General features: G+C 37.2%; 1 protein-coding gene, 2 long non-coding RNA genes, 1 other non-coding gene and 1 pseudogene across 7 annotated transcripts; 3 read left to right on the forward strand and 2 right to left on the reverse strand.

The window, feature by feature from the left end:
• Nucleotides 1-2,727: 2,727 nt before the first annotated feature.
• Nucleotides 2,728-130,323, reverse strand: SGCG (sarcoglycan gamma). 3 transcript variants are annotated; one of them, XM_025462717.3, is made up of 9 exons: nucleotides 103,792-103,947; nucleotides 102,361-102,447; nucleotides 80,814-81,008; nucleotides 42,661-42,762; nucleotides 37,757-37,844; nucleotides 28,206-28,325; nucleotides 18,298-18,370; nucleotides 6,081-6,204; nucleotides 2,728-3,523 (listed from the first exon to the last, which is right to left on the reverse strand). In XM_025462717.3, exons 3-9 carry the CDS (start codon nucleotides 81,006-81,008, stop codon nucleotides 3,350-3,352), a joined length of 876 nt encoding a protein of 291 aa, XP_025318502.1. In that variant the 5' UTR covers nucleotides 102,361-102,447; nucleotides 103,792-103,947; the 3' UTR covers nucleotides 2,728-3,349. The 3 variants fall into 3 exon arrangements, with proteins under 3 accessions (XP_025318502.1, XP_025318500.1, XP_025318501.1); XM_025462715.3 differs by lacking the exons at nucleotides 102,361-102,447; nucleotides 103,792-103,947 and adding an exon at nucleotides 130,103-130,323; XM_025462716.3 differs by lacking the exon at nucleotides 102,361-102,447 and having other exon boundaries at nucleotides 103,792-103,966.
• LOC118354702 (uncharacterized) lies at nucleotides 15,599-28,845 on the forward strand. Its single transcript, XR_004815656.2, has 2 exons — nucleotides 15,599-15,667; nucleotides 24,142-28,845. It is a non-coding gene; the product is annotated as an uncharacterized LOC118354702 (long non-coding RNA).
• Nucleotides 109,485-109,556, forward strand: TRNAA-UGC (transfer RNA alanine (anticodon UGC)). The gene has a single exon. It is a non-coding gene; the product is annotated as a tRNA-Ala (tRNA).
• Nucleotides 129,825-156,859, forward strand: LOC112669531 (uncharacterized). 2 transcript variants are annotated; one of them, XR_004815655.2, is made up of 5 exons: nucleotides 129,825-129,961; nucleotides 131,267-131,410; nucleotides 152,064-152,243; nucleotides 152,969-153,101; nucleotides 155,739-156,859. It is a non-coding gene; the product is annotated as an uncharacterized LOC112669531 (long non-coding RNA). The 2 variants fall into 2 exon arrangements; XR_007406027.1 differs by lacking the exon at nucleotides 129,825-129,961 and adding an exon at nucleotides 130,661-131,017.
• A 33,239-nt stretch (nucleotides 156,860-190,098) lies between these two features.
• On the reverse strand, nucleotides 190,099-265,985 carry LOC112670191 (host cell factor 1-like; annotated as a pseudogene).
• Between the last annotated feature and the right edge of the window lie 22,373 nt (nucleotides 265,986-288,358).

The raw sequence follows: 288,358 nt of genomic DNA on the forward strand, positions 1-288,358 counted from the left end.
GGGATTTGCTTCCCTTGGTGCCAGATGACATGTTCTGTACTTGACGAGTTCTGTAGATCTCGAGGACAGCATTTGCAGTGCTGGTAGAAAAGAGTAATTAATAGATTTTAATTAGCCGTGTATTATTTGAGGTTCTATGAGAAACAGAACCAGCAGGAGACGTACAGATGGACACATGGAGAGATCTCTTTCCAGGAAGGGACCCGTGATTGTGGGGGCTGACAGGTGCAGAATCCAGAGGGCAGGAGGCTGCCACGGCTGCACACACTTGGGCAGAGCGGAAGTGCAGCCTACCCCTGGGATATCCGCATGGTTTGGCTTCCAAAGGCTTTTTCTGTTATCTTGTTGGAATAAAAATGGCTTAAAGTAGTGTCATTCATTCATTTGTAAACAGCACCCCCCACGCCCCCCCCCCCCCCCCCCCCCCCCGGGCACTGTGTGCAGGCCTTATGTCAGGTGTTGGGGGTGTGAAGGTGCATCCTGGATTTAAAGGATCTGCACTGTTTAAAGGATTTGCACTGTTTGAATATTCAGTGCAAAATGGATTTTTACTTAGTGGTGCCCTTAGATCCTCTTTTTCCACCTGCATGTTTGCACCTGATAGAAAAATTTATTTGGCTTTGAAACAACAGCAAATCTGATGTGGAATTTAAAACACAGCACACTGCTGAATATGAGTAAATTTGATGTCTTGAATCAGGGAAAGAAGGGACAAAAAAACTATATAAGCACCACCTAAGAGCCTTCACGCGAGGGGCTCTGCCTTTCAGAACAGCTTGTGCTCTCCCTCACTGATCCCCAAAGCAGTGGAGACTGACCTGGTGGGTGGCAGGGGCAAAGGGTGGGGAAGGACCCGAACATGCCAGGCTCACTTGTGAATTTTACTGTGAATTTGGGTGCCTTCAGGAGAGGTCTGGTCTGTCTGTCTGCTCTCTTCCACGTGGTGAGTTACAGGAGTGCGGAGCCCACAGTTCTCCCTGAGCCAGGAGACAATCCTATGATTCAGGTCTTAGGGAGTCCATTTTGCTGCAAATCAGACTTCTTTACTATTAAATCTGATAATTTGGTCTTCATCTTTCTGACTTGTGTCTACTCAGCTGGTTTGGAAGTTGAAAAAGATATAAGGGCTGAGGTTGCTCAAGTATCAATACCCAATAGTCTACGACCACTTGGAATATAAGAATATTAGTGTACATGGCTAATTAGGTATGTTCATTTGGTACATTCATAGTCAGGACCTTGGACCTTTAAGAACAATTTAAATTACATTGCATAATATGTTTAAAAGGACAGGTTTATGTAATAGGTTTTAGAATACAGCCTATCTAAAAGTTTTGATTCTAACCAAGGACGAATTCCTTATCACTCTGGAGAATGCAGCTATCCACAATAACTTCTTTCATCATGATTCCAAGTAGCAAGGGAGCAAAAAAAACAAAGCAAAAAGTAATTTACATCTTTTATTTAAAGGTTTCTATCCTTCATAATTTCCCCTTGATTCTTTTTCTTGACCTTGTGTCAACTGAACTTGAAGATACTTGTTTTGCACAAACATGGAGCAAGAGAGCAAATATGACAAAACAAAGGCAGTACTACTTACTATGACAGAATGTTGTAGCAAGAAAGCAGACATTAAGAAATCAGAACTTTAAACAGAAAAGGTGAATACCAATTTATAATCTAAAAAAACCCACCCCCTGTGAAACTTTAGGCACATTATATTTAGGGTCGAGTTCAGGACACACCTAATTTTTATTCTGTAATTCCAAATGTTAATGCACATAGCAATTTGAAAACAGGCTATCCTGTTAAATGAAGATCTTATTCAAACAGCATTAGAAATAAAGTGTACATGGGACACCTGGGTGGCTCAGGTGTTGAGTGTCTGCCTTTGGCTCAGGTCAGGATCCTGGGATCCTGGGATCAAGGCCTGCATTGGGACACCACAGGGATCCTGCTGCTCCCTCTGCCTATGTCTCTGCCTCTCTCTGTGTGTCTCTCATGAATAAATAAAATCTTAAAAAAGAGTTCACTTTTCTACGTTCAGTTCTGAGACTGCAAAAAAAAAAAAAAAAAAAAATGAACCTGAACTTGCGTTTACAGTTATAAACCCTATAAATAGAAAGTTGCAATGCTGTTGGCCCTACCACATCTTGTGCTGCTCGGTGATTCTAATTATAACCAGTAAAACACAAAACCAAACCAAGCCAAACGCATCACTCTTTGACAACTGGCATTTTACGGAGTGAGTGGCTTCCACAAAGCTAGCCTGTTTTCATAGGTTCAGTGTGTCCTATTTGATTTACATAACAACATATAAACAATTGGTACTAAGCTTCATAGAAACATCCAGTCTGTTATACTGTGTTAAGAGGTAAATGCACAGGCTGGGCGGTTGAGTCCCACCACCTACTAGCTGCTTGGTCCTGGTGGATGACAAAACCCCTTTGGACTCTGGTTTCCTTACTTGTCAAACGAATATAATCCCATTTACACAATTAGCACATAGGCTGGCATTGGATAAAGTGAGACAACATACCAGAGTTTTTCAAAGTGAAAACAGCTGCTCACATGGAGGGTCATATTTCAGATTAATTTCACTAGCTACTGTATGACCTTCTGACTTGTCCTAGCTGAACCTTTTAAAATCATCCCATAACTTGGGGGAAACATAATACCTACCTCAAAGCACTGTCGTGGGGATTAAAGGAAGCAAAGACAAACAAGTTTGTGAAAAATGTTGGTTGGTTTTTTATTGCTTATTGACTACGTGTAAAGAAAACATGATTAATTTTTGTATAATTTATTCCTTGACAACACTGAAATTCAGATCAACTCAAGTCCTCTAGAAACCTGAAGATTTCTTCTGAAACTTGACACACTTTGCATTAAAAGGGAGAACTTGTGGGTCTGACTGGGAACACCTTTGGAGGGGCAATGTATTATTGATCAATGCTACTTTTTATGGGAAGTTAGTCATGGCTGAACAGCATTAATTAATTCCACACGCGATTCAGTATTTCATTGTAGATTGATTATTCACAAGAAAGAAAAAAGTCACAATGGTTCTGAGGAAAATAAACCTAGTGGAATACCTCCCCCCCCCCCTTTTTTGCTATTGCTAGGCTTTTGTGTCTAATAATGTGCACACCATTCTGAGATCATGTATTTTCATCAGAACACCTTCACTGGCCTATTTTTCTGAGTTCCTTTTGAAAGTGTGACCTCCTACTTCCCATCCACTGTCCACCATTCACCAGGATGTCAAGTAGCTCAGTGTGAAGGCTTGAGGTCAGCAATGTAAAGCTCACTGAAATGAGGCAGGTGCTCCATGGCAGATGCAGGTGGTTTAGAGGCAGATGTGACTGTGTTCATGGCATGTGGTACCCACGCCAGCCACGGACAGGTATAGCTTCCCATCTGGACACACACAAATTTCATAGAGTCTCTGTGAGCTGCCGGCGGGACCCTGAGTCCCCTGAACCAACTTGGGTAAACACACAGTTTCAGCATCAAGCACAAGCTGTTTGGGAGAAAAGGAGAGATGAAGTGGTAGAAAGGAACACGGTAGTGTGAAACTCCTATCTCAAAATGCTCCAGACAGGTTGGTTTCTTTCTGCATAGAAAATGAAACAGGCACCTGACTTAGGTCATAATGATCAGATTCTTTTAAAGCTTATTTCTAGGGGCACCTGGGTGGCTCAGTGGTTGAGCGTCTGCCTTTGGCTTAGGTCGTGATCCCTGGGTCATGGGATCGAGTCCCACATTGGGCTTCCTGCATGGAGCCTTCTCTCTCTGCCTTTCTCTGTGTCTCTTATGAATAAATAAACGAAATCTTAAAAAAAATAAAGCCTATTTCTAGTTTTCTAGAATTTCTAGGCAGAGGCTTAATAATTCCTTCTCCAAACTGAAGTGTTTTTTTTTTTTTTTTTCTTTTAAACCCATTGTGCTCAGGCAGCCTGGGTGGCTCAGCGGTTTAGCGCAGCCTTCAGTCCAGGGCCTGATCCTGGAGACCTGGGATCGAGTCCCATGTCAGGCTCCCTGCATGGAGCCTGCTTCTGCCTCTGCCTGTGTCTCTGCCTCTCTCTCTCTGTCTCTCTCTCCCCTGTGTGTCTCTCATGAATAAATAAAATAAAATCTTAAAAAAAAAAACCCATTGTGCTAGTTGAGCTAGGAACATTTATGATGCTACACTCCCAGAAATACCTTTCAGAATTACCTGCAAAAAACTCTTTTGATTCACATTTATTTTGTGATTTACTTTGACTTTATGCTAAATCACCTCTACCTCATTAGGGTAAAGTACAAGTCACAGAAATACAGTCATCTTAATAATTTTTACCTGTGAATGTTGGAATTTCAGTTGGTTTTCTTTTCCTGTGAGAGGTGATTGACTTCATCATTAGCTACCATTTCCCTAACTTCTAAAATATTATTTGAAACTCAGCTGCCTTCTCTTAGATGTGGAAAAGCAGTAGACACCCGGACTACAGCCAACTACGGTTAAATGGAAGCTATTGGGATTTTTGTTCCTCCTATGGTTTAATTAAACTGAAATGTAAACAAATGGCCCTTAATTGGGGTTTGGAAATCTTTTGGGGAACTAAAGACTGTCACACCGGGTACTCTAACCTTACCCACTCCAGGGCGCACCCACTTGTTAGAAGGAATTGAAGTATGTCATGGACGCACATGTTTTTCCCCCCACAAACAAGGTTGGACTCTTCCTTTATTTTATATACTCTCACCCACGAACTCTACTCTTTTCATAAACTGATGTTTGCCATCTGTACTCCCCCTGGGGAAGTTGACCACTGCCATGTGAAGCCATGGGTGGAACAGTAATAGAAGCAGAGCTTTATTTACCTTGTGGTCTGGGACACAGTTAGAGTAAAAGAAATTAAATCTATTTTTTTTTCAACACAGAACCTACTTAGGCTATTGTCTGATGCTTTGGATTTGTGGCTACCTAGTCTTCCCTAATGTGTGTTAGCTTTTCCTTGTTGGCTTCTCTGCTCTCCCTTATTATGGTTAATCAGTGAATTTTTTTCTAGTTGTTATTTTTTTCCTGCTCTTCTAGCAAACTGTCATCACTGGCAGTCCACATACTGCATCCCTGCTCACCTTCCTTTATCTTTATGGGAATATATCTTGTGGGAGACCAGCCACCCCCACACTTTGAACTAGCTCCCAGTAATAAGGGATATCAACTTTAATTATGAGTCAGGCTGTGTGCTACTATAAAAATGATATCTTATTTGTGGAAATAAGTGGTTATTATTTCAAAATTAAAATTAGTATTTTTTCAAAATAATACATCTTAAGTATGTAATGACATTATAATTTAGTAATGAGATTCCAGAATTCTTGACTTCCATTTTGGCATTTATCTGCTCTTGGCATCATAACATTTTAAGTTACAACTTAAAGGGGCTTCACTGGATGTCTTTTATATTACACTAGCAGGCTGCCATTGGATGGGTCCTGTCCACACTTATGAGCTGCCTCTCATGGTCTCCATTTGCTGCCTCAATCACACCTTCCTTTTAATAGTAAGTGAATGTAATTTCAAACATTACCACCTATATCACCACATTGGTATCTCATAACTCTGTGACATAGTTAAGCAAATATTATTTTTCCTATTTGACAAATGAGAAGATAGGTCCAGGTGTGGAGAGGCCTGTTAACTTTCCTGAACTCAAACAGGTAATTAATGAATTGATCTAGTGCTAGAACAATCAATACTGGGTAGTGAGTGCTCTACTGCTTCATTATGACTTTGGTTTGTATCAATGATCTTTTATTTCTGGACCTGAAGTTTCAGATTTTATCCTTATTGTGGTTGACTTTTAAAGCTTTTATTTTTCATATTTAATTTTCATTTAAACATAATATGATGTGAGCAAGCATAGCGCTCAAGGCAACAACCGATTATGGCCATCATCTACAGGTAACTCCTAGTGACCACTATATTGAGAGAAGTTGGATTAATAGCAGGTAATGGCAGAACTGATATTCTCTGTCAGCTCTGAAAGTCATCAGGACATACAACAGGAGCTTCATAACACTGAACTCACCATTCCATCACTACTTTGAAAAATGATATCCATTTGAGAAAGAGCTTCGATTTTCCCAGCATGAGCTTTAATATGAACACCCTTTGGGGCATCCATGCTTAGACTCCGTGTGGGGGACTCTAATCTGAAATGAGGGAAAGAAACAACAAAAAATAGTATTAAAAAAAGTCACCCCAGGAATCCCTCATTGAATGGATTTGTATAGAAACTACAAATAATAAAGTATATAGTATCATTGTCATTTTTTGTAGTGTACATTCTTTATTGACAAATCCAGAAATAATGTGCAATGAAGAAATTAACTTCCCATTAATGAGTCTACAAAATTAATATCCTCTAAAAACATAAAAAGATTACACAGCTCCACCTGTACATAGTAGTTTCAGATGGCAGGGTTAAGCACTCTGCATATCACACTAGAAGAAAATGCTATTTGTGAATAACTTTGTAAAGCTATTTCTTTAATGAAAACACAAACTTGTTTGGGGAAAAAGGACAAACTTAACGGTAACATGTTCATTTGCTACCTGCTCATAAAATAGAATGTAAACTTATTAGGTTTTGTTTGCATGTTGTTTGTTTTTAATTTAGGAGGATTACAGGGCAGATGTGAAGATTTCTTTTGTGAAAATTCTGAACTGGTAGGGTTGATAGACAGAATAGAGACTGGCTTTAGCTAGCTTTGTTTATTTTATAATTTATCAGAATCTCCTGTGTTAAAGTCAAACAGAACCAGGAATGAACATATGGACCAGAGAAATTCTATTTGCCTCTGCCTGAAAAAATACTAAATTTCCACCAGGTGGCATAACATGATCATTTGAAACCCAACCTAAATCAACCCAAAAGTCCAAAAGGCTGAATGGATTGAAATGTTTCAAGATAAGTGAGAAGTAGAACAGGATCCAAACCAGTCTGTAATCCTCCCACAGCAGGGTAATATCCGTGTAGGCATGGGTATCAAAGAGAAAGGGGAGTGGCTCCAGAGGAGAGAAGTACTTGGGTCATTAATTGCATTTGAACTGAGTATTTATTCGGTGGATGTTTTTTTTTTTTTTTTATTCTTTTTTATTCTTTTTTATTCGGTGGATGTTTAACTCAGATGAATTGCTGCCTTTAATTGGCAAGTTTTTTTGTCTACCATTCTTTGTTATAGAAAACAAAGTTTTATTTTCTTGTGTACATTCAATATGTAATATTTGATCTGTTACACATTTTGAAATTTATATTTACCTTGAGTACAAGGAAACAGAGACATTCATAGAATTTATTAGTCAAATTATGTTAAGCTTAGGTTATAGGGAAACACTTGGATACATCCAGATGATTTGGTCGGCTGACTGCCTGCCCATTTTGCTATTTTACATCTGCTAATCGTCTACATTTGTCCTGTCCGGATTGATAGAAAGGGGGAGGTGGTGGGGAAGGAATGGAAGGAAGACATGTAAGCAACTTTAGATGTCTGGTCCATTTCAGGTAATCCATTTGTGATCCTGAAGATCCTAGTGAAGGTGAGTTTGTTTCTCATCAAACAACAAAATGACCTCAACAGGACCAATTACTAGTTTTTAACCATGTTACAATATACTGCTTCTGGAATAGGAAATTTCTTCCCCTTTGCATTGTTTCTAGTCCTCGAGATGAAATATGTCCGTTCAGCACAAGTAAAAACACATTTTACCAAAAAAGTCTGTGATTACAATGTCCTGAAGCATACATTTCCATGAACACAATTAACAGTAGTCAGATATAAAATAACTCCATTATTTTCTCTTTTGTTATATTTTAGTTTGCTAGTTAAATATCTACCCCTTTCTTCAAATATGTGAATATATATTTACTCATGACTTATATGAGGAACAAAAAGTTTTGAGCACTGATTCAGAAATTTACCAAATAAGTAAGCTGTGTGTGTACATATATGCATATGTATATGGTATACACAGTATAAAAACAGTAGCAAACAAGGCAGATGAGCTGCTTGCCTTTAAAACCTAGCATTCAAGCAGCTTAAAGAATGTAAGCAGAGGAATGACAAGATTCCATTTTTGCTTTAAAAAATATCACTCTATAAATTCTGGTCAAGACAGATGAGCAGCACAGCTCTGCCCTCAGCCAGCAATTACATATAAATGCTGGTTAAAATACGATCAAAATTATTAAAACACATACTAGGCAAAAACAAAACAAACAAAACCAAAAAACAACCCAGAAAGACAAAGGCATTTTCATAGTGCCGGAAACAGAAGAAACTCCTAGCCAGAGTGATGAGTGGGTGCTGAAAGGCTGGAGCCCTTGGAGTTTATGGGCAGATAAATGCCTTGTGGGTTGGTATTTTCCATCTCTACAGGGAAGGAGTTGTGGCCAGCTGTGGGGGGCAGGGGAGGAGTGTTTGGAAATGCGCTTTGGGCATACAGAAGGGAAATGAAACACAGTATGATAACAGCCCTAAAGTAGGCTGCTCATTCTGGGATGCGAAGAGAAAGTCTTAAATCATGCATTAGTGTGGAATCCAAATCCACACCCTATTCAGGCAGTTTATAAAACCAACAAGAGAAATATCTAGGAACACAGGCTTCAGAACAGTGCCCCCTGCAGGGCCCTGCCAGAAGTGAATGTGAAATTGACATGTAAAGGCAAATGTTGAGTCTCCATGACAATTGCTCCCAGATGAAGAACAGAAGAGGATGAGCTGTCAGACAGAATTTTCAAACCACATGGGAGGATCTATCAATATGAGGAACTAGAGATAATAGAGCAGTCAGAAAGGGACTAACTAAGTTTAGAGCATCCAGGGAGATAAATTAACACTCATAGAAGAAGACCAGAATAGAAAAAGAAAGATTTAAAAACCAGGCAAGTAGAAATTCATGAAATAAAAAAATTAAAGTCTTGTAGTAGACTGAATAGTAGACATGCCACATATCAAAAGAGAATAGGACCCTATAATGTAGATTTGGTAATGGTTGGGAAAACACGAAATGTGAAATTTGAGATACACATTAAACTTTTTTAAATGCATAAAAACAAAGTACAGAATTTCAAAGGAAACTAGGTGACTTTTAAATACAAATATAAAAATATCTTTAAATGGGTGATATGGCAATTTATGATCTTATTTAGTAATTAAATAAGATCTGGCCAGAGGACTTACACCTAGCGTAATCTCAAAGCAGTGAAGAGCAGTAATGTATTTTGAGATTTTGCTATAACCTTTACATGATATTAAAGTATCTCTGGCTTCTAAAGATGAAAAAGTCAAGGAATCTGCCCATACTACTGTGGTTTGTTGCCTCTCATTCATATTTGAAGGAATGCTAAATTTCAATTAGAGGTCAGTGAAAATGAAGGATTTCTTTTTCATATTCAAAATCATTAACCCATTAAATTCTATTCTTGGACACCCAGGGGATCAACAGACCACAAGTAAAGTATGCCTATGCTCTAGAAGATGAGAAGACAGACAGGAAGAGGTAATGTTTAATTAGAATTGAAAAATATCATGAGTTCCTAGAACTGAAGAGGTACACCAATACCCAAGTATGAATTAAGACATATCCAGCCTCCAAACGCTTTGTGGCAAAATTGCAAAACATTAAAATTATGAGGAAGCCTTCAAAGTATTCACAATGAAAATCAAATTGTTTTCTGACCAAAGACCCAAAAGTAATGAATAATATCTTAAAAATGCTGATGTAAAATTATTGTCAGTCGAGAAATATATCCCAACTTAGCCATCATTCAACTGTGAAGGGACTAGACATTTCAGGCCCACAAGGGAAAGTTTGCTGTCTAAGCAGATCCTTAGTGAAAAAAATACTTATGGAAACTAAAACCAGAAGAAAGGAGTATTTTGCAAGAGCAGTTTTGGACATTAGAAAAAAAATCAACACAGTGTGGGAATAAAGCTAAATCTGTATTGCCTGAAAAATACGAGAGAGATGAGTAAAAGCTTTGCAAAATATGGAAAGTGAAGTTTGGATAGGAATAACTTTCTAAATTTTTTGGTATAAGAAGAGAATGATAATGACAAACTTAGTTAGAAAGTATTAATTTATCTCCATGCATATAAAATATAGAGGGTTATCATTAGGGATGCCTGAGTGGCTCAGTGGTTGAGCATCTGCCTTCAGCTCAGGGTGTGATCCTGGGACCCAGGATCAAGTCCCAAATCACGCTCCTTGCAAGGGAGCCTGCTTCTCCCTTGGAGAAGTGACACAGGAGTGACACAGGAGGCCTGTGTCACTGCCTCTCCGTCTCTCATGAATAAATATATAAAATCTTAATAAAAAAAAGGTTATCATTAAAAGAATGAAACCAGAACCACTAGAGGGAAATACTGCAGGGAGAATAAGCAGAAGTTTAATAATCCAACTAAAGGCCAGAAAGAAGAAAAAATGAAAAGAAAAGGTACAGTAAATAAAACAGGACATCATAGAAATATTTCAAATAAATCAGTGATCATAATAATAATAAATAGTTAAATTTACCTATTAAAAGTTAGAAGCTTTAGGGGATTAAACCTCAAATCCAGAAATTTAACCACTAGAGAAACAACTGAAATATAATGATATACCCCACACAAAAAAACCAAATCTGATTGGATTAAACACCTTAATGCGAAAAAATGAAAGTGTTTTTGAAAAAATTCACACCTCCCCCCCAACTAATGCCTAAGGAGTATTTTTAATATTCCCAAGTTCCTAAGGGCTTATTTTCACTATTCTGTAATTGGATGAAGATTTTTAAAAAATATTTTATTTTTTAAGTAATCTCTACACCCAACGTGTGGCTGGAAACTTACAACCCAGAGATCAACAGTTGCATGCTTTATTGACTGAGCCAGTCAAGGCAACCCCCCACCCCTTTATTTTCTGTTTTTGGATGAAACTTTCAACTCTTCAAACTGTTTTTATTTGCTGAATTGACTAAATCTACTATGTTTTGTTTTGATATTTTATGATTTTTTTCTTTTTTCTTAGAATTGCTAGAATTAAGGAAAACCAGCCACACCATAAACTGTCAATTACCATGAGGCACAAATTGTTTTCCTTGTTTAAGTAGACACAAGGTGGTAACCTATGATAAATGAGAAATAAATACTTAGGATAAGGAATATAATTATGCAAGCTGTGTTAGATCAATCAATGCTTCATTTGTTAATTATGTTTATCAATGAGTTGTTTTGAAAACCACTGAAACAGAAGGAATTAAATTCCTGAGGTACCACTTTCGACCATTATGCAAATGTATTTGAAAACCAAGATTAAATTAATAATTTCCTAAGGAAATACAGTTGATAAAAATTGACCCTTATTAAAGGTATAGTTTAAAAGACAAATTTTTATAAAAGAGGAATTGCACTTTTAAGGAATTATTTTTTAAAAATTAATCAGGCCGATATGGTTCCAGGGAGAATTATATGAAAGCTTTAGAGATCAGAGCATCCCAATTGTCCACAATTATTCCAGAACAATGAAAATGAGGGAAATCTTAATTCTTGAAGCATAGCATTGTTATCTAGACTTTACAAAAACAGCACACAGAAAGCTAGGTACAGACCAGTATCATTCATGTATATAAATGTGAAGGTTCTAGATAAAATATTAGCAGGTAGAATTGAACACCATTTTAAGGAAAGAATATACCATGACCAAGTAGAATTTATTCCATGAATGCAAGATTGGTTCAGTATTAGAAAACCCATTAACGTGACACACTGTACTAATATATCTAAGGAACACATAAATATGACTATCTCCATAAACACAAATGAGCCTTTGACAAAATATAACAGTCATTTTATTTATAAAATATTTTCTTTACACATTCACATCATCTTACTTAATGGAGGAATACCAGTGGCATTTCCATTTAGACTGGGTAAAGGCAAGGATGCATACTACTTCCACTTGTTTCTCACACTGCTCTAATGATATTGGGACATGGAGTGAGATAAGGGAAATCAGAGATACAGAGTTGCAAAAGAAAGTGTAAGAATATATCTATTTGCAGATGATATGAACGTATATCTGAAAAATCCTAATGGGCCAACATAAAACTCACTCAAAGAATAAAAAGTTTGGTAAAGTCATTTATATAAAATTAACACGCAGCAATCAGTAGCTCTCATATCCAAAACTTACCTTGTAGGAAGATATAATGGTAGATAGAGTAAAACCTCATTTATAATTGTGACAAAGATGAGCTAAAATGCTTAGGGATAAACTTAATGAGAAATGTGACAAACTTGCCTAAAGAAAACTTTTAGGCACTCTTGAAAGGACAAAAATAGATTTTGGTGAATGGAAAGATGCCCTATGTTTTTGGAAAAGTAATGTTATGAAGACATCAGTTTTCCCTAAGTTAATTTATGAATTTAACATAATCCTAATAAAAGAATATGCTTTTGGGACACCTGAGTGGCTCAGTGGTTGAGTATCTGCCTTTGGCTCAGGGCATGATCCCAGGATCCTGGGATTGAGTCCTGCATCACGCTCCCTGCATGGAGCCTGCTTCTCCCTCTGCCTATGTCCCTGCCTCTCTCTGTGTCTCTCATGAATGAATGAATTAATGAATTAATGAATAAATAGTTAATTAAAAAAAAAGAATACACTTTTACTTGAATTAGACAAGTTAACACTCAAGTTCACATGGAAAAATAAGCAAGAATTAATTGATAGAGAAATGTTGAGAGTCGCTACAAGGTTATGTGCATATGTGTGAGACAGACAAGTCCTATCTGACTTTAAATGATCTTCTAAATCCTGTTTATCAAGATTGGTGCTGGCACTGGCACCTGAATAGACCGATGAATAGAATAGAGTAGAAAATACACAAACAGGCCCACCTGCATAGGAAAATGTAATACATGATAAAGGTTGTATTTCAAACTGTAGCAGCAAAAGTAGAATTTCTATAAATAATCTAATTGTTGGCACTTCTGGTTGGCTGAATGGAAAAAAATAAAATTAGACCTAGACCTCATACCTTATACCTCATACAAGAATAATCTCTAAGTGCATTTGGGATCTACAATGTATCTTAATATAAAAGGGAAAGCCAGATGAGCAACATGGCAGACAACTTCCCCTTTCTATAAGGAAAGTTTGAACTTATGGTTTAAAATCCAAATTCAGTGAAAGAAATAATTAATAAATTTGAGTACACAGGGCAGCCTGGGTGGCTCAGTGGTTTAGCGCCACTTTTGGCCCAGGGTATGATCCTGGAGACCAAGGGTCGAGTCCTGCATCAGGCTCCCTGCATGGAGCCTGCTTCTCTCTCTGCCTGTGTCTCTGCCTCTCTCTCTCTGTGTCTCTCATGAGTGAATAAATAAAATCTTAAAAAAAATAAAATAAATAAATAAATTTGAGTATACAAACATTAAAAATAAAAAAAATGTTAATAGGAAAAATGTTGATATTCAGAATATATATTTAAATATATGTATTTATATATTTAAATAAAACCGTTTAAAAAAGGAAAGAAGCAAAGCAGATGAAGTCAATTCTAGAAAAAGTAGCCTTAATAACAGAATAAAAATATGAAAGATGCTTAACCACACTAGTTGCCAGAGAAATGAAAAGTAAAATAACACAAGATAACACTCATCAGTGTGAAAAGGATCATAAAGTCTGGCAGTGGGACATGGTGGTAAAAGGTGAGGAAAGACAGACTCTAACACTGCTCACAGAATTAGAAATCAGCACAAAGCATTTTGAGAGGCACACTGGTCAGGTTTGGCAAAGTCCAATATGTTTACATCTGAAACCCACACTTTGTAAAACTTGGTGGAATGGACAACTCAGAGTGCTCTTCATGGCTCTTCTATGGCTGTTCTAAAAGAAGTGCTCTTCATGGCTGTTCTAAAATAAGTCTGAAAAACTGGGTGCCCATTACCCACTTTTAAGTTAACATTGTGTTTTACATAAATTTAAGTATTTGCAAAAGATACCATTTATGCCATATTATAAACACTGTCATTTTGAAAGAAAACTCATCACGTTACAGTGTATTTGATGGAATCTAAAAATCACGGAGATTTGATAACCACCAACTTTGGGTTACAATCCAATATTTACAATATTTTTGCTTAAATTTTTTGCCTGGGAGATTTTTGATGGGCAACTCTTTCATTTGGCTTGTGTATCCTTTTGCTATACCCTTGCTGTTTTGATTTTTGAGCACACCTTATTCACTGGAGCTACAAAATGCTCCAAATTTATCTTCTACATTCACTGTCTCAGTCTTAGAATGAGCCATTTCTCCAAAGAATCCTGACTCTTTTTATTACAGAATCATGAGAAACAAAGTACTGGTTGCCACTGGTTTTATTTTAATTACTTGATCTCTCATTTCTAGAATTTACATTTTTTTCCAAATTTGCCATTTTTATACTATTTTGCCTTTGCCTTATCCTTGTATTCAATTTTTTATTCGTGTCTTTAAAAATCTCTCATTTTGCTCTACTATGTAGAGTTTGGGGCAGGGGTTAACTTGTAGTGGCTGCCAATTCTTTGTCATTTCATTATTATTATTATTATTGTAGTAAATTCATTTTCAGCAAGGATTGTTTTCCATAGGTGTTTTTATGTCATGGGTAATGAGATAATTTCTTCAATGTAGTTTGACTTCAGTGTAGTTAATGTTAATTTTCCAGCTTTGAGTTCTTATACAATGTGGATTTGGTCCTCTGATCTTGGCTGAGCACTGGCATGAAGGATTTCTTGTGGGTAACTCTTTCAACCAATGGCTCAAGATGGGTTTGCAGTATCTTTTTTTTATCTAGGCAAATTGTTTCAAGTATCTTTCATAGGGGGCCACTGTTTACAAGGCATCTCAGGCTGGGGCATTACACACACACACACACACACGCACACACGCACACACACACACACTGTGGCTTGGTATCACAGTCTCATAATAAAATTCTAGCCCCTAATCTCTATGGCATCCTGATATCTCCAGGAGTACCATGGCTTTAGCTTTTACTGTGTTCTCACGATGAATTTCTTCTGTTCCTGGGACCTAAGAATGAGCTTGTCTTGGTTTCTAGTTAAGCAATAAGTATATAATATATATTTATAAATATTTATTTGCTTATTTATTTATTTATTTATTTATTTATTTATTTATTTATTTATTTATAAGTATACTAGCATTTACAAGTGTTTGAAAAACAGGAGCAAATGTTTCCATGTCCTCTCATTTTACTTATCTAATGATGACACGCGTATACTTCTGACTATGCGCTAGGCATTGTTTCCAGCAATTTACAAATAATAACTACTTAATCACCATCACATCCCTATTGAGTTGCACAGGATTTACATTTTACCCTGTGACATTAATGTCTACTGATTTCCTTGTTTCAGTTCAAATGCTTCCTTCTCTGTGACATCATCTCAAATTACCCTGGGAAGATTTTATGTTTTTTCAACTATGCTCTCACTATATTGTGAACTTTCATCGTAGCAAGGACTTACATTGTTCTAACTTGTTTCTATGTTTCCTTTCCCAACAGACTTTAAAATCATTAAGGGAATGATCCTATGTGTTTTATCACTGTAGAACTAACAACCGTTCTGGTACGTTAACATGTTTAGTACATTTTTGCTGAACTTTAAAAAAAAATGAATTATATCATGTATGAATGAAAAGCAGCATGTTAGAATGAAGGCAGCATAGCAGAGTTCACATTTTTCTTGTGAATGATTTTGCTATAAGAAATGTAAATCTAGTTTAAATACACGTTATCTTTCTTCTTAAAATAATAATTGTCACCCTTCTATGATTACCATTTGAGCCAATGTAAAACTTTAAATTTGTGATATTTAAAGATGTATATTTCAGAGATATATTTATGAATGCATAAGGATCTCAGCCCTACAAAATCCACATTCATTGTTTTCAGGATATTCTAGAATCATTTTCACTTTATCTTAGGCCAGGAATAATAAGGGTATGGGACTCAGAAATATAAAGTGAGGGACGCCTGGGTGGCTTAGCAGTTGGGTGGCTGCCTTAAGCTTGGGTCGTGATCCCAGGATCCAGGATCGAATCCCACATCGGGCTCCCTGCATGGAGCCTGCTTCTCCCTCTGCCTATGTCTCTGCCTCTCTCTCTCATGAATAAACAAATCTTAAAAAAAAAAGAAATATAAAGTGAAAGTTTATGGTAAGAATTTACAGAAGAAAATATGAATATTATATAATCATTTAGAAGAGTCTGGTCATAAATCAAAGAATAAATCACTCAAGGGTCCACTTAGGTAGAAAAGAGAATACACCCAATGAACATGGACTTTGGAGTCAGAGCTGATAGGCTATTTTAATCTTAGCTTAGAACATGCTGCTATCTAGATCTTGGTTTTCCTCTCTTGTAAAATGGGAATCAAGTTGCTTATTTTTAAAATAGAGTTAATGATTACATGAGATAAGTTATGTACAGCACAGAGCACAGATCCTGCAAGTTGAAGACATTCAGTATTTGTTCATGCCTCCCATCCTCAGCCCATTCCTCCAGGACTTTCTTACAATTTCATCATTTTCTTAATTATTTTGGTTGTAACACTTGGGTTATGTGACGTCCCTTAGTATCATCTTTTAGAAAGCAAGAGGATACTCTTCTGTCATTTTTTTTTTTTTTTAGCAAGGGCCTGACGGATAACAAGCAGATTGACACTCTGGTGGGACGACATAAGATAAATGGTTTAATTTTGAGATCTATATGTTTTAAAACAGTGAAGTAAATTACTTCAAAAAGTAGTCTGGCATCTCTACAATTTTATTACTTTATAATTTAAAAATGGTTTAAGTGGAATTATTTTTAAAGATATTGAATCACTTTTCTATCCTAGAAAAGTAAAATGTTCTTCTTCCCTAACTATAATAATTCTGTAATATTGATCTTATGCATAATGATCCTTTACCAAAATTATCCTTTATCAAAATTAATGAAATTGTTCTAATGTAATTAGAGTCACAATTTATTTTCATGCTGCAGATGTTCTCTAAGTGGGTAAGATGAATTGAACCTCATTTGCTTTTGATTAATATTTAATTAGACATTAAAAAATAAGAGAAATGCTTAATTTCCTAACTTTTATTCCATCTAGTGTGATTATCTACTTGGTACAATAATGATAATAAAAATAATTATTTGGGGATGCCTGGGTGGCTCAGTGGTTGAGTGTTTGCCTTTGGCTCAGAGTGTGATCCTGTAACCGGCACCCCACAGGGAGCCCACTTCTCCCTCTGCCTGTGTCTCTGCCTCTCTCTCTGTCTCTCATGAATAAATAAATAAAATCTTAAAAAATAATTATTTGAACTCAACTTTCAGTTTACAAAATACTTTTAACCTAATAGCTAATTAAATCTTTCTCAGAATACACTGAGATATGTTACTATCAGTATTTTATAGATGAGAAAGTTTCAAAAGGTTAGTTTGGCCAAGGTTGCATATACTTCAAATTCAAATACTAAATGTAATTTTAAGTGATACCTTGGACTTCAGGCACTTGTTTTAAAAAATAGTATTTGACTTTGTTATAAAATACAAATATAATATTGGAATAAACAATTATAGCAATAAATGTTATTCAGTGGTGCACTGATAAAGTGAAGTACACAAAGGCACACAGAGACTCTGTATAAAGTATTTTACAATCTGGTACTAGTCAATTTTATATATTCTGACATTACGTAAAGATATAACAAAGGTTGGGGACATTATGCTAGGTGAAATGAGCCAGTTGCAAAATACAAATACTATATGATTCCATGTATATGAGGTGCCTAGAACTGTCCAATTGGAGGAGACAGAAAGTAGAATTGTGGTTTCCAGGGGTTGGTAGAGATGAGAATAGAGAGTTGTTTACTGGCCACAGAGCATTAATTTTGCAAAATGAAAAGATTTCTGGAAATGGAAGGTGGTGATGGTTGTACAGCAGTGTTAATGTACTTAATACTTTTGAACTGTACATTTAAAAGTAGTTAAGATGGTAAATTTTCTGTTTTGGGTGGATTAAACATAGGGAGTCAGTACCACTTTTTACTTCCTTTGGATTTTAGTAAGTATTGACTAGTTAATAAGTGGAACATGAGAATAAAGATAATTAATGGAATAAGACATGATCTGGTAATGACTGCTAAGATATTATTCCACATATATCCAGGTATCATCCATAAGAAAGTTTGTATCTGAACAAAATTCTTACCTCAGGTCCTGAAATGGGTCAGCTCTTACGAGGGGGGTCTCCACTGAATGTTCAAAAAGAGCACCTTCGGGGCCTAAACAAAACCAGAGGTGCATCACTTTACAAAAGTAAAACAAATGACATCAAACTATTAAATATTTAGTCTATATATTAAAGCGCAAGTAGATTTAGAACTTGTGGCTGAATTTGTACAGATGTAAGAAAACATAACTGATATATAGGAACTAATATATAGGATTTTAAACTTTTATGGTAAGCTGAAATTACTCTAAGGGTGTCAGTGGAACTCTTTTGTAAGGAACTATAACTTTATAATTAGTTTTTAAAAGTATGACAATTACTTAACCAGTTAGCGATATTATAGTGACACGTGATAATTGTAATGCACATAAGTACAAGGCAGGCATAAAGCTTATAATCTAATACGTATTATCGTTACATAAAAGCAGCAATTTCTCTATCATTGAAATTGTCAGTGTTCAAATTATACGATCTTACTTTTATTATTGCTATTTGGCCTCAAAGTAAATATTCCTCAGAATCTATTTGCATATATTAAAATAGATTCTTCATAAATGGTTTTATAAAAATAACTCTTAATAAATTATTGATTTTCAGAGTAACTATATTTCCCTTATGTATGCATTCATATTTGATATTCCCAACTATGATTATATAAAAATATATAATTGGTGTAACATCAATGAAAATAGAAACATATTATTGTGGTCATATAATCTAAATTTTAGGGAAAAAAGTTCCATTATAAAATATTATTATGTAGATAATGCACTTAAATAACTGTAAAACATGATCCTGTATAAATATTATTTGTATAATGAGAGTATAATAATAAAAAAGTCCAGTCTTGCAATGTTAACTTTGTTTTTAAAGAATGTATCGCCAAGATTAGATATAGTAAATCGTCTGGTCATTTTCTTTTTTTTTTTTTTTTTTAATTTTTTTTTTTAATTTTTATTTATTTATGATAGTCTCACAGAGAGAGAGAGAGAGAGGCAGAGACACAGGCAGAGGGAGAAGCAGTCTCCATGCAGGGAGCCCGATGTGGGATTCGATCCTGGGTCTCCAGGATCGCGCCCTGGGCCAAAGGCAGGCGCCAAACCGCTGCGCCACCCAGGGATCCCTGGTCATTTTCACTATAAGATATCAGCAGTATTTGGATGATACCATCCAATTTCTTTTCTGGGTCCTAGAATAATTTATGATGAATGGATACTCATGTGAAGATCTGTAGTAAGACTATGGCACAAATGAATTGGATGGTGTGAAGACCTGATGGACAGAACCCCATACTGAAGGGGAAACTGCTCAAAGGCTATGCCCTTCTTCTCTACATGCTGCTTCTGTAAGTCCTTTTGGTTACAGAAAGAGAGTTCAGTATGAATACTTCTGTTCAAACAGTGGATAATATCTATCGAGACATCTATTAGATTTTTATGCTGATAATTACTAAGATTGATTCCACACATACATTGAGTATTTATGGCCTGAAATGAGCTTTTCAAGTGATACAAAACCAAAAAAGATTTCCATTGCCCTGCCTCGCAGCCAAACCTTCACATGATGTCTCCAACCCATTCTTTTCTGCCACCGCTGCAAATTGCCTTTTGCCTTATTACTCCAAAGAAAATGCTCTTGTTAAGATAATCATGACCTCCATGATGGCATATTCATGACAATTTCAGTCCTTGTCTTTCCAGGACCCAAATCCTGGGATCATAGTCTCTCTTGGCATCAAGAAAATGGCTCCTGGTGACATTCCTCTTACCACATTATCTGTTTCTTCATATTCTCCTTTAGTGGCTACCCTTCCTTTTTATCTGACTGGGCTCTATCTAATGTTGGCATCTCTCAGAGCTCCATTGGTTGACGATGCCCCCATTTGTATCTTTAGTCAAAACTTCATCTCTGAGAAATAAACAGCTCACATATCCAAGAACTGACTTGACATATCCACTTGGCTATTTCACATATACCTTGCATTTATGCAGCTAAAACATTAACTGTCTATTCTCCCTGCCTTGCAAATGTGTTCTCCTCCTCAGGCTTGTCCATTCCCTAGAGAATAATGTCATCAGCCAGGAAACAAATATTATCTCTCTATCTTTGACCCCCTTCTCTCAATTTCTGGCATCCATTTGATCTATTGGCAAATCTTTTATATGTCAGTTCTTAATTTGAAATCATTATCTTCCTTCAATGACCATTGTTACCACCTCTTCAGGTCACCAGGATCTATTGCCTGGTGACATCTTCCTAACTGGTTTTACTGTTTCCTCTCTTTTCTCCAAACAATCTATTCTCCCTTGTAATGATTATATTGATCTTAAAATGTATAGCAAATCAAAGAGTACCACTTGAAATAATTCAATGCCTTTCCATTGTACTTAAAACAAATCCTAAGTCTTTATAATGGTCAGTAAGAACATGCATGAACTGCTTTCTCTGTATCTCCCCTTATACCAAGCTTCTTTCAGACTTAAATTCAAAATGATAAAAAAAAATCATGAAATAATATGACATAGATAACCTCAAATAGAACAGCAATCAAAACAGATGTAAATATTTTAAACTCCTCATTACAAAACAAAAGTCTTTTAGATGGCGTTAAAAAAATAAATTCCAGCCAAGCCCCACTTTCAAGAGAAATGTAAGTCATTTGATGTGAGAATTTAGGTTGGAAGATTTAAAGAGGCCATCAAGGTCTTACAGAAATTTAGAGGAGTCATCACACAAGGAAGTGATGGTTAGGATTGTTGGAGCCATACTGAAATAAAGAGGGGAATGTTACACACTTAAGAGAAGCACAGTTAGAGTAAATATTACTGGACCACTGACATAATCAAACTGGAGCTATCCTACCTCCAGACTTCTCATGTAAGATAATATATATTCTTATCATTTAAGCCAGATTTAATTAGGTCTTTTGATCCTTTCAGCTGGAGATTGTTAACAATGGGCCAAATCATCAACTTGTTCACAGAGCTTCACATTACAGTGTTTAGAGATCTTGCATATGTTCTTAAAGGATAGGGTGATCTCTTAGCATCTTCTAGATCATCTGTCTTCATGTCTTTTTAAAGGACCTGGACTTATCATCTTTGTTTATGTTCACTTTTTCAGCTGCTGAAATCTTACTTTCCAGATCCTCTTTTTTATCAGTGGCTTTGTGAGTGACTCCAGCATTTCTCTCCATCACTTCTGACTTCATGTAAGCCTGCTTAGCTGCACAGGTGCAAAGAAATTGAACTGGCTTCAGTAAATCTTGTTTTCCTCAAGAGGAATTGGATACCATTGCAGGTCCATGTTTTTCTTACTAAATGTTGGGGAATGAACCCAGCCTAGCATATCACTGCCAAGGAATTAAAGTGTATTTTCTGCCAGAAGTCAGTTCTGGCAATGGCATAAAAATTTTTGTTAAGATGAAATTTTGATGCTAGTCCAGTAATGTGTTCTATAATTGGGGTTAACAAAAAGGGCATGCTAACTTTGGTCACTTGGTAACTAATTCTATTTTTAGGGGGAAAATGAGACTGTGTAAAGGTCTTGGTCAGTTTCAAAGTGAGTTGGTGAAATTATTTAATCTCCTCCATAAATATGGTTTAAAAACAGTTCTTCAATTTCCTAGCTGATGAGAGTCTAAATGGAAAGTTAAGGGTTTTTATTTTATTTTTTAAATTTTAAAAAAGATTTTATTTATTTATTCATGAGAGACACAGAGAGGCAGAGACACAGGCAGAGGGAGAAGCAGGCTCCTTGCAGACTCCTTGGTTCTGGGATCCTGGGATCACACCCTGAGCCAAAGGCAGATGCTCAACCACTTAGCCACCCAGGCGTCCATGTTAAGACTTTTTAAAGAATGCTACTTTATTGAAATATATTTACCATATAACATGGCATAAAAATAAGGTGTAAAAATTGTAAGGTATAAAACATGTTAGCATTTATATATTTGTCATTGTAGTGATAACTAGCACCTCCATCATGCTACATAATGGTCCTTTCTTTTTAGTGAGTGCAATAATTAAGTTCTAGCCTCTTAGCAGTTTTGATAACTGTAATACAATATGTTTTCTATATTCATTATACTATGCATTAGACCTCTAGGGCTTATTTACTACTTGTTCCAAGTTTGTATCCTTATATCTGTCCCATCCCTCATCCCCATCCACTGGTAACTACTGTTTCATTCTTTGTTTTTATGAGTTTGGCTTTTTTATAGTCCACATATAAGTGACATCATACAGTCCTTGTTTTTCTCTGTCTGACTTACCTCACTTAGCATAATGTGTTCAAGGTCTATCCATTTTGTTGCAAATGGCCAGGATGTCTTATCTCTCATCACCGAGTAATATTCTATTGTATGTACCTACCATATTCTTCTGTTGATGGGCACTTAAGTTGTCTCCATATCTTGGCTATTGTGAATAATGCTGCAATAAACATGGGAGTGTATGTATTTCTTCAATATCCTGTTTTCATTTCCTTTGGGTATATATCCCCAGAAATGAAATTGCTGGATAATATAGTAGATCTATTTTAAATTTTTTGAGGAACCTTAATAATGTTTTCCACAGTGGAAAACATTTACATTCTCACTGAGAATGAAAGCCATTCTAACAGATGTGAGATTGCATTTTGATTTTGCTTTGCATTTCCCAGATGAGTAGTGGTATTGAACATTTTTTTATGTATCCGTTGGAAATTTGGGTGTCTTCTTGGGAAAATGTCTATACAGTTCCTTTGCCTGTTTTAAAATCTGGGTTTTTGGTTTGTTTTTGAGTTGTATGAGATTTTGTTATTCTCACCGTTATTCATTTGAATGAGCTCTTTATATACTTTAGCTACTAACCCTTTATCTGATACACGGTTTGTAAAACCTTTCCCCACTTTGTACATTGGTTTTTATTTTGTTAGTTGTTTATTTTGCTCTGCAGAAGCCTCAAGTTTTACAGAGTCCCTTTGGGTTTTGTTTTTGATGTTTGTTCTTGTGCCATGTCCAAGAAATCATTGCCAAGACCAGTATTGAGGAGCATCTTCTCTGTGTTTTCTTCAAGGAGTTTTATAGCATCAGCTCTTATGTGCAAGTCTTGGATTAATTTTGGGTTAGTTTTTGTGAGCCATGTTAGATACCAAATTCACTGTTCTACATGTATTTATTCAGTTTTCCCAATACCATTTGTTGAGAAGACTATCCTTTCCTCATTTGGTTTTCTTGTTGAATATTAGTTGATTGTGTATGTGGGGGTTTAATTCTGGGCTCTCAGTTCTGTTTCATTGGTCTATGTATTTATTTTTATGCCATACCATACTGTTTTTATTACTCTAGCTTTGCAGTACAGTTTGAAATCAGTGTGATACCTCTAGCTTTGTTTTTCCCCTCAAGATTACTTTGGCTATTAGGGGTCTTTTGTGGTTTCAAATTGTTTTTTATATTTCTGTGAAAAATGCCATTGGTATATTGGCAGGGACTGAGTTGAATCTATAGATGGCTTTGAGTAGTATAGACATTTTTACATCATTGATTCTTTTGATCCATGAATATGGGATGGCTTTCCATTTGTGCCTTCTTCTGTTTCTTTCAACAAAGTCTAGTAGATTTCATTGCATAGATCTTTTATTTACTTGGCTAAATCTATTCATTGGTATTTTATTGTTTTTGATACTATTGTGAACAGGATGGTTTTCTTTCTTTTTCAGATGTTTCATTATCACTGTATAGAGATGCAACTGACTTCTGCATGTTGTTTTATCCTGCAACTTTACTGAAATTGCTGATTAGTTCTAACAGTTTTTTTTTTTTTTTTTTGGTTGAATCTTTAGGAGACTTTATACATACAAGTTATTATCACCTGCAAATGGAATCTGCTTAAGAATTGAAGAGAAGATTCATTTTATTCTTTGAGTACTTAGACAAAGGTAATGGCAAGAAAACATTTCATGCAAGAGTCAAGATGAGGATTTAGCACAAGTCAAGAATTTGGAGTGTGCCACCTTGAAGAAAGAGCAACTTGACTCCTCCTCTTACATCTCATGCTTAGGGTAGTTATGTAAGTAACCAGGAGAGACAAAAGTAAAGCAAAGCATTTAATTTTCTTTCCCAGTCCCCAGAGTGAAACTGGCTCTGTCTCTCTTATCAGTCCTCTTGTATTGGCTTTCAACTGCTACTGCTTCTGCTCCAAGAAACTCCAAGGTCTACTTGGAATCAATCCATTTAAAACAAGACCAAATTTTTATAGTGAATAGTGGAAAAAGCTTTAATGGGAATTTATTTTTAAAAATCAAAGTTTATAAAAATATTATATTTTATATTTAGCAAAAACAGTTATAAATAACTATGAAATCATATAAAATGAACAAAGAATAAATCAAGTTTTGTTTTTTAGTGAAATTTTTCTAACACAGTTGGAATTGTATGATGGCTGTATTAAAATTTTCTGTGCCACAAATTATGACAAACTTAACTGCTTGAAACAGTAACCACTTGTTAGCTCATAGTTCTGTAGGTCAGAAGTCCTACCCAGTGGGCTTGGCTAGATTTTATGTGGATTTTAACCACAAGGCCAAAATCAAGGTGTTAGCCATTCACGGCTCTTTTCTGGAGTCTCTGGGTAAGAATCTGGTTCCAAGCCCAGTCATGTTATTGGCAGAATATAGGTCCCTGTGGTTTTAGGGGTGAGGCTCTGTTTTCTTGCTGTCAGCCTAGAGCCTAAGACTCTAGAAGTTACCACATTTCTTGTCATATGGCCCCTTCAATCTTCATATAGCAACAGAGAGCAAATCCTTTTTGCATTTCAAATTTCTCTGATTTCCCTTTGCACTACCAGCCAGAGAAAACTCTCTACTTACAAAGAGCCTATATGATTAGAATAGATCATTGAGAACTAATCCTTAGATGGACAGGCTCTTTTTTGCCACAGAAACAACATAATTATGAAAGTGATATCTCATCACATTCACAGATTCTTTCCATGCTCGGAGATGAGTGAATTTTATAACGGCAAAGATCACTGGGGGTCATTCTTAGAATCCTGCCTACCACAGTGACACAATATGACATTGTATTTTTAACATATGCAGTAAAATCATCATAACAGTCAAATCAATAGCACTGTCGGTCTTCTCAAAGGTGAATATTTCAATCTTGGGATAGTAAAATTGTTGATCTTTGAGGTACCTATCATGTCATCCTCTTTGTTTATTTTTATACTTTCCATCTGTGGCAAGTCTGATTTTCCAGGTCTTCTTTTGTTACTGGCTTTGTTGGTGATTTCAATATTTCTACATCACTTTTGACTTCTGGGAACCCTGAATCTTTTGCAAGACTTGCAATTTTATTTCACAATCAATTTTTCCTTGCTTTGCTGCACTCTGTACAATATTCTCCAGTCAATGAAAGACCAGTGGGTAAAGATGCTTAGAGCTGTAGTGGGAAGCACTGACAGGTTAAAGTTGTTCCAGGTCACATATCTACTCAGTCGAGCAGCTGGGACTGGAACTCAGTCTGGTTCTCAAAAAGTTATCCACTCTTATTTTTTAAAAATATTTTATTTATTCATTCATTAGAGACAGACAGAGAGAGAGAGAGAGAGAGAGAGAGAGAGAGAGGCAGAGACACAGGCAGAGGGAGAAGCAGGCTCCATGCAGGAGCCTGATGTGGGACTTGATCCTGGGACTCCAGGATCACACCTTGGGCCAAAAGCAGGTGCTAAACCACTGAGCCACCCAGGGATCTCCTCCACTCTTATTTTTAATAATTGTCTATTAATATCCATTTATTAATATTCATTAATGCTCTACATTGTGGTTAGAACAATTAACATCACTTTTTCTTCCTAATAAACCTAGTAAGCATTTTTCTAGGACCAGATCAATTCCTCTTTCCTTGAGAAACCTTGTCTGACTCATTCTGTATCTCTTTCTACCACACTCTGGCACAACTGATGCCTTTCTCCAGGCTATAGCTCTTGGCCCAAACATCTATTACAGTCCTTAGCAGACTGTGTCCAACCAATTAATTTATGTTAAAAGCTCTCCAGCTAAAATGAACATTATGTAAAAGGAAGTATGTCTTAATTATTTTGTACTACAGGTATTTAACTTAATTATTAGCAGATAGTACACATTAAATCATAATACATAATCATAAATACATAAATGATAGTAAAGCCCAGAGAAATAGTGTAGGCTTAAGGTAAATCAGTGGTTCTCAACTAGAGGTGATTTTGCAACTCCTTCATCCTGCTGAAAACATTTGGCAATGTTTGGAAACATTTTGGTTGTCATAACCCTTGGGGATAACCTTTGGTTATCTTTCCTTGGGGAAAGAATAATGCTACGGAGTCTGTGCAAAAAGTTAAGGGATACTTGCTAAATATCCTGCAATGCATAGGATAGCCCCACATTTACACCAAAAATATTATCCAGGCCAAAATGTCAGTAGTGTTAATGTTGAGAAATTCTGAGCTATACACTATAGAGAGGGAGTAACACCCCAGATAGAAGAAATAAGGAGAGAAGTCAGAACTGTAAAATTTCTTGCATTTCTTTAATCACAAAATTTAGGGAAGCTATGAACATATTGAAAAACTGAGAAGAGTCACGGTCTGGATCAAAACTGTACTGTTCATATACTCACCACTCAGGGTTGCCTTGGTGAAAAGAACTCCATACTGTTATAGTGGCATAATGGCAAGGAAAGTACACAGTACTTACAGGTGTAGTATATTTGTTCTAGTTATTTTCATTGGAGAGAAGGGGAGTTTGGAAGAAATTTGCACCTCAGACAAAAATAACTATGAAAGAGAAGAAGAATATAACTTATCTTTAAGAAGGTAACTGAAATATGTGCATGCCAGGGAGAGCAGCTATATGGTACCAATATGTTTTTTTCATGTTTTTTCTGGACAAGTCAGCCTAGGGAGTGGTTCTCAGCCTGTGGTCCCTAGCACTAAAGCATCAGCATCATCTGAGAACTTACAAGAAATGCAGATTCTCATGTCCCATTCCAGACCTACTGATTCAGAAACTCTGGGGATGAAGCCCAGCAACATACACTTTGATAAGCCCTCCAGGTCATTCTGATACATACACGTATGTAATAAATAATCTAGTTGCTTATCAATTTTTCTCACCTGTTCCACTAAAATTAACATCAAGACTGGAAGGAGCCCTAGGCTAAGAAAAGTTTCACTTAAGCGATGCCTTGTGTAGAATGGCTTGGTTTGAAACAATTGGTCCTGTTTCTTGGACTATTTTCTGTACAGATTTCATTGCCTGAAGAAGTGCAATAATACTTTATCAAGAATTCTGATGTCTTCTTCATATACTAATCCACTTAATTCAGCAATGCTAGTAGACATCATCAATCCTGCCATTTGCAACTATGGATGGACCATGGGGGTATTATGCTAAGTGGAATAAGTCAGAGAAAGATAAATACTGTGTGATCTCACTTATATGTGGAATATAAAAAAAAAAGTCAAACTCATAGATACAGAGAACAAATTGGTGGTTGCCAAAGGTTGGGGGTGGGCCTGGGCAAAATGGGTAAAGGGAGTCAAAAGGTACAAACTTCTAAATAAGTCCTGGGGATGTCATGTACAGCATGGTAACTATAGTTAACAATACTGCATTGTATATTTGAAAGTGGCTATGAGAATAGATCTTGAAACTAATACAACACTGTGTATTAACTACACGGCAATTAAAAAAAGTTCTCATCATAAGAAAAAATCTGCTACTGTGTGTGGTGATTGATGTTAACTAGATTTACTGTAGTGATGATTTCACAATAGATATAGATATCAAATCATTATGTTGTATACCTGAAACTAATTGAATATTATGTTAATTACATCTCAATTTTAAGAAAAGTTATCACATACCAGTTACTCGAAGTTTATCTGTACCAACCACAACTTCCTTTTCATCCACAGTAAACAGTGGCTTGCCATCCTTGGAGTTGATCTGAAACTGTTGACTCTGGACCTCTACCATTTTGGGACCTGAACAATTCATTAAAATAGTTTATTATGAAGTGTTTACTATATGTAGTGTCAGAAATCTCTATGTTTACATGTCATATCACCCAGCAATACCAAATTACTAAATATATAAAATCTGTTACCAATAGTTCTTTTTAATTCTATGATTAATTTTTTTAAGTTCTTTTTTTTAAATTTTTTTTTTTTAATTTATGATAGTCACAGAGAGAGAGAGAGAGAGAGGCAGAGACACAGGCAGAGGGAGAAGCAGGCTCCATGCACCGGGAGCCTGACGTGGGATTCGATCCCGGGTCTCCAGGATCGCGCCCTGGGCCAAAGGCAGGCGCCAAACCGCTGCGCCACCCAGGGATCCCAATTTTTTTGCGCCACCCAGGGATCCCAATTTTTTTAAGTTCTAAGCTTAAATCTATAAAGCATAATGTATAGAGATGCTGAATCACTATGCTGTACACCTGAAATGAATGTAACATGTGTGTCAACTAAACTCAAATAAAAAAATTAAAAAACAAAACTAAATAAATGTGTCGATCTAGATCAAATTTATGAATGGACACGTTATCCAAAGTTTTTTTCAACTTTACAACTTGCCTAAAATAACATATTTCTTCTGTTGAAGATTATTGAAATTTGTAATCTTTGGAATATTAACCAACTAAGGATTTTGTATTCTGAAAATGTGAGATTTGTGAAAGACCATATTATGAATGGCTCACTTCAATGACCAATGTCAACCCAGAAGATGAATCATATCAGATTTCCTCCTGTGCCCTTATTCTTGGGAGAAGTCCTCACCTGTTACACGCTGGAGGAAACAGACATCACCGTGGAAAAATGCTTTCAGGTTTCTGTCCTTTCCCTTCCCCTATGTCATTTTTGTTCATGCCTTCCTTCTTTATATTTCAGTGACAGAGGTATCACTTTCCCCTTTCCCCTCCAAGTTTCATCTCATCAGATGAGCTTTAGACTCATTGCCTGCCAACTCATTATTTACTCAGCAAAGATTTAGTGGATACTCCCATGTGATGGGCACTGGGGATACTGTGTCCCCAAGAACATATGTGACCCTTGTCTACTCTCAGGTGTTCATCGTTTCATGTTTCCTAATTCATCTTTGTGCTTCCAGTCTTTCTAACCCTGGCAGCATAATGGATTAATCTCTCCAGAATGCAGCTCTCAGCATTTGCACAAGGAACTACATGTGTTTCCTAATTCTTTTGTGTGTTAGCTTTATAGTCTTATCTGGGAGAGATACTGAGAAAATGAATGGATGTCTTAGAGTTTTTATGTGTGTGTCCCTGTATCCTTCCTAGTACTCATTAAAGTTGATGGATACCTAACCAGAAATGAAATAGAAGCTCTTCAAAGAATACATTAAACAGTTTTGGATATGGTCAACAACATATTCTTATGTTATTTCATTAACTGGTATTGCAAGAGTCTTCAGGGATTCTTCATTTAAATATGTCTGTGTGTGTGTGTGTGTGTGTGTGTGGTGTGTATGTGTGTCAGTTATAAAGTGGAACTCATTTTTCCTCTCTGAATTTTTTTTCCCTTAAGGAAGCCAGACTTTATTTTTTAGATACTTGCCTGTATTTCTGCTCTTTGTACTTTCACCCAGTCTCAGTCACTCAGGGACTCAGTGTCACCTTTCACCTCTTCTGGGCCACTGCTATATCTTATACTGTTATTGTATAAATATTGCTTTGCATTACATGATGATTATGCAGTTATGGGTATGTAAAATTGACAGGGAGAAAAAAATCTGGAATAATTTATCCAGTAAGACCTCACTGTTGAGCTTCCTGGAAATTCATATAACAGTTCTAGGAGGTTTTATTAGGTAAAAGGGGTTTAACTACATGACTGATACTTTTTCTGTAACTACTGGTTCATATACAGTGATGAACTAGACAACGAGTTTAGGAGCATAATTTTCATGAGTAGCAAAGTCAAATGAACCTTTACTCAAGTCAAAGGAAATGCAAAAATGCAAATCTTGATTTCAGGGTTGTGAGTTCAAGTCCCATGTTGGGTGTACAGATGACTAAAAAAAATAAACTTAAAAAATGAAAATGCAAAAAAGTGAGTCTGTACTATTCAGCACGAATTTATGGCATGTTTTTCATGTTCAAGGTTCTGTGCTAAGAATTGAGGATAGATAAACAAGTGGGATGTAGCTCACAACTTAGAGGAGTTCATAGCCCACTGAAGAGAAAAGCATATGAACCTAGTTTCAGGACAATTTGGGAAGTGCTGTGATACAAGCATGGGCAGGATCCAATGAGAGCCCTGACAGGGAACCTATGGTCTATTCTAGGGCTCAGAAATGGTACCCTGGGGAAATCATGTCTGAACTGACCTTGAAGAAAGAGTTTCTGTTTCCCTGATGAAAGGAGAATGAGACATGCCAGGTAGAGGGAAATACTTGAGTAAAGGCACAGAGGTGAATAAAATTCTATCTTTGTTTTATTAAATACAAGCAGACATTGAATGTTAAATTTAAATATGTAAAAAAATTAAATATGTTTTCACTTTAGAAAACACTATTAATATACCAAGTGATGACAAGCCCATAATCATAGGGATAGTCATCTCTTAAAATAACTGGGTTTCTAATTAAGCTTTTAAATTTTATTAATATTCTACTGGTTTTTATTAACCTAGCTGAACACTTATTAGAACTAAGCAATAATCCTCCATTGGAGTTCTTTAAGAAATATGATAAAAATTCTACCTTGCTGATAAAAATAAGAGCTATCTGGGTAAAGTAATATTTTTTCATTAAAGGCTTTGGTACAAAGAAGGAAATGAAAAATGAAGGAAATAAAGGAAGGTTTTATGTTCTGACCAATTAAGTTTGCAAAATTGGCTTGAGGGTTTTGCTGGTGAAAATACAACCAAGGTTTTCCTGACATACAGAATCCTTGATAGCTTCAATGGGATGTGTGACTTCCTCTTCACCCCTTCCATCTCAGGCTCACCCCCCCACCCTCTTCCCACATATACCCGGCAAAGAATCAGTCTCTACATTTCAGGTTTATCCTTTATTTCTTGTGCATAAATGAGCAAACACATATATATTTTCTTATATTCTTTTCTTACTTCCATGAAAGGTAGCATACAGTAGATTCTCTTCTGTACTTTATATTGCTTACAAATACATCCCAGAACTTACTTCATATCAACTCTTAGATATTTTCCTCATCCTTTTTTACAGATACATGGTACCTCCCACATGGATATACTGGCCATTCAGCCATTTACCCAGACATATGGATGTGTGAGTGGTTTCCAATGCTTTGCAATTAGAAATATTGCCACAGAGAAGAACTTTACACACATATTTTGTTTTGTTGGGGTTGTATCTTCAGGGTAGATTCCTAGAAGTGGGATTATTGGGTCAACAGGAGTGTATATATATATTTGTTAGATTTTGCCATGTCTCTGGTCTCTGACTATATCTTTTTGTACAGCATTGACACAGTAATGTTGCAGGCATCCTTCACCCATCTGCACATCCTCCTAAATAAACATTGTGTTTTCCTTCAAAGAAGTTCCCCTTTTATTTTTTTACTGTAAAATTTTCAAAATGTAGTAGAACTTCAAAACTTTTAAACATAAGCAAATATTTTTTGACTTGCTAGTTTTCAGAAAAATTATACAAATTTAACATTATACCCAGAATGGAAAACTTGCTTGGGAAGAAATTCATTCTATATTTCTTCTTTTTCAGACATGCATCTTGTGGTGTTACCTTTTGTCTGAGGGAACATCTATTTTTCAGACTGGGTATTCTGGTTATAATGCCTCATCATAAAGGTCTTCCCCTTTGTGTTTTTTTTTTTTTTTAACTGGAAAGTGAATTCATTTGGATTTTCTTCCTAACGTACTGTTTTTAGTCTGTCTTTCCAGCCACTGTAGTCGTTAATCTTGTGTGCTCTACAGACTTGGGCTCTTATGAAAACATTCAATATCCTGAAGTAGAAGTCATGTGTTTCTGGGCCCACTGGTGGTATTTCAGTATATTTCATTTTTGGGTTTCCTGAGGCAGCACTGTGCTTGTTCCTCAGTTGGAAGAAAATCTAGGTAGATTTTCTGGAAATCTTTCTGGATTAGAATCTGCCTAATTTTTTTTAAGTTAAAAATGCTTCCTTTATTACATAAAGCCAATACTGCTACTTCTAAGTTCAACTGTGTGCATCTCTATGTTGTTCAAAGTGTCATGCCTGTGATGTTAAAGACAATCACTTCCAAGTGTCATCAGGTAGTGGCTTCCTGTGGGTGTCATCCACGATCTCTGCTCCCTGTTCCACAGATATTCAACAACCTGTTCTAGGGAATGAGCAAGTTCTCTCAGGCTCTGGCATAGACATAGACTCAAGGTTCTTCCACACTTTCCTATGCCAGAAGCACATGACTCTGAAGGAGACACAGTCAAAGATGCTGCAGGTGACCCAGCTGGTCACTACGCCATTTTATCATCTTCATTAATGAAGTGTTGTGATCATAATGGAGCCCTAATCTGCATTATAATAACAAGGTGTTGCACATTCTCCTGAGGACATGCCATGATTTTTATGTCCAAGATGCAAGGTCACTCTCCGAACAGTCTCCCAGCTAGCAAGTGGAGAGCTCACTGCAGGTACAGGGAACTGCTTCCTGCACTCCAACTGTGTGCTCAAAATAGTGCTTTGCAAGATCAGCGCTGGTTAGAAGTGTTCTGAGGGCACCAGTTTTGGCTTTCCACCCCTCTGTGAACATACTAGTCAGACTCTTGGCAAGTTCTCACTGTTCTTCAGGAAAGAGTGACACATGTAAACCCACTCACCTTTGGCATCCTTCTTGCCCCAAGACTGGTACTTTCCCACTTATCTCTTGTCATTCTCTACCTCTTTCTCAGTTCTAGAATGTCTGCTCTGGAGGTGTAATCTAGCATCATATTCTTCATATTCTTGCACTCTTGCTTCTTTTTTTTTTTTTAGGATTTATTTATTTATTTTAGAGAGAGAATATGCAAATGGCAGAGGGAGAAGAAGGAGAGAATCTCAAACAGACTCCTTGCTGAGTATGAAGCCCAATATGGGGCTTAATCTCACAGTCCTGAGATCATGACCTGGGTGGAAATCAAGAGTCAGATGCTCAATGGACTGAGCCATTCAGGCACCCCTTTGCACTCTTGCTTCTCTCAAGACCTCTATAGACTCACCCCAGAATCTCCTGCAACATCTGAGGATATGGTGCTCAGAAAAGCCAAATCAAAGTTCTAGAAGATGTCATCACAATCTTCTCTTTGTGTGTTTTACACCGGGTAGATCTTGGAGGGATCCCAGTGAAAGGATATCGAGCTGCTATCTTGGATAGCACTGATTATCACTATCATGACTTCCCTAGACTTTTTGTCAATTACAAAATTGTTGCCCTCAGTTAGAGCAATGTTGATGTACTTGTGCAGCTAACAGAAGACTCTTGGTTTTTGCCCTTTGAAGGGGTTTCAGAAACCTTTGTACAAAAGGATCAAAGTTAAAGAGCAAAAGCCCATGAATTCCCATCAATCTGAAGACAGCGTCTCTAAACATCACCCTCATTTCAAACCTCTTCTCAGAGCATGCTTTGTGCTTTAGCAATTCATTTGCTGAACTTGGGGAATCATTAATCAAGCGAACAGCTGAAAAGTCAACCTCTCAGTTATTCTGCTTTTGTCTCCTGAGTACATTCTTAGATTCACAGCCTGTTGCAACTGTATGTTGGGGGCTTCTCTTCTCTGTGGCACACTGCACTACAAGGCCCTTCATCCTCAGATCCTGAGTCACTACCCTGTTTCTCCTATTTCCTTAGGAAGGATTTCAAAGCAGCAATATCTTGGTGACTTCAGAGAAATATGCAGCTGGGATAACGCTGGTATTTTTGGCTTCATTTCTAATATTTCTTCCATTGAGTTAAAAATCATCACATGGAAAGATATCTTTGGCTGCAGGTACACTGCTATCTCGTAATTGAGCATGCATGGAATTCTGTAATACTACATTCACTTTATTCTTCTGTTTTACCTTATATGCCTTATATTAGGCACACTATGAGTATATAAAGTCTTTTGCAGAAGCATATCATGGCAATGCAGAAGTTCTAAGAACCCTAACAAACTTGATGGATTGATGAGATTCTTATTTCTCAGCTTTGCTATTCGAAGACCTGGATCAAAGACATGTGTGATTGTAGCAGAGGGTCTCTTTCAGCACCCAGGAAAATGACTTGTATGTCTGCGTGGCAGTGACCAAACAGTGCCATAAACATCCCCAGCTTCTCCACTGGGTTTATTTGGTTGTAGTTTGAATAGGTCCACTTGGATTGGTAGCGACTACGATGCTATAGAAATCCCTCAAGGTAGAGGCCAGTGGTCTGGCTGGATCACATTCTGTATTCCAGGCCAGTTGCTGGAAAGCTGGTGCTCCACAGGATCCACTGGCTAAGTTCTCGTTAAACTCAACTGCCAAAACTGGCCAGCCCATCTGAGTTGCTGCTTGCTTACTTCTGGGCGTGTCTTATTTTTAAGCTAAACAAAATTCATTTCTATTATTTGAAATTGAAAGAAAATTAACTGTGCTAACCAGAGCTGCACTTAGAATTAGTAAGATTCCATTACTGTTGCTATGAATTGGTATCTTTCAGTTCAAGGATTTGAAATGCTAGCTATTATTGATTACTTGTCAATGTTTGATTTCTTTTAGGTTTTAAACTTTTGGTTTTGACTGTATTGGTTGCCATTTTTTTCAGTAGTTTTGTAATAAACAATTGTTCATTTAATTAAGTGGGATTAATTTGCTTAGTTCACAGAAATTACATTTTAATATCCAGGTTGGCTAAATTTAGCTTCTTTCAGAAAAGATGAGGCTGGAATGACTGTGATTATGGGAAGTCATTTACTTGAAAATAACCTTGGTGAGCTGAGTGGTATTCCCTGATTCAGGGTTCTTAATATAAAAGAGGTTTTCCAGTGAAAGTTTATTAGGAATTCACTCTTTTTAACACAATCTCAAGCATGAAACACCATGGTTAAAACTCATGATTTAAGGTTAATTTAAACTAAAGTAATTCTAATGGGAAATTTTTTTCTGTTTTTTTTTTTTTTTCTTTTAAGTACATTTCTTGGTCACAAAAATGGTAACCATACTTGCAGGAACCAGGGCAGTTACTGGTGTGCAATAATTTAGGGATATCTGGTTGGAGAGAGGGAGTGTTACACTCCTGACTGATGGAAATAAGTCCTGAGGTTTGCTTTTCCTGCTAACTACTCATTCCTGTTAACTACTAATCCCTGATAACTGTTAATTTGTACTACCTCCTGGTTTGGCTTTTTCTGCTACATAGTGATGTTTTCTTAAGCAAATGAGCTTTCCACAGCTTCAGTTTTTTTCATTCATGCAATTAGAGACAGGTTTACATTATGTCTAACTCTCTTGTATGATAAATGAAAATCCACATTCAACAAAAAATTAATGAGGAAGTATTTGTATTAAATCAATTTTATAGGAGTGTAAAAGGAATCTTTTAATTTTGGAGTTCCTAAGAGATACATGTATATTACTTATATGTTATTATGTACTTAAGAGCATATAGAAAGTAGCACATAGGCATCCGATAAATGTTGAACACATGACAAAAGATGAGCAAAAATCCCTCAAACACTTAAAAGCTACAGTCAAAGAATTTTATGAAATAAAGGTGAAAGATAAATCATGATACTACATAATTCATTAAGAAAATACGATTTGATTTAGATAAGTTTCAAGACCATGTATGCTGGATAAACTCAGATTTATCTCTACACCCACTGAGAATTTCACTGAACTTAGTGATCAAACAAACTTTTAAGCAAGAGATATATTCATTATTAGGAATAAGTTATAAAGATTAAAGAAGAACATATAATATGGAACTCTTGTATTAGTATGATAAAAAGGTACCATTAGGTTAATTATATGGCAGTAGGTTCCAATGTAACATTATTCTGTTTTGTAAAAACAGCCATTAGAAAAGAGACACTGAAAGTTACTAGTTTGTGTTGGCAGGACACAATTCACCTGTCTTCCCATAATCCAAAGGGCCACACAATTTTTTGGACTTGGCACATCTATAGACTGCTGATAGTATAGAGAATGGGTACGTATTCCATTCACTGGGTGGTTTCCTCTTTTGTCATTTTTTCCATCTATGGTCTTTCTCTCTAATCCTTGTTATCATATCACCACGTGAGATTCCATGGGATCTCACTCCTTGGTGAGATTATTCTTTGGTTTTAGCTGGTTGGATGGGTGTGAAATGCTGACCCAAGGGCAGCTGGTTAAACATATTAGGTGAACCAATAAGAGTAGTTTGTTGTGAATTTAGAATTTGTGCAATTGAAAACTAAGGTGGTTGGTGTTGAGAACTACAGCCAATCAGGTGAAGAACCAGAGAGGTCCTGTAGGGCCTACAGAGTTAGAACTGATGCAGCTAAGTGAAAACAATGGGCAAAGATACATTGGAAAGGAGGGTTATGTGGGAGAGAAGAAAGGAAGGGAGAAGGAGGAGGTTGGGAGAGAGAGAGAGAGACAGAGAGAGAGAGAGAGAATCTTTTGGCTCTTAGCCCTGGTTCTTTTTTTTTTTTTAAGATTTTATTTATTTATTTATTTATTTATTTATTTATTTATTTGAGAGAGAGAGAGAGAGAGAGAGAAATGCAAGTGTGGTAGGGAGAAGGACAAGCAGACTCCTCATTGAGCATGGATCCTGACTTGGGCTCATTCCCATGACCCTGAGATCACAACATTACCAAAATAAAGAGTCAGGTGTTTAAACGAATAAGACACCCAGGCGCCTCCCCAGGCTTCTAGGGGAAATAAAGGTTTAGGTGCCTGTGAGTCTCTTTTCACATTTTCACCAACTGATCAATACATAACTTCGTTTTTGTTTTATGTATGTTTCTGGGTAAGGATATTTTATTTAATATATATTGAGGATTTCCCTAGCTTTATTGGAGGTAATTGACAGAAACATTCTGTAAGTTTAAGGCATACAATTTGATAATTTGATATTTGTATATATTGTGAAATGATTACCATAATAACATTAGTTAACACATTAAAAAAAAAACTACTTTGGTTCCTTTGGTCTCAGATCAGATTCTTTTGCATTCTGTAATAATCATTGTTTCTTTAACTACCTTGAATGGTCCTCTATTTCTTAGAATCAAAATAATTTTAATTAGAATACTTCAGACTGTCTCCCTGTGATGCCAACTATTCTCTGTGGTCAACATAGTATGATATTTAGAAAACTCATAATTTAACTGTCCATAAATAACTCTGAATTTTTTAGAAGAGAAAAAAATGTATCCATCCAGCACAGCTCCCCATGGAACAATTACATGCCAAGCACTGTGAAATCAGACTCACCCACTTTTAATCTGCCTGTGACCTCTCCTTCAGAGTTGCGTGCATTGACCGTCACATTCTGAGTTGACTGCAGAAGCAGAGATGAGTCCTAGGAAGGCATTTATAAAATTTGACAAATACATACTATTTAAAATGACTGTATCTTTATATTCATTCATAAACTTAGGATTTATATGAGATAATTTCTCCATAGTCACAGATCCTGTGACCCTATACAGTATTTTAAAATCCTGGATTATATTACATGAAACAGTAAATGAATGTACTTTCCCCCCAAAGTTTAAAACAATACATATTTATTATGTCATAATTTTTTGTGGGTCAGGAGTCCAGGAAGAGTCAACCCTGGTTCTAAGTTCAGGGTCTCAAGGGGATGGCAGAGCTGAGGTTTCATTCCAAGCTCAAGATCTTCTAAGCTCATGTGGTTGGTGGCAAAATTCATTTCCTTGTTGCTGTAGATGTCCTAACATTTAAAAAAATAAATTATAATACTCTTTTGGGTTTCTTTTTTTTTCTTTTGGGTTTCTGCTGCTTATGTGCACTAGCCACAACATACCACATTAGTTCTCAAAGTGAAGATCTAAAATAATCAACTTTTAATCATTGTTTTTTCTATTCCAAGGAACTAAAATTTCACTTCTTATTATTTATGTCAAGGACATGATATATATTTAGGAGGTAAATCAGAGAATGGTTAGTTTTTCTATGATAAATACCATGTTACTTATTTTCCAAATGTGAAGTGTTTTCAAAATTTCAAAAGGGCTTTCTAAAATTTGTCAGATGCTTATGTTCTTTGAATTTTTTGTTGAAAGATAAAATGGCTTCATGGGCACATTGGTGCCTTTTGTGGTATCATAGCTCTGGAGGGGGGTTTTGTATTACAGATCATCTTTTGCTTTTATATAAACAATTTTCTTCAAAAAGAACGCAAGAATTGGGTGGTGAGATTCAGGTAGGTTTATGATCCATTCAGAGGGAACCAAATATCTTCCAAAGTTGTAGGGAATAACGTGAAATTTCAGAAGGAAAGAAGTTTCAGGAGGGCTCTGGAACTCTGGCAGGTCTGAAATTCTCCAAATTGCTTTGTGGAAGCAGACAGATCTATTGGCATCTCATGTTTTATCCAATGATATGACCTTAATACTGGTTTTTGCACTGTTCAAAAATAACTAGCACAATAATAAGAGTTAACAGTGCCCCGGGGTCAAGAGGGGCACACCCCATGCAATCTCTGGGCTTTCTCAGTGTGTGGTGGTCTCCTCCTCCATGGTACTCTACCCTGTGAACCTCAGGTTGGCTGCTTTTCCTTGGACTCCTAACTGAATCTTCTCAACTTGGAGAGAAGACCTGCCTCTGCTTTGGTCCTCTCCCTCACTGTGGCCTTAGAGAGTCTCTCCAGGCAGTAAACTGGGGTAGTCCTAGGGCTCACCTCATTTGTTTCCTCTCTCAGAGAGAACTATCCTGACTGCCATGGTGCAGTGTTTGAAAACTGTCCTATTCCATTTCGGTGTTATCACAAACTACCAAAGGCTGGGTGGCTTATAAACAATGAAGCTTTTCTCACAGTTCTGGAGGCTGGGAAGTCTAAGATCATGGTGCTGGCAGATTTGCTGTCCTGTGAGACTTTCTGGTTCACAGAAGGTTCCTTCCAGCTCACATGGCAGAAGGCATGAGGGAGATCTCTCATGCTCTCTGGTAAGGGCACTAATCGCATCATGAGGGTGCCGTCCTCATGAGCTAATATCCCCAAAGCCAGCCACATCTCCTAGTAATACCACCTTGGGAGTTAGGTTTCAATATGTGAACTTCTAGACCACAGAGAAAACCACTGTTCCATATACATCCTCAGTTTTGTCAGTTGTTCAATAAAAGCACATAAATCTGTTCCCCGTTATTTCCGTCTTGTATTTATCTGTTTTGAATTTGTAATTTCTTGTTCTTTTAATAAAAGCCACTCAAAAATAGCTTTAAACTCTGTGAGATTTTTTAAAATTTAAAGACAATTAGCCAACATACAGTACATCTCTGTGAGAGTCTTAAGTGTGCTCTTCTAGTCATTTTCACAACGGTTATTTTTACTTTGATGGAAGTGGATTCTCTTTTTGTGTAGAGTTCATTTGGCCTCCTTATTTTATTTATTTATTATTATTTTTTAAGGATTTTATTTATCCATTCATGAGAGACACAGAGAGGCAGAGATACAGGGAGAAGGAGAAGTGGGCTCCCTGCAGGGAGCCTGATATGGGACTTGATCCCAGGACCCTGGGATCACAATCTGAGCCAAAGGCAGATGCTCAACCACTGAGCCACTCAGGTGCCCCTTGGTGTCCTTATTTTAGATGGAGGTTTCCTCATGTGGTTTCAAGTTTCAAGTCTCAAGCTCCCTGTGTGGATCTATTTTAATTTTGGCACTCATGCAGCCTGTCTTAAGACTTTATCATCGTTTTCATTCAGACCCCCAGGCTTCTCAGTTTTCTAATGGTGGTTCAGGGCTTGTGTCCTTAGTGACACTTGGGTCTTGCTCTGGCATCTTTATGGGTTCCATTCCACACATACACAGCTATATTCAAGCCTGGGCTGTAGGTGCAACTCTTTTCTGCCTTTCATTGCTGTCTCATGCAGTGGATCTGCCTGGAGTCAAGCAGTCCCATCAGGTGCCATTTGGTCTCTGTTCGTCTGTGGGCTTTGATGGTAAGCTGTCCCTACCACTCTCCAGGACCATGAACCTCAAAGATAATCATTTCAAGTAAAGCTTTACCACTGTGTGTTTCATCTTCATTTCATTTTTGACTGTATCTATATGTTTCTAAATACAACCTTTTTGTTTTATCAAACACAACTGCTATGTGTTTAGGTCAATGGGCAGGGTGGATGGTTTTAAATCATGAGCTCCAGGGATGCTCTTGACAGGACGTTATGTGTTAATTGTGAAGAGTAATAGCACAGAGTACCATGATGAATTATATTTATAATAAAGAAATTCTCTCACCTCAGCAGATTAGATAAATGAATATGTGTTGTGTTTTGCAAATTCATCTCTGTAGTTTTATGGAAAATTATTTCCTGGACTCATCTTTGAAAAGGAAATATAATACATCAGTGCATACAGAAAATATAAAATGTAATTTTGTTCAGTTAATCCTATTATTAGAAAGCCATGTTAGTTACCAGATACTCTCTATTCTTTGTGATCACATAATATCATCCCATAATTTTATGTATCACTTCACATATTTCCTCAATGCATCATTGTAAGACTTAATACATGATTATCTAAAAGAATTTATATAATTTTGCTGTTTTATTAAGTATGCTGGAAATGAAAAAAACCTGGTAAAACTAAAAGTACTATGAAAGCCAGAATATTAAATTTGCTATGAATGAATCATCTGATTTCAGTCACCAGGCTATTCTACTAGTCTTATCTCTTCAAAAATATGATAGGGGATCAGCCAACATAACTCTGGGTGAGGCAGTGGCTAAGTCCTAATATTTAAATTCTTTTCTCACATCTGACCTCCCCTCTTATAAAAGCTTGGGTTCATTCTCCATGTTCCCATAGACAGGGATATTTAATACATTGAAATGCCATCACGATTAATATAAACATATTATCTGAAGAAGAATTGAGCTCATGCATGTATCAACCTGTCACGTTCCAGGTCATTTGCCTGCTCCTACTGTCAACAGAGACATTATCAGAAGGAATATGGTAGTGTCTAAGAGCTACTATGTGTGTTGCACTTTCTATAATCTCTCCTGGGCAGTTGATATTTATGTGTAAGCTTTACAGCACATCACATTATGGTTGGTAGTAGAGCTTGGTGATTGTCCTGATGTCCATGTAGGGGTGTGGTTTATCTCTAAGATCATGTGTGTTCTCAGTGGTTGGACTTTTATACCCTTTCCAATTGACCTAAAGTAGCTAGAAAAGCTTCTGCATGTAGGAGATACTGACATACACATTCATATCTAGAAATATGAGTGGAAAATGAAGAGTGCACTCCTCATACAATTGATAAGTTATGGTTGGATGAAGTTCAACATTTTGTTGGAATAATGCCACCTAATCAATAATTCAGCAAAATGTTTATCTTTACTACAAAGTCCATAGCATCACTTAAAGAAAAATAGAGCATATTACAAAAACTGACTATATTTTATGTGTGGCTCTCCCTGTTATAAATTCCATGGAGGTAAATGAAGGTAATATTGAAGTAGATTTATTTATTTATTTATTTATTTTAAATTTTTTTTTCATTTATTCATGATAGTCACACAGAGAGAGAGAGAGGCAGAGACACAGGCAGAGGGAGAAGCAGGCTCCATGCACCGGGAGCCTGATGTGGGATTCGATCCCGGGTCTCCAGGATCGCGCCCTGGGCCAAAGGCAGGCGCTAAACCGCTGCGCCACCCAGGGATCCCGAAGTAGATTTATTTATAAAGTCACATTTAATGGGAATGTTTAATCTATTATTAGGACCATAATCTATAATTAGCATAATTAGTACAGAACCTACTACTATGAAACTAATTTCTTTCTAAGCCTCTCAGATAATTTTAAATGCCTCGAGAAAGTGTATTTAAATTACCTGCACTAATGGAAAGAAGTTTAGATTATTTTTGATAAAGGTTTTAATTAACAAACCTTTTTTATTATGGTCTAAATTACTGAAGCCACAAAATTCAGATCTGAAGCACATGAAAAAGGAACCTTTTTAGAATGTAATATCAGAAATGTGTTTTACAACCTTCTAGCCAAGCTTTTTATAAAGAGTGTAACAGCAATGTGTGTATATGTATACATTCTAAGAACCTCTTCTGAGATACGTTGAATTTCTGTGCTTAATGATTATTTTTCAGAAAACACAAAATATTTAAATGTTTCATCATTTTCTTACCACTCTGGAGTGTATTTCCTTGGCATACAACGGGAATAAAAATTCTGATTCTCCTTCTAGGCGAAGACCATCTTTTGTAACACGCAAATGACCCATTCCTGTCTGTTAAAAAGAGGAGACAATAGAGATTTTATTATTGCTTTCTTTTCCCCTTCTTTTAGTGTCAACTGGGATTACAGATGCATTTTCACAAATTTTCTATTGGCACTTTTCTATATTTCTCTTAAATACTACTCTATTTAAAACTTTAGTTGTTTTTATTCAATTGTCAGTATTTCATTAACTCTTGTGTAATACAAAGGACTATTTAAGAAATACATATTAGATTTAAAGAGTCAATGTATAATAAACACCCAAGAGCCCACCATGACCTAAGAAAAAGGTTCTTACCATTACTATTTAAAAACATTTAAAAAAATTAAGATGCAATAAAACAGACCATTTTGAGGTGTATAGTTCTATGAGTTTTAACCATACACGGGGTACATGACATTCTTTCACCACCACCCGCTACCATACCTTAAAGCTTTCAAGTGTATCTGGTAAGTTTACAATATAGCAACTGTTTATTGGCCATTTCTTAAGTGAAAAGCAATATTGCAGGAAGTGAATCTCTATTCAATGTGTCTGTTCTCAAGGAATTTTCAGTCATTAAGAATGATCACAAAGGATAGAAGACTTAATTCTGGTGATTATTGGTGCTATCAGAGCTGTTAAATCTGGTAGACATTTTTAAACTTCATTCCCTTTGTTTTCTCAGAATTCAGCACTGGATCTCTTTCTTGTTGGAACACTATCCTCACCTGGTTTCTGGGATACCACGGTCTCCTAGCTTTTCTCCTTGGCATCCACACATATTCATCCCCTCTACCCAGCCTCTGACTGCTGGCCTTCACAAGCTCAGTCAGGCACTTTTCTATGATCCCTCCCTGGCCACGCCCTCAGCTTCAATCACCATCTCAGTGTGGAAATTCTCACGTGTTTTTATTTGCAGTTTACATTCTTTCTTTTGATCTCCAGACCCATATATACAACTGTCTATCTCTCTCTCCCTTTTGAATATCTTGGGAGCACCTAAATATAACAAACTTAAGTTCTGATCTTTGCTCTCTCCCCTCCAAGATAGAGGTAGATTTAAAAAGGGGAGAGCAGAATGTTCAGGAAAATGAAACAAAAACATTAAGGGCCATTTTATAGGGTGATAGGTGATTTCTGGGACAGAGATATGGTACTCCGAACTGAATGCCATAGATTTCTCTCTTCAAGAACTCCACTGGTTGATAAGCCCCATTAACAAGAACCAGATTCAATCTTGAATTACTCTGCTGGTTATCTGTCTGTGAACCACCATTATGGTCCTCTTCTCAAACTTAGGTGTGGGAGCAGTGGATATTGCAACTGTGCTTAATGGAAGTCTCTCAATGCTGCTGAGTTTGGGTCAATCCCCACCACAGGCAGAGCAGCTCTCCTGAGTCTCTCTTACACATGACTCAGTGTAGAGCTTAGTTTGAAGAATGGGTTCAAAATCTAAAAAGTTGACAACTACTATTCTACAATTTCTCACAAAATCTAACCATGAATTGTAAGGCACAGTTTACAAAATTAAGCCAACATTAGCATATATAATATTGCTAATGTTGGCTTTAATTATGCATAATAAACCAATTTTTAGGAAACAATTCTATCAGGAATTTTTGCCCTAGAGTTAACCAAAGTGAAGTTTCAAGATTACATATTCAAATCTGAAAATGTGCTGCTGAATTTCTGGGTTCAATGAAAAAAATGCCAGGAGTTTTTCTGGACTCTATTTTGCTATATTAGGGGGAAAAAACAATAAAAAAGTAATGGTAATTCCAGGCTCTGAAATAGCTCATTTACATAATCAGGTTGCGAAAGCTAGTTGTTCCTTGTCATGTGTCATTTCCTCCTCTTTGAAAAATGAGGAAATTGACATGAGGTGACCCAAACTCCTTTACCTATACTATTCTATGGTTTTAATACAATGAATTACAAACCTCTGCAAACAACCAATCATTCCTCAGTGCCTGAAAACAAAAGAATATATCTATTTGTCTAGGTTTTTGTGTGTGTGTGTGTGTGTGTGTGTGACATATGTGGAGGCATAACATAAAAAAATAAAATTTATTGTTTTCAGTGAAAATTTTTGCACATTTTTCACAAAGTACAAAATATCAACACAGTGAGGATATAGAACAGTTTGAGATAATAAAAATGCCCCCCAGCAGTCACTCCCCACTCCCACACTCTCACACCTTGGCGACCACTGCTTTCTGTTCCAATAGTTTTGCCTCTTGCAGAATGTCATATAAATGGAATCATACAGTATGCAGCCTTCGCAGACTGCCTTCTTTCAGTAGAATAATGCATTTGGCATTCATCCATGCTTATCATTTCTATTGAACAAATGCCTAGTAATGGGATTGATGGGTTGTATGGTAGGTTTATGGTTTTTCTTATAAGAAATAAGAAACTGCAAACTGTTTTCCAAGGTAGTTGTACCATTTTGCATTCCCATAAGCAATATATGAGTGCTCTGGTTCACTGTATTTTTGTCAGCACTTAGCATTGTCAGTATTTTTTTCCCATTCTAATAGGTATATGATGATATCATATTGTTGTTTTAATTTGTATTTTCTTAATGACTAATGATGTCAAGCATTTTTCAATGTGCTTTTTGCTATCCATATCTCTTCTTTGGTAAAATGTGTGTTTAATTTTTTTCTACTCATTGTTTCTTTTCTTATTTTTGATGGTTTAGAGTTCTTTATATGTTCTGTATACAAATCTCTGTTGATATGTAATTTGCAAATATTTCCACCCAGTCAGTGGTTTTTTCTTTAACTGTCTTTTAAAGAGCAAAAGTTTTTAATTTTCAAGAAGTTTATCAATTTTGTCTTCTATGGTTATGCTTTTGATATTTTATATGGAAGCTTTACCTAAACCAAAGAAATATTTTCTCTCCTATATTTTTTTTCTAGAATTTTTAGTTTTAGAATAAACATTTAAGTCTAATTCTAATTTTTGTTAACTTTTATGTATGGTGTGAGGTACAGATGATAATTTTGCATATGGATATCTAATTATTTCAGCTCAATATAGTGAAAATTTTATCCAATGTCCACTGAATTACTTTTGTACTTTCGTCAAAAATTAATTAACCATGTGTGGTTGTATTTCTGGATTCTCTATTCTGTTCTACTGACCCATGTGTCTATCCTTACTACACTGTATTGGTTACTCTAACTTTACAGTAAGGCTTGATATCACATAGTATGAGTTTACTAATTTTGTATTCTTCAAAACTGTTTTGGCTATTTTAATTCTTAAAAAGATTTTTGTTATGATACTGTATGCTTAACAAACCTTGCCATTGTAGCCATTTTTAATTGTGTAAGTTCAGTGATATTAAGTACATTCATATCGTTGTGCAATCACCACCATCTATCTCCATAACTTTTTCATCTTTTCCAACTGAAACTCTGTACTCACTAAAAAACAACTTCCCATCTCCCAATCCCCCAAACTCCGGTAATCACCATTCATTCTATTTCCTGATTCTATGAATCTGATTATTTTAGGTACCTCATTTGAGTGGCATCATATAAATTTCTCTCTTTTTTTAAAACTGTATTCTAGTTTCTTGCCTTTAAATATAAGTTGTAGAATCAGCTTGTCTATTCTACAAAAATTTTTGCTGGGATTTTGATTAGCAATGTACTGAAATATAAGTATCAATTTGGGAGAATGGACATTTAACAACAATGCATCTTCCAATGCTTAAGCACTATTTCCCATTTACTTAATTTTAAAGATTTCTTTCATCTGTGTTTTGTAGTCCTCAACATAAAAATCATCCATATTTTGCTAGATTTTTACATAAATACTTCATGTCTCTTGGTGCCATTGTAAACGATATTTTTATTGCATACCAGTTTCCATTTAGTCAGAATTGTTCTGGTTTATGCTTTTTCCTTCCTTTATTTTCAAACTCCCTCAATTTTTTCCTTTGTGTCTCTTGTAAGAGATTACAGATGATAATTTTAAAAGCACAACTTGAAAATATCTATTAATAGTTTAATGTTCACACTCAATGAAATTACTGAAATATTTTGATGGATTTCTACTATCTTATTTTTCCTTAAAAAAATTTGCAGTGGTTATTGACTATAATCTCCTATAACCTGGGAATCATTTTATCAGTAAAATGGCCTCTTGAGTGCTGATACCCATACCAAATCTCTATAAGAATATTGTGGTTTTAAGAATAAAAAAGATTTAAAAAAAGATGTAAGGTTCCATTAATCCCAAGTGTTCTTGTTAAATAAAATGCTTCATCTGGGTGAAGAGGGCATCTATGAAGAGGCATGATCAGTATTGGGTGTCAGGTCCCAAAAGGGTGAATAGTACCCTCAACATTGAAGCTCCCAAGCTCAGGTGGAATGGGGAGGTATCTGTGTAGGAGAGAGAGTGGTGGTGGAGGTATGAGAGTAGAAACATGAAGGGGAGTGATTAAATAAGTAGATGAAAGAGCAATGGGAGCCAAGTTCCTCATGTCATGGAAGGGAGGTATAAATTATATATAATATAATATAATAATATATATTATATTATATATAATTCTGTTGTGGATTGAATTTAAAATTTGTATGAACCCATGGTGCTCCGTGGTGTACGTGGATAGGTAGAGAAATAAATGTTCATACAAAGGTGTGTGTGTGTGTTAGTTATATGTCTTCTGACTGGGTCTGGGAGAGTAGCACCACATCAACAGCCATGAGAATGTCTGGCATTTGAATCTTCACTTCTAAGTACTGTTCCCCACTAAAAGGAACAAGAACTCCTTGGAGAGGCAGCTAATTTCTGGGCCAGGGTAAGGAAAGAGGATGATGAGGCTGGAAGATCTTGTGCCAAAAGACAAGGAAGGGCTCAAAGAATAATGAAGATAGGTCAAAAGGCAGAAAAGTCAGCTAAAAAGGCCTCCTAGAAGCCAAATCAGATTCAACATGAACGTCAAAAGAAATGACACTAATGGATTATGAAAGCCCACTAGGTAGAATTAGAAATCAGGAGTCCATACAGGCATTCAAAAATAAACAAATGAACAGAAGGGTTGATGAAAACAGGACCTTTACATAGTTTGAAACTATTTCCTTACAAATTAATTATAACTGTAAATGGGAAAATAGTAATTTTACAGGGAAGGAGACTGGCTCTTTCATCAAGTGCTCGAAGTAGTGAGCCAAATAAAAAATATGCTGTGCTGATGAAAGTCCTAAATTCCAGAGGGTGAAACAGGGTTTCTGGAGTTGGGGAAGGACGGGAGTAGGAACAGGATAGTGCATGCGCAAAGCCTTAGAGCATTTGAGTGCAGGAGATGAGCAATGGGGAGATGAGGGTTTCTTATGGTGATCAACATCAATCGGGATGGAAGGAAAATGGGCACTAAGTGCAGTGTACTTGAGGCAGATGGTGGAAGTACATCTGTGATGGTGAGAGGGCAGTGAGAGGGCAGTAAGAGGGCGAGCGCCTGATGCTCCCTATTTATTCTTGTTGATGAGGTAAGGGTCTACAGCACCAGGGCCATAGGACTGGCCCACTCTGTGTAGGTCCATTCTTGACTCTTGTGAGATGGGGCTGACTTGCTCTGGATTCCTGGGGCTCTCTCTGGACTCTTGCTGATTGCATTGTGGTTCCCACACTTTTACTACATTGTATCATATGGATTTCAGCATGCTCTTTCATGCTTCCATGCATTTGCTCATATTGTTGACTAATAATTTTAATTTACACAGCTATTCCTTATTAATCCTTCAAGACTTGTTTCAGTTATGCCTGTACATAGAACCCTGTGCATAACCCTATACTAGCACATATAGGATTACTAGTACATGAGCTTGTTGATCTCTATGCAAAATATTGGTTACTCCTTCTTCAGAGGTAGAGTGTAATCCTCTCCTCTTGAATCTGGGCTAACAGCAGAAATGACATCAAAAGAAGCCTTGAAGCTTCTTTCAGTCCTCTCGGTATACTTCAGAAGTCCTGAGTACTATGATGTAAGAAGTCCAGGGACCCTGAGATCACATGCTGCAGAGACTAAGGACAGACTCTCCAGCTCTCAATTCCAACTGAGCCCAGCTTCCAGCTATCCCTGCGGTGGCACCAGATATGTGAGTGAAGTCATCTTGAACTCTCGAAACCAACTCTAATACTGGTTAATTATACCTGAGTGACCTCAACTGACATTATGGGGAGCAGAACTGCCTGGCTGAGTCCTACCCCATATTTTGACCTGCAAAATAAAAAGTTACAATAAAATGGCTTTTGTTTTAAGCCATTCATTTTTATTTATTTTTATTTTTTAAATATTAATTAATTAATTAATTTATTTATTTGAGACACAGAGAGACAGAGACAGAGAGAGAGACAGAGAGAGAGAGGCAGAGACACAGGCAGAGGGAGAAGCAGGCTCCATGCAGGGAGCCTGATGCGGGACTTGATCCCGGGTCTCCAGGATCACGCCCTGGGCCGAAGGCAGGCGCTAAACTCCTGAGCCACCCAGGGATCCCCAAGCCATTCATTTTTAGAGTGATATGTTTTGTGGCAATAGATCCCTGAAATATTTCCTTCAAGCAGATTAACCACATCTATTCTACCCGAAACCCGATGTCCAAAAGCACTTATTATGTGTTTGAACTGTTAGATGATCTATTTTCAGAAAAAAATATCAGAAGTCTAGCCAATAAAACTCAATATCATTTAGATCCTACATTACATGACACTGTCAGCTTAATGGTTATAGCACATCTCAACTCTGGCTTTCCTTCCTTTGGTGTATCCTCTGCTATTAATTCTAATGTGACTGTACCATCACATATTCATTCTTTTGGCAAAAATCAACCAAGTGCCAGAGTTTGATTCTGTTTTGCTTCTATCACTCACTCCAAGTAGGCTCAACACTTCTAAGCAATAGCAAGGGGCAGGAAAAGCAGTCCCAGCAGGATGATGCCTTGATTAAATCCTTAGGGAGCTTACACAGAATGCCAGGAGGATGAGCTCTGCAGTTCAAAGTCCCTTCCACTTAATGGGTGTTAGGAAGAATGAGCAGGATGTCTCAGATTCTCCCCGCTGAGGAACTGAGGGAGGAAGAATTTCCAAACCCCTTCCAAATCACTCTTCATCTTCCCAAAGCTGGAGTTAACAAGACGAGTGTTGCTCTTAGCCCTTAATCATCATTTTCTTAGTTGCAGGCTTAGCATTCACAGCTAGAACAGTTGAAGTAGAGCATGATTTAATCAACTTTCCCTGGAACTTAAATTCATTTTGGTCAATTTCCTGTTGTTTTTGGCTTTCTTCATTCTGGAGGTCAAAAGATTGCAAAATATTTGATAGCTCTGCAAGTTTCTCTTGTTTCCTTTCATTTCTTAAAGTTTAATTAGCCTGTATATCCTTTTGAATTTACCACATTAATTTTGTTTCAAGTAACTAACTTTGATAATTTTCTCTTCTTGTATGGAACAAATTACCCTCTGTCTTTCTTCTCTGGTGAGCACTGCCCCCACTCACCACCTTCTAAAAGCTAGCTGAGTGTAATAAAGAAAAACTCAGTTTTTTTCCTTCCTATTTAGGGAAAAACTCAGCTCTCCCCTGTTATGTCTTTCCTTCCTATTAGGCTCCTGTACTTCACACAGAACACTTTACTTCCGACGTTTCTGGTCACCTAATGTGTGGAGTTTTTCCCCACATGTAGCAATCCTTAGACACCAGGAGAGTGTTGAAGAATTCAACTCAATTCTAACACCAACTACCCAGAGATACCACCAAATTCCATAGAATAAGGCCTCAGTCCCACAAGACTGATCCACCACCACTGCCTTTAGATGCCAGTCACAAGCCCAGGCTGTCACCTGTGCTTCTGACTAACCAGCTATTTATCAGAGTTCCAACAATCCCTTCCTTGGGTTTGATTAAATGGCTAAAAGAAGCTCACAGAACTCAGGAAAACATATATTTACCAGTGTATTAAAGAACACGGTAAAGGATACAGATGAACAGCCAGATGAAGATATACACAGGGTGAAGTCTGAGAAGTTTCTGTCTACTTGGAATTGGGGTATGTCATTCTCGCAGTGTGGGTGTGTTTGCTAAACTAGAAGCTCCTCAAACCCCCTACTACTGGCATTTATAGAGGCTTCCTCATGTAGCCATGATCAATTATTAACCCCATTTCCAGCCCCTTTCCCCTCTTTGGAGGATGGTGGGGGTAAGGCTGAAAATTTAAGCTTCTAATTTTGCCTGGGTCTTTCTGGTGACTGGCCCCTATACTGAAGTCATCCAGGAGCCCACCTAGAGTCACCTCATTAGAACAAAGGATGTTCCCTGTTATCATTTAAGGGATTACAAAGTTTTAGGAGCTCTGTGCCAGGAACTGGGGGGAGAAACCAATATATATATTTTTTTATTATCTCACACATTTCATCTTGCTTATTGTATTAGTTTCCTATTTCTCCTGTAAGAAATTACTACATATTTAGTGGCTTAAAACAATGCAAATTTATTATCCTACAGTCCTAGAGACTGGTAGGGCTATATGCTTCTGGAGGCTGCAAAGGAGAATCTTTTTTCTTGCCATTTCCAGTCTCTATAGGCCACCTGCATTTTTGGCTTATGGCCCACATCACTCAGATTCTGCTTCTGTCATCATATCCCCTTCTTGGACTCTGACCCACCTATCTTTCTCTTACATTGGTCCTACCTGGATAATCCAGGATAATTTCTCCATTTCAAGACCCTCAATTCAATCACATATGCAGTATCTCCTTAGCCATAGAAGGTAAAATATTCACATCTTTGGGGCATTATTCAGCCTACCATACCAATTAATAATAAAGTGGTAGAAGCTGCTGTGGTTCTTGTCAAGCTATAATGTGTATTTAAACCACCTGGGACCTAGTTAAAGTGCAACTACTAGTTAGTGGGTCTACCTGAGAGTCGACATTTGTAACCAGCTCCCAGGTGATGCTGTTGCTGCTGCTCCAGATACCACATAGAGTGGCAAGGGTTGACCAATGAGTCTGACTTTTGGCTGCACAATGGAATCACCTACAGGGTTGTAAGAACTACAGATGGCCAGTTCTCTCCTCCAACCCCCAAGAAGCTGTGCTTAAGTTGCTATGGTGTATGGCCTGGGCACTGGGATTTTTAGAAGTTTGAGACCCTTAGGTGTTGTGTGAGAAGTTCCTTAGGTCTAAGTCTGGCAGAGGGGAAAAAAGTGCAATTGTTAATTAGTAACATTCGGTGCTGGCTGGAATTTGGGGTTGAGAGATGACTGTCATGTTTGTTGCACATCTGCCCACCTGGTGAAGACTTGCTGGGGTCTAGAGGCAAAGATGAATGAGATTTAGTCCTTATAAATATTCCATATATTGTACTCGGGGATGGGAGCCCATTCTATGAGCTCTCAGCCCACTCATCTTTGTATTACCAGTGCCTAATGCTAACATTTGGCACATAAGAAATGTTTGTTGATTCTACTGTATCAGAGACAAAAAGTTCTATCTGGAGGTATTCACAATTCCATAGAGAAGATAAATTAAGTATAATGTAATTACAGATATATGATATGGAGAGCAATGTTGGAGAAGCTTAGACTTTCACCTTATTAGAGTGGCTCTTCAACTAAACCATGTAGGAATAAAATAAGAAAATATTGGAATTTTTCTGTTTATGAGATTTTAACAAAATCAAATACAATAGAAAAATCACCTGATTCGATCAATTGTAATTTGTGCAAACTGACTCAGAAATAGCAGGATCTATTATATTCTATGCTCTCTGCTATTGAGGTCACACAGGAAACTGAACTCACTAAAACTTTAATAAAGTTAGGGCTTAGTTGCCATCACACATGCTCCTGACTTACATATAATTTAGGTCCAAATATCATTTGAATAAAATCCTCTTCCTAGCTTTGAGTAGCAGAAAATGTGATGCAAAACAAACTTATGTCAATACTCTAAAGACTAAGAATGAAAATGTCTATGTTTTCCTGAACATCTGAAACTTGACTTTTCTCTTAATAACAAGTCAATTAATTAAAAATGCTAAAGACTACATATACATTTTTCTTATTAAACTAATCTTTAAAATTTTATTCTTTTTAAACTGCATGCATGAAACAACTTAAAGACATTGGTAGTGATAAAAAGTAATAATGTAAAATTAATTTTTCCAGTTCCAACTGCATTTATCAGCCGTCATTAGTCTTCTTTCTGAGGAGCAGAGTCTGGACCCCACACCTAGTACCCCAAATTTTAAGACTCCCATCTGACAGATGGGCCCCCTAAATACCTATCTCTGAAAGCCAGTGGGGCTTTGTCCATGAGCCTTACCAGACTAGAGCCAACAAAGAAGCAGTTCTTAATGGGTGCATGAGCATTCATCATGGCTATCTGCCAGGGATCACTGCAGGGAATAGGCAAAAATGCCATTTCCCAGTCTTCCCCTCAAAGGGATTCATCTGCATACTTTAAAGCTACTGCCTGAGGGCCAGGGTTCTAATTTAGCACACAGCTAGGGTCTAGCTGCCATCTTCCCTAGAGGTCAGCAGGGAAACCAGTGTACAAGAGTACACCTTCCTATGTTCTCCCTCAAGTCTTCTAAAATAATAAAAGACATTAGTATCACCTTGAAAGGAACCTGTATACACACCTGGCTCCCCGGCTTCTATGGCTTCTATTCCAGGATGAGCACCCAGATTGCCTGGCTTTTATAGCCAATAGGGCTTGCATTCAAGAATCTCAAAGGACCATGGCAAACAAAGCAGCAGCTTTTAAGGGGCTCAGGAATGCCTCTCCAAGGCCAGAGGGAGAAGCAGGCTCCCTGAAGGGAGCCTAATGCAGAACTAGATCCTAGGACCCCGGGATCATGTCCGCCCTGAGCCGAAGGAAGATGCTCAACCACTGAGCCACTCAGGCATTCCTGAGGGTCTAGCTTTTAATCAAACTGTATCTAGGTGCTCACGTCTTCCCCTTGAGTACATTGACAGGTTTAGATAAATCCTCAAGTACTAAGAGCTAATAAGAATAATGATGGCTATTTGGACAATAGCAAAAGTTTGAGAGATAGCTAGAAGCCCCAGGTGGGCTGACTGACAAGGACTGTCACACAAGACCATTCTGTCAAGATTGAGAGTGGTGGCTGTTTTATCTAGTATGCAGGAATCAACACAGAAAGTCAAAGAACATGAAGAAAAAGGGAATTATGTCCCAAACAAAAGAATAAGATAAATCTCCAGAAATAGGTTCTAATGAAATAAAGTAATATACTTTATGACAGAAAGTTCAAAATAAATCACAAAGATGCTCAGGTCAGGAGAGCAATGTATTTCAACACAAAAAAATATTAAAAATTACCTAATAGAAATAACAAATGGAAGAGTCTAAGAGCTTAACTAAAAAATTTCAATAGAGCAGGTTCAACAACAGACCAGGATCAAGCTGAAAAAAAGATCAGCAAGCTCAAACAGGATGGTGGGATTTATTTAACCAGAGGAGCAAAAAGAGTGAAAGAGAGTGAAGATGGCTTCAGGGAATTATGGAACATCATTGAGTGGACCAACATATACCTTACAGGTGTCCCAGAAGGAGAAGAGAGAGAAAGGGTCAGAAAGTTTATTCAAAAAACTAATGGCGGGTAGCCCCCGTGGCGCAGTAATTTAGCACTGCCTGCAGCCCAGGGCGTGATCCTGGAGACTCCTGGAGACCCAGGATCGAGTCCCACATCAGGCTCTCTGTATGATGCCTGCTTCTCCCTCTGCCTGTGTCTCTGCCTCTCTCTCTCTGTCTCTATGAATAAATAAATAAAATCTTAAAAAAAAAAAAACAAAAACTAATGGCTGAAAACATTCCTAACCTGGGGGAAGAAACAGACATTCAGATTCCAAGAAGGTCAAATATTACCAAATAGGATGAATCCAAAGAGACTCACATAGAGACACTGTAATTTAACTGTCAAAAGTTAAAGACAAGGAGGGAATCTTGAAAGTAGCAAGAGAAAATAAACCTAGTCCAGGAACACCCAGGTGGCTCAGTGGTTGAGTGTCTACCTTTGGCTCAGGTTGTGATCTCAGGGTCCTGGGATAGAGTCCTGCATGGGGCTCCCTGTGGGGAGCCTGCTTCTCCTTCTGCCTATGTCTCTGCATCTCTCATGAATAAATAAATAAAATCTTAAAAAAAAAGAAAAAAGAAACTTAGTTCACACAAAGATATTCTCATAAAACTAAATAGATCTTTTTCAGCAGAAACTTTGTAGGCCAGAAGGGAGTGGGATAATATATTTAAAGTGCTGAAAGAGAAAAACTTCCAACCAAGAATACTCTGCTGGGCAAAGTTGTTCATCAGAACTGAAGGAGAGATAAAGAATTTACTAGACAAACGAAAGCTGAGGGAGTCCATCAGCTCTAGACCACCTTACTAGTAATAATAAAGGGAGTTCTTCAAGCTGAAACAAAAAGTTGCTAGTTAATAATAGGAAAATATATGAAAGTATAAAACTCACTGCTAAGGTAAATATATGGAGGTTTAGAATACTCCAATCTAATGGTGGTGAGTCAATCACTTATAACTCTAGAATGATGGTTAAAAGATAAAAGAAGTAAAAATAACTATAACTACAATAATTTGTTAATGGACACATGGTGTAAAAAGGTATAAATCACAATAATTTGTTAATGGACACATGGTGTAAAAAGATGTAAATCATGTCACCAAAAATATAAAATATTGGGAGAGGAATGTAAAATGTAGAGCTTTTGTATGCAGTGAAGTGATTAGTTTGAAATAGACTGTTATAAATAGGGCTTCTGGGGAAGATGGCAGAGTAGAAAGACCCTAAAGTCACCCTGTCCCACAAATACAACTAGTTAACACTCAAACCAGAGCAAACTACTCAGAAAAGGACCCAAAGACTAGCCAAACAAACTCCCCAACTAAATGTAGAGGAGAGGCCACATTAAAGAAGGCAGGAAGGCTGAGGACTCAGTGAGAACTTAAACCTCCTGGGTCTGAGCACCAGAGGAAGGGAGCCGCAGGTGTTGAGAGGGACAAGAAACAGACCAGCACCCAGGCAGCCTGCAATGGGAAGAGCTATTCCCATAGCATTTGGCTTTGAAAATCAGAGGGCTCGAATTTTCTGAGAGCTCAAGCCATGGGACTTACAGCCTGGAACTTTAGAAATAAGCTGCTCAGCTCCAAGAGAGCCCAGAGGGTGATATGAAGCTGAGCCCTGGTCTTTAAAGAGACAGCACAGCAAAGAACTGGAGGCAGCAGTTTGAAAGGTGCCTGGGGCTTATGGGAGGGAGAATTAGTTACTAATTTCAGATTTTGCTGAGGTAATTTCTCCAGGAACAAAGAAGCTGGCAGGCACAATTTCCTTCCCTGCCCCTCACCATAAACACACAGCCACTTGTAGGAATCAGCATGGGTGCAGGCACAGACAACCTAACTTGCTTACACTTTACCCTAATTCCCCAACAACTAGACCTGCCTCAGTCTTGGTGCTGTGGATCCTCTCCCCCAGAAGACTTGCACAAACCTTGCCAACACTGCATCTCCTGGCCTCTGTGGAGAATGCACACACCGGCCCAAGCATGCTTTGTGGAAAAGCCCTTGCTGGCCAGTCTCCCCAGTGGAGGAAGACCAATGCCACCTCATTAAAAGTGAATGTCCCACTCACTAGTTTCAAGATTAAGTCAGCATAGCTGACTTTCCTAACACAGAAAAACAGAGTTAGGCAAATGAGATAGAAGAATATGTCCCAAATGAAAGAATACGACAAAACCAAAGTATGAGACCTAAGTGAAATGGATATAAATAATATGCCTGATAGAGAATTTAAAATAATGATCATAATGATAGTCACTGGACTTGAGAAAAGACTGGAGGACATCAGTGAGACCCTTAATACAGAGATTAAAAAGAATCAATCAGAGACGAAGAATATAATAAATGAAATTAAGAAAACACTTGATAGGGATCCCTGGGTGGCGCAGCGGTTTGGTGCCTGCCTTTGGCCCAGGGTGCGATCCTGGAGACCCGGGTTCGAATCCCACGTCGGGCTCCCGGTGCATGGAGCCTGCTTCTCCCTCTGCCTGTGTCTCTGCCTCTCTCTCTCTCACTGTGTGCCTATCACAAATAAATAAAAAAAAAAAAAAAGAAAAAAAAAAGAAAACACTTGATAGAATAAATAGCAGGCTGGAGGAAGTAGAGGAATGAATTAATGAACTAGAAGATAGAGTAATATAGACTAATGGAATACTTACCATCAAGCTGAACAAATGAGAGAAAAAAGAATTCTGCAAAAACGAGAACAGACTTAGGGAACTCAATGACTCCATCAAGAGAAATAATATTTGCATGATAGGGATCCCAGAAGGAAAAGACAGTGAAAAAGGGGGAGAACATTTATTTGAAGAAAGAATAGCTGAAAACTTCCCTAATCTGGGGAAACAAACATATATCTGAATCTAGGAGGCACAGAGATTCCCCCAACAAAATCAACCAAAGGAGGTCCATACAAAGATACAAAGTAATCAAAATGGCAAAAAGTAGTGATAAAGAAAACAAAATTAAAATCAGCAAGAGAAAAGGAGACAGTTGCATACCAGGGAAGCCCTATAAGTCTATCACTGGATTTTTTAGCAGAAGCTTTGCAAGCCAGAGGGAATAGTATGATATATTCAAAGTGCTGAAATGGAAAAATCTACAGCCAAGAATACACTATCCAGCAAGGCTATTCATTCAAAATAGAAGGAGAAATAAAGAATTTCTCAGGCAAACAAAAATTAAAGGAGTTCATGACCACTAAATCACCGCTAACAAAAATATTAGAGTGGAATCTTTGAGTGGAAAGGAAAGATCATAAGTGAGAGTATGAAAGGTAGCAAACACAGAAGCAGTAAAAATAACTATTTCTGTAAAAAATCAGTCAAGGAATTCACAAAATAAAACGATTAAAATATGACACCATATACCTAAAATGTGTTGGCAGGGTGAGAGGAATAAAGAATGGGTTCGAACTTAAGCAATCATCAACTTAATCCAGACTGCTATAGGCAGAAGAGGTTATATACAAACCTAATGGTAACCACAAATCAAAAACCACTAATAAGTATGCAAAGAATAAAGAGAAAGCAATCCAAGTATATCACTAAAGAATACCAGCAAACCAGGAAAAGAGAAAGAGAAGAAAGGGTCAGAGAAAACTACAAAACAACCACAAAACAAGTAAAAAATAGCAATAAATATCTATCAATAATTACTTTGAATGTAAGTGTACTAAACACTTCAATTAAAAGAGATAGGATGACAGACTGGATAAAAAAAAACAAGACCCATCTAAATGTTGCCTACAAGAGACTTGTTGCAGACCTAAAGACACCTGCACACTGAAAGTGAGAAGATGTAGAGACATTTATCATGCAGATGGATGTCAAAAGAAAGCCAGAGCAGTGATACATATATTGGACAAAATGGACTTTATTTATTTATTTTTAAAGATTTTATTTATCTATTTATGAGAAACACACAGAGAGAGGCAGAGACACAGGCAGACAAAGAAGCAGGTTCCCTGATGTGGGACTCGATCTCAGACCCCGGGATCACACCCTGAGCCAAAGGGACACTCAAATACCAAGCCACTCAGGCATCCCGACAAAACAGACTTTAAAACAAAGACTGTAAGAAGAGACAAAGAAGCACACCATAATAATAAAGGGGACAATCTAACAAGAAGATATACAATTGTAGATACTTATGCACCCAACATGGAAGCACCCAAATACATAAAACAATTAATAACAAACATAAAGGAACTAATCAATAGTAACACAATAATAGTAGGGGACTTAATACCTCACTTAGATTGATAGATATATAACCCAAACAGAAAACCAGCAAGCAACAGTGGCTTTATATGGCACATTGAACCAGATGGATTTAATAGGTATATTCAGAAAATTCTATCCTAAAACAGAAGATACATTTTTTTAAGTGCACAGAGAACATTCTCTAGAATAGATCACATATAAGGCACAAAAGGAGCCTTGACAAAATCAAAGAGATCAAAGTCATACCATGCATCTTTTCTGATCACAATGCTATGAAACTAAAATCAGCCACAAGTAAAAAATCTGGAAGGACCACAAATACATGGAGGTTAAATAACATGCTACTAAACAATGAGTGGGTCAACCAGGAAATCAAAGAAGAAATAAAAAATACATGGAAACAAATAAAACTGAAAACACAAGAGTCTGAAGCCTTTGGGATGCAACAAAAGCAGTTTGAAGAAAAAGAACCCAAAAACAGCAGAAGGAAGGAAATAATTAAGAATAGACAGAAATAGATGATATAAAAACTAAAAAGCCAATAGAACAGATCAATGAAAACAGGAGCTGATTCTTTGAAAAGATCAACAAAATTGATGAACCTCTAGTCAGAAACATAAAAAAAAAGAGAAAGGACTCAAATAAATACAATTATAAAAGAATGTTATGAAAAACCATATGCCAACAAATTAGATACCCAGAAGAAATGGATAAATTCCTAGAAACATAAAAACTACCAAAACTGAAGCAGGAAGAAATAGAAAACTTGAACAGGCTGAATCGATTAAAAACTCCCAACAGAAGTCCAGAACCAGACAGCTTCACAGCCAAGTTCTACCAAACATTTAAAGATGAGTTAGTATTTATTCTTCTCAAACTATTCCAAAAAAATAGAAGAGGAATGAAAACTCCCAAATTCATCCTATGAGGCCAGTATTACTCTGATACCAAAATTAGATAAAGACATTTCAATAAAGGAGAACTTCAGGCCAGTATCTCTGATAAATATAGATGCAAAAATCCTTAACAAAATACTAGGCAGCTGAATCTAGCAATATATTTTAAAAAGCTAAAAATTCACCATGATCAAGTGGGATCTATTTCTGGGATGCGCATGTGGTTCAATATTCATAAATCAATCACTGTGATATATCACACTAATAAGAGAAAGGATAAGAACCAAATGATCATTTGAATAGATGCAGATGCAGAAAAAGTATCTGACGAAGTACAATATCCATTCATAATAAAAGCTCTCAACAAAGTAGGTCTAGAGGAACATACCTCAGCATAATAAAGTCTGTTTGTTTATTTATTTATTTATTTATTTATAGATTTTACTTGTTTATTCATGAGAGACACAGAGAGGGGCAGAGCCACAGGCAGAGAAAGAAGCAGGCTCCATGCAGGGGGCCCAAAGTGGGACTCGATCCTGGGACTCCAGGACCACGCCCTGGGCCGAAGGCAGGTGCTTAACCACTGAGCCACCCAGGTGTCTCTAAAGTCTGTATATTTAAAACCCACACTGAACATCAAATGTAATGGGGGAAGACAGGGCTTTCCCTCTAAGGTCAGGAACAAGACAAGGATGTCTACTCTCACTACTTTTACTCAACATAGTTCTGGAAGTCCTTGCCACAGCAATCAGACAACAAATAGAAATAAAGGCATTCAAATTGGTAAGGAAGAAGTAAAACATTCACTATTTGCAAATGACATGATTCTATGTATAGAAAATCCAAAAGACTCCACCAAAAAAACTACTAGAACTGATAAATAAATTTAGTAAAGTCGCAAGATACAAAATCAATGTACAGAAATCTGTTGTATTTCTATATACTAATTACTAATAATGAAGCAGCAAAGAGAAATTAAGAAAAAAAAATCCCATTTACGATTTCACCAAAAATAATGAGATACTTAGTAATAAGTCTAACCAAAGAGGTGAAAAACCTGTACTCTGAAAACTATAGATCATTAATAAAAGAAACTGAAGATGACACAAAGAAATGGAAACACATTCCATGCTCATGGACGGGAAGAACAAATATTGTTAAAGTGTCCATATGACCAAGAGCAATCTATACTTTTAATGCAATCCCTATCAAAATACCAATAGCATTTTTCACAGTTGAACTAAAACAAAAAAAAATCCTAAAATTTATATGGAATCACAAGAGACCCTAAATAGTCAAATCAATCTTGGGGAAAAAAAAGCAAAGCTAGAGGCATTATAATTCCAGACTTCAAGTTATATTACAAAGCTGTAGTGATCAAAACAGTATTGTGATGGCACAAAAATAGGTACATAGATCAATAGAACAGAATAGAAAATTCTAGAAATAAACCCATAATATATGATCAATAATCTTTGACAAAGCAGGAAAGAATATCCAATGGGAAAAAGTCTCTTCAACAAATGCTGTTTGGAAAACTGGGCAATCACACATAAAAGAATGAAACTGGACCACTTTCTTACACCATATACAAAAATAAATTTAAAATGGGTTAAAGACCTAAATATGAGGCCTGAAACCACAAAAATTCTAGAAGAGAGCATGGGCAGTAGTGTCTCTGACACTGGCAATAACATCATTTTTCTATGTATAACTCCTGAGGCAGGGAAATAAAGCAAAAATAAACTATTGGGACTATATCAAAATAAAAAGCTTCTGCACAATGAAGGAAAAATCAACAAAACTAAAAAGGAGTCTAGTGAATGGGAGAAAATATTTGCAAATCACATATCCAATAGAGTTAGTATCTAAAATATATAAAGAACTGATACAACACAACACCTCAAAACCAAATAATCCAGTCAAAAATGGGAAGAAAACATGAATAGACATTTTCACAAGGAAGACATCCAATGGCCAACAGACACATGAAAAGATGCTCAGCATCACTTATAATCAGAGAAATGCAAATCAAAACTATAATGAGATATCACCTCACACCTGTCAGAATGGTTAAAATAAAAAACACAAGTAACAAGAAGGGCTGGTAAGAATGTGGAGGAAAAAGAACCCACTTATACTGTCTGTAGGAATGCAAACTAGAGCAGCCTTGTGGAAAAAGGTATGGATGTTCCTCAAAACATTAAAAATAGAACTACCCTACAATCTAGCAATTGTACTACTGGCTATTTACCCCACAAATACAAAAACACTAATTTAAAGGGATATATGCACCCCTATATGTATAGCAGCATTATTCCCAATAGCCAAATTATGGAAGCAGCTGAAGTGTCTATTGATAGATGAATGCATAATAATGTGGTATGTATATGCAATGAAATATTCAGCCATAAAAATGAATGAAATCTTGCCATTTACAATAACATGGATGGAATTAAAGAGTAGAATGCTAAGTGAAATAAGTCAGTCAGGGAAAGACAAATACCATATAGTTTCACTCATACGTCAGATTTAAGAAACAAAACAAATGAGCAAAGGAAAAAAAGAGAGAGAGAAAGAGAGAGAGAGAGAGAGAGAGAGAGAGAGAGAGAGAAACCAAGAAACTGTCTCTTAAGTATAGATGATGGTTACCAGAGAGAAGGTGGGTGCTGGGATGAGTGAAATAGGAGAGAGGATTAAGGAGTGCAGTTTCACGACTTGCGGTAGATGATGTATGGAATTGTTGAATCATCATATTGTACACCTGAAACAAATGTAATACTGTGTGTTGACTATATTGGAATTAAAATAAAAAAATAAGATAAAATGTGTAACTTCCTGGAATGTCCTTTATCATGTAGATTTGTAACTCTTTATGTAAACAACATACATAACGTACCAAATGTTCTTTCTTTAGAGCACTCTCTTCTTTGTGAAGTTGTGTATCAGAGGCAGTTGCTCTAACTTGAATGATAATAAAACTCTTAACTTTCTTTTAGAAAAGTAATAGACTTATAAATATGCTTTTTGTTTGTTTTTTAGAAAGACAGAGAGATTGAGCAAGAGCAGAGTGTGGAAGGGAGAGAATCTTAAGCAAGCTCCATGCTCATCATGGAGCCCAACATACGGCTTGATCTCACGACCCTGAGATCATGACCTGAGCTGAAATCAAGAGTCAGACACTTAGACTGAGTCACCAGGAACCCCTAAAACTATGCTTTTGTAAGCGTTAAGGTAACCAAAGCCAAAATCTACAGTAGATCCACAAAAGATAAAGGAATCTAAGCAGAACACTATGGAAAATCATCAAATCACAAAGGAAGAAAACAAGACAGGAAGAAGGGCACCAAGGGAATTACAAAACAACCAGAATATGATGAACAAAATGACAATCCTAAATTCATACCTAAAATAACTACTTTAAATGTAAATGGACAAAATTTTACAATCAAAAGACACAGAGTGACTTAATGGATAACACAACAAAACAAGAGTCAAATATATGCTGCCTACAAGAGGCTCACTTCAGCTTTAAAGATATGTATAGGCTGAAAGTGGATGGATGGAAAAAAGATATTCCATGAAAATGGAAACCAAAAGAAATCAAGGGTAGCTATTCTCACATCAGAAAAAAACAGATCGTAAGCCAAGGACTGTAACAAGAGATGAAGAAGGTCATCATATAATGTCAAAGGGCTCAATTCATCAAGAGGACATAACATTAGTAAATATGCACCCAACACTGTAGTACTTATAGATCTGAAGGGAGAAATGGGTAGCAATACATTAAGAGCAGGGAACTTCAATATTCCACTTTCAACAATGGGTACATCATTCAGACAGAAAAATCAATAAGGGAAAAGTGTTCTTAAATTGTACATTGGACCAGATAAACATTCAGTCCAACAGCATAAGATTATACATTGTTCTTGTGTGGTATATAAAGACAATGGAATATCATTTAGCCTCAAAAAAGAAGGAAATCCTGTCATTTGTAATAACATGGATGAATTTGGAGAGTATTTTGCTTGGTGAAATAGGCCATATAGAGAAAGACAAATACTGCATAGTATATATGACTTTATGTGAAATCTAAAGAGGGGGGAAATTAAGTTCATAGAAATGGATAGTAGAAAAGTGGTTACCAGGGCCAAGTAGGGGGTAAGTAGGAAGAGGCTGGTAGAAAGGTACAAGCTTTCAGTTCAAAGACCTGAAGAGGGTGGCAGGATCTACTGTTAATGTGGTGACCATGGTTGATTGACACTGTATTGTGTAATTTAAATTTGCTAATCAAGTAGAACTTATTCTCTCACACACAAAAGGGACATATGGGAGGTGATGGATATGTTAATTCACTGGGGGGAATCCTTTCACAATGTTGGGTACATCATATCATCATGTGGTACACTTTAAATATCTTGCAAGTTTGTCAATTCTGTAAATCTGAAAAAAGTATAGAAAATATGGAGTGTTAGTGAGAAGCAAGTGGATACAGAACAGCTGGAACTCTCATATCCTGTTGGTATAAGTTGGTACAACCACTTAGAAAAATTGGTGGTTTCTATGAAAGCTGAATATTCACAGAATATATGACTCACATTCTGTTAGAGTCCACACTCAATTCCCACTGCCTTAATTCCTATCTAGTCTCTGGATCACTATAATCTGGCTTCCATCATCATTATTCTACTGAAATTGCTCTCCCTAAAGTCCCTAATAACTTTGTTTTTAATAAATCCAATGCCCATTTTCAATTCTCATTCTATTGGAAAATTCTGTAGCATTTGAGACTGTGATCAACCCATGATTCTTAACACTCTATCTACCCTTGAGGCTTAGGACAGTTCTGTTTGTTTTATTATCTTATAGTTTGTTCCTTTGGCACTTATTTCTCAACAATGTCCTTCTATGCTTTTTGTTAAATGTTGGTGTTTCTTGGAGTTTACATCCTTGGCACTATGTATATACCTGATATATGTTATATATTATATATTATTAATATATACTCTTCTTCCACTTCAGTACCCTTCCTTAGTGTGGAGCCTAATTTTCTCTTTCCATTTCCCTCTGTGCCCCCCATCAAATACATACATACTTACATATATACTAACAGTTTACTTCCCTATTTAAAAACCTGAGATGGTATTCAACTGGTATACACAATAAAATACAAGTGAGTTCCTGAGATACAGGGCTCTTATACTTGATCCCTGACTACTTCTACAGCTTCATCTCCCATCATTCCTCTCTGAACCTTATCTTTTAGTGACAATAAACTTCACACTCAACAGCATTTCTTCATTCTCATATTGTATCCTCAAATCATCTAAGTCCTATTGAAGCATTTTCTGACCTCTTCAGGCCACTGTATGTCCTTCTTCTGGATTTCTACAAAAGTGTGACCATGTCTCTCATAGAAATCTTATCACATTGTTATGTGTATCTAGACCTCTACTGTGCTGAGTTTTATAAATCCAATCTTGTTATTGCAGCTGGCACTGTATCTTACACACAGTACAACTCAACAACATGTTAAATGATTAAACAGCCTCTGTAGCTTCAAGATCCATGATACGTAGCACATTGCATATGTTAGCTGCTCAGTATATGTTTAAAAAGTTAATAGGCTAATGATTGGTATTATTTCAGAATTCATAGTTAAGGATGATAAACGATGCAGAGTAAGAAATTTTGCATCTTGGTGGATGTTGCAGTGATTTTAAAAAGTGTTTAACTGAGGGGCAGCTAGGTGGTGGTGCACTTGGTTGAGTGTCCAACTCTTGGTTTTCAGCTCAGATCATGATCTCAGGGTCATGAGAACAAGCCCCAATGGGGCTCCCATGCTCAACATGGGGTCTGCTTTTGAATTTCCCTCTGCCTCTCCCTCACCCACTCATACTCTGTCTCAAATAAATCTTAGCAGGAAAAGCCTTTAAACTTGCTGTGCTTTCATAACTTCATTGCAACATTTGAGAGGTAATATAAACCAAAAGTTTCCAAATTCAAGTTTCTTTATCATTAATTATTCTTGTAATTATTATTTGCTTACCTCAGGTTTTTGTCTTTTTCAGTCACTTCTGGTGACTGACACAACTTTTCTTTCTTGCTAGGCTGCTAGTAAAAAAAATTTAGGCATCAAATGTAAGTTCTAGTTCATAAGAATTTTTTCCCTTGGAAATAGGTAAAATTATTTCATGAATTAATGTTTACAGTATTTTTATCTGCCTATATCCTAAAACACTGTGATAGATCAAGGACATAAATTTATTCAATGAGAATTTTTATAACATCTTCCCTCAAATCAGTGATACTGTTTTTTAATCCTGCAGACAGAGGAATTCTAGAATTTGATGAGAAGTTAAAGTAAGTATGTTTGGGGTGCTTGGATAGCTCAGTTGGCTAAACATCTGACTCTTGATTTTGGCTCAGGTCATGATCTCAAGGGGTCATGAGAGGAGCCCTAGGTTGGGCTCCCCACTCAGCAGGGCATCTGCTGGAGATTCTCTCTCCCTGTTCCTCCCCCCCCCACACACACTCGTGTGTGCTCTCTCTTCTTCTCTAAAATAATAAATAAATATTTAAGAAAATAAATTAAGGGACCCCTGTGTGGCTTAGTGGTTGAGCATCTGCCTTGAGCTCGGATCATGATCCTGGGGTCCTGAGATCGAGTCCCACATCTGGCTCCCCACACTGCTTCTCCCTCTGCCTATGTCTCTGCCTTTCTCTGTGTGTCTCATTAATAAATAAAATATTTTAAAAAATAAATTAAGTATATTTTGTAAAGATGGATCCTGCAAATGATCCCAGAATAATCAGTGATTGTCTTATCTGTTTTCAAATATCCACAAAGTGACTCACTTTTCAATTTTCTATTTCTTATGTGCTTTTGATATTTGTTCCTTCTAAATCACACGGAAAATTAGATAATAGATTTTTGTTTTGGTTCAGCATAAGAAAGGATAGTTTGGTCGAGTTGATCTTCTGGCTTGTCAAGAGTAAGACTTTGTGAGCCTCTAGAAATATGTACAGAAACCAGTTCTGGGTATGCTTCATTTAATGAAATTCATATTTCCTAACATCTTGCTATAGAATAAATTTAATTTCAACTGAATTGTATCTCCTATTGATTTCCAAAACAAGTTAAAAATATATTCTTTCCCAGAAGAAAATTCTTTTAATATAATTACAGTTATAAATAAGCAAAAATCCCCTGAAAATAAATTATTCTATAGAAAACTTGTTTTCTTATGGAAATGGATAATTCTATTTAGACATTAGAGCAATCCTAGGAGTGATCCAAAGTACCATCTAATAAAAACCTTTTATAAATGAAAGTATACAATATACAGATACTCTGGCAATACTGCAATGTACCTACTCTTTTGGCTCACGACTTCCCCACTGTATCATTGCAATACTTAAAAACAGAGTAATTTTTCTGAGTTTTCCATAGACTCACGAAGTATTGCCCCTCTTCCCCGTTAGCTTACATTTTTCAAATATATTGCCATATTTGTAAGAAGCAGCAACACAATATCTTCCACAAGGAAATAAATACAAATAAGTATGACATGTTCAATCTTCATTTAAGCAGCAAAATTATCTCAGTGTATGCCAAAATATTGGTTACCACCTGAGAATGACTCTGAAGGTGATGGAACATATTTGAGCTTACTACCCTTTTCCACTGACCAAGTTTAAAATTTTTAATTTACCAGTTTATTAATACATTTATAGTTAATTTGAAAAATAAGTTACATAATTTGCAATGTTTTGATTTAAGCATTGCAAATTATGTAACTTACTTGTATCTTAAAAACATTTTAATTAAGTATAATTTTTAGAAAAGTAAACAAATTAAAATTGTACAGAATTTACCAATTTACATTCCATTTCTAATGTTTCTCTTTTTAAAATATTTTATTTATTTATTCATGAGAGACACAGAGAGAGAGGCAGAGACATAGGCAGAGGGAGAAGCAGGCTCCCGGTAGGGAGCCTGATGCAGGGCTCAATCCCAGGACCTCATTTTTTTTGCAATTAATTATCAAACTTTTGCAATTAATTATCAAACTTCGATAGACTAATCTTACAGGATAAACAATAGGACAGCTAGTCAAGGTTACACTTAAAAAAAAAATCCAGCAGCACAGATCTAATAGACTTAAATACGTTCATCTCCTCCCAAACAGACATTTGATTTAAAAACAGAAACCAAAACAGAGTGCACACCACAAGGAAGGAAACATGGTACTTACATATATTGTCAAATAATTCTGCAGAGCTCTTTAAGAAAGAAAAGGAAAGAGGTTTTTTAGAAATTTAGAAAGCAGTAGAACCACCCAGCCTGGCAGGTAGACATGCCAGATGTTCTGCACTTCAGAGGGCTCCTGAACACATTCGGAGGGATCATGACCTGAGCCAAAGGCAAACGTGCTCAATCACTGAGCCTCTCAGGTGCCCTTTAACATCTCTTTATGTTCCCTGGGTCTATTTGTGTTCATGAGCTGCACAGTTTGGATTATTCTAGTTTTATAAAATATTTTGGTATTTGCTAGAGCAAACTTTCCCTTGTTATTTTTTGTTATTAATGAAGCTAAGATGAAGTCTTTTCATCCAGCTGTATACACCCTTTTATTCAGGTTTCCTTTTAGGACTTTCAGGAAAGTATATTTCAACAAGAGTCCTTGTGATTTTGCATATTTATTGCATATCAAGTGTGATTCTAATACATTTTCTAACTAGTTTGGACTAGAGTATGGGTGTGTGTTAAAAATGAAACTTTGTACCTCATTTTATTATTTAACATATTATACTTCTGTATTTGTTTCAATAGTTTTTCATTTACTTCTTCTGGATTTTATAACACAATAATTATTTGTGAGTAATTCTTTTCCCTCAAATCATCTGCTCTTTAACTGTTTCTATCCCTTATTTAACAAATGGTCTTGTTGCATTTAACAAACTTCAAACAAAAAGGTAGAAGGCAGTAGTGCTATCAGACATATTTTTCTTGTTTTTGGCCTTGTATTTTTTATCATGTTAGGGAAGAATGATGGTCAACTATTTCTTTTTACTACCATCATTTATGATACCCCATGTGGTGTGGTCAAGTGAAAAAAGGGCTGATTTCAAATCAAATGAAATGGATGCAGGGACACCTGGGTGGCTCAGCAGTTGAGCGTCTGCCTTCAGCTCAGGATGTGATCCCGGAATCCCAGGATCAAGTTCCATATCGGGCTCCTTGCCTACTTCTCCTCCCTCTACCTGTGTCTCTGCTTCTCTCTGTCTCTCATGAATAAATAAATTTAAAAAAGAGAAATGGATGCAAATCCTTTTTTTTTTTTGGATGCAAATTCTAATACTTATTTTCTCACTCGGCGATCTCAAAATTTTTAAATTTCTAATAATGCAGTTAAGGTACACCTATATTTATAGAGTAGTGCCTGTTATGTGGTAGCAGTGGACAAGACGCTAAGAAAAAAATATATAGACTAGTTTTTTTTCTACTTTATAAAGTAGAGCTAACACATGGACCCAGGGAAGGAAATAGGAGAGAAGCCACCACAAGAGAATAGTAGTTTGAGAAGCAGGAAGAGAATAAAGAAGCATAAAAGACTCAAGAATTATAAGATGGTATGTTCATTTAACAGCACAGATAATACAACTAGAAAAGTGAGAAAAGATTAGCATTAGCATGGTACTTTATATAGATGCCATGCAACTTCATGAAGAATTTTGTATTTTCAAGCTATGTTTGAAATCATCCCTAATACACCGCAAAGACAAAAAGAATAATGTGGTCAGAACACCTGGAAAGTTAAAAAGAAAGAAGAATGACTTCCTCTTTTATATATATGAAAACAATAACAAATTCAGCATAATTAAAATTGGGTTCTAAAACGCTATCAAAAGAAGTAACAAACGGAGATAAAGCATATAGCTCTGAAGTAGATTTAACTCACAAGAGCTTGTTATATGATAAAGGAAGCATAATAACTAACAGAAAACACAGGATTATGCAATTAGAAGGATATGCAGCAAAAGTGACACAGTTACATCTGGATAGCTTTTAAGGGGTAATTTCTTGTTTTTTCTCAAGTCTTTTGTCTTTCAAAAATGCATACAAATTTCACAAACATTAAAATTAATAAAAGTTTTCAAAACCAAAAAACAGATTATCCTATAAATGGTGTTCATAAAACTGGGTGTTTGGGGAGAGGGATAAAGTTAAGAAAGTCAGTGTTCTACAACCACATCTACATCTCAGAAAATTGGAGGAGACAACTTTAAGGATACACAATTTATTTAAGCACATTTGCAAAGAAATTGAGAATTTGTGAGGGAATGTCATGGTTCATTCAGTACAGATTCTATGAACAAGATAATAGATTAGCAAATTTTTGATTAGTAATCTTGGATCTATCCACCCACCTGCAAATCCTACAGTAATTTTGTGTAATCAACCTAATACTGAATTTGTACCATTCCTTCTTGGTCACTGCTAATCTCATACACATGGGTGAAAGTTCTTTTTTATTTCTTCTCATTTTTTTAGGACCATAAAATATTTACTGGGTACTTAAATTATGTTCAAGGCACTGTGATATGGCTGGGGATTAAAAAAAAATACAAAGCCCCATTAGCCCCTCAAGAAGTTTCTCTGACATGAAAAAGATACACTAATAGTACAGACAACTTTGAGAGTTCAGAATGAGGCTGGATTAAAGTGTGTTAGAGAAACTGGAGAACATTCCTCAGAGGGTGTGGGATTTGGTCTGAGCCAGGATAGAAAGGTGGGATTTAAGTTCACTTCTAAAGAGTTTTAGATTTAATGGAATGGCAATGATGAGCTTTGTCACAGCTCACTACAGAAAAAGACATTAAAGCATCCAATATTAATTCTTAACACAAGGTAAATAAATAGTCCCTTTCTGTGTGTCTCATTTTTTTTGAGTATGGTTATCTTTGAAATTCTGTTTTTTCATACTTTGTGCAGATAGAATATCTGAAATCGGTCTGACTTCCACGTTTGACAGTTGCATACAGCTCAAGCCTATGGTGACTAGTGACCAGATGGTTTTAGTCATGGCTTTAACGCCCTGATCATTATACTAACATCAACTACATCATCCACACAGAGACCCATATTTGATGAATGGAATGATATTTTTATCTGAGTTTGGCTTTCCCCATTGTTTTCACAGTGAGAAGCTTAACAGAATGACAGGTACTTTCATTTTATGCTCAGTAAAGAATAAAGAACACTTTGGCCAAAGGGTTTCATAATTTCATGCCAAGTTTAAACCGAGCACCTAAGTAACATAAACAGTTGCCAACAGTACATTGCGTGTGTATACCATCAGAACATCGCAGATCGAACATAATCTTACTTAAACCCAAGATTCTTACCCAGTCTGGCTCCATAAACTAATGTTCTTTCCACCACGGTATAGTACCTCTAAAAAAAAAAGGTGGGTTTTTTTTTTTTTTGCCTGATTTTTTAGATAGAGAACACGTAAACAAGTAAATTAGGTTGTTTTTATAAATTACAAGATAATATCTTCATTAGCATTTGTGAGAAAAAAATTATGTTGCCCAAAGACATCATCAGTTTTATTTTTTTAATTTTTAAAATTTTTTGTTTTGTATATTTTTTTTTATTGGAGTTCAATTTGCCAACATATAGTATAACACCCAGTGCTCATCCTGTCAAGTGCCCCCCCTCAGTGACTGGGTGGCAGGCATCTACAGTTTTATATTATTGTTGACAAAAGGAAGCAAGTGAATATATTTACATTGAGAACACATTCACTTTGTTATAATACTCCTCATGACAGGAATGTGAATCTCATATCTAGGTTCAGCTGATGACTATCACTATGCACGACAAGAGCCTGTGGCTTAGGACATGTGTGCTTTTGCTTTATTTCTCAATACTTAAACCACTTGCAGAAAAATTATGACAAAAAGGAAAATTGAATGAACATCCTTGAGATAAAAATTAAAACTATAGCGCTATTTGTATCTTTAGACACCAGTGATAATAGGATTTGTGTCACTGATACCAGGGATAATGAAATTCCTGTGTACTTGGAATAGCTTGAGGTTTATCTTCCTCCTCTCAACTCAGGCTTAATAATATCTTGTCTTCTTAAAAATGCCATTAAGTTAGTACATGTTCGTACCGTCTGTGACCTCTGGATCAATCCCACTCTATTATGACTAAGACATAAATCAAACATTTCAATTTGGTTTTTAGACTGGCAAGCACTGATGTAATATAATTCTTTTCAGAAAGATATAAATAATTTGAGAAAATGTCAAGGTGCTGCTTTAAATGCCACTGTGTCATGTTTTTCTTTAAATCCTAATTTGCATTAGTGTGAAAAATGGGTGGCAAAGATAAGGAGGCAGCATAAATAATAAATATCAGATCACTGACGATGTAATGACCATGTGGACTAGGCTTTGGCAAAGGCACAAATGGAGAACACAAGGCTGCTGGCCTCTTCTTGCACAACAGCATGGGTCTCTGTAAAGGCAGGCAGAAGACAAGTGGCAAAACATCACTAAGTAGAGGCATCAAGAATGGTAGACAGGTATAGTGAAGAAGTGAAAATCTCTTCTGCTATCTGTGGTTCAGATAAAATTTCATTGCCTTCACACTTATGGGCTGTTCTCCCGTGGGCAGAGACTGCATTCCTTTGGGATCAGGGCTGATTTTGTTAGAGGCCTCCCTGCAGTTGACAACACACTGCCTTTTTTGAAGAAACAGCTGGAGGGAGCCCAGAGGGAGCAGAGCAAAGAAAAGGCAAGGCTGAGCTCATGATCATCCACAGACGCTGGTGGTACTTGGGGCCACCTGCCTGCGATGGAGTCTCAGCGATTCCAGGAGGTGAAGTATGTTGCTGAACATATTTTGATATAAGAACAGCGTCATCTTAAAATATACTACCGTAATGGTTGCTAAACATATGATAGTAATTCTTTTTTCATTTGCTACTGCAGTAAGATATTTTAAAATAAAACCTCTGCCAAACTCATAAAACATTTGTTGAATATTGAAACATTCCAGCAGAGAGTTTTCTAGCACAAGTGATTTATTTTGGCTAAATTTGACCTCTTCAATAAACCATCAGGGATCAACACAGAAAAGATTTCAATTTCAGTAGCTTACATGTCATCTTTTCTTTTGGAATTAATTTCATTTTATAAATGTAATGTTATTCAATATATTTGTTAGTGAGACCAGTAATGAGATACAGGTAATGAGGGTAACTGCTCTTTAGACAAAGTTTCAATGTCTTGTTCTGTATTAGCTCATTCAGGTATATTCTTCCATTTTCATTTTATCAGTTAAGAACCAGAAGGCCTCTACATTGCAATGCATCTCAGCATCTCAGCATAAACCATTAAGAATATATAATATAGGAGCACCAGGATGGCTCAGTGGTTGAGCATCTGCCTTTAGCTTAGGGCGTGATCCTGGGGTCCTGGGATCGAGTCTCACATTGACCTCCCAACAGCGAATCTGCTTCTCCCTTTGCCTTTGTCTCTGCCTCTCTCTGTAATAAATAAATCTTAAAGAAAAAAAAAAGAATATATAAGATAGGAAACAACATGAAATCTGGATAAATGACCCCATGTGAGTAATACTGTATTCCCTGAAAGTAGTTTATACTCTGAATGACCCTAAGACAATGTGTTCCTGAACCTGGTCTGCAGACTCGGGTCCCTGGAAGAACCTGGAGCCCCACTCCAGAACCTATTAACCAGCAACTTTGGGAAGTGGCTTCAAAATATCTATTTCTAAGGACCTTCCCGGGTAACTGTCATGCATCTTAAGAGCATGAGAGCTACTCTTCTCACTCCCATGATGTACTTACCCTCCGGCCTCCTCTCTAATCTGCACTTTAGTGTCTGGATTATTCTGCGCTTCCTTAATCATCTTTGCTTTTTCTGAGTTGCCTCGACTCCTTCTCTATTCATGTGCTAAGAACATATAACAACAATTTCATTAAAGGGGGCAGGGGAAATGCTCTCATTCTGTCATTCAATCCGTCATTTATTCAAGATGGTAGATGTTGGGCCTACTGAGCTCAGCTGACATGATCCTAATGGGTGAGCAGATATTAAACAACCACAAAAATGTATATAAATTCAAATTTTGATGTGTGCTATGATGGGGAAAATAGAGTCCTAGAAAAGAGAATAATAGGAGAAGTCTGTCTTAGCCTGTGGATAGGAGTGGTTGAGGAATATACCCCTGCAAGGAAGTGCTGGTCTGAGCAGAGATTCTCAAATGATACATGTGACTGTGTGTGTGTAGCCGTTCTAGGCAGAGGGAATAATGTATGCGAAAACACTGGGTCAAAAAGATCAACAGAATTTTAAGAGCTACTGTGGTTTTTAGTGCAATAGAGAAGGGAATCCACTAATTGATTTTTCCATAAGACTGGATGAATACCTTGGAGGCATCTCTTCTTCTCAAATTGCTACAGACAGAGCTTTTAAAACAGCTGGAAGAGGCATGCTGGTATGACCAGGATAAAGGATCACTAGGTCCCCAAGGTGGCTGGATGGGCTTCCCACTCCTGCACATTTCTGGTTCCCAAACTTCTAATTTATATCCTAACTGATTGCCCCTCTTAAGCAGGTTATGTGGGAGGGACCTCCCAACACAGAAGCCCTTTGGTCCCTTGCTGTACCCCAAAGCAGGAGGAGTGTCCTGTATGGTTGGTGAGTTAGGAAAAGCAGCAGACCCTTGGCTCAGCTCCTCCTTCCCTGGGGATGTATGTGCCCCCAGATTTCCAGTCTGCTATTGGTACAGTAAAGCACATGAGGAAGAATGACATGATGATCAGGTCTGTGCCCCTGGAAACATGTCTGAAGTTTTCCTATGCTGCCTGTGACTTCTTGGGTGACCTAATTCTGAGGCACAAGATGTTCAGGCAGATCTAAACTGTGCCCTCCACTTAACTTTTATCCGTAATACAGATATTATTTGGAGCTCTATCTACCTCTTTTTATTCCCTTTCATTCGTTCCAAACTTGGATAGGGAGAATGCAGTAGGGCTTTTTTTGGACACTGTGTGGGGATACCGAATCTCTGTAGTCTTCATGGTACTACTTTCTGAAGGGTATGGGAGAGCTCTGAAGACCTGGCTTAGGTGTTCTTGATTTTTATGGATCCTGGTATTTGTTAAGATACACCTATCATTGATATCTCCAAAATAAAATATATAATTCTTTAGTTTGTAAAATACAAATTCATAGGGTAATTATAAGGATGAACTAAGTTAATGGACATAAAGGGGTTGGGCAGTGTATGTACATGTTTTAGGAGTTATTAAAATAAAGAAGACAGAGCCTCTTAAATATAAACTTTCTTCATGATAATATATCAAAACATATATTCAATGATTCTTCAATTATGAAATTATCAACCTATCATGACAATGCAGGCAAGAACATTTTTGCTATTAAAGTGAAAAAATAGGCATACATGATAAAAAGATTTTCAAAACCAAATTTACTTGCTAAATAAATAATTTCTCAGGTAGTAAGTGCTTAAAACATTATTAGATTAGCCTAAAATATTACTATTTTATTGCTGTTTTATTGCTTCTCCTTCACCTTCTACCCTTCCCCCTGCTTGTGCTCTCTTATTTGCTCTATCTCTGAAATAAATCAATAAAATCTTTAAAAAATAATTGCTAATAATAAATGGTTGTGAATATCGATCATTAGGTAAGTTCATTCAGGTACTTTTAGAGTTTTTCTCTTTGTTTTCTTTGTCAATATCTAGTAAAAGAGAAATTAAATACTCTGCATAATGGATAACACTGTATTCATACTATCCCAAAGGTAGCTGCTTAAAACAATGTATATTTCTTCTTCAAGTTTCCGTAGGCCAGGATTCTGGGAACTGCCACTAGGCTGGTTCCTTTATGGACTTGGGGTTCTCTTCCAAGCTCATGTGGTTATTGGCAGACTTCATTGCCTTGCAAGGCAGGGAGTGAGGGCTCCATTTTATTGCTGGCTCTGTGCTAGGGGCCACATTCAGTACTGAGTAGTTGCCCTTAGTTCCTTGCCACGTGGTCTCTCACAGACCCTCTCATGCCTTTGAGGCCAGCAGAAGAATCTCTTACAAAAGGGCTCAATCTTTTACCCAATTGAGGCAGGCCTACCCAAGATAATTTCTCTCTTCATTAACTCAAAATCATTGATTTGGAACATTAAATGCATCTGCAAAGTCTCTTTATCTTTGCTACAAAATGTAACTTAATCCCACCACTTTTGCCATATTCTAGCCAAATCACAGGTTCTGCCCACACTCAAGGAGAGGGGATTACACAGAGCATAACACCAGGACTGGCAGTCATTGGAGCCTTCCTAAAATTCTGCCTACCGCAAACATAACCAGGTAGTTAAAGAAAAGTAAAATAAAGATATTTAATAATATAGAGGCATTAAATGATTGTCTTCATTAACTTTTCATAACATGGTCTAGATGACCATGGAGCTAGCATGCCACATACCACATTCATGACATGTCCAAAGCAAGGAAACCAAGATCATGAATCTCGATCCTCCAAAATAAGACAACAGCACTTACTGAAAACCCATCAGTAAAGCATATTAGCATCAAATTTTACATTAGGAAGGACTAGGGTGTCATCAGTTATAAATCAAGTATTTTACAGATGAAGAAAATAAAGATCATGGGGATAACAATGTGTTAATAAATGGAGATGTTAAAAAACATCATGACAGGGGCAGCCCTGGTGGCTCAGCAGTTTAGTGCCACCTTCAGCCCAGGGCGTGATTCTGGAGACTTGGGATCGAGTCCCATGTCAGACTCTGCATTGAGCCTGCTTCTCCCTTTGCCTGTGTCTCTGCCTCTCTCTCTCTCTCTCTCTCTCTCTCTCTGTGTGTGTCTCATGAATAAATAAAATCTTTAAAAAAATATCATGACAAAGGTTATATTTTAATAACCTTACATGACCAGTGTGCATTCAAAGACAGCCTATAGTCATTTGTATATCAGCATTCTTTCCTGAGTTTTAAAAATCCTCTTCAAATGATTATATAATCACAGGGCTGAGATAAAAGTCAGTGATATGCCATCTAATACTATTTTTCTGTCTTCCTATGAATGGTCTCTGACTCCTCAATGAGGAAAACATTGATCTAAGGAAGCATGCAGAGAGGCAGTCTTCCAGGGCTTTATTTTCTCACTAAATGAAAATTTCTTAATGCGGAAGTTCTTGATAGAAGATTTCTAATGTCTGGTTTCCAAAGTGAATTAATTTTAAATCCTTGTTAAGGATAAATGTGCTCAAGGTTTTTGACCTCCTAAAAGGAACAACATTGTCTATTGCCATAGTAAAGGAACATATATATCTGAACCTAGTTAATTTCTCTATATAAACTTTTAAGATCTGGCAGGCAGATGCGGGGACCTACTCATCTTGCTGCCTCTCAAGATGAACGAGCTTCATATGAAGTTTCCTTTGCTTATTAAAACTGCTACTCACTCAGTAATCTCCTTGACATCAATCATAGAACCATTTTTCTAGATATGTCTCCTGAGGAAAGGGAAACAAAAGCAAAATTAAACTATTGGGACTACATCAAAATAAAAAGTTTTTGCTCATTGAAGGAAATCATCAACAAACCAAAAAGACAACCCACTGAATGGAAGAAGATATCTATAAATGACATATCCAATAAGGAGTTAATACCCAAGAGCTTATACAACTCAACACTGGAAAAACAATCCTATTATAAAATAGGCCATAGACATGAACAGAATTTTTTTCAAAGAAGACATATAGGTACATGAAAAGATGCTCAACATCACTCGTTATCAGAGAAATGCAAATCAAAACCAAAATGATATATCACCTCACACCTGTCAGTATGGCTCATATCAACAACACAAGAAACAACAGATGTTGGTAAGGGTGTGGAGAAAAAGGAACCCTCATGCACTGTTGGTGGGAATGTAAATCGGTATAGCTGCTGTGGAAAACAGTATGGAGGTTCCTCAAAAAATTAAAAATAGAACTACCATACAATCTAGTAATTCCACTACTGAATATTTACCCAAAGAAAATGAAAATACTAATTTGAAAAGATATATGCACCTCTATGTTTATTTTAACATTATTTACAATAGCTAAAATATTTTATATGCGAATAAGTAAATAACCATAAATCTTTTAAAAAATCTATCTGGGTCATTAAAAATTAAAAATGCCTTGTTTTAATATACTTACTGATGAGAATCATGGATACTATTTAATAACCATGAACACTTTAACCAAAACTAGTTTTGGATATTAGTTTTACAGAAGGAAAATATAAAAAGGAAAAACAGAATGAGCCACTTTATTGCACTGGTTCTTTTAATGTCCACTTTCCTGAATAATTGATTTAGCTATTATGATGACCAACACAGAATATTCTAGAAAGTTTATGTTTGGCATCAGTTGTTAAAATTTCCTAAATATTACTTTATGTTCAACAGATGTCATACATAGAAATTATGTAAAATTCTGTTACATGAAGTTGCAGTTCTAAGACTGGAACTGTGCTTGGGAGATACTCATGATACTGGTGGTTGGCTTTACTGTCTTCTATAGTAAAATATTAAAGTATATGATGAGGGGAACAGGAGGACTGAAATGATAGTATGTCTAAGTTAATAAACCTGCCATTGCTATATGTTGGGGATCTAAGCAGAGAAAGTCTTTTAAACTTTGTTAATTTGGGAAATTATAGTTTTCAGTCTATCTTGACTAATGACTATATAGGTAATAGATAGGTTGTTATACTGAATTTGGGGAGAGAATTATATACTAGCTGTTACATGTTCAAAATTCTATCACTCTGTGCAAATGTTGAGAGCCCTGACTTTATCATTTTAGCGCCAAAGCTCTTCAAAGTTTCTTTTATAGTCATGTTGCTTCCTTGGCATGTATGTAATCAAGAAGGGATACTGGTTTATATATGAATAAAATAAAAACAAAACTAAATTACTATATACAGTGAGATCTTTAAAACTAGGGAAAAAAATCAGAGCATAAATGAATGTACAATGTCCAGCGTTACAATGCATGGAATGTTCCCAAAGCAAGGGATCAACCTCACACACATACAAGAATTGCATCATTTATGTTATCTCATTTTGAGAAGAATGACCCAAAGTCCACCCACCATTTTTTAATCAACCCTTGGCACTTTCTGCAGAATAATATTTTTATGGGTCTTCCCTTTTGATCCATGAATACAGGTGTCTGTTCATCCTATTTTGTTGAAAGATGCCACTAAAGAACCCCAAATTAGCAACAGTTTCCTAGTGTTGAAGGAAATACCACACGAGCTAACCGTGTCTCAAACTAGAAAGCACAGGGTATGACGAAGGGCAGCAATGGCAGGAAAACATGTGCTGGTCTCTGTGATGTGCTATCCTAGGTTGAAGTGGACTCAGCTGCTTGGCACAATTTCATTTAATGTAATCAAAATTTATAATATCCAAAACTTGTTTCAGGGCTACGATATAAGACAAGAGCAAAAAGCAAGTACACTATCACTTTATGTTCACATATGGTTTATAAAATTAATTCACATATACTTCTAATATAATACACAACTGCATTCATTCAAGATATATTTACCGAATGCCCAATCATGTGCCAAGATGGCCAGGTGATTGATAGAACCCATCCATGGTCCCTGGTGAGAGACTATTAAAATCTGACCATCCTCCGCACTTCCAGAGCCATGGGGTGGCTTCTTTCCCCCAGGCCCTTCTAAAAGTCTTTTTCCTAGTAAATTTTCTCTCCACATTCTGCATAACCAAGGAGCACATGGTGGTGGGTGCAGGGCTCTTTAGTCAGGAAGCATTTCTGATAGATCCTATAGTTTATAATTTGAGGACTTCAATCTCAGTTCACTCTCCAAAAAATATTAAAATATTTTAAATTCAGAGATAAAATGAAGATGATATACAGCATGTGCATAGCATATGCTGTGCTACTTAAGCAAAGGTGTCCAATGAAACTAAATATTATTGTGATACTGTAAAAACGTTTTTTTTTTTTGTAAATTTTAAAGAAGAAAGCACAACTTCCACTTGGCTAATTTAAATATACTTATGTATTTATAGCATAAATACATAAATTTATAGTATTTAAATATAATTTATAATATCAATTTATAACATATGTTTATATTATATTAAGTAACACCTTTTAAGGTATATTTTGACTTGATTGGTATTTTACCTCTTTGAATATCAGAAAATATTTATGTCAACAAAATAAATAATGTACCTACTGGCTATTGAGCAAAGGCAGAAAAGAAATATTTGCATAGAAAGTGAAGGAGATGGGATGCCTGGGTGGTTCAGCGGTCGAGCATCTGCCTTTGGCTCAGGGTGTGATCCCGGATTCCTGGGATCGAGTGCCACATCAGGCTCCTTGTATGGAGCCTGCTTCTCCTCCCTCTGCCTGTGTCTCTGCCTCTCTCTCTGTGTTTCTCATGAATAAATAAATAAAATCTTAAAAAAAAAAAAAAGTGAAGGAGACTCATCAAAGGAAGGCATTTCAGACTGATTGCTACAACTATTGTTCTTGGAAAGAGCCTGTACCTATATCACATCTTCAAGATGCAAGGAAGGAACAGATTAACCTACCTGTGATGTACATGTGCTATTTTTCTCACTATGACTATCTAGCAAAATTAGGACATTTTTATATTAAATGAATATATTTTTTCAAAAAGTATACAAAATATTATCAGAGCATATAAAATTACCCAGCCATCCTGAAAACATGAGGATGTTTAAAACAGACTATGAATTCCTTTTGACTACTAGTATTTTATCTACTAAATCTTTTGTTAAATGTTGACGCGTGGACATGAATTTATTGTATATTAAAGTGAAATTCTAAAAAATGAGAAAGCATCTAGGCAGTTAGTATTAGTGGATTAATGAGATTAGGAAAACATAATTTATAGAATTTTACAAATTAATGGATTAAATAGTCATTACTCAATTTTGATGCAGTCAACCCCAAACTCAAGATGGTTACAATTTTCCCACGTGCAGAGGTAATGACTAACATAAAAAATTGCAATAGAAAAGCAAAAAAACCCCAACACCCTATAGTTCATAGTGAAATTGAGAAAAAATAAATGTATGACTATTTTGCTACTGATTGTTTTGATCTGGACAGAAAACAAACATTAATTACATTAAAAGAGGTTTCTACCAATACAATATGGATGATGTGATACAACAAGCAAAAACATGCTTACCAGGAAAGGAAGCTACTTACTGGGGAAAACCACATCACTTTAAGAATCCAAATCGTAAGAGCAAAATTCACAAGGAGGATGATGAGTAGAAGAAGAACAAATAAGTATAGGCAACGCTTTCTCCAGCCATAAATGCCAATTTTGTAGACACACTGGTTCTCTGGCCTCTGTATGTGGGTACCTTCTGTGGTTGTAGTGTACTGTTCGCGGACCATCTGCCACGGAGTAGGGGCAGGGTGGGAGAAGGGCCAGGGAGGGGTTGAGAGAGAGAGGAAGGGCCAGAGAGAGACACAGAGAAGGAGAGAGAAAGGGAGAGAAGAGGTGTGGAGAGATAGAGTGAGAGAGAGGAAAGGAAGGAGGGAGAGAGAAGAAAGAGGGAGGGGCACAGAGATAGAAACAGAGAATTTGTCAATACTGATTTACTAAAAGTCTGACAAAATAACACTTTTTACCTCAATAATAAATTTCCAAAATTAAGATGATTTTTAAAAAGAATTGAATATTACTTTGAAACACATCACCATTTCAAACACAGAGTGTGAGTAATCTATCATTCAAAATAGTTTAGATATGGCCAATCCATCTGAAATCCAGTGACCATATTTTCAGATTTTAATCAATAAGTATATAGAGACAACTTGCAAAATTCTGCAGAGTTAAACTTGGAATTGAAGCATCAACCTAAAAAAACTTACCAAGCTTTTAAAAGATTCAGTGGGAGGAAAATCAAGCTGATACCTATATATCTTTCTAAAAATGGAATCCAATTATTTAGTTTTTATGTTAAAGAATTAAATCACATCTTTCTTCAGTTGCTAAATTACTTAGAATTAAAGGCTCTCTTCAAGAAACCTACCACAGTAATTTTTGCCTATAATAAAATTTCCCAGTATTAACCTACTTCCAAGAAATATCAGAATGTATAGGTACATACAAATGTTTACAATATTCATTGTTTGTAAAGAAGAGTAAATTTTCATAACAATTTCAACTCCATGAGGAGATTTTATTTATTTAATTTTATTTCTTAAAAATTTTATTTATTCTTGAGACACACAGAGAGAGGCAGAGACACAGGCAGAGGGAGAAGCAGGCTCCTTACAGAGAGCCTGATGCGGCAATGGATCCCAGGATCACTCCTTGAGCTGAAGACAGATGCTCAACCACTGAGCCCTCCAGGCATATCCCTCCGTGGGGAGATTTTAAAGAATTATTCATTATTTCACTTTACATAGAGGAAAGAAGAAAGTGGTTTTAATTTATAAAGTGAAGATTAGAGATTATAAGATTTTCCTGATTATAAATGTAGTAAAATGATGACTCAAAACATAAAATATTCTCCTCTGGGATATTTTTTTTTATGCAAAGGTCTTACTTTTTTTTTTTTTAGGAATGGTTTGGAGGTGTCCTTATTAAAATAAGTCATAGTCTTAAATAATTCTTTAAATCTCTTTCCAACTCAATGATTGGATTTTCCTATGTTCTAATTCATTATATAAAACTGTGCTATTCATCACGTAGGATTTTCAAATACTCAGGACAATCTACATTATTCAAAACCTAAATGCTTACTGATTTCAAAACTGGCATAACCTATTTACTCACTTCTTTTGAGCTCTTCAATCTTCCTGACATTAGAGTCTACCTCATGCACACAGTTTCTCCAAAGTCCTAGGAGTCATCCTTGATTCTTCTCTTTTCCCTTCAAACCTCTCACATCTTTTTTTTTTTTTTTCAAACCTCTCACATCTTATCAGCTCTGCTTTAACATGTACCCTGAATGTGTCCACACCTCTTGCCCCCACACTAGTTCAAGCCACTATGAACTCTCTTACCTGTACTATCGCAAAACTGGTCTTCCTTCCTTCCTTCCTTCCTTCCAGAAACCATTCTCTACCGAGCAGCCAAAAGTGCAAAATGTAAGCAAGCTCCAATCATTCTGTTCTTTCAAGCCCTCTAATGGCTATTCCTCACACTGAGAATATCTGAACCCTTCTGTTACCTGCCACACCCTACATAAGGGGCCTTTGCTTACTTCTTTGACATCATCTACCACCATTTTGTCTTTTGCTTGTAATACTCCATCTATTCTTTAACAGACCAGGTTAACTCACTTCAGGACCTCTGTCCTGAGCATTATCTCCACTTGAAATACTGCTGGCTCCTTAGATTTCAACAGCAGCTCACATGTCATTTTCTCAAAGAAGTCTTCTCTGGGCATTGAGTCACTTGCGATTGCCTCACACTATTACATTTATTTCAAAGTGCATGTCATCATCTGTAATAATGGAGGCAACTCCAGAATTTCTGTGAAGCGTAGGCTGAGAGACTGCAATTGGATTGGGAAGAGAGGCCAGAGAATCTGAATTTATAGGAAATGCACTATTTTACCGTATCGCTACAGATTAGTAAAAATAGCAGCTTTCCAAGAATGTGTGTACACAGTTTCCAACTGCTACATATCTCTATTGTATATAGTTTCTGTATATAGATTCTGTATTCTGTATATAGTTTCCTATTGCTAGTGTAACATATTATCACAAATCTAGTGGCTTAAACCAGTACAATTTTATTGTCTTTCAGTTAGGGAGGTCAGATATCTAAAAATGGGTCTTTGTGGACAGGTTCGTATTCCTTCTGGAGGGTCTAGGGAAAAATCTGTTCCTTCTTTTTTCCAGTTTCCAGAGGCTGCCCACATTCCTTGGCTACAATCTGTCTTTATGTTGCCTCAGCTCCTTCTGACTCTAATCCTGCTACTTCCCCTTCATAAGGGCCTTGTGATGACATTGGGCCCACTTGGGCAACCCAAGACACTCTCCCTGTCTCAAAGGCCTTAACATAATCACAACTGCAAAATCCCTTTTACCATGTAAGGCTCCAGGAATCAGGACATGGACATATTTGGGGGCCATTATTCTACCTTTCATAGAAAGCTTTTTTTACACTTACATAAAATGGAAAAAACCTTAATATCCATTTGAGACAATTTTGTTGTGGCTTATAGGAGAGCCAAAAGCAATTCTGTTATGAGGGTGGCCCTTAAATCCCTCTAACTTGGTCCTGGGAATCTGTTTTGATTATTCATTCACCTGTTTATTGACTCCTTTTCCTTAGAATTTAAACTCTATGTGAGCCTTGTTCATTGCTATGTCCCTAAAATAGTGTAACAGACAGGTAATATGCACACAATAAAATCCATAAGTGGATGAAGAAATTGAAAGAACTATTGAATTTGACAAACATTCATTGCGCTATCTACATGCCAGGGACGATGTTACCCAATGAGGCTAGATAGATGGAGTGAGCCCTCTGAGTTACACACTAAATAAAACATTCTATGACTTATGAACATATGGAATCCGTCAAGAAAAGATCCAGTACTTGTGATCCAATGCTCTTCTTTAACAGTGATTTGAATGAGGAGTTAATGCTAAAGGGGACCTCGACTAAATAGATAAAAATAAAACATGCTGTCTCTGTTAAAGCATTTCCAGAAAAGACCTGTTGGAAAGAGGACTAGTAATATATGAGGCCTCTAGGATTTTATTATTGAAAGAATACTAACAAGGATGAACTAAATAAGACTGGAAAGTCAGTCTTCGAAGGGGTGAGCCACCAGCCTGTGGCTCCTGAGGATGGTGATTATGCTTTTACCACCATATGCCCTGGCAGACAGCAGGCACTTCACAAATATCTACAGCACCAGCTCCACTTCTCCACTACTTCTTCCAGCAAAACTCCTTGAGTGGGTTGACTATACCTACTGTCTAACTATGTGTCTTCCTTCTCTCTAGAGCTTAATTACAGGCAGGCTTGTTTTTTTTGTTTTTGTTTTTTGTTTTTTTAAGATTTTATATATTTATCCATGAGAGACACAGAGAGAGAGAGAGAGAGGCAGAGACACAGGCAGAGGGAGAGGCAGGCACTCTGACAGGATCCTGATGTGGGACTTGATCCCAGGACCCTGGAATCATGACCCCAGCCAAAGGCAGACGTTCAACCACTGAGCCACCCAGGCACCCCTGCACCCCAGACAGGCTTTCATACCTACCACCCATTGAACTGACTTTTGTAAGCTCACCAATGACCTCCATATTGCTAAGCAAAGTGTGCATTCACATGACCTATGGTCAGCACATGCCAAAGAGTCATTTGCTTCCTCTTTCACTAGGTTTCCAGAAACCCTACTTGCAATAGCTATTGCTTCTCATTCTCATTTGCTGCTTCGCCCTCATCACCCAGCCTCAGACTCAGCCCTTAGACCGCTTCTTCTCTTCATTTACGTTAACCCTCAGTTGTAGATGCATCTTTTTTTTTTTTTTTTTTTAAGATTTATTTACTTTAGAAACAGAGCAATGGAAGGAGGGACAGAGAGAGAGAATATGAGTTGAGGGAGAGGCAGAGGGAGAGAAGCTCTGTGGGAAGCCTGACGCCTGACACAGGGCTCAATCTCATCACCCATGAGATCGTGACCTGAGCTGAAACCAACATTGGATGCTTAACTGACTGAGCCACCCAGGCACCCCATGGATGCATCTTTAAGCCGAGGACTTGCCAGTTCCTAGCACAGACTCATCTTGAGTTCCAGATTCCTACTATGCCCAACTGGATCTCAAACTTTACATGTCCCGACCAAAACTGACTGCATCTTCCTAACCTACTCCTAGTAAAATTTTCCCCCATCCCACAAACTGGCAACTTCATCCTTTAAGATACTCAAGTCGAAAATCTTTAAGTTGTTCTTAATCCCTTTCTTTTTCCATGCCACATCCAAACCATCAACAAATCAGTGAATTAAAGTACTACCAATAAGGCAAAATCTGATTGAGGCTTACCATTGTCATTTGCCTGGCTGACTGCAACAGCCACCTAACTGTTCTCTGCTTGCATCCCAAATCTCCTGCAATCAATTTCCAACAAGGGGGGCTGGAGCAGTCCTTTAAAACATCAACCGGATCATCCACCACCTCTCTATAAAACCCTTCTGTGGCTTCTATTCCACCTGGAATAAAACTCAAAATGTTTAGCCTGACTGGCATGATCCATCCTGACTTCATCCCCAGCCACTCTCCCCCTTATTCCTTGCTCAGGTCACACTGGTCTTAACCACATTTAGTTGTTTTGTTTATATTTATTTATAAATAAATTTATATTATTTATTAAAATAAATTTTAAGGGATGCCTCAATCTCACAACCCTTGAGATCATGACCTGAGCTGAAACCAAGAGCTGGACACAACCTACTGAGCCAGCGAGGTACCCCTTACTCACCTATGTATATTCCAACCATGAACTTGGCATTTCCCTTATCTGGAAGCCTGGATGGTCTTCTCCCAGATAATGCATGGCTTCTCCTTTACATCACTCAGCTATCTGCTCAAAGATCATTAAGAAGTCCTCCTTGACCATCTTATTTAAATAACAACCTTCCACCAATGCTACTGCATATTTCTCTATGTTCCTTCCTGCTTTATTTTTCACTATGACACTTAACTCCACATGACAAACTATATATCTTCTTGACTTACTTTAAATACTCGCCTTAGCATATAGAAGCCCCAAGAGGTTAGAGTCTTCAATTGTTTTGTTAATTTGTATCATCCCTGGCAACTAGAGCAGTACCTGGCACATAGTAGGTGCTCAGTAAATACTGAATAAATTAATTATAACCATTGAATGCACATATCCCCCAGATACTTTTATTTAAATTTAAATAACAAAAAAATAAAATCAGTTTAGAATTAGTCCAGAGTTTCCTCAACTGTTTATAATTAGTAACTTGAAACCCAGTCACAATGGACTAGATTAGTGTGCTCAGTTGTTTACCATGAGAGAGGTAGCAGGCTCTACTGTAATCTGCCAAAGGTCTCCCAGGGAAGAGGAAGCTGGGGAAAGTGCTCTATTTAATTTATGAGTTTCACTCATTCATTCATTCATTCATTCATTCGACAGAAAGAGAGAGAGTGCATGGTGGGGATGGGCAGAGAGAGAAGGAGAGAGAATTTCAAGCAGACTCCAGCATTGAGTTTAGAGACTGATGCAGGGGTGGATCCCATGACCCAGATCGTGACCTGATCTGAAACTGAGTCAGATGCTTAACTGACTGAGCCACCCAGGCACCCCATGAGTCACTCCACTTTTGTGCACCTACTTTGCTGACTAAGAGGCTGAATCCCATTTCCTTAGCAGAACATACTGACTCCAGGCTCACTTTAAGAAGCTGGTGATCTGCTTTTTGTCCTTCCAGAGTTGAGCTCTATTTACCATTATTTCTGCTCCCACATCTGGTTCTATTTTTTCCCATTGTATTTCTTACTCTATCATGTTTTACGATTTCCCACTTTAAGTATTTTGGTTAACCTCCTATTGCTATTATTTCTCGGTGTTGATTATGTTGCATAAAACAAGGATTTTGCTCTAGACAGGCATGATTTAAATGACTAAGTGGAATATCCAATTTAAATTTTTTTCTTTTTTTAATTTTTTTTCTAAAAAAACAATTTTGTTATTTAATAAATTCTTAGCTTACAGTTTTCATAACTCAGTGGCTTTCATTTTTATTTGATACCATGTATTATACTTTTGCTAGAAGAGACTTTCAGAGGCTATCTGGTTCAGCTAGCTTCCTACAGATCTTTACTATAATCAGCATTGGGAAGGATACCAATTCTTCAGCATTTTGAAGTCAGACAACAGCAAAATAGTATTTATAATGGCAAGAAATTACACTGGATCAATGCAGAGTACTTTGTGATCTATTTATAAGGCCTTTACCAAAAAATTAATGAAGCAATGCTTTATCTTAGAACTCAAAACCTATATTCCAAGATAAAGAATTTTGAGTTTTGCCATATGTTGAATAAAAATTACCTTTATAGATCACTTTATTTAAAATAATTAATGTTATTAAAAAATTATACCTCTTTCCCTGTTAACCATCTTTCAGAATATGTTGATGGTGGTATATTTAATTTTGATGGGTTGTAAAGGCTTCTCTCAAATACAGATATCAATATTTTAACTGACAGGGATTCAGACATGAAGTGTAATACATTTTTGCATAAATATCAGTTTTTATATACTTGGAATTCATGGTTCCCTATTTATTATTTAAAATAAAACCACCTTATGGATAGGAATTTGGTCTTTAATATTCTTTGATTCTTGTCACAGGGCATAATATAGTGAACTGAGGATTGTGGCTACTAAATAAATGTTGTTAAATGACATTCTTAATTTCGAGCATCATTTATTGATATGCCTAATTTGGATAGGTTCTTGCCAGGAGTTTGAGACAAAGAGATCATAAATACATGGATGATGTTGAAAAGGAGTCAATATGATGTTTTTAAAAATGGGTTTGAAAAGAACCAAACAGACTCTTTAGAAATGAGAAATTCAGTTACATTTTAAAATTCAAAAAGTTATATAGCTTGAAATTATAAGACATATAAAGTATATGTCTTATATGTGTCTAACAAATATGTAAGAAAAGTCTTAGAAAACATGACAGCATGTTAAAGATATGAGAAATATGAAGGGAAAATGATGGATAAGATGGTTTAAATGTGCTCTACTGGATCTTCAGGGGAATAACTAGAGAAAATACAGGAAAGACAACGATTAAAGGGTAATTGTGAAAAATTTTCTCTAATTGAAGATAAATTAGACTTAAAACAGATACTGACTCCTGAGCTGTATAAATTAATTGAAATTTATTTAAAAAATTCTGAATCTGGAGAACACTAAAAGCAAAGAAACCTCATGACAAGTATAGGTCCCAGAGGTCAACCTTGTAAACGTAGTCATGCTGCAAAATTAACAAACTCACCCCAGTGAGGGTCTATATATAGGAGGGTCTGGCAGAGAGTTCAAATCCATCCTTTCCCCAGCTAGCACTTGTTGGTAGGGCACCTGCTGAGAATGATCATGAGCTCTTGGGCCTGCACAGTGATTTCAAGAAGGAAGGGAAGGAGGAAGAAACAGTGATTCCATGAATCTCCCAGTTAACCTATTCTGGGAAGAGTAATCTAGGAGATTATTGGTGATAGGACCTCCATTTACTGATTTGCTTATATCCAGCCCAACACACGTAATACCACCCATCCTTTTACCCCAAAGGAGATGAAAACTTCAGCCACTCCTTGACAATGGGGCAGGAGCAGAAGACAGGCACCATCTATTATTTATGTCATATCTGAACTCTCATAATGACAGGCACATTACAGTGGGGGATTGTTGTAACACTACAGATATAAAATATATTCACCAGCAGGCTGTATAAATGCTAGACTTGTATGAGTCTAACAAACATTCTGATATACCCACTTCTATGTATATCTATTCATCTATATATAGTAAATAAAAACTGAAGAAGTTCCACAAATAATGAAGCAAGCCATTATCCTAGTGGAAGATTTTAGCATACCTCTAGATAGATCAAGCCCTCCAAAATTACTGCTGCTATATGAAACCTGGACAATACCATTGAAATGTGTTTAAATGGACATGTAAAGAGCCCTATCCCTGAAACAGGGACATGCTTATTCTTTTTAAGCATATATGTAACATTTACAAAATCGTAACATACTGGTTCACAAGGAAGTATGATGAAATGCCACTTGATTCGTTTCTTACAAATTCTTTGTGGATAATATAGTAAAATTAGAAGTGCATTACACAATAATGGATAAAGCAAAAACCAAAGTCTTTGAAATATGTTAAGAGGACTAGGGTTGAGGCTTGACGATCATGCTCACTCAGGTACATATATATGATTCAGATTATATTTTCCTGCCATAATCCCAAGACAAGGGATGGAGGATGTCCAATGGGCAAGCTCCCCAGCCATCTCATCTCTCTAAGGGAGATTCATCTGAGTGTTAGGGATGGAACTCTGACTGCTTTGAGTTAGATCCTGCCAGGCCACAGGGCATGCTGACTGGAGGCTTACCAAGCCTCTAGTAGCACCCATCATGCCAACCAAAAAACTGCAAGGAAATTATTTTTGACAGTCTCAAAAACTGCCTTTCATACCATGTAACGTAGCTCTGACAGCCAAGCAGCATAATTTATTATGCAGCACACACTATAATGTTATGTCATCCATTAAAACGACAAGGTAACTCACATGAGTAGTCACCTGCAAGACTATATAACCATGGCCAGTAGGATTTATGTGCACATAATAGGCAATCGAGGAGTATGTATTGGACAAAGGAATATATAGAGAGTGGGACTTACTGGATGCAAAGCGTAGTTTTGCAAGGATGAAAAATGAGATCACAACAATAGAAAAAGGAGAATAGAGTCTAAAACAAGTCCCCACACAGAAGTGATAAATAAGTAAATGGAAAGTGAGAAATAAAAGATAGCCAGTATAGATGGGCCACTCTTCCAGGGAAGAAGTTAGTGTTCTTATCTAAAGCACAGGTCATGCTGGCACTGAGAACCAGAGGACAGGAAGAGTTCTCCCTCCATTTGCTTTCACACTTCCAAAAGATAGCTAATTCCTCTGTTAAATTAGCTAATTCTGTCTTTCTGGCCTCCCTGTTTGCATCATAACTCACATCACTGTGACTAGGTATAAACATTCAGGAAAACAAAGAATCATGGGGAGGAGACTGCTCCCCTCCCAATTCAAAAGCTGATAATAAATTGGGGAAAACATCAGCCTTAAAGACAAGGTTGATTCTCTTAAAAAACACAAACAATTCAATAACAGTTGAGCAAAGCCATGCATGTACATCAAAGAAATGTAAATGACCAATAATACACATAGTAAAAAAAGTTTAGCTTCACTGGGAACCCAAGGAATGCAAATAAACACAAATGCTTGAGCAGTTGCAAAGACTAAGGAGATTTAAAAAGTTATAGTAGCCAATACTGGCAAAGTGTCTAAAATGTGAGCACAGTAGTCCTCTGCTGGTGAGTGTGAAAGTGATTGTGATCCTTCTAGACAGATACTTTGTTTGAGGTTCTCAGTGAAGAATACCAAGTAATTTCAATTCTAGAAACTTAGTCCACATTTTCATTCCTATTTCTTTGAAAATTCATATTTCAGGATATTTACTGTAACATTATCTATGATGGCGAAAAACAAGACAGTAAATGAATGAAGGGTAATGAGTTCATTGGATTCTTATGGTATGACAAAATCAACTGCTTGGAAACAAAACAATATCCCAGGGAAAGGCTAATAATAGGGTGTTAAATGAAAAAGATAGATTATTGGGATGCCTGGGTGGCTCAGCAGTTGAGCATCTGCCTTTGGCTCAGGGCCTGATCCCAGATTCCCGGGATGGAGTCCCCTGTCGAGCTCCCTGTATGGAGCCTGCTTCTCCCTCTGCCTGTGTCTCTGCTTCTCTCTGTGTCTCTCGTGAACAAATAAATAAAATCTTTAAAAAAGAGAAAGATTATTGATATACATATTAAAATGTACACATAGAGAAAAGACAATGACATTTAAAAATTGTTAATAATTTTCCATACACTCTACCTTTTTTCATTGAAAATTGCATTTCCCAAATGTTTTTCTGTATTCTTTCAGATTTATAGAATTTTTATAAATCTACCTTTTGAGATCTATTACTTTGATAATGTTAAAATTCAAACACACTTTCCTCAGTGTTTTGTCCTTCTTTTTATTAAACAAACTCAGAAATTGGAGACTTTTTTACAGTGTCATATAGTATTTGACTAAGGGGTAATGTTAACAGCCAGAAATTGAAGTTGGCAGAAATCTGACACAGCGTAGTGATTGAGCGAGAACAGTACTCATGTCAATTAGAAGTGCATGCATTTAAGTATCATAACGAAGACTGCCACATTTGGAGAGCTAGCTTCATAACCAGAACCAGGTGTCATTCAGTACCAAACATGCTCCCCTTCTTGGCATGGTTCATACCTACCATAACCTCTGATTTAGTGCACCTACATCAAGTGGAGAGAGACAAATTAGTAGGTGGCTGCCGTGAGAGCTAAGTCGATGTTAACAAAAACCTACACCGAGATGCTAGAAGCCCAAAAGCAACCGTGTGTCTCCCTGTTGAAGGCCACTTAGTAGCCTCTCGGCACGCTTCGTACTGAGCTCCATTCCACTGGTGCATCCAGCCTTTCCAGTCCCGTCTCATCCCACTCTGCCCTTCTCAACACTGGCTTCCTTCCATCTCTCAAACAGAATAAGCTTTTTCTATCTTTTTAGCCTTTGTATGTTGCTCCTTCTGACTGAAAATTTGGTCCATACTGCATGGCCACCACATCCGACTGGACTTAAATGGTCTCTCATGAGCACCCCCACTTCCATGCTTTTCTGTCCTGTCATAATTTACAACTGCATCCTGTGTTCTCTCTTTCATAGTATTGCTCAGGATAGACACAGAGATAACCTTCGTTTACTTTTTATTGTCTATTCCTCTTTATACTCTTATCCCCACAAGGGCAGGAAGGATCCTTTGTTCACAGTCATATGTCGAACACCTAGACTGGTACCTGCGACAGAGCGGGCACTCGATTATATGTAATTGTTACAGGCAGGTGGCCAAATAAAATATATCCACATATATAATGTATTTGTGGAATAGATTTACACGTCTAGGAAACAGCATAATGGTTAAAAATGTGTCATTCCTTCTTTAGTCATACATATTATCTCTCTTACCCATTCTTTAACTTCCTCAACTTCAACAGAAACTTCACGAACAGCTAGGAAAAGAACTAGAACATATCATGCAAAAGAGGGAAATGACAGATTTACCCATCATTATTTTCCAGACCCTTTTATTGCCATATGTCATAACTCATAGGCTGACATTTCCCTCATTTCACATCCAGCGGGCCTGCATGTGACTCCATTTGCTAGAATGAATGTTAATCATAAGCACTCTTTGTGCCTGAACAGCACATTTTGGATCAAGATCATATAAAGTTTCACCCTGATAAGACAAATGAGTTGGATTTGGGAGGAAGATTGCTATAAAACAAACAAACAAACAAACACCGTTTCTACTTTTGCTTTTCATTATAGTATCTTAGGTATTTCCCTTTTGCTTTCATAAAAACCAGACTGAGTTCTAAAGACATACCTTACTGCGTTCTATGATGAAAACTCTGTGATGATCAGTTCTGTCAACTGATCAACTCATATGGCCCAGCAGCCTTCTCCTCAAAGTAGACTCCTGATCACCTTAGTCTTAGGACATGTCCTGACTTTTTGTGGGATATGTTTAAAAAGCTGTCTGACAGGGCTCTGTGGCTTTGGCACCTGGTCCTGTCCATGAGATGCAGTCCACAGAGCCACATTTCCTTCTAATAGGGATTAATAATAGGGTGCACCTGCTCCCTGGAGACTGGAGTTCTCATTGCTGTTTTATCTTCTCTTTCCTCTTTTTCTTTAAAGATTTTATTATTTATTTATTCATGAGCGACACACAGAGAGACAGAGACATAGGCAGAGGGAGAAGCAGGCTCCCTACAGGGAGCCTGATGCGGAACTCGATACCGGGACCCCAGGATCACACCCTGAGCCAAGGGATCAACCACTGAGCCAACCAGTCTTCTCTCTTCTCATCCTTCTTCACACTGGCATTCCTTTTTCAAATTCTACTCCAAACTGTGATCTGCTAAAGTTCTGGGGAAATTGTGGAAAAAATTTACTTGGAGACTCTCAGTTTCTATCAATTAAGACTCCTGAACAAAAGTGGAAGAGAAAGGCATGATATTACTTGATCCTGGCTTATCTGTCTTTAAAATGCATACTTCTTTGATTTTGATGGCCCAAAATAAATACAAGGATTTAGTTTTTGATGTAATATGTAGTCTTTTAGGAAACAGTATATGGTTATGTTTTCTTCCCCCAAGTTCTTGTGGATTTTTTTTGTCAAATTCCTCAGAAACTGCCCACAAATGTGTGAAATATTTCATTGCATAGCATTTTCTGAATGTTATATCAACAAAAAGGATTACCAAACATAGAGTTTAATTATGCAATTTTTCAAGAAGTTTTTTTTTTTTTAACACATGAAAGTCTCACTGGGCTGTTTATTGGTGTCATCACTTATAAATGCTTTCCTAATATCATGAGTAATGTAATAGTTTTCTTCTAAGCCCCTAATGCTTACAATTGATATTCTCAGAGTTCTTAAGGTCCACCTAACACCTGTATCTGCTGGCATCTTTCTCACAACAGGTGGAAAGTAAGACTTATTGGTGGATTATACATATTTAACATCATGAGAATTATGTTTAATAAAGGTTATTATGCCTCTGATTACTATCATTTTTCTAAACAAGCCATTTTATTATCATTAGATCCCTAACATTCACAATAAATCCAGTTAACCTTATAACATTTGCTCTGATATACCCCCTAATATATTTATAAATCTTACACATGGAGAGGCCTGTATTTCCCTGAAATTTGCCATCATAGCTCCAAAGGGAAAATGCACTTTTCCTAGAATAATGGTTAGCACATAGTGTTATACTTGCTGCTATTGTATACTAAGTAAAAAATTCATGCTCTTTCGACTTTGAAGCCAGATCATACTAGCATTTCAAAGAATGTATATTTATAGAATAGGATAGTGCCAAACCTTGACAAGGTTCTGGAAACTATTATTACAGATACAACTCATATCAAATCAGAAAAACTCTAAAATATTATTAATAGAATCAATTATAACTCAAATACCTATTTACTATTATATGAGTGACATATTTATGTATTTTCCATAAATATTTTAAATAGAGCCATTATGTTAAAAATGTTCACTATCAATTCCTCCTCATATATAAAAATGAATTATTTTTATGATTGTTCCTGTAAAATAATTTTATTACAGAATATGATTTAATCAAAGTGATCACCAAAATAATAATGGACTCTAATTTGTCTATATAGAGAGTAAGGGATAATTAGTTATTTGAAGTTAGCCCCTATTTAAGGTGAAATTATCCTAGCAGTTCTGTGGTATCTTTAACTTTTTTTTTTTTTTTTTGAAGGCTTTATATTTATTTGACAAAGAGGCAGAGAGCCCAAGCAGGGGGAGCAGCAGAGTAAAAAGGAAAAGCAGACTCTCCACTGAGCAGGGAACCTAATGTGGGGCTGGATCCCAGGGATCATGACCTGAGCCGAAGGCAGACACTTAACCTACTGAGCCACCCAGGTGCCCCTAGGGTTGCTCTAACTTCTTCCCCTACTTATGAATCTGAGTAGATTAATCTGAAATGCAAATTGGTCTCTTCTGCCTCCAGTCTCCTCCACTTATTCAACATCCAAAATATATTGTATCTATGTTCCCATATCATTTGTCCCATACCTACAAGGGCAGGATTTTTTTTCTCCTGTTGGTTCTTAGCCAGTCCCACTGCCTAGAGCATTGCCAATATCTGATGATCAAATGGTTGACTATAATGCAAAGATGAATTCTCCATAAATGATATTTTTATATTGTTCTACTGGATTATACTTTAGTCATACCTATAAAAGTAAACAAGTAAGGAAAGAAAATTATTTTCTAAAAATTCATGCCCAAATCAGATAACCATAAAGACATAAAACCTGAAGATTACTCTAAGCAGATACTGTGGTGTGCCACACAGACCTCCCCTTATCACCAAGAAACTCATTCCCCCAGCCACCAGGACTGCTTCCTGCTCACAATGCACGCCTGAGTCCCTGCCCCAAAGACTGATGAGGGCAGACTCACCCAAAGGGATGCCCCCTCAGGCAGCTAGGACTAGTCAGTCTGGTGGCATGAGGGCTTGGCTCCTGCCTTTATGTCCCTTTTGAAGGGTCATTCTGACTCCAGAGAGCATCCTCTACTCCTCATCTCTCCCCAGCCAGCCCTGTGGGATCATGGAGGCCTCTGTTTTCACTACCTCACAGTTTCTTCCTCTTCCCATTCCTGTTTCCTCCACTCCTGTAGAGCTATTCTTCCTAAAAATACTTCTTAATGGGGATCCCTGGGTGGCGCAGAGGTTTGGCGCCTGCCTTTGGCCCAGGGCGTGGTCCTGGAGACCCGGGATCGAATCCCACATCGGGCTCCCAGTGCATGGAGTCTGCTTCTCCCTCTGCCTGTGTCTCTGCCTCTCTCTCTTTCTCTCTCTGTGACTATCATAAATAAATTAAAAAAAAATACTTCTTAATGAACTTCTTCTATGCAAATTTCAATTTCCTGTTCCCCCCAGAGAAATAGAGGTAACAGAGTTGGTGGTAAGAAGAAGTCTGAGAAAGTGAATCCAAAATGGTATTTTGGAGCTGGATCATCCGTCAATTACTGACAACAAGGACCCTGTTTCTGGCAGTTCCTGGATTACAGGGCTATGCCACAGCATGCTGTGGTGGCATCACTGTGAAAACTGCCCCTGGTGGTGACCAGGGGATGGCACATCAGTGGGAGGAGACTTACTAGTGGGTGCAATGCATAAGGGGTTGGAGGGCTTCAAATGAAGCAATCATAAGGGCCACGGAATTGATGGCTCATCTTTAAGGCACTGGAGAAAGACAATGTGAGACTGAGATGGTGCCAGGCAAATTGCAAAAATCAGAGGGCCTCTCTGGAAGCTGATGAAGACACCCTCTCTTCCTGTAACTGAAGGGTAGAGCAACAGAGGATCCAGCCTTTATAAGAGTCATGGAGTACCAAAGAAGATTGAATTCTCAACCCAAACAAGTCTGTTCTGCTGGAGCCAGGGCCCCAGCAGGGTGGGAGTGGAGCCCTGATATTTGGAATGAGACATCTGGGCCAATGCACTTAAGAAACTAGAAACTCCAGATGCCCCTAGAATGTCTGAGTCCAAAGAGTAGCCCATTCCTCCTTCCCACTTGAAGAGGATGTGACAACCTGCCACTTGGCCTGTTCTCTCCTGGCCAGTTGACCAAGAGTTGGGGTTAAAGCATCATATAACCAGGTAGGGACAGGCAGGGCCTGATAAGGGAATAAAGGGACTATCCAAAGGGCCAGAAGGCCCTATCCAGCAGGTGTGTCAGCAGGTAACAATGTAGCTAGCACTGAGTCCTGAGGATCTGGACGCATCAAGGAAAATACCAAGTGGACAAAGAAGCATTTGGTATTAGAGCATCCTCTGATGATACAGAACTTAACACCATGGCAAAGGTCTTGGAAGATGGCAGTAATACACACTAGGTTGGTCCTCAAAAGCTTGGAGAAAGTGATGGCTTCTATAGTGAAAGACAAAATCCAGAATTACTAGTTGTTGAAGAGGACGAGGATAGTTGGGCAGCCACCAGGGGAGTTCTCTCCATCTATGCAACAAAGAGACATTGAGGATGGATAATCAGGAGGCTGAGTGCCACTGGTTCCTATAAAAATCACAACTTTTTGTTCAGGTTCCAGACCTGGAAACCCTTGACTAAAGAGAGACCTGGTCCCCAGAAGGAGGTGCCTGCAACACCAAAGCAAGTGGACATAGCAAGGACTCAGCCAGCCCTGCTCCAACAGAGCCCAAGGCCATACAACTGGGCTGCCACACAATGAGGAAAGGGCAAGCCGATGGAAGAATCACTAGCATTTTGGAATAAGGCCAAGCCATCTGCAGCAGAGAATTATATGCCGTTTGAAAACATTTCTCTAAACACTACTGAGCCTTTGTGTAGATAAGGCACTTGACCATGGGACACACCAAACAGCCATGTGGCATTTCCCATCATGACCTGAGTGTTGTTAGACCTACACCAAGGACAGGAGCCATCAGCAACCTCTTGAAAGTTAGAACTTTTTCCTAGAAAGTTAGGTCCAGGCAGAGGGCACAAGTAGGCTACATGCACAGGTGACTAGGAGTTCCATGTCACCCACCACCTCTCCTCATCTCAGTCCTCTGGCCTTTGAGGGGTGTCCCATATGACCAGCTTACAGAGGAGGAAAAAGGCCAAAATTGGTTTCAGGGTGGGTTGACTCAACATGTTGGTGCAAGCCACAAAAGTCATGCTGTCGACCTCAGCCCAGTCAAGGTGCTGAGAGGAAATCTTCCCAAAGCACAGAGCTTCTGGCAGTATGACTGCTTGTGTACATTTTATGGAAACCAAAATCAGCTGAGGTTGTAATATATATGGTCTTATTGATGAAGGTGAATGTCTTGGCTGGTTCATCAGGACATGGAAGGGGAAGTCTGAAAGAGAGAGGGCAATGAGATCTGGGAAAGAGCGGAGGTGGGGTGGGGGTGCACCTACAGGCTACACAGAGCAAAGGCGTTTGTTTCACACATTAACTTCATCAGAGTGTCCACTGTGCAAGAGGCACCAAATAGCCAGAATGACTCAGCCAGCTGACACCAGCCAGCTCATCATCATCCACCCCAGTGCTCCCAGAGTGGGCTCATTAACACAGTGGCCATAGTGGCTGGGATAGAGGCTATGCATGAAGGCTCCCCCTCAGCAGGACTGATCTGGCTTAGCTATTGCTGCTATGAGTGTGTAAACTGCCAATGCCAGACACCAATGCTGAGCCTGGATATAGCACCATCCCTCGACATGTTCAAGTAGCTAGCTACTCAATGGCAAGATAATTATATTATTGTGACTGGGACTGACACATAGGTTGGGTATGGGTTTTTCTTTTTTGCCTCCATGGCTGTAGCCAGCATCACCATCTGAGGACTTACAGGTGTTGGACCCACTGGTGTGGGACTCCCTGTGACATTTTGATGAATCAAATGATCACTTCACAGCAAAGGCACTGTGGCACTTGACTATGGGTCTACTGTTCTTATCTTTCTATCTTTTGATAGTAAATGGACAAGTGCTCAGACAGAGGCTGATAAAGAGCACAATGACCAATGGCTCAGACCCCTCAGAATTGAACGTCAGGTTGACTACAGGGACTGATAAAGGTGTTAGGTGGCATGAATGAGTGGCCAGTGGAGGGAGAGACAATGAGTATCAGCTGCCACCTGGAGACGAGCTGCAGCATTGGAGCTGCTTCAGTGGTTTCCTCAGGGAAAGGGACTGATTAGAAGCTTGGGGGTGGGGCGGCATTCCCAAATTAGATACATGAAGTATCTGAGTGATGCAAGGGTGAACAATAGTGGTGTGACACTCTGGTCACTCTTCAGAACCAAAGCTCTCATTCTTCCAGTTGCCAGGAGTGAGAATTGATGATAAGAATTACTTTCGATGGCACTGAAAGGCCCCACCTACAGTAACGTCCCACATCCACTGTTTGATCACAGCAGGAGTGCAAAAGTCCAGGCCCCTTCCTCAATTCCAGGACAGCTTCGAGGGCCATCCCAGCTCTGGCACAACTACATTGCCATTCAATCGTCCTCCTCAGTTCGGCAGCCTTTAGTGTCCTACAGGTGTTTTTACTAAAGACTTTTACTAAAGTAAAAGAGATTTGCTTGCCAGTTTATGAGTGTATAAACTGGCAAGCAAATCTCACGGGAAAGCCTGTCTAAATAATTGCTCTTGGAAAGATGGGGATTTTTGCAAGTGTTCAGTCAGATTTGCTGAAGGATTTCACAGTAGAACATCGCTATCGTAGGTTCCCTGAGTAAAACCTGAGGTGAGGATTCTTTTTTTTTTTTTTTTTGAGATTTTATTTATTTATTCATGAGATACACAGAGAGAGAGAAAGGCAGAGACACAGGCAGAGGGAGAAGCAGACTCCATGCAGGGAACCCGACGTGGGATTTGATCCCGGGTCTCCAGGATCATGCTCTGGGCTGAAGGCGGCGCTAAACCGCTGAGCCACCCGGGCTGCCCATGAGGTGAGGATTCTTATACAAGTGATTCATTAAGGTAATGTTCTCTATGAGGCATGTGTCAAGCAATGAGAGCAGCTGATTAGGGCCGAGAAGCAGCTAGATACAAAGATGTGGGTTGCAGTGTGGGCAATGCCCTAGAGAAGTATGCAAACCCTTATTAGCCATTTAGTAGCCAGTTTGTGTGTCAGTCTTGTGAGGGGGGCTTCAGTCCACCCTCATGCCATTCATCCTGTATAGATACAACTCTTAAGTTTGACATTATTTACAAAGGAAGACAGATTTCAGAATATTCTTAAAGTTACACATGGAAGCTACATTTAACCAAACAGAATAAAAGAGCCTGTCCTCTGTGTCATTAAGTCTTTGGAGTTCTATGACTGGACTGAAAATCTCAGGCATAACAGCTCTATGACCCCTTCCCCTCAAAAATCTCAGTTTGCCTAGTCCCTAAAAATAGCATTTACCTAATTGCTAACTCTGAGATATATCCATACAAAAGGACAAATTTTAAGAAAAGAAAATTATTTAAATGTATCAACCAAGCTGAGATTCTTTTTAGTTACAAGTCTCCATATGAAAGATTTAGGGCAAAAAGAAATTCTTGAGGTAGGCATAATTAAAGTTCTTATCAAATGTGGTGTGTATGCAATTTTCCGATTGCTTTGACAGTTCATTAAGAAGTTTCAGAGAACTTCAAGGTCACGATTCACTTCTATCTTTGTAGACACCTTTTTCTCAGGATTGAAAAGGGAGGATTTAAAGTGATATTCAAATGCATTCTGGTACAGGGACAGCATACTTCTATGTTTTTACCAAGATTAACATTTTAGAATATTGTATATAAAATTTTCATTAAGATAGATCTAACATATTTTATGAAAGGAAAATGTTCATAGGAATCCCAGCAGTCAGTTGAGTTTTTTTTCCTTCAGAACTACTAAAGGCACCCAGGATTTCCAGTAAATTAGTGAGAGTATCAGGGAGGATACTATTTGTGTGTTTTCTATTTGTGTTCTGGAAGGAGTATTTCCTCCTCAGCAGCCTTGACCAAATGTGGAGAACATTCCCCACTGGGGCAAAAAGAGTCTAAGCCTGGTATCTTCTTTTTTTTTTTTTTATTTTTTTTAATTTTTATTTATTTATGATAGTCACACACACAGAGAGAGAGAGAGAGAGAGAGGCAGAGGGAGAAGCAGGCTCCATGCACCGGGAGCCTGATGTGGGATTCGATCCCGGGTCTCCAGGATCATGCCCTGGGCCAAAGGCAGGCGCCAAACCACTGCGCCACCCAGGGATCCCAGCCTGGTATCTTCTATATAGGGCTCACATGGTGTTGGGAGTCCAGAAGAAGGTTAGAATCACTGATCACTCACTATTCTGAGGTTCCTCTCTGACTTCCCTGACAGTGGGGTTGAGAATTCGAGATTATGTGTTACCCCGTTATTGGTGGTGATGGTGAGAAGAGATGGGGGCAGGAGGAAGAAAAGGACAGTTACTGTTTACCAAGAAGTCAGACACTTTCTGTATGTTTTGTATGAACTGAATTTGATACTCATCATAACGTTAAGAGGTAGAAAGTGTGATAATCCCTATTTTTACAAATGAAGAAACGGAGGTGAGAGGGTAATTAAGCAATTCACACAAGCAAGGTCATACAGCTAGAAAGTGGCACTTGGACTCCGCTGAACTTGTAATCACTGCCTCTTCATTGATAGTATGCTTTTCAGGGATGTTTCACAAATAAAACTAATTGAGAATGTTCAAAAGAGTTGAAATAGTCGCAAAGGTGAGGCTAGGTTTTAAGATATCCATCTGAAAGGCAATGACTTCTTCCTGCTGCCTCTCCCTTCATTCCTCAGTCCTTAGCAGAAGCTGTCTTTGGACTTTTCCAGAACTCCTCCTCTCTCCCTCTCCCATGCCCCCAATCCATTCTCCATGGCAACCAGAGTGAGCATCCCAAAGAATAAATCTGTCCCTGCTGCTTTTCTGTTGTAAATGCTCAAATGGCACCCCACCGCTTATGGATGAAGCATAAATCCTTTGGGCATAAGCGAACCCTCCTGCAATCCCCAGCTCATTTTGGTGCTGCACACCAGCGTCAAGTCATACTCGCGTCAAGTAGACTTTGATATTTTGAGGGATTTTCAGAGAAGTCTTGAGACTTTTGCACATCCACAAATTACTAAATACTCTGTATCAATTTTCTCATAAATTGTGCTAAGGCATAATCACATATAAAATTGAAAATGAAGCTGCAGTCAGAAATGGCAAGTCCAATGGATGAGGCATTCTACAACACTCACGGGGGCAACATGGAAATAATCTGGGCTTGCAGTAGGTCCAGAGAAACTCAAAGATAGGAGAATGGTACTTACACTGAGAAGAAAAGGGAGAGAGAAGGACAGAGGGGTAGAAGCAGGTTCTGAGGAATGGACAAGTAGCAGAATCACACTCAGGAATGTAGTTTGTTTGCTCCCATGAGGAAACCATGCCAATTATGGACTTACAGGGTCTGGGCTCATTTGGGAAGCCGCAAGGGCCTGTGAGAAGCCAAGTAGAAGAGGGAGGAAAAGAAGAACCACAGGTCCTACAAAATATGCATAATTAAACTAAATGGGCACTCATTCATAATTTACAATTAATTACTCCTTGATTTTCATAGTCAACAGCAATGCAGTGGGTGTGTATTTTAAAGAATGACATGGTGCCATTTTATTTTCGGCACTTTAACTGTGTAGGGGAGGAAACATTTTTCCTTCTACCTTTTAAGGTCTTCCAGGTGGTTTAAGAATTAAATTGACACAAGGCAGATTAACAAAACAAAACCCAAGGTTTACTACTTACACAAGGAGGCCCAATGATGAGGTGGAGACCTAAAGAAACAACCCAGGCAGGCAGTTTTTACACTTTTTGGAGAAAGGGACCATAAATCTGTGAGGAATTTAGAAGACAAAGAAAACTTAACTTTGGGAGCTTCTGTTAGTAAGGAATTCTAAACAGAATTTGGGCTGGGGGAGTAAATTAGTAAAAAGTAACAAGGATTTATATAGACTTGAGTATATTACCCCTGGTGATAAGGAGGTCTCTGTATCTCCTGCTAGAAGGAGGACACCTTTCACACGGGAGGGAGATTGATTTCTTGCTTTTGGGAAACAAATGTGGGAAGTTGGGGGTTCAGACTGTTTCTTCACTAGCTGTTTAAGTGACTTTTACATTTCAGGGTGGCCTGCCCTTGGCACCTGCAACTGCAAGCTTAGCCAGCCTCTTTTGGAAACTTGGATTTGTCAGTCTTTGGAATTTGACATTTAAATATGCTGAAATACTACTTTTCATTTGGCTTTGAAGGAAAACTTTAGATAAATTCTAGAACCTATAAGATGAATACCAACTTGAACCGTTAGTCTCGAAACTGAGTGTGCCTCTTTGTACCTATTTCTACAAAATGTTTCCAAGGAAATAAGTAAAAACACAGTACATTTTGTACTAGTGAGTTACTCCATCGTGCTGGCAAATCTTTCAGCCAGTTGAGCTCTTTTTTCCCTTATTATCTTTTTCTGTGCCTCCCTCTAAACTTGTTTTTCCAATTGCTCCTTATTAACCTAGGGAGCACAAAGAGCAAGCTGACAACTTTAGTAGGCCTAAGTGTTGGCATATGTTTAACTTTTCCTCTGTATTTACTTTTTGATCTGGATTTTGAGTAACACTTTGTTTCCAGATTTTAGGAGAGAACTATTCTTTCCTTTTTTTCACTCTGAGAATAGTTGGGAACTGAAGTTGGTAATTTGCTCTTGTTTTGCTTACTCCCAATTTTTCAAACGACTTAGACTCTTGCTCTCATTAATTTTAATCTATTTTTTTGATGTTTGTAACAGAACTATGGACAAAATGTGAAGCAAATGTAGTTCTACCACAAAAGTTTAAGAGTAGAACTAGAACAGGTAATCTTAAAGATTATATTTTATCTAGATTAACTATAGTATACACCTTAATACCTGATAACATAGATCTGCTATCATGTCATTCTACAAATTAAAAACATTTGAAATACAAATCATGTGAAAAATACATAGCATACTAGTAGAGTAACTTAAAGGAGTGGAAATGAGAAGCCATACTAAATTTTATTGATTCTTATACATAATCATAATCATTTTGAGAGAAATGTACTCAACATCTTAAAAGAAATTTATGTCACCTACAAAGAGAAAAACACCAAGAAATCTTGTACTTATTATTGTTAATGACATAAAATCCAAGTTAAAACTGATAACTTACCTTAGATGTATAAAAAGCCCACTGGAAAAGTAGCTACAATCAACTCCAGCTCTTTCAGAGACAAAATGTCTCAAACTTTCCCCTTATTTGCAGAATGAGTGAAGGATTTGAGGTTTCAGGACTATGCCTGCAAGAGAAGGCTCTCACGTGTTTGGCCTTGTCTCATGTTTCATCCCTCCTATTAGCAACAGGCGTATCTAATTTTACTCAGTGACATAAACAGCTCATACCACACTTAAAATTGTTTGGGCACCAATTCCAGGACACAGCTCTAAGTGGGCCAAAAAAAAAAAAAAAAAAAAAAACCCATAAAATTCTTACAAAACCAACATTTAAATCCTGAATCATGATAGTCTTATGTAATTATAACTTTCTAAAATAAACTTTACCTTAAATGAAGAGCAAAAAAACAGACTCATTTCCAGTAGAATCTAATGTTGACAAAATTTCATAGAAATCATTACAAATTAACATGCAACAGTTAGAACTCAGGACTTTATTTGTATTAAATGGATATGAGAATAATATTCTCATTCAAGTGAAATGCATATTATCATGTAAAAGTCACTCCTTAAAAATCACTTTCTGTAAGCCTCTTAAGTGAAAAACTTTAATATTTGAGAAGAAAACCTTAAGAAATGAACCTCCTAATAAAGAGAATAAAGAGAAGGTAAATAAATTCTGCATGTTAAAATTACGACAGTTCTTTTCCAGTAAACTACATTTATATTATTTTTAACAAGGTATGTGAATGTAACAATGCAATCTTGATGTTTTATCTTTATTTAAAAAGAATAACACTTAGATTACTTGATTTTATAAGATGTAAAGGAAACAAATATCAGGCTTTTAAATAATCTTCTATTTTGCATTATTTTTGTGTAGCCTGGTGAGCAGCATGGATTAACACAGATTAAATTAAATATTTGAAATTTATATTTTAGCACCAAACTTTGAATAGGAGAAGGAGTGTAGTGATAATCCATATACTTGATATTTATTTTATTTTCTTCTCAGGAGACTTTTTCTCTTATTCTGTTTATTCATAACTCTAACTTCTTTTGACATTTGATGCTTCTTATACTAACAGCTGCAGGCCTTAAATTAAAAGCTGATACAGCTTCAACTAATCACACATTTATTTATAATACTTAAGAAATCTTTCATGAACTCTCTCCTCATTACTATTTTCTCTAACTCAGCAATTTAGTTCGACATAAAATTACAGCACAACTATCACACACATATATAAAAATATATAATACTTAAAATGATAATATGAGATGTATGTTTGTATCAGTATGTGTCTGAAAAGTAAAAATTTGAAACTCCTAACTCAATATTCTTATTTTTTAATGTCACATTTAAAGGTTACATATTGTGGGACCTTTTCATCAATCAGTAAATTGGTTTTTATAGTGATTAACTTTTCAATGTTTTGTGGACTGCTTTGTAAAAATGTTAGTCAAGTTATGGATTTGATCTCCATTCACTTAATACAACCAACCTTTTCAGTCTTTCAGGAGGAGGGCTTAGAGAAAAAAAAATCTTTCATTTTATAGAATAGTTGCAATTATTGAAACAAAATCTTCAAAGCTTTGAATGTAGGTCTAGCTTCAGCTTAGAAGCTGAACCCACATATACACATCTCATATGTTTTCGGTGCAATCATAACATTTTAAAGTTATTTGAAACCTTAAAGGAAACCTAGTCTAACATCTAACATCACTGGCTGTAGAATGGCTCATTAGAGGTTACAGAGCTGGTTTGGTCATGGCAAGCAAACAAAGAGAAACAGAATCATACCTACAGAGAACAAATGTGGTCACCAGAGGCAAGAGTAGGGGAAATGGGTGAAAGAGGTACAGGGGATTAAGAAGTGCAAACTTCCCGTCAAATCTAAGTCATGGAGATGAAAAGCACAGCATAGGGAATGTAGTCAGTAATATTGTAATAATGTTGTATGGTGACAGATGGTGACTACGCTTATTTTGGCGAGCACTGTGTCATGTATACAACTGTTGAATCACTATGTTGTACACCTAAAACTAACGTAAGATTGTGTGTCAACTATACTTCAATTAAAAAAAAAAAAGGAAGTCTAGGCTCTTCTGTTAAGCATGGTCTTACATAACTATAGAATCCTTCTAGGATTCACCTTTATCCTCCCTCCTGACATCAGCAATCCTGCCCTCCTACCTCACTTCTTCTGCCTGGGTACAGACAGTCCTGCTGCCTAAGATGCTGGGTTGGGGGGACCACTTTTAGATCTAGTGAAAACAAGGAATTTCTGATAGAGATTTGGTTCTTTTTGGGCTAATTATTTGCATTTTTGTTATGAAGTGGGAAGTAAGGTTTGCCTGCAAAGACAGGATATAGGGGATGATGGGGGATGAGACAGTTCAAAGTCTGAAAAGACTAGAGGAGCCATGAAGAGCTGGGGAGTACATTGACTAGTGAAGTATACCAGACCATGTTAGGGGCCCAGGTGCAGATGATCAATGTACAGTAGCCCCATTTTTAATAGTTCCCGTGACTTTGGATATTAACCGTAGATGTGAGTTGCTATGATGAAATCCCCCCAAACCACCTCAAGCTTTCCTCCAATACTAAACTCATCATCTCCCCAAAGCTGCTCTTTCGTCCATCCTTCCTTCCTCAGTATAAGACTCTATCCTCCACAAAGGAGATGATTGGGGAACATCCCTCACTCACCAGCCCCCCAGTCACTAAGCCCCAGAATCTCCTTCTGTGCCTGCTCTCTTCTCTCCAGGTCCCCATCTGACTGTGGGGCTCTCCATCAGGTCTCACCTAGGGCTGCTGCCAGCAGCTGCTGCTCTGCTGCCAGGTTCTGCCAAGTTCCATTTTTGACTCCTGGGATTGCCCGAGAAATGCTGAGAACAGGTCACTCTCTCCATATCACTCCCCAGCTTAAAGCTCCTCAGTGAGCCTTCAGGATGGAGTGCCACATTCTTGACAGGGCACACACACCTTTATGACTGAGCTCTGTCTCCCTTGTCTCCTGCTTTAGGTTCTGGAAGAAACTACACGCCTTTGGATGCCGGCTAAATCTGACTACCTCCCATCCTTTTCTTTCTAACTACTATTTAACTTTCAAAAGTCTGTTCATATGTCACCATCAGCTTCCTATCTGTGTTTATAAACTTAATAGTTATTTGTATTTACATCGCCATCATTGCTTTATATTCATGTTCTCGCTGGTAGACTATGAACCCCTTGCTCAGCACCTGCATACAGTGAGCCCTCAATCGAACTCTGAAGAGTTACACCAAACTTGATGTTTTTGTTTTGTTTTAAGATTTATCTATTCATGACAGACAGAGAGAGAGAGAGAGAGAGAGAGAGAGAGAGAGAGAGAGAGGCAGAGACACAGGCCGAGGGAGAAGCAGGCTCCCTGCAGGGAGCTCGACGTGGGACTCGATCCCAGGTCTCCAGAATCAGGCCCTGGGCTGAAGGTGGCGTTAAACTGCTGAGCCACCCGGGCTGCTCAAACTTGGTGTTTTCTAATATCCATTCTCCAGTGCACAATAACAAAAAAAAGCTAACATATAATCAGGATGACATTATAAGACTTTTCCAGAAGAGGTCAGTATAACAGTAATAAAAGTATTAACTTTCAGGGCAAATGAAATATGAAATCAAATTAAATTATTTTGTAAGAGATAAACTTTCAAGCATCAAAATTCCACATCCATGATCTGCCCCTCCAATCAAAGCTGCAACTTCCTCAAGAGAGATGGCCATAGATCTTTCACATAAGCAAAATGAAATGATTCCACACCCAAGTGAAAACACAAGTTTAAATCCAGAATGTAATTAACGTAATCACCTGGATGCTTCTCACCTAAATTTTCTGATTACTTTTCAATAGAAATCATCCAAGTGTACGTATTCAGAAAGATAATTTGGAGTTGCCATACTAATAAAAATTTAAATTGATCTGAAAGTAGGTATTTTGTGGCATCTTGTGGTACTTCAGGGGAAGTTTGGAGTTACTATTTAGGGCAAAAGATTAATTCACTGTTGTCAGGGACGACAGAAAGAAAACAGTGGGATATGGAAAAAAACAAGAGGTAAGAAAGACTTAAAAAAAAGAAAACTCTTACATTTCAGAAGAGGAAATGGACTACCTGAAATTTCTAAGGTTATCCTTTGGCAATCACTGCATTGGGTCATCATATTTTTTTAAAGCTTTATTTATCTTACAGAGAGCATTGTGAGGAGTGATGGACAGAGGGAGAGGGCGAGGGATCCCAGGCAGATCTTCCCCAACTTGGGGAACAACCTGGGGCTCGATCCACCACCCTGAGATCCCGACCTGAGCTGAAATCAAGAGTCAGATGCCTAACTGACTGAGCCACTCAGGTCCCCGGATCATCATATTTTTAAAGCCTTATTCCATGGACACATGACTTGCATAACTGAGAGGGGACAGGTACTGCAACTCCATTAGGTGCAGACTTGAGCAGTGATTCTCAGGTTGGACAGTGAATAGAAGTGTGGTGTGCACACATCAGAATCCTAGGAAATGCACTACAAGTAAAGACCAAAGCTGGATTTGCACACACAGAAGGGGAAATTGATCAGAAGGGCTTGTAATAAAAACTCTGCTGTTTCCTGCTTCTCCTATCCCATCTCCACTTCCACTGGTCAGAGATCACTGCTTAGATATTCCTTCTCATACCTGCCTCTGACCTTTACATAACCTTTCATTGCTCAATCTGGGTTTATGAACTTTCGACCTAATCTACTGACTTACTTCATGTACATTATTACATTACTACCCAGTAGCCCTTGTCTCCTTTTTCTGATGTGCTTTTATCAAGTGTTTGTTTCTCCTGTGGTCACCTCTGCAAATTCAAACAATGAACTTAAGTAATCATTTCTTAAAAAAAAAAATCATTTCTCGTTCCATAATGGCAGATTACCCCTTGGTTCTTCTGCTGCCCAATGGAGGACATTAGCATTCCAAATGTCTCACTGCCTGTGCCCACAGTGCCTGCCACTCTTTTATGGAGACGTGGGAGGAGAAGAGGTAGGGAAGGGCAGAGAGAGAATCTTTTTTTTTTTTTTTAGAGAGAGAATCTTAAGCAAGCTCCAAACCCAGTATGGAACCTGACACAGGGCTCGATCTCACAACCCCAAGATCATAACCTGAGCCAAAATCAAGAGTCCGACACTGAACTGACTGAGCCACCCAGGCACCCCAGTGCCTGCCACTCTTATCTCCAACCCTCTGTCCTTTCCCTTTACTTGCTGTACATGCTCAAAGGGGTAATATTTACATTCCACTTTGAAACTATAATCTTTAAAAAAAAATTTTTTTAGGATTTTTTATTTATTCATTCATGAGAGACACAGAGAGGGAGAGAGAGGCAGAGACACAGGCTGAGGGAGAAGCAGGCTCCATGCAGGGAGCCCGAGTGGGACTCAATCCCAGGACTCCAGGATCTGGGCTGATGGCGCTAAACCGCTGAGCGACCCAGGGATCCTGTATCTCCTGTGATTTGATCAGGTCAATTTAAAAAACAATGCAATACACAGTGTTCACTGTTTTACAACTAGCCACCAAACTATCTAATGATATTCTCTTTCAAAGACAAACACCAATGCTCCTCAATGGTTCTATTATCAGTTTGAATAAAATCTTCTTTTCAAACTATTCCTGCAATGGGGATGTAGCTCAGTGGTAGAGCACATGCTTTGCATGTATGAGGCCCCGGGTTCGATCCCCGGCATCTCCACTTCCAGAAGCCTGGAACAGGACTTTCAACTCATTTCTTATTGGGGCACCTGAGTGGCTCAGTCAGTTAAGTCTCTGCCTTTGGCTCAGGTCATGATCTTCGGGTCTTGGGATCGAGCCCCGCATCAGGCTTCCTGCTAAATAGGGAGTCTGCTTCTCTCTCTCTCGGCCCCTCCCACTGTTCTCTGTCTCTCTCTCAAATAAATAGATAAAATGTTTAAAAAAATAAAATATTCTTCCAATTAGTTTAATTGCTGCGTACTGACATTGTGTCTTTCCCAGAGAGTTTTTGTTGTTGGAGTTTCTGAATACCATTTTTGTTGTTGTAAAATAAGAAATTTTGCTAAATTTGCTTTCCTCAGCTTATCCTAGTTGTCTCTCAGTTTTTATTGCTTTAATCTAATACTTGGAATCAATGTCATTTTTCTTCTTAAAATCCACTGTTCTTTTCTAATTTAAGTAGTTTATATCATGGTTTTCTTGGAGGTCTTTCACCTCGAGCTCCCTTACTTTCTAATGCTCTTTCTGTCTCTTGCATTCTCTACCTCTACTACATCATCAAACTTCTGCTGAATTTCTGATAATAATATCTATTGTATAGGATTGCATTTTTCTTCAGCATCCTGTAATCCAGGCTTCCCCTCCACGTGCCAGACTGTCTTGTCGAGCCAGTTTCCCACACAGCTGCTGTCTTCCCTGAGCTGAGTAAAGCTTCCTTGACTCAGATCTCATGTCCTCTCCTCATATACCCCCTTGCTTAGATGGACTTACACACTCAAATAATCATTCAGAAGTGGTGTTTGGGAAGTAGACTGAGTACCTTTATGTCCAAAAATGTACTATTCTGCTCCAAAACTGGTTAATAGTTAAATTTAGTATAAAATTCTGGGTTGAAATAATTTCAGACTAAACTTTGAAATCCTTGGTCCATTGGGCATCTATTATTAAGAGTTCCCACAGAGAAGTGTGATTCTAGTCTGATTTGCATTTCTAGCTTATATCGAGTAAGGTACATTACCATTTAAAGGCACCTGTTATATCTTTTGGTAAAATTAGTATTCGCTCTAGTTTATTTCCTGTTCCATTCATCTGGCATTTCATATATCTGATTCCATCAAAGAGAAAGTAGCATCCATTTATAAAATGTAAGTGTATTTCTTCTTATTGAAAAGTAATCATCAAGTAAGACTACTTGAGTTAGAGTTCATGAATGTTCTTAAAATCTCTTTACTCTGATAAGAAATTTCTGACCAAAAACTACAGAAGAAGTGATGGTAGGATTTATGAAAAGTAAGATACATGATCTAAAATAAATTGGAGGGGAAAAAACAGAACTGAAAAAGAGAATATTGGAAATCTGCATATAGTGGAATAGGTACATTTGTGCCCAGGGACATTGAAAAGCATGTCAGACATTGAAATTTGGGAGAATAGTCACATACGAAGGAACACTTATTCTTTCCATTTCTTCTACTCATTTCTTTCCAGGGAAGGTGGATTAATTGTTCTCATTGATGAGTTACAATAAGAAAGTGGGTCTGTATGGTACAATTCCACTCTCTTCAGGGACCTTCATGCCAGCAGAGAGTACAGTTTGATACTGATCCTTTGGGCCCTAGGAAGGACCTGTGTTCATCCAGAGCTGCCGAAGGAGTGGGTGAATCCTGGCAGGGAATGTAATATCAGCAAGTCCATTGTTGCTGAGCACCTAGAATACATTCTCCAACAGCTCTATTTCTAACAAAAATGACATTTAGATCTTCACTTGCCTCATCCTTTTGTCTCTCGGTTGGTTCAGAACTGGGCAGTAAACAGAGAAGTGATTTTTCTCAATCTTCTCTAACTCAGAAAAAGTCAGCATTTAACAACCACACTTCTCTTCTGAGGAACTACTACATGGCAAGGGCTACTCTATATTAGTTCCTAGACTTACCTAACTCCTCTCTTCTAATGTCCTCTTTTTGGCAAGGCTGGTACCCTCCTAAATATCTCTGTGGTCCTCACAGCATTCATTGCAGACCAGTATGTCACTGCTTACTTACTTCCCTAAGTCCTCTTTATTCTTTATTTGATCATTAAGTTTGACAACAGGGTCTGAATCTTGATACCTGTAATTCCTTAGTCTCTAGGTACTCATTAAATATCTGCTAAATGAATGAATTTAACAAGTAAACCACAATTTCTACTTTCCTTACATAGCTTTCCTTCCAGCTCAGAGGAAAGATAGCTAAAGAATTACTTAATAGTGTGTGTAGCATAACAGTTTAGGTATGAACCAAAGGCTATGGAAGACATAAAGGAAAAGTTAATTCTGTTTGGAAGAGACCTAGTGGTAGTTAATTCTCCAACATCAGAAATCATCATTACCTCAGCCTTTTGAAATTTCCAGTATTTGTGCCTGTTTCAAATGTATTCAGTATTGACATAATAGTATGTAAACATAATTTGTAAATGTATATGAGTCAACACATATTGAGATATGTACCGGTCACTCACCTAAGTGCTCTGTTTTTTATTGGTTCACAAATAAGTTTTGAGACTGTGAACCAAAACCTTGAAACATTTATGGTATTGATGACTTTAGTTCAGCTCCCTAAACCCCCCAAATCATGTCTTGACAGCTTGGCTGATGTCCTGTATTCTGCAATCTGATCATGGTTTATTAACCATTAACTACATAGAGTTAATTAAAATTTTTAATTTAATTCAATTTAAAAATCTCCCTTACTTATTCTTTCCCTAAAAATAATATAAACTAATGGCCCAAAATTCTAGGCTTTGGGATCACCTGAGTTTTAATTTTTTTTTTTTATTTATTTATGATAGGCAGACAGTGAGAGAGAGAGGCAGAGACACAGGCAGAGAGAGAAGCAGGCTCCATGCACCGGGAGCCCGACGTGGGATTCGATCCTCGGTCTCCAGGATCGCGCCCTGGGCCAAAGGCAGGCGCTAAACCACTGCGCCACCCAGGGATCCCATCACCTGAGTTTTAAAATCAGCTTTTCATCAGTAATAGCTTGTGTAATGTCAGGTAACTTAGTTATTTTCTTAATGGTCTGTTTTCTGCTATTAATGTTGGGGATAATATCAACTCCCTGCTTAAGGCTAGGAAAATAAATGAGATAATGTACAAAAGGCACTTGGCACATAGTAAAACACATATAAATGGTAGCTATTATTACAATTATTTCTTAATGCTGTGAGTGAATTTTTCAAAATGAAGTAAAATACATGAATCACAGATTATGACAAATGAAATCTTTACAACAAACATATTTTGGCTTACTTAATGATACACCTAATAGGATAAAAAACATTCTGACTTGATGTTATGTCTAATTATTAACATGCTCAGCTAGTAACTAACTTTCCTAAGCAGACTACACAATAGCACTTTCACAGAATCAAAACATTATTTTTTTTCTTACAATTTAGTTTTCTGGTGTCTGAATCCACATCAATTGACAACAACTTGCCTTAATATGATATACACAGTTTAACAGTCTTGACATACACACAGGGATACTTTACAGTCTCAAAGGTAAAGACCCTGGAAATCCCACGAAGCTGGACCTGACTTGCTTCTGACCATTGCCTTGCTCATATCATCCTGAGCGTCCCTGTGCTTCTGACCTCTGACCTTCACTCTGCTACTGAAAAGTCTTCAAAATCTTACTATTTCAAAAACCTTCTTTCCACTGAAAATGTGTAAGTGGGACACATTCACAAGTGAGAGGGATCATGACAACACAAATGCTGTGTCATGAGGTCATGGGGCTGACAGCAAGATTCAATGCTGAGGCCTGGGAGAAAAGATGGTGGTGAAGAGAATGACCTTGAGAGATGAGATGTAACAATGAAGTTGGCTTGGATCCCTTGTGTTTAAAGACTTATGGCGTAGATATTTCAAAGTCATGTTGCAAACTCAACATATTTTAATCATCCCTCTCACTTCTCCCCAAAACTTCTGTTTTCTTTCTTAGCTTAAAGCCATTGCCATTGGCCATGCCAGAAATTTTCCATAGCTTAATATAAATTATTTTCACTAATGTGTGTATTTGCACCCCCCATTAGCAAATGATCAAAAAGTCTTTTTTTTTTTAAGGTTTAATTTATTTATTCATGAGACACACACAAACACACACACACACACACACACAGAGAGAGAGAGGCACAGACACAGGCAGAGAGAGAAGCAGGTTCCATTCCATGCAGGGAGCCTGACGTGGGACTCGAACCCAGGTCTCCAGGATCAGGCCCTGAGCTGAAGGCCGCGCTAAGCTGCTGAGCCACCGGGGCTGCCCCGCCCACCCCCCCTTTTTTTTAAATGGAAAAGGAAGAATACAATTAAAGGGAAAAATGAGGGATGTTGGCTTAAACACATCCTATGCATGATCCAGTTCAATTACTTACGATGAAAGAAATAAAGCTGTTTGATAATCAAGCATTAGATTCTATATAATTTCAGCAACAAGAAGAAAATCTGGCATCTCCACAATACCACAAAATCTGGTTTCTCCACTATAGTACAAAAATCCCATTTGTTTACTAATATTTTAAAAGGAGACAAATACTTTTTCATTTTAAAATGAGAGATTAAAACTTAAAAATGTCAAAAATGAACATGTTGGTTCCAAAAAATTTTTGAGTACATGCTTTTTGTTTCTTAACATCCATTGACTTCACTTCTGATAACAACTCTTGGCTTTTCTTTTTGGGGAATCACCCCTACCTTGTTTTTAGTTCATATGTTTGGTCGAGTCAGATCAACACCATTCCCCGTTGAGTGGCAGGTTGAGTGACTTAGGCCAGGCTGAGCAGAGCATGGCATTCTCTCGGCCACAGAGATTATTTTAAAATGACTCTATCCAAGCCAACCAGTCTCAGTCAGAGCAATCCCACAACTTTTGTTTCAGTGACTGACAAGACAGATTTTCTTTTCTGCTTGATTTGAATTTGATTGTGATTCAAGCCTGGTTAGCGAGCAGCCACGAACACAAAACAACACAACACAGCAAAGGTTGGAGCTGGGAGACGAAGTCAAATTCATGGTAATTTCAAGTCCATAAATTGAGGCATGCCTAAATCAGCTCTAATCTTGTGCTTTACATCAGCCAATAAATTGTCTTTTTTCCATTCACAACTGTAGAGTTGGTATTGATAATTTGCAAAATAAAAATCTAACATAAGTTTTAGTCAAACCAATGCAATAAAGAACTTGCCTTTTTTTAAAAAAAGTTTTGTGGGTGGTGGTAGTGGTATAGGAATTCACTTAGTTCCTGGTGTGGAAGACTGAGGGGGTGATAGTACCACAAGTTTCAAAAAAATGAAGAGAGGTGGTGAACAGAAACTTGAAAAACTCCTTAGCATCATTTTTTTTTTTTTTAGATTTTATTTATTTATTCATGAGAGACAGAGAGAGAGAGAGAGAGAGAGAGAGAGAGACAGGCAGAGGGAGAAGCAGGCTCCATGCAGGGAGCCTGACATGGGACTCAATCCCAGGTCTCCAGGATCAGGCTCTGGGCCAAAGGCAGACACCAAACTTCTCAGCCACCTGGGCTGCCCTTAGCATCAGTTTTGAAACAGAACTTGGAGGTTACAGAAATCCATATCCTCTATGGTGGCATACATGAATGATGGGGCTATTCAGGGTTATCATATGCTCTGGGGAGGTCAAAGATGAGGACTGAGAAAGAGAACTTGATTTGGTAAGAGAAGGCTAGAAGGAAAATTTAAGATGGTAGTTCTAAATTACAAAAAAAATATTATATGCATAGTTATGACTCAACGAAACCTCATGAAAAAGCCCTGACTTTCTCATATACTATTATCCCATCAAAGCTAAGACTGATGATTTTAAGAACACCACTGTTTTTATGCCAGTAAAGGAGTACCTCTGCAAATTAAACTATAATATGGTACTAATGGTAATATGCATCCCAATTAAGTGCTATTAAAACGTAAAAAATGAGCATTTCAGATTTGGTAAAATATGATAATAGCACAATGGAGTGAACGATAATAGCAGTTGTCTGTCATTTATGATTTATTTAAATAATATTCATCAAGGATTATCTCTGTCATACACATGAGTTGCTTTTGTTGATTTGTTTTTATGTTTGCTAGAATAAATGAGAAACTTAGTTCTTGTCTTTATAATTTTCTAAGAAAGGCAATGCCTTTTTAGGTAGCTGTATGGAAATGTTTCCTATTATAGATAGAGGTTGCTTAATGGGATTAATGATGGACTCTCCCTAAAACTGTTTTCTGAGATGCTGAGTTGGTTCATCTTATATGAATCACCTTTACACAAAGGCTACCAGGATCCTGCCGAGGCTACTTCTGCTGTTTTGATCCAATGAACACCACCTGGGTGCCAAACACTATTCTAGATGCTGAGGATACCAGCATACACAGGGCAAAGGAGGTCTTGCCTTCCTAGAGCTTATATTCTAGTTGAGAGGAAACAACCAATCAATAAGAAAACAATAAGCAAGATTTCTCACAGTGGCAAGTATATTAAGAAAATAAAGAGGGTGATGGGGAGAATATTTTAAATATATTGTCAGGGCAGGGCTTTGTGGGATGACCTGAATAATGAGAAAGAACCAATCATGAAGAGACCAGAGCAACGTGTGATACAGGCAGGGGATGGCACATGTAATGGCCCTGGGGCAGCAATGATCTATGTTTAAGTTACACAAGCAAGGCCCAGGGGTGGGAACATGGTACATGGAAGAGGCCAGATAAGGCCAGAGAGACAGAGGCATGAAGAGCAGTGGTTCTCAGCTGTGGCCACACATTAACACCAACCAGGAGATGTATAAAATAATATCACTGCCTAGGATCCTCTCCAGAAATTCTGATGTATTTGGCATGACAGAGGCCCGGCTAGCAGTATTTGTCAAGTTCCCTAGGCAATTCTACTGGGTCGCCAAGGTTGATACGGTGCAAAACAACGTAGCTTGTAGCCCACTCTAAGAGAAGACCTTATTCCAAATACTAGATGTAGAAATACATGAAAAGCACTGACATTATCTGTGAAATACTGCTCATTTCTTCCAACAATCCCTTTCCGTAGAGCGTCATCTCTCCTTCTCCTTTCTGCGATCGGATCAGCTACTTTCAGGAAGGAGGTCTGTGCCAGGATGGGATGTGTTCTGCTCTGAACCAGAGCTTCTGTGTTTTTCCAGTCTTCACTTTTAAGCTTTTCTTTTCTTTTACTTTTCTTTTCCTTCACAATACAAGATCTCTCCTATGCTTAGCTTCAACAGACAGACTGCCTTCTGGACACGTGACTGATCTGTGTGACTCCTCATCTGCCCACCTTTGCATCTTGGCACTGAGCCTGGTGCAAGAGATCCCCTGCTGTCAGCTCATTCATCTCATCCTCCCACTGTACCTGAGACGTGCAGACTGTACCACGTAACACATACACTTTACCTGTGAAACACACAGTGCTGGGTTTTCTGAGGCTGCAGCTCTGACGGCCTCTTTGCTATTCTTTCAGACACATACCTGTTCAATCTCTACTCTTTTGGTCAACTTTCCACTAATTTTGTGGTTTTAGTGGTCTCTTAGTTTTGCCTAAAATAGGATTTGAATAAGTTTTTCTCTTGCCTTACTGCTTTTGAATGATTTCAGGAAGGCGCTGTGTAAATACTATCCTCACATTATCATCTTCAAGGTGGAAGTATGTTTCTTTAGCATAGGGTTAAGGGGGTCATTAGCTACTTGTGAAAACTACTGGTAGTCACCATGCATTCCCTTCTGTGGATCCTAACTCCTGAAAGAATTTTGGTCTTTCACACTATCTTAGATAACCAAAGAAGAGGAAAATAGCAAATTCAGTTTCAGCAAAAGCCTACACAAAGGACAGAACGGAAGACAATTTGTGGTTTCGGTTCAAGCCAGACTTTTAGGACTCCCGATTTCTCTACAGATCTTATCCCACTTTTAATCCCTGGCAATGTGAGTGCTCTCTTTTGGAACATGATTCTGTTCAGTTCACCTTTATGCCTCAGAGTATAACTGAAAGCTTAGTCATTTTTGACAGTTCATTTCAACTCAATAGAACGAAGTAATTGCTTTAGGTCCCCAAAGTGAGAATTTTCTTTTTCTTTTCTTTCTTACATTTTCTTTCTATTTTTTTTCTTTTGGTCTATTTGAAAGAAATAGTTAAGCTCTTTTCACATCTAGGCAATGCTACATGAACATAAAGTCTACTACTGGTTTATAGATATGGCTGGTAAAAACTCCTGCTCAGCCTCACATGTCAGTATGTCCCCAAGTGGCTGTGAGCTTGTCACCACTACATATGTAGAATCTTCCTGCACCCTGAGGTGTGCAGAATCCTCCTTCTCTCCCAGGACCACACTTGGTTTCTTTCTACTGCAACTGTCATTGAAAACTCATGCCACTTATGTGCCCAGGAAAGAGTCCTTACTCTTTGAGCCAAACCTGAATATCACATATTCTGATATATTTTTGGTTTTAATAACTGAAACACAGGAATGATAACAATGTTTAGGCTTTGCACAACAAGAAACATTATTATTTAACTACATTAGGCTTAAAGAAACATTTGCAAAGCTCCTTACAGTGTTAACACATATATGACACATTTCTGAGAAAATATAATCATATTTGCAAACAAACTTATAGAACACAGACACTTATTTGGATGCAAACTATATTGTACACTCTGAGGAAGTAATTCCAGGTCTTTTTCTTCCCACATCATAAATAATAAAAAAAAGTTTGACTCATACGAAAAGAAATACTTTTAGGAATGTTCTTAGAAAAGGAAGTCAAATAGTTTTTGCATTTAAAAAGATTTTACACAAGCCTGGGCAATGGTAAATGGATAAACAAACTGGTACACCCAGACAATGGAATATTACTCAGCAACACGAAGAAATAAGCTCTCAAGCCATTAGAAGATATAGGGGAAATGTATATGCCTCCTACTAAGTGAAAAAAAGCCAATCTGACAGGGCTACATGATTCCAACTCTCTGACATTCTGCAAAAGGCAAAACTATGAAGGCAATAAAAAGGTAAGTGCTCACCAGGAGTCCGTGGTAAGAAAGGACTGACCAGGTGGAACACAGGGAGCCTATAGGGCAGTGAAACTACTCTGTATGATGCTATCATGGTGGATGCAGGTCATTACAGATTTGTCCTAACCTATAGAATGTACAGCATCAAAAGTGAGCTCTTATGTAGACGATGAGCTTTGCGTGATAAAACTATGTAAGTGTAGGGTGGTCAACTTCAACAACTGTAGGATGGGATGTTGATAGTGGGGAGGCTGACCTGTCGCGGGGCAGGAGGAGTATGGGAAATCTCTATACCTTCTCAATTCTGTTGTAAACCTAAAACTGCCCTCCTGCCCAAGCCTTTTACAAATATTACCTTTCATTCCCTATTGTTTTGTTTCTTTTTAAAAAACCAACACTTGTACTTCAAAATTTAGTCCAAGAAATATCAGGTATTTACTGATATTTACTGATTTGAGGATAATGCTATAATATTCATTTTGTTTAAATTCTTTCATCGTTCAAAAACTGTCTTTTTTTTAAAAGATTTTATTTATTTATTTATTCATGAGACACACACACATACAGAGAGAGAGAGAGAGAGAGAGAAAAGAGAGAGAGGCAGAGGGAGAAGCAGGCTCCATGCAAGGAGCCCGACATGGGACTCGATCCCAGGACCCCAGGATCAAACCCTGGGCCAAAGGCAGGCGCTAAACCACTGAGCCACCCAGGGATCCCCCAAAACTGTCTTAAATCATTTCCCCCACCCATTTTTTTTGACATTGTAATGAAGTAAGTTGATTAAAATTTTTAAACAAAAACTATATCAGAATAGGTACAGGAGAAGATTGCTTTAAATAGTTCATAGGTAGGCTGGTAATAATTAATTTTCTGTCTTTATTAAACCAGTCGTATATGTAGCCACCATCTCTCTCTAAAGGTCTTTCTTTCACGTAGGCCTCAAACACATATCTAATCTTGTGCTAATATATAAATAGAGGAAGGGGCCCGTGGTGAGGAGGGTCATGAAAGTGTAATGGCCTGAAGAGGGTGAAGGAGAAAGCAGGAGGGGAGGGCCCAGGGAAAGCAGCTTAAAAGAGGGAAGGATAGATGTGCATATGGTTAAGGTTAGGGTTGGGAAGAACAGGAAGTTGAGGCAGTACAGACCTAAGAGCCTCATTGTCTCAGCTGAACAGGAGGGAGGTCATCTGCCAAGGATGATAAAGGACGGAGGAGGTCTGGAATGGCTCCCATTGGGATGGGAGAGGGAAAAGTGGAGCATAAATAAATGACAGCAGCATGAAGCTAAGGGTCCTGCCAGTTGAGGCTATTCAGCATTGGCAACTGAACACGTATGGGATTTTAAAAACATTTTGGTGGTAATAAGAGGAAAACCACACTATAGGATTGATCTGTGGCAGGACTTTTCTCAGTGGATGGAGGAGATACATACAGATAGGTGGAAGCTGATGGTGCTGGTGAGGCCAAGGAAGTTCAGGCCATCAAATTGGGTCCAGCTGCATGGGAAGGAACATGCCAACAGGAGGAGGAGGCTCATGGACAGCAGCCTGAGAGAGGAATGGATGGGTAGGACCTGCCTGGGCGTCTTCATGACATTTCCTACGTGCAAAGGAAGTTCAAGGAAGGTTTCTGTGCTTGAACTTGAAAGGATGGAAAAACTTAAGCCTAACTCCACAATATTTCCTGAGCAACCCCAGATGGTGGCAGATACCAAACCCCTGCCTAAGTATCATGGAAGCAGAGGCCACTGGACCCCAATTTGGGAAACTGGGATGCTGTGTAGAGCAAGGCTTTAATGGAACCTCACACCCACTGGGTGGGGCATAGGGAAGCTTTTCACCTGTGGGAGAATAAATGGAATGAAAAACAATGCTAACCAACCAGAGCAGGGATGGTTTGAAATGAATAATGAAGCATCCCATTTTGGACAAAGAATGTGGGATGAGAGGAATTGCTGGATGGAGGTACTTGGCCTACAGTTTCAGTTAGGGCTAGTGACTCATAAGAATTCATCAGGGCTACAACTCAGACCATTGCTAATGAAAGTCTGGCCTTTGAATTTTTCCCTCTCTTTTCTGAATGTAGCAGATTAACTTTTAAAAACATGTTTAACTGGGGCAGATTGACAAAGTTAGTCGCGCTGGATACGACACAGAAATCATGTCAAAAGCATATCCTATGGAAAATTTTCCAAAGCCCCATTTCCTGCCCCCCTAGCTTTACTGAGGTATAATTGGCAAATAAAAAAATTGTATTTAAGGTGTACAACTTCAAATTTTGACACATATTATGAAATGATCACCACAGCAAGCTACTTGGCACATCTAGCACCTCCCATAGTTACCGTTTCCCTCCCTCCCTCCCTCTCCTTACCCTTCTTTCCTTCTTTCCTTCTTCCTTCCTTCCTTCCTTCCTTCCTTCCTTCCTTCCTTCCTTCCTTCCTTCCTTCCCTGGTCAGAACACTTCCTTCCTTCCTTGGTCAGAACATCTTAGAAAATTCAAGTATACAATATAGTATGAGGTATCACCTCACACCTGTTATAATGGTATTCTCAAAAAAGACAGGAGATGGGATGCCCAGGTGTCCCAGTTGGTTAAGCATCTGCCTTTGGCTCAGGTTAAGATCACCAGGTCCTGGGATGGAGCCCCACACTGGGGTCCCTGCTCAGCTGGGGGTGTGCCTCTCTCCCTCTCCCTCTGCCCTTCCCCCTGCTCATTCTCTCTCTCTCTCAAATAAATTAACTAATTAATTACAAAAAAGGGGTTAACAAGTGTTGGAAGGATGTAGAGAAACTGGAACTCTTATACACTGTTGGTGAGAATGTAAAATGGTGCAGCAATTATGGAAAACAGTGTAGAGCTTTCTCAAAAAGTTTAAAAATAGAACTATCATGTAATCCGGCAATTCCATTTCTGTGTATACATTCAAAAGAAATAAATCAGGATCTGGAAGAGATATCTTCACTTCCATGTTCACTGTAGCATTATTTAGAATAGCCAATATACGAAAATAAACTAAGTGTCCGTCAACACATGAATGATGATATAGAAAATGTGGTGTAGGGGATCCCTGGGTGGCTCAGCAGTTTAGCACCCGCCTTTGTCCCAGGGCGCGATCCTGGAGTCCCAGGATCGAGTCCCACATTGGGCTCCTGGCATGGAGCCTGCTTCTCCCTCTTCCTGTGTCTCTGCCTCTCTCTCTCTCTCTCTATGTCTATCATAAATAAATAAATAAATAAATAAATAAATAAATAAATAATCTTTAAAAAAAAAAGAAAATGTGGTGTAGGTGTGCACTGTTCATTTTTTAGAGACTATTTTTTTTTAAGAGCAGTTTCAGTTTTACTACACCAAAAGTAAGGGGGAGGTATAGAGATTTGCAGTATATGTCCTGCCCTCCCTATAAATGCACAGCCTCCTCTGTTACCAATATATCTCACCAGAATGGTCCTTTTTCTTTCTTTTTTTTTTTTTAGCAAGGATGAACCTATATAGACACATCATAATCACTGATAGTCCACATTTTACCCTAGAGTTTACTCCTGGAGTTGTAATGTTTTATGGGCTTGGACACATATATAATGATATAGAGACACCATTATAATATAAGAGTATTTTCTTTTTCGAAGCAGGAGAGAAGAGTTCCACTAATCTTTTTTTCTTTCTAGCTTTATTGAGGTATATTTGACAGATAACACTGTAAAAGCTTAAGGTGTACAATATGTTGATTTGATACACTTCTATACCGCAAAATTATTACCTTTTATTTTATTTGAAAAAGTTATTTACAAATAATCAAAATCTACCAGTGGGAAAAACATCTTCCAACTATTTGATGCGTAGCAAATAAAGGACAACACCACTTCTCAATATGTAGTTAATATTTTTAAAATAAGCAACATGGAAAAATCTGGAGCCCTTCCCAGTATGAAACTAAGAATATTTTTTGAAACTAAAGAGTTTAATTAAATTGTAAAATCTTTTAAATGTCAAAAGAGGCAAACTTGATAAAATAATTTTTAGGTTTTTTTCCCCCTTATTTCCAATTTATATAAATCCTTCTTATCTCTTAAAGGAAAATGACCATTCTGGCTCACCTCCACTTGATCACTGTTTGCAGAAACAAAATCATAAACCACCTGTGCAGATGATCATGGCTTACTGATGGGTACAACACAATTTCCATTTTAAAATATGGGTCATATATATACAAAATGGATATTACTCAGCCATCAAAAATGATATCTTGCCATTTGCAATGGCATGGATAGAACTAGAGGGTATTATGCTAAGTGAAACAAATCAATCAGAGAAAGATAATTATCATGATTCCAGTAATATGTAGAAATTAAAAAACAAAACAGATAAACATAAGAGAAAAGAGGGAAAAATAAAACAAGACAAAATCAGAGAGGGAGACAAACCATAAGAAACTCTTAACAATAGGAAACAAACTGAGGGTTATTGGAGGGGAGGTGGGATGGGGTAACTGGGTGATGGGCATTAAGGAAGGCATATGATGGAATGGACGCTGGGTGTTATATGCAATTGATGAATCACTGAACTCTCTTTGACACTATATGTTCATTAAATGAATTCAAATAAAAAATAAATAAATTACGGGTCACATATATACATTTCTCTAATTTTTAATATTTTCAGGCTGTTGCAACAGTTTTGTATAGTGACAAAATTCAAGGAAGATCCTTAATGTAATGTAACATGTACAGCATATTCACAGTTATGCATATACCAAAATATTATTTTAACAATTTTCATTGCATTAATTTTTATAAATTTGAGGTAATTTGCAAACACTAACTTACTCAGTTTGAAATTTCAGCTCCAGAGAAGAAAGCAACATTTTTTTAGGTTTGTAAATCATACCATTGCCTGAAGCCAGGAGTAAAGAAGGTAAAGAAAAAATAAACAGGGATTAGTTCCTTCTTTCCTAAATCTTTTGAGTGTGAATATATTAGTATTGTGTATGAAGTGATTTCTCCAAAAATGTTTATGTATCTATTGCGAAAAATGAATAAAGGAAGCCTCATTCAAATGGAGGAGAAATGTCATGATGTGGAGCTGTCCCCCACTCCCACTCCTCACAACCTACTCAATCCAGCAGGAGGAAGTAAGATTTTCTCTCGGTCTGGCAGCTGCAAGCTGCCCTTGCCTGCGGCCAGTGAGAAGCTGCCACCACTTCAAACCCTCAATCTATGTTGGAAAATACTTCACAATTAAAGTTCTTATTTCTTCATAACTGATTGCTTTCATTAGTACAGTTTAGGTTTGGTAAATGATGGCCTGTGTGTCAAATACAACCTGCTACCTGTTTTTACAAGTAGAATGTTCCTAAGCCATGGTAGAAAAAGTTTCCCTACTCCTATACATCTCATTGAAAAGAGACCATATGTTAAGTCATGTTTTAGTTAGATTTTACTATTTTAGAAATAAATTTATTGTCCCATTATCATTGTTAATCCAAGAGGTGAATCTGATAATTATATTACAGTCTTATGTGCCCTTCACTCCCCCTGGCAAAGTAAAAAAAAAACCCTGAAATCATCTGGTAGTTACTTAAGTACCTGTTCAGAATACAAATTCATACTTAAGGTCTGAGTTTTATGTCACAAGACAAATAAGATACTCAAACCTCAATTTATTAGTTTCAAGCAACCAATCACTCAAACTCTAATAGGTAATAAAACTGTCCTGATGTCTATCCTTACTTTCCAACTAGCATTTGGTAGAGATATTAGTAAATAAAAACAAAATTTAGGGATGCCTGGGTGGCTCTGCGGTTGAGCATCTGCCCCTGGCTCAGGGCGTGATCCGTGGTCTCAAGATCGAGTCCCACATTGGGCTCCCTGCCTGGAGCCTGCTTCTCCCTCAGCCTACGTCTCTGCCGTCTCTGTGTCTTTCATGAATAAGTAAATAAAATCTTAAAAAAAAATAAAAAAACAGAAACAGAAACAAAAACAAAAACAAAATTTAGTAGTAAAGGTATAGGCATCCCAAGAATAAATACTCAATAGCTTATATAACCAACTTAAATAATTCACAGATTACATAATTAACATAATTGACAAATAATTGAGAATTATCCTTATTATACATTTAATCATTTAACATTACTTAATACACCATTATACTTTATTGCTAATTTTAAAGTTCCAGAAGTTGGTTAAAATTTGGTTTACTTAAAATTTAGATAATGAATGTCACAGAGTTCTTTGTAATCTAGCTCACAATATGATGTACAATGTACTTTTTATTTCATAATTGTCTTTAAAAATAGTTAACAGGAACCGTCCCCCCCAAATAATGAAATGTGTCACACACAGAGAGTTCTTTTAATATAATGGACTAGGAAGACCTGAGAGAGTCCCATTTATACCACCAACACACAGAAGTTCTGCACAAAATGTAATACTTTAAAAATATGTAGTCAAAGTTGCAGGGAAGAATGGAACATTCTCAAGGCTACAAAACAGGATGGAAATGAAAGCCAGAGTTAACTGGGGAGGATGCTACACATAGAAATATGCAGGTTATCAGACCCACTTATGAGCCTAGAGACTGAACCTGAATCTTAATGCTCAACAAAGATGGGAGAGTTGGCCACTGTCCATTGCAAGGCCAGAGCTCCCACATGCAGAGAAAGTATGAGATCCCTCCCTCTCCAAGGCTGTGGATAGAAAAATAAGCCACTGTATAGGAAGAAAGCAGTCATAAGTTTGTACTAACCACAAGCCTGTACCTTTTATAGGTGTCAGTCTGCCCAAATTCACAACAAATATGTGCTGCTATAACCCCACACCATGAAATTTACATAAAACTGCTTTGAATCCCATAAACCCCCTGGTACCCCAGCACATGTACAAGCGGAACCACTCCTAGGGACATTTTCACACCTGTCACATTGGAGAGTCCTATCTAAGAATAACTCTCAGTGTAGATGAACTCACACAAAATAATTACACATCACTAGAGCAATTAAACTACCATGATGTGGAATGAGGGAATCAGCAGCCCGAGAAGATATGGAAGATGGAGATGAGAAGGGCCAAAATGTATCTAGTGAGATTTCAAGAAGAAGGGAAAGAGAGAGAGAGAGAGAGAAGCAATTTTCAAAAAGAGGGTGACATCTACTTTTCCAGATTTTTAGAAAGAGTCTCAGCCAGAAGAATCACGTAGAACCCTAAGCAGAGTGTGATATTTCTTAAACACACACTGTGGGATGGTTACCTGGGGCTTGAGACAGGTCAAATGAAGGGACCAGAGTATCATTCTCTTACTATTATTCTACTTTGATCGTTCTCCCCATCGACTTGTATACATCTCAAAGTCTAGATATTGGAAATGGAAGAAAAAAAAGGCAGAAAGGCAAAAACATGGTGAACATGTGAAGGGTGACAAGACTGCTTCTTAAGCTAAGTATGAATAAAAATCTTTGTAAAACAGCAAGTACCCACGGGCTGGCCACCATCCATCCCTATGCTCCATGCATCTCAAGACTTGTTAATGGAATACTGTGTTCATAAGATACGATTCTATTTTATCGGCCTTCTGTATTTGCCTGATTTATTAAAATGTCAAAGCAAAATATGTAATTGGGAGAATGAAGACATGGAAGTTGCCTTCAAGAAGACTTCCACACTTTCCCAAGAAGAATTCTGAGAGTTTTAAGGGCACCAGAGTTACTGGTGCTCATTCCATACACTCATGCTAACCTTAAATGTGATGGCCTTCTTTTTCCTTGAATCAAAGTAGTCCTAGCGCTAGTAATGTGGGCTAGTCACTTGAGCTACTTTGCACTCACAAGAAGCATGAGATGTGGGACTGACCACAGCAGCGTCTCCCTGGGCGCTGTGCTATGCTACCTTGGGACGTGTGGGTTTAGAGTCGAGTCTGTGTCATTACTCAGATCTGCTGAGCAATCACCTTGGCAAGTGATAGTGATAACCTTTCTGGGCCTAGTTTCCATGTATGTTGAGTGGGGTCCTCCTCACAGGGTGCTTGTGAAGACTGATGAAATGTGATGAATGCCTGACGTGCCAGGCTTGATATAGGAGCTCAGTCAATATGATGAACTCAGCGCTCTCCAGTTGAAAGCAAGTGTCAGAGGGACAGCAGCATGCTCTATGTGCCAGAAGGAAATTCTCCTGAGAATAATTTGTTGGGTATTTACCTCAAATCATTTTGGATTAAGGGGGATTATAAATAAACAGATGGAGTCAAGAATCTTAAGGAAGAAGGATACAGAGGAGGAACCATGGCTCCCAGGAGCAGCCACTTGTCAGGACAGCAGGCCTAGCAGGAGCCTGGAGGAAAAAATGATGCACACAGTCCTTTATATGCAGAGGGCATCTGCAGCTCACGCCTCTGAAATGTAAGACAGCCTCAATTATAATCCAACCCACAGAATTTCATGTAAATAATCCAGTGACTCATAAAGACGTTCTTTATAAGAACACAACTTTTATACGGCCTTAGCCTTTTTATAACCGGTTGCTACTTAGACCTTTGTCTTTAATGCAATATGACTTTAGTTAAGATTTCCTATTTTTTAAATTTCCCCTTTTTTCATTCAGTTCACTTACTATGTCATTTTTGCAAAAGGAGTTTAGCAAGCAATATTAAAGTCTGCTAGACAAACTATCACAAGCACATTTTTATAAATTAATACCTGGCTCGTGTTACTTTTCCAATTAAGTTTTCCCTGTTTTATTATTAATGTAAGTATTAATGTAATCACACTTTATTATAATGGACTGACTCAAGGTTTTGTACATGCAGCAACCAAGCACACCTACATGCTGAGAATCTAATTTATGTGACCTCAGCCAGGAGCCCAGAACTGGCTTCAAGAACTGTTAACCTCTTGAAATCCAGTCCAAGTAGCAGATCTAGAACTATCATCAAGTTTTCAAAGGAATCCATCACCTTAAAATAGTTAGGAAGCATTCATTTACTACCTACTTCCTTTTCCTACTATCTCCTATTCCAGCACAAATATTTCCCTCTTATCTAACAAAATGATATGCTAAAAAAAAAAAAACAAGTTGTTATATGTAGCTATTTTGTTTCCTAATTTAGGTGTCCTGTTCAGAAATTTACATGTAAATATACTTCAAACAAGGGATACTATACAGATAACCACTCACAACAAATAACCCGTGTGTTTACTTCACATAAATTCAACTATGGAAGACATAATGAAATGTGCATTTTTTGAAAAATCACAAAGGAACATCACCTAAGTCTTTAGAAAATTAAATGTTTGGGTTATTATACTATGATGATCATGTTCATATAAATCACTTTCTAACAGTACAATTCTAGAGAAAGAAATAAAATTAACATTACCTTTTTGCTTAACTGTAACTACATCTAGAGATAATTACTTATTTCACCCAAAGGACATTAGGAACTCTTGCAGGACACAATCTTAACAACTAAACATCAAAATGGGGCTCTGATAAATTTTAAAAAGTCATACCTAAGATAATGAAATAATGCTGATTAAAATGTAATTCTAGGGGTACCTGGATGGCTCAGCAGTTTAGGGCGCCTGCTGTCGGCCCAGGGCCTGATCCTGGAGTCCTGGGATAGAGTCCCACATCAGGCTCCCTGCATGGAGCCTGCTTCTCCCTCTGCCTATGTCTCTGACTCTCTCTCTCTCATGAATAAATAAATAAAAATCTTTAATAAAATTAAAATGTAATTCTATACATATATATTTACAGAAATATATTTATACTTCAAATATAATCTATTTGATATATCCTCCAGCCACAATTAATGAGTATTATTATCCTTATTACCTGAGAGACGTGTTTTAAGTTTTATTTATTTATTTATTTATTTATTTATTTATTTATTTATTTATTTTTGTGTTTTAAGTTTTAAAAAGCAAACAAAGTATTTGTTAAATGTCAAGTTTCCTGTTTTCATTTATAGTCTACTTATGTATGTCTAATTCATTAAATGGATTGTTCATCACTATATTTTTTCGAAGATTAAAGAAATATCTTATAGACTGTAATGTTATACAGGACAACTTTTCTATACTCGTAAGCCCACAGGGGAGGTGTACTACATGCATTCATGATTTAGGTGTAATATCTACTAAATACTGTGTTTAATGATTCAGTAATAACAAACATTAAACATCATAAGAACATAAGGACTTAGGCAGAGCAAGGTATTTGGAAACATAGTTCAATAACTTTGAAAGTTAACTATATAATATTTTCACACATGTGGAGCGGTGTCAGTTTGCTAATCACTTTGGAAGCACTTTTCCTAGAGAGGAAGATCTCATACAGCGACACTGAACCTTCTGGTAAAATATTCCAGCACCAAAGCCCGAGAGATCAACTTACATATATTTTTGAACAGTATTGTAAAATCTGTTTTTCAGGGCTTTTTAAAAATAGCTTGCTCATATTAAAGAAAAAAAAAAAGCACAAAAAGAGCCATATAAAAAGATCTGCTTTATAAGTAAAATAAGCACAATTCCATGGCTTTACAGATTTACCTGTTTTAAGGAACCTGCAGCAATATTCACGTAAAAATACCATACATATATAGAGTGTCATCACTAAAAATCTACTTTTACAGCACTTGGTATTACTTAATGAGTGGTTATTTCACGGAAGAATTGTATGGGACTGTACCATTATTTGTAAACATCAGATAGTGATGATTTAGTAGTAGTAGTAGTAGCAGTAGTAGTGATTTAAAAAGTTATCAGCTGCCGTACTCTGGTTTTACCAAATACATGCAAATACATAAATACCAACCAGGGGAACTTAAGAGAGGTAGTGGGTATGGGGGGGGGGGTGATCATCAAGTTATAACCCCACTGAAGACTGGGTGAGCCACCTGTGATTTTAAGGATCTCTGCTTCCCCCCTAAAATGCCCAAGTGAAACCCTGTGCAACTCCGCACTTGGTGCAGCCGTTCAGCTTCGTCAACGTCAACAGACTAGTCAGCAATCCGGGGCAATGTTTTTGGCAAAATCAATTTGCAGAAAACAGCTTCGTTCTGATCTCCCTTCCCTCTGGGCTGCACCTCCGCCCGCGCCCGCCCGCCCCCGTCTCCTTCACCCCCTCCCTCGGCCCCGGGCCCCCCGCCCAACCGAGTTACCAAGTGCTGCGTCCCAGCGCAGGTCACTTAGCAAAGTTTTTCCGGGAGAGAGAGGCCGAGCGCGTAGACTGCACCGCACCCTCGCACCCTCGCACCCTCCTCGCACCCTCCTCGCACCCTCGCACCTCGTCCCGGGCCCCGCGGGCGGGGAAGGGGGCGCTCTGTGGGGCGGAGAGGACGCAGGTGGGAAGGTAGGTGTGGGGTCTCGGGGAAGCTGCAGGGGAACCGGGGACCCCGACAACCGAGGCGTGAGTGTGTAGGGCTGCGAGAGAAGGAAGGGGGGAGCAGGGGAGCCGAGGGGGAAGCCGCGCTGGCCCGCGACCGTGCTCTACCTGCTGCACTTCTTGGGGTCCCGGCGAGCAAACGGCCACAGGATTTCCCTTCATTCCCGACCGGAGGAGACCACTGTCTTCTCTCCGTCCTCCTTCCTCGGCGACCGCAGCCACCCCTCTGCGTCTGGGCGGGGGTGCGGCTCCCCGGAGCCGCGGGTGCCCACATCCCCGCCCGGGCTCGGGCCCCGCCGCCGGGGGAGCGCGCGGAGGCGGAGGCCAGACTCCCGCGGGGAGGGCCCAGCCCGGCGACGGCCCCGCCCCCCGCGCCCCGCCCCAGCCCCGCGTCCAGCCCCGCGTCCAGCCCCGCGTCCAGCCCCGCGTCCAGCCCCGCGTCCGCCCGCGCCTGCACAGGAGCCCCTGGTGCCTCGAGCCCCACCCCTGCCCCCCTTCCCTCCTGCGCCGGGGCGCGTCCGGCACCCCCGCCCGCGCGCTGCTCCCGCGCCCACCCGGCCTCGCAGCCCTGCGCCCGCCCCCGCCCCCGCCGCCCGCTCCCCGCGGCCCCCTCGGGTCCCGCCGCGCCCGCCGAGCGCGCCGTGCGCTGGGAGCTGGGGAAGAATTCGTCCCCGCACCGGGCTCCTCGCCCCTCGCCGTTACAGCAGGCAGCGCCTTCCGAACCTGCGGCGTTTTCGGGCGTCCCTGCGCGGGGAACGGCCCCATCCGGGAGCCTCCGGGGTCTCGCCGAGAACCCCCTCCCCTGGGCTTCAGAGGCTGCGCGGGTCACTCCTCGACACTCTTGGAAAGCGAGGGCCAGGTCCCCCCGCCAGGAGGCATCCCTCGGGATTTGCAGAAACTCTCCGCGGTGGCAGAAATATTGCTGCACGTTATTAGCTCTTACAACCAGCTCCCAAGTAGGGAGTGCTGACCCATCAGTTTTAAGAAGGCTCTTTTACTCTGTTTTTCTCGAGGCCTGCAGAGGTTCGCCCAACTGTGTTGATATGGAATATAGTTATCCTAATTAGTGCTTGTATTTCAATCATTTATTTCCTGGTTGACATCCATGCGTACACTCGGACCCCTTGGTCTACATAGGACAGTGACTTGGTTTTAGCAGTTTTGTGTCTGGAGAGTGGTGTGGGTATTTGAACATGTTTGGTGAATGTCCTAGGAGGTAGATTAGCTCATTCCCGAAAGGATCATTTTTTGGTATATTTTATGATTTCTTAGGTGGAGATATGCTACCATATTTGGAACCAAATGGAAACATGAAGATGTTGGGGAATTTACACGTTTTTCATGTAACGAAATGGGTAATTGTAAGGCCGAGACGTTTGCAATGCTTAGATTACATTAAAGCACGCTTTTTCAAAGGTAGGAATCAAAAGCGGGTAAGTTAATTTCCCAGAGAAGTGCAGTGAAAATCTTCATTAATTATTCTCTACCTCATGGATTGTGACAGTGACAACCATTTGTTTCAAGAACTTTATTCTCACAAGGAAGATAAGATTGACAGAGGTTGAGATATACTGTTAAGGATATACTAATCATTTCGTAACTCTTTCACAGACAATGAAAAGAACTGTGAACCCTTGCTCTAAAAATGTCCCTACTATCTAGAAAAAGTCTCAGTTTATATATTTGTGTCAAAGAATTCAGAAGTTATTAATACATTTTAATTGCGAAAACTAATGTGATGTGAGTCAGGGCTTCTTTTTTCTTGGCTTAGAAAGAAGTAACTGGCAACAATTTGATGCTGTGGATGGTGAGAACACTGAAGATCCAGAGCACTTGCCATCATTATCCTGGCAGAAAAGCTAATATATCCAAAGTGGTATAGGGGAAAAAACCCAAGAGTGTGTACAGGGTGTGAAGGCTCAGTTTGACCGAGTACCTTATTAGTAAAAAATATTTTTGAGCCACCCAGTACATGTATATCTATTTGTAAATTATGTGCATTTCTGAATACACAGTGTATTGCATGCATAAAATTAACACTTTACATTTTAAAAGGAAAGGTAAATGTACATACAAATAAGAAAAGTATTGGAATGAAATGAGGGTCTCTGCTTACCCTCTCCATGAAACAATTGTAAGTGGTGAAAATATTTTTAAAAGAATCATTTAAAGTCTCTGAGAATTGTCCCAAGGGCATACAGCAAATGAAGAAATATTTATTCATGAAAATCTACTAAATCTTGGTAAGAAGAGCAATAATCTGGGCCACAACCCACTCCTCCAGCTCCCAGCTCAATGTTGTGGAGGTGCCACTCTGGATGAGTGCAGCTTCTCTCCTCCAGTTCCCAGTCTGGGATATTGGCTTCTCTCTGGGAGGGGCAGGCATCCACCATTTTCAGCCCCAGTCTCCCAAGCCATGTGCCAGAAGCATTACTCCAGGCAATATGATGTGGCTGAGAGGTGTGGGGCTTTCCACCTACCCAGACACCACTGTGGGGTAGAAGCTCTAGCCTAGGTATAGAGGGGTTGAGAATATTGGGCTACTACTACTGTTCCCCACTCTAGCGCACTCAAGGTGGGGGTTCCACATTGGGAGAGGAAAACTGAGAATACCAAGGGATACAGACCCCAATAATAGAGCAGAAGTGTCACTGTAAAGAGAAAGGCTGCTGCCCACCTCCAGCTCCAGGGCAGTGGGGCAGAGGTTCTGTGCAGTGGGAAAGACAATAGTCCCATAGCTCTTCCGAAGAAGGGTGATTTTCTCTGAAAGAGAGTGTGGGGAAGTTCACCCCTAACGGTGCTGTCAGAAACACTGGAGATATTGGGAATAAGCAATTAAGAGGAGGATGGTAGCTCCATGATAGCAAAAAGCTAAATAGCTAGAAATTTAACAGAGAAAATCAGGAAAAAGAATGGAGCCCTCCTGGGGTGGAAAAAGCCTCAGAGACTGACCTCAAAGATTACCCGTGCAAAGAGGCTGGACTGTAATTGGATCTGACTGTGGAATGGGTTATGCCCAGGTGTTTTTGAAAATAACAGGAATCCACTAACAATTAGAACAGCCTCAGAACCAAGTGTGATATTCATAGAGGCAAACCAGCCAGAAGCTTAACAGGGACATTAGGGAAAAGAGTCTCAGAGGCTCCTGACCAAGAAAGAAAAGAGAGGATTCATTCCAATGTCGAGGGTGAAAGAGGGGCCATCATTATCAACCTTAGAGAAAAGATTATAAAGGAATACTGTGAACAACTGTATGCTGACAAATTATGTAATTTATTTGATATATGCAAACAAATGCAGAAGAATGCAGTGTGTTCTCTTCTCTAAACCATGCACAAAAGTTAATTTAAAATGGATCATAGGCCTCAATTCAGGAGCTTAAAGAAAAGACTTTCAGAATAAAACATCAGAGTAAACCCTGGTAGCCTTGGGTGAGGTAAATCACAAACAACAAATGAAAAAATAGATTTGTCTTCACCAAAATTAAAAATGTTTGTGCTACAAATTATGCCATCAGGAAAGTGAAAAAACCATGGTCAGAATGGAAGAAAATATTTGTAAATCATATATCTAACAAGAGACTTATAACAAGGGGCATCTGGGTGGCTCAGCAGTTGAGCATCTACCTTTGGCTCAGGGCATGTTCCTGGGGTCCTGGGATTGAGTCCCACATCGGTCTCCCTGCAGGGAGCTTGCTTCTCCCTCTACCTATGTCCCTGCCTCTCTCTGTGTGTCTCTCATGAATAAATAAATAAAATCTTTTTTAAAAAAGAGACAACTAGATATATAAAGAACATTTACAGTTCAGCAGTAAAAAGACAACCCAATTAAAAATAGGTAAAAGATCTGAATAGATATTTCTCCAGAGAAAATATATAAATAACCAGTAAGTACATGAAAAGATGCTCAATGTCATTAGCCATTAAGGAAATACAAACTGAAATCATACTAGGAAGTGGAGATGTAAAACTTTAAGTAACTTAACAAAGATCTTACAGTGACCAGCAGTAAGAGATCAGAACCCATGATCTCTGGACCCAGAAAGACTCTTAACATTTCATGAGACTGCCTACGCATACTCAGGTTACTGATGCTCAGAATCACTCACCTGTAGAACGACAGTGATTTGGGGTACAGAGAGTTAAATGAGTTAATGTTTGTAAACTGAAGAGCACAATCCTTAGTATCTCATAAGTTATTTTTTAGTTAGGCTGTCTTTTCTTTTTTTCAATGCTAATGTAGGCCACTTTTCACTGACGACTCCAACAAATAGTTAGTAGTAAGGAAGGTACTTTTGAATGTCCTAACTAGCTGACATTTACTATAAAGTGCTTCATGTTTATATATATATATATATATATATATATATATATATATATACACATTCACATATATATAATATTTAAAATACCATGTTCACACTTGCATAACGTAGTACTTAAAATATACGTGTGGCATGGTATGCTTTTAATAGAGTAGTGGATCTTTGTAAATACTCAGGGAGCTTGTGAGAAAAAATGATTAGACAAAGAATACTGAGGGACTCTGCTTGTGAAGGCCAGAGTTTTGACAGTAAAACTTCAATTTAAACAATATAGGACTACATATGAGCTTATATTTTTTCTTTTGCCAAAAAGAACCCTTAAAAGAGCAGTTTCTCTTCTCTTACTATCTAATATTTCATCAGAAGGTTATTTTAATATCCGACTGTGTTGAATAAATTATTTCAAGATAAAATATATTCCTTAAACTTAATATTGAACTTTATTAGAAAAGTTAATGCTTTCCCTTGATTTTTTTCTCACTTATTCTTGTAGTGTCAAAAATTTTCTCCAGGTGAAAGATGATAAAATTATTCAAAAGGGACTTTATGGACCTTTATGCCCAAGAAGAATCATTCCAGGGTCTGGTGACTGAGTGACGCAAAGTCGACCCACTTCCTGCAGGGGTGTGGGGGGGTGGGCAACGGGTCTCCTAACAGCCCTGAAGCCCTGAAGACCAGAAGCTGAGGGAGAATTAGAGGCAACTCCCTTGATATGGTTAAATGACACTGACTGCCGGTGACAGACTGCTTTCTAGGCACAAATGAGACCTGTCTTTAGAGGTGTCCAGGAAACACTTGGCAGGTGGAAAGGAGGCTTATGCATTGTTAGAAGTCATAGCCAATTCCTATTTGGGCTAAATATTTTTTGATCTGAGTATTTACCACTCCTATTTCTGATTGAAATTTGTGTGTATTCGGGAAAGTCTCAAAAGCAGAAGGTGGAGCTACTTTTGAGTTGGCTTTTTTGTTTTCATGTTGTTTTTTTCCAGGATACTTGGCACAGGTGTGGTTTGAGAAAGTGGTTGATGGTATGTAGGGGAACCCACAAATATTAGAAATGGGATTTAATAGCATTTTGTTTGTTTGTTTGTTTTTGTTAGGCAGTGACTTACAAAAATATTTACTTTTCTCTCATGTTGTATGCCAGTCATTGCAGTTGGGCTGCTGCTGCTCCGTGTCATAGGTTTTCTCATTTCAGGACCCAGGCTGAAGGAGTAGTCATTATTGGAAGCAAGCTGTCCTTAAGGAAAAAATCAAGAGAGCTGATGGAAACACACAGTGTATCTCAAAGTTCCTATTTCAACCTGACATGTGTTAACCCCAGTACATTCATATTCCAGAGGAAGTCACCTGCCCAAACCTAGTATCAACCAAGTCTTAACATATATGCTTGTCAGTCACAAGACGTTGTAGGCCAGTTGGTCATGGATGTGCATACTTCCCTAAATTATTTAGTCTAAAGTCTAAAACAAATACTTTGGAACAATAATGCAGTCTACCACAGGAGTGTGGCATTGATTAACATAAGATTTAGTGAAATTTAATAGTCCCAGATTTTGTTGTTGAGTTTTCACTTTTTACCTTAAAAACTCAGCAAGTTTTACATAATTTCAAAACAAAAAAAAAAAACTTATTGTTTGTGATTTGATTAAGTGATTTCACGTAGAATGACACTTCTATTACATTTACAACAATTATACTTTCTTTCTTTGCTAGGACACTGGGTTTTTAGGCTGGGGCATGCTTGCCTAACTCTGGGGGTCACTTGATACTGACTCAGAAATACAGCTCCCTAATTGGTTCATGGATACCTGTGTGTATATTTTACATGATTTTCTTGTTAAATCTGCATATATATTAAAAATCATGATTCCTAGGGACAGAAGTCTCATTAAAGTCAAATACTATTTCTATAGTATTTTATTGGTGTAACAAATATATTAAACAAAAAAAATCAGAGTACTTAAAAAAATATTCCTGGGACACCTGGGTGGCTCAGTGGTTGAGTGTCTGCCTTCAGCTCGGAGCGGAGCGTGATCCTGTGGTCCTGGGGTTGAGTCCTGCATCAGGCTCCCCACAGGAAGCCTGCTTCTCCCTCTGCCTATGTCTCTGCTTCTCTGTGTTTCTCAAGAATAAATAAATAAAATCTTAAAAAAATATTCCTGTACTTATCAAAGATGATAGATGTTCCAGATGATCTTTACATACTCTTAATTTTTATAAACTTGAGTTATTTCAAAATTTTTCTTTTTACCATCATTAATGAAATCAATGAACAATGCAATAGGATTTTGTTTCAGAGTTCCAACAAGCCATAATTAATAGCAAATGTTGCGTTCAGTGATCACAGTCACTTGCCTTTTTCTTTTGTTCAATTCAGTTATTTTGTGTACTGAACATTTCCAGTTTCTCTCTGAAACGCATTCCTTGGTCATAGTAACATTCGGTTTTATAGATGATTTTTATTTTCAAAATTTCACATCTATTTTTTCATTTCTAATCTCATAAGGTCCACAAGAGATGGTCTGATAAATGATTTGCTGTATAGCCATAGACTTTGAAGTTTCATCAAAATGCACCCTTACATTTCTTTAGATCTCTTGTATTTTCTTTCATTTTATTGAAATCATTTTGATTATGCAATAATAAAAGGTAATGACCCAGATTTTTTCCAGTGCATGAACATGTTGGGAGCAGTCAGACATATTCTGAAACAGAATGGACTCTTAATGCTCCTAACATCATTTGTGTATTTTTCTTTCAGTATATTAAGTGTGTCTCAGTGTCTAAAAGTAATAATTGCAACCTGACAGAATATGTTATTCCTGGCAATTATTTAACTATTAGAATAATATACCTTTATTTATTTTCCTATTAGCTTTCTACATTTCATATCCTTTATTCACTGTATACTTTCACTGAATTTTTCACAGGAGAAACCCCTATCCATTTCTTAGAATTCATAACCTTAATTCAGAATAGTTAAAATGATGGCCACCATCTCGTGCCACTATTAAACTTCACTAACTATTAATTTAATCAATTTTACTATAATTTATTAATTGTAACAAAGTAATTTCCAGAGGCATAGTAATGCTAAATACTATCTGTCATTCCCATTCCTTCTGAACTCTCTTCTCTTTCCTCCTTCCCCTTTTTATATTAACAGATATTCTTATTTAAACTTTCTTTCTCTCCCTACCCTCTCTTTTCTGTTTTGTGTTACTTTGTGATTTCTCTTCAGTTTTTTCTTTCCATCAACTTTTCTTCTTTTACTTCAATCCACCATCTCTTTTTCTTTTCCACTTATTCATTTTGTTTCATTTCAGACTTTTTTAATTTGATGTTTTCACTTTTAAAATTACTTCCTTTTTTCCTATTTATTAATCATTCACTATTAATAATCATTCACTATTAATCATTCACTATTAATAACACAAAGGAATTTATCCAAATCTCTGTTGTGTCATCTAGCATGAGGAATGATTTGAGAATTAACAGGCCTCAATTATGCCTATCTGAAAAAAATAAAATTTAACAAACCTAAAGAGAGGCCTAAAGTCTGAATGAATGATGAGTCCAAGTATTACCAGCACTTAAGTAAGGTTAAAAAAAAAAAAAAAAAACCTATGTAAGACTGAATAAGAGAAAAATTCTTCTCATAACATGGAAGTAAAAGAAATAAAGAGTAGCTAGGGAAGGAAAGGCAAACTAGTTAGGTGGTAGATTCTGAAGATACAATAAATACAGAAGGGGAGTAAGAGAAGGAAAATGGACCTGATGGAGGAAGAGATATAGCAGAAGGAAAAAATGAGAAAATTTTTCTTCAAATGAAGAAAGTTGTGCATATTTACTAAAATTTCACCACATTTAAAGCAGAATTAAAGATATCATAATTTTTTTAAATTTTTTTAAAACTTGAATAATAAAAACAATCTTCCAATTATAAAAAATATTCATATAAAGTACAGCATGGGGAATATAGTCAATAATATTGTAATATAATAATACTAATAACAATACTAATAACAATAATAATATTGTAATATTGTAATAGCTTTGTATGGTGACAGATGACCATTGATCATGGTGAGCATTTCAGAATGTATATAAATGTCAAATCAATATGTTATTCATCTGAAACTACTATAATACTGTACTATATTTCAATAAAAAAGATAATTTATTGACAAGGAAAAATAAATGCCTAGTAAGGTGATAGAATGAGCTTTGCTTTAGAATTTTTTTGGTAATATTAAATATTGAAAGATAATAAAAACATTTTCAGGTTTATGGTTTAGTAGGATTTGACTTCTGCAAATATAACACTTATGTCAAATAGCAAAAGGAGTACTTTCAAATGTATGAGGACTATAAAACTATATCACCATGTATTATCTCTAGAAACACGGAATATTTTAGAAAAATATTATACAACAAAAGGGAGTAGTGAAGGGAATTAAAATATGATAAATTTCTCTTTCTTATGAGAGGGTCTATGTAAGCTAGCTTGTTCCTTATGTTGACAGAAGAATGTAAATTTTTATAATAATAAAGCCATTAAAATAAAATTAACTGTAGTGCTTCAAAATCCTAAATCACCAAAAATGGGATTATTTTTGGCTATTTGAGGGGGAAAAATGAGGAAATAATAGAAGAAACTAAACATGTTAAAATTTTTTTAAAAATTAGAAGAGAAAAGTAATTTAACAAAAACAAACAAACAAAATACAATGACAATATGATGGACTCTAGGTTTGGAAACTCACATTTTTCCTATCCTCTTCTCTCATAGCGATATAAGAAAGCTGAAAACTAGATTCCCCGGGCTATGCTGAAGCTGGTGTCTCAATGTATTAGGTTCTACTAGTCATATATGTGTAATCATCCAAGAAATCTTTTAAGTGGTACTGAGTCATCCACTGAGGAAAGAGACTGGACTCAGGCTACCTGGTTTGTTGTCATGGATATGAGAGGGGATCTGAATAATGTATTTGATGAAGTGACACCCATCGGGAAATACACATGCTTTCTAATGTTCATGGATTAAAAAAAAAAGAGAATTTGTTTTCTTTTGGTAAATACCCAATAGTGGAATAGCGGGATCATATAGTATTTCTACTTTTAATTTTTTGAGGAACCTTTATACTGTTTTCCATAGTGGTTATACCAGTTTACATTCCTACCAGCAATTCACCAGGATTTCTTTTTCTCCACAGCATCGCCAACGCTAAGTTATTTCTTGTCTTTTTTATTTTGGCCATTCTAACATGTATATGGTGATATCTCATTGTAGTTTTGACTTGCATTTCCCTGAAAATTAGAGACATTGAGCATCTTTGTCATGTGTTTGTTGGCATTCTGTATGTCTTCTTTGGAAAAATGCCTATTCAGGTCTTCTGCCTTTTATTTTTTTAAGATTTACCCATTTGTTTGAGAGAGAGAGAGAGAGAGAGAGAGAGAGATCAAGCACAAGCAGAGGGACAGGCAAAAGAAGAAGAAAGAGAGAATCTCCAGTAGATTCCCTGCTGAGCATGGAGCCTGACATGGGCCTCAATCTCATGACCTGGAGATCATGACCTGAGCCGAAATCAAGAGTTGGATACTTAACTGAGACACCCAGACGCCTCTGCCCATTTTTAAATCAGATTGGTTTTTATTTTATTTTTTTATGATTTTTTTTATTTATTTATTTATTTATTTATTTATTTATTTATTTATTTATTTATGAGAGACACAGAAAGAGACGCAGAGACATTGGCAGAGGGAGAAGCAGGCTCCCTTCCATAAGCCTGATGCAGAACTTGATCCCAGGACTCTGGGATCATGACCTGAGCCAAAGTCAGATGCTCAACCACTGAAGAACCCAGGTGCCTCAGATTTTTTTTTTTTTTTTTTTTTTGGTGTTGAGTTTTTCAAGTTCTTATATATTTTGGATTTTAACCCCTTATTGGATATTTCATTTACAAATATCTTCTCCCATTCAGTAGGTTGCCATTTTGTTTTGTTGTTGGTTTCCTTTGCTGTGCAAAAGCTTCTTATTTTGATGTAGTTCCCATAGTTTATTTTTGCTTTTGTTTCCCTTGCCTCAGGAGACTTATCTAGAAAAAAGTTTCTATGGCCAATGTGAGAGAAATTGCTGCTGTGATCTTTTCCAAGAGTTTTATGGATTCAGGTCTCATATTTAGGTCCTTTAGGTCCTATTTTTTTTAAAGATTTTATTTACTTATTCATGAGAGACAGAGAGAGAGAGAGAGAGAGGCATAGACACAGGCAGAGGAAGAAGCAAGCCCCATGCAGGGATCCCGATGTGGGACTCGATCCTGGGACTTCAGGATCATGCCCTGAGCCAAAGGCATACAGACATTCAACTGCTGAGCCACCCAGGCGTCCCAGTCCTTGATCTATTTTGAATTTATTTTTGTACTGGGCTATAAGGTGAAATTCAATAATGTACCCAAATTTTTACAGACAGCTAAACAGTAATGATAAGAATCTTATTTACAGTTGTCAATATAATTGGAATAAAACTAGAAATTAAAAGTAAAAGGATGGCAGAAGTTTCCAATTAAATAATTTTCAACCAAACCAAAGTACTGTTTCCTTCTTGAGGACTATTTGGAAGTAAGGACATTTTGGTTGTTAGGGAACCTGGAGCACTGGTGGCATTTAGGGTCCTTGTATGATAAATATCCTGAAGTATGTAAATGATCCTTCTGTGAATGAAGGCTTGTCTTTTCCTGAGTGCCAGTGATGCTCCACTGAGAAACACTATCCTAAGCACTTGAGATTTTTAAAGAATAAGGCTAAAAATGGAAATTAAATGTGAAATTGTAAACTATTCATATGACAGTAAAGAACACTACTGGGCAATATATACACAAAGAAGCATAAATGGTCAATGACTTTAAGGAAAACTATTTCATCATTTAATAACTAATAAATTGATGATTAAAACAAGATATCTCTTTTTCAGATGGCCAAATACTAAAAAAATACAGCAGTCAGTGTTATAAATGTTTTTGATAAATGACAATCTCATAAACTGTCAATGAGAGTTTTTTATTGGCACAAGATTTTTGGGTGACAAATTTGTACTATCTGAAAAACTTTAAAAAACTATATGCTCATTTGGAATAATTATTCCACAACTATGAAGTTTTTCTTAACATTTAGACAATGTTGCAAAGATGATCTTTGAGATTGTCATAGTATTGTTAATTGTACTAAAAATTAGCTAACAACTGAAATTTCTAATCAATAAGGCATTAGTTAAATAAGTTATTATATAGCTGTACAGTAGAACATCAGTCATCCACTAAAATTATGAGATAACCTTATGTCGACTTAAAAATGTGGCCATGATGTATCACTGATAAAAAAAGACATATACAGAGCAGTCTTATAGAATAATAACTTTTATCGAAAGTACAAATATGCCTCTCTCAGTGAGTGCAAAAGTTTTGAAGAATATGCAATTAAGTATTTTCTTGGGTGTGTGAAATCAAACATTTCTCTTTTTTATTCTTTGCTTTGCTTTCTGAATATTAAATAAGGGGAAAGATTTCCAGTACTTTTGAAAAAGCAAATTATTAGTTAACAACTTCCTATGATTAAATCATTGTGTGAGATATACTTTGAATTTTCAGAATTCTATCTGTACATTATTGGGAAATAAATCACTATGCTGCATATTTTACAATAATGTAAAATTTAAAAACTCAACTAATTTCAATTAAACTCATCAGATAGAGCAAAGCATCAATATACTGTTAGAAGATAATTATGAAAGATGGATATGGGGATCCCTGGGTGGCTCGGCAGTTTAGCACCTGCCTTTGGCGCAGGGAGTGATCCTGGAGTCCCAGGATTGAGTCCCACATTGGGCTCCCTGCATGGGGCCTGCTTCTGCTCTGCCGGTGTCTCTGCCTCTCTCTCTCTCTGTGTCTCTCATGAATAAATAAATAAAATCTTAAAAACAAATAAAGATGGATATGTGAAGCAATTATATTCATACAAATAGTTAAAACCAAAGCTAAAATGACATATCAAAGATAGCATTAAAATTAAGATATCAGTTCTATTCATGTAGAAAAGGTTGCCTGCTTTTCTACTATTCAGGTGAAAAGAACATGCTAACCAACTAACTATTTATTTTGTATTTATATAGATATATATGTAGTTTTGATTCCATTATTCTTAGAATATATTTTTTGTCTATAAATTTATTTTTTCGTCACAAATTTATTTTTTAAATCATTAAGTTAATCTTATTATAGAGCATTTGGAAAATACAGAGAAATAAATTTGAACACCTATTAATCTACTACAACCATTGTTAGCATTTTCAGTTTCAGTCTAGTTAGTTCATCCATGTAGACTTCTCCAGAGTTTTAATATTAGTGTCCATATCTATTACTATGAATCCAATTTCCCAACTATTTAGAATAATTTTTAGAAGGGAAATATCCTTCCTTTTCCCACATTGATTAACACTGTAGAGATGGCAAGATGTAAGTACACTTACCTTGGTATCATGTGCCACCATTCACTCCAGGAAGCACTTCCACCAGTCTTGAATTCAGCCAGGAAAAAAAAAAAAGAATTGGTAAGGTTTAGGCAGTAGCTCCAACCTTCATTTCCATTAAAATGCCATAACTACCAGGATCACAATTGTAGGTAATCTCATCAGTAGCATTTGTTATCAATCCAAAGAGAAAAATTGTTCATAGTCCATCACTGAGCTGACAGTGAGCTTGACCTTACTCCCTCAACTTGGAATTACCTGGGTAATTTTCACTGTGGGTAGGAGACATGTTCATTTATTATGGAAGAAGAGCTATGACATGAAACCATGTAAGAAATAATTGATACTCAACCAGGTCAGAAACAACTGGTCAAATATACATTTTGTTGTTTCTGCGGGTACTTGAAGGCAAAGGCAAGATAATAAAACTTTGTCAATACACATTCTCCATTGTGTGAGTTTTGTTCAAGGCTTAGTTTGTTGTGGTAATTGCTGACTTGTGAGGTGGGCACAAGTTGTGGTAATTGCTGACTTGTGAGATAGAGAGAAGAGGTCCCTCTCACCCACTCATGTGCTACAAGATTCATACTACTGGAACTTGACAAAAGTGCAGCAACCACAGAACTCAGGCTTATGCGTTGTGGCTCTCAGCATGCTTTCTCCAGACCTTCACTGCCCAGGGTCCCAGCTGGGGTGTTGGAAATAGAGATGAGGGCACAGATACTGGGGACTGGACACCTGGGTGAGGTGGGATGTTGCTGGAATGCATAAGCTTCATTCTGAGCTGTACCAGGATCCTTTCAACTTGGATTTTTTCTGCACTATTCAGGAAGAACTGATGCCTCTCTCTACCTAATATTTACCTTTTTTGGGGGTAAATAAACCTTAAGCTCTCATGCTTCTTGAACCAAACTTAAAGTCAGGAAGGTGACATTTTCACTAAGAAAAAAGGAGACCCAGTGGCTCAGAGTTTCTGAGCAGCATCTTTGCTCCATTCAATGGAAACTTTGAAAGTCATTTTCACGAAACTTTCTCTTAAGACTCTGTTTTTTATTCATTTACTTTCATGGGAATAAAAGATAAAATCGCCAAGCTGCTTATGAGTTACAGACCCAAAATACCCTTCAACTGAACCAGACTCCTGCATATCACTTTCCAGATAGTAAACTTGGCCAGAGTTAATTCTTCATATTTTACTTTGAACTACTGCCTTCATTTTTCTGTTCTGTATTGGCTATGAGCTAGAACAAATTTTGCACATTATTGTTATTATCAAGTTACTAAATTAAATAATCATATTATCTAAGTAGACATCCAGGAAAAGTATAACACACTGCATTGTGAAGCTGGGGCAGTGATTGTGTATTATACTCTTTCTTAGGTGATGAAAGTTTGCTTCAGAAAACTTTCTTTAGAAAATTCTTAGAGCTGTGTCACATGAGAGTATGGATTGATAGTATTGTGGATCCTATCTTAAAATCTCTAATGATTTGGTTTTAAAATCTAAATATCTTGTGAATAAAATTTTAAATCAAATTTGAACATTTTCAAATGTCAGTCAATGCAGCTGTTTCCTTTTTTTTTTTAAGATTTTATTTATTTATTATGAGAGACAGAGAGAGAGAGAGAGAGAGAGGCAGAGACACAGGCAGAGGGAGAAGTAGGCTCCATGCAGGGAGCCTGATGTGGGACTCGATCCCGGGACTCCAGGATCAGGCCCTGGGCTGAAGGCAGGCCCTAAACTGCTGAGCCACCCAGAGATCCCCAGTGCAGCTGTTTCCTTAAAAAGAATTTTAAATAAAATAAAATATAGAAAAGACCACAGAGCATAAATGTGAAACTCAATGAGTTACCATATTGTGAATGTCCACATATCCAATATTCAGACCAAAAAGCAGAAGCTTATCAGCATGCTAGTAAACTCACTGGTGCTCATTTTCAGGTTTGGCTACCTCCTTCTTACTCAGTGCCAACCACTATCTTGGTTTGTAGCAAGAAGAAAAATTTCAGTTTAACCTTTCTTGGGAACTTTAAATGAAATCCTATGACACATAGATGATAGATAAATGACAGATAGATAGGTACTTACATACATACATACATACACATGTACATAGACTTATGTTTGGCTTCTCCTGCACATTATGGTTTATGAACCCCATTTGTTTTGTTGTATATAGTTGCAGTTCATTTTTGTTGCTTTGAATACTTAGAACACAATTTATTTTACTGTTGATGGACATTTGTCTTGTTTCCTCCTTTGGCTAAATGAATAATCTTGTACATGTCCTCTGGTAGACTGTGCAAACATTTCTGTTGCATGCGTATCAAAGACTAATCATTGGCTCAGACTGGATAATGCCAGTTTCAGGATCCCAGAACCAATTGTTTTATCAGCAGCATGGTTACTGAGAACAGGTTAAGGTTCCTTGACAGGTTGTTTTTGTTTGTTTGCTTTGCCAAATAGGTAAATCAATTTCACAATTCCAAAGTCAAATCTATAAATCAAGGGGTATTTAGAGGAGTCTGGCTTTTTTTTTGCCTGCCTTCATTTACTGTATTCCTTCTCTCCCCTGGAGAACCACATTCAAAAAGTAGCTACCACAGCGTTTCAGGTATCTCTCTATTCAGCCAGGAAGGTAGCATAAAGGTTGTTAGAAATAGGTTTCTAGGGATCCCTGGGTGGCGCAGCGGTTTGGCGCCTGCCTTTGGCCCAGGGCACGATCCTGGAGACCCAGGATCGAATCCCACATCGGGCTCCCAGTGCATGGAGCCTGCTTCTCCCTCTGCCTGTGTCTCTGCCTCTCTCTCTCTCTCTCTCTCTGTGACTATCATAAATAAATAAAAATTAAAAAAAAAAAGAAATAGGTTTCTATTGGTGAAAATTGTGGCTGGTTGGTAAGCAAAATGGGTTATGGACATGGTGTTTACCAGTGAAACTCACAGTGTTTAAGATACATAGACACTTGGAGATCCCTGGGTGGCTCAGCGGTTTAGCACCTGCCTTTAGCATCATGCCCAGGGCATGATCCTGGAGTCCCAGGATTGAGTCCTGCATCAGGTTCACTGCATGGAGCCTGCTTCTCCTTCTCCCTCTGCCTATGTCTCTGCCTCTCTCTCTCTCTCTTTCTTTCTCTGTGTGTGTCTCTCATGAATAAATAAATAAAAATCTTTAAAAAAAGATACATAGACATTTTAAGCATATTTGCAGAATTCCATGAATACACTAGAATGTTGAGAGTCAAGTAGCCAAGAGTGGAGCTTTGGATTGGGTTTCTAAGTTGTCTCATGTTCAGCCATCAGTTTGGAAGATAATCAAACTGTGATTTGATGACTGTGAAATATAGTTAACAAAGCTCTATCTACAATGAGAATATTGTCACATTTGCTTTGGGTGAATCTTTGTGAAAGGTGCTGTGGACTTCAAATAATTTACAGACCTGGCTATGAAACTATTTCATGTCTATTTTATAATTAATGTATGTATGACAGCTTTTGATTTGAGACTCAGGATTTAAGTGAAACCTATAATATTTATCTACCCTAACTGTTGCTGGCTACCAATATTACCAAAAAGAATCGTTTTACTATCACTGTTAAGAACGTCCTAAATTACCTTCTTGATCTGAGAAAATCTTACTTATCTTTCAAGTCACTCAAAAGACACGGTATAAAAGAAGATTTGTAACAAAAATAGCAAAGAACAACTAATTAATTGTTTCTAATGAAGATACTGATGATAATGTCATTAGGATTAAATAGTAATAAATACACATTTGAAATTTATAAGCACAGATAATCTAATCTAATCCAATCCAATCTAATCCTGATAGTGTCATGGAAATGTTAGCAAAATATATAATTATTTGATGTTTATAAAACCTTATACCTGAAAGGTGTACTTGCTTAGATTTGCCTTACAGATGGTGGGCATTTGTTTCTGAAAATAAAAATACAGAAATATTATATGAGTCATTTTTAAAATTTGTCCTCAGCAAGTTCATTCCCTGAAAATTAGTTGTTTTTCACATCATTATTCCCCCAGAGGTTTCAATTAAGTTCAAGCATCATCAGGCTGTTTTTGTGTCTGTGACATTCTGAGATAGAGTTGTGAGGAACAAAGGGGGAACGTGCTGGGTTTTGGTAGAATTATTTATAGATTAGAAATTAATTTACCCCCCAATCAGTCCTCCTGACAGATGATTGACAAGGGCCAACAAATTAGCTTCAGAAGGATGGAACTTCTTCCATTCCAAACAGGAAAGCTGTGGGCATGGGGAAAGTGTGCAGGAAGGGGAAAGAAGGTTGAAGTGGCTAAACTTAGAGGAGCCCCAGTAACTGGTGATCCTAATTGTGGACTTTAATTTCAAAATTGAAATATTTGAAAAACAAAACAAAACTAAACTAAACTAAACTAAAATAAAATAAAAGTATTTGGATTCATAATCAGAGCTCAGTGTAAACAGCCTAAAGTTAGGTGATTGCTTAAATCAACCCCAAGAATTGCCTCTATTTTCCTACATTATTCATTGGTGGTAGGACTTCAAATATCACATTAAAATTATTGAATTATTGCACTAACATGATTGCATCAGGTCTTCAAGTTTTTGGCTGTAAAATTTCCCACTCAAACTTGACTGACCACTTAAACAGCTCATTAGAAGATATCAATTTCTCTTTCTTTGATGAACACTTAACATATATAATGACACTTTAAGTTTTAATATTTTAATTTTTCCTTGTAAGTATTAGAATCGATTATTTACTTACAATCTATACATTTAACCCAAGTTTTGAATTAAGTTGAATTCCTATTGCAATTGCCATCTTATTCTTTCATGGTTTAATTAACTAAGCAGATTTAAATACAATATATTTTAGTCTATCATTTCTAAAAATTAACTTTCATGATGTGTTAAGAATTAAATACTGTCAAGCTGCTGCAAAATTGTTACCATTTTAATAGAACTACACAAAACAGGAAGAAATTACTGAGATTTAATGTGCTTCTTGAAAATTTTAGTTATGAGATCCATCAATGCTGACATCTTAATTTTGTTCTACTCTTCAAGTGATGCATTTATTTTTATGTAATTATGAGCTGTCAAAGGCCCCTTTCATAACAACAGATTTTATTTGCTTCACTGAACTTAATGAAATCCATGTGCATGAAAGAATCACAGATATATTTAAATTCAGTACCTGAAATTCTTGTTTCTAATGGTGTCTGATATTTTAAAACATGAAGGCTATTGAAGAAAACAAATAAGAACCTAAGAGCCACAGGTTAAAAGATACTGAAGATATTTACCAGATTTTGATGGCTTGAGTCAGTTTTGTTCCTATATCATTTCAATCTCTTAGATAACTAATTTAATCTTAACAGTACCAGACAGGATCCTGTAATTTTCTTTGGAAAAATGGTTGTCTCCTCTTTTTTTTAAATATTTGTTTATTTATTCATGAGAGACACACAGAGAGAGAGGCAGAGACATAGGCAGAGGGAGAAGCAGGCTCCATGTGGGGAGCCCGATGTGGGATTCAATCCCGGGCCTCCAGGATCACACCCTGAGCCAAAGGCAGACACTCAACCACTGAGCCACCCAGGCATCCCTGGTTGTCTCCTCTTATCTGTGGTTTTGCTTTCCATGGTTTCAATTACCCCCAGTCAACCTTTGTCTGGAAGCAGATGATCCTCCTTCTGACCTATTGTCAGAAGGTCAATAGTAGCATCATAATGCCTACATTACTCACCTCACTTCATCTGATCACTTAGGCATTTTATCATCTCACATCATCACAAGAAGAGTATAGTACAATAAGACATTTTTAGAAAGAGAGAGAAATCACAGTCATATAACTTTTATTACAGTAGGTTGTAATTGTTCTTTTTATTATTATTGCTAATCGCTTAAAATAACTAAGTTATAAATTAAACTTTATCACAGGAATGTACTGGGAAAAACATAGTACATATACGGTTGGCTAATGTCTATAGTTTCAGACATCCATTGGGTGTCTTGGAACATATCCTCATGAATAAGGGGGGGAGTACTCTGTGTGCTGTTATCAGAAAGGGTTTTCTTAAACAGTTTTGTTTTGAACTCCCACATCACCCTGAAAAAAGCATTTAGTCCATTCAGTGGTTTCCACAAAGCAACCACTCACATTAAACATTCTGTGAACTTTAGAACCACCTCAAGATTTGGAGGAGGAAATAATTACAAGAAGTATAGTCCTGGGACGCCTGGGTGGCTCAGTGTTTGAGTGTCTGCCTTTGGCTCAGGGTATGATCGAGGAGTCCTGGGCTCGAGTCCCACATCAGGCTTCCTGCATGGAGCCTGCTTCTCCCCCTCGCCTGTGTTTCTGCCTTTTTGTGTCTCTCATGAATAAATAAATAAAATCTTAAAAAAAAAAAAAAACAGAAGCATAGTCCTGCCACATCCCTGGTACCACATATCCTTCTTCTTTTTCCCTATTTCTGCCTTCCCTTCCCCTCTCCTATTCTTCCCTCGTGTCCTCTCCCCTCTCCTTCTCCTCCTTAATCTTCCTTTCTCCTTCCTTCCATCAGCCACCCTACATCAATGACCCCTGCTCAGTTGGTGGGATTTATTTTGGCCACTCATGCGTAGGTTATCATTTTTGATTGTTGGTTTTGGTCATCTCCCACTTCTAAATATATTATGCTATAGTTATTACATGTATAATAACTCACTTGTGTTCATTTCATAGCTAATGAAGACTCTGAATTCTAATCCTGTGATTTCTTTCTAGTAACCTCCTTTAAGTTTGAGTGCAGTGCAGAAAAAAAAAAAAAAAAAGAGTATGGACTTCAGGCAGCAAAGTTTTGGATTTCAGTCCACCTCTGCCACTGAAGTGTTAGGTCCTGCACCTCTCTGGGCTTTGCTTCCCAGTAAGGCAATTGAACTAGGTAAACATTCTTAGCCTGGGATCTAAGAATTGGCCTCAGTATTCTTTGAAATTCCTAGAATTATAAGCCAAATTTTGTGTAGGTGTGCACTGGTTTGGACAGTATCTGTAAGCTTTATATGATTCTCAAAAAAAAAAAAAGCTTCTCAAAAAGTTTCCTTGATTATAATAACTTCATATCCACAGTGTAAGATTATCTATTATATACATTTCTAATGATCACTGTTGAAAAATGCATTAAAATCTTTGGAGCCTCTGGACTATGCTAGAAATTTAAGAAGTCATGGCTTAGTACACTGGAACAAACAAATAAGAGACCCTAAACTATTTTATGAATGTATAAAAACATTATTAAATGTGCTAACCCAGGAACTGGCACTAAACTGGGTAGAAAATAAACAGTTGTCACTCTCCTTACTGCAGTTTTGGTAGATAAAAATATCTATTACAGATTTACATATCTGGAAATTCATGACATAAATTAACTTGAATTAGAAGTCACAAGGTTTCTTAGCTATGGGGTTTCAAGCTGTGACTTTCTGCAACATGTAAATTCAGTGAACCTAAAACTTCTTCACCATGAATAGTCATGAACAGATTTCAAGAATAGTGTCATAATTTCATATTGAAACTACAGTCTAAAAGGTTCATTAACTTTAGCAATAAAATAAATCGGAATTGGCTCAAATTCCTGATCTATACTTAAAAATTTTACCCTTGTGCTCTTTGTTGTTTCTTTTTTAAATCATTTAAAATGCTTTGCAATAATCTGTAACGTAATAATTATGAATATTTTAGATGGAATAAAATAGATGTTTTAGAATCTTAGCTCTCACTTCACTGGCTTCAACTTTAGTGATTTAAAAAAAAATCCTTCATAAACTTTATAACCACTTTAACCTTGGTTTTATATCTTCAATTAAATACAATTAAGCAAACAGTCAAGTTGTGCCTACTTTATGTCAAGAAATGTGCCAGCCAGGAGAAGAAAAACAAAGAGAAAGACATTCTGTATGAGGAACTTCTTCAAGCTGAATTAACAGCTCACTTTGGAGCATCAGGAAATGAGAAGTGGTTTCAGGTTTTCTACAAGGAGTTTTTTAAAAAATATTGTTGGGATTTTATGCACTGAGCAAAAGTAAAGTAAGAAGCACATGGACTACGATTAGATTTCATATGGAGTATGTCACATTTTGAGTAGATTGTGAATTCAAGATAACTTTCTCTTCTTCACTGGGACATGGTCATGAAGCAGTTTGATATTACTCAGCTTGGTCTTGAGTAAGCGGAAGGAGTTGCAAAGATATTTTGACACCTAACATGAACACTGTAACTTTCTCCTTGGTAAAAATAATTAGAGACGGGTACTAACAGCAAAACTGGGAATTTCTGTGAGTCAAAAACACCCTGAAGTGTGACAAGAAAAGCCACATATGGGGAAATAATATTCATGATGCCTAACCTGCAAAGAATGATTATTTAGAAGATAGAGATAACTCCTCTAAAATTAGCTAAAACCTTGCAAAAGGCAAACAATACAACCAATAAAGGTACAATGTAGATGGTGAAAGATGGTTACCAACTCCTTCCTTCCTTCTGTGTATGTGTGTGGTGCTTTAGTCATTTAGAAATGGACCCTGTTTTTCCTGCCCTTGAATCTAGGCTGGTTTTATGAATTTCCTTGACCAATAAAAGGCAGCAGAAATCGTAGTGGTTAAACAATTGGTAGAAAAGGAAATCTGAAAGTCCGATATAACGAAAACATGTTTAACCTCACTAATGATCACAGAAGTGAGAATGGAAGGATGGCATGATTTCACACACATCAGAGAAGCACATTCATAAAGCCTGACAATATCAGGTGACGGTGAGGGTGTCTTATAACAGTGGGGTCGATAAAGGTTGATACAAAAACATTTGAGAACAGGTTTGGAATGTCTAGATACATTGCATACGAACATTTCCCAAACAGCAAACTCTCTTCTATGTGTGCACACTAGACTAATTTTCACATAAGCCTCTGGAAACGTGAGAATATTCAGCATGGCTCTATTCGTTAAAGAAAAAGATTAGAAATCAACTAAATGTCATAAGGAAAAAGAAAAAAAATGTGATGTGTTTGTATAAATGAGAAAAGCAAGGGGCAAAATACAACATACATTTATTGAATGCTCTCACAGGTTGTGGGCACAATTCTAAGTCTTTTCTATGTATTCTTTCATTTTAATTCTCTTAACACCACTCTGAGTACTTGCATTCTCATCAGCATCATCCTTCCTGTTTTATAGAGAAGTGAAGTATTTTCTCAAGACATATGCTGGTGAATGGAAGGGTGGATATTTGAACTCAGTGCTCCATGTTCTTAATGACTCCTTTATGCTGCATTTTGAAAATTGTTGAAGACCTCTGAGGAATCCTTCTGAGGAATGCCATTTGCAAACCTCTGCCCCAGAGGTAGTTGGATGAGGGTATGTACCTGTTACTCCCTTCATGAGTTGCTGGTTAAACCAAGCTTCTAGATCCAGGGTGTTTTCAAGTGTGTACTAGTGTGAGACCAGAGCGGTGTCCAGACAGGAGGATGTTAGCTTGCTTGAGAAGATAAAATATAGGATCATTAAATAAAATCTTTGAGGGTTGTAATAAATTTTGCATACTCGGGAGAAAAAAAATGTAGATTTTATTATATTAAAGGAATATGTGGGCTTTTGTGTTTGAATGGAGACAATCAAATCATTAGACTTGATAGCAGTATATTAGAAATATGCAGGCATGTTGTAAGGATTCAAGGAAATTGTGTATTTATTAAGTGCCTGACACATGGGTGGGGGGGACAGGTAGCTAAATAAATGTTCTCTTCTTTAATCTGGAATTTCTGTTTGCACTACTAGTGTTTTGTTAACACCTCAATAAACCATGGACTTTCATAGAAAAGCCCTTGAGGTCTGAATTTATGAATTCCTATGTGCTGATTTCAGCATGTTCTAAGTATACAAGCAAAGGAACGAGAAATAATAATGGATTTTGAGTAGCTGTGCAAAGTCAGCAGACCGAAAGATGTCCAAGAACCAGTAAAAGTTTATTAATAAGTAGGGGAAAGTGGAGGTCACCTACTGGCCAAGACCAAGTATGTTCTAGAAATAGTTTATAATTCCCATCAGCAGTAAACAGTCATGAATTTCTGTCACCTTGATAGGTGGAATCACAGGGGAATACCTGTTCCTGTTAAAGATGATGGAGAAGAGCAGCGAATAAAACAAAGAATGAAGCTTAGTGACAGACATGTCACCACCATGAAGCTTAGTGACAGACAATAAACACATAAATATGTAAGATATATCCTTTCAATATTGGGAGAGATGGTGATAAATGCCTTAATGGACAATAAAGCAGGAAAGGGGGTTATGATGTGCAGATGAGCCCCAAGGATCAAGACTGTAAATTAGGTAGTGATGTCTCCTAGAGAAGTGGCCTTTTAGTAAAGATCTGAAGGAAAAAACTGTTCTGTAAAAGAGAGTAGCAAGTATAAGAGGGTGCCCGTTAGTTCTAGAAACAGCAAAGAGGCCAATTTACTTGAGCACAGTAGCTAGAGAGAGCATGGAAATGGAGATGGCCAGATCAGGTACCATTTGCTGGCCACCAAAAAGACATTGGCTTGTTCTCTAGGTGTGATGGGAAACCATTGAATGATACTGGAATGGACCGAATTGTGTCCCCTCCCCCACCCACTTCACATGTTGAAGTCCTAAGCCCCAAGGTGACTATATTTGGAGATTTGGCCTTTAAGGAGGGAATGGGTTAAATGAGGTCCTAAGGGTGGAGCCCTCCTAATCCAATCTAATTGGTGTCCTCATAAAACGAAGAGATTAGAACATCTGACAGATGTTAGGTGTGTGAGGACACAGGGAGAAGGTGGCTACCTGCAAGCCAAGGAGAGAGGCCTCTGGAGAAACCTAACCGGCTGGCTCCTGGATCCTAGACTTCAGCCTCTAGGACCATGAGAAATACATTTCTGTTCTTTTACACCACCCATTGAATAGATTGTGATGACAGGGGCAATGTGGAGAAGTTTATTGCAATAGTCCAGGTGAGAGATGACAGGGGTTTGGGTCAGATTAACCCATTAATGGGAGAGGCTGTATCCTAAGCTTCCTAATTGGCTGGTTGTGGGATGATTTTACTTACTGGAACAGAAATCTGTGGATCTGAAAGATAGACACCATTTTCTTTGAAGGGCTTTGTTGGGAAAGTAAGTTTTGAGGGTCAGTAATTTAGATCTTGGAGCAATCTGTGTTCATAGATAGGACTTGGGTCCCCTGATATAGTACATATACATGCTATAATATATATTCCTCATATATAGAGAAAGCATCAAATATTTTACATGTATATCCTTCTAATATGTATTGTATATATAACTGTCCTATATATTTTTGGATAAGCCTCCCTAGAACTCCATTTTTGCCTAGAATAGCTCTTTTAGTCTGATTAGAGAGAGCTGGAAGGGCTATAAAGAGTTTCTTAGGAAATTTCCATCCACCACACTATTAACTTTGAAGGCACTTCCATTTCTGTGTTTTTACACAAAATCCCTCCCTTTCAAGCTCTTCCCAGCTCCAGCCTCCTCCATGGAATCATTTCGGGTTCCTCTAGCCCTTCCTGAGGGTCTTATATCTGAGCTATTTACTAATTATTTGCATCTTGCGATTCTGTTATTTTTTTAAATATTTTATTTATTCATGACAGACTCAGAGAGAGAAAGAGAGAGAGAGAGAGAGAGAGAGAGAGAGGCAGAGACTTAGGCAGAGGGAGAAGCAGGCTTGCTACAGGGAGACTGTTGCGGAACTCAATCCCAGGACCCTGGGATCACGATCTGGGCCAAAGGCAGACTCTCAACCACTGAGCCACCCAGGCATCCTGTGATTTTGTTATTATATACTTTACTGTATATTCCACAAAATAGTTCATAATCTTTAGTATATGTTTCTTTTGATGTGTTTACCTGGCTAGGTTGTGAATTCACTGAGAGCAGTAACTTGCCTTGATGTTTTATTCTTAAAAATACTGAGATAAGAAGTGGTCAAAGCTTTGGTTAGATATTTTGCTTATGCTAAACAGAAAAACACTTTTAAAATAAATTGGATGGATAATTCTTTGCTTTGAGGAATAATTTGTTTCAACACTTTTCAAAAGTAATCTCTTAAAGAGAAATCATTTTCACATTAATATTAAATTAGAGATGTGTTTCACTGGAATATTTTTATTGCTTTAGAAAATAAAATCACACATAAAAGGGGAAAAACTCTTCTGGACAAATGTCAACACAGCATTCCTAATAATTACAATATCCTTTTATTCTGAAAATACAATGCAGATTCAAACAAAACATGATGCAGCAAAATGGAATGCCCTCTGGCAACATGATATTCGGGTCAGCATGCCCAGTGATGTTTATAGGAGTTGTAATTTAATGATTTAAATTATTTAATTACATTTTGTAATGATTTTTGTATGAGTCCAAACTCCTAAACAACTTAAGGTCATTTCTAAAACAAATTTTTAGACCTTTTTTGTAGCTTCCTGGATAGATGAAAATTTTGCTGTGAATCTCTTACAGGGAAACAATGAAAAATAACATTAAGGCCTCAAATAAACAATCCCTTACTGAACAGTTAATTCATTTATTGAATGTTGATAATTATTTATTGGATGTTGATGTAGGCCAGGTCGAGTGAAGAACAGGATGGAGAAGGTTAAGTCTCACCATCAACTAATGCATTTAATAAATTTCAATCAAACAAATCTCTGCTTGCTAGTGTAGTGGAGAGTTCACAATGGATTGATTATATTTATGGGAGATGCATTATGGATTATTAGCAATTCAATTGCAGGTGAGGTCTAAAATTAGACATTACTCATAGCCTGATCTTTCTTTCTCTTTTTGGGGTCTTCTCTGAAATATTAAGATGCTTTCCCTGTATGTCACACATCATGCGTATGTGTATGGTCTGCTCCTCCATCTGACTTGAAGCGGTGTGCTTGCTGGGATCAGCACTTGATCACCAGTGCCCCATCAGATCAGAAACTGGAAACTGGCACATCAAAGTACGTATGCAATGTTAGCTAATGAATGGATGTAGGCATGAGTTAAAGGTATGATCCTGTGTGAGCTGTAATTTAAAATTTGCTCTTTAGAATGTACTATATACATTTATTTGTTTCTTTTCATTTTATAATACTACTGCTTTCCTGGAACAAAGTATGTCTTGAATTGTGCTTGTCATTTTCCAGATTTGTCCATGGTCCAGTACATACTTTATTTAACTTGAATATTAACATGTGTTTTTCTGTAGGTGTTCCTGTGTTTGCTTGCATGTATTTTGCTATTTGGAAAGTTTTTTTTTTTTTTTTTTTTTTTTTAAACATAGTTCCCATGAATATGAGGAGGTCCTCAATTATACTTGAATTTGCATTATTTGCTTAATAAGATAAGACCAGATGTGCTAGATAGTTTAAACAGTATGTATTCCAAGACCAGATGTGCCTCTGTTAAATCACCAGTTCAAGGTAATAAATATGCTGCTGTTGTACGCTCACTTTCATTAAAATCTATCTCTAGGCAATTTATCTTTATTAATTTGTGGGTTTTTTTTTTTCCCTTGAAAATGGCCAGAATGTTTTGGCCCAGAAATTCAGACTCCCTGCCGACTGTGGAATTATACCTCTGGTAACTCTTTTGAAAGCAGTCTTCATTCATCTTGCAATGGAATAGCATGCCTTTTTTCTTTGTATTTTTATCATTGTTTAATATATGCTGTACTTATGATTGCAATACTAATTTGCATACATTGTAAAAATTGTGAAAACCATGCTATAAAGAAAAATTAACACTAGCTATAACCCCAAAATCACTAATATTTTATGTATTTGTGCACCATCTTTTTTTTTTCTATGCCTTGAAAATTATCTCTATTAAAATTTTCCACTCAGCATTTTATCTAGCCAAATGACCAATGTCATTGTGGAGACAGTTAAAAAGCATTTATTGAAGTTAAATCCAGGTACAATAAAATTCTTTTATTCCTCATATGTATTGAGACATTTCTCTTTCCCTTTGTACTCAGTGCTTGTCTATGTTATGCCCCTTTAAATTTTTCAAGGTTAAAATTATTTGACTCACACAGTGAACAATAACTTTGAAGTCCTCATCGTCTGTTCTGTGCCTTAGAAAAGATGCAAAGTGATTGTCTTGACACAATTTTGGTTTTATATTTGGGCAAGTAACTGTGTTTTAATAGAATCTTTGCCTTTCACAAAAGGTGGCCAGCCCAACCACAGTTCTATTGTCTCTTCAGATATACATGTCTTCATTCAATTGTCAGCACTAAATGGTATTGTATAATTGAAATTTGCTAAGAGAATAGAACTCAAATGTTCCCTCTCACACACCCATAAAAGTAAGGAGATGGATGTGTTAATTAAAAAATGGGGGGCAGCCCTGGTGGCTCAGTGGTTTAGCGCCACCTTCAGCCCAGGGCCTGATCCTGGAGACCCGGAATCAAGTCCCACGTCAGGCTCCCCGCATGGAGCCTGCTTCTTCCTCTGCCTGTGTCTCTACCTCTCTCTCTCTTTCTCTGTCTCTCATGAATAAATAAATAAAATCTTTAAAAAAATTTAAAAAATGGGGAGGGGATCTTTATGTATCTAAACCACCACTATATATACTTTAAATATCTTACAATTTTATATGTCAATTATCCCTCAATTAAAGCTGAAAGTTTAAAAAAACTATGAAAGATAAACTTGCCAAATATTTATTGGAGGAATGTTTTCTAGCTGCATTTCCAATGTTCAACAAATCTTGATTACAGAAATGACATGGCCCATTTTGTGTGCCAGATATGAATCATTTAGCTGGGAAAATTTCCCTTTCTGTGTTGGCTGCTGCTAAAAGCTTAGCACAGAGTAACTCCAGGATCTCCATTGTCTACTCGTGTATGAGGGAAGACGCAAAACAAATGTCTTAAAAGTTTCCCTCACTTTTGGGCCTCATTCTGTTGCATTTCATATTTCTGGTCTTATTTTTATTTACTCTGGTTCATCATCTTGTGGTATTTTAAGTCTTTTATTATAAACTCCTTATAAACTTTTCTGAAATGAGATTTTTAAGAGAATAAATAAAATTATTTAAATCTGGTTTCATGATCAAATTTTCTTCCTTTAAAAATGAATCTTTGTGTCATCTGAAATCTAATAACTCCATGGAATTTCGTTCGGAAGTGCTGATTTTCTTTATTTTTACATTCCGCATTTTTTAGTATAGGATGTACTTACAGAACACTAGGAATTAAAGAAGCCTACATGTATAATGGATTTCAGTTTTGTAATTCCAATGAATATAACTTGAAATTTATAGTCTTGGCAGATGTTTAACACACTACCACCACCACCAGCACCACCACCGCCACCCACAAATAATATAATCTGAGAGTTGGAAGGGACTCGTCAAGTAACAGAAGGGAAATTTGAATTGCAGAGCATAAGTGACTTGACTAAGGTACATTGGTTTTCAGCAGAGTGAAAATAAAACTTAGGTCATTTGACTTAACTCACTCCCCTTTATCTATTTCCCTTACCACAATCATCAATCCACTCCGGACATACTTTGTTAACACTTAAACATAAATATTAAGGAATCTGCACTCCCTGTAAGCTTTCAATCTGGTAATAAAGAAAATGAAAATCAGGTTAGCTGAAAAAACAAACCTGGAATACTCATTGTATGAGAATGATACTGAGTGCTGCAGGGTCTCAAGAGGATGGATCACATCCATTTGAGGAGTGGGAAAAGACATAGCCAGGTGGGAACCCTACTGCCATATTCAAGAATGGGCTGTTTCCCAATTGTCAGAGATTGAAGGCAGGAAATAGGCCCAGCAGGTAAATCCAGATGGTGAAGTGACAGAGTGAGAGGGGCACACAACAGGGTCTGAGAAGGTGTCCAATCCACCTGGAGACAGGAGGCATGAAATAGCAAACATGCACTGCTGTTAGATATCCACCTTCAGGAAGATGAGCGAGTGTATTGTGGAAATCATTCAAGGATCGATCATCAGGCAAAAACTGCGAAATGCTGCGGTACTTTAAGTCTGTGTTTCCCAAACTTGAATGTGCATATGATTTACCAAAAGGTACTGCTCCTGGAAGATTGAGCTCTGGGGGAGGGGCCTAAGATTCAGCATTTCTCACATGTTCCCAGGTAATATACCATGCTTCCCGCCCCTAACAAGACTCGAGATTCCACCTTGTAATTAGTAGTCATGATGCCTGTGAAGGCTATACCACGGAGTCCTTCTTGATCTTTTGAGTATTTTTAAACTATATTTCCCAGTGGCCCACAGGGTTGGGAGTAATTCTTAGGCAAATAAATTACATTTTATTGTGGGTCTAAGTTTAAGATTTTACTCAAAAAAATTGGGTGGATGGCAAATAGTTTTCAGAGTAATATGGCCAAGTGTGTATGCCAAAAAGAGCTCTAGGAGCTAGCAGTAGGGTTTGAGATTGAAGGCTAGGAGAACCAGGTAAGTTTCCATCCTTGTAACACATTATTAGGATCATGGCAGCTTTGGCTACAATGGTGAAAATGAGAATTGAAAAGGAAGGTAGGATTTGAGAAATATGGATAGTACTAGGTAGCTTATCGGATATAAGTGGTCAAATGAAAATCAGGGGTCTGAGCTCTCTCCAGGAGTTAAGTTGAAAAGTTTGAATTTTGTCACATACTTGACAATAGTGGGCACTTCTTCCTGTGTCTGCCCGCTTCTTCTATAAATATTCTAGGAACAGCCCATCCCCAGACCCACTCCTTGGCCCTACCATTGCACCTTGTTACCATGGTACAGATCTCGTTCCTCCTCTTCACCTTCCTTTTTAACAGCAGTTAATATAATGGTTTTTCTCCCTTTCTTTCTTTAATTCATGAGATTTCCTCCTTAATTAGCCTAAGCCCTCCTCAGGCCGAGAACAGTGTTTAATTTATTTTTTGCAAACATAAGGCCCAGCACCAGGTGCTTGAAAAAAGTCGTTTGAATGAATAAACATAGAGAAGTACATTTTAATTCCTCATTTGCCTGAGTCCAGGTGCTCAGGAAACACATGCTGAAACATCAGTTAGCCTAACACCCATATGAACAGAGACCCGGGGATCTTCAGTGGACTGAAGTTTGGAGTCTAGCAGACCTGCCACTTATAAGTTCTGTGACCTTGGATAAATTATTTAACCTCTCTAGGCTTCCAAGCCACTCAACAGCTCTATAACTTTCCTTTAAGTGGAGGTAAAAACTGCCATTCTTCCTTTAAAGATAGCCTTCATTTTGCTCTGTAACGTTTTACATTTTTCCAAACTGCAATACCAAGGATAAAAATGTGAGCAGATTTAGGTACTTAAGTGGACCTTGAAAACAACCACAGAACAACAGTAATTTCTGGAGGGATATAATCATCCCAAACTGTTGACATTGGAAAGGAAAAACAAAGACCATTTATTTTTCAGCATGACACTAAGAGTCCATCAAAACACGTACAAATCTTCTTGAGGAAAAAGGAAGACACATTTAATGCTGCAACCAGCCGAGTCACCGAAGAATTTGAATGTAATAGAGAGAATCTGGAATGAACTCGGAGTTGTTGTCAAGAAAATCCATAATAATAAAGATCTATTGAAACAACTCCCTATCAATATCCAGATACAGCTCTTTACCAAATGTAGGACAGAGAGTTGCCTTATTCCAAGGAGACTTCCTTCCACAATAAAATGTAAAAATGCATATGCTTGCCTCTGAAACATAACTTTTGGACTCAGAAGCTTTCATTTCTTATCACATAGAATCATTTTGAAGCCCATCGTATTTGAAATCCCATTTATATTCATAATAGTCAGTACTTCTAAACTTCTAATAGGTGCTTTCATTTCTAAAGAGAAGGATTCACACATGAAGACCATCATATGCTTTGCCAGTATAGCTTCCATAGAATATTGAAAGAAAGAAATCAGGAGAGTTTTTCCGATTTCCAGTTAATTGCCTTGGAGTTTGTTCAGTGTTTCTCTTGCCTCTGCATGTGCAATTATGGGATAAAACATTAAAATATAAGAAAATCAGGATTAATATTAGCTTTGTATATAATAAATGCAAAAATAACATTGTTTAATGACCTTGGTCAGGGGCAATGAGCCAGATTCCTTCCAATGCCTTAATAAATCCCTGATACTAAATTAAGTTCTTAAAATTCACCGGAGTGCAACTGATAACATTACAGCTTCTCCAGGTGCCTCCCAGGGAGTGACACAGACAGGGCTAGTGTCTGTCTTGTGAAACACTTCAGACCTCTATGTTCTATAGTTTTTTTTCAGTGGCTCAGCTCTCATAAGTTTTTCAAAGTACTTAATAAAATGCATCTTAAAATATCTTATATTTCAGGCTATACTATACTTTAAAATGCTGGTGGTTTTATATTGCCTACAAGAAAATTCTAGGGGCACCTGGGTGGCTCAACTGGTTAAATGACCAACTTCTGGTTTCGGCTCAGGTCATGATCTCAGGTCATGAGATTGAACCCCAAACTGGGTTCTGTGCTCAGCACTGAGTCAAATTGGCTTGGCTTGTCCTCCCCCGACCCCTCACCAGCCCTGCTACCCCTCTCCTTACTCCTGCACATGCACTCACTCTCTCAAATCGATAAACAAAATTTAAAAAGAAAAAGAAAAATTCTAACCTGCAGGGCCTTTCACAGTCTAACATTGCTTATCTTCCTAATCTTACTCAAGGCCATTGTCTTGTGTTTTCTGTGCTCGAATTAAAATGAAATTTAATTCATTTAAATTAAATGAATTTTTAAAAAAAATTAAATGTGTTTTTTCTGCTTGGAAAACCATTGCTCGCCTGCTCTGGGATTCAAGGCTCTATGAAGGCCTCATGTTCCCTTCTAGATGGGGTTAGAGTCTAGAAGTTAATAGTCAAGTTGTTCATCTTCCTCTGTCCCAATGGAGCTTTGAAAACACCTCCACTATTCCTCCTCCTGTGTTACCATTTAATTATTTATAATTACATTACATATTGGAAGCAGAAATCATGTCTCATTCATCTCTCGATTTCAAGTGTTTTGTACAGAATTGGCACATTGCAGGTGATTGATAAATATTTCTTTAGTTGATTGCAGTTTCAAAAGGATATTTCTCCAGGTTTGATCAATTTAAGTGCTGACAGTATTACGTCCACTATTACTATCACTCAACATTTGCAAAGCACTTCCTAGGTCTCAGGCACTATTATAAGGTTTTACACATATTATATTATTTAACTCTCAAAACACCATATTTAAAAAACTTTTTTAAAGATTTTTTTTTATTCATTTGAGAGAGTGAGCAAGTGAGAGAGAGCATAAGCAGGGGCAGAGGCAGAAGGAGAAGGAGAAGCAGACTCCCTGCTGAGCAGAGAGCCTGATGTGGGGGCTCAATCCAGGACTCCAGGATCATGACCTGAGCCCAAGGCAGATGCTTAACTGAGTCACGCAGGCACTCCTCAAAACACCATATTAAATGAGGTACTCTTGATTTCTCTAATTCAATTCTATCCATTTTAGAATTTTGGCTCTTTTGTGAATATCTTTTAAATGTCATCTCCACTATCTATTTTACTCCACTATCTATTTTACTCCACTATCAGATAAGTTTAGATTTCACCAAATTATTCTCTGATGTACATGTAATTGTGAACCAAAGAAGTTTCCCCTACCCAAGACTGTTAGGCCTTTGTTCACTTCTGCTTTGATCACATTCATACATCAGGTGGTCATTCTTTAACTTGTGTGAAAATGCTTTCAGCTATAGGTTATTTAATTATCAAACTGAAGATAATGACTTGGTTAATTCCTTTATTCTTCTGCAAACATTTGTTGAAGATCTACTGTGTACCAGATGCTAGCATATAAAAATGAATAATTATGGTTCTCATCCTCTTGAACTTTGCCTTTGAGGACAGGGAATAGCTTCTAGGTTTCGAATAGATTGAAGATAAGGGAACAAATCTTTGCTTGAAACTTTGCCTTAGGATGAGAGTTCTGTTTTCTATTTCCAGAATGGTCAGATGCAAATATAAAGTTGAGGGAGAGGATCTATACCATTTCATAGATTCCTCAATACTCACTTTTTGTCTTTATTTGCTTATTTGAAATCATTTCATAGATTTATAGCCATACTCATTACCATGGTAGGGTAGGTATAGTCAAAGGAGATCCATTTTAAGATGTAAGTAGTCTCACTCAAAGTTATTTTTAGTTATTACTTTTTGGTATAATTAATACCTCTCTTTTCCTTATATTTTCAGTAGAGTAGGGGCTTGGAAACTGTTAATCCAAAAACTCACTGCGCATCAACCTGAATTAGCCACACTCATTTTCAGGAGCACAATAGAAATGTTAGCATAAAAAGAAAGTGCACTGGAAATGGGTTATTGTTATAAATTTACTCTTACCACAAGTTTGCTCTTAGAATTTGTTTCTAATTCACCCTAAAAATGAAATATGATCAGCTTAATCCAGCTTGGGAAAACTGGCTCAAGATAACGATGCTATAACCAACTGAGGATTTTTTTCAAAGTAGAATGATAATTTAATAAAATGTGATTTTATATAATTGATGACAGTAAGTTTAATTATTGCCCTTATCTCCTGTCTGATTTATCAAAGTCATTTGGAATGCAAAGTCACTTCCTGTCTAACCCTATCACAACTTTTGGCCTGAATGTAGTTTACTGTGGCCCCAGCCATCCCTCCTTCCCCTTTACTCTGCCATTTTTTGGTGGGACACACACCTCAGAATTCCTTCCCCCAGAGTCTTTATTCCTTTAATGTCCTGCAACTTATAAACTTATAAATTATTGCCCATCAAGATGTTTAGAGATAGAGGGTGACTTTCAGAAGCATATTCTCAAATATATCAGAGTCGTCAGGAGTCTGGCTGTCCAGTGGTATGGAAAACTGCTCCAGGATGCTCTGTTCCAGCCTGCATTTCCTCCAATCTTCCTAGTGAGTTTCCCACATTGAAACACAACTTCTTAATGCTCTCAACTTGAATTCAAGAGCTCCTGAGCATTTTTTGCCAAAATGGTGGAGCAATCATCTCTAGAAGAAGACTCTTTTTCAAAAGCCCTGAGGAGCCGCATAAGAGAAAATTCAAGCCATGCGCATTGCTTTGGGTTATTGATCTTCTGTGTTTTGCCTGCCAAGAATTCTGTTTGTGGCCAGGGAGGGTATGGCTATAGGATATTCAAGGGAAAAACCGAGCTAAGAATGATCCAGGCTTGTGAGATTGACCCAGTACAACATCACCGGTGAAAGGAGTGATGAGTCGAGAGTGGTGGTGGTTGCTTGAATGTGTCCCCAGGCCAGTCCAATGCATGTTTGGGATTAGGGGACAGTGAGGTCTGTTAAAAAATGGAGAGAACCGATGTGCTGAACTCAGGAACTCTGAGGCACAGAATGCCAGCTCTGGGATGTGGGAGGAGGATGGGACAGGATGGTATCCGCAGTGGAGCAGTTGCACACCTGCAATCGCACAGCTTTAGCCAGGGGTGGAGGTGGGGCTGGGGGAGCAGACGGCACAGTGGCAGCAGCAGGATTCTAATGACAAGTTACAGTTCGGGTCACAAAGAGATGTACGTGCCCACTCCTGTACATCCTTAAGTCGTGTGTGTGTCTGGTGGCCACAGAGCCAGGCAGAGCCAAGGTGGCCTCTAGCAAGGAATGTTAGGAACCAAGGCAGTTGGGTCTTGTGGCAGACAGGCTGGCCACAGGGGTGACCGTGCACTCAAATCATGATGGTGGCTTCTGACCATATTCAGAGTAAAGCCCAATAACTCCATCCAATAGGGCCTTCTGAGGCCCTGCGTAAGCCTGTGCCATATGACCTCCCAAACCTCACGTCTGCCTTGTCTCCCTCACTTACCGTGCTGTGGCCACAGTGGCCGACTTCTAGTTCCTTGATCACACCAGGCCTGCTCCCTCCCAGGGCCTTTGCATCTGCACTACTGCTGCCTGAAAAACTCCCCAATATCCATGCAAGTTATCCCTCACTTCACTGAGGTCTTTCCTCAAATGTAGTTTCTCAGTGAGGTTTTCCCAAGCTTCAAACATCAACATGCTATCTAACATCAACACTGCTCCCACCTCAGCGTTCCCTGACTGTGTTTCTTCTTTATCACGTATTGCTATATACGCTCTTATATATTTGCTTGTCTTTATTTTATGTTTCACCAGCAGCTTTCCTGTAAGTTCCATGAGGGCAAGGCTTTTTGCTTGTATCTCCATCTATTTGCTTTGCTTTCTTGTATTAGTTTTTTGTGTTGGGAAAAGTATAATGCAGGTGTATTCCTGTATTCTGGCAGTATACAACCTGCATCAACCTAAATTAGCAGCTCCAGGAAAAAGAAGGATAGTTTCCCCCAGTTCCTCTGGAAGAAAGTAGGAAGATTATTTTCTAGTGACAATATCATGATCCCTGTAATGATCTCAGGGTAAACTTAAGGGAAAGTAGCCATGTTTCAGACAACGTATGTTCTCATATTGACATATTGATAAGAATAGAGTAGCTGGACACACAACATTCTTTCAAGAATTTGTAACCACAAGAGACTTTCAGCTTTTGGGCTAAATAGTCTGGAGACCTTAACGTACACATGTAACTAGGAATGGCTGGAGGGTGGCATGCACCAAAAAGCAAAAGCCAAGCTAGGCACAGCCAAACTACAAGACTCTCCAGAAGAGTTCATTGCTTGGGAGATCCTGACTCCAAATGACAAATATTTTGCCTTCCTTTTAATAAGCAAAATAGGGTATTTCAAGGATTCTGGTGGGAAGTATAATTTTTGTCCTGAGTGAGATTTTTTTAAAGTTTTTAAATTTGAATATAGTTGGTACAGGTTACATTGGTTCCAGGTGTACAATATAGTGATTCAACTTCTGCATACATTATACTATGCTCACCACAAGTGTAGCTACCATCTGTTCCCATACAATGCTATCATAGTATCATTGACTATATTCCCTATGTTGTACTTTTTATCCCCAGGACCATTCAAGACAATATGGGGTTAGTACCCAAAATACATAAAGAACTTATACAACTCAACACCAAAACATAAACAATCTGATTAAAAAATGGGCAGAGTACCTAAGAAGACATTTTTCTTTTTTTCTTAGAAGACATTTTTCTAAAGAAGATGTACAAATGGCCAACAGACACATGAAAAGATGATCAACATCACTCATCATCAAAACCACAATGAGATATCATTTTACACCAATCAGAATGGCTAAAAATTAAAAGACAAGAAATAACAAGTGTTGATGAGATTGTAAAGAAAAAGGAACTCCCGTGTACTATTGGTAGGAATGTACATTGGTGCAGCCACTGTGGAAAACAGTGTGGAGATTCTTTGAAGAAATTAAATATAGAAATGCCATATGACCCAACAATTTAACTACTGGGTAGTTACCCAAGTGATATTTGATTGCAGAATGTATATATAACCCCCCAATTCATTTCTAGGTGTAAAAAACATAGTGGCTTTTAGGGGAAGAGGATTAACAAAATGTAACATGATCATAATTTTCAGATTGAATGCATTCAACATGTTGAGTGTCTTTGACAGAGACTTAAAAGAAAGGATCTCTTGGGTACATAGTTCTTGGGTTTGTAAGTTTTGGATTGAGGATTTTATAAAAGCTGAAAAGAAAACACCCCAGGATCTATGATTAGACAGAATTATAGAATATATTCCATGTGGAAGGATTTCATTTTTATGTTCATAGCCACTACACATGATCTAGAGATCTTTCTGGGGAACACAGAATCCTCTAGGACCCTGCTGTTGATTAGCTTCTAGGACGGTCCAAAGGCCAAGTAAATTGAGGTGAGGAGACACCCACTGCACCTGGGCTACATGGAGACTATAGCTAAGCAAGTCTGAGGAGCAGCAAGCCAATAAGCCAGATTGGAGTGGGTTAAAAAGTCAATGAAAGAGGGGAAATTGAGGTGTTCAATATAGACAATTCACTTGAGAATTTGGTATAGGGAAGAAAAGAAGTATGGGATGATGTAATCAGTGGGGAATAATTGGTCAAGGAAATTTTCTTCAAATTTGGGAGGTAAGGCAGCAGTTCTGTATGCTGATGGGAACAATCCAGTCAAAAAGGATGCAGAAAAGAAATAACTTCAAGGATGCATATATTTCACAAGAAAGGGAGGGAGGGTAGTAGGATCCAGTGATTAAGTGGAAAGACTGGTTTCCAAAAGGATCAGTGAAACTTTTCTCATGGTATCATGAGGAGTCCTGAACATTTGTGCACAGATGAAGGGCAGGGCAGGAACAGTTTGTGATTCGTTGGCTTCATTTCCTCAGTGAGATCATCAGGTATGGGAGGGGATACAGCCTTCCTAGGAGTGTCTCTCAGGAAGCCGGTAACTTTACTGCATCTCAATTTCCTAATCTGTAGAATGGAGATACAATTAATGGTTGTTGTAAGGATTGGAAATCTGTGTAAAAAAAGTTGGCTCAGTTCTTGGCACATAATCATACAGTAAATGCTGCTGGTTTTTTTCTCTTATGAATAGACAGCTTCATCTTTATCATCATTGGGCAGGAAGCTCTGTAATTTCACATCGTGGTATAAACCGGGGCTGAGAAAGGGCATGAGTCTTACTGTTTATAGTAGAGTGAAATGAGTAAGCAGGAAGGCTCAGTAGAAATTGGATCTGTTCAAACAGATATGGTGTAAGGGTTGATTAAGCTGATGGTTGTTAGGACATTGTAATTTCAAAGACTCTTGGAATTGTGTGTGAAAAAAACTGCATACAGACTGCAAAAAAAAAAAAAAACAACTGAAAAGAGACTGTATTTATTATTAGTTAAAACATTTGCTTACGGGTATAAAAAATTTACATCTATTTTAGGCTATAAATGTGTGTTAGATTTGGTTGAGTTTGCATATTTGAAAACTTTTTATACTCTGAGAAGTTACTCAGCAAAACAAGAGTGTGTCATGAATAAGATTTCATTCAAGTCAAGCAAAATCTGTATATTGCCCTTCACTTAGAGGGACTTCATTGTGAGTACTTTGAAATGAACATGTCAGAGTTGCCGTTATGATTTCTTTGCATGATTAAGACTCCTCTGTCTGATGATCCTAAAAAGTAAGAGTTTTGGAATTACTCTCATCAAAGCAGCTGTTCTGGCTTAGGTTACAGGCTTAGTTTGAGAGTTGAAAGCGAAAATGATCTTATAGCCTCAATTAGTACATGCTTCACCATTAAATTCAGCTGCTTTTGATGTTTGAAAAAAATACACTCTGTCATTTAAAAATGTTATTTTCAGGGGTGCCTGAGTGGCTCCATCAGTTAAGTGTCCAACACTTGGTTTTGACTCTGGTCGTGGTCTTGGGGTTGTAAGATCCAGCACAAAGTTGGGCTCTGTGCTCAGCGGGGAGCCTGCTTGAAGCTTCCCTCCCTCTGCCTCTCCCCCTACTTGCTCAGTCTCTCTGTTTCTAAAACAAATAAATCTTTAAAAAACTGTTATTCTCATCTGTCAAAAGTTTTAAATGCCACGAGGCAAAAATATTGATATCAAAAATATTGAGAGGTGCTCAGTTGGCTCAGTCTGTTAGGTGCCAACTCTTGGATTCAAATCATGTCATGAGCTCAGGGTTGTGAGATTGAGCCCTGCGTCCAGCTCCATACTCATGATGGAGTCTTCTTAAGATTCTCTGCCTCTCCCTCTGTCTTTCTACCTACTTCAAAATAAATAAAATCTTTTTAAAAATACTGATACACTTCTAGGTTTACTCTTTTAAGGAATGCTGCTTTTAAATTTCTTCTCCCCCCCTTCCTTTTTCCTTCATTGTAGATTTTGGTATTCTTTTATCTTCAGTATGCACTTTAAACTCATCACCAGACTGGAGTACACTGGAACTGAAAGGATGTTTCTTTTTTCATCTGAGTTTACCAAAGTAAAAAGACAGCAAAAATGACTTCTAGATGGCTGATAGCATATGTGGAAGATATGAAGCAACTTAGTAATTTTACTCTGAAATTTTCAAATTGTGTTTTTCCTAAGGAAGTATTAAATATAAATTATCTTAAGTGGGGCTATTTTACCCATTTTACTGCCTTTTCCTTTCTAACTTTTCTGTCCTTTCCTGCTCTGGACAAAGTCTTGGCTAGTTTTGTTCTATGTACTCTAGTATTTATTTTAGGATATCTCATTTGAAATTCAAAATAGTATTTCAACTACCAATTAACACCACTGAAATGAGTGAATACCACCCAGGCCCTGTAGATTTCACAGCAAAAATAAAGGTGATGGGTGGATCTTATCTCAGCCTCTTACCCGAGTTATCTATCCCCTGGCATCCCCTTCCCATCAACATCAGTGGGTGAAATGGCTTCTCCCTGTCCTGTCCATGTGCCCTTATTCCTTTAAACCTGCACTCTTGATTCTTTTCTTTTCTTTCTCTTTACATCCTTTGCCACCTTATTGTTTAATTATATTTAGGAATTTAAAAACATCTATTGTTTTTGTCTCTAATCTAATTCCTTATTTAGCTATCAAAGTTAGGTAAGAGCTATTTTCCTCCATCTCCTACAAAATGGGAATATAAACGAGTTTTCTTTCCTGAGTCCACTGACACCTGCTTCAGCCTTCGGTAAATCGCTGAAATTATCCCCATTCATAACCTTCTAGTTGTTAAGTTCAATGAACTTTTTCAGTCTTTATCTGACACCAGTGGGAATAACCATCCAAAATTGCTGGCTTAAAGGTAAAAGAAGGTTATGAGATCAAGAAGAAAGTATTTCCAAATACGATCCATCGGTTTCCTTTGAGAAATAGCCATCTGCAAAAAACATGTGTGGGTTTGGTTCTATCCTTCATCACTGGGTTATAGCACTAGTTAAATGTTTGTAAAACATCCAAACAGTCTGCTTTTCCTTCTGGGTCTTTTTCTCCTTCTCAGAAATGAATGGTAGGGTATGACTTATGCAGCACATTTCTCTCTTCTGCTCGTGTGTGTGGCTATCATCAGGCTGCTGTAGCAACTGTGAGCAGGTTACCTATAGTTTATACAAGAGAGACAAGTTCCATGATCACTGACCATTTGTAGCTATAGTCTCTGAATTCCCCTTTTTACCTGGACATGACCTGAATACCCACATGAGCTTCTGGATGGAACAGTAGAATTTAAGCTGTGTTTAAAACCAGACTCTAGGCTCTGGAACCAGACTGCCTGGTAGACAGTAGATGGTAGATATCAGTGCTGCACCTTTGATATGTTACTTAACACCCTGTGCTTTAGTTTCCTAATCTGTAAAGTAGAAATAATTGTAGTAAGTTATTATTTGTGTTAAAAGAGATGCAAAGCTTTTAGGAGAGAGCTTGATATCTAGTAAGCACTCAATAAGCTTTAGCTGGTATTAGTATTAGAATTAAAATTGGAATTAAGATGAAATTGAAAATAGTATGAGCATTTGTATTAGCATTATTACCAGGCTGGCTTTAGGCTCACAAGTGAAACCCTACGTCTAAATTTTGGAAGAAAGATGAAGAACGGAGTGACCAGGAATCACAGCAAAAATGAGTGAAACCATGGTAATGATAATTATTTATGTGGAGACTACATTAATACACACAATAAGTCAAGATATGTCTGCCTTTAAATGACAAGTAGATATTTTACAAATATCACATGTCTTCATAGTCAAGAAGTCCTTATGGGTTTGAAATACAAAATTGCAACCATAAAACTTTTAATATCTTTTGGGTGCATTTCATGCTCTACTTTGTTGAGTAACTTACCTATTCTACTCATTTAGAATAGTAAATTAATAGCTATTTTAAAAGGCTGACAAGAAAGACATTTCTATTCTACCTAGAATCTAAGGAGTCTGAGGTTATGGATAGCCCATTTAAAAATTATATTTCCACAAACCATACTATGTTGTAGTTTTCTATTATGTCAGACATCACTCTTTGTGTCAAATATGAATGCAAAATTTCCACTAAATAACAGGTGCAAAGTATTAGCCATGATGCATTTTCCACATCTACAAAACAAGGGGGTATACTAATGAGAAACTCTCTCACATCTCTTGCAGTGTTACTATCAACCATGTGACTCTGGGTGTAAAGCAATTACATAGACTTAGCCTCCAGCTACCCTTGAGTTATTGTTGCCAGAGGGTGCTGTAATCACATTATGTAGAAAAAAAATCATGGCTCAATCAAATGGAAATTTGCTGTTGGTTATCAACTTAAATTCTAAGCAGACAGTGGTTTCAAAGGGAATTTAAAATGTCCTTGATGGGGCGCCTGTGTGGTGCTGTTGCTTGAGCCTCCGACTCCTGGTTTTGGCTTCTGAGAGTCATGATTTTGGTGTCCTGAGATTGAGCCCCATGTGGATCTCCATGCCCAGCTCAGAGTCTGCTTGAGACTCTCTCTCTCCCTCTGTCCCTCCTACCTACTCTCTCTTTCTCAAATAAATAAATATTTAAAAATAAATAAATAAGTAAATAAATAAATAAATAAAATGTCCCTGACATTGACATTGTTCTAGTCACAAAAACACTTTGTATTGGAGAGAATAAAGAGAATAAAATTAATACAGTAGTTTACAGTGGAAGAGAACAGAGCTGTAACATCAGGCAACTCAACCAGTATCTGTGATTGGCTTCTGAACCAGGTAATATACTCTGAGCATACACCTAACTATTTCCAGATTCCTGAAATAATGAAAGGAGTTTGAAAATAAAGAAACTCCCATATTAGTGCTGGAAACTAGAGAGAGGGGACACTTGACATTGGTATTTTGTCAAATTTCTTCAACTTGAGATTTAGATGGGGTCAGTGTAAAATAAAAGTCAACCCGATTCACAATGCCATGGGAAGGGGGGCACCTGGGTTGCTCAGCGGTTGAGCATCTGCCTTTGGCTCAGGGCATGATCCCTGGTCAGGGGACTGAGCCCTGCATCAGGCTTCCCACAGGGAGCCAGCTTCTCCCTCTGCCTGTCTCTGCCTCTCTGTGACTCTCATAAATAAATAAATAAAATCATAAAAAAACAAAAACAAAACAAAAGCCCAATGCCAGAGGAAAGAAAAACTAACCAAATAATCAAGGGTCCTCAAAAGGATTCTACAAGTCCTTTTTCTGTACAATGATGGCCACTGAAACAAAAATATGATCACTTGAAAATTAAAATAACATTCTCTAAGATAACGATTTGGTAGAGAGGAAGTAACTATCATCATTGATGGTTTATAAAATTAAAAGAGAATACTGCATGTAAAACTTTATAGGATAAAACAAACACAGGACTTCAATGGAAATGTATGGCTTTAACTATTTTCACTGTTCAATAAGAAAAATGAAAAAAGAAAAAACACAAGAATTAAGCTTTAGGTTTCTTCTGCTGTTTTATCCATAGCATTCTGACTACCAACTGCTCTACAAACTTTTCCTTAGCAAACAGGACATGGCACCCACCTAGCTTTCTGCCTGGGTCCCCACCATGCCTCCTATCACCTTTATTGCTCTGTTAGTGGAGGCTTGCCCTAGGCTCCAAACTGTTCACGCTAACGATGTCATCTGTTCCTGTGACTTTGGTGACCTCTGACATATGATTGGAGTTCACCGCTGTATTCCTTTTTTTTTTTTTTTTTTAATTCATGAGAAACCCAGACAGTCAGAGACACAGGCAGAGAGAGAAGCAGGCTCCATGCAGGGAGCCTGATGTGGGACTTGATCCTGGGACTCCAGGATCATGCCCTGGGTTGAAGGCAGAGGTGCTCAATCGCTGAGCCACCCAGGCGTCCCATCCAGTGTATTCCAAGAAGCAGTCTTTTCACTAAATTTATAAATGCTCATTTCTGTTGCCTCTACTTTCACCACCTTCAAATGAGTTTTTATCATTTCTTATTTAAATAACCTCAGAACAATCCTCTAGCATTTACTCTTGTCACCCTCTGATTGATTCTCCAAGGTTAGTCAGAAGGAACTTCTAAAATATGCAAATATAATGTACCACTCATCTACTTAAAGCTTCTCAATGTGTTCCCATTGCTTTTATGATAGAGATAAACATTTTTAACATGGCCTATAATATCCTTTATAATGTGGCCTCTGCTTATCTCCCCAGTCTTGTACTGAGAGGCCTTTTTGCCCTTACCCCTTGCTATGTCTTCTTTTGGTTACTAGAACATGTCATATGGAGTGTGCTAATTGCTGGACTTGTAAATTTCTGCAGCATATTCTTTTCTCTTTTGGTAAATACACAGAAAAAAATCTATTAAAACTTATCTAAAGGCTAAAGTATTTTACATATTTTTCTTATTCTTTATGTTATTCTATTTATTATTCCATTCCCCAAAACCAATCCTAGAGTTCATACTCATATGCACTTGCATTTACTGAAGACCATGTTTCTAACCTACTTCTTGCAGCAAACAGTTATTTTAGCTATGCATTAAACTGTATTACTGAGGACCTCTGTGTATAATAAATTTTGTTTTCCTGTGTCTTCTTGTGGCTTCTAACACCTTCCTGTGGCTACCTCTGACTCACCATCTTATGAAACAATACAAAACACCATAGCACAGACAGCATTCATTCTAAGTCCATTTTTGCAACTCTCCCTCCCCTTTCTATCACCTCCTATGGAGAAAAATTGAGTTAAGACAAATTAATACAAAGGGATAAGATTTGTAGGGTAGATGTGAGCTTTGCAGAACTACAAACATTGTAATATATAAGTTTGTTTTGCTCCATCCCCACAAGAACCAATTTTTACCTCTTTGAAAATGATGTCACCCAATTAAAAATGCATGTTCCAGGGATCCCTGGGTGGCGCAGCTGTTTGGCGCCTGCCTTTGGCCCAGGGCACGATCCTGGAGACCCGGGATCGAGTCCCACATCGGGCTCCTGGTGCATGGAGCCTGCTTCTCCCTCTGCCTGTGTCTCTGCCTCTCTCTCTCTGTGTGACTATCATAAATAAATAAAAAAAAAAATTAAAAAACAATGCATGTTCCAGATTGAATGGTTCAGGTTTGAGGAATTGTCCTTTTGATGGGGAGGGCAGCCCAAGGGCATTTTAAGGACTTATTCCTGGAAGCTCACCCTAGAGTCTGTTTCTTCAGTCCTCCCAATAGCTCTGTGGACCATTTATATCCACTAATAAATTCTCTTCTGGATAAAAGAAAACTGGATTTTTCAACCATACATCCTGTATTTTGAATCCTGTTACCGAATACTAAGCCATGCACATGTAGGGTGAAGCTCCAGGTGAAGCTCAGGGAGCTGTAATATGAGTAATTCCTCAAGTTTACACAAGATGGGAATATCTTTCATTTATAAAATGTCAGAGTAAGGGAGCCCGGGTGGCTTAGCAGTTTAGCGCCGCCTTCGGCCCAGGGCCTGATCCTGGAGACCCAGGATCAAGTACCATTATCGGGCTTCCTGCATGGAGCCTGCTTCTCCCTCTGCCTGTGTCTCTGCCCCCCACCTCTCAAGAATAAATAAAATCTTAAAAAAAAAAAGTCAGAGTGAACACCCAGAGTGCTCAGGGGAGATACTAGAATGATACCCTCAACCTGCCTTTAAAAGCTTGTAAGTGTCATGGGGTTAACTTATTGTATATGTAATATAATTACTTGACATAATGAAATCCAACATTCTAAAGAAATAAAAAAAATCCAGCATTCAATAGGTAATAGATAAAATGTCTACTTTCCAAAAAAGACTATTAGACACTGCAAGAATAGGCACATGTGACCTATAAACAGGAGAGAAATAGGCAATAGAAACAAATCCAGAAATAAATAATAGCATTGTTACAAGGTCTTTAAATTAGTTATTAAAAGTATGCCTAAATTAAAGGAAAATATGAATATTATATCAAAAGAAATAAAATATATAAAAAGAACATGAAACTCTAGAATTGAAAAAACAATACCTGAAATAAAAATGGAAGAAAAACTTATCAACTCAAAAACAAACAAACAAAATATTTGTCCAAACTGAAGCAAAGGGATAAGAAAATAAAACAAAATAATTAAGAAAAATCAGTTTCAGTGACCTGTGGGACAACATAAAGCAATCTAACATTCATTTAATCAAAGCCCTTAAGAAAGGAAGGGAAAAATAATTAAAGAAATAATGGCCAATGTATTTTACAAATTGGACAAATACCATAGATCTGTAGATCCAGGAAACTTAATATGCATCAACCCATATAAAGAAAGAGAAAAAGAAAAAAAAAGAAAAAAGAAAACTATACTGTCATATAGCATAATTAGGTTGCTGAAAACCAGGGATAAAGGGGAAAAAATCTTCACAGCCACATGTAAAAAGGCCATATCACATACAGAAGAACAAAGCTAAGAAAGATGAGAAACTCTTTGCCAGATACTATGCTAGGCCGAAGATAGTAAAACATTTATAACATGCTAAAAGAAAGAAAGAAAGCCAAACTCAAATTTTATACCTAGTGAAAATATTTTTCAAGAATGAAGGCAACAAAAAGAAAGATTTTCAAGGATGTGGATGGAGCTATAGAGTATTATGCTAAATGAAATAAGTCAGAGAAAGACAAATACCATATGATCTCACTCATGTGGAATTTAAGAAACAAAACAAATGGGCAAAGGGAAAAAACAGAGAGGGAGAGAGAGGCAAACCAAGAAACCGACTCTTAACCACAGAGAACAAACATGATTACCAGAGGAGAAGACTATGAGAGTGTGTGGGAAATAAGTGATGAGAATTAAGGAGTGAGCTTGCTGTAATAAGCATCAGGTATTGTATGTATGGAACTGTTGAATCACTGTATCATACACATGAAATTAATATCACACTGTATGTTAACTTACTGAAATTTAAATAAAAACTTAAGAATGAAAATAACATAAGGATTTTCTCATATAATCAAAAACGGAATTATTGCCAGCAGATCTGTGTTGCAAGAAATGTTAAAGGAGTTTCTTTAGATTGAAAGGAAATAATACAATATGGAAACTTGTATGTACACAAAGAAATGAAGAGTACTAATGTAGATAAATGTAAAAGATATTTCTCTCTCATTAAAAAATGTCTTCAGAAGATAGCTATTTTTAAATAAAAATGATAAGAATACATAGTGGAATTTGTTACGTGGAAATAAAGAGGATGACAGTAGTACAAAGGCCCGATATGGGAAAAAGCATACTAATGTGCAGTTCTTACATTATTCACACTGATAAAATACTATTAAAAGACCAAATAAGTTAGAGATTCAGACTGTAATCCTTACAGCAACCAATGGAAAATAAAACCAAGAGGTATACGAAGCCAATAGTAAACATTGAACAAAATTGTAAAAATTTCAGTCCAAAGAAATGCAAGAAAAAAGAAGCAACAATAAAAAAAGATAAGGCAAATAGAAAACAAAAAATAAGGTAGATTTAAACCCAAGTATTTGTGTGGGTGTGGGAATGTGTGTACATAAAAGTTTTAAATACTCCAACATGTATGTCTACAATATATTTTTTAAAATCCTGCTTTAAGAAATGGATAGGTGAAAGCCAAGAAGACTGATTAAGATATATCATGCAAACACAAATCACAAGAAAACAGGAGTGGCTGCATTATGATGTGAAAAAGTAGAATCTACAGCAAGAAATATTGCCAGGCAATAAACAGTAACATTTGAAAGAGACAAAAAGTTCAATTCGACAAGAAGAACTTCGTGTTGCCTCTAGGTTTATGGTAATTTGTTACAGCAATAAAGGTAAATATTATACTTAATCTGACAAAGCACTCATATTCAGAATATAAAAAATAGTTTCACAACTCAATTATAGGAAAAACACTAATTTAAAAACTGACAAAAGATTTGAATAGATCTTACACAAAGAAGACATATGAAAGATGTTCAGTGTCACTAGTCATCAATGAAATATCTAAGAATGCTGCCACACATTTACTAGAATGGGTAAAATTTAAAATGTGGATATTAACAACTTTGAATTACATGTGGGAAATTGCTGTGAAATACATAACGGTATAACTGATTGGGAAAATATATTGGGAATTTCTCATAAAGTTGAACATACACTTACCATATGACCCAGCAATTCCACTATTAGGTATTTATTAAGTAAAGGTAACAATATAATACAATACATAAAGGTTTGCATGTAAATATTCGTAGAAACTTTATTTGTAATAGTTAAAATCTGGAAAAAACTCAAAATATGTATCAGGTGGTAAATAGATTTTAAAAATGTGGTTATCTATACAGAGAAAAAGAACTCAGTGATAAAAGGAATTGAGTAACATATCCAGTGATGTAAATGAACCAAAAAAATTACATTGAGTAAAAGAAGGCACACTAAGGTCCATAATACGTCATTTCATTCATATGAGATTCTAGAAAAATGCACTGCAATCCATGTCACAGAAAGCAGATCAGTAGGAATAAGGTGGGAGGGAACCAATGCTAATTTGTGTAAAGAAGACTTCTGGGGTTATGCAAATGTTCTGTATCTTGACTGTGTTGGTGGTTACATAGATGCATACGTTTGTCACATTCATCAAACTGTTCACTTAGAATGGGTCAGATATGTGTGTGTGTGTGTGTGTGTGTGTGTGTGTGTGTGTGTCTGTGTGATAGTACCATAAAGTTTAAAAAGGAAAAAGAAAGAAAATCTAAATGGCCACAAGAAAAAAAAAAAAACCATAAATCTTCCTCTTTCTTTTATCTTCCCAATTAGTTCTGCTTTACTGCTTTAGAACTATCCAGTCTCCTGCCCACTGCTCTGTGCTCATAAGTAGAGAACGTGAATGTTGACTCTAAGTTTCCTGTGTCATTTTCATCCAAATTGTGCAGAATTTGGCAAATGTTCTGCTTTTGAGCTATGGAGTTAGGATCACATCCTATTTTCAGTATCGATGGTGCTCTCTTTTCTTTTTGACTCTTTTTTTGTGTATTTTAGTGGTTTGTTCAGGTTGAAGATAAAACAAATGAGTATCACTTTCCTATTTTCCCATAGAGTCCCAACAAAAGTGAAGATTTTACCCTTAAAACTTAGAATAACAAGTTTTTACTAATTGTCCCTAACATTTCCCAGGATAATAATTTGATTTCATTGCATTTTAAAATTTACTAGGCATTATATGTAGATTCAAGTATGGCATGCACTGAAAACAAAAATAAAATTATTATGTGAAATCACTGTGCCAAGAGAAGAAGAGATCACCTGAATTATATTTTGACTTCAATGTTCTTATGTGAATTTCTTATAATGTTGCTAATATGCTTTTTTCTCAAATATTTTATTTATTTATTTGGGAGAGAGAGAGGGAAAGAGAGAGAGAGAACACACTGGAGCAGTGGGGGGCGGGGCAGAAGGAGAGGGAGAAGCAGACTCCCCACAGAGTGTAGACCCAGATCCCAGGACCCTGAGATCACGAGCTAAACCAAAGTCAGAGGCTTAGTCAACTGACCCACCCAGGTATCCCATGTTGCTTATATTCTTATCCCTTTTGACATCATCTTAGCCACTTGGTATGATCTTGTTTCTAGTTTGCTGTCCATTTGAATATTAAGGTATAAAATGCCTTTTCAGAAGAGGTTCTAGGAGGGTGACCTTTTAAACAACTGTAAAGCCGTATTTCTTGAATTTTTGATTATTAAACACATATTTTTTAAGCCACCCTAAATATCAAATTATTTAGATTAAAGATTTTTTGTGTGTTTCTTGGATTCAAATCTATAGGCACTGCAAAAGAATTACACTGATGTATGAATCCTCTTGAAATAAAAATTCTTAGAAAAAGAATTTGCTATCCAGTTATCTCCTTTACTAACTTGGCAATTTTGACACTCTTTTTAAAGTCAGGAGAATAGATTAAATGTGATTTTGTGAAGTACTTATTTATTTTGCCTGAGAAGTTTTCAATACTGGAAATCTGGAATGAAATTGAATCCTTTCTTGATAGAAACATATACATCTTTCACTATATTAACCACGGGCCCATGAAGCTATAGGATGTCAACCACATGTTCGGAGGGCACACTGACACAGTCATAATGCCCTGGGGAAAGCGCTTGTGAGTACTTCATTAAGATGTCCAACTCCTCTCCAAGCAAGATACAATTTTCACCTATTACCGGTTGACAGTCTTCCCCATTGGATTTTTTTTTTTTTTTTTTTTTTTCCCCATTGGATTTGTTGGAACATTTCTCGGGTCTGATTTCACCTGAGGCAAGATTCCGACAGTCTTAATTTAGGGCCCATTAAAGAGACCTGTGGCAGGTGTTTCTGCTCCCATCAGCCCTAACACTTTCCCACACCAGCCAAATTGGCTCCTGATGTGTTTATGCAAAGACTGCTTGGAGTAATGTATCACAACATATGGGAGAGGAAAAGGAATTTATTCCGAGAAAATATAAATCAAACTAAATCAGTGGAGATATTATCTTGCTAATAATGAAGAGGAGAATTGCTACTAACTTTTATTGTTGTAAAAAATATTCATATGTGGTAGGTTAAAAATCAAAGCTTCTTTTTAGAGTTTATGTCTTTAAAGATCTGGCTCTACACACTCTGTGCTTTGTTTTTGAGTATTCAGAATTGGGAATCAAGCAAATAGTGTTTGAGTCTGTGCTCTGCCTGTAACAGGTTACACATTCTTGGGAAATTTCTGTCACTCATTTAAGCCTCAATTTCCTTATTATTAAAATACACCTTAGTTAAATCTTTTCTAAATTTCCAATAGAGTTTCTTGTATTTATTGAGATGAAAAAGTCTTTAGTAAAATGTAGATGACCAATACATAAAAATGCAAGGAATTGTGGCGGGTATATTTCTATTTTCTCAGCACACAGTATTGATAGGGCACTTTGATATACATGGTTTCATTGTTTTATTTTTTAACACAAAAGATGACCTAATATTTTAAAGTTTTTTTATGGTAGTAAAAAGAACGCACAGATCTACCCTCCTAACCAAAATTTAACTGTACACGATTTAACTGTAACTTAACACGATTGTTAACTGTAAGTATGGTGTCATACATTAGATCTTTAGAACTTTTTCATCTGATGTGATTAGGAAACCTTTACTCATTGAACACCAATTCCTTATTTCTCTTCCTGGCTCCTGGCAACTGCCATTCTATTTTCTGTATCTATGAGTTTCTACTTTAGAGGCCAAACATGGGTGGAATCATACAATACTTCTCTTTCTGTAACTAGCTTACTTCACTCAGCATAATATCCTCAAGGTTCCTTCATGTTGTGGCATATGACTGGATTTCCTTAATTTTTTTTTTGGCTCTGTAATATTCCACTGTATGCATTTACCACATTTTCTTTATCTATTCATCCATCAATGGACGTTTAGGTTTTCCCACCCCTTGACTCTTAAGAATAATGCTGCAATAAACACCAGATTTCAAATATCTCTTCAAGATCATACTTTTAGTTCTTCTGAGTATATACCCAGAAATGGAATTGCTAGATCTCATGGAGGTTCTTTTGTAAATTTTTTGAGGAACCTCCATTCTGTTTTCTACCATGTCTGTGCTATTTCATATCCCACCAACAGCATATAAGGGTTCTGATTTCTCCACATCCACCCTAAACCTTGTTATCTTTTATCTTTGGTAACAGTCATCTTAGAAAGTGTGAGGTGATAACTTATTGTGATTTTGATTTGCAGGCCCTGACGCTAAGTGATGTTGAGCATCTTTTCATATACTTGTGGGCCATTTGCATATCTTCCTTGGACAAGTGTTTAATCAATACCTTCACCTATTTTAAAAATCAGGTTATTTTTCTTGTTATTGAATTGTAGGAGTTTAAAAAAATACATATTTTGGAGATTAATCCCTTGTCAGATATATGATTTGCAAATATTTTCCCTCATTTCATAGGTTGCCTTTTCACACTGTGGATTGTTTTCTTTGCTGTTCAGAAGCTTTTTAGTTTGATGTAGTCCCATTGGTCTATTTTTGCTTTTGTTGCCTATGCTTTTGGTGTCACAGCTAAAAAAAATCATTGCCAGACCAATGTTATGAAGATTTTCCCCTTTGCTTTCTTCTGGGAGTTTTATATTTTCAAGTATTTAATTGCTTACGATATCATTTTGTGTGTGTGGTGTTAATAAATGTTTCCAATTTTATTCTTTTGCATGTGGGTATCCAGTTTTCCCAACACCATGTGTTGAAAAAAACATCCTTTCCTCACTGTGTAGTTTTATCATACTTATGAAAGATCATTTGACTATATACACATAAGTTTACTGCTGCATTCTCTATTCTGGTCCATTGTTCTTGATGTCGATTTTTATGCCAGTACCATACTGTTTTAAATACTGTAGCTTTATAATATATTTTGAAAACAGGAAGTGTGAGGCCCCCATATTTGTTCTTCTTCAATATTGTTTTTGGGTATGCAGAGTCCTTTGTAGTTCCATATAAATTGTATAATTATCTTTCTAGTTCTATGAAAATTTCTGTTGTGAATTTGATAAGAATTGCATTCAGTCTGTAGATGACTTTAGGTAGTATGGGCAGTTTAAGAGTAAAAAGTATTCTAATTCATGAACATAAGATTAATTTATTTGTATCATCTTTAATTTCTTTTCAGTAATGTGTTATAGTTTTCAGTGTACAAGTCATTCACCTCCATGGTCGAATTTAGTCCTATTTTATTCTTTTTCCTGCTATTGTAAATGGGACTTCTCTCTTAATTTCCTTATCAGATTATTGATTATTTTGTGTATAGTACTGCAACTGATTTCTGCATGTTGGTTTCTGTAATCTGCAACTTTACAAATTTTTTATTTCCAGCAATTTTTTTTCCTGCAATCTTTAGGGCTCTCTGTATTTGCAGATCATGTCATCTGCAAACAGAATTTTTACTTCTTTTCTTTTGAATACCTTTACCTCTTTTTCTTGCCTAATTGCTCCAGCTAGGACTTCCAGTACTATGTAAATAAAAGTGAAGAGAATTGACATTCTTGTCTTCTCCTGATCTTAGTAGAAAAGTTTTTAGCTCTTCACCATTGAGTGTGATGTTAGTTGTGGGCTCATCATATGTAGCCTTGTTGGTCTATTGGGATGATCATACAGTTTTTATCCTTTGTTCTGATTATGTGGTGAATCATAGTAATTGCTTTTTGTATGTTGAACCATCCTTGTATCCCAGAGATAATTCTCATTGGTCATGGTGTATAATTCTCTTAATGGGTTGTTGAATTTGGTTTGCTAATAGTTTGTGGAGAATTTTTGCATCTATGTTTAGGGATATTTGCCTGTAGTTTTCTTGTAGTCGTTTTCTATCTTTGCTATCAAGTCAATGCTTGTCTCATAAAATGTATTTGGAAGGGTTCCTTCCTCTTCAATTTTTGAAAAATTTGGCAAGAATTGGTGATAATTCTTCCTCAAATGTTTATAGTATGAACTAGTGAAGTTATCTAGTTCTGAGCTTTACTTTGTTGCATGACTTTTTTTTTGTTGTTATTAATTTAATCTCCTTACTAGTTACAGGTCTGTTTACATTTTTTATTTCTTCATAATTCCATTTTGGTATGTTGTAGCTGTCTAGAGACTTGCCCATTTCTTTTTGGTTATCCAATTTATTGGCATATAATTGCTCAAAGTAGTCTATTACAATATTTAAATTTCTGTGGTATCAGTTGTAATGTCTTCTCTTTGATTTCCATATTTGTTTATACTTTACCAGAGAGTTTTATACTTTCATGTTGCTGTTTAATATTCTTGCTTTTCAACTTGAAGAACTCCTTTTATCATATCTTGTAAGACAGGTCTACTGGTGATGAACTCCCTTAGCCTTTATTTTTTATGGAAAAGTTCAATTATCCTTCCTTTTGAAGGATATTATTGTATTCCTTCTCTCCAGAATTTGTTTGGTTCTTTTTTTAAAAATATTTTCTATCTCTTTATTGATATTCTTGTTTTATTCATGTGCTATTTTCTTGAGCTCACAGAGCACCTTTATAATGATGATTTTGCATTCTTCAGGTAATTTATATTTCTCTTCAGGTAACTTTAGGATAAATTTTTGGAGTTTATTTGTTCTTTTTAGGGGGGCATTTTCTTTGTTTCTTTATTGTTTTATAACTTGGAATATGCCCATTTATAAAACCAGTTGCCTGTCTCAGTCCTTATGATTTCATATAGGGGAAGATGTTCATTAAGCAGCCTAACTAGAGATTTTAGGGGCACCTAAAAACTTGTCAGGGAAGGTGTGGCTTCTCTACGCCTGAGGAAGCAATTTACCAATTAGAGAGGCATAGCCATTTTTTGTTTTGTTTTGTTTTGTTTTGTTTTTTGTTTTCTGTTCTTTTTTTTTTTCAGGAGCCTCTAAACTCTTGCTTTATGTGGTGTCTATGGGTGGCACTGAAAGTTCTCTGATTCTATAGCAGTAATTACCTAATCTCTTGTTCTCACCTGCTACCAGGCATGGACAATGTGCTGCCTTCCCATCAGTGCCCTAAGACAGGCAAAGAGTTACTAGTTCCTCAAGTAGCAATCAGAAAATGTGGAACTCTGGACACATATTCTACTTCTTTTCCTCCTTCCTAAGGAAGAAGCTTTGACTTGTGTATCTTTTCCCACTTATGCCAAGCTGTGCCAGCTACAGCAAGACACTCCCCATCCTTCTTTATTTACAGTAGCTCCTAGCCATATAAACTAAGCTAGTTCCATTAGTGTTCCAAATGAAATGAGGCATAAATTAGGCCCTCAGGTAGCCCTCTGAAAAGCCAGAATGTTGAATGCATGAATGCCCTACTCTTCTCTTTCTCCCTGAGGGAAGAGTAGCTAGTAGGGTTGTTTTTTCCAGTGCTGTGCTGTGCCAGCTTGAGAGAGGAGCTGAATCAGGTAGAGTGAAATTGATCTTCAATCCATTTCAGTGCAGTTGTTTTTAGCTTTGTGCTCTCCTGGTATACTGAAACTTCTTAACTGGATTAGGGGATTATCTAAATGCCTACATTTTGGTCCACATATCTTGTTAAATCAGTGTTTTTGTAGGGAAAGTAGGGCTGGGACTTCCTATTCCATTTTGTTGACCTTACTTTCTATTTTAAAGCTTTTTTATTGCTAGGAAATTCTTTCACTAGTGTCATAAACTGCTATACCTTTCACCTGTATTAGTAAAGTAGATATCCATAATGTGAACTGACCTGAATCAGGGTTCTGTGAATCACCACCCCCTATTCTATACATCTTTTATTCTCAGGAGCTTCCATTTTTTAAATGTGATCACAATTGATTGTGTGGCTCTCAACCCAAACTCCATCATTGAGCATATTTCCTGGTAACTTTCATTCTTGGGACCAGAGGCAGTGTGAAGGAAATGTCTCTCAGGTGACTGAGGTCATAAGACATAAAACTTTGTAGTTATTAGAGTTTGTGTTTTCACCATGTGTAGAAGGCGATCCTTAAGCAAGAAAAGAATGAAGTTGACATGCTAACAGAAGCAGACATGAGAGATACAAAAACATGGTCTTAATGGTGCCTGGTGCCCCTTGAGCTCTTTAGATGGGTCGCATATGCATTTTTATTCATGGTGTTCAAGAAAACTTTCACAGTTAAATTAGTTAAATCTGGGATTTTATTTGTATCCCAAACAGGCTTAACTAATGTAATTTTCATTGAACTAAAAAATATCCCAAACCCTAATAGCAACTTGAACTTTATGATTTTAAGTATTATATTGCATTGCTATGTGTTCTAAATCTACATTGTTTATTTTCTTCTCATTTTAAATAGGTACAGCCAAATAAATTTTTTAATGCTTTTGTTTGTTTGTGTTTACTCTGATACAGAGTAACCACTAAACCAATATAACCATTCTATAGCATGCCATCAAAAAGTTGCCTGGGGTTGTGTTGTTAAAACAGATATTTGACAAAAAGTAATGTATATACACCCCAAACATACTATAGCCTGTGTCTATACTTTCACACCCTTCACGTTCTTCTATCCTCTTCCTAACCCATATTTTTGCCAGATAAATATCAATGTTTGTAAAGATTGTGCCTATAATCCTTTATTTTCCTCCTTAGTAATTTTCTCTATGAAAAAGTTAACAGATTATTCTAAGACTGTTTTTGATGTGTGAACTGTCCTACTAAAGACGCATTAGTCTAACTACAGCTCTAGCAAGTAACTGTAATAACTTCTAATCTTTATCATTTTGTCTTTTTAATGGCTCCCAAACGGTTCTAGAGTATGTGAGACAACACATCTATTAAAGTGGAATAATGGTGTACCTAATAGCGCTGAGGCAAGGGCTCTTAGGCTGTGTAACTTTCTTATGAGAACATTAGTTGAGTCTATTTGGGTCAGGAAAAATGAGACTACATTTCAGCTTGAGGAAGTGACATGTTGTTGTTGCCAGACAGGCAGTTTATTATTCTTTTCTGAGCAGAATACCCAAAAGATGCTTTTATTTGTATTTCCAGATGTTTCATCATATCATTATTATGATGAACTATTTCAGAATACAATTACATAGGCAGCATCCTCAAGAATAAATAAAATGATAAGCTTCACTGAATTATCAAAGAGTTTATGGAAGATTTTTTAAAATACAAAGCAATCTATTTCCAGCTTCTTATAATAAGAAACTGTTCCAAACTTGGTGAAATCACAGTCATTTTTAGAGCTTGCAGGGACTTTGAGATCACTTGATCATAAAACTACACAGAGGTAGTTTAGAAAGGAAATTACAAGTACACAGCAGGGAGAGCTAATGTACTCCATAAGTTCGGGGAAGGCATTCTGGAGAAATAAACTTTAATCTGAGTGCTATAAGATAAAAAGAGGGAAGGGCGAGAGCAGCTGGCTGAGGTTTTTTTGGCCAAAGTGAATATTCTGGCAAGTGAGAGGGATGCCTGGGTGGCTCAGTGGTTCAGCGTCTGCCTTCAGCCCAGGGCGTGATCCCGGAGTCCTGGGATCGAGTCCCACGTTGGGCTCCCTGCGTGGAGCCTGCTTCTCCCTCTGCCTGTGTCTCTGCCTCTTTCTCTCTCTCTCTGTGTCTCTCATGAATAAATAAATAAAATCTATAAAAAAATACATAAATAAAAGTTTAAAGTCTGGCAAGTGAGAGAAGGTGTATGTGTTCAAGAAACTGAAGGATGTCAGGGTTGGCTTACCTTTAACAACTGTGTAGCCCTGGGTGAAATTACCTAGTTTCTATAAGCCTCAGGGCCTAGTTTCTATAAGCTTCAATACGTTCCATTTAAGAATCAAGATAATCATAGGGTGCCTGCCTAGCTCTGTCAGCAGAGTGTGTGACTCTTGATCTTGGGATTGTGAGTTTAAGCCCCACTTTGGGCATAGAGCTTACTTTTAGAATCAATAACAACAAAAACACCTTAAAAAATTAAGATGATAATAGTACCTACCTCCTGGAATTGTCATGGTTAATTCTAATTCTATTCATAAAAGTTTTGTCCCAGTGCTCTTAGCACATATTTTCACTAAAGAGTAACTTTAGTAGATTTTAAAAAAACATTATTTGAGAGAGGAGGAGAAAGAATGAGAGAGAGCAAGCATGATCAGAAGGAGGGGCAAAGGGATAAGCAGATTTCCTACTGCCTGTGGAGCCTGATGTAGTGCTCAATCTCAGAACCCCGAGATCATGATCTGAGTCAAACTCAGATGCTTAACCAACTGTGCCACCCAGGCACCCCAGAAATCGAAAGATTTTAAGTGAAGAATGACGTGATCAGATTTTTAAAATTAGTTGTTCTTCAGAATAGGAATGGATTTATAGAGAACAAGACTAAATGTGGTAAGATCAATTAGAATAACTTTATAGGGATCCAGCTGTCAGGTGGTGATGGTGTCGGTTAAGATAAAAAATAACAGAGATAGAGAGAAGTGGATTAATAAAATTTGAAATATTAAATTTTAGTGCAATTATTAAGGGAAGAGTATAGGGATGAAGAGAGAATAGTATGGGATAACTCCCAGTTTCCTAGTTTCTATTACTCTATAAGACATGACCATAAGTAGCAACTTGAAACAACATACATATATTATCTCATAGTCTGTGAGTCAGGAGGAATCAGAGTTCAGCTGAGTCCTCTGCTCAGGGTCTCTCAAAGCTGAGATCAAGATGGCATTTGGGACTGTAGTCTCATTTGAAGGCTCTAACTGAAAAAGACTTCCCTTCCACTACAGTTCCCTAATTCTATTCATTTAATGCTGGTCATATCATTATCATGGTGCTGCACCATATATGATGCCACTGCCCTGCATGTGGACTCCCACAAGTGTCTCAAAGTTGTTTACCATGCTTGAGTACACAAATACAAACACATCTCAGAATATGAAAGAAACTGTAATTGATAGTATATTTTCTCATCACATAAATTTACCATTTGGAATTTTAGGGTTTGCACATAGAATAATACATCTTCCAACTATGTCTCCTTTTGGACACTTTAGGAAATTATCTCTCCATTTTTGGACTGTGATCTCTTTGATGCTGGTAATACCCTAGCTTTGCACACACTGCCATGAGTGAGAATGATCTTTGCACAAGGGGCCTTGGGCAGAGTGAGAAGAGGAGTAGATTCATCTATGGAATGTCCATTCCTTGTCTGGGTAAGCCTTAAGAGCAACCTGGAACAGCATGATGTCAAATGTTAATTATATTTTCTTCAAAATCAGCTGAGAATATTTATTCAAAATATTGAATACTGAAATACTTTGGATGTATAAACCAACTGTAATTACTAAAAACAAAACAAACAAACAGGAACATATTGCATTTTATACCTAAAAAGAAAGGAGAAAATGAATAAATTAAACGAAGAATCTAAAGTTACAAAAGACATAATTTTAAAGTTCTACAACAGCATTTTTCTCCTCAAGCAATGAATGTTCTATTGGAACTCTTATTCTAATTGGATAAATTACATTCTTTACAGGAGTGGAATGAAATTGAGGTTTTACAGCATCTAAATTTGAAAAACTCTTAAAAGAATCATAAGTAGTGATAAATTACATACGATTTGCCTTGTAAAATACAGTTGTTGGGAAAAGACATTCTGAATGAAGGCAAACAAGGCAGTATATGCAAAAAAAAAGTGAGCTGAAGTATTTACCTATTTCAATATAAAAAGTAGAATTGAGAATATTCTCTACTTAACAGAATTTGCTGTGAATCTAACAGGTACCTCGGCACTTAAAGATACTATTTTCTCATTTAAAAATATGGTCTATGTAGAAGAGTCCATTGAAAAGGCTACAATTTTAAATATGTTTGCTAAAAACTTTAAAGGAGGGTACTGGAAATTTTATGAAAATATTAAAAACGAGGTCAATTGAAAAGAACGCATTCTTTGAGAAAAATACCATAATAGGTGCTGATATCATTAAGAAACTAAGGTATGTGAATATGTAGCAAGAGTAATTTTTCTGCTTGTTATTTTTTATGGCTCAATCAATATAAAAATGTTTGAAAAACATTTTCTTTAAAATAAATGTTCTCATCTTTAGAGGGAAATTTAAAAACATTTTCTTTAAAATAAATGTTCTCATCTTTAGAGGGAAATTTATTATTTAAAATAATTTTAAATTGTTTGAAAATATTTTTTAAAGTTTGTTAATAGAATTATTCTATATGGCCACCAACATAATAACTCCATCTGTTGGTCAATATATATTTCAAAAGTTATATAATTTGAATTCTTTTTAGATACTTTTTCACTTTTAAAAGTATCCCAGTTGGTACAATAAATTAGATGATTATCCTGTCTATGGATATATCTCTTCACATGCCTTGCTGTTTAAATATCTGTAGGTGAAAGGGCAGGTCTCACTCATAGTTCTTACTTTCCCAAAGTACATATGCCAGTGTGACAGAGACTATTACCTTATGTACAAATCCTTTTCTTCATCCTGTAGAAATTAGCCTACATTTTTGTAGCTTCTTGTAAAGCTTGTAAACGAGACAGAGTTTTATGAGTGGATGATGAGCACAAGTGACACATGTCAGTTTCAGGCATGGTGCATATTTGGGAGGTTCTTCTATTTTCTTTTCTCCTCTTGCTAGGCTAAGTAGCAACAACCATAAGCATGACCTTGAGAGCCCTCATTTTATAGATGGCAGAGCCACTCCCTGAATGGAAAAAAAAAAAAAAAATACAAGAAAAAAGTGTTGGCAAGGATGTGGAGGAAAGGAAACCCTCTTATACTGTTAGTAGGAATGCAAACTGGTGCAGTCACTCTGGAAAACAGTATGGAGGTTGCTAAAAAGTTAAAAATAGAGATACCCTATGACCCAGCAGTTGCGTGCGTTATTAGATATTTTTCCAAAGTATACAAACAAACAAACAAAAACCAAAAAAAAAGTATACAAATATAGTGATTCTAAGGGGCACATGTACCCCAATGCTTATAGCAACAATGTCCGCAATAGCCAAAATATGGAACGAGATAAGAGGAAAACAGAGAGGGAGGCAAACCATAAGGGACTCTTAAAACTAGGAAACAAACTAAGGACTGCTGGAGGGGAGGTGGATGGGGGGATGGGGTAACTGGGTGATGGGCATTAAGGAGAGGACTTGATGGAATGAGCACTGGGTGATATATGCAACTGATGAATCACTAAATTCTACCTCTGAAATTAATAATATACTAATTAACCTATATGTTAATTAAATTGAATTTTTTAAAAAAGAGAAAACAAAACAAAACAAAACAGAAGTAGGAAGGGAGCATGGAGGATGGCTAGTGATCCTGAGTGGGCAGTAGGTGCATGGGTGTGGGGGCTGCTTGGGCCTGGGGGCTGGTGTCCCTGAACTGAAGGAGTTTTGGAGATGAATCTAGGTAAGGGGGAGCTGCCTTTCGATGGCCTTCGAGTTCTTTGCAATGGTTTTTATTTTTGGAAAGGAAGGGTGTGGCTTGCTGGCTAGCTTGGCCCCGGACCTGGCTTTCCTGGTTTCCTGCAACCCTCAACATGGGGACATATGCTACAGGTGACAAGCATGGCCATGTACATGAGCTTATCTCATGTGTCTCACAGGAGGATTGGGGCATACCCTCTGTGTCAGGAAAGGAGCTATCAATGAAGCTGGCCTAGGGAGTGATAGTAAGGGCTGCTGCTACATCCAAGCTGGATTCCAGGGTCCCATGGGAGAGGATAGTGTTGAGAAGCAGGGTACTAATGCTCACTGACTTGGTAGTACCAGTGGAGGTGCTCTAGGGCATCTCATAGGAGTGGCAGGCAGAGGGCTGCTGCCTACCCTCAAGCTTGCCCACACTCCCGATGGGGGTGGTGATAGTGGTGGGTATATCGATGGTACCTATCTCATGGGTCTCACAGGGTGGGTTGTAACACACCAGCATCATGCCAGGCTGCATGCCACCGTGCTGGGCTGTCACCCTCGACCAAGTCAGTGATAGTGACTGGTCAAGGGCTGTTCTATAGTAGGTGAGGCTAGAACAGACCTAGGGAGGTCATAAACAGGCTGGGACTTAATCCCATGGAGACTGATCAGAGGTACCTGGGTAGGCTGGGTGACAGGCTGCATGGTGGTGGTGGGGGTGGTAAGCTCACCAGCCCTTGTCAGTGTGATCTGTGCAGCCAACATAGTAATGGCAATGGGGCTGATCACCTGGCTTCAGGAGATGGCAATAGTGCCCAAGGTGGTGATGGGTTTGGCCAGGGAGGCTCTGGTGCTGTGGCCCACAGTTCTGGCAAGGCTGGGGGGAATGGTGCCTGTCACTCTGCTGAGGGTTGTGAAGCCTATGGTGTTCTTCACAATCGACATGGTGATGGTGGGCTTCATAGTGGATACAGTGACCGGGGTGACCAGGCAAATACACCTCAGTGGACATGGTATCCACCTTTAGCACCACCTGAGTCACCACCTTACTTCCCATGGCCAGTGGCAATTTGGGAGATGGCAATGTTGGTTTTGGGGGGGGTGTTCCACTTCCTGAAGTCACCACCTTAATGGTGATAGTGGTGATGGGGCACTTGATGCCAGGACTGCTGTCACACCCGTGGCCAACTTGGGGATGGTCTTGATGATGGAGGTTGTGCTGGACTTAACAGTGCTGGGGGGACATGCTTTGAATGCCCAGTAAGGCAGGCTTAGTCCCAGCCACACTGGTCTATATGGAACTGATGATAGTGGTGGGTTTGCCATCTGCTGAGGGAACCAGCTTCAGGAAGGTTCCAGCTGACAGGGGCAATTTGGTCTGGACACCCACCATCACTTTGCCCAGATTGGAAATCAAAGCACTGCCTTCTGCAATAGAAATGGGGCTCTTCACCCATGGTCTTGGTGATACCACCCATAACCATGGCCATTACCTGGGCTTGCTGAGCCATCATCACATTCTCTGACTTGGGTGCCAAGATGATGAGGTGGGTGGATGTGTTGGCAGTGGAAGAGATGGAAGTCCCCACCTGGGCAGCTGCAGTCACCAGTGTTTGAGTGGCTGGGTTGCTGGCCATAACTGGCACATATATAAACTACAGAGTATAGCCAGGAGGGTGGTGGTGCCAGTTATCATAGCCATGGTTCTGACGATGGCGGTGCCTGCTGCAACACTTGGCACTGTGGGCACCAAGGAAGATCATCTGGGTGGTGGCAGCTGTGGCTGCTAGTGCAACCATCCCGCTCATCTTTGGGCTGCTGCTGATCACTGTTCCCCGGGCACTCTGCCCATTCTGCAGTGAGAACTGCTTTTGATAATGTAAGGAATACCTCCTACATTGTTAGATCAAATAATCAGATGTGAATTAGAGGTTATTTCTTGTTTTTCAATATGTACACACAGAATTTCCCAGCCCTGTTTATCCAGAAGACCATATGTAGTGCTTTACCGTACCGTCTTTGTCTAAAATCAAGTGTCTCTGTGTGTGGGTTTATCTGGGGGTTCTCACCTCTGTCTCAGGTCTGCCTAACTCTGCACCCAGTGTCATACGCTTACTTATTGCAGTGTAAAAATAAATCTTGATGTCCATTAGAGCAAATCCCATCACCTTTTTCTTCTCTTTTAGCTATTCTTGGTCCTTCACATTCCCATATAAATTTTAGAATCCGCTGACAATTTCACAAAGGAACCTATTGGGATTTTGATGATAATTCATTGGATCTATAAATCAATTTGGGGAGAATTTTACAGTATTGCATCTTCAACTTGGTCACTCATACAATCTTCTCATATATAAATGGATTTGGTTTGCAGATACTTTGAGAGTTTTGCATCTATGTTCATACAGGGGATCAGTCTATTTTTTGTCTTATAAAAAAATAAGACTGTTTAGACTTTGCAATCAAGGTTTTGTTCCTTTCATAAATTGAACTGCTGGAGTGTGTATGTTCATTCCCTAGCCTCTGAAAGAGTCTGTAGAGGATTAGCATGACTGTCTCACTAAATGTTTGGTAGACATCACTGAACTTTCTGGACTGCTCTGCTATCAATGTGCACTCCACTGCAGCATACTTGGAGGATATAAGATCTCAGTAAAGGGTGATTCATCTACAGAAAATAGAACCCACTCTTGCTCCATGTGCACCACTAGAAAATGAGTCCTTGACTAATTGAATTACATTGTTGTCTTCCTCTTTAAAAAAAAAAGCATATATTTATTTGATGCTTACTATATGTCAGACACTCTGCTAAGAAATTGGCTTGTACTATCTCACTTAATCCTTTAACAAAACTAGGAGAGCCTTTGGTTCACTGATGAGAAGCCTGAGGCATGGAGAGATCAGCAAACTCCATGGAGGACCAAGCTGGGGAGCAGTGGAGGCAGGATTCTATCCCAGGCAACCTGGCGCCAGAGCTTCCTCCCTTCACTCCCAGCTAATGCAGTTTATTTTAGGTTTAGACTATTGCTCTTTTTTCTTCTCTATTGAATTGACTCTTCTACTCACTTATTTCCTCATTTTCTTAATATCAAATAAATGCCTTCATAGTTGAAGTTTCCTTGATTAATGCTTTGTTCAAATTCTGTGTTTCAATATATGGTATGTTATTCTCACTTCTGAATGGTTGTTAATTTTAATTTGGAGTTTTTCTTCATCTGGAGTTATTTAGAAGAATGGTTTAACATTTCTGAGTGGAAAGTTTCTTCGGGGCTAGCCTTTGGTTATTTACTGTCTGGTTTTGTGACATTGTAATCAGAATTGGGCTGTGTAATTTCTGCTTTAAGCACTTTTTCCTTTAGAATTTTTTTGTAACCTAACATCTGGCTAATTATTGCCAGTATTCCGTGGTGTTTGAAGAGAATGTATTTCCAATTTGTTTGGTACACATTTCTATATATATCTATCACAGCAAGAGAGATATTTGTGATATTTGAATCTTTATATGGTCAGTTTTTTTCCAGCTTACTTGCCATTTTCTGAGAGAGATTTTTTTCTTCCTCCTTGGTCATGGTTTGCCAGTTTCTCTTTGTATTTTTAAAGATATTTGCCTTATATATTTCAACGCTGTGCTCAGTCATTAACATTTTTCAACATCTCTGCAAAGTGTATTTTTTTTTATCAATATAAAACATTTGTCCTCATCACACTTAATACTTGGCCTTTTTTCAATTTTTATCAAATATCCATTTTTTTTCCTCAAGCCAATTTTCATTTTTATAATAGTGACCTGGCACGTCTTTGTCTGTTACCAGTTTTCCATGTCAGAAACACATCTGCTGCCTTAGTGCTGCCGCGGGCCCCACTTTACTTATCCCTCGTTGTCTCTGATCTTTGCAGAGCCCTTTAATGAAGTCTTGCAAAGATCCATTTACTCTTTTAAACTGGTAAGATATAATGTAGGAAAACCTATCTGTTGACTGTTCATCTCAGCCTGTATTTTCAGTGGGGCTTGCTCCTACTTCACAGAGGTCTTCCAGGACCATTTAGAACATAATCATTTTCTAAAACCTTTCTCAGGCTTCTGCAGGAAAGCGGGGCTGTACCTCAGGGCCACTGGCATTGTGCTTTCTTTCCTTTGTTCTTCTTTATTTTTTCCATCATGTCTATATTGTGTTTCACTAGGGATTAACTTCCAAATGTGGACAGATCTGTTCAGACGAAGTTTGCATGGCTACATTCCATGTGCACTTGGAGGCTTGCTGGAATCTTCTCTTCCCTTCTGTTTCTTATTGGCACTTCTGGTGCACAGCCCTGGTTTTCTTCTTTACCTTAAAGGAGTGATTGGAATGATTTGAATAGAGGGGAATAATAACAGAAATGATTATTCCTCTAATAATTTTTGGTACAACCTTCGATTCTAGCACCTATACTCTGCATGTTATATTTTTAAATCAGTGTCATCCCTTAAATAAGTCTGTAAATAGCAGGAACTGTGCTGAATCACCTTTCTGGCCCCAGTGTGCAGCGTGATGCCTGGCACACAAGCATTCCATAAATGTGACTAATGAGGCACATGTAAGTAGATGAATGCATTTATACACACCTAACCCAGAAGGCTATGGGAGATGCAAATGTAATGAACCACGTGTCCTTACTTGTGCCCTCAGCCTCTAATAATTTATTCTTCATATAGCAGCTAAAAAGATTCTTTTAAAACTTAAATCTGATCATGTCACTTCTCTGTTCAAAATCTGGTACTAGGCACTTACTATCTCACTTCAAGTAAAAGCTAGAGTTCTCACATTGGCCTGTGATGGCCAATACAATGTGTCCTCATCTCCCTCTGCTCTTTATACAACCCACTCCAGCTATGTTGGCCTCACTGGTTTTCCTTAAACAACCTAAGCAGACTACAGCCTCCAGGATTTTGCTTTTTCTTTCCCTCTGCCTGGCCCGTACTCCTCCTCCCCGACATTCACATGGCTTGCTCTGTTACCTGATTCCAACCTCTGCTGGAATGCCACCTTCCTTGAGAATCCCATCCCAACCCAATCTGCCCGTGCCTCTCTTACCACGTTGATTTCCTTACACTCTGTGACACTACCTGACATATTAAATATTTGTTTATTTACTCCTTCTAGAATGTATGCTCCATGACAAAGGACACATGTCTAGTTTTTCACTGCTGCGTCCCAAGGGCTTAGTGAATGATAGATGTAATTTTTAAATGAATAAATAGAAGTATTTGCTTGATGTTGGTGGCTACTGCTACATTTGCTATAGTCTCTCATATTGAACACATAGACATATACATGTCAGGAAGGAGTGGCCATCACCGAATACCACTGGGGATTGTTTAGGTGTGCAGCCATGGCAGGGCAGGCTGGCAGCCATGCACCCTTACCCATACTCCATATGAGCCAGGTGCTTGGCTATTCATGGATAAGCAAGAACCGCGGGCTTCTCCTGGGAGAAGGATGCTATAAAGCCTGTACTCTTTAGATTTTGTGCCCATGACAAAGTAACTCTCATGGGATGGGTGGTGGGAAAAAGCTGAGACTGCACCTGGCTTCGAGGAACAAGACCAATCTTGATTTGGTGTCTGCAGAATGTTGTCTTCTAGCACTCATGATGCCATGGACAAGAAAGCATGTGAAAAATTGTATATGTATTTAGCTCAAATCCAGGTCCGCTACTTCACAGGCTAGGACTTTGGTCACCAGAAGCAGGGGTTTGCAGACTACATTTTCCCCTCAGCTTGCAATGCCAGTGTAGAAGATGGCTATTTGCAATACAATTAATGGAGTGATTTAGGGATAAAGATACATTGTGTATCCTTAAAAACTGCTTAATTGAACTAAATTAAAGCTTAGAACCAACATGGAATCATGGAAAGATAATAAAAATTGTCTGATTTGCCTGTAAAATTCTATGATTTTGTCTTCTACACTTATAAACTTGAGCATTTGTGAATTTTAAATATATGTAGGATGACCTCTTGATTCTATAGGATAATATTTTGACATGTAGGCTGAATTTTCTAATGGATTAGTAATCTTTAAGAAAACTGAAATTAAATTATCAGTGATGAAATAAAGAAGAAGTTGATCTTAAATCTTAAGGTAATGCTACCAACTTTGTACTGTCCCGTCTCTCATGTTTGTTGAGAATTTACAATGTACTAGGTACTATAAGGGCTTCCAATGTACTTAATTAAGGATATTAATTATGATGTAGTTAGTAAGGAGGAGGGTTAAGGGTGTTCTTATTAACTTATTGTCTGCATTTCACCTTGAGGACGCAGGGTCAGAGAATGGTTTTCCTAAGACTGATAAATGGAGGAGCTGGAATTATTTTGAAGGTAATCTCAGTGCAGAATCTGTGTTCCAACCTGGAGTTTCTCTCTTACAATCAGTAGTCTGGCTGCCTTGAGGAGACCTGGATCCTGTCATGCTGAGCAAATTTCAAAAAAAAAAAAAAAAAAAAATCAAAGGAACCCAATTATTTAGGCCCCGAAACATTTCCAGGGTTTTGGAGCTAAAGGCAAGTGGAAAGAATTCCAGAGGTGATAAGACAAATGAAGGGGAAGCATAGAGCTCTCTGAGTGCCTTTTGAAAGAGTGGCCATGAATCAGTTTCTATGTCTTGAGTAATAATTTGGTAATTCAAGGGAGTAGAACATATATACAAAAACATGATAAATCCAAATCTATAGGTTTTCCTAAAATTTGTATAAAACAAATTACTTTTCTGTACATGTTCTATAAAAATTTTGTAATTAGGGGCACCTGGGTGGCTCAGCAAGTTAAACATCCAACTCTTGATTTTGGCTCAGGTCATGATCTTAAGGTTATTAGATCAAGCTCTGCATTGAGCTCTGAGCTGGGTGTGGAGCCTGTTAAGGTTCTCTCTCTCTCTTTCTCTCTTCCCTCTATCCCTACCCTCCTTATGCTTTATCTTAAAAAAAATCTGTAATTAATATTCAGATTTGACAGTTTCAAAGAGTTTTACTCAGTTATCACACATGTTATGAATCTGTCAAATTAATACTTGTAAAGTAAAGCACAGCGTGCCCCATGGTGAATGGTCACATGTGGTTCAACACAAAACACAGGAAAATTGAGAGAGAGGTTTAATACAGGACCTGAGGGAAGTGGCTGGCACCTACTGGAGCCATTGGGGAAGATCAAGGCAGGGTGAGAACAAAGAGAGAGAGGCAGGACCTGGGACATTTGCCTTTTTTAGGATGGAGTACTTTGGGGTTCACAGGCTAAGCCTGGATTGGTTAATTCACACCAAAAGAGCTGGGTGTTTGATAAACTCCACAGAAGTCTTCTTTAAGGAGTGTACAAGATGAAAGGCCTGGGAAGCAGGGATACTGTTTATTCCAAGAACTGTTGGAGAAGTCATGTCAGGAACTTATATTTACTCGTGACTCTGTGGGCTGCTGCTGGGGGCATGAGCTTGCATGAGGGGCTAGGGTCAGTTTAAGATTCCTACAGGCTGAAGAACAGATGACCAGGTAGCAGTACCAAGAAGTAGCATAGCTAAACTCCAGACATCATAGAGTGAGAGAACCTTAAAACAGTTATAGGAAAAATGTTAGCACACAGTGAATATAAATTGTGTTTCAAAAAATTGTCTTTAATGAGAATCTACCAAAATCATAACTTTTATAACAAAGTTGAGTTTTTGTTTCTGTTTTTAGCTAGATTATAGTTAAATTGAGAGAGGACTTTATTACATGCAATGCATAAGAAAACTTAAAGGACATTTTGATTTTTAATTTTCAAGTTTTCAAAAAATAACAGGGATGCCTGGGTGGTTCAGTTGGCTAGTATCTGCTTTCGGCTCAGGTCTTGATCTTAGAGTCCTGGGATTGAGCCCCACTGGGGGCTCCCTGCTCAGTGGGGAGCCTGCTTCTCTCTCTACCCTCTGCTCATTTCTCTCTCACCATCCCCGTTTCTATCTCAAATAAATAAATAAAATCTTTTAAAAAAAGAGTCATAGCTCATAAACATCTTACATTTAAAAAGTGTAACCTTGCCTAATTTCTTACTTATTTTTTAATACTTTTGACTACTTTTACCTTTTGTAGCTTTTCTAAGAGAAGTATTTTGTATTTCTCATTATAGATTTGCCAATTATAATTCATTTGTCGATTATAATTGTGTTTATTAATGTAGTAGGCTCCCCATCTGAGCTGTCAATTGTTTCCCTGAAACTACTACCAAAATTAAAAGGAATAGTGATCAAACTGTATTTGTCATGAATTTAAAATGAGATGAGATGTGAATGGAGACCTCTTCACCTCATGCTTTCAAACACAGAAGATCTCAAATGCCTTAAACGGTCTTAAATCTCACTTGGATACAAGTGTACGACACTGTAATTTTATGTTTTTATTTACATTTCTGTTAACATACAGTGTAATATTAGTTTCAGGTGTACAATTTAGCGATTCAACACTTCCATACAGCATCTAGTGACACTGAACTTTAATGTGTATCTGTGGCTTGTTCCATAACCTCTCTACCTGATGCATTTTAAAGGCATCCCAACAATTATTACCAGGAATAAAGCTTTGAGGTCTATTTCAATATTACTTATTCACTCTTTATAAAGGGATTTGTGTCTCACAGAAATGTATATTTTTCTCCAAAAGGAAAATGGAAGTATACAGAATTTTCCACACCTTCCTGACCAGGAAACTATTTACATTTCTCATGACAGCATACAAAAGAACAACAATTAGGAAAATGCAAGTCAATTTTTTTTCAAGATTTTATTTATTCATTTTAGAGAGAGAAAGTGTGCATGAATTGAGGGGGGCAGAGAGAGAGGTAGAGGGAGAATCTCAGGCTGACTCTGGCTGAACTGACTGTGGAACCCAACATGGGGCTAGATCTCAGAAGCCTGAGGGCATGACCTGAGCCAAAATCAGGAGTCAACCACTTACCTGATTGAGTGACCCTGGTGCCCTGGGAAAATGTGTGTCTATTAAATCAACCTAATTAGTTACATGATGCAAATGCTTTGAATTCTGATTTTTTTTTTTTTTTTTTTTTTGAGAGAGAGAGCAGAAGTGGGTGTGACATAGGGGCAGGAGAGAATCTCAAGCCAGCTCCATGCTCAGTAAGGAGACTCATGGGAAGCTCAATCTTATGACCCAAATGACCTGAGCCAAAACCAAGAGTCAGATGCTTAACCAACTGAGCCGCCCAAGCATCCTGACAATTGTTTTATACTGGAATTTTTACTGTCTAATATACATGTTCACGTTTTCCTTAATGATTTATCAATTTCTTCTGACATTTCTAACAGGCCTTGCTTTGCATTAATTTGAAATCATCCATTCTATCTGCTGCAGGAATTGTTAAAACTATCTTGACTTCTTCAAATATTGCACCATTTATATGTTCAAAATACATGGATTCACTTGATTGTGTCTTGAATTGTATATTTTTAAACAATTGATTTTGAAATAACTACAGATTCACAGGAAGTCACAAAAAAATGTACAAAGATGTCTCAGGTGCTTTTTACCCAATTCCCCGGTGGTAAAATCTTGCATAGCTATTATACAATATCAAAATGAGGGAATTGGCATTGGTACAACCCACAGAGCTCATTCAGATTTTACATGTACAAGCATGTGTATCTTCTGTGTGGATTCCTATAATCATCACCACAATCAGGATAAAGAGCTGTTCTACCTCCATGAGGCTCTCTGTGCTATTCCTTCATAGCCAGGCACATTTTCTTCCTAATCATTGGCAGCCACTGTTCTCCATTTCTATAATTGAATACTTTGAGAATTTTACATAAATAGAACTCTACAGCATGGAGACTTCTGAGATTGGCTTTCTTTTTTCTTTTTTTTTTCATTCAGCATGATTTCTCTGGAACCCATCTGCACTGTATCAGCAGCTCATTCATTTTTATTGTTGAGTAGTATTCCATGGTATGAATGTACCATGAATTGTTTAATCGTTTTTTGAAGCACATTTGGGTAATTTCTAATTTGGGTTTTCAAGAATAAAGCTGATATAAACACTCATAGATAGGTTTTTGTGTGAACACAAGTCTTCATTTATCTGTGACAAATGCCTGGAGTGTAATTATTCACTCATATGATAGTTTAGTGTTTTAATATTTTTCCCCAAGTGGCTATACCATGTTATATTCCCACCAGCAACAGATGGGTTAGTTATCCAGCTCCTCTGCATTCTCAGCAGCGTTTGGTGTTGTCACTATGTTTTATTTATACTGTTCTGATAGATACCTTATTTTAGTTTCCCATTTCCCTAATGGGAAGGCTAAGGCTAATGGCTTAGGATATTGGACATCTTTTCCTATAGGTTGGTTGCCTTCTTCTTTGGTGAACTATTTGTTTTGCTGATTTTCTTAGTGGACCTTTTCTTTTACTGTTGAGTTTTGAGAGTACTTTATGTATTTTAGATTTTAGATACAAGTTTTGTCAGATAGATGGTTTGTAAATATTATTTCTACCACTCTTGTAACTTGTTTTCTTAATCTCTTTATAATTTTTGGTAGAGCCAAAGTTTTTACTTTGGGGGATGTACAATTAAACAGTATTTTAACTGTAATATTATTGCTTTTAAAAACTTTACTTAATACAATGTACCCTTTTAATTTTGCCAAAAATTATTCTTGCTTATTATAAAGCATTTAAAAATACAATTTTTAAAACTCTAAAATTCTATTCAAATTAGCCATCATTAGCATCTTGGGGAAAAGGCTTGATCTCTCTCTGCATATATTCATATACATGTGAAACAGAGAAGTAATTTACAAGAATAATATAAAACTCTTTTAAGTCTAAAAAGCATTAAATTCATTTTTATTCAAATTCAAAGGACAGGAAACTAAAGTGAAAATATGACATATGTTGAGCTTTAGATAAATTTTCATTTGCATTAGGGAATTTTAGTTCTTATGAGATCCCTTTACAAATAGGAAAAAAGGTCATGGAAAAAGTTAATTTTTAGAATTACAGTTGACCCTTGAACAATGTAAGTTTGAACTTTGTGGGTCCATTTACACATGCATTTTTTAAAATAGTACTGTACTATAAATGTATTTTCTCTTCCTTATGATTTTAATAATATTTTCTATTCTCTAACTTTTTTGTTGTAGGGATAAAGTATGTAAAACATTACATTCAAAATCATCAATTGACTGTGTATTTATCACCAAGGCTTCTGGTCAACAGTCCAAAGTTATATGCAGATTTTTGACTGCTCAGAGGCTTGGCGTCCCTAACCCCTATATTGTTCAAGAGTCAACTGTATTATCTTTAATAATAGCTTTCAATTTTACTATATTGATTGGTTCCATCCTATGAAGATAATCAGCCCTTTTATATATCCTCCTGATATATAAGCTACCTACTTATTTTTCTCCCAAATTCCTATTTTTATTATGTTATGCAAAACTGATAATACTTTTTATAATATGCATGCTTTATGCTATAACCATAATACCCACAGTGTGTCAGCTGTCTTCTCTTTTGGTAGTTCTGCAGTAATACTCTGTTTTGTGAAACTGTTGCTCCCAAGATCCTTCTACGCCCTGGATGCAGTCACTGCAGTCAAATTTGGTGGGTATGCTGGTTTTTCACACCTGGCCTTTACTTCTAGGGAGTCTGTACACTTCTCAAGTCCACACAGCATGGCCCTCTCTTATGTGTGTGTCTTTCTGTCTTTTCCATACCTCAGATCGTCAGTCTGTGTCACAGTTTGAAGCTGAGGCTGTCCTTTGATGAAAAGGAGATAATATTTCTTAAATCATTACTCTAGCATTTTTTAATTTTGGTAATCTAGGTCTCCCCTCCAATCTGTTCTTTCTATAGAGCCCTTTGGCCATGAAGTCTAGGGCACAAAGCTTATTATTCAGGGATGGTGTGAATTATAGCAAGAAAGTAGGAGAGGTTGGAGACAGGGGGACATAACAAGGCTTCCTTAAGCAAGTGTTTTGTCTATTCTTGTTAGGTTTCTTCCTCAAGCCAGGAATTCAATTTATTAATTAAATATACTATTTTTATATATTCCACCTCATTAATTTATTCCTTCATTTATTTTCACCATTTCTTTCCTTGTTTTTTCTTTAGAATTTCTTTGTTGGTTTTGTTATTCCCTTTTTTGAAATGAGCATTTAATATATTTTTTTCATTCTTTCATTTTTACTGATAACTGTTTAGTACTATTGTGTTTCCCCTGATCATGGATTATTATTATTATTATTAACAGAAATTTTGTTATTTCATCTTATTTTTTCTGTTGCCTAAGAGTTATTTAATAGGTTTTTAACATACAGGGTAAAGTACCATTTTTATTTTGGTTTTTACTAATACTTTCTGAATTTATTGCATTGCAATGAGAACCATTTCTTGTAATATTTCTACATTATGCAACTTCACTAATGTTTTCCTTGTAGCCTAGCAGATGATCCATTTTTGTGAATTTTTCATGAGTATGTAACTCTCTTAAATTTCAATGTGTATATATGAAGTCTCCTAATTGATTGTATTGCTTACGTATTCCTGTCTTGCTGAGAGTAGTATGTGAATGTCTCCTCTTAGTATGTGTGTGTGTAAGATTTTATTTATTTATTTGACAGAAAGAGAGAGAGAGAGAGAGAGAGAGAGAGAGAACACCCACAAGTTGGCTGAGCAGTAGGCAGAGGGAGAGGGAGAAGCAGGCTGCCTGATGAGCAAGGAGCCTGATGTGGGGCTGGATCCCAGGACCCCGGGATCATGACCTGAGCCGAAGGCAGTCGCTTAACCAACTGAGGCACCCAGGTGCCCCTAGTGTGTTATGTTTCTATGTCTCTTTGAATCTCTTGTACTTTTTGCATCAGAGGATGATTGCTATATTACTGAGGATACGAATATTTCTAAGTGTCATATCACTATTGTGAATTAAAGCTCTTAGCATTAAAAGGTGCCTTTCTTCATCACATTTAGTGCTTTTGGCTTAAATTCTACTTGTCTGATATCTGGATTGCTACTTCTATTTTCTTATTGTCTCTCTATGCCTGGGATCCGTTTGTCTGTCTGCTTTTAACATGTGGAATTGCTTTGTATTAGGTCTTCTTTTGTACACAGCATATACTTGGGTTTTGTCTTGCAAACCACATAGAAAATTGACTTCTTTCCTTTGCTCTGCCTCTGAGGGTACCCCAGAAATCTTAATAAGATCTCCTGCGTGAAGTTCCTGCAGAGTTCCCTGCAGGGTCTCCTGACTGTGGCATGTGGGCTCCGGGGACAAGGCACACTTACTCACATTGTTATCTCTCAGTTTCTTCTTTTTTTTTTTTCAAATATATATATATGTATGTCATATATATATTTATATATTTTTTATTGGAGTTCAATTTGCCAACATATAGTATAATACCCAGTGCTCATCTTGTCAGTGTATCTCTCTGTTTCCCTTAGCTGTCTCTGTGAGCTGTCACTGCACGTGGAGTTGGAAGTGGCTGGGTGCAAGGCTCCTTCTCATGGTGTTTAGCCCTCCCTTCAGTCTGACAAGCGAAACAGGCCATTGACCTTGATATTTTATGCTTTTCTAATAGCTTCTTTCCTACCACAGAGGTAGTATCTGACAAGGAGAGGGTGGTATTCTCGATACCTGCCTCCCTCCATTTCCATCTCTATCTCCCCTCTCCACGATCTCTTAGGATTAAGTCATCAGGCTATGAATTTTTTTTTCTCCTGAAATCCTTTCTCTTAGCCGTGGGCAGCAACTTCATAGTGTAGACTTCATAGGAGAAAGAAGTATCTTCTTTATATATTTGGAGAAACTCTCTGACCAGATTGCTGTAGGCATGCATTCTTTAAATGGTAAAGTAATTTAACAATTCCTCTTTTGACAAAGCCTGGTTTGCAACTCAATTGCCCTGCCGACAACTCAAGCAAAAATCTAATTTGACAGTTAAAGCTGAAAAATGACTTCATTGATACAGAACCAAGTATCTGCTCTTTTCCTAAGCCTTTATTTCAAAGGACAGTGAGCTTCGCCAGAACTTGAAAATATGTATTAAAAACCATGCAATTATCTCCATCGCAGGTGTTAAGTGCGGGGCGTTGTGTAGGCTATTCTTCTGCTGCAGCTAGTCAAACCATTTGTATGCAAGTAGGTCCCGTTTGATCCTGTCACAGTGTTTGGAATTGCCATCATTTTTGTTCAAGTGTTAAGAGTAAGTCCTGGTTTCCAGGAAAAATTGTTAAGGGGCTCTTCTGGGACAACTCAATGTGAGTCAGCTAAGCGCTGTTGTGAAAGATTAGTGGCTACTTATAATAGTTAATAGCTTTGCTTTTGCCACTAATTTATTCAGAAGAAGTGAAGTTATGGCCATTGTTTCCTTATCTCTAATACAAAGAGATGATGTGGGGTGCGGAGGCTCTACTTTAATTGTGTTAATCACATCTTACATCAAAATCAAAGCTTTTAAAATGTATCATTTTGAGGAAATATGTCCTCCTTCTCTTTGGAAACTAAACTCAGCATCCATACCAGGGGATTGGGTTGAATTCTCATGTCTAGTGTATGGATGATAGTGGAGTGACAATGTGTTTTCAAGGCAACCCTCATGCCTTTTCCCAAAGTCAGCACATCCAAATCTTTAATGGTGTTGGGCTGGCTGAGAGACAGGGACACCCCAAATGGCGGGCATCTCAAATTGGGTCAAAATGGCTGATCTTCCCGCCAAGGCAGCCGTGACCACCACGTCACCTTCAGTAAATCCAAACCTAGGCAGGAAACCGAAACTTTCCCCCCGGGACTTTCCAGCCAGGGACCACCCCCCATTACCTAGGGACATGGTGTTCCTTTGCCTAATTTGGCAAGGGATCCACCTGGATCCAGACCCGGAACCAATAAGGCTTAAAAACCCCCACACTCCCCCACCTGGGTGCGACTTCCCTGACTTGGGCCACCTCTCCGAGTCATGGAACCTCCCCGGAGAGGGCTCCCCATTAAAGCACTCTCAAACCTACTGCCTGGCTCTGCTGTTTTTGTTGTTGTTGTTGTTGTTGTTGTTGTTGTTGTTTTTTATTTTTTTTTATGTCTCCGCCGTTCATTTGGAAAAAAACTAACAAATGGCACTGCACATAAAATGATGAGTTTAGCAGGAGAATCCGGAAAACCACTTGATCCTTTCCACTTTAGTATGAAGTTGATGGGCTCCATTTTATTTCTGAAATTTTGCACATCTCCTTTAGTCTAGGCAGATTTCAGTATTTATACCAATGTATCAGCTTGTTACCATGTAACTAAATATTAAAACCACATTTCTTAAATGAGAATTGGAGCTAAAAATTTAGCTGTCTTTAGCACATTTGCAGATCTTATTTATTTATTTATTTATTTATTTAAGAGAGGGAGAGAAAGAGTACATGTGAAGGGGTGGAGAGAGCCAGCGAGAGAAAATCTTAAGCAGGCTCCATGCCCAGTGTGGAACCCAACAGGAGTTTTGATCTCAAGACCTGAGATCATGACCTGAGCTGAAATCAAGAGTGAGAGGCTAAGTCCATTGAGCCATGCAGGTGCCCCAAGCACATTTATAGATCTTAAAGGGGCTCTCCCAAGAAGGTAAAAGTTGTTAAAACAAGACATTTATTTGTGTGTTTGTGTTAGTGTGATCACCTGGTACTATTATGTTACCTCTTTGTCACTAAGAAGATTCTACCGATTGTACCCAGCTTTTTGGAAGATTGAAACTTCTACAGGATGTTTAAACTAAAGGAAACTCAGGGATTAAACATGCTTTTTGAAAAGGCCACTCTATTGATTTAAAATGTTTAACGATCCCTTACTTGTACATAAGGTCTGTTAGCACTGTTAGGAATCACATGGGCACAGGGAAAGGATGAGGATTCCATGATGGATTGCATAGACTAATGAATCTGTAAATTTCTTTTTTCTTGCTCTGAGAAAACAGACTAATACTGACATTATTTGAGTATACTTATAAAACATTATCTATAATTTTATTCATTAATGATTTATTAATTTTAACCTTTTAAGATAGCTATTAGAGATCAAGTAGATTCCAAAGACTGAAAAAGGAAAACATTATCAAAGCAGTATCATAACGCTAATGTCTGAGTACAGCATAAGTTATATTGTTGAGAATTCAGTAAAAAAACCCACAAACAAAATGTGTTATTATTCCATCTGAAAATCAAGGTTGAGATTTCTTCTAAAAACACTTGAAGCTGTATAGCATTCATGATTTTGTCTAATCTAGTGTATTTTAATAAGGCATGAATTTAGAAGGAGTTTAGGATAGTCCGCTGTTTTATTTAGTATTGTGAAAAACTGACATGACCACAGCCATTTTAAAATAGACCTGCTGCAGGCAGTGCAGAGAAACTATCCTTCTTGCCTTGGTCTGAAAGGAGCCAAAATCCGTGGGTTGGGCAAAACAGCAATTGTGTAAAGCAGTTATTTGAAAAATTAGCAGGAGGACAAACATCCCGATTACAAGATCCAAAGTTCTGAAATTTTTGCACATAAAATCAGAAGACCATCAATGTGTAACCCATAGTAGTTTAGCTTGTTAACACCCATAGAAAAACTTTTTTTTCTTTTATTTCACTCATATAATTGCCCTTTATGTTTTTCCTCATTAAAACCCCTTGCTTTCACCCTGTAAGTGGGAACACTATTTGGGTATGTAAGTGAACTCATGCTCCCTAAATAATAACTCTTTAATCCTGAGTAAACACTGCTTGCCTCTTCCATCCTCTTTTCCTCAGGCTGATGGGAGAGTGTGACTGAGGGTTTCTCAGTTACATGTCCCTGTTTAGGTGTCACCCATAACTCCACAACTATGCCAGTGTAATTAGGCATGGTTTTTAAAGCACCACTATTTCAGTTATTAACTTAAAATTTGTGAGTTTAGCCAAATTTAAAAGTATACTTTTAAAAATCAATGTGTTTTGATCCAAAAAAAAATTCAGAGTTAGGTTATTTGTAAGAACTCATAAGACCATAGATGTCCATCGACAGATGAATGGATAAATAAGATGTGTTATATACATATATATGTATTATATACATGTATGAATATAATATATACATACATATACAATGGAATATTACTCAGCCATCAAAAAGAAAAATCTTGCCATTTGCAATGACATGGATAAACTAGAGGGTATTATGCTAAGTGAAATAATTCAGAGAAAGACAAATACCATATCATTTCACTCATGTGGAATTTAAAAAACAAAGCAGATGAGTGTAGGGGAAGGGAAGGAAAAATAAAATAAGATGAAAATAGAAAGGGAGGCAAACCATAAGAGATGCTGAACTCTAGGAAACAAACTGAGGGTTGCTGGAGAGGAGGATGAAGTAACTGGGTGATGGGTATTTTTTTTTTATTGGAGTTCAATTTGCCAACATATAGAATAACACCCAGTGCTCATCCCATCAAGTGCCCCCCTCAGTGCCTGTCACCCAGTCACCCTCACACCCCACCCACCTCCCCTTCTACCACCCCTTGTTCGTTTCCCAGAGTTAGGAGTCTCTCATGTTCTGTCTCCCTCTCTGATATTTCCCACTCATTTTCTCTCCTTTCCCCTTTATTCTCTTTCACTATTTTTTATATTTCCCAAATGAATGAGAACATATAATGTTTGTCCTTCTCTGATTGACTTATTTCACTCAGCATAATACTCTCCAGGTCCATCCATGTTGAAGCAAATGGTGGGTATTTGTCATTTCTAATAGCTGAGTAATATTCCATTGTATACATAGACCACAGCTTCTTCATCCATTCATCTTTCGATGGACACTGAGGCTCCTTCCACAGTTTGGCTATTGTGGCCATTGCTGCTATAAACATTGGGGTGCAGGTGTCCCGGCGTTTCACTGCATCTGTATCTTTGGGGTGCAATTGCTGGGTCGTAGGGCAGATCTATTTTTAACTCTTTGAGGAACCTCCACACAGTTTTCCAGAGTGGCTGCACCAGTTCACATTCCCAGCAACAGTGCAGGAGGGTTCCCCTTTCTCCACATCCTCTCCAACATTTGTGGTTTCCCGCCTTATTAATTTTCACCATTCTCACTGGTGTGAGGTGGTATCTCATTGTGGTTTTGATTTGTATTTCCCTGATGGCCAATGATGGGAAGCATTTTTCTCATGTGCTTGTTGGCCATGTCTAGGTCTTCCTCTGTGAGATTTCTGTTTATGTCTTTTGCCCATTTCATAATTGAATTGTTTGTTTCTTTGCTGTTGAGTTTCATAAGTTCTTTATAGATCTTGGATACTAGCCCTTTATCTGATATGTCATTTGCAAATATCGTCTCCCATTCTGTAGGTTGTCTTTTAGTTTTGTTGACTGTTTCTTTTGCTGTTTAAAAGCTTCTTATCTTGATGAAGTCCCAATAATTCATTTTTGCTTTTGTTTCTCTTGCCTTCATGGATGTATCTTGGAAGAAGTTACTGTGACCAAGTTCAAAAAGGGTGATGGGTATTAAGGAGGGTATTAATGAGCACTGGGTGTTATGCGCAACTGGTGAATCACTAAATTCTACCCCAGAAACGATAATATAGTGTATATTAACTAAATTGAATTTAAACAAAGAATTAAGAAAAAAGAAAAGAACTCATAGGCCAGATTTCTAAGGTAACCAGTGACTACACTAGAGGATTTGGGGATTTGAGAGAATAATCATTTATTTTTGGTGCCCAGTAATTTAGAAATAAGAGGTAACATTGAGTGCTCACTATTGTCATGTTCTGCGCTAGAAGGCCTTTCTACGTATTAATTCATGAGATCTCAGAAACACCATGTAAGGTAAGCACTATTGCTATCTGGAGTTTCCAGATGAAAAAACTGGGATTGAAGGAGAGCAAATAACTTGGTCAAAATCATAATTGAGCATTTGGGACCCAAAGTCATACCATTCTAAAAGTACTCATGCTTAAATATTGGTTGTCTAAATTCTCTTCCATTCATCAGTCAGAGTGACCTTGCTAAGAATGAAAATATGATTATATTATTTCACTGTTATCCCTGAAAGTCTTCCCATTTCCCTTGAAATCCTGGACCCTTTTTGTAAACTATGTCTGCTTTCCTCTTCTGCTTCCTGAAGGCACCCCTTCCTCTTCATACCCTCTGGCCATGTTGTATTTTCTAGTTATTTCACACTCTTTCCTCCCTCTCCCTAGAATACTCTCCACCTTTCAATCCTTCTTACTCTTCACTCAGCTAACTACTGACTAGTCTTAGCTAACACATTATTTACTCCTGGGGCCTTCTTGAAATCTATAATTGTTTTGAAAGTTTCAGATAATACTTGTACTCCCCTTTCATGATATATAATGCATGTAAACATATATGATACATAATTTATATAACTTCCCCTTCAATATATGATACATAAAAATATAACATATATAATAGTATAATATATATTACAACTATTAGACTTGTTTAATAATTGTGTTCTTTATTATACTGAAAATTCACTTTGGGTAGGGTCAATGTCTGTCTCCTGATCACTGATTTTGTCATGCCTGTTACAGCACCTGGCTATATAAATATATCATGAATGGTTTAATCTGATAAGCCCAACATTAGTGTTAATTAGTGTTGAATATATGGTTGAGTGTAAGGGTTAAGTATACCAACTAAAGTGAACCTCAGCATGAATAATGTGCTGTAAATAAGACTCTCCCATTCAAATTTGTATTCTCAGTGCCCACCAAAATAATAATGGGCCAATAATGGATGCTAAATTAAATATTTTTGGATGAATTTATGAACACATGAATTACTGAGTATAACCTAACCAATATGTACATAAATATTTTCTTGGGCAAAATGGTAATGATAATAAGTATCCTAGAGTCTTTGGGGCTGAAGTAGACAAAGTGAGAGAAGAGTTGTAAAAGTATAATGAAAATACTGGCGAAATGTAAAATATACTTGTTTACAAGAAAAATATAGAAACCATATGTAAATATCTGATAACATTTACCCAAGAAACATGTAAGTATTTTATCTGCTATATGAATTACTGTTGGAAAACTATCTGGAAAGAAGAAATTTCATTTCTTTTTATATTCATGTTTATATTCTTGCTGGCTTAGCCTTTTATTTTATGGTCTATCCTTGGAATATTTACTTGAAATGTTACATCTTACATTTATTTTTTTTATTTTGTTTTACTTCATTTTATTCTATTTTGGTGTTTTAGAGAGAAAGAGAGCAAGAGCACAATTGGGAGGAGTGGGGGTGAGTCATATGGAGGGAGAGGGAGAGAGAGAATCTTGAGCGGGTTCCATGTCTAAGGCAGAGCCAGATGAGGGGTTTGAGCTCCTGACCTTGAGATCATGACCTGAGGTGAAATCCAGAGTCAGAAAACTGAGCCACTCAGGTACCCCTGCAGCATTTTATATTTAAAGTCTGAGTTACACTAGTAATTTCTACATACTGGTATTCTTAAACAATCTTTATGAATATTAGCTTTTCTTAAAACTAGGGGAAGATTAAACTTTTCTAAGAAAAACTTGGGAAGTATGGAAAGATGTCATTATATATTGTAACTGGTAGGCTAAATATTGAAAACCAAAAACTAAATTCATCTATTTAGTTAAAGCCCCTGTCTCTCAATGTCTGTGGAATATTTTTATTTCTACAACATACTGTCTTTGATTAAAGCTTTTGCATATTCATATATTTCATTCCTTTTATTATCTAGTAAGTAGTACATCCACACAGTAAAATATCATTTACCCTTATGTGGAAGGGTAACAAAAGGAAGGGAATTCTCACACATTCTACAACAGGGATGAACTTTGAGTACATTATGGAAGTGAAATAAGCCAACAACAAAAATACAAATACTGCATGATTCTGGTTACGGAAGATATCTGAAATAGTCAAATTCATGGAAACAGAAGGTAGAATGGTAGCTGTCAGGGGCCTGTGGGAAGGGGTAATGGAGAATTTCTTTTTTTACTGGCTATAGAATTTCAAATACATATATATAACCAGTTGTTTTATATATATATATATATATATATATATATATATATATATATATAATTACCATAATAAAATAAGTAAAATATAGCTTAAATATTTTAAACTGTCTATAAGATATGCAAAACTAGGGGATCCCTGGGTGGCTCAGCAGTTTAGTTAGTGCCTGCCCTTGGCCCAGGGTGTGATCCTGGAGTCCCAGGATGGAGTCCTGCATCAGGTTCCCTGCAGGGAGCCTGCTTCTCCCTCTGCCTGTGTCTCTGCCTCTCTCTCTGTGTCTCTCATGAATAAATAAATAAAATATTAAAAAAAAGATATGCAAAACTAGCTCATAAGCACTATTTAAAATTACATAAAATATGTGTTTTTCTTTGGAGCCAATTATTTTGATAGTTTCATTTGTTATACTATCAAGATGAGATGTAAATTTCTTTAAGTGTTTATTGCAAACATTGGTTTTTACAATCTGGACTTGTGCTTTTACCAGCTCCTTAGGACTTAAAAGTGGTATAAAGCCAGGCATTATTGATATTCTACATAAAGAAAGAATCAGCCTAAGAAGAGCTTTGTTCCCAATTTATCATTCTTTTAAGGAATGCCTTTATTTTCATGATAGGAAGTAAAGAATCTTGTTGTAAATAGTCCAAAGAACGCTGAAGTAGAGAATAGAAAATGACAGGCAATTTTAACCCTTGTATTAACTACGCTTCCCTCCCCCACCACCAGTCTCTCTCTCCCCTTTACCCTGTTCCATATTTCCAAAGTCACAAGATCAGTACCATTTTAGTATCTCTGTCTCACACACAGATATATACTTAGAGAGCCATGGAGGCTTTTCGATTTGATGCTATTATAAACATTTTTTTTATCATCTATACTTTAATGTATATTTTTATGCATTATCCAACTATTGCTTAAGGAAAAATCCCCAATCTGGGCAAAGGATATGCATGTGACATTTAGATTGCCTCTTTCCTCCTAAGAGAGATTATAGCCATTTACATTTCCATAAATATATATGAATTCAGCCCACAGTTCCCCAAGCACATCCACTAAAGGTATTCTTGATCTCTAAATATTCGGTGCTCTTAGATGTATAAATTACATCCCCTTATTATTATTATTTTTTTGATTTTTATTTATTTATCTATTCATGACAGAGAGAGAGAGAGAGAGAGAGGCAGAGATACAGGCAGAGGCAGAGGGAGAAGCAGGCTCCGTGCACCGGGAGCCCGGGAGCCGACGTGGGATTCGATCCCGGGTCTCCAGGATCGCGCCCTGGGCCAAAGGCAGGCGCCAAACCGCTGCGCCACCCAGGGATCCCACATCCCCTTATTATTTTAACTTGAATATCTTTGTCTAATGACGATTGACAATAGATGTCTATTTTCCTATTTTTCTTTAGGGTGTTCATACTTTTCTTATTGATTTGTAAGAAGAATTTACAATTCAAATGTATTATCCCTTTGTTATATGTATCGCAAGCCTTTCTTCAGAGTTCCATTTGTCTTAGCTTCCCCATGAGATTGTTTGCCAAATAGACATCCAAGTTTTTATAAAGGTTAGTTTTATCAATCATTTCCTTTGTGGAATCTGGCCTTGGTGTCAGAAAGATTCTTCTTAATCAACGATGATTATGCCTCTATGTTCCCCCTTTTTTTCTTTTTTTTTAATTTTTATTTATTTATGATAGTCACAGAGAGAGAGAGAGAGAGAGAGAGAGAGAGAGGCAGAGACACAGGCTGAGGGAGAAGCAGGCTCCATGCACCGGGAGCCCAACGTGGGATTTGATCCCGGGTCTCCAGGATCGCACCCTGGGCCAAAGGCAGGCGCTAAACCGCTGCGCCACCCAGGGATCCCCCCCTTTTTTTCTATACTAAAATACTCTTATATTTTCTTTTGATACTATTTTTAAAAATATAGTATCAAAATAGTATTTTTAAAAATAGTGTAACATTTCAAAGAATAACCTGGTGCTATGAAGTGAAACTTGGAGACACATGGCACAACCAGGTTCTCCTGCTATAGCTCTTGGTGTTTGCCTCCAGTGGATCCAATTACTGATTTTCAAATTTCAGAGTTGTCCTGGGCTTGTTAGAGAACATTTGTCTTCCTTCTTTGCATGGCTGCAGCAGTGGGTGTGAAGAGGCAGGGACTCACAGATGGGGCAATTTCCACGTCTATATTATGTGGGAGATTGATCTGCCTCCCAGCCCTTCCCCACATTTCATCTTACTTTATATTTAATTGATTGCAGTGGGATTTTGGAAGCCCAGATTCATGGGTTCACTGGTACCCTTTCCTTTTTCTACATTGTGTGGTGAGTGATCGTTCAGCACATCATTCTTGCAGTACATACTCAGGTCCCCGTTCCACCTGCTTTCAATACCAGCTCCCTGACCAGTAAGTGGGAGTGAGTTAGAGGAAGAGCACAAAAATTTTGTCCACTGGCCTCTGTTACTTGAAAGCACTTCCTTAGACTACTAGATGCCTGTCAAACCAGAAGCCAGGCCCTCAGGCCAAAGCCCTGCACAAATGACAAGGCGTCTTCCACAGAAAGACTTGGGTGTATTTCAGTCTGCTGGCTGTGCAGTGCAACGTCTTGGGAGTGGTAGCTTGCCTGGACTTGTCTCTCAGTGTGTTACAGTCCCATGGGACCCAGGAACACAGCAACTCTGGCATCTGAGTCAGGGAAAAAAGGGTCATCCCATCAGCAGTAGCTGCAAAAATTAGGACATCAAAGATGTAAAAGCCCCCTTCCAGGAGACACTGTACTCTGGAGCACAGCAAGGGGAAAGTGTGAAGAGGGTGCCCGCTAGCCGTAGCAAGGCAGAGGGGGAACCTAAAGATGATGTCTATGGGGAAAAAAGAAAAGAACAAAAAGATGGCCCCTTCCAGCTTCCAGATGGCCCCTTCCAGGAAAAAAGAAAAGAACAAAAAGATGGCCCCTTCTGCAAGGCAGAATCAAAGGGCAAAGATGGCACCCACCAGTCTCTGTCCCAAAAGAATGTTCCAGCAGGCTCTTAGATGTGTGTGTTAAACTGAGAGGGGGGGGGTGGGGGCAGAGACACAGGCAGAGGGAGAAGCAGGCTCCACGCAGGGAGCCTGACGTGGGACTCGGGGTCTCCAGGATCATGCCCTGGGCTAAGTTGGCGCTAAACTGCTGAAGCCACCCGGGCTGCCCCCAATTCTTTATTATACTCAAATGAACCTCTTCCCCTTAAAGTCTGAGTCAAATCAGTTGCCTCTGAGTTGGGACTAAAGCAGGAGAGTATGAGCATGCAGAGCTTTTTAAGAAACATTGCTCAGGGGTGGGCACCTGGGTGGTTCAGTGGGTGAACATCTGCCTTTGGCTCAGGTAGTGATCCAAGGGTCCTTGGATCGAGTCCTGCATAGGGCTCCCCACAGGGACCCTGCTTCTCCCTCTGTCTCTGTCTCTCTGTATCTCTCATGAATAAATAATAAAATCTTTAAGAAAAAAATAAAGAGCCACTGCTCAGATGGCTACAGTGTTGTAGATGTGGGAGGACATGACCCTGCTGATTTTCAAAGCTAAAAGTTTTTGGGGGTTCACCTCTGGGTGCAAGTCTTAAAAGTTGCCCAGTGTGGGGTTCGAACCCTTCACTTCTTAGGGGAAAGTCCAGATTTTGAATTCCCTCCCAATGTGGGTTGCCATGTCAAGGATGGGGTCTATGTGGAGAGATTGTGTCCCAGCCTCTCCTACTCATTTTGATGCGGTTTACTTCCAGTTTCTCCAAAGTATAGTCATTGCTCAGTTGGCCTTTAGTTTTCTTTTATGGTAAATTATCCCATATGTAACTGTAGACCCAGCTCCCTGTCCATGGGAGGAGGGGAGTTTAGGATCTTCCCATGTCACCATCTTGAACCAGAACCTCCACCCTTTTGCTTTGTGTCTTTTTGGATTTATCTATTCTGGACATTTTAAATAAAGGAATTATATAATATTTTACTTTTAGTATCTGGTTTCTTCCTATTTAACGTAGTGGTTTTGGGATTCATCCACATTATTACATATATCAGTACTTCATTCCTTTTTGTGTCTGAATAATATTTCTTTGTAAGTATATATGACAATCTGTCCATTTTTCTATTCATGGACATTTGAGTTCTTTACGCCTCTTGGCTATTATAAATAGCTTACTAATGTCTCTGTATTTTTTTTAAAGATTTTGAGGGCTTCCTGTGCATTGTATAATATACTCCATCTGACAAAACACGTAGCCAAATTTCCTTATGAGAAAGGACCTTATTTATATTCAGCTGCATATGGTATTAATTTGGAACAATAAATTTAAGATTCTTAGAAGACATCTTGAAAAGCCAAATTGATAATATGAAGCATATTCTTGTTCTGCCAGTATATAATTTGGGTCCCTTTTTTAAAGCTTTCCATAACTCTTCCCTTCAAATTTTCCTCCACCATCCCCTTATGATCCTTTGGGCTTTTGTCTACTGCCTGGCCCCAAGATATTACCATACAGTCTTGACGTTTTATGGTGACACTCTGTTTACAGATACTAAATTGTATCCCAGAATCTACTATTGTGTAATGGACTACCCCAAAATTTAATGGATTAATAAGGTATTAATCATACCACTACATTTAATGATTTTGAGAGTCATAAATTCAGAGAGGGCTTTGGTGACTATTCTCATCTACATGGGATGATTTAGGGTCACTTGGAGTATTCAGGTGATGGTCAATCTGGCCTTAGTGGTTTTAGTTGTGCGACCATAACCACTATCTAATCCAGATATTTTCAGTACCCACAAAAGAAATGCCATTCCTACTCCCCTCTGGTTCCAGCTCCTGGATACCACTAATTTACTTTCTATCTTCCTGGATTTTCCCATTCTGGATATTTCGTAGATATGTAAATATACCATTGTGGTTTATTTCCATAATTTTAATCCTTGTACATGTACTAGGGCTTGTTTTATGGTCCATCTATTACTGAACACAAGTTAGGCTGCCTGTTGCGTGAAAGACCAAGAGTCAAGAGAGAAGTTTTGATTGGAAAGGAATATAAAAAAAAAAAAAAAGAAAAAAGAAAGGAATATAAGCTTCGTTCATGAGCCCACCCACTTGGGAAGAAGGCAGACTAATGTCCAAAAGCCATTTTTGCCTGGCCCAGAGTTTTTAAGGGGTTTAATCAATTAAGGGAGTGCAGTGGTTTGTGACATTTCTTGATTATGTACAAACTTGATGATGCCAGCTACAGAGTTAACTCTGCTCCAGGTTATACAAGAAGTGCTAGTTCTTTGGTGCCTGGGGTGGGGGAGGAGTTGTGCAAGAAGGTGTGGTTCCTTGGTACTCATGAGAGGTCGTGCAAGAAGATCTGGTTCCTTGGTACCCAGGGGAGTTGGGCGAGAGAGCCTGGTGACTTACAGAAGTGTTTTTCTCTCTTTAGGAAAGAATGCATGACCTTTGGATAAACAAAGAAAGGTTTAGTTCACCAATCACATTGGGCTTAGAGTGTTTGCTAAAGCTTAAAGAGTACTAGGTTGGCAGAAGGGCCAAGGCAGAGGTTCAATTTCCCACAATCAGTCTCATTCCATATCTATGAGATTAAGAGTGAACATGCATCATCCTACGTAACTCCTTCCTGCTGATCAGGGACCATAAAGGGATTTTGGAATGGAAGACCCTCATGCAGTGAGATAATCTTTTTTCTGGCATTTCCGATGAAGGAGACAGTAGAGGTGTCTCCAAGCTAGTATGAATAAAGTTAGCTCTGAAAAAAATTTTTTTTAAAAATAAAATAAAGCTAGCTCCGGCTTGACAGATGCAAAAAGACAAACAACCAAGAAGAACAAGAAATATAGCAATGCTTAATAAGGTATATTTATATGTGGATGGTATAGAATTTAACCAATTGCTAAAAGGATTTATAGCTAGGACATCTATAGCTGTGGTGTATTTACCTAAATCTTTCATAAATTCAGTTACATTTTCCCAGTAATTTGGGGTATAGATACAACACTGTTCTTTTTTTTTTTTTAATTTTTATTTATTTATGATAGTCACAGAGAGAGAGAGAGAGAGAGAGGCAGAGACATAGGCAGAAGGAGAAGCAGGCTCCATGCACCGGGAGCCCGACGTGGGATTCGATCCCGGGTCTCCAGGATCGCACCCTGGGCCAAAGGCAGGCGCCAAACCGCTGCGCCACCCAGGGATCCCACAACACTGTTCTAATAAGAGTACAGGTACCTTCTTGAGCTGCACTCAGGACATCGAGGGCCATTTGGTTTTGGAGGGCCACTTTTCAAATTTTTGGGTGATTGTGTGTTGGGTTTGGTTACAGGTGGCTGCTGTATGCTGGGCTAAAGCCTCTTGCAACTTTACATCAAGAGAGATGGTTCACGAATATGGTGAAGGGATAAATCCAGCAAGAAGGCTTCTGTGCCTGATATCTAGCCCTAACAATATCCTGATTCTGAGGAATGACTGGCAAGTGGGAGAAGACCTGTCTGGGGATGTGGGCATTCAAGTGGGTCCTCTATCCAATCATAAGGAAAGTGGAGCCATCTACTTTTTCCACAAGCCCATAGCTAACCCCATGGAGTGAGGTATGTTCTGGCTTTTAAGGAGTTATTTTGTCATCCTCATAGAAAGGGTCAAGATCATAGTTGAGTACACAATTTTCAGGGATTCCATCATATTGTTCAGCTATCCAAATAATCATATGCTCATAGAGTCCTGTTATTTCCTCCACAGAGTAACAGGCACATAGATTGTCTATAATATGAGCTGTCGTGTCAGTTTCTCTGAAGTTTACCTCAACTTATCTAGCTTAGGCAAACAATGAACATTCAAAGACAACTAATCAGAACTAGAATTTAACATCCACAAAGGTGTGTTATCGGTACATAATGTTTTTCTCTAAAATTACCCTCATTTCCAAAGATCACCAAATTGAGACTAGTTCCTTTGTAAAAAGTAAGTCCAATTTTAGTCACTGAGAGTTTCAGAACTTTGGAGGGCTTGGTGGAGAGAAAGCCAAATGTTTCAACTTTTTCACAAGGGGATATTTTATACAAAAACTTTGTTTAAAAAAAAAAACAAAAAAACCCCTTTGTTTATAATTTCTTATCAAGAGCAGACCAATAATCCAAGAAAAATGTCTTTTGACAGAGAATAAAACAGAATGTTAATATTATGCCAGTGTATTTTTTTTAATTTTTAATTTTTTAAAAGATTTTATTTTATTTATTCATGAGACACACACACACACACACACACACACACACACACACACAGAGGCAGAGACACAGGCAGAGGGAGAAGCAGGCTCCATGCAGGGAGCCCGATGTGGGACTCGATCCTGGGACTCCAGGGTCATGCCCTGGGCCAAAGGCAGCCACTCAACTGCTAAGCCACTCAGGTGTCTCAATGACAGTATATTTTTAACATCCATTTGTTTTAATCTTGGTCAGTCCTGACCACACACACAATTTTATTCCCAAGCTTTCCCTTCACGCATCTTCTACAACTTTCTTTTTCATTTGGATTTGGTCTTAAACTTTCTCTCTCTAAATAACCAATCTCACTTTAGGACAAATTTGCTTTCTTTTACCTCAACAAAAATGTATCCTTTCTTATATCTTTCTTATGCATCTCCTACTTTCCTATATACAGAGTTGCTTTCCTTATCATCTCTATCAAGCTTAATTTCATTTAATGGAATTTTAACTTCTAGAAACCATAGTCTCCAGTGAAAATTAAGTAGTAACCATTGTGAACTGTCTGCTATACCAGAATTCTTTGGATTGGCAAATTTATGAATACATTTCATAATTTTTAGAAACGTGCTTTTCCATAGTATAGCCTTTTAATAAATCATAAAGCATGTTTACCAACAGACCTAGGTATCCTCAGTATTTTTGCAGTGAGAAGCCAATGCAGAAAAGGCTATGTTCAGTAATCAATATTTGAGTATTCTATCTCATTTGAAAAAGACCTACGGGCTCAGTGTGTAGAGCTCACATGAAACACTTGACCTTGAAGTTTTAGGTTTGAGGCCAATCTGGGTATAGAGATTACTTAAAAATAAAATCCAAAAAATAAAAAGAAGACATAGGTATTTGATGAATTCAACCCAATTTATCATTTAACTTAGCACAACTTTTTAAAGTTTCAGATCACCAAAGATTTTGAAAGAGGTCTTAGCAATTACCCATGAGAACTTTATGAGACAGACAAGATTAACAAGCATTTTAAGCCATCTTTGTGCTGACAAATTACAACAGAAATAATACGGGCTTATTTGACCTTTAGTAAACCTTAGTATAAAAGTTTTATACTTTATGTGAGTAATTCTAAAAACATATGTATTTTAATAAAACCAACATACTGAAATTAGCTCTAGTACTGAATATGTTGCATTTGCGTCCACTAAAAGTCAATCAATTTGTTCTCTTGGTCATTTTTCCCTGGGGCTCCCATGGGGGAATCTGAAGGGGAGCTGCTGGGCCCTTCAGGCTGATTTGGAAGGTGCTTCAGTTTGAACCTCATAAAGAGGTGGCCTAACAGCTTGAGGTGCTAAAGCTCCTTCATAGTGACCAGACGAGGAGCAGGAGCTTGTGGTACCTAAAGCACCCACTGAGGATAGTATAGGAGCTGGTTATGAGAGCCCGTGTTGTTGGAGAAACAGAAGGAAGGGGAGGGGTGGGAGAGGTGGCAGGGGTGCTCCCAGCAAGGCTGGAGGTAGATTTAAAGTTTGGACTACCATTCTTTTATCTGTGTCTCCTGCCTCTCCCTGATGCAAAACAGGCTTTTTCTCTGATGGCTTTTTAGCTCTTTTCACCATTTATTTAAAATAGGTCCTAATGGGCTTTCTTTGGGAACAGAAGGAGTATTCTCCATCCTCCTGCCAAATATTCAGAAAGAACACAGAAGAAACAAAATTATGACAAGAAGAAGCTGTTAGCATTTGTTATTCCGAAAAAGTTAAGGGGCTTCACTGATATATGTAGGCCAAGTGGTTTTACAATAAAAATAATTTAAAAAAAGCATCCTTTTCTTAGACATGGGCTTCTGGCTGTATCCTTTCCATTTATTCAAAATATAGCCCGTTGGCTGTTTGGTGAGACAGAGATAGAACCTCCCATTGTACACAAATTTAACACAACACAATCCCCCCACACACCAAGACAGATCTGTTCCAGATTCCAAGTACAGTGCCCATTACTTAAGTCCCTTTTAGATTCTCCCTAGAGCCAGGCCTTTCTCATGGGAAAAAGCTAGAACAACAAAATAAAAGCATCCAGAGCTTCATAAATGAGATATTTGCATTGGCATTCACTCCAATGGACTTACTAGGTCCAGAAGCTCATCATTTTCCCCAAATGCTCCTTTCCTTACTGCTCAAACCAAAAAGTAAAACTGGCAGTTGGTGTCAGTCTGGAATCAACAGGGAGTTCCCTGAGACAAAACAGGTCTCAGAAAAACTGCAGGATGGGTCGTATCCCCAGGCTCCCTTCCAAGGTCAACTAGCATGGAGCAGCTTGTCTTCCACGACCATCAGAATGACAGCTGACCACTTTGTCCAAGCATGGAAGCGCTAGCTTATTTGGCCGGCTTGCTAAGTTTGTTACCAAAACCCAAGTTCAGCTGCCTGTCACTCCAAAGGCCAATTCTCAAGAGGCAAATTTGGATTTGAAAGGAGAATGAGCTTTATTCAGGAAGGCTGACTCTTATCCAAAGGCCAGCTCCACTACAGTTTCTGTCTGGCCTGAGCCTTTTAAAGGGGTTTAATCAGTTAAGAGAATGCAGTGGTTTGTGGCCTGTCTTGATTATATGCAGACTCAATGATGCCAGCTGCAGTTATCTTAGAGCTCATAAGTCATCACATAAAAAGTTCTAGTTTCTTGGTACCTGGGGGAGGTTGTACAAGAAAGCATGGTGATGTGCAGAAGTTCTCTATTCTCTCTAGGAAAGCATGCATGATCTATAGTTATACAAAGAAAGGTTTAGTTCTTCACTCACATGGGCTAAGAGTGCTTGCTAATGCTTAAAGACTACTAGGTTGGCGGGAGGGCCTGAGGCATCTTCACAGCATATGGTGGGTCCTGGAGAATGTTCCATGTGCCCTTGAGAAGAACATGTGTTCTACTGTTTGGTCTGGGGGACTGTTCCATGTTCAAATGAGTTGGCTTGTAGTGTTGTTGAAGTGTTCTACTTCCTATTTGATATTCAGTCTAGTTGCTCTATTCATTATTGCAAGTGTGATATTGAAGTCTCCCGTTATTATTGCTGAATTGTCCATTTCTCTCATCAGTTTGCCAGATTTTGCTCCATGTATCTTGTATCTTATTGGGGATTTAATTTTCATTTCCCTAATGGCTAATGATATTGAACATCATTTCCATATTTTATCCGTATTTTTCAAATTACCCAAGAGTAACATGAATTACTTTTTTAATCTGAAAAAAAAAGAAAAAAAACTAATAAAAATAAATCGAGGGGATCCCTGGGTGGCTCAGTGGTTTAGCGCCTGCCTTCGGTCCAGGACGTGGTGCTAGGATCCTGGGATCGAGTCCCACATCCAGCTCCCTGCATGGAGCCTGCTTCCCCCTCTGCCTGTGTCTCTGCGTCTCTCTCTCTCTGTGTCTCTCATGAATAAATAAATAAAATCTTTTAAAAAATAAATGTAAATATAAATAAATAAATCCAGTGATTTTTCTAATAATAGATAGTTTTAAGGTTGTACATAAATTCTTACATAGTATCTGCCCAAGAGCAAGTACTCAATAGCATTTGAAAAAGTAAGTTTTATTTCTATTATTTTATATCAAATATATTAATTCTTCCTTAAAAATACTTAAAAAAAATTAAATGACTAGTTTATATGAGGTAGAAAGCATTAAATCTGACTACCTGTATGAACAATTTTCAAAAATAATATATATAGGCCTATTCAGCAAGAGAATTGAAACATTCAACATTAAAAGCAATTAAATATTTTTTAACCTAAATTATATGCTGAGTTTCTCTGACAGTTTTCTCAAAAGGGTATAATTAAATCTGACATAGGACACTTCAGAAATTTGAATTCTCCACTCAATAATAAGAAAAAGCAAAAAGTTTAAGCTTTGTACTTTTATTTGACGATGCAAAAAGTAATTTTTAGAATAAAAATTTTGGAATAAATGTTTCCACAATTTTAATTTTTCCTCTCAAAATATGAATTTCCCAGGTGAAAATATCCCATGAAGACAGACCCTCCCCCACAATTTCCTTTGTTTCTGAGGAGCTTTTGTCACTTTGCACAATACTTTTATTTATACTCAGTTGAAAATTACTATTAATCATGATAACATTTAACAAATTTATTTTAGGGTCATTACATGGCTTTTATTAGTAGACATCTACCCTCAAGCAAAAGACAATTTCTCAACGTCTATGAGTCAAAGAAATAAAATAATTAGCTTTTGATTCAGAGAAAGTAGAAAATTAAATTATAGGTAAGTTTTAAAAAGGTTAAAACATGCTCCTAGATTTTAGACATGTATCTAATGCAGGGATAAGAATGTATGAAGTAAAGACATTTGAAATAAATTAAACATAAAGATAACTTGACAAGAAAATAAACTTGAATTTTAGTTTGCTACTCTTTTGATGGGGATATTTATCATAATCTTTTCAAGTAAGTAAAAAATTTAATACCCTACTAATTTTGTCAGTTTCAATTTTTTTTATAAATTTCACTTTTAATTTATGTATCACTAGTAAGTAGCTTAGTTAGCAGTTGGAACAGATATTTCTAGATTGGAGTGTCATCAATTTGGATGTTGACCAGAACTATGGCTCGTGTTTGGCTTGAATGAAGACAGTGCTCTCCAAAAGCTTCATCTTCACTGCCTGTTCTGGGACAACATGCAAGTGTTAGAATTAGAAAAGAATTTCTTGTACAATGATTTTCTTTAGTTAATATTATGAACAAATTGTTTGAAATCTAAAGACTATCTGTAGTGGTATGCTACAACTGTTTTTTGAGGTAAAATAGAAGAAATCAAATAAGTGAATGGATATAATTTTTCAGGAAGTTGTTTGTTCTATGCCAGGAGAGAGGTTAAAGACATACATTTGAGTGACTAACAGAACTGGGCCAAGTCCTAGCTCTGTCATTTGCTGTATCACCTTGGTGCCACCTACTCTTGCATACTTTAGCTTCCTCTTTGAGTGATCGCAGACTATAGCTCATAAGGTTCTGGCAAGGACAAAAAGAGGACATATTTGCAATTTTTTTAATGTAGAGCCTGGCATAGGGTAAGTGCCTAACATGTATTATATAATAATATAATATATATAATTATATAATAGATATATTTTATGAAATAATTTATACTATATTAATATAATTATAAATAATATATCTCATGTATATGATATATACATACTAGCTCTTAAAATCATTTCTAAGTGACACTTCCAGAGTATGAACTGGCATTGATGACCACGGGGGTGCAGATCTGTAGCCATGCAGTTATTATTGTTTTCACTGCCAGTGTCAGCAGTTACTTTCACAAATCCTTATGGATATTTACAAAACAGTTTCAGCTTCCTTCACCATTTCAGAATGTTGTGGACTGAATGTGCCCCTGCCCCCTAAATTCATAAACTGAAATCCTAACCCCGCAATGTGACATTGCTGGGACCTGGGACCTCTGGGAGATGATTAAGTCATGCGTGGGGGTGAAATTGGTGCCTTATGAAAGGAAGCCCAGAGAGCTCTCTAACCCTCTTTATGCCACATGAGGATATATGGGGAGGGGGGCTATCTTCATTTTCCAAATCGTTGATGCTTTTCTTTGTAACTGAAGGATCGTGTATGAGCTCTTTAGCCATTAATTCAGGGGTCTTTCTAATGTCACCCCCATTTAATGTGGCATTTTATAATTTTTTCCATTCTGCAAACCTTCCAATCTAACTGGACTGGTATGTTTATGGTTTCATAGTCTTAGCCAGGTTTGCTTTTTGTTGCAACTTCATACATGGTGCTCCCTTCATTTAGATTGTTTTGTTACATGTAATCATTCCTTATGTGTTTGGACCCTTCCTTCTAGGTAGCAATATTTGCTTTCTGCACCCTAAAGTTTTCCTATTGTAACCTATGGAATAGATAGTTTTCCTAAACTTAAATTTTAAAACAGGTTGACAGGGCAAAGAAAAAACATCTATCATTTTTACCACTAATTTTAGTATCATCATAAACTCCCTCATTTGGTCACTCATCTTCTAAAATGTGTCCACTGCTTAACTACATTCAGGTTCCTTTATGGTAGGAGACGTGTTTTATTTTTTCCACAGTGCATAGCAGGGTGCTTTTCTCTAAAATTAATGCTTTATGAATTCCTAATTGGTTGATGCCGCTGGAGTTTTTTCTATAAAAATAGATAAGTGCTTTGCATGCTTTATCATATTCTGCACTAATGTTTCATGATTTATTTATTTGTTCATGGAGTCAACAAGTATTGTGAGCACCAAGAGTGATAAAAGACAAATATTTTAAAATAGAGGTTTTCAAATTTGAGAGTTAGGGGGCTTGCTAAAAGGCAGGCTGCTGAACTCTACCCCAGAATTTCTGATTCCTCAGGTGTGGGGTGGGGCCTGAGAACTGCATCTTAAATGATATCTTAAGTGGCACTGAGGCTGTTGATGTGATCTGGGGGTCGTGCTTAGAGAGTTCCCTAAACACATTACATTGTGTGTGAACTGCTAGAATTACTCAAAGTAATGTAATTCTAGAAAACATACTCAAAATAGTACTAGTGATCATATGTATAATGAGAGTGAAACAGAGCTCCACAATAAACAACATTAATAGCCACACAAAATAACCTAATAGAGATTTCAATAATACATTCCAAAATAATGAGATGAGCCAAATATCTTAAAGAGGATAGCTAATTATGTAGAATTGTTCTCATTACCTAGGAAATAAAATATCTTAGATTGGGATCCCTGGATGGCTCAGTGGTTTGGCGCCTGCCTTTGGCCCAGGGTGTGATCCTGGAGACCCGGGATTGGGTCCCGCATCAGGCTCCTTGCATGGAGCCTGCTTCTCCCTCTGCCTGTGTCTCTGCCTCTCTCTCTCTCTCTGTGTCTCTCATGAATGAATAAATAAAACCTTAAAAAATAAATATCTTAGATGTTTTTTAATAATTATAAGAAGAATGATAGGGTGGCCCTGAGTTTTGACAATGTTAACAGATAAATTCAATATATCATAATGGCAGAAGAATAGATTATGTAATCCTGACAAAGCAAGGCTTTCAAAGTTGATCCATTCAGGGAAGAATAGGTTATTAAAAAATAGAAAAGAAAAGAAAAGAAAAGAAAAAGAAAAAGAAATGAAGAACCACAATGCTTCCATGTCAATGGCATAAATTTAAAAATCGTTTTATTGATGGAAAAATCAGAGTTCTTTTATACACAGAGCCAAATAAGATTAAATGGGCCTAATATTTGAATAATCTTGGATTACACATAGTTCTTATGTGCAGACCAGGAATCAGTTAATCAATAGCCCAGAGCTGTCTAAAATATTCCTTCTAAATTTCATGAGATTATTGAACTCAGGATAGTAGGGAATGAATTATCATTGTTTTTAACTGTAACCACAGGAAACTGTAAGAATAAGAGAATGAGCAAGGAATGGAATATATGTCCAAAGGAAGCAACAATTTTAAATCAATGGTATTAGCACTTCTGTGACCTTTTTGAGTAGAGAAGTAAGTTTTCTTATTGGGACACATCTCCAGATGCATGCTGCCCTCTTCCATGAAGAAGGCCACAGGCACACTACCAAATGGTCAAATAACATCCCATATTCTTGGAATTGTGGGGATTCATGGGTAGTTTGTGGGAGCAGAAATAAACCCTATGGTCTGATTCATTCCCACTTGCTTCTCTTCTTTCTTAATAAAAATATTCCTAGTGTGTCTAGTACTACATAGATCTAGATATAAATATATCTCATGTGTACATGCTCAATGATATAGCCACATATTGTCAAATGATACATATGCAACTAAGAAATGAATGTATACAATGAGAGGAAGAACAAAGGCAGAGTGAGGATAGACAAGCAGCTAGCTGTTGGAAGTAGAGGAGAGGAATGTTCAGGTCCTGGCAAGGCTCTTCCTTGGCTAACTAACCCTAGTAGGCCAAGTCTATCTGAACTCTTGCTCCATTATAGCCCTTCCCTCCTGTATAGGTCCTCAGCATTTCTGTGCTGGAACTCTCCTTCCTTCTACAAAGCCATCTCATGGCAGATTTGTGTGAACATGAATAGACAATGTCTATCTGGCTCATGGGTTTTAGTACATTGTTGAACATAGAAGGGGAACATGAAGCATCTTGTCAACTTTTCAGTTGCTGATAAGCAGGCCCTCTTGAAGTCATACTTCATAGGCTCCCAATTACAACAATGAATAGGATATGTGGGTTTTGAGAAAAATCTGAGAAAAATGAAATGTGTTAGCAGACCTGGGGTCATGAGCTGCTTCATCTCCTAAGCCTCCCCAGTTTTGGTTTCTTCTTCAATCCTTTATCTTCATTCTGTGCCTCCTCTTCAGCACACAATTCTGGTAGTAACTAGGAAGTCTTGGCTGTATTTTATTTGATGGAACTGAACTTGGAGGTGAATAAATTTAATTAAAGTTACCACCAAATGCTCACACACTCTCATGACCCAGATCAAGATAAACAGAGGCTTTGCCAGAGGAACATCTAAATCTGCTGCAACAATTGTCACCTGCCTTCACAAGGTCTTTTTTTTTTTTTATTTTTTTATTTTTTTATTTTTTTATTTTTTTTGCAATTTTTTTTTATTGGTGTTCAATTTACTAACATACAGAATAACACCCAGTGCCCGTCACCCATTCACTCCCACCCCCCCACCCTTCTCCCCTTCTACCACCCCTAGTTCGTTTCCCAGAGTTAGCAGTCTTTACGTTCTGTCTCCCTTTCTGATATTTCCCACACATTTCTTCTCCCTTCCCTTATTTTCCCTTTCACTATTATTTATATTCCCCAAATGAATGAGAACATATAATGTTCGTCCTTCTCCGACTGACTTACTTCACTCAGCATAATACCCTCCAGTGCCATCCACGTTGAAGCAAATGGTGGGTATTTGTCATTTCTAATAGCTGAGTAATATTCCATTGTATACATAAACCACATCTTCTTTATCCATTCATCTTTCGTTGGACACCGAGGCTCCTTCCACAGTTTGGCTATCGTGGCCATTGCTGCTAGAAACATCGGGGTGCAGGTGTCCCGGCGTTTCATTGCATTTGTATCTTTGGGGTAAATCCCCAACAGTGCAATTGCTGGGTCGTAGGGCAGGTATATTTTTAACTGTTTGAGGAACCTCCACACAGTTTTCCAGAGTGGCTGCACCAGTTCACATTCCCACCAACAGTGTAAGAGGGTTCCCTTTTCTCCGCATCCTCTCCAACATTTGTGGTTTCCTGCCTTGTTAATTTTCCCCATTCTCACTGGTGTGAGGTGGTATCTCATTGTAGTTTTGATTTGTATTTCCCTGATGGCAAGTGATGCAGAGCATTTTCTCATATGCATGTTGGCCATGTCTATGTCTTCCTCTGTGAGATTTCTGTTCATGTCTTTTGCCCATTTCATGATTGGATTGTTTGTTTCTTTGCTGTTGAGTTTAATAAGTTCTTTATAGATCTTGGAAACTAGCCCTTTATCTGATATGTCATTTGCAAATATCTTCTCCCATTCTGTAGGTTGTCTTTGAGTTTTGTTGACTGTATCCTTTGCTGTGCAAAAGCTTCTTATCTTGATGAAGTCCCAATAGTTCATTTTTGCTTTTGTTTCTTTTGCCTTCGTGGATGTATCTTGCAAGAAGTTACTATGGCCGAGTTCAAAAAGGGTGTTGCCTGTGTTCTTCTCTAGGATTTTGATGGAATCTTGTCTCACATTTAGATCTTTCATCCATTTTGAGTTTATCTTTGTGTATGGTGAAAGAGAGTGGTCTAGTTTCATTCTTCTGCATGTGGATGTCCAATTTTCCCAGCACCATTTATTGAAGAGACTGTCTTTCTTCCAATGGATAGTCTTTCCTCCTTTATCGAATATTAGTTGCCCATAAAGTTCAGGGTCCACTTCTGGATTCTCTATTCTGTTCCACTGATCTATGTGTCTGTTTTTGTGCCAGTACCACACTGTCTTGATGACCACAGCTTTGTAGTACAACCTGAAATCTGGCATTGTGATGCCCCCAGATATGGTTTTCTTTTTTAAAATTCCCCTGGCTATTCGGGGTCTTTTCTGATTCCACACAAATCTTAAAATAATTTGTTCTAACTCTCTGAAGAAAGTCCATGGTATTTTGATAGGGATTGCATTAAACGTGTAAATTGCCCTGGGTAACATTGACATTTTCACAATATTAATTCTGCCAATCCATGAGCATGGAATATTTTTCCATCTCTTTGTGTCTTCCTCAATTTCTTTCAGAAGTGTTCTATAGTTTTGAGGGTATAGATCCTTTACATCTTTGGTGAGGTTTATTCCTAGGTATCTTATGCTTTTGGGTGCAATTGTAAATGGGATTGACTCCTTAATTTCTCTTTCTTCAGTCTCATTGTTAGTGTATAGAAATGCCACTGACTTCTGGGCATTGATTTTGTATCCTGCCACGCTACCGAATTGCTGTATGAGTTCTAGCAATCTTGGGGTGGAGACTTTTGGGTTTTCTATGTAGAGTATCATGTCATCGGCGAAGAGGGAGAGTTTGACTTCTTCTTTGCCAATTTGAATGCCTTTAATGTCTTTTTGTTGTCTGATTGCTGAGGCTAGGACTTCCAGTACTATGTTGAATAGCAGTGGTGAGAGTGGACATCCCTGTCTTGTTCCTGATCTTAGGGGAAAGGCTCCCAGTGCTTCCCCATTGAGAATGATATTTGCTGTGGGCTTTTCATAGATGGCTTTTAAGATGTCGAGGAATGTTCCCTCTATCCCTACACTCTGAAGAGTTTTGATCAGGAATGGATGCTGTATTTTGTCAAATGCTTTCTCTGCATCCAATGAGAGGATCATATGGTTCTTGGTTTTTCTCTTGCTGATATGATGAATCACATCGATTGTTTTACGGGTGTTGAACCAGCCTTGTGTCCCAGGGATAAATCCTACTTGGTCATGGTGAATAATTTTCTTAATGTACTATTGGATCCTATTGGCCAGTATCTTGTTGAGAATTTTTGCATCCATGTTCATCAGGGATATTGGTCTGTAATTCTCCTTTTTGGCGGGGTCTTTCTCTGGCTTTGCAATTAAGGTGATGCTGGCTTCATAGAACGAATTTGGAAGTACTCCATCTCTTTCTATCTTTCCAAACAGCTTTAGGAGAATAGGTATGATTTCTTCTTTAAACGTTTGATAAAATTCTCCTGGGAAGCCATCTGGCCCTGGACTCTTGTGTCTTGGGAGGTTTTTGATGACTGCTTCAATTTCCTCCCTGGTTATTGGCCTGTTCAGGTTTTCTATTTCTTCCTGTTCCAGTTTTGGTAGTTTGTGGCTTTCCAGGAATGCGCCCATTTCTTCTAGATTGCCTAATTTATTGGCGTATAGCTGTTCATAATATGTTTTTAAAATCGTTTGTATTTCCTTGGTGTTGGTAGTGATCTCTCCTTTCTCATTCATGATTTTATTAATTTGAGTCTTCTCTCTCTTCTTTTTAATAAGGCTGGCTAATGGTTTATCTATCTTATTAATTCTTTCAAAGAACCAACTCCTGGTTCTGTTGATCTGTTCCACAGTTCTCCTGGTCTCGATTTCGTTGAGTTCTGCTCGAATCTTTATTAACTCCCTTCTTCTCTTGGGTGTAAGATCTATTTGCTGTTTTTTCTCTAGCTCCTTTATGTGTAAGGTTAGCTTTTGTATTTGAGTTCTTTCCAGTTTTTGAATGGATGCTTGTATTGCGATGTATTTCCCCCTTAGGACTGCTTTTGCTGCATCCCAAAGATTTTGAACGGTTGTATCTTCATTCTCATTAGTTTCCATGAATCTTTTTAATTCTTCCTTAATTTCCTGGTTGACCCTTTTATCTTTTAGCAGGATGGTCCTTAACCTCCATGTGTTTGAGGTCCTTCCAAACTTCTTGTTGTGATTTAGTTCTAATTTCAAGGCATTATGGTCCGAGAATATGCAGGGGACAATCCCAATCTTTTGGTATCGGTTCAGACCCGATTTGTGACCCAATATGTGGTCTATTCTGGAGAAAGTTCCATGTGCGCTTGAGAAGAATGTGTATTCAGTTGAGTTTGGATGTAAAGTTCTGTAGATATCTGTGAAATCCATCTGGTCCAGTGTATCATTTAAAGCTCTCGTTTCTTTGGAGATGTTTTGCTTAGAAGACCTATCGAGTATAGAAAGAGCTAGATTGAAGTCACCAAGTATAAGTGTATTATTATCTAAGTATTTCTTCACTTTGGTTAATAATTGATTTATATATTTGGCAGCTCCCACATTCGGGGCATATATATTGAGGATTGTTAAGTCCTCTTGTTGAATAGATCCTTTAAGTATGATATAGTGTCCCTCTTCATCTCTCACTACAGTCTTTGGGGTAAATTTTAGTTTATCTGATATAAGGACGGCTACCCCTGCTTTCTTTTGAGGACCATTCGAATGGTAAATGGTTCTCCAACCTTTTATTTTCAGGCTGTAGGTGTCCTTCTGTCTAAAATGAGTCTCTTGTAGACAGCAAATAGATGGGTCCTGCTTTTTTATCCAGTCTGAAACCCTGCGCCTTTTGATGGGGTCATTAAGCCCGTTCACATTCAGTTATTATTGAGAGATATGAGTTTAGTGTCATCATGATATCTATTCAGTCTTTGTTTTTGTGGACTGTTCCACTGAACTTCTTCTTAAAGGGGAATTTTAAGAGGCCCCCTTAAAATTTCTTGCAGAGCTGGTTTGGAGGTCACATATTCTTTTAGTTGCTGCCTGTCTTGGAAGCTCTTTATCTCTCCTTCCATTTTGAATGAGAGCCTTGCTGGATAAAGTATTCTTGGTTGCATGTTCTTCTCATTTAGGACCCTGAATATATCCTGCCAGCCCTTTCTGGCCTGCCAGGTCTCTGTGGAGAGGTCTGCTGTTACCCTAATATTCCTCCCCATAAAAGTCAGGGATTTCTTGTCTCTTGCTGCTTTAAGGATCTTCTCTTTATCTTTGGAATTTGCAAGCTTCACAATTAAATGTCGAGGTGTTGAACGGTTTTTATTGATTTTAGGGGGGGATCTCTCTATTTCCTGGATCTGAATGCCTGTTTCCCTTCCCAGATTAGGAAAGTTTTCAGCTAGAATTTGTTCAAATACATATTCTGGCCCTCTGTCCCTTTCGGCGCCCTCGGGAACCCCAATTAAACGTAGGTTTTTCTTTCTCAGGCTGTCGTTTATTTCCCTTAATCTATCCTCATGGTCTTTTAATTGTTTGTCTCTTTTTTCCTCAGTTTCCCTCTTTGCAATCAACTTGTCTTCTATGTCACTCACTCGTTCTTCCACCTCGTTAACCCTCGTCGTTAGGACTTCTAGTTTGGATTGCATCTCATTCAATTGATTTTTAATTTCTGCCTGATTAGCTCTAAATTCTGCAGTCATGAAGTCTCTTGAGTCCTTTATACTTTTTTCTAGAGCCACCAGTAGGTGTATAATAGTGCTTCTGAATTGGCTTTCTGACATTGAATTGTAATCCAGATTTTGTAACTCTGTGGGAGAGAGGACTGTTTCTGATTCTTTCTTTTGAGGTGAGGTTTTCCTTCTAGTCATTTTGCTCAGTGCAGAGTGGCCAAAAGCAAGTTGTATTGGGAAAAAGAGAAAAAGAGAGGAGAGAAAGAAGGAAAGAAAAGAGAAAGAGAAAAAAAAAGGGAAGAAAAAGAAAAAAAAAAACGAAAAAAAAAAAAAGAAGAAAAAGAGAAAGAAAAAGAAAGGAGAAAAAAAGGGGGTGGGGGAAGGAAACAAATCAAAAAGCAAAACAAAACAAAACAAAAAAAAAGAACCACAGGGGAGTATCTTCTGATTCTGTGTACTTTAAGTCCCTTGGCTTCTCCTGGAAGTTGTCCGTCTAGCTGGTGTTCTGGGGGAGGGGCCTGTTGTGCTGATTTTCAGGTGTTAGCAGTTGGGGGAGCTGCTGTGCCCCTGCCTGGTGCAGGGCTCGGTGGGGGTTGTTTACCCCGTGAGGCCGCAGGAGGAACAGCCCCAGTGGCGGGGCAGCTCTGGAAACCTGGATTCAGCTCCGGCAGGAACTCCGTCTGCAGGGCCTGGAGGCTCCGGGGCGGGGCGCTGATCTCAGCTCGGGGCAGGAGCGTCCTGGCTGTCCTGGGCCCTCCCGGCCTCTGCCTGTCCCGGGGGAGGCCGGATCCTGGGCTGTGTCCCGGCGCCCTGTGCTCCGGGGCCTGCGCTGGTGGATTCGCGCTCCCGGGCCGCGCAGCCCCCTCCGCGGAGCTGCCGCCCGAGCCCCTCCCTCCGAGCTGCTCCTGGAACCGCGCAGCCCCCTCTGCACGGAGCCTCTTCCTCTGCCCGAGCCCCTCCGAGCTGCTCCCGGGGCCGCGCAGCCCCCTCCGCGGAGCCGCCGCCCGAGCCCCCCCGAGCTGCTCCGGTCCCGCCGGGTCCCGCCGTGCGCGCTGCAGCCCTTAGGGAGCTCGGCGCACTCTCCTGGGCGCGCAGTTGCTGTTACTGTCCCGGGGAGCCCGAGGGCATCCCCGCCCTCCTGGGTCCTGCTCCACCTCCCTGGAGCCCCTTTCCCCCGGGAAGGTCGGTGCAGCTCCTGCGTCTCCGGGACGGGGCTCTCCTGTCCTGGGGACACTCGCCCCGGCCTCAGCCCGGCTCCTCGCGGGGCCCCTCCCCCTTGGAGGCCTTTGTTCCTTTATTTCTTTTTCCCCGTCTTCCTACCTTGATAGAAGCGCGAACTCTTCTCACTGTTGCATTCCAGCTGGTCTCTCTTTAAATCTCAGGCCGAATTCATAGATTTTCAGGATAATTTGAAGGTTTTCTAGGTAGTTTGGTGGAGACAGGTGATTTGGAGACCCTACTCTTCCGCCATCTTGCTCCTCCCTCCCACAAGGTCTTTCTTGGAAGAATGATGGGTTCAACAGCAATCCCATTAACCTCATAATAATCACCTCTCCACTTATGGGAGGATGGTGCCCTTTGAGAAAGCTTATTCTAGAACATTAGAATGAGAATATCAGAATTAAAGAACATGTGGGGTTGGGGTATGTAGGAATGGAAAATTAAACTAGATTCTGTCAGTCCTCCAAATACATGTGAGTGATGGCTGAGATTAAGCTGGGATTGACTTGTGGTATTGTTGACAGTGATATCCCAAAGTCCACAGAGCACCAGCTGCTGTTCCTTGCTTCTGTATCTTAACACTTAAGAGGAGAGGAATGGTCAGGTTCTGGCATTTGAAGGATACTTCGTAGAGCTAGGAGGATGGTTACAACCTATGGGGTTAAATAATTGACCTCTAAAATAATAATAATAAGGAAAAATGTAAAGTAACAATCTATGGGGTTAAATAATTGCCCTCTAAAATAATAATAATAAGGAAAAATGTAAAATAATACTTCAAGAGAAAGTGCCATTGAGAAGAAAAAATGGGATTTGTTGTCAGTTATGAATGAATTTGAATCCTAGCTCTACTTTCTTCTAGTGGGGATCTTTATCTCCCTCATTACAATAGTAAGCAGGCTTGAATAGCTTCAGAAGAGGTTTCAATACCTCTTTTCATTCAAAACATCATTCTGAAAGGAATGTGGAGAATCTCCCCAAATTTTCTCTTTTTTCTTTTTATGTTAGTTTCCTGAATTTTCTTTCTAGTGCCTGTAATCCCTTCATAACAGACAAAACATAAAATAAAATAAATAAATGAAAACATCCAGTTACAGAAATCCATGATTCCATGCAGTCAAGGTTCAATGATGCAGATGGAATCTCATATGATGTTCAAAAAGTGGTAGCATTTGGGAGTGATGTGGAAGTAATACTCCAGGAAAGAAAAATCTAGGTGGGGGGCCAGCATGTCTGTGAAAGCCACACAGGTAGCAAGGAATAGAGCCTGCTGACACAGTGAATTTATCAGTAGTAAAGTCTAGAAAATGATCTAGATTTGGAGTCCCAGCATAGTTTTTAATGTCCAGGTATACATGTCTCTTTTGTTTGCTAGTGACAGAAACTAGAATTGAAATTGTTTCTGTGAAAAGGGAATTAATTGGTTCACACAGCTGGGAAGTCCAAGACTGAGTCCAACTACGACTGATTCTGCAGAATCTTTTTTTTTAATATATAGTTTTGCTGTATTCACTTAAGTGTTTTGTTTTGTTTAGTTTTTTTTCCAAAGATTCCATTCATTCATTCATGAGAGACACACACAGAGAGAGAGGCAGAGACACAGGCACAGGGAGAAGCAGGCTCCATGCAGGAGCCCAACGCGGGACCCTATCCTAGGACCCCAGGATCACGCCCCAGGCCAAAGGCAGGCGCCAAACCGCTGAGCCACCCAGGGATCCCTGATTCTGCAGAATCTAATCGTGGAATTAGATTCTATCTTTCTTCCTTTTCTAACTATGTGGGGGTCTATTTATGGGATAGCAGTTCTCTTCTCATTTAATGTACAAGTTTACCCTTATGCTAATTCCACACCCTTTTTCCCCCAGCACTTTTTAAAAAAAATTATCTTTTTAATTTTAATTCCAGGATAGTTACCATATAGTATTTCAAGTGCACAATATAATGATTGAACATTTACATACAACTTCTGGTGCTTATCACAAGTGCATTCCTTAATCCCCATCACCTATTTTACCCATCCAGCCAACCACCTCCCTTCTGGTAACCATCAGTTCTCTACAGTTAAGAACTTGTTTTTTGGTTTGTCTCTCTTTCTCTTTTTTTTTCCCTATGCTTGTTTGTTTTGCTTCTTAAATTCCACATATGAGAGAAATCATATGGTATTTGTCTTTCTTTGACTTATTTCTCTTAACATAATTTCTCTAGCTCCATCCATGTTATTGCAACTGGCAAGATTTCATTTTTTATGGATAATATCCCATTGCATATACATACCACATCTCTCTTGGTTATCACAGTTTTGTATTAAGTTTGGAAATCATAAACTTGGAAAACAAATCTCCATTATTGTTACTTTTTAAAAGAGTTTTGGATATTTTTGGTCTTCTGCATTGCCATATAAATTTTAGGACCAGCTTGTCAATCTCTACAAAGAACTTGCTGGGATTTTGATAGCTATTACACTGGAACCATAGGTCGATTTGGGAAGGGCTGTCCTCTTAACAAACTTGAGATTCTCAATAAATGAGCATGTTCTACTTCTCTATTTATTAAGATTTCTTGAATTGCTCTCAGAGGAATACCTGCAGGAAGCCAGTGAGATAGCTACTTGAATGTATCCATGAAGAATACATTTGTAGACCTTGCCTGTTTGTTCCAGATTCAGGCTGAGTGAAGGAAAGAGTGGCTTTTTCTGGTCTTTCTAAAAACAGGTTTCAGTAAAGCAAGGAAAGAGGATGAGGAGAGACTGATTCTGCCGAATGGGGACTCTGAAGAAGGTGCTGGCAGTGCTTCAGAAAAGGGTAACAGCAGATGGGATGAAATCAGACTGGTGGGCATAAGCTGGAAAGCAAAGTGCTGGGATTCAAGGGTAGATTAAAGTATCATTTTCTTGAGCTAGTTAAGTGGTTTTCAGAGAGGAATTTTGATAAGAAGAGGTTTTCCTTCAGTCCATTCCTCCTGAGATTCTGTTTACTTCTTATCTCTTCAAAACAGGGGCTTTGAGGGCCAGTGTCTTTGGCACATCTCAATAGTGTAGAAACAACTTCTGGCCTCATAACATCTCAAAAAGTGAATTACAATTCTGAATAATAATTTTTTTCAACATCCAAGTATTGGAGAATGTAAAGACAAAGAGTGTTTCATCTCAAATACGATGTATTGTACAAGAACATGAGTGTGAAGTGACATTGGACAATGCATTTTGGGCTGGTAGGGGATTTCAGAAATGTCACAGAGCAATGACAAATAAACCCAGGTCAGTAATAGGAGTTTGTAGAACCAATCGGCCCTATGGCTACAAACTTAGATGTGACTAGACAGTATGGGAAGCTTATTCAGCTCATAATAATAATCAGTTCTATGAAGTTTTCTGAATTTAAAAAATTTCATAATAAATTTGGGAACCCAAATACTGTTTTGTGATTTGTTTTTCCTCTTACTCTAGAAACTTATTTTAAAATCTTCTTCAAATATATATTTTTTGATGTAGTGTGACAGATGCATGAGAATTTACCATATTAATTACTTTATTCAGTCACTCTTCTAAGATGAATATGATATACAGTATGTGAGCCTGGATTAGTTTCTGATTTGGAACCAGAAAATCATGGAAGCAAACATGAAAAGATGGAGATTTTCAGGTGAAAAAAAGGCAGTTGCAAACTTTTTTGTGTAGTATGATCTCATTGTGGTTAAAAATTATATACCTGTGTGTAAAGTACCATATGATACATACATAGGAAATTATATATAAAATCTATGAAAATTATATGTAACATATATATATTTTATAAATGAATATAGTGTATATATAAACATGTTTAATATCAATCTATACAAATAGAAAAATATTTGGAAGGATATATGTTAAACTTTAATTTCTGGGTGCAGTGGACTGAATGCTTGTGTCTCTCCTGAATTCATATGCTGAAGTCTTAACCCCCAAGGTGATACATTAAGAGGTGGGGCCTTTACGAGGTAGTTAGATCATGAGGGTAGAGCCCTCACAAATAGGGTTAGTGTTCTTACAAAAGGGACTTCAAGGAACTCTCTCATCTCTTTCTACCATGTGAAGACACAAAAATCATCCATCTGCCACACTTGAGAGCCCTCACCTGACCCCAACCATGCTGGCACATTGATATTGGACTTCTAGACCCTAACACTATAAAAAAATAAATTTCTGTTGTTGATAAGCCATACACTCTATGGTATTTTGTTATAGCAGCTGGAGCTGACTACAATACCAGATATTAGGATATAATTTCTATTTCATTTTTTTCTCAAAAGTTTTTTCTAACTTAAAAAAATATATTTTTACAAAAATACTCTTTAAAACAGTAAAAGTCATTTAATTTTATAAATATTTTATAAAAATTAATTAAAAAATTTAAAGAACAGTGTTTGAAGTAGACTGCAAAGCAAAAAGTAATATTAGGTATTAAGGTCATTAAATAATGATCTTAAAATGTATAATTCAGGAGAAGTTATAATAATTCCAAGCTTGTAACCTGATAATATTGTTTCAAATGCACAAAGCAAAAATTACAGAGTAGAAAGGAGAAATCTATAAATACATAGTCACAGTGGGAGATTTTAACGCATCTCCTTAATTAATTTGTCTTTTTAAATAATTAACTTATCAATAGACAAAACCTTTGGAAAGCCAAACCTAAATGCCTGATCTCATGAAACTATATAGAAATCTTCACCTAATAGGAAATGGGCATTCTCTTTCAGATGTGCATTAAACATTTATGAAAATTGACCGCTGAACTCCACTTTGTCCAAAAATCCAGTCTATACATTTCTTAGGACTGGTGTCATTTTAACCATGTTCTCTGACCACAGTGCAATTAAATCAGAAAACAGAACAGAATCTTGGAATCTTTAAAAAATTTGAAGTTGGAAAATCTATTATGTTAAAATATCTTTCACACACCTCACACAATACCTTACAGAGCACATCTTGGAGATCTCTGAAGAGTATTTGAAGGGAAATTTATAGTTTTATATGCTTGTATCAGAAAAGAGGAAATAACAATTAATGAGGTAAGCACACAATTTAAGAAACTGGAGGAAAATAAAGTAGAAAAAATAAATAATAAAAGGAAAAGCAGAAATTAGTGCAATAGAACTCAAATAATTAATTACAAAGAAACAGTAAAGCCAGAAGTTGGTTCTTTTGGGGGAAAAAAGCACAAACTTTGGTGTGATTGCTCAAAAAGCACAAATAAATAATACTGAAAATGAAAAAGGAGGCATAATTACAGTTGTAATGGAGATTAAAACTGTAAAAGACAACTAGGAATAACTTAATGGCTAAGTTAGATAAAATTGGCAATTTCCTAGAAAAACGTAACAAAAAACTTATTTAAAAAACTTTAGAAAACCTGTACAGAAAGACCTATATCCATTAAATAAATTGAGTAGTTAAAAACCTACCTTCACAGATAACATGAAGCCCCATTGTCTTACTACAGAATTTTACTAAACTTTCACAGAAGAAATAATTGCGTTTTTTAAAAATTGAAATATAGTTGCCACTGAATGTCACATTAGTTTCAGGTGTACAACATGTGCTTCAACAAGTCTATACACCTACAACAAGGAAGTGTAGGTACCTCGACTGGTCCCATACAGGGTTATTACAATGCCATTGACTATGTTCCCTGTGTTGTGCCTTTCAGCCCATGACTTATTCATCCCATTACTGGAAGCCTGAACCTCCCACTCCCCTTCACCCATTTTGCCCATCCTACTACCTCCTTTCCCTCTGGCAACCATCAATTTGTTCTCTGTACTTATAGGTCTGTTAATAATTGCATTCTTTATTTTTTTAAGATTTTGTTTTTTATTTGACAGAGAGAGAAAGCATGATCAGGGGGAGGGACAGAGGGAGAGAGAGAAGCAGGCTCTCCACTGAGCAGGGAGCCTGATGCGGATCCCAACCCCAGAACCCTGGGATCATGACCTGAGCCAAAGGCAGATGCTTAACTGAGCCACCCAGATGCCCCAATAATTGCATTCTTATCCAAACTTTTCCAAAGAATAGAAAAGGAGACAACTCTATCATTTTATGTGACTGGTATAGCCTTAATACCAAATGCTGAAAATAATAATACGAAGAAGGGAAATTCCAGGCCAAGCTTAGCTCTCAATAGGTGCCCTAAACTTCATAAAATATCAGAAAATCACATCTTGAAATTCATGCAATAAAAAATTTCTATGGAATATTGTTAGGATTTGGCTTTTTATTTACATCCAATTCAGGAATCACTGAGCACCAGTTTAGGTAATCTCTGTTTCATGAGCTAGAAATGGAGTGGTAGACAATTTTTACATGCTTCCTCCCTGCAGGAACATGACTCTCAAATTGTGTATTGTCTTACAAATTACTTTATCGTCACAACCAAACAGTTTATCTTCTCTTGGTTTATACTTCATTTCTCATGCTTCCTGCTACTTATCCATATTATACACTTCTTTTCTCACTTTTCCCCACTGACATAAAAGTTAACCACCCTGGTTTTTATTCTAGCAGTTTCTTTGTGACTTTCAGATATATACTTTCATACACATTATCTACATACATATATCTACGTATATACATAAATTATCAATCTATGGTTTGCAATTCCCCATATAAAAAAATGAAAGTAACATGACAACATCCATTCTCCTCCCCCTACATTTTTAATTTCCTTTGCTATTACCTAGATTTTAAGTTTGTGCTATTATTAAATTATTACTTTTTATATTATATGATCTTTATCAGGAGGTATCTTGGTATTCGCAATATTTAAGCCAATTATCTACCCTTTGTTTCTCATGGTTTTGCTCTCATGGTTTTCCTTGACTGCCTATTGATCTTGCTCCTATTGTATGACATAGTCATAGTATTACATCCCCTTATTGGTTTCTATGAAAAAAATGCCGCAAGAACCAAACATTTTGTGGAGCATTTAATTGAGATTTGCAGGTGCCATGGAATGTAATACCAGCCCTCCACCTGTTTGCTGACCCCACTCGTTGCATTGACTTCCATAGTCAATACTCTCTGTACATGACCCTCATGGCCACATGCAGACCCTGGGAAGCTTTGTTCAGTTACCTGCTTCTCCTCAGAAAACAATCATGCCTATCTGGTCTTGTCTTTCTCAGGAACCCTGGAATCTTGATGAATAAAACGTTTTATTTATTTATTCATAGAGACAGAGAGAGAGAGGCAGAGACACAGGCAGAGGGAGAAGCAGGCATCTTCTGCTTGATGTGGGCTGCAGGCAGTGCTAAACTGCTGCGCCACGGGGGCTGCCCAATAAAATGTTTTAAATTCTACCTTTACAACAGACAGGAACTCTGGGAAATGTGATCTGGATTACCTATTTCATTCTCATAGTAACAGTTTGAAGTGAGTCGTAGTTATCTGCTTAGGGATGAGTGGTGGGGGCAGTATAAGAGGAAGGTGCATGGTCATAGAAATCTTGAAAAGAATGACAAAAGTCATTCTGCTTTTTATTATCACATACACTAGCATTTCTAAACAATCTCAGTGACAAAAATAAAATACCCCTCCTGGGTTTGACCATTTCCCCTTCCCTGTTGTTGACAAGTCATTGGTAGGTACTTTCACTAACCCAGTTAACAAAATGGGGAAACTGAGGCTTACACAATGTATTGCCCTTCAGGTCTTACAGCCTGTAAGGGAATGCATTGGTATTTGTACCAGGTATAGCTTATTCCAAAGTTCTTAACAAATATGCTATTTTATCTACTTTTTGATGACAATTCAGGGTTCTTTAGTAAAAGCAAGCCTTGGCTTTTCTCTGCCCCTTAATGAAGTGCCATTGAGACATTATCAGTGAAAAGCACTATAATCTGATCACACCTCTAATGGATTTTCACAGTCAATGATAGTGCATCTGTATAATTCCCTAGGAAAGCTAGTTTCAACTCATTATTGTCAAGGACTATTGACCAATTAGTGCCAATTCAATCTAAATGTGTAACAGAGAAATTCAGGCTTTGCCAAATTCATAATGAACCATGTATAGTTCTTGCTAATAGCAGGACATCACTGGCTCTCCACAAGAAGAAGTCAATGAAATCTGAGCAAAGACTTAAAACATAGCGGTTGCCTATGTTTTAAGAGAAAACAAGTTATTTGCCAAATACCAGTCTATAATCTTCATGTTTCTGAAAGCAAAACATTCACTCCATTTTGAATGATCCACAAAAGTTTCCACAAATAAAAACAGGAACATCTTAGAAAGAGAACCTTATTTATATATGTCAAAAACTCAATCACATGAGATTGATTCTGTTTTACAATGGTGGCACTAAATATGAATTTAATAAATCCTTGTCACTTGAGTTTTGCAAAACAAAATACTTAAAGAACATAGACAAACTGCTTAAATAAAACATTTCTTTTATAAATTTCACTAATAGCTGTCATCTTTATTACCCATTAGGAATTGTTATCCAATTCTTTATTCTACTGTGTTTCCACCTATGTCATTAACACAGGCAACTATTTTGCAATAGAAAGCCCAGGAACTTTTGATTCCTAGAGCCCTAATTCAAATTTTCTCCTTGTACATGAACAAAAGTAGGTAACTATGTTCATCTCTCTGTTGAAAGAAAGATGGAAGTCACAGAAAGGAATAGTAGGAAAATAAAATATGATTTCAACATATTCAGTGTCTTAGATTTACCTGATATCAGTTTTCTAGGGCTGCTGTCACCAAGTATTACAAACTGAGGTGCTTAAACCACAGCAATTTTATTTTCTCTCAATTCTGGAGACTAAACAAGGCACTGGCAGGGCTGTGTTCCCTCTCACAGCTCTAAGGATCGGTCTTTCCTTGCCTCTACCCAGCCTCTGATGGCTCCTGGCAATCCTTGACATTCCTTGGCTGGTAGCTGCATCATCCTACTCTGGCATTCTTCCCTATGTGTTTGTATCTCTGTCTTCTCTTCTTAATAAGACACCATCATGGATTTAGGGTCCGATATAATCCAGTATAACTTTATCTTAACTAATTGCATCTGCAAAGATTCTGCTTCCAAATTAAGGTCATATTCTGAGGTTGTGGGTGCATGTGCATTTTATGGGGAGACAACTACTGAATCCACTCCACTTATCTAATTTCTTATTCTATTTCTATCTGTGCCATAACATGGGGGACTACTTTGCTGTGGAAAGTATAAGACCTTTCATTACTAGAGACCTGGATTCAAACTCCTTCTTGTATCTGAACAAAGGCAGCTGTAACTATTTCTCTATCTGTAAATTATAAAGGGAAGCAAGATATAACTCGTGAAAGTGTTCTTAAATATAAATATATTCTGAAATCATGTGTGACCTTGCTAGGTACTTAATAGATATTATTTTTTCTATTAACATTTAGAATTATATTATTCTGTATTAAAATATTTATTAGAATGCTAAGTAATTAATAGACAGCCATAATCTTTGACCAACCCATGCCCTATGTAAATGACTTTTTGGAAATGGCACTGTTTAGAAGCCCTTCCTTATACTAAAGCCTCCTTTAGTTATATGAGCTAAATCTTCTGCCACAAATACTTTGAGGAATTAAAACTCTATAGCAATTATTCTCTATTGTTAAATAATTAAAATTGAGATAAATTATATAACATTTCAAATAAAAACAACATCAGAGACTTATGTAACAACTGGACTTGACAAATCTGGTTTAAAATTTGTCTACCTATGCTTTAATTCTTTCATTTCAAGTTAAGAGAATAAAGATGTATATATGCAATTTAACACCACATTCCCATCAGATCCCTTTCTTTCCATTTCTTAGTAACCAATAAAATGAAGAGGATGCTGTGTACCAAATCACAGTACTCTAGGGGTGATATTAACTATAGATTACAAGGCATATAAAATTTGTATAGTCTACATGTATAATTTTAAAACAGTAATTGCTTTTTAAATGTATATTTAAATGTATGCTTTCAACTTTTTTTTTTTTATTGCAAGTTAATCTGGACCTTTTATTTCAATGGTTTCATTAGTCTCCCCTGCAGAAAAGCCACACTGACTTGTCAGTTCCCTCCTGAGGGACATTTGGATTGTTGCTTTTCATCCTGCTCCTACAACCAACTCTATGGTGAACATACTAATACCTTCTCCACTTCAATAAGTGTGGTTGTTTCTAGGACTCCAATTGTTAAATTATTGGATGGTCACATCTTTAACTTTATTGGATGGTCACATCTTTAACACTCACCAGAATTATATGACAATTCCCATTTCTGCACATTCTTGTCAACATTTGGTACTCTCAAATTGGCCTTATCAATCAGATGATTATAAAGTAGTCTCTTTAGTCTTTAATTATCCCAGGGACTGAACATCTTTTCATCTATTTATTGACAACTTAGTTTCATGTTCTGTGGATTACTTGGTGTGTCCTTTGAAAATATGTGTGATTTGGGTTATCTTTTCTTGCCCTCAGTTGTATGAGGTTTAAATATATATATATATATATATATATATATATATATATATATATATTACACACATATATATATATTCTGTATAACAATTTTGTGTTGGTCCTGGGTTTTGCACATATCTTTTTCCAGTCTGTGGGACATCTTTCTTGGTTTTCACCATAGTTTATGAGTCTTGATATCTTATGGGGCAAGTATCTCCTTACTTTATTTGGATTTCTCCTTTTAGCACTGACCTACTCTCAATTTTTCCTTGGAGACTTGAAGCCTATCCATGTAAGAAACTGCTCAGTGCTTTTAAGTCGTTCCAAGGCTAAAGATTTTGTATGGTTGACTAGGTGAGGATGAAAGCCCAGTGCTGCCATCTGATTAGATTGGTCTGAGAAGTGTACCCTCTTTACTCATGTTTTAAGATGTTCTTCTTGGTATCACTTAATCTGGTTTCCAAACTCTGATTTCTGTTACTCTTACTGATCTTTTATTTTCCCTGGACTTTTCTTAAGAGCAAATAAGTTTTAGCACCTTCTCAAATTTGAGCCTAATTTTAAGTCTTAGACAACTTGAGGGTGTGGGGGGAGCTGACGGGAGGGGGTCAGTTGTATAGATGATGTGTAATTGGTCAACATAGATAATCTCTAAGACAGGATTTAATGCAAATTATTTCTGTCCATGTAACTGAAAGGAAATAAAACTTAATTAAACACAGTCCTACAGTTAACTCTGGCTGCAAAAGAACAAGGCACTTGCCTCACTTCCTTTTCTCCTGGCTGTATTAAAAAACTTGTTCTTAAAATAGAACAATTATCCCCCAAAGCAAGCTAAACTAAAAACAAATGATTCTTTGCTGTTTTATTATCCTGGAACTTGTATATTGAGGAATAATCCTTCATGCATTTAGTCTCATCTACATTGAATTTTTGGTCAGAAGTTATAATAGAATATTTTGCAAGAAAAAAGCTGAGAAGTAATAGAGTTTAATTTTATTATTTTGACCTATTTGTAGTATTGAATATGTGAATGAAAGCCTTTGCAGTTTTGCAAATGCAGACTTCACAGGTATTTGTCAAAGTCTGTTCTACTGCCTGGTAATTCCAGCTGTTGATCACATCAAAAGGTAAAGAAAATGAAAGAATCTGGAGGTAGCATGTCACTGTTTTGCCTTGTATCGGAAAACCTAACAAAAATTAATAAACAGTGTGGTTTATTCAATTTCATTGAGGTCTATAGTATTTATTTCATTACATTGTTCTTTTTGATCTTTGAAATGAGATAAATTCTCTCATAATGTGTAACTAGAACTTCTAAAAATTTTGAAATATCTTCCTGTATATGCCTTCATCTGTGTTTCATATCTGTTTATATAAGTGGTAATCACATGGCCTAATTAGAATTAGTTTCTGAAAAAGAAGAATCAGAAAATGCCATAAATAGATTGAACGATTAATTAATTAAATAATTTAACTGTTCTCTTATTCATTCATCAAGCATTCATTGAACAACTATCAAAGTATCTGGTATTTGCTACATACAGGATACCTAAAAATAAAAAGACAATAGCCAGGTTGATTAGGCACATCTATATCTCTCACTACCAAATCTATTAAGTTACTGAGTTTGGATTGAAAGAGTTTACATGACTATAGATATTTGTATTTGATTACTGAATGAAATTTAGGTGCAAGGCATGCTTGCACAATAACAGAGATTGCTAAAAACTTTTTTTAGCTGCCCTCGTGTGTAATTATATACTCTATATTACAACAAACTTTACTTTTCTACATTTATTTCAGTTAAAGAACAAATTTATAATTAATGAAAATCAGGTTTATAGATTGTACTTTTAGCTTGGTGGCTCTGATGGATTTACTTTACTCATGGAAACACCTATGGAACCAGGTAAGAGATGCAGATGTTCAATAGCACTGAGAACATCAATTGGTGCTTCTCTAATCTTTTAAAAGAATTATGACTCATTTAGACCCATTCAAACTAAACAGAAAAAATCAGTTTGGTGACTTGTCTTAGGCCACAAAGGTATCAAGAAGAACAGCAGGAGATGGGTAGGAAGCAGATGGGTATTTTCTCACTCTCTATCCCCCTAGCCGTGACATAGGACTTATATTCAAATCCTGCCGTGAGTGATATATTGGAAGTAGATAATTTTCCCTCTCTGCTTTCTTAATACTCCTTTTTACTCTGAATCAGTACAGGACAACTCCTAGGAATGCAGTACATCCAAGTGTCAAATAAGGCAAATAGCAAAATCATCTATTCTGAGATGCACAATGGAAACTAAGTGTGGATGACCATAGGAAGAAGACTGATTGCAGGATACAATGATGAGTATACATTCATTCCCTATTTCTAGCTAAAATCTACTCAGATGCTTTCAAATTGCTTAGAAAGAAATTTACCTTTTATTATTCTATTAGGCAATAGAAAAGAGAAAACCCTATTATACTGGTAGAACTACATTAAAGAAACGCCAGAAAGATATCAAAGATTTATTTAGAGGTTGTGGGCACAATTTGTCCTTTAGCAGATGTGAAGTTGGGAGGGATTTCTGCTTTCCATAATGGTACCCTACAAAATTCAAAATACCTTAGCTTGTTGAGAAAAGTAGACAATTTGGGGGTAGGAGGTCCTGTTTGAAGATACAAGAGAACTAAGAATATATTGAAAAACTACCTACCAAAATTTGAGAGAGGACAGAAATTCAGAAAAGGGACTGTTTCTTGGGGGTTATTTGCTGATTGCCAATTATGGAAGTGTACAGATGAAAAACTGACAGTGCTTTAGACAGTCTCCCGTCTGAGGTGGGAGGCTGAAATTGGAAGCCTGAGTCCACCAATGTAATGACAGGAGCTGGTGAAACCTCCAGGCTTTTGAATAGAGATTCTCATTTGCTCTTACAAATAAGAATAACAGGGTAAAGCAGTCCTCAAAGGGGCTGCACCCTTTATGGTCACTACGTCTGATAAGGGAGCCTACATTGCTAGAACTCCGGTCCCTGGGAGAGGCACATGTAAATTGTGTCTGAGAATGGTAAACTCTTAAAAGTAGAATCCAATTCTACATTTACATTTGAAAAATAAATTAAAAACTCAGTTTACAGTTAAGAACTGTTTCAATAGATGAGAAATATAGATAGGTTGATAATTGATATAGATGATAGATAAGTAGATAGATGATAGATAGATAGATAGATAGATAGATAGATAGATAGATGATACAGAAATACCCAAGACAGAGTAAATGACAGTAGAATACAATGCAGAAGTTCAAAATATGTTCAAGAAGTGAAAGAAAGAATTGAATAGAAGCAATATTTGAAGTTACTGTGTCTGAGAATTTTGTAACACGGAAGGACAACCAATCATGGACTAAAAAACTACAAACAGTTTAACTATGATAAATACAAAATGAGTATGAATGACATCTTGGTACATCGTAATAAAACTCCAGGAAAACAAAGACAAAAATAAAATGTCAAATGGAAGAAGACATACATTTTCAATGTAACAAGATTTTTAACATACACTTGATTTTTTTGTAACAGCTTTATTAAAATATATTCACATACCATATAATTTATCATTTAAAGTGTGTAATTCAATACTTTGAAAATTTATATACACAGGGTTTTCAACTATCAACCAAACAACGTTTTCATCACTCCAAAAAACAAACTTTATAGCCTTCAGCTTCAGTCCAATTCTCTTTCCCCATTCTAACCCTAGGCAACCACTTTCTGTCTCAATTTTCCTATTCCGGAAATTTCATAGAAATGGCATCAGGTAACATGTGTTCTTCTCCTACTGGCTTCTTTCACTTAGTAAAATGTTTCCAGGCTTCATCCAGTTGTAGCATGTATCATTATTCAACTTATTTTTGTGGCCCAATAATATTCAATTGTATGTATATGCAGGGATACCTTGGGTTTGGTTGTAGGCCACTGCAATAAAGCAAATATCACAGTAAAGTGAGTCAAATATTTTTTGAATTTCCCAGTGCATATAAAAGTTATGTTTATATCACAATGCAGTCTATTAAATTGCAATAGCATTATATCTAAAAAAAAACCAATGTGCACACCTTAAAAAAATACTTCCTTGCTAAAAATGCTAACCATCATCTGAGCTTTCAGCGACTTATAATCTTTTTTTGCTGGTGAAGGATCTTGCCTTGATGTTGACTGACCAGGGTGGGGTGGCTGTGGCAGTTTCTTAAAACATGTCAACAGTGAAGTTTGTTGCATTGAGTGACTCTTACTTTTATGAATGATTTTTATGTACCATGCAGTGCTGTTTGATAGCATTTCACCCACAGTAGAACTTCTTTTAAATTTAAAGTCCATTCTCTTAAACCCTGCCACTAGTTTAGAAAGTGATTTCTTTGCTCATTCACAAGTAACTCTTCATCCATTCGAGTTTGATCATGAGATGGCAGCAATGCAGTCCCATCTTCAGGCGCCACTTTTAATTCTAGTTCTCTTCCTGTTTCTACCATCTCTGCAGTGACTGCCTCCACTGATGTCCTGAATCCTTCCAAGTCCTCCCTAAGGGTAGGAACTAACTTCTTCCAAACTCCTGTGAATGTGGATATGTTGACCTCTTCCCATGAATCACAAATGTTATTAATGGCATCTAGAATGGTGAATCCTTTCCAGAAGGTTTTCTATTGACTTTGCTCAGCTCCATCAGAGGAATCCCTTCAAATGGCAGCTAGAGCTTTTCAAAATGTATTTCTTCAATAATAAGACTTGAAAATTGAAATGACTCCTTGATTCATGGGCTGAAGGATGGATGTTGTATCAGTAGGCATGAAAACAACATTCATCTCATTGTTCATCTCCATTAGAGCTCTTGGGTGACCAGTTGCATTGCCAATGAGCAGCTGCATTTTGAAAGGAATCCTTTGTTTCTCAGCATTAGGTCTCAACAGTGGGTTTTAAATATTCAGTAAACCATGTTGTAAACAGATGTGCTGTCATCCAGGCTTTGTTATTCCATTTATAGAACACAGGCAGAGCAGATTGAGCATCATTCTTAAGGGCCCAAAGGTTGAGCACTGACGTCACTTTTCCAAATGCATCAGCCCCTAACAAGACAGTCAGCTTATCTTTTAATGTTTTGAAGCCAGACATTGACTTCTCTCTAGCTCTGAAAGTCCTTGATGGCATCTTCTTCTAATAGAAGGCTGTTTTGTCTATGATGAAAATCTGTTAGTGTAGCCACCCTCATGAATTATCTTAGCTGGACCTTCTGGATAACTTGCTTCAGCTTCTATGCCAGAATTTGCTGCTTCACCTTGCACATTTATGTTATAGACCTGGCTTCTTTCCTTATGCCTCAGGATTCAACCTCTGCCAGCTTCATACTTTGCTTCTTCAGCTTTCTCACCTATCACCACCTTTGCAGAATTACAGAGAGTTAGGGCCTTGCTCTGGATTGGACTTTGGCTTAAGGGAACATTGTGCCTGGTTTGATCTTCTGTCCAGACCACTCAAACTCTCTCCATATCAGCAAGAAGGCTGTTTTGCTTTCTTATCATTCATGTGTTCACTGGAGTAGTACTTTTAATTTCCTTCAAGAACTTTTCCTTTGTATTCACAACATGGCTACCGTTTGGTGCAAGAAACCTCACTTTTGGCCTGTCTTGGCCTTTGACCTGCCTTCATCACTAAGCTTAATCATTTCTAGCTTTTGTTTAAAGTGAGAGACATGTGACTTTTCCTTACAATTAGTGGCCATTGTAGGGTTGGTTATTCATTGGCCTAAAGCCAATGCTATTGTTTCTCAGGGAATAGGAGGATAAGGAAAGGGAGAGAGATGAAAGAATAGCCAGTTGGTGGAGCAGTCAAAACACTCACATTTATTGATGAAATTTACCATCTTATTTGGGCACAGTTTGTGGCACTCTAAAACAATTCCAATAATAACATCAAATATCACTGAGCACAGGACACCATGACAAATATGATAATAATGAAAAAGTTGGAAATATTGCAAGCAGTACCAAAATGTGGCAGAGACATGAAGTGAGCACATGTTATTGGAAAAATGGTGTCAATAGACTTGCTTGACATAGGGTTGCCACAAATCTTCAATTTGTAAGAAACACAATACTTGGCAAAGTGCAATAAAATGAAGTAAAGTAACTTGAGGTATGCCTGTGCCACATTTTGTTTATCCATTCATCAGCAAATGGACATTTGGATTGCTTCTATGTTTTAGCTATTATGAACAATGCTGCTCTGAAACTGCAAATGTGAGTATGAAATTGTTTGCAAAGTTTTGAGTGGACATATGTTTATCTTGGGTAGATCCCTCAGAGTGGAATTGTTGGGTCAATGGTAACTGTATGTTTAATGCTTTGAAGAATTACTAGACTATTTTCCAAAGCATTTGCACCATTTACCTTCTCACCAGCAATGTAATTGGAAATAAGGAGTTCTGATTTCTCCATATCTCCATGAGTGGCCAATACTTGTCATTTTCTGTTTGTTTATATCTGTCTGTTTGTTTTTATCTCCATCCTAGAAGGTGTGAAGTGGGTTGTGAAATGCTGTCATCTTAACAAAACTAATGAAGTCAGAAGTCAATAGAATAATATATTTAAAGAAAATAACTGCCAGCCTAGAAGTCTTTGCTTAGTGAAAAAGTACTTCAAAGTTAATTTCAAATAAAGAGAAAAATTTAAAATTGATAGCAGTAATGATCAGCACATCTGTACTAGGAGAACTCAAGCCTGTTCTTCGGGCAGAAGGAAAATGTTCCTTGATGAAAACCATATGTGCATAAATCTCTAAATTTCATGCTGGAAGTCAGCTGATCTCTAAATTTCTTTTCTTAACACCTAGTAGAACAAGAACACCCCATTTCCTTCAAATGGAATAGATTCTTCATTTTTCCCCCTTGCTTTGGAAGTAATACAGTCAGGTTCGTTTCAGATATATTTGAGTGGTAGTTATATTCATGAGTTTGGATTTTACCTTCTTTTTTATTTTATTTTTTAAAATTTTATTTATTTATTCATGAGAGACATAGAGAGAGAGAGAGAGGCAGAGACACAGGCAGAGGAAGAAGCAGGCTCCATGCAGGGAGCCTGACATGGGACTCAATCCAGGGTCTCCAGGATGACACCCCGGGCCAAAGGCAGGTGCTAAACCGCTGAGCCACCAGGGCTGCCCTGGATTTTACCTTCTGATAATGGGGACCATTTTTTTTAATGGGGACCATTTTGAAAGACAATTCCTATTGCATTGTGGATTGTCAGGGAGTAAGAGGAGATACAGGAGACCAATTAGGTCATTGGGCAGGTCTGAGGAGTTGTTACCAGATGAGAGGTGAGATGGTCACTGTTAGGAGATGGGGACAATTGTCACTCTTAGGGCTGGGACATATAAGCTTGGCAGGTTGGATGTAGGGGATAAGAATGAAGAAGGAGATAAGGAAATATAAAGGAAGATACTAGTCAGAAAAAGAGGGAAGAATCATTTTGTAAGGAAGGAAATTAGTTAATATTTGAAGATGCAGAATGGGAGGTGCCTGTGGAAAACCTGTGACTGCGTAAGTAAAGTAGGTTTAGAGTTCAGGGAGAAGACATATTTTTGGCTCCTGAGCATATTGGTTCACAGCAACAGCCTTGGGAATGGATGAACTCTCTATGGAAGACTCTTCCCAGAAGGGTGTTGACAATCAGGGGCACTTTCAGAATCACACTGGCTTTCTTCCAAAGACCATGTCAAGGACACACCCCTTGTGCATTCTGATCTAATTGGACTGTGGTGAAACCTGTGATTCTCAAATTCATCCTTGGTTGAATGTAAATGCATAGAGAGACAAAAGAAGTCTCAAGGAATTTAGGGGATGGAGAGAGGAAAATAGAAGTTGCAAAGTCCAGAGAGAAAGGGTGTCCAGAATGGTGAAGAGAAAATCTGAGAGGAATGATGTTCCAGAAGCTGAGAGAAGAGATTATTTCACAAAGGAGATCATATTGAAATAAGAACAGAATATATAAGACAGCTGAGTGACTTAGAAAGCAACTTCAGCTGATTTCAGGCTGCCTTTCAGACAAAAGACAGAATGTGTGTGTGTACATTTGTTCACATGCATGCACACACATGTGCACAAAGAGGGAGCTTTGGGAAGAAGTGGAGGCTGCAAAAGTACAGACAGGTAAGTATAAGCATCTCCAGTGCTTATAGACTCTAGTGCACAGTCTGCCCCAGAGGAGAAGTTTATATTTTGTCCATCAATTAAAAGAAAGGAGATAGAAAATCAATCAATAACACATACAATTTGTATAAAAGAAGCCCTGTGTCAATGTGCTAGAAATGAAAATATGTGGCACCGTGATTTAGAGGACACAGGGAAAAGTAATAATGTATGAGGTGACTTTTATAGGTCAAAAAATAAAATCTCTAAAAGAGCACTGAGATCCTGAAAAAAGAGAGGAAGGAGGAACATGGATGGGATAGAATGAAGGCATGGGGGAGCTTGGGTCAATGATGAGATAATTACTGCTATCACTTTTTAATTTTTAGTTACAGCTTAAACAAAGAAAATAGGATGGACATAAAAGAACTGTTGCAATTCCACATCTCTGCGTAATTTACCTGAACCATGTCAGTGGTAGAAAAACTACTGAAAATAGTCCTGAGTAATTGAGGAAGAAGGAAATGAGACAGTGCATTGTAATGGTCTCTCTCTGTTTGCAGCAGATGTTCAATGGGAAGCCCCAAACAGTTGCTGCTGTTTGTTATGCATGGCTCAGAACAGAACAGCTTGTGGAAGCTGTGAGCACAGACGCTGCAGCCTGAAAATAGGCCACAGTCGTCAAATTTGTGGGGAGCATCGTGAAGAGGAGCAGCTTACGATATCCTGGGGGTGGTGGATTAGGTGACTTTTCTATTTCTGACCTAGGAGCAAGATCATCAAGATACAATGAAACTTAATTCTACATTGAGAATTTGTCTTTACAATTTCTACACTGGAATATTTCTATCACTTCAAAAATAAATATTGATCGCTTTTCTAATGTTTAATGCAGTATAATTCCACTTTATTTATTTATTTATTTATTTATTTATTTATTACACTATTTTTAATACAAAGCTAAGAAAGAATAGGACTTTCTGTTAACCTCACTTCATTTGAGAGAAAGAATCATGTGTTGACCTAACAACTTAATGCTCTGTGGTGAAAGTGGTCTTCGTGTTATCCTATATGAGGATATGAGGGTATGAGGGTATGAGGATGACTTATGTAGGGTGGATAGATGTGCACAGTGCTATTTGTAACTTTGCCACTAGATGATAGATGATGACCAGGGACTGCACATCATCTACTCTGGTCCTTGGCATTTACAGAGCTCTACAACCACCTTTGGCCTTTGTTCTTACTTTTTTTTTCTTTGTTCTTCTTACTTAACATGATGCTGTGTATAATAGCACTGAAATGAGAAATATATTTCCCGTAGGTAATTTATTGGCCTTAACTGAACACTAATCATATACTAGGCAATGAGATAGGCATGGATCTCCATTCTATAGATGAGAAAGTAGAGATTTGGGGAAATTAACATGAAAGTCAAAAAGTGGAATCAACTCAAAACTAAGTCTGTTTGACTTTAAACTTCCAATGGGCACATGGCAAGGTTGCATCATCTCTAAAACAGATGGAGAAAAAGTTCTTAATACTAGACAAAGCATTTTCCAGAGGCCTGGATCACTGGTTATTCCTCTGTCTAGTGGGAAGGGTGCATAGTTAGAGGGGCCTCTGCAGTCCGGGTGGACTCGTCCCAGAGAGTCCTGCTTTGGATTAGCTGTCATACACAGATGGGGTGGGCAGAGTGGCGTGAAACCCATGTAAGGAGTTTGGGGTATCAGGTATATTCCCAATACCTTGCAAAACTGCTATTCATAGTAATAGTGGAGATTAGGTGGCTGATTATTCACCTGTCTTTCTGTTGTGAATCTTCCTAAAGGAGGGCAATTTATAAATTAATTTCAAAAGTCAAGTAGGAAAAAATATCTACTGTATAGTACTCATCCTATCTAGTTGATTAACTCAAGGTTCAAATTGAGGGTGACACTTGAAAACATCTGTATTGTAGTTGCTGAATATAAGCCCTTCATCTCCAATTAAAATACTTAAAATAGGTATCATGTTTGATACCTCTTATCGTTTCCACAGTGCCTTAAACCAAAGCAGCAAAACCAGAAAGTTTGTTGAATGATTATGAATCTGCTGTTTGGTTTTCTTTAGCTCTGAAGCTTGAAAATGAGCAGCTCCTGTGGTATAGGTTTAGGGATGCTCTATATATTCATAGGTTTTTCTTGCAGGAACTCAACCATATTCTCATCATGAAAATGGAAGAAAAATTCCCTCCTGTTCCAACAGGATCAGAATGAAAAGTGATCATATTGAAATAGACCTGGAGCATTCTCCATAATAAAGGCTTACTCTCCAAGGGAAAAGACTTTAGGAGAGCCTTATCTGACCAGGAGGAAGGCGATTAGCCAGCTCTAGCCTCCTCTAGCCTTCCTGTTTTACCTTAAAAGCTGAGAAACACTTCTGAAGGTCACAACCCAGGGACTCAGGGCCATTAAAACACTGAGATTTAATTAAAAGATAGAGAATGCTTCATTTCTGCCACATCTTACCCTGGATTAACAGGGCTCCAGTATATTACAGTGGATTATGGTTTAAAGAACTGCAAGACACAAACTCTACTTAAGTAGGAGTTCTTAGGAAAACCCCAAGACATAAGAGAGGAGAAGGAAACAAGAATACTAGAGGACACTGAAGCCTCTAGCACCTGCAGCTAAAGCAAACATTAAACACACCCCAGATCGTAGCCAAATTAACATAAAATCTCACGCTAAAATCCTGTTTGCCTTGTTTCCTACTTTTCTGATACATCATGTTTGTCTTTCAACAACAAAATTGCAAGATATGCTAAAAGACAAAAATAAAAAAGAAAGAACCCCAAAAGATAAGAAACACACTCTGAAAAGACAAAGCAAGCAAGGATCAGAATGAGACTCAGGTGTGACACAGCTTTTGAAATAATCAGAGACAGAACTTCAGTTAACTCTGAATAATATCCTAATTGTTCTAATGGAAAAAGTGGGCAACACACAAGAACAGATGGGCAATGTAAGCAGAGAGACAAACACTACTAGAAAGAATTCAAAGGAAATACTAGAAATCATAAACATTGAAAAAGAAAAGAATACCTGTGATTGAATACAGCCAAGGAAATAATTAGTGAATTTGAAGATATTTTAATAGAAAATTACCAAACCAAAATGCAAAGACAAAAATTAAAAATAAGGGGTACATGGGTGGCTTAGGTGGTTAAGCAACTGCCTTTGGCTCTGTTCATGATCCCAGGATCCTGGGATTGAGCCTGTATCTGGCTCCCTGCTCAATGGGAAGTCTGCTTCTCTCTCTCCCCACTGCTTGGGCTCTCTTTCTTGCAATTTCTCTTTCTCTCAAATAAATAAATAAATAAGATCTTTAAAAAAGTAATAAATTAATAAGATACCCAAGAACTATGGGACAATTACAAAAGAAGCAAGATAAGTGTTATTAGAATATTAGGGAAGAAAAAAAGAAAAGAATAGAAGAAAATTTTAAAGCAATAATGGCTAAGAATTTCCAAAATTAAAGGCTGACACCAAACCACAGATCCAAAAGACTTAGAGAATACCAAAATAAAAACCAAAAGTCAACACTCAGGCATATCACATTCAAGCTGCATAAAAGCAGAGACAAAGAATATCTTGAGAGAATTCAGAGGAAAATAACATAAGGCAACAAGGATAAGAATGACATTAGACTTCAAATTAAAAACCATGCAAGTAGGAAGTGTACTGAAATACTTAAAGTGCTAACGTAGAAAATACCAACCTAAAATTCTTTATCCAGTGAAATCATTTTTCAGAAGTAAAGAAAAAGCAAAGTTTCTATCAGACAAAAATCGAGGGAATTTGTGAAGAGTAGATCAATGCAGAAACTTCGACCTACAGAAAGAGAGGAACAAAGATGGAGAAGGAATAAATGAAGGTAAATAAAATAACTTCTTCTTGATTAACTGATTAGGTAGCTTCTATTTTCAAATTAATAATGTAGCAATTTATAGGGCACATATGGCATATGAAAAAATAAGTAAATTGAATGATATCAATGTTATAAGGGGTAAAGAGAACTTAAGAATGCTTGGTTATAAGATATATGCACTATCCCCGAAAGCTTCATAGTTTTATATGAAAAGTGACTTAGATTCACAGTATATTTTGCATTTTTTAAAAAAGGAAAAAAAATTAAAAGAAGTATAAGTGATAGACTAAGTGAAGTGAGAAAATGGAATAATGTAAAATGCTCAGTTTATATCAGAAATGGTATAAAAAGAAGGGAAGGGAGAAAAAAGAAATGAAGAACAAGTGCAGGGAATGGAAAACCAGTTGCCTATATGGTAGATGCCAACCCATCTGTATCAATAATTGTCCTAATTAAAAAATAGAGATTGTCAGAGTGGAGAAAAAGGAGTGACCCAACTGTAACAAACTCACTGTAAATATAAAGACACAGATAAAAGTAAGAGGGTGGAAAAAATATACCATGCTAACCCTAATCAAAAGAAAGTTGGAGTAATTATGTTAACTTCAGACAAAACCAACTTTAGAACAAAGAAAATTACTAGTGATAAAGAGGAACATTACATAATAATAAAGGAGGCGATTCTTCAAGCAAGAAGACATAATAATCCTTAATGTGTATGTATCTTACAGCAAAGCATCAAAATATGTGAGGCACATCACATCAAAATATGTGAGGCAAGGAAATTGAGACTCTGTACAGAGATGGTGATATAGGAGTTTCCTCTCATCCACATATCAGACGGACAGCTACACATAGAACAGTTCCTCCTCAGAGAAAGTCAGACACCAGGTGAGTGACTCCTACATAACCACTGAGAAAATTCCCATATGGAAATGAATAGGAAAAACTAGAACAGACTCTCACTCTAAACTCAACCCCTTGCATGGTGGCATACAATTAGGACAGAACTCCCAACTCTTAGATTCTCTCAGAGAATGAAGGGTTTGTACCACATAGCCAAATTTTAAGGCTACCACCTGAGGGATGGGGCCCCCAAATCTCCTAGCTCTGAAAGTCAACAGGGCTTGTGTGTATTGGTTCAATAGGACTACAGCACGCAAAGAAGCAGTTGACACACATAATACTCACTTGGCTGTCCCTACAGAGCTCAGTGCAGAAAAGCAGGTAAAAACACTCATTTTTCAGTTTCTTCCTGGAAGGGGTTTAATTGCATACTTTACCAGATGTTGCTTGATTTCAACTATAGTACAAAGCATAGAAATCAAAACAATATGATGTTGCCATAAAAACATAGACCAATAGAACAAAATTGACATCCCAGAAACAAATCCATGCATATATGGTCAATTAATTTTTGGCAAAGGAGCCAAGAATATAAAATGGGGAAAGGATGGTTTCTTTTTTTTTTAAGATTATTTATTTATTCAAGAGAGGCACAGACAGAAAGAGGCAGAGACATAGAGGTAGAAACAGGCTCCTCACAGGGAGCCTGATGTGGGATTCAATCCCAGGACCCTGGGATTGCAACCTGAGAAGAAAGCAGACGCTCAACCACTGAGTCACCCAGGCACCCAAGGATAGTTTCTTCAATAAATGGTGATGGGGCAACTTGATGTCTACATGCAAAAGAATGAAATTGGATCTTATTTTACATCACACCCAAAAAACAAACTCAAAATGGATTAAAAATGTGAATCTAAAACCTGAAACCAGAAACATAGAAAACATAGGGAGTATGGGCCTTGACATTGGTCTTGGAAATGATTTTTTTTTTTTTTTTTTTAGATTTAACACCAAAAACACAGGTTAAAAAAGCTAAAATAAACAAATAGAACTAGATAAACTAAAAAAGCCTCTGCACAGCAAAGAGAGCCATCAGGGGCTCCTGGGTGGTTCAGCTGGTTAAGCTTCTGCCTTTGGCTTAGGTCATGATCTCAGGGTCCTGGAATCAAGCCCCACAATCAGGCTCGCTGCTCAGTGGGGAGCCTGTTTCTACCTCTATAAATAAATAAATAAAATCTTAAAAAAAAAAACCATCAACAAAATGAGAAGGAAACTTACCGAATGGGTGAAATTATTTGCAAGTCATATATTCTATAAAAGGTTTATATCAAAAAAATATAAGGTACTCCTTTAAGTCAATAGCAATAAAAACCGCAAGAATATAATTAAAAAATGGATATAAACCTGAATAGACCTTTTCCCAAAGAAGACATACAGAAGGCCAACAAATACATGAAAAGATCCCCAATATTACTCATCATCAGGGAAACGCAAATCAAAATCATAACAAGATACCCCTTCATACTTCTTGGGATGTCAATTATCATAAAGATAAAAGATTTTAAAAGGCTGATGAAGATGTGGAAAGAAGGGAACTCTTGTGCATTGTTGGTCATAATGTAAACTGGTAGGGCCACTATGGAAAATAGTATGGAGGGTTCAAGAAGGTAAAAATAAAAACATACAATCAAAAAAGAAATTAAAAATAGAATTACCTACTTCTAGGTTTATAACCAAAGGAAATGATCTTAGATAAATAGACAAAGGGAATTTAATTGAGGAAGGATAGTCTTTTCAACAAATATTGCTGTGACAATTGAATCTCCATATATAAAAGGAAAAAGAAAGAGAAGAAAAAAAGAATGAAAGAGAGAAAAAGAATCTAGGCAGAGACATTACATCTTTTATAAAAATTAACTCAAGGAATGTCTGGGTGGCTCAGCAGTTGAGCATCTGCGTTTGCCTCAGGGCGTGATCCCGGAGTCCCAGGATGGAGTCCCACATCAGGCTTCCTGCATGGAGTCTGCTTTTCCCTCTACCTATGTCTCTGACTCTCTCTCTCTCTCTCTCTCTCTCTCTCTGTGTGTGTCTCTCATGAATAAATAAATAAATAAATAAATAAATAAATAAATAAATAAATAAAATCTTTTAAAAAATTAACTCAAAATGGGTCATATAGACCTAAGTGTAAAATGCAGAAGTATAAAACTTTTAGAAGGGTTTATGATGAGCTATTAAATATAACAACCAAAACCACTATCCATGAAGAAAAAAAAATAAAAAACCTGATAAATTGGATTGTATTAAAATTAAAAATTCCTGCTCTGTGGAAAACAACTAATAACTAACTAATAAAGGACTAATAAAGGACTTGCATCTAAATATACAAATAGCTCTTAAAACTCAAGTATAAGAAAATAGATCAATTAAAAAGTTGAGAAAGGGATCTGAACAGATATCTCACCATAGAAGTTATAGAAATGGCAAGTAGGCACAAATAAAAGAGCTCAGCATCGTTATTTAATGGGGAATTGCACATTAAACAAGATATCACTAAACAAGAAGTAGAATGACTGAAATCCAGAAAACTGGCAATACCAAATATCAGCTAGGGTACAGAACAATAGCAACTAATCTATTGCAGGTAGGAACCCAAAATGGTACAACCCCTTTGAAAGCAGCTCTTAAAAATCTAAGCAGAGTCTAATCATATGATCCAGAAATTTCACCCTAGTGTTTACCCAACTGATTTGAAAAGTTATGCACACAGAAAAAAACTATGTGTAAATATCTATAAAGCTTTATTCATAGTAACCCAAAGCTGGAAGCAATGAAGATGGCCTTCAATGGGTGAATGGAAAAACAGATACATTAATACCATGGAATGTTACTACACACACCCAATAATGGAATATTATTCACTGATAAAAATAAATGAGCAATCAAGCCATGAAAAGGCAGAATAACTTTAAATGTATGTAAGTAAGTAAAAAAATTCAGTTTAAAAAAAAATAAAGCAATTCAGGCAAGAGTCCTAAAATACACTGGACATTTGTAGAGACACACAGCTTGATGTGTGGAGTAGATCAAAGTGAGATGATTTCTATTTCACATTCTTATCCATCAGAGATCATGTTTCAGGGGAGATAAGAATAACCAGTTGGACAAGATGACTTACTTACATAGTGATTGTCAGCAGGTCTCTCCTCAGCTTTCTCTTGCTTATACAATGAGCCCACAGCTGGAATGGTGGCAGAGATGAAAGCTGTGGATTCACAGCATGGACTTCCTTTCACCTGGGTTAATCTACCTATTACTGCAAATGGAGTTTTGATGCATCAGAAAGAGAATGTCGGGATGCTGACCTTTAAGTGTGTTATAGAATTAAAAATAACTTCCATTATATAATAATATAATCAATAGTAGAATACCTGGATCTCAAAACCAAGGAATGGAAGTTGGGATGACTCTGCTAACTCATTATTCTCATTGACTCACGGGAGTATTTGTGCTTTCTTCCTAAGAACTTTAGGCTGTATGGGTCCAGAGGTCTGGGTTCCTAGAAGAAGGATACCTTAATCTCAGAAACCAGAAAGAGTTGAATTAGATATACAGCTACTTGCCACCAGCTCATCTTTGACTCCTTATAACATTGGGCAAACAGGCAAAGAATGGAGTTACTTTACTAATAGAGGTAGTTTACCTTTGTCCTCATTATGAAGTAGAGTCACAGCTACATAATATGAGTAAGGAGGAATCAGTCTTTGAGAAGATCACTCATGTAATCCATCGGGAAGTCACTTGGTGTTCCATGTCTAATTTCCACTGTGAAGAGATCATTATATCAACCACATTCTGGTAAGAGCATGTTAACAGAGGCTCAAATGCCTTATGGATGAAAGTCTGAGGCACCTACCGGTTCAAGACATCTGGTCTGGCAGAGATGCTAGATGAGAGTACAGGGCATCTAGAGTGGGAGGTAGAGAAGAGACATAATATGAATCATGGCCTATCCATTGTCCCACCAAGTTTCTTCCCCCTAATTATTATTAAGAATCAGAATTTTGGAGAAGCTGTGACATGATGGCATGTACTCAATGTAAGTAGCAAATGGGTCGAAGCATGAAAGGAGGGAGCAGTAGGAGAAAGGGTCAGTATCTGTCATATTCCACTCAGATTCCTTGGGTCCCTCCAGAGATTCTGTGTGCCTGTTCTCCAGGTTCTGTGTACTTCACTATTAAAAGTTCATACCTACAAGCTTCTTTAGAGGGTTATTGTTAGGTTATTGAATCTGCTTCATTTGATGCCCCAAGAGCCAGAAGTGCCTGGCAGTTAATTTCCCCTCCAGGCAATCTGTTAATGACACTGGTATATGAGGATGAGAGCCCAGCTCCTGTGCCTCTAGATGGGAAACTTATTTTCTGAGGCTTCCCTGGGCTTCTTATTCCTTCCTTTCCTGCTTTTCCCACTCCCTACCAACCACAAAGCTTCTTTGTAGGAGCACTTTCTTAATAAGTCACTTGCATAAGAATCTACTTCTGAGACATCTGACCTAAGATTATGAGAACTTTTCATAACATATATTGGGACTGCTGAATATACATTTGAGGGATAATACATTATATCCACACTTCTCACCATATACAAGAATAAATTTCAAGTAGATTAAAGAGCTAACAATAACATTAAAAACTTTAGGAAAATATATTCTATGATCTTGAGATAGCAGGCTTTTCTGAACATGGTATGAAATCAATATAAAAATAGTAAATATAATGATGAACTAATGTAAGATTTTCTGATGAACAGAAGATGCTCTATGCTAAAAAGATGAAAGACAGACTGAAAAAATATTTACAACATATATAACACAGTTATATAAATTATATATAAAGGGCTCTACAGATAAAAAAGCCAAACCAATTAACCCAAAGAGAAAATGAGAAAAAGAATATGTAAAGGAAATTCACAGATGGAATGTACTTAGCCACACTAGTAAAAAAAAAAAAAAATGCAAATTAAAATTAAATATAATCCTTGGAATAAATTGGAATAGGATATTGGAAAAAAAAACTTATGATTGGCAAGCATATGTGAAAATGAGAACTTATATCCACCTCTGGATAGACAGAATTTTGTCAGTATCTACTGATATTTTATTTTATTATGATTTTTTCTACTGATATTTTAAATGTATAAACCTGTACTTCAAGAACACCTTTTGTAAGAATTTATCCTATAGAAGTACTTGCAGGATTGAAAAGGTAGATAAATACACATGCTTTGTAAAATCAATTGGAAATGAATTAAATGCAGTATTGAACAACTAATCAGATAATTTGAAGTTTCATTAACTGAGGAAACACTGGAAAATTGTAGCAATCCAAAAAATGATGTGATTTACATGTGCTGGTGTTGAAAGGACTTTGATGCATGGGTAAAAATTTTGGAAAAATGTATAGTATTTGGCTACATTTGTATAAAACCACTATCAACAACAAATCTCTTGTGTGTGTGCTTACATATACACAAGTTTACCGATTTCTGTCTTAAGTTGATGGATGTCTTGTATCCTTGATCACTGATCTGTGTTCCACAACTCATCTATAATCACTATATATGTTTGTGATATTTAATGTCCATTGCATCATAACTGTAGGAGTTAAGAGTATGGGTTTTGCAGTCAGCTGTATCAGAATGACGGCTCCACCATCTGAGAGTATTGACCTTGGGCAAGTTCCTCAAATCCCTAAGCTTCAATTACCTCATTTGCTAAAAGTGGATAAGAGTAATATCTCTACTTCTTTAGTGAGGTGAAATAAATAAGAAATACGATAAGAGCTGCCTGCAAATTGCCCACCAAGTCAGTAGTTATTTATCATCCCCACAGGGATGCATTCCTCCAGATTCAGTGGCTAAGGGAGAGGAATTTTGAATGAAGTCTTATGGTTCTCAAACATTTTTGAGGGAAAACAAAAATTGAAGGCTTCTACTTCTAAAATATCTTCTCTAGATAGCATACCAAACTTCAGAGTAGTTTAATTCAAAAGTCCTGAAAATGTCAAAAGTCCTGAACATGTCCTGGCCCTCCATTACTACCATTTTAGTCTCCCATCTTTCTTTAGCAGATCTCTTTAATCTTGTTATAGAAGCACGAATTTTGGGTTCTTTTTTTTTCTGAAGAATAAATTTGCAGCTCAATACCATATGAAAAGAAATAAGTAAATGTTGAAACGAAGGACAATAAAATAGAGTAATAAACTAAAAGCACAAAGTAAAACATCACCAGCAGAAAAACTAAACAGAATATCCAGGGAAGTTAATGGTTTTGAATCACATAGATTGTGTAAAACCTCCACATGACAATAGTTGAGGATTTAAGGTTAATTACTGAAATTGCTTTGCCACTGTCTCCTTTCACAAAGTTATGGCATATATTATTTTCAGCAACCATGTAATCTGGTTAAATACTTTAGAAAGTAAAATAAAGAAGAATGGCATTGATTTGAGAAACACCTGTGTGCTTTTGGTCTCGAGCTTACTCCTCTCCTCACTTTCTTCCTCTCTCAACAAGGGTGATAATGCCTTCATTTTTAGGACTTTTATGAAGAGTAGAGATAAAATAAATAGTAACTACCAAAGTGCCTGGAACATAGTAAGTACTCAACAAAGCGTAGCTAATGATCCGGAAATTGTGTCAATACTTTGACTCAGAGCGTTTCCCTCAATAAAATTCCAGAATAAAGGTTTGTGCCACTCTAGAGGTCACCTAAGAAATGTGATATTATATTCGGAGGTATAGGTCAGACTCTTCAGAAATCTTTTTTTAAGTATCTCAGGTAAGGCTCAAAAATTTCTTTTTCTTTCTTTCTTTTTTTTTTTTTTTTTTTAGATTGTATTTATCTATTTGAGAGAGAGGTAGAGAGAGCAGAGAGGAAGAGGTGGAAGCCGACTCCCTATTGAGCAGAGAACCTGAGGCGGGGCTGAATCTCAGGACCCCAAGGGGAGATCATGACCTGAGTCAAAGGCAGACTCTTTTTTTTTTTTAAGATTTTATTTATTTATTCCTGAGACACACACACACAGAGGCAGAGACACAGGCAGAGGGAGAAGCAGGCTCCATGCAGGGAGCCTGATGGGGACTCGATCCGAGGACCCCGGGATTACATTCTGAGCCAAAGGCAGACGCTCAACCACTCAGCCATCCAGGCACTGCAGAAATGTCTTGCCTAAAGAGAATCTCAGTGAACCTTGGAATCTACCTCCATTTCACTTCCATCAGGGATCTAGTCTTACTAATTTCCCCCAGGGCCACCCTTTCTTCTATTTCATGCCTTCTCATCTCTTGGATAAACATCATCAGGTTTTTGCCTTCTGTGATATGTTGTTTCCCTATCTGCCATGAGAGCAGCCTATTGTCTAAAGATTTCCTTTATTCAAGTGTTTCCATGTTTCTCCAGAAGGTATCGACATGTGTTTGCAAACAAATTTTATTCAGTGCCTTGTTATAGCTGCTAGCTTTCTTTCCTCTGTCTCCTGAAGCCCTAATTGGCTTGGTACTCACTTGTCTCTCTGATATCACAATATCACTTCTTTTTGTGACAATTCCTGAAGGCCATTGGATGTCTGTGCCAGCCAGCACTGTTGCCAATTCCAATTCATGACTTTACCATCCTGTATTTATGCAATACTTTCTTGAAACCAAACACATGCATTTATTTCTCTTAACCTCCACCTTTTAAAATTTGATCATTTTCCCTAACTTTTAAAGAAATTTCTGGAACATTATTTATCATCTCATTGTTTTCAGTATCTTTCCATAATTGTAGCACCTGAAAGAATTTATCAAGTATCTGTTATCTGTCCTTTCAAGACAATGGTCAATATTTTGTATGGTTTCTCCTCTGGTCCTCTGTGTCTTACATTTTCCTTGACAGGTTAAGATCCAGCTCCTGTATTCCTGTTATATTTCAAACACAGGCTTACCACTTACCAACTAGATCCTAAATCTTCCATGATGAAGAATGTGTAGAAGTGATTTTATAGAGTGATGTTAGGCAGATAGATCGGTATCCTTGGTTGAAGGTGCTTGGTAAGTTAAACAAGTTGGTTGGTTGGACCTCATGACCCTTTTTTCTTTTTTTTTTGGATTTTATTTATTTATTCACAAGAGACAGAGAGAGAGGCAGAGGCACAGGCAGAGGGAGAAGCAGGCCCCACACAGGGAGCCCGACATGGGACCTGATCCCAGGACTCCAGAATCATGCCCTGGGCCGAAGGCGGTGCTAAACTGCTGAGCCACCTGGGCTGCCCCAAGCTGACGACCTTTAAGAGTATAAGACCTAGTCAAACAAGACGAGTGGTAATGTGACATTATTTTCAGTTAGGGTCATCACTAACTATGGAATGCTCTAGTTAATTAATCAGTAAATGCCAATTTATATTTTAAATGCAAAAAAACACATGCTGTAGGGGCACCTAGGTCCCCAGTAGGTTAAACATCTGCTTTTGGCTCAGGTCCTGATACCAGGGTTCTTGGGATCGAGTTCTACATCAGGCTCCCTGCTCACTAGGGAGTCTGCTTCTCCCTCACAATCTGCTGCTCCTCCCTGCTTCTCTCTCTGTCTCTCTCAAATAAATAAATAAAATCTTTAAAAAAGAAAAGAAAAACCACAGGCAGTCATTTAAACATAATTATTTTGTTACACTTTATGTGTGCTTTGTCTTTAATTGGTAACTCTTATCCAAAAGAAGAAAAAAACAAGTGCATTAATTCCCTATTATTGTAAACAATTATGAGGAATATAATTAACAAGGAGGAAAGGAGAAATCTTATCAAACCAAGTAGAAAAGTTTAAACCTCAGGAGGATTAAAACAGACTCTGAAGCTGGAAATATGTCTTAATCAAGGCCTCTATAGAAGTTTTTCTGAAAAAAGTAATTAAGCAAAGTCCCACAAATTGATAATAAAGATCTTTCTGTGCAAAAGATGTATGTCTAGGAGGCTAAAACTGTTTTGATTTTTCCTCCACTGCCTTTTATTCCCGTGAATGTCACAACCTTTTAGATACACGTTATCCCAAGTATGAAATTATTTTCCAAGCTGGTGTATTGAAATCTCTTGAAAATCTAAGACCTCCTAGATCTGCTAAAATACATTTACTAATACTCAACACTATTTGCTTAAAATTTAAAAAGCCATTTTTTTTTGTTCCAAGAATGTTGTGGCATTTCCCAATATTTAGTGTTGTTATTTTCAGTCAAAGATTTGTTATCAACTGGAAGTTAACATTTTGGAAGACAGTAAAAAGTTTCAGAACAGTGCAAATACATTTGAGAGGGAATTCTAGGGTTAATACTGGAATGTGGTGAAGAATTTCTCATACTTGCACTCAGATACAGCACAATTGCTTTTCCTACCATTAACATGTTGGTTTCTCTCTTTTGACTCTTACTTGGTGACTTGCACTGCCCTGTAATTTCACTTCTGATTTTCTGTTATGGGAAATGCTAACAGTCAGATAAAACTTGCATTAGGCTGTGGCTAAGATGCCAGTTTTATATTGTGTTGAGCAAGCCCTCTGAGAACAGGGATTAACCTGTAACACAAGAGAGCACAAAGTGTGAGACCCAGCGAGAAATAAAGTGCCTGAGAAGAATAAAATGGGAAGTCCAGAGGCTATAATGATTAAGTTGCACAACCCAACCTTCTTCCTGAAGGAAGATTTCTCTGGGAACTTGTAATTGGAAATAGTTGTATTTCCTAAAACAAAAATATTTACTTCATGAAGAAAATAACTGAGAAGTATGAAGTCAAAGAGCATCTACAATGCAATTTCTACCTGATTAATGACACTGAACAACCAAAGCTTTGATTTTGTTACCCAGGCAAGAAGGGAAGCTGTGAAATGCCCATATCATCCCAGTCAGCAGCATCTCGAAGAGAATAATCATTGTCCAAGGCATTTGGAATTTTCATTGCTCATCTTCATGTGTCTATATCTAGAAGTTCAGGCACAACTCCATTACCCTATCTACATTTATAAATTGTACCTAACAGAGTCTGTAAACCATGAAATTTCTAAATTTCATTTCTAAACAATATAATTATGCTTTTTGCAGTAAGACACAGCCTTATGAAGTATCTGCCAATTAAGAGACTCTGAATGTTGTCTTTCTGAACAAGTATCCTCCTGATGGCTTAAGCAGAAATAGTCATAAATCATATATAATTGGGAAAGTACACTAGGCCATATTCAGCATTTGAAAAGAATAATATAAAATATGGCACAATTTTCTCTTTTTTCCTCACTGAAAAGATACACAAAGGTTTACTACTCATTATGAAGTTTTTTAGATATATTTTGTAGTTCTTTAGATATATTAATTAGTCTTTTTTTCTTCCAAGAGAAGAAAGGAATCTAATGTCATTTGATGTTGTAATAATATAACAGTAAAAGGAAAAATAAAAACAATAGTGAGTTTAGAGATTTATCCTATGTTCTAGAATCTAATACTCACCATCACTATTGATGATAAATCCAATCTTCACCGCAACACTGGAAACATGGTTATAGCACTCCTATGTCTCATTTTCATGAAAGAGAATTCTGGCCATGGAGGCAGTTGGCCAGATTCTACCAAAAAAATGGAGAGGTTGTTCCAATTCTATTTATTGGATTTCCTACTCTCCCTGTTACCTTGTTCATGTGTTCAAACTTGATTCAGAAAAGATCTTGAAACCAATACTCACCAAAGTGGGAATGACCAATGAGAGGAAAGTAAAACCACTGCCTATCTTTGTGCAGAAATGCTTACTTTGCTTTGTTTTCAAATGTTTCCTGGAGAAGAAGGATAGAGAAAGGAGCTTAGAGGGTTTACAGGAAAGTAGTTTCTTGAGAAAACAGAAAGCAGCAAGTGTTGGAGTGGATATGGAGACATTGGGACACTTGCACATTACTTTGTGGGAAAGTAAAATGGTGTAGCTGCTTTGGAAAACAGTATGATGCTTCCTCACTAAATTAAACATAGCATTACCATTTAATCTAGCAATTTCACTTCTGTGTTTATATACACAAGTTTTGGAAGCAGGAACAAATAAAAAATACATATAAAGAAGATGGGGCACCTGAATGGCTCACTGGTTGAATGTCTGCCTTCAGCTCAGGGTGTGATCCCCGGGGGTCCTAGGATCAAGTCCCACCTTGGGCTTCCCACAGGGAGCCTGCTTCTCCCTCTGCCAACGTCTCTGCCTCTCTCTCTGTGTGTCTCTCATGAATAAATAAGTAAAATCTTTTAAAAATTTAAAAAAATAAAAAAGAAAAGCAGTTATGTTAGTCAATCTATAATGGAGGCCGACAGTTGGAAAATTAAAAACTGGAAAAGTTTTTTTTTTTTTTGGAAAATTTTATTAGAGAAATAAATTTTGTTAAATTCCAAAAAAATACTAAGTACTGGAAAAATGGAGTATAGAAGAATGGCTTTGTGGGTGAGGAACAGTCTTGCATAATTTCTCTTTCATCTTTTCATGAGTGGTGCAGCAGAGCTTCTCAAAGTGCTATCCTCAGTTCAGCAGCATCAGCATATCTTGAAAACCTGACAGAAATTCAAATTTCCAGCTTTTCGCTTACACCCACTGGGATGTCAAGCAATATACTTTTAAAAAGTGCTTCAGGTTGTTCTGATATACACTGAAGTTCTAGTATCACAGATAATGATGGAATGTATAGGTAAGTATGTCAAAATTCCAAAATCTGGGAGCACTTACTGTGACCCTGGAGAAATTATTTACATTCGAAGGATATTGGAATTCTCCTCCATAAAATGAAAATAGTAATAAAGACTATTGTAGAGATTAAGTGAGATATTGAATTGGTGATAAAGTGTCAGATAGGACCTTTCCTGTTGTCTCAAATGGCCACAAGAGTTGTTAATATGTCCAAGCAGGAATTTCTAAAATGCAGCAGAAATGATCCAACAATCATCAACTGACTGCAGCTTCCAAGAGAGAAGATTTGACATTGTAAAGGCAATGTTTAGGGGAATTTGTAGGAATGGAGAAATTGCAGTGTTCTAAGGTTTTTCTCCTCCCATCCCTTTAGGGGAGAAGAGTGGCAGCCAAGAAAGAGGGTTCCAAGAAAACCCTTCTACTAGAGATTGAAAGTATTTGAAAGAAGCTAAGATATTTAATTACATGTGTGCTAAGCTATAGGTCTATTTGGACACAGCCATGTGGGCAGAACAAGGCAAAAAATTCTTGTGAGAACCTATTTGTCTCTCAAATTTGGGAATATAGGTATATATAGATTCTGATGTGTTACTTTTCATGTGGGACATTTTGAAGTCTGCACTCTGGGTAGGACAGTTCCAAATTGCAGAACAAGGAAGAGGAGTCAGCATTGGGGTCAGTTGTACTTCCTCTGTTTTGTCAAAGACACCTACATTTTCAATGGGTCAATTAGATGCCATATGAGAAGGTAGGCATCTTGAAAGGGCCCTACCTATTAGGGCCACCTGCTCTAAGAGTAAGAGATTCTGAGAGTTGGTTGCAAGACATTAGCCAAAGAGCATACTATCCATGTCAGAAAATAGCACTGTACAGAGATCTCTGCCCTCAGAGATTCCAAAGAATCCACAGATACGTTCCCTAAGAGATTCAGTCCTTGGACAACTGCCATAGGAGAGACAGTGGCCAGAACTCTCTGCGGAGTCAGAACTACAAGGAGCACCAGCTAGGAGGTAAGATCTTTATCCCTCCCTCACCATCCTTTTTCTAATCTCCATTTCTCTGCCCTGACTCTGAAAGGATCAGAAAATGGAAGGGGGAGGGAAAAAAGGAGCAAGGTGAAAGTAGATATCTATTTCTTTAACCACAGTTGGGGTCCTGAGCTCTGGTCAGGGAAGATAGTTGAATTTGGTATGAGATTAAGGTCAAGTTTTAGGCTGAATTGGACTATTAACATTTCTGAAAATGACACTGTTCTAGTGGGTAAGAAACAACTGATGGGTGATAAGACCTATCCAAAAGTGATGGTGAAAAAGATAAAGTATATTAAGGAATAATGGGAAAAAAATAGGAAAGCGATTTCTAGTTTGTACTTTATCAGCTCTAGTACATTCAATAAGCTTGTTCTACAAATAAAGTATCTAAGAAAATGTCTACAATATATAGAAGGTAGTCAATACAAGTTGTCTTTTCCTTTTCTTTCTTTCCTCCCCCCAACTTGGTAAGAAGGTTGCATGGAATCGGAGTCAAATATGACCTTTTGTTATTCTTCAGTTAGTGGATCAAAGCCAATTTAAAGAACTTTCAGCAATAACCATTTCTGGAGAATTAAACTTTAGCAGTGAATGCTTTTAAGAACGATTTTGACTCATAGAAAAGTATTATAGCAAATCTTTTTTCTCCTCATGCCAGAGAGACAGAGCCTATGATGAAATTCAGCAAGGGCTGAAAATACTTAAAAATTAGTAGGAAGTAATCTTTCACTTGGTATTTGATTCTTTTTGCATTTGTTCATGGTTGACGTTATTTTGAAATTAATAATTAAATTAATTAATTATATTAACTTACTTTCAATGGAGATATGTAAGTAATTTTTAAGTATCAGTAGAATTGTGACACATTTAGTGTTACCTAAGAGAATTTTCATTATTAAGGTGTTAAATCCAAGCTCTCATTATGGTGACCTGAAGACAGGCAACTCACATTTTCAGCAAAGTTACATGGAAATGAAGAACACAGAAGAGGGAAATCTGGCTCCAGACTAAGGAGAGAAGATGTGTAAGTTGACTTGATCCTCAAGGGGTAAGGGTTATTGACCACTTATAACTCAGATCTAGAGTTGACTCCAATCTGGGGTTCAAATAATTAATTCTTGACCTAAAAAGGCTCACTCTGAGGCTATTCCTGCCTATTTTTCCTCACCCCTCACCCAATCCCTGTATGATTTCTAATATTGAATTTCATAAAAATCAGGTATAAAACCATTATAATACTTTAAGTACATTGGAAAATTAGCATTATTTTCTTTTTTTGCTTTTTGCCCAAATTAGCTAATACTTGGGGAAAATGATACAATGTCAAGATCAATAGATCCCTATGTAACACTTTTAGATGCTTATTTTTGTGACATAATTACCATATCTGGTGATTTAATTAAAATTTCACCTTGGTCCTGCAGGAAGATAGAAAACCAGAAATAGGAGTTTCTGTAGGACATACAAGTAGATTCATTCTCTGGTTGGCAAACAGTTACTATGCGCCAGCTACTGTTTGAAACACTATATATAGATGTAGAGAGCTTTCAATTTTAACTAAGTTTTACCTTTACAAGGGAGAATTTGTTTATTTGCAATATTCTGAGTTACAAAATTATGGATACAGTATAATGCTTTTTATTACTTCCTCCTCCCAATGCTCATGCCAAGAAGGCTATTTATTTTTAAGGTCTTTCTTTATTAATGAACAGTGAATAGTGGTATGTCAGAGCAATCAAAGGTTACATTTTTATGACTTCCGTGATGGCAAATCAATCTGTGGAATCACTACAATTTATGGCACTGTAATTTCTGTACTACTACAAGGACAATGAAATCTTGCAAATCAAAGTGTTGTAATTATTGTACAATTTCTGCATTTCAAATAGTTCCTAACTGGTTATATATGCGGCACATTGTGTACTGGTGCACTGAGCCTACAAGCAGCAATTACAATATTTTTTATCTTTTGCCAATCTAAAATTAACGGAAACTATTCTTGTTTGGCCTTAACAAATGGCATTGGGCCCTTTGTAAGTCTTCAGAGGCTATTAAAATTTCCCTTGTGATAGATACATTTTTATAAAGGAAATGGTTTGGACATTTCTAATGGGAAACTGAAAATTCTGCGATAGGAGAAAACTTTGAAAGATATTGATTGCTCAAGAGCCATTTTCCTTAGGGAGGAGAAAAACAATGGGCTAGAACCAAATTATGACATAGTCCAATTCTGAACTCCTACAAAACACACTCAGTACTCACTGCTTAGTATCTTCTCTGTTATTTAGAGGGTTTGGGTCATTATAGATCATAGACCCAGTAAAAGTCTCCAAATTCATTAAGAGTAGTAGAAAGCTTCAAATTTGCCATTCTGAGAACAGTCTGAAGAAAGCATCATGACCTTTGTTGCTTCTATATTTGGGCCTGCACTTTGATTTCTGTTTAGTATGGTCTTAGTTTTTTTTTTTTTCTGCCTTGCAAACATCTACTCTTTAAAAATCACATTTGTGTGTGTGTGTCATTATGAAAGAAATATGTGTTCATTTTAGAAAATTTAAAAATACAAAAATGGTGTAAAATGGGAAAAAAAATCTTCTGTAAGCTGTCTACACAGACACTATCACTGTCACTTCTTTAGTAGGTACCATCACAGATGTTTGTTGGTGGAAATAAGTATACATGCTTACGCATGGAAAATTTACAGAGGCCATGTACTTAAATTAACAATTGGAATAATTATTTACTATTTGTTGCCCACTTGGGACTTGTACAGCTTAACTTTGTATCCTATACTTATCCTACTTTGTTGGATATTCTTTCAAACATGATTTTAATCATATTTCATCATATAATGTACTGTAGTGGATTTAAACAGAATCTTCTAGTGTGAAAATTCAAATTGTTCTTAATTTTCTCCACTTTAGTAAAGCTGGTATGAATGTTATTTACTTTTATGTCTTTATATTTGGTATCTCTATATTTTTATTCTAGGAAAGTTCTTCAAATGAGAAATAGAGATCAAAGGACATAATGCTTTTTGAAACTTTTGATACATATAGCCAAAGAGCTGATAAAAAATATGTATCTTTATGTACTCTATCAGCAAAAGATGAGCTGGAAATGTCTTTGGCAATTTGATATGTGAAGCATTACATTTTAATTTAATTACTTTGATTTCTATTGACAATAAATACCTTTCATGTATTAATTTTTCTTTTATTCTTCAATTCTGTGACTCATTTGTTCTTTGTTCATATTTCTATGGGGCTCTTTATCTTAATTTTCTAGATGTCATTCATATAGAAAAAATTTTCTGTCATTTACTTTGAATCATTTTTATTACTACTTTGAATTTTTGTTTGCTTATAAAACAATTTAAATATACATTTCAAATTTTTATAAAGTCAAAACAATTTTGCAGTATTATTTGCTATAAAACATTGTCACTCATCATTGGTATATGCCACCATCACAAAAAAGGGCACTAAAAGATACTGTGTACCTCCTGATGGAAGAACAGAATACCACCTCTCTTCCCTGTAGCAAAGTCATGCCCTGACATTCACTAATTCCAAAATAGGTTTCCAAAAGCCAATTTTATCCAAAGACAAACTCTTTTTTTCAAAATTGAAACAAAATAATATTGGTACTATTACCATTATTATTTTACATGCTTTCATTTTTTTTGTTAACATATTGTAATGTGAAAAGATAGAAAAGAATAAACATAGGAAAATAAGAGAACACATTTCATAATTTCATATCTATTACTTATATATATATATATATATATATATATATATACAGAATAATCGAACCAAACAAGCTAAAACAATCTTGCTAAAGATATGCAAGATAACTAAGTAAAGTTCAATAGCATTTCTGTGCACCATAAGCTGGAAAATATGTGTAAAGTATGGCATTTCACTGTTTTTACATGTATTATTAAAAAGTTTAATTGATATGATAGTGCTGTGTAGTAATATATTTTAGCATCTGCTCAGACTGATCCTTATAAATTACTTAACGAATAAGAAAATGTTCTAGGTTCTTAATGACTTTATTCAATAGCTATACAATACCTGCTTATCGTTCTATACTCTTGGAATATAATGATTAAAATTAGAGGCTATAAAATCAACATACAAAAATCAGCCACATTTCTAAACACTAACAATGAACAATCTGAAAAAGAAATGTAAAAATTTTCCATTTACAATAGCATCCAGAATGATAACATGCTTAGTAAAAGATTTAAATGAAGAGGCAAAAGATTTGCATTCAAAGATTTCTATTTAAAAAGGCATAAATAAATGGGAATATATCATGAAGTCATGTTTGGAAGATTTAAGATTGTTAAGCTGATAATGTGCAAAGTGATCTCTAGGTTGAAAGCAATCCCTAGCAAAATAATAGTGATTTTTTATTTTACAGAAATAGAAAAACCAATCATAAGACTCAAGTGATCCAGAATAGTCAAAACAATCTTGAAAAGAACAAAATTGGAGGACTCACACTTTCTGATTTCAAGCTTGCCAAAAAGCTATAGGAATCAAAAGTAAGGTACTGTCACAAGAACTGAAATATAGACCAATAGAATAAATAGAAAGCCCAGAAATAAAACCTCACTTATTTGGTCAATGATTTTCAATAAGGTTGCCAAGATCATTCAGTGAAGAAAGTTCAGTCTTTCTTTTTCTTTCTTTCTTTCTTTCTTTCTTTCTTTCTTTCTTTCTTTCTTTCTTTCTTTCTTTCTTTCTTTCTTTTTTTCTTTCTTTCTTTCTTCTTTTTTTCTTTCTTTCTTTCTTTCTTCTTTCTCTTTCTTTTCTTTCTCTTTCTTTCTTTCTTTCTTTCTTTCTTTCTTTCTTTCTTTCTTTCTCTTTCTTTCTTTCTTTTTCTTTCTTTTTCATTTGTAAGAAATAGATTCACTTTCAGTTGTTAAATCCAATTGTTTATACATTGTTCCACTTTATGAAGGCATTTTGATACTTTCTGTTTTATAATGTAAGACTGACTTCTTTTTTTAAAAAAAATTAATTCCAGTGTAACTAGCATACAGTGTTATATTAGTTTCAAGTGTACAATATAGTGATTCAACAATTCTGTACATTACTCAGTGTTCATCATGAAAGGTATACTCTTAATCCCCTGCACCTATTTCACCCATCCCCTCATCCACCTCCCCTCTGGTAACCATCATTTTGCTCTCTATAGTTAAAAGTCTATTTTTCTGGTTTCCCTTTTTTTTCTTTCTTTCTTTGTTTTGTTTCTTAAACTCCACATATGAGTGAAATCATATGGTATTTGTCTTTCTTTAACTGGCTTGTTTCACTCAGCATTATAATCTGTAGCTCCATCTCCATCCATGTTGTTGTAAATGACAAGATTTCTTTCTTTTTTATGGCTGAATAATATTCCATTATATATATACATATATATATACATATATATGTATATATATATATGTGTATATATATATATATGATCTTCCTTATCCATTCATCTATTGATAGACACTTGGGTTTCTTCCATAATTTGGCTATTGCAAATAATGTTTCAATGGGCACAGGAGTGCATATACCCCTTTGAATTGGTGTTTTCATATCTTTGATTAAATACTCAGTAGTGCAATTGGATCATATGGTAATTCTATTTTTAATTTTTTGAGGAACCTCCATACTGTTTTCCATAGTGGTTGCATTCCCACCAACAGAACATGAGGGTTCCTTTTTCTCCATATCATCACCAACACTTGTTATTTCTTGTGTTTTAATTTTAGTCATTCTGACAGATGAGAGGTGATATCTCATTGCAGTTTTGATTTGCATTTTCCTGATTATGAGTGATGTTAAGCATCTTAATATATATATATCTGTTGACCATCTGTATATCTTCTTTGGAGAAATGTCTGTTCATGTCTTTGCCTATTTTTTAATTAGATTGTTTGATTTTTGGGTGTTGCATTTGATAAGTTCTTTCTATATTTTAGATACTAATCCTTCATCAGATATGTCATTTGCAAATATCTTCTATTCAGTAGGTTGTTTTTTAGTTTTGTTGATTATTTCTTTTGTTGTGCAAAAGTTTTTTATTTTGATATAGTCCCAGTAGTTTATTTTTGTTTTTGTTTCCCTTGCCTCAGGGAATATATATAGAAAAATATTGCTATGACCATTGTCAGAAGAATTACTGCCTATGCTCTCTTCTAGGATTTTTACAGTTTCAAGTCTTACATTTATGTCTTTAATCCATTTTGAGTTTATTTTTTGTATGGTATAAGAAAGTGGTCCAGTTTCATTCTTGTGCATGTAGCTTTCCATTGTTGTATATGACAATAAAAGCACAGATAACAAAAGAACAAATAGATGAATTGGACATCATGAAAATTGAAAACTATTATAAATCCAAGGACACTATTAAGAGAATGAAAAGACAACTGAAGAATGGAAGAAGATATTTTCAAACCATATATCTAATAAAAGATTATTATCCAGAAAATGTAAAGAACTACAATTCAACAAAAAAACCTCCAACAATCTAATCTAAAGTGGCCAAAGAGCTTAAATAGCTATTTCTCCAAATAAGATATACAAATGTCCAATAGCACATTAAAAAGTCTGGAGCATCAAATTAAATTAGGGACAACAAATCAAAACCACATTGAGATACCACTTCACATACACCAGGATGCTGCTATTAAACAAAACAAAAAAAAAGGAAAATGACAAAAGATGGCAAGGATGTGGAGAAATTGGAATTCTTTTGCATTGATGTTAGGAATGTAAAATAGTATAGCTACCATGGAAAACAATTTGATGGTTCCTCAAAATTTTAGCATAGAAACTACCATATGATCCAGCCATTCCATTTCTAGGTCTATGTGCAAAAGAACTGGAAGCAGAAACTTGAACAAATACTTGTATACCCATGTCCATAACAGCACTATTCATAATAGTAAAAGGTAGAAACAATTCACATGTCCATCAACAGATGAATGGTTTAAACAAAATGCGGTTTGCATATACAATAGAATACCAATCAGTCTTTAAAACGAATGAAATTTTGATACCTGCTATAACAAGAATGAACCTTCAAAACATGCTTAAGTGAAGTAAACATAGTTGCAAATGGGCAAATATTGCATCATTTCATTTATAGGAGGTGTCTAGAATGAACACATTAACAGAGACAGTAGCATAGAGGTTACTATTGGCTGGGGTAAGGGATAAAATAAAGGTTATTTTTTGATAGTTATTGAGTTTCTTTTGGGGAGGAACAAAGAGTGGAAGTGTGGTTGGTGGTGTTGGCTACACGATATTGTGAATGTACTTAATGCCACAGAATACTTAAAAATCATAAGTTAAAATGGTAAATTTTATGTTATATAAATGTTATCAGAATAAAAACAAATTAGGAGCACACTTCTTGTCCTCACAAAGATTATAATCTACAAACCATTAAACAGACATTAAATGTTATTTGTCATTACACTGTATAAAATACATATGTAATATGCTACATTACATGTTACAGAGAAAAATATAGACAATGGAAAATAGTGCAAAAAACACCTCTATGTTTACTATCAGGTATCAGGGATTTATCCAGCTCGGCATAAAATTATTAGTGTATTAATAACAACTTCACTGGTACTTTAATAACAAGGAACAAAATAAACAATTTTGGAAAAAAATGTTTTTCCTCATCCAGATTACTCTTTTCCATGGAAGTTTGAGAGTAAGATTCCAAAAGGAAAAGGATGATATTTTATTCATCTCTGTATTTTCAGTACCTAGCACTTAATAGCCATTTACATAGAAAACACAAAAGATAAAGAACCATGTGGATGGACACAAATTACATTTGTTTTTTTTTTTTTTAAGATTTTTATTTATTTATTCATGAGAGACACACACAGAGAGAGAGAGAGGGTCAGAGACACAGGCAGCAGGAGAAGCAGGCTCTATACAGGGAGCCCGACGTGGGACTCGATCCTGGGTCTCCAGGATCATGCCCTGGGCCTAGGGCAGGCGTTAAACTGCTGAGCCACCCGGGCTGCCCCAAATTACATTTGTAAATACAGATCTACACACACACACACACACACACACACACACAAACACACACATGTTGAGATAGTCTAAATTATCTAAAGATAATTACTACAAAAACTTTTAAAAATCTATGGTATTTTCAACCACAGGAAATAAACTTCTTTTTGATATTTTTTCCTCATATATGAAATAAACACCCCAAATTGACAGTTTCTAAAGCATTGATTTCACAAAATATATACTGAGTTTCCAGCACAACTAAGGGCTGATTTTTCAGCTCTGCTCCAATATGAGATAGGATGATTCTTGGTGCATTTAAAAGAAAGCAAAGAAATATACATGTTCATTGGGCCACTCATGTTGCCATCCTTTATGCCTCTATGAATCTATTTCTTCTCAAAAGGAATACTGTAGATTTTATACTAATATCTCACTGAACTTTAACCTTTCATTCCTGGGACTTGGTTAGTGGATACAAGGCAACATTTTACCCATCCCCTCTCAACCAGTGCCATCTCCCTCTTTTCCTGACACCTTACCTCAGTCCCTGAATTTTTCATTTTCCAATAATTGCAGATTTCCAATCTTCTGGAAGGCTGATGTATACCCAACCATTGGTATCTAATTGAGATGTAGTTCAATTAGCATAGTGATATATGACTTCAGTGACCTAAATTAAGCAGAAGAGTCTTGGTGCAGAATAACATACCAATTGACCTGGAAAATTCAGTGTACCACTAAATTAATTCTTTATGAATTTAGGTACTGAAATCATAAAACTCAACAGATCAAAATTTTTTTTGTTTTTTTCTATATATCCAGGATTATACTTGACCCTGTAAGTTGTTAATTAACTAATAATTTTATTGAAGTGGAAATAATCACAATAGAGCATACCTTCAGAAAATGAATGAAATTTATTTTTAACATTCAACTTAGAGTTCCATTTTTCTTTAGTGTTTGAATTATTGTCAGTGAATAAACAAATCCTACATGATGTGAACATCATTTATTAACCAGGAAACAGATGTTGGAAAAGGTTAATGAATTCCTAATGGAATAACAAATACAAACTGAAAATGAGTTGTTTTACAGCAGAGAGTTATCAAGTTTACTTCATATATCTCAGTGTATATTATAGCTCTAATCAGTGGCAAGAACAAAGTAGGTGTTTAATAATGATGCTGAATTCAAATAAATATATTTAATTAGTATTCAATAGCAATAATAAATACAAATTAATTGTTATGAATAGCAATTAGTATTACTAATAGCAATTAGTAATAGCAAAGCTTTTTCTTTTCACATGAACAAATGATGGCTACTTCAACTTTTTGAGGATTGTAGAACATTTTTTTTTCATCTTTTTGTTTGTTTAGTTACCTTAGTTTGCCTTGAGGCTTTTAAAAGTAGAAGACTTTATTTTACTTTTAATAAGGACATTGTCTTATAATTTGTGTAATGGATTAAAGCTTTTAAGCATTATAAGAAAGCTGGTATTTATAATTAAAACAATTTTGACTATGATTCAAGAAACATCTATAGATCTGAAAACAACAAATGCAACTTCTTTAACTGATGATGTTACCTTAAGTTTATATTTGTGATTTGCCTTTATTTCCATAGAAGACCTCATTCATTTAGTGAGTCCCATGATAGAGGTAAAGAATTGGAAAAAAAAAAAAAGAAGTAATTGGCAGTTCACTTAAAGCACTCATATGTCTAATTTTTATTCACACTTGGATTAAAAAATATAAACCTAGGTAGAAAATAAATATTTGTCCCTATTTATATCATAGAAAAATTTTAGTCATTGCTTATTCTAATAAAATTATTTTTAGAGAGTAATATTAGATTATTTCTGAATTAGAGATTGAATAATGTAGTGAAATAATAAATTTAATTTATATAATTTTTCTGAAATATTGGATATTATAGAGGATTTAAAAATAAATGACATTATGAATGACCAAACAGTTTCTGGATTTGACTAGGAATAAGGTCAGAGACAAGTATTATAGGAGAAGACCACGACCATAAGTACTATTAGAAATGTATAAGTAAATTATTGTGATGGGAGCATTAGATGGTGGAACCACACTGGTCTTGGCACTGCAGTCAAGACTTCTGGAAGATAATAAGGGACAGGCCAGACAAATGATGAGTTAGGAGTGACCTATAAAATAGAGGGTTTGACCAGCCCATTGTGTTTTCATGGTAGAGAGCTGGCCCTTAAACTTTAAGAGTTTAAAGCTTTGAAGCTATGGGAAGTTGTGCAAATTCTCTGAGTCCCTTTGAATCTCAAAATCCTCATTTATAAAATTAGGAAATAATATCTAATCTGCAAGTTTGCTGAATATTATGTGAGATTATTAATGTGGAAACATAAGTTCAGTTTTTGACCTAAGCAAGAAACTCAGAATATCTGAAAAACATGTTAATTTTTCTTAATGTGAGAGTGAAACCATTAAGTTCATTTTTTTTTTGTTCAGAGTGACAAACATTTTGAAGGATATGCTTTAAAAATAAACTTTTAAATATAATAATATAATTGATCATAGATAGAAATGATGACATATAAAATATCTTGAAATTGGTAGGCCCAAATGGAATGATGACCAAGTTCAATTAGTATTAATCCAGGGAGGCTTTTTAAAGAAACTTATTCTCAAGGAGTTTCCTAAAGAGGAAGTGTTATGATTTAGTTGAATTAAGATTATACATAGTCAAAGCAGAGAGAATTGTATTCATGAATTACCACAAGGAAGAATGCTCAATTTTTTAAGAATATGGTACATGAGAGGTAGGGTACAAAGTAATGTCTGTTCTCTTTTATCACATATTTCCTTATTTAGTCACAGAAACCTGTTCTTCAAATTAGTGATTCCTTGTTATTCATTTTGGAAAATTTCTACCAAGATAATCCTTGATGTGCTATCCATCTTGGCTAGGGTTCTAGTAATTCATCTTTAGGATTTCAGAACAGCTTGTGCTTTTGTTTTGAATCAATGTCCACTGGTGTAGGTTTATGTGACCCTAAATTCTATGCTCCATCATACTTTTGTTACTAGTTTTATAAACAAGATATATGGGCAAACATAAACTATTCATGGCATTGTATTTTATGTTTATTTGTTAAATTTTTTTTCTCCCACCCTAGACTATAAGATCCATGAGATAGTCTATTTGATCACTACCAAATGTCTAGCACATGTCAGATTTCTGTAAATATTTAACAACAACAACAACAACAAAAATGACTGAGGATGCAATTTGCTTTGTAAAACTGTCTTATACTGAGAAATACTTTCAAGATAGCAGGGTGAGGACCTACCCAAATCAATTCTTCCCCATAGAAGAAATGTGACCAATGGCAACAATTGCCAAAATCAACTTTTTCAGATTGCTGGAAATTAATGAAAGACTGGCAAAAACCCAAAGAGCATTTAAACAAGAAAAATGATAGAAGCTCTGTAAGAACTGTGAGCTTTGTGGTATTTTTCACTTCTTGCTTTATTGCTGCCTTTTGCCCCCTGCCCTGTAGTATCCCTGAAAACAACCTTGCAACTAAGGTAGCTATGAAAATGAGCAACCTAACAGGCACTAGAAGGGAAGGAAGTTTTTGGAGCTCTTTAGAAAGCCTCACCTCAGAGAATGGTCACTGTCGGATCAATATGGCCACTCCTTGAAAAGCTCAGTTCTCAGGGCTTATCTTTATTTGACCTGACTCAGATTGTGTTTACCATGTTACCCTAAAGATGTGACAGTCATGGAACTTCACAGCTACTTGAGGTGACCATCAGAGTTGAGGCTAATATGTTCACTGAAAAAGCTTAAAATGAATAATTGGAGAATGAGATGATTATAAGGGGTCTTAAAAAGCTCTAGCACATTCCTGAGAATCTAGAAAGCCATGTGCAGGTACAAGACTCTGCATGACCAAGAAACACATGAGGGTACCCTAATCAACCACCCCTGAATAACTTACAGGTTGTGTACAAACAGGAAGTGAAGGCTAATGGAGAATTTGCAAACTATATGCTGGAGCATTGAAGGTGTGTGCCCAAACTCATCCTGAACCTTTTGGCAAAGATAGAAGGGTTTTTGGTCTAACGCATTTCAGGGGATCTGTCAGTCCTTTGCTGGCTTCTACACAATCAAGCAGAGACATCAGTTGCTGCACATAGCAAAGAATGCAGATTATACAGAATTAGTCCAGGAAAATCACCAAGAAACCCACAAAAACAGTAACATCAACAACAACAATGACAACAATACAAGCAGCAAGAAAATAAAAATTTTAAATGCTAGAGAGAATATGATTTCTGAAATTTCCACTTTATAATATTTGAAATATCCAGTCTTAAAAAATTATAAAACATGCAAAGAAATGGGAAAATATGACACAAAGAAGAAAACGGTTAGTAGAAGAAATTGTCTATAGAAAGACAAGATGTTGTGCTTACTAGAAAAATATCTTCTATGGTAAATATGTTCAAATATAATCACAACCATACCTAAAGAAGTAAAGGAAAATATAAGAATTATGGCTCACCATAAGATATATATATATATATAAAGAGATAGAAATGATTAAGAAACAAACCAAATAGAAATTCTACAGTTGAAAAGGATAGTAACGACAACAAAATGCACCAGAGAGGCCCAGTAGAAGATTTGAACTGGCAGAAGAAAGAATACATGAACATGATGCTAGGTCAACTGAGTTATACAGTGTGAGGAACTTTAAGACAAGACTGCAGTAAAATGAACAGACTTTCAGAGACCTGTGAGACACCAGGAAGTATTCTGACATATCCACAATGAGGATTCGAGAAAAGAGAGACAAAGGGGAAGAAAGAATATTTGAAATAGTCATAATCACAGAATTTCCAAATTTGGTGAAAGACATTAACACAACCAAGATGCTGAACAAACTATAAATGGATAAATGCATGGAAATCTACAGCAAAATACATCAACCTGTCACTAAGTTTTGCTTGATGGAAAGATAAGCCAGTAACCCCAAAAGAGCTGGAGTGACAAAATAGACTTTAAGACTAAGATTGAAAAAAAAAAAAAGACTAAGATTGTTACTAGAAGCAAAGAAAGACATTTTATAATGATACCAGGGAAATTAGGAATACATTCATAAGAATTACTAATATATAAACTTTTTTTAAAAAGCCCCCTCCATTAAGAAAAGCTGTCAGAATTGTAGACAGAAATAACAAATTGATCAATAATAGTTGTAGACTTTAATACTTTAAATAATGGATAAAACTACTATGTAGAAGGTCAATAAGAAAATAGAAGGAGGACTTCTCAATTTATTCTGTGGCCAGTATTTTCTTGATATCAAAACCAGACAAAGACATCACAAGAAAACCTTTGCCTGATACAACTTACGAATATAGATGAAAAAAAATCCTCAAAATATCCTAATTCAAGTTGAATTCCCAATAGAAATACTGAAGATCTTTTTACCAATGAATACACTGCTGTTCTCTGGTAGTAAACAAAACACAGTTTATAATTTGCTGAATTCCATGGCTTTGAAATAATCTATTAGAATATTTTTAGTATTTCAAAAGTTATGCATAGAATAAGATAATTTTTATATATCAAACCTCAACTATATAGCATTTAAATTTACATAAAATATGAATGCTCTGGAAGTCTTCTCCCCTAACATAAAGAAATTACCCATTTCCAAATCTTATTAATGTAGGTAACCTATATAAATATTAATTATACATTGTGAAGCAACAGAACAAAGCTATTAATGGTGAATATTTTTGAGCATTTCTCTGCACTTTAGAAACATACATGAAGAATTCAGTGGTATAGTTTAATCACCTGTTTATGTAATTCTCTTTAGTGTACTTTTCAAACTCTGACCGTTCAGTGATTTCCTTGCATAGAAGCTATCAGGGAAAGTGCAAAAAATATTAGTGTCCATCTGAAATTTCTCAAAGTTCAGACCTTAAGATACAGTGCCATTATCAATTCTATTTCTGTTACTTTGTCCAAAACTTTCTATTACCATATCCATTTGCCACCACATAGTTCTGTACGAATGCTGAAATCTATGACAGGTTATCTGACTTTCCTAAGATGTTTCAAGACAAAATGCCTCATGAGAATGCCTCGTTCCTGATAGTGTGCATTTGAGGGAAGGGGCTGGGGAAAGATTGGGAAGAGGATAGAAAATAAAGAATAGAAACCATAAGGAAATGTTTGTATTTTTTAGCAAACAGATAAAACTTCCATGGTTAAAGGTAGCTCTTAGACTTTGAGTGTAGAAAGCCAGTAAAAATATAGCTACCATTTTAACAATGAACAAAGCTGGGTGAACTACAAAATCATAACTTTGTCCTGTTAAGCTCATCAGAGCACAGTGGTCTCCAGGCCACCAAGTAAGCAAGTGATGAGAACTCCAGAGCATGTTCATTCTCTCCCTTCAGGGGAGCCAATGGTAGACTGCCTGGGCTCTGGGGGGTTAAGAACAAGCAACTGAGATGCTGACCAGTTATTAGAGGGTAGGGTGGGCTCGAAGGTCTACCCACAATACAGGATGAAGGTTCACTGCCATGCCAAGTCTTTTCTCCGGAAGGGGGGCCATGACACCTGCACCTAAGATTAAGGCTGCACCAGAAGATTTTGAGAAGTCTCCGACCCCACCATGAACCTTGTACCAAATAACAAGCAAAAACAGGTGGGCCCTGGAGGAAGGGAAAAGACTGGAAAGAGATCTCACTGTGGCCCACCAGTACTTTCTGAGGAATCTAGTAGAGGACCAGTGGCATTGCCAATGAAGAGATAGTAGTAATCCTAAAATAAATGTGGGATGAGAACGTAATGTGTGACAGGAGCATTAACAAACAAGACAAAGTATATATAATACATATGCAAGAAGTTTCTGAGCCTCTGTTAAACATCAGTAAAGGAAATAGAGCATATGTGCCTTGAACATAGATAAGAAGGCTTGAAAGGATCCAGTGTTGGCTCAGCATTCATGAGGCATCGAATATTCATGCCTTAGGGTTGGCACCTGTTGGTCAGACCCACTGCACGCCAGCAGAGCCTCTGCGGAGACAGGCAGAAAGAAATGAACCATTGCTCAGCGGCTTAGGGGCTAGCTATTGGCCAGATATAATTGCCCCTGTTGGGTGGTCTTCAACTCCTGCTCTTATGGCACCATCACCAGGAAGAGCCAAAGTGACAGTCAGCAACATGGCACAACACAGGATTTAGGGAGTGAGGTCTTCTTCTTGTACCCTCTCCCAAGTGTGTGAACTCACTGGTCCTTTCCCTTTGCTTCTCTTTGCATGTGTTACATTGATTAAATAAACATGGGATTCAAGTGACTTAATTTTAGCTGTAATCCTTTCTGTTTGCAGCCATGTGTTAGGCTGCTTGGTGTGTATCGGAAGCGATTGATCGCATACTCAGGTTAATTTCCCACTGTGACAGAACTTTACAAACTAGAGTAGAGATGCTCTGTATTCTGCCTGTTGCAGAAATAGTACAACTAATAAAGCACGGAGGAAAGGGACAGATCAGATGGAAAGTAGAATAAGCCCACAGTGCCTCACACATAACAGCTGGGAGCCAAAGACTGTCCTCTATAATTACCCAGTCAGGTAGTAGAATTTCAGCATGTTTAAGAGGACAAAGGTAAATTCTGAGAAACATAATGCTATTTAATTGGGCAGAAGGAAAAAAGATGATCAGCTAATTTTCTAGTTGCTCTTTATAGAGAATAAATACATTCTATCCAATGAAAGGGGGAATTAAGACTATAAACTATAACTACAAAAGTTACTATAAGAACGAAAAAAATACAAACTGTATTGAATTAGGACTAAAAAGAACTAAAACATAGAAAACAGCTTACATAATGAAAACCCCTAAAAGCATGCATACTAATGACCAATATATGCAACATAAAATAATATGACAGAGTCAAGATTAAACATATCAGTCATATCAATACGTTTAAGTGGGTTTAACTAAACTATAAAAATAAAGAGATATTCAGACTGAATCATAAAGCAAGACTCAACTCTTTTCTGTTTCAAAAGGCACATCTAAAACCACATCTTCAGGATGCCTGGGTGGCTCAGTTATTGAGTGTCTGCCTTCGGCCCAGGCCCTGATCCTGGAGTCCTGGGATCGAGTCCCGCATCAGGCTCCCGGCGAGGAGCCTGCTTCTCTCTCTGCCTGTGTCTCTGTCTCTCTCTCTCTCTCTGTGTCTTTCATGAATAAATAAATACATCTTTTAAAAAAATAAAATAAAACCACATCTTCAGAAAGGTTAAACATAAAAGAATGTACATAGGCATCCCAGATAAATGAGAGCCGATAAATGTGAGTATATGTTGTTATTTTATAAGTCAAGTAAAAAGTATTAATTGAAACAAAGAGGTATTATGCTGAAATGTGTAAGTCATGTAATGAAGATGTGACAGTTTTGAATATCAGTGCATCAAATAAAATAATGAAGTTTATGAAATAATAATTAATTTTCAAAACAATTATAAACTCTTATTCTTAATCCAAGATCAAACAGCTAAGAAAAAGTAATGACATAGAAGAGATAAGCAAGCAATTAGATCGGCAGTTAAATATATTTTACTTTCTACCATAATTGATAAGAAAATTTATTTTCAAGTATATATTTAATACTCATGAAAACTGAACTTACATTAGGACAGAAAAATATACTAATACATTCTAAAAAGTGGAATTAGTGCAGACAGCATTCTTTCATGTCAATGTAAAAAAACCATAATTTTATTTCACAATTCAAAACAAAAATGGCCTTTCACCTAAAATTTGAAAATATTCTAATAACTTGAACTTGGATAAGATTGAAAATACAAAAGAAGCAATGAAATTTTAGAAAAGGACAATAGTGAAAGCAGCATGTAACCAAAGCTATGAAAAAATTCAAGTAATACTAACAGAAAATCCATAGCCTTTAACATTCATATAAATTTAAGAAAACAAAGGAAAATAAACTAAGAACTTGGATAAATATATCATTAAAAGTATAATTAAGTAAATAAAAGCAGAAGAAAGGAATTGTTGAAAAATAAAACAAAGTAATCAATAGAACAAAAAAATGAGTAAAATATGAATAAGCAGAAAATCTGGGAGTTTTGATGCACAAAAATAATAAAGATTGATACACCATTCACAAACCAAATCATTACAAAGGGGGAAAGCTCAAACTCACAAAAAATTAAATTCACAGGATAAATAATCATAGAGACAGGAAATTTTTTAAAAATCAGGAAACTGTTTTCATAACTCAAAGAAAACAAATGAAACTCTGCATACAACCTTTTCCTAGGAAAATATAATATAATAAACCTGCCTCCATAAAGGATGAAAAACTGAAATATATTTATTTCCAAAGAAGGTTAAATTAAAATTTTCAAGGAACTACTCCTTGGACTTTGAAATTACAAGAAGGCCAAGAGATTTTCACAGGGTAATTTTACCAAATCTTTGAAAGGCAGATAATTCCACAATTTCTAAAACCGTCCTAAAGCTTTACAAAAGGAAAACTTGCTATTTTTTTAAAGTGGGCATAATATAGATACCAAATTCTAATAATGATCATATAATAAGGAAATTTATATATTGGTATTATTTAAGAATAGCAGTGCAGGGATCCCTGGGTGGCGCAGTGGTTTAGCGCCTGCCTTTGGCCCAGGGTGCGATCCTGGAGACCTGGGATCGAATCCCACATCAGGCTCCCGGTGCATGGAGCCTGCTTCTCCCTCTGCCTGTGTCTCTGACTCTCTCTCTCTCTCTCTCTCTCTCTCTCTCTGTGACTATAATAAATAAATAAAAATTAAAAAAAAGAATAGCAGTGCAAAAAATAATTCCATAGCATAAGAAATAATATATAAAAACCAAGTAGATTTTATTCCAGTATATTCCAATATAACTTTATATAAAATGGAATTATATAAAATTCCAATATAATTTTAACATTATATTGGTGGTATTCATCAATGAAATTAGAAGTACAGAATTATGGAGATATAACAATTAGAATGAAGAGGTAAAACTACCTCTATTTGTAGATCATATGATTATCTAAATTCCAAATCCATCAACTAAAAAATTATTACAAACAATAAATTAAGTAGCAATTAAGGTAGCAGTACATAAATTATCTATATAAAAATCAATAGCCTTCAAATACACAAATAATAGCAAACTAGACCATATAGTTAAAGAGAAAACTACATTTTGAAGAGCAACAGAGATGAATGAGAAATGTGTGATAACTAAAAGATAAACTTGAAATCTTTTTTGATAAACCCCAACTAGATTTGAACAAATGGAAACACACATCATGTTCATGGAAAGCAGCTCTCCAAAGCTGAAGGTCAGTTGTTTATAAATGTATAGAAATTTATTATTTCAATAAAAATATCAAGTTTTTATTTGGAACTAGACAATCAATATCTCAGTTTCATGTACAAAATAAAGTGACAAAAATTAGAGAAAATCTAAATGGGGAGCAACTGCGAGGGACCATATCTCTCACATATTTACATATACTGAGCCTCAAAGATTAAAGCCAAATGGCTCTACCATAAGTATAAACAGATATCATTGGAGCACTAGAGAAAGACCAGAAACAGAACTGTGACACCAGAAACTTCAAAAGTGGTGACAGCGGCATCCCAAGCTGGGTATGTCAAAACATGAAATTATTCAAACACTAGAAAAAAACATGAGTAAATCATTTATGCCTTGGACTGGAAAGGCCTTTCTACTATGATTTAAAGTCCAGAAGCTATAGGGGCACCTGGGTGACTCATTTGGTTAAGCATCTGACTCTTGGGGGATCCCTGGGTGGCTCAGAAGTTTAGCGCCTGCCTTCAGCCCAGGATGTGATGCTGGGGTCCCAGGATCGAGTCCCATGTCAGGCTCCTTGCATGGAGCCTGCTTCCCTCTACCTGTGTCTCTGCCTCTCTCTCTCTTCTCTCTCTCTTTGTGTGTCTCTTATGAATAAATAAATAAGTCTTAAAAAAAAAAAAAAAAGCATCTGACTCTTGGTTCTGGCTCAGGGCATGATCTCAGGGTCTGAGATAGAGCCCAGCATGAGGCTCTGCACTCAGTGGGGAGGTTCTCTCTCTCTGCCCTCCCCCTACTGCATGCTTGCACATGTACTCTCTCTCTAAAATAAATAAATACATCTTTAAAAGAAAATGAAGTCCAGAAGCTATAAAAGATAGAGATTTAATAATCTATATTTATTTGTTTTGAGCTTTTAAATCATTCAAATGTATTACTTGTTTAAACATGCAATTATACTAAGAGTATCCTTTTAGTTCTAGCTTTCTAAGTTTTTTTCTTTCTGTATATTCTTTTCACACCCATTTAGAAGTGGTTCAGAAAATAAATGAGCAATTTCTATGACCAATTCAGCACTCCCACAAAAGGGTTCCATAATATACTTTAAGAGAAATGCCTCTCTAACTCTACATGGAGAGGGAGAGGGACTAGC

The sequence above is a fragment of the Canis lupus genome, chromosome 25 (assembly GCF_003254725.2).
Source record: "Canis lupus dingo isolate Sandy chromosome 25, ASM325472v2, whole genome shotgun sequence".
In the NCBI taxonomy this organism is placed as follows: Eukaryota; Metazoa; Chordata; class Mammalia; order Carnivora; family Canidae; genus Canis; species Canis lupus.

Bases quoted from the DNA above. Each gene is read 5' to 3' on its own strand.
- SGCG (XM_025462715.3), bottom strand. From the start codon at position 130,156: ATGAAGGGAAATCCTGTGGCCGTTTGCTCGCCGGGACCCCAAGAAGTG. The intron at 81,009-130,102 runs GTAGAGCACGGT...ACTCCGTGGCAG, and splicing joins GACCCCAAGAAGTGCAGCAG to ATGGTCCGCGAACAGTACAC. The intron at 6,205-18,297 runs GTAAGAATTTTG...CCCTCATTTCAG, and splicing joins GACCCATTTCAGGACCTGAG to ATTAGAGTCCCCCACACGGA.